This window comes from Lichenostomus cassidix, chromosome 9 (genome assembly GCF_008360975.1).
Source record: "Lichenostomus cassidix isolate B80296 chromosome 9, HeHo_3.0, whole genome shotgun sequence".
NCBI classification, from domain to species: domain Eukaryota; kingdom Metazoa; phylum Chordata; class Aves; order Passeriformes; family Meliphagidae; genus Lichenostomus; species Lichenostomus cassidix.
In genome coordinates, this window is record NC_139490.1 from 4399752 (window position 1) to 4686800 (window position 287049).

Here is a 287049-nt window from a genome sequence, read left to right on the forward strand (position 1 = left end):
CTGTATTTATTTGGTTGGTAGTTTAGGTCAGTTATTTTCTCCAGCGTGACTTGTCTGTCCCTGCTGTGTCATCACTTGACCTAATCCTTTTCCTTTTTCAGAGGCAAAAGACATTTCCTCTTGGTCTGATTAATACTCTTCCTAGAGAAACTGGCTCGGGGAGTAAGTTGTTAAAGAAATAGTTTTATCTGTTATTTATGTAGGAACTCTCTGATGAAAAGCAATCCTTGCCTCACTCTCCCCTGCCCCAACCCTCGGTTCCTGAGCCATGTCCAGGCTCCACTGAATCAGTTTACTGTTGCTGTTAACCATCTGCTCTTCCAGTTCACCAGGGAAGTGGGGATGAATTGAAGGAGCTCCAAGGAGAAGGCATTTGCTCCAAGTCCAGGCTGACCTTGCTCTAGTTTTTGTGAGTCTGCCCTTCTGCAGTTCCAGGTGAGACTGGAAATGTCCCCATGCCTGGGAGGACTCCCTGGATGAGATCCCGACTTTGGGCTCATCACATAGAAAAGCTGCTAGTCAGTCCTGTGACTCCATTTCCTTCCTCTTCTTTATTTCTCTTCATTTTGCTTTCTCCAGGTTTGATTTTATTTGCTCTTCAATTTAAATTTTATCTTTTTTCATCCTTTTCCAACTCGTGTCAGTGATTTTTTTCCCTTCTAAATCAATGCCTTCACTGCCCCTTCTCTCTTTTTTATTTTTTTCCCCACAAAACAGTCTATGAGACCAAGTAAAGTCTGTACCACCCTAGTGAATAATTAATCTCATCTGCTCTGTAACTCTATCCAGGACCATCAAAAAGTCTGCGTGTTTTGGGTCAATAATAAAACAAAACATTTTCCTACTTTTAGATTTTATGCATTACAAAAGTTTTTGCAATTAACGATGAACAATACTTAGTGCTGGCTGACCGTCTCACATAGAAAAATGTTTCCCATGGGAAAAAATGCCTATTTGTTATTTTTGTAGGAATTATCTATTTCAGATAACTTTATTTCCATTTTTCTGGGTTTTAGTCATGTAGGAAAAAAGCCCCAAACCCAGCCTATTTGGGCATGATGCTTTTACTCAGCTTTGATGCCAAACTGATTTTTCTTTAGTGTGTGTTTCAGCAAGAAGCAGAACATCAAGGAGTCCTATGGGAAAAATACTTGTGTTGATATTTTAATGGAAGCTGAAGAAAGCACACCTGGGCTGCTTCAGACTCCAGAGGGTTTTCCAGTTTTCGAAAGGCAACCTTGCTCTGGTGGATAAAGTGGATCAATCATTGATGAAAGCTGTTGGGAAAAATAACCCTGAAGAATATAGCAATGGAGACAAGGCAGAGCACAGGACGTGTGGGTGATGAGCTCCTGCAGAGGAAGGTTGGCTTCCCCAAGGACCAAGGCTAAATCACAAGACCCTTCATAGCATGGCTGCGATCTGTGGTGGGGGTAAGGCCAAGTCCTATTTTAAGCTTTTCCTGCAACCAGATTAAAGCTCCAGTCATGATTCCCCCATGGCTTGGATGCAGTGATGAGAGGTGAAGAACCACCGTGGCTCCCTGGGGCTCTCTTCCAGAGCCAGGGGACAAACTTCTCTTCTTTCGGGGTGCACAATTTATATAAGTCAGAGCATTTCTTTAGACCTGAAAAATATTGCCTGGAACTTTTCTTCCTCGCTCCCAACTGATGGGAATACAGGAATGACCACACTGATGGGAGCACGGGCCTTGCTTTTGCAGTAACCTGCAGCAGAGACCAAGGGAAGGACAAGTGTGGGGACATGCAGTGACCTCAGTCTGGAACTGCTTGGGTGAAGGGCTTCCCTGTCAGAAATGGCATTGTGGTGACAACATTCCAACATCCATCACAACCACACACCCCTGCTAGGGCTGAGTGGGCAGGGGGAGGCTTGGTGGGTGATGTGTGCTCCAGGGGTGATGTTTGGCAGTAAATGAAGGGTCTACAAAACATATTTGATGAGGAACAGTTGCGGCAGGGTTTGTTTAATCTGGAGGAGGCTCAGGTGAGACCTCATCCCTCCGCACAAGTCCCTGAAAGCAGACTGTAGCCAGGTAGGGGATGGTCTTTTCTACCGCACCTGCAGTGAGAGGAGTAGGGGAAATAGCCTTAAATGGACATAGGGGAGGTTCAGATTAGACATCAGAAAAATGTTTTAATCTTAGGGTGGTCTGGAACGGATGGTGATGGAGTCACCATCCCTGGAGGTGCTCCAGAGCCGTGCGGACCTGGCGCTGGGCGATGTGGTTTAGAGCTGCCAGCGCTGCTGCTGGGCGGGCGGCTGCACCTTGAAGCTCTCTCCCAACCCTGACGATTCTTTAATTCTATTATTCTACGGTTCTAAGTCACGCTGAGCGGCTCGGGGCGGGCACGGGGGCGGCTGAGGTGAAGCGGCAGCGGTCCGGGCCGAACGGGCCGTGTGTGTCCGGGGCCGTGTCCGTGTGTGTCCGTGTGTGTCCGTGTCCGTGTCCGTGTCCGTGTCCGTGTCCGTGTCCGTGTCCGTGTCCGTGTCCGTGTCCGTGTCCGGGGCCGTGTCCGTGGCCGTGTCCGGGGCCGTGTCCGTGTGTGTCCGTGTGTGTCCGTGACCGGGGGGCCGTGTGTGTCCGTGTCCGGGGCCGTGTCCGCCCCATGCCCGCCCCTCACGGATCCCCGCCCCGCCACGCGGGGCGGGGCCGGAGCGGGGCTGGCCGGCGTCCCACGCCCGCCTCGGCCGCCTTTTCGGCGGGAGCCGCTACTCCAGAGTGCGCGGTAGCGTGGGCCGGCCGGGGCCCCATGTGGTGCCGACATCACTGACATGGCGGAATCCCCGCCGAGCCCTCCCGGCACTCGCTCCAGCTAACCGGGACTCGCCGCCCCGCACCGCCCTCCCGCAGGTAAGGACGCGGCGGCGCTGCGGGGAAGCGGCTGCCGGCCGGGGAGCCCCGCGGCTCCGCTCCGCTCCGAGCGCCGGCGAGCCGCGTCCCCCGCCCCGCGGCGCCGCTCCCGGTCCCGGCTCTTTTGTTCGGCGGCGGGACGCGGCCGCACTCGGCGGAAAGTTTCTCTCCCCGCCCCGCCGGCTCCCCCCGCCGCGGGGAGCTCCCGGCGGGCGGGCGGCAGCGGCCGCGCTCGGGGCTGGCGGCGGGACGGGCGCTCCAGCTCCGCCCGGCTGTCCCTGGGGGCTGCCGGCCCGGCCGCTGTCATCGCCGCCGCCCTCCCGGCCGCTGCGGCTGCCGGAGGAGCGGTGCGGGAGCGGTCGGTGCTGCCGGGGCCGCGGGCTGTGCTCGGAGCACCCCCGAGCCGCGCCCCGCTCCGCTCGCAGCCCCGCTGCCCGGCCGGGCTGCGGGCAGGTGGAGGAACCGGGGGCACCTCCGCCTCCGGAATGTCTGGATCCAGAGGGCATGTTGGAGAAAAAGCCGGAGAAAGGCGCGACCGTCTTCTCTCGGCCCCGTCCTCCCCGCCCGGCTCCTGGCAGAGGCGGCTTGGGGAAGGAAAGCCCTGGAAACTTTTTATTTTTGCTTGCCAGACACCTTTTTAAAATGGCATGCGACCAGCAGACGGAGTGAAAAAAGAACAACTCTTTTTTAAAAGCTTAACCTCTCTTAGGTTAAGACCACAGCTGCATCCCCCCCGTTCCCGGTTCTCAGAAATGTTCTATTTAAATAAGGTTTTGGCGGAGGTAGTGCGGCTTGGAGTTAAATGTAACGAACCATTTATCCCATCTATATTTGTAGAATAGAAGGCGCGGGGCAAGCCTGCCTCTCTCCATATTAGTAATTTTGTATTTCATTTGCATTTCTTTGTGTCCTTTGAGTAGCTACCCCATCAGGGAGGGGGGAGCTGAGAAAGGGAGAGATTGGAGTTTCTTGTTGGCTATTTTTTTTTTTTAATTTAGGATTTTTTTGTTATTTGTTATGCGAGCTCCGTGCTAGATCTGTGAGAACAGGATTCCCATATCCCAGTTCCCTGTGCCCTAACCACATCTGCTGTATCCCTTAACCGCTTACCCTGCAGAACACAGCTCGTATGTTCCTGAAAGGTGCCAAACCAGTCTAACTCGAGTTTAACAATGTGCTAGGTAATGGCATTTCAAGCTTCCACAGATTTTTTCAGTACAGAACACTATTTCTCAACCTTTTTTTTTGCAGCAGAGCTTAAAAAAGGCAGAGAGTGCCAGGCCTGGCAGTGCTTCAGTGCCTGTCCTGGTGTGGGTCTGTGCTTTGTTCTGATGGGGAGCGGCTGCTCTGGACACGGTGACACAATGTGTGCTTGGCTGGCAATCCAGATAAAGCCATCAGCCTCAGGAATGGGCCACGGGGCTGCCTCCTGAGTGGAAGCATCTCGCTCCTCTCCTGTCCGCCGCGGCTCTGTCCCACCTACCGCCCGTGTGTCTCTCTCAGCAGCAGGAGAATACGCTGCCGGTGCTACCAGTAAGAAAATGATTCTTGGCCGTGTTCCCGGGGTCATTTCGGGTCTCGCACAGAAGCGGTCTGTTAGTGCTTTTCTCTTAATCTTCAGCACTTGTGGTTCCCTCTCGTTAGTTTCAAAGCAGTTGTGATTTGTGGTTGTATTGGGACCCTGCTGTGGCAGAAACGTCTGCTGCCCCAGAAGTGTCGTGTATTGTTCTTCCCCAGTTCAGTATCTTTCTGCTACTTTGTGCTTATAGTGTAGCTCACAGATGAGGCTGTGTGGAAGTTGAGTTTACTTTTTTTTTTTTAATTTTTTAAAAAATTTTGAGCCATTGGGACTCATCTGGTTTGGGTTTGAGGTCACTGCTGGGACAGCAATGAGAGGGTTTTTTCATACTGTTAGCCTATAGTGGGCCAAAGGATAAGAAATGAAGGTCGTTAGCAGCCAAAACAAGCTGATATTCTGCTATAGCCAAGAAGCTCAGGGCTATAACTCCATACTGCAAGTATTTTATCTTTAGTCTCAGAAAAGTTTGTAACTTCCAATCTTAAGTGCATTTATCCTGGCACTTTTTTTCCCCCTACATGTGGTATTTAGGGAACTGAAAGAAGATTTCTCCATTATACTTCTTTCTTAGCAGAGAATTTGGGGTTTTTTTTCTCCTCACTTTATAGTTTCCTTTAAGTCCTGTGAGAAAGAGAAGCAGTTAAGGGTGGTCAGACTTATGCAGTTCATAAATCTGTGCAAGAAAATATATATAGACCAGGCAGCAAACTTCTGTATCTGTGTGGTTGTATTAATGAACTTTCTACTAGGTATAATTGACTTTCTCCCTCAAAAATGCAGGTTGTCAGAACCAACATTTACAGTATAAATAAATGTTTGTACTGTGAGGATCCTAATTCCTACTAAATACATATAATTAAATAAAAGGCGCAGAGCCTGAACACACCTGAATAAAACAAATTACTCTCCACAGTGATTTTTCTGATCACTATACCACTTCCCTCCAAAGAAAAGACATGTGGGATGATGGAGTGACCACTTTGGAGCACCTAGAGTGGCAGTTTGGGACACACTGGGAGAGCATCCTGTCACTCCACCAGGGATATGGCTAAAGAGTCTCAAGTCTGGAAAGAGAGTGTCCCAGAGCACTGGAATTGTTTTGAGCAACATGCCACAAGTTATCAAAGTCCCATTTGTTTGCAGTAGCCTGTAGTGTACAGCAAATAAAATAAATAGCAGAAGAAGCCAGCAGAGCCCTGTGTAAATCTCAGCTGTGCAAAACACCGGCGAGGCAAAGAGTTTCTCAAGCGTTGCCCAGAGGATTTGTGCCTCAGTGATTGTCTCTGCACTGCTGAGTGGTGGAGGATCCTTTAGAAACGGCAGTATCAAAACTCGGGGTGTTTACGGCCAAGGTTTAGTGTCCCTGTGTGATCTGTCCCTGGAGATGGAAGGTATGTGGGAAGAGGGAAGTTCTTCAAACAAGGCAGTGGAAATAGGAGCCGCTGGATACACAGCGGTAACAAGCCATCTGCAGGCAGGAATGCTGGTGTGTCAGCGAGCAGATAACTCCAAACAGCTTCCAGTGGGGATGTGCTGGTTGGCGTTTTTATCAGTTTATTCTAAGCACCTCTTTGCAAAATTAAAGTTGGAAGCCTGCTCTCTGTTGGATTCCAGACAGGCAGGGAAAAAAAAAAAGCACAAACTAATTAAACGTGATTTATTGTGGAATTTGCAACAGTGTTGGAGAGATGAGTTGCCTTTCAGAAATGCTGCTGTGGATGTTAAATCTGTGCTCTGCTCTGGATGAAAAATGACGGTGCTGTTGAGCAAGTACACAAGAAAAACGTTGTCTGTGTGAAAGTCTGTTCTTGAGCAGGATTATTCCCTGGAGGTCCCAGGTAGTGCAGCTTTGAGCAAATCTTTGTGGTGCTTTTAATTGAGAAAAAGATGGGTTTCCTTGAGCTTAGAGGTTAAAATGTAGGGCTTCTCCAGTGACATGCTTTCTGCATTTGATCTGAGGAATCCTTTGTTTACAAGTAAATTGTGGTGTTTGTTAGCAGATAACAGACAAAAAGCCAACTGCATAAGAAACATTCTTTATTTGTTTTTCTAGCGGTGACAGTTTATAATGGTGATATATGATATACTGAAAATTGCCATGTGGAGATTCTGCTTTGTAAACTGCCACGATGTATAATGTTAGTTTTGTAATATGAAGCAACAAACAATTCCTAAGTAATTAAATATATATTTTATAACTTTTTTTTCTGGAAGAGGACAAAACTGCAGCTAATACTGATATGTGGCATTTGCTTGTTCTGGCATCTGCTCCTTGTTCTAGAAGCTACTCAGTGGAATGACAAGATGGATTCAGGAGAGGAGTTTGTGCTGTTGTGTTTTGTTTTTTCTTGTTATTTGCAAGATTTAGAATAACTGAAAGCAGACGTGAATCCTCTGGAGACAAAGGTGATAAGCCTGTCTGATTTTTCTGTGTTGGCTTAGTGTATGGCAATTCTGTGGCAGCAATGCAAATACCTTAAAACATGCTTTGCATCCTGGTCTCTTATCATTGCCTTACATGTAATTATGGGCATTTCTATTATTAGGTCCTTGCAAAGGACTCTAATAATAGAATGTGTGTATACATGTATTTAAACATGTACTTCATGTTTTCAGGAGTGTTTCATATGGAATGCTTTGAAAAGACAGAAGGAAATTGCTTCCAAGAGGTTAATAAAAACTTCAATGAACAACAATTCTGGATGACCCTTGCCACCCTCAGAGATGCTTGGGATGTTGTGGACAGATTTCCCCATGGTTTTAATCTAAACTAGCAAAATCAATGTGTTCTGCTTAGTTTGTAGGTTCTCTGGGCCTCTGTGCAGCTGTGTCAATTTTACATGGTTGCTCCCTGTTCTCCACTCACCCACTAGTAAAATGCCAATGTTTCTAACCTAAATCCCAGTGTTATCTTTTGCCCCAAGTGTTTCTTCACAATTCTTCAGTCAAGCCCAAGACTGTAGTGAAGTAAGATGGTGTGATTATTTTGGACCTTGACAGCAGAAACAGTGTGGGAGTAGAGAGTTGTCCCAGTTTGTTTCAGGATGACCTTACCATTTTCCTTCAGTGTATGATTAGTTAGCTGAAAGAATTCATTCCACTTTATAACTTGCCTTTGTTGTAGAAGTATGTTCCTGTTCAATGGCAATTCATGAAACATAAGTGACCTTATGCTTGCAGACACTTGAACTGATCCGGGTAAGTTACTCAGTGTTATGCATTGCTCTGCTACTTATTTATTTATTGATGTGGAATAATACAACAGAGGAAAAAAGATGACAGCATTTGTGGATAATGAGAGCACTGAGTAGGTTTCCTTCTGGTCTGTATGCTTGTGGACTCAAGTGATGTCAACTCACAGAAGAGGAAAAAAATACTTTCAGTGTCTTGTTGCTAGCAAAGATATGGCAACCAGAAGTATCACTTCATTAGAATAAATTAACAGAGCACAAGGGACTCAGTTGGAACTGCAGAACTCATGGATTGTTTGGGGTCTATAATGTTCAAATAGTGGAGGTTTTTTGTCTGCAAGTACTGATAGAAGTGGTGAGTTTGAAAAGCACAGCTTGGGCTTGGCTGACTCCATGAAGGGTGTTGCTTTACTGGGGGACTCAGTATTTTGTCTTTCATGTGATGTTGAAGTATCAGGAATAATGGCTTAGGTAGAAGTGGAAAACATTCCTCCTTTTGTGACAAGATAAGGCAAATTGGGATATAGCATGTACCTGATTTTTCTAGATTAATTTGATCTGAATGCAAGTTTGAGACCCCAAACTTGGGTTGCATCCATTCATGTGTGTGTTCTGTGCTTGTAGCAGATGGTAATTGGTGTTTGGCTTTGAGGTGTGTTTGGGTGACTTGAACAGTTAAAGTGTTGGTCTTGTTTTCCCCAGTTCTTACTTTGCTTAGGATACTAGTATCCTGTTCTTTTGTGCTACTCTAAAGCTCTGAGGAAATGATTTTATAGTCTTGTTTGAGGAGATATGTATTTATTAATTGTATTAAAAATTGAAAAAAGGGGTTAAAAATATGCTGTAGCTTTTCTCCAGGTGTGTTAGAGCTCTTTATCTATTACACAATGCTGTATTGAACTGTGCCTACCTTGGAAGCCACAGCTTTTAAGGTGAGGAATTTATTCCTATTTGGTTGCACTGTCTGAAGGATGGTAATGTGTTTCTTGAGGGCTGATTTCCACTGAGTCATCCCCTGAGCAGGGCAGAGGGACATTCAGCTGCTATCACATCTTTTGCTTTGGCAGGTTAACTAGGAAATTTGTTTTCAAAGCCTGCCTTGGGGAGGAGAGAGCAACAAGTCTTTATTTTCTAGTGCTGGAAATTGTTAGAAGCTGTGGCAGCTCAAAGAAAAGCAAATGAAAGAAAACAACTGTTTCTTACTCTGGATTTTTATGGAATTTGCTTCTGCTGTAGTGAGGATTTTTTGTTTGTTATTCCAAGGTTGTCTGCTTTTCTCAGTGTTCTACTGGCCCCTCCTTTCTTTAACACACTTATTCATTAGCCACCAATCATTAGTGATTTCTAATACTACAATAGGGTTTTCCTTTTAATTATCTCTCTGTCTGATTTATGTTCTGTTGGTTGCACAGCTGTGGCAGGTGATCCTCAGCCATGCAGTGAAGTTTCTTCTGCTCTCATGCTCCAGGCTGGGGGCTTGGGGAGCAGCATTTGGTCACAGGAGCAGTGTCCCCCCTGAGCAACCAACACCATCTGAAAATCCGTGTGTGGGGAACTGAGCAGCTAGAGACACAATACTTAATTTGGCACAATATTTGCTCTTTGCTGGCTTTTCTTGACTGCCTCAGATGTGGGTGAGGGAGGGGCAGCAGATCTGTTTGTGGAACACTGCATTCATTGCCTTCTGTCCTTTTCCTTTTGCCTTCATGCTCTTTTTCATGCACTGGTGACGTGTGGTCTTCGCATGACTAAAAGTGCAGGCATGTGGACATGAGGCTGCTGGGTGGGAGGAACGTGTCCATCCACATGTGCAGGGGGGGTGTGCCCAGCACTGCAGCCAAGGTGGCTGTGCCTTGGCTCCAAGGTCACCCAGGAAGGCTGTGGTGTGTGGTCTCTGTGCTTCAGGAGAGTCTAAGTGGTCTGATCTGACAGGACTGCAGGTGCTGCTCCTTGGAGCACGGTTTGAGGTGTTGTTGATGGTACCTGTCTCAGCCAGCCATGCAGGGAGAGAAAAATCCATGGACATCTTCAAAAGCTGGTTCTGAGGAATGGGTCAGAAGTTTTCTGGCTTGTTTGGCTAGGGCATTCTTATAAGGAAGGAAATGAGAGACTGGGAATGCAGTGAGGTGGCCTCATGTTTTGGTTTCCATGTGTAGAGGTGGCAGTGTTGGAAGGAGTTAAAACTGTGCATCATCTATGGAGTGCTTAGGCTTGGAGAGTAACCCAGAAGCAGGATGAGCTGCAGAAGGTTGGTGGTGTTATGGAAAAGGATGGCAAAAAATAACCTAAATTCAGTATAAATCATAGTTAAGTGGTGCTTCACTATGTCTGTGTTGATGTCTGAACATGCACATATGTTGTCTGCTCCTAAATGAGTGACCTTATGTGGTTTGGAGGAGCGGAGAAAATGTCACAGTGTCACAAGTGATCCCCTGCAGAAATTGTGGAGTTAAACAACACTTAAGATTCTGGATCAATGCAAAATGACTTGATAGGCAAAAGACTGACCCCCTGCTCTCTTTGTGCACTGTGACCCTGCAGGCTGTCAGCTCTGCTCTGAACAGTTCAACCTCCTTTTGTACTGGCAGGAAATATGTGTTGGTTGTTTTGAGGATAAAGGGTTAATTTTATGGCAGTTCAGGATATATGTTGATATGTTCATAAATCAGCATTTGACGGTCATTTTCTCACTGTTCTCTAATCAGAAATTTATTATTTAGGCTGCTGTAGATGCTTTCCTGGTCTCTGATAATACTGTTAAAACACTCAGAATAAGCAGAAGTGAAGCCTGATTTTCTGGTACTTCTGTATTTTGCTTACACTCAAGCAGGTAATTAATTCCCATGGTGTCTCCTTATGTAACTTTCTATTTGTATGTTGTCCTTTTGGTTTATTTGTTACAAAACTAAATTACATTTTAGTTCAGCAGGATCTCAGAACAACAGAAGTCAACAAACAAACCTTAAAGGACCAAACCAAAATGACTCTGTATTTCCCATTGTGGTTAACTTAGATGCTGGCGAGGTAATAATGTCATGTTCAGAAGTAGGAAATAACCTGTGGATTTCACCAGAGACCCAGATAATGTCTCGTTGGATGGCTCTTGTGGAGTACTGGGTGGCACTAAGCTGTTCCTTCCATGCCAGGAAGTTAAAATGCCAGAAAATAGGAAGCAGCATAAGGCTCATTGAGTGTTTTACTACTAGATCAGAGGCATCAGTTCTGCTTCATGAAGGTTTAGGTCCACACTCTTACACACTTGGCACTGAATATGCAAGTTACATTCTTCATAGCTGACTGTAACCAATACACAAGAAATCTTACAGCTAAAGAGGAATTCTGAGACTTTTCAACAAATCAAAAGTTCTGCAGAGTTTGACATGGAGAAAAGTGACTGAAAGGATAGATTTGGCTTAGATATTAGGAAGAAATTTTTTACTATGAGGGCGGTGAGATTGACACGGGTTGCCCAGAGAAGCTGTGACTGCCCCATCCCTGGGAGTGTCCAAGGCCAGGTTGGACACTTGGAGCAACCTGGGATACTGAAAGGTGCCCCTGCCCATGGCAGGGGGGTTTGAACTACATGGTCTTAACAGCACCTTTCAACCCAAACCATTCCATGAGTCCATGATCCGAGCCTTAATCCTTGTTTCTTGTGTGTCAGCTGGTGGCAAAATTAACTTGTTTCATTCTGCTCCACACATGTTTATTTTTGCAACTCCATATGCTGCTGTAACAGATCTTTATTATTGCTTGTTAAGTTCAGCGGTGCTTTTAGTGACTGCACAAAACATAAACATCCTCTGTGACTTCGTTAGACATACAGTGCAAACTTTTTGTTGACTTGAAGGCTGTTCTTTGGGTCAGTGAGCACTGCAAGCAGCACTCAGGGCACTGTACGCCCACGAGTGTGAGGATATGTGAAACAGAAAGGAATTGTTACCTAATTTAAGTGTCTTCTCTCTGCAAGCTCTCGTGTGTGTGGTGTTTTATCTTTCCCCTTTCCCCTCTCAGTTAACAGGACTGGATGTGCTTGTCCAGCTGTTCCAGCTGCCTTGTTCAGTGGGCAGGAAATGGTGATGTGGTGGAAATTAGGCAATTCTGCCGAGTGCAACCAAAAGGGTCTCTGATCTTTCCACAGCAGCCACTTCTGGCTTCTGGATAAAACATAAGAGTCAAGTCATTCAGATACTTCTGTAACCACAATCTATGTAACGAACAAGCCGGCTACACTTGAATTTTTATGCGTCTGAATAGGTTGCTTCAGTGGATGTGTGAGAGCTGCTATGTTACTGTAAAGGCAATATTTGTGGATCTAAAACTCTGAAGTTAGACATCAACGGTTTCACTTCCTTTTGGCATTTTGTGATCATGCAGTCAAACAGAATGATATTATGCTCTAAAATATTGCTATGAAAAGTTTTTTCAGTTTCTCAGACCTACTAGACTATTCCAGTCCTGCGCTTGCTAACACATCTGAGTTCTTTCTGGTCTTAATAAATTCGTATTTCTTTATTCCCTTTTTCCTTCCTGGTATTTTTCTAGACCACAGTGTATTGATTTCAGTGCACCAATTGTTGGGTACAGGGGGATGAAGGGGAGTGAAATGTAAGAATCGAGACAGAAAATTCAGATGTATGAAGACATAGAAAATAGTATTGGCTGGATTAGTTTGCAAGTAGACCAAATGTATTATTATTATTGGCCCAGCTGTAATTTAAGGTTCTGTGACGCTCTCAATGAAGTACAAGCAAATACAATAATACGCTCTTACGTGATTGAGTTCACTTGGGCAGCGATAGCACCACCTTTGAGCAAATTTGATCCCGTCTGGTTCCCAGCAGTGACGTGGTTGTGCTGCAGCTGCAGGGCTGTGGGCAGTGCTGGGCAGGACAAGGTGCTGCTTTCTGGCTGCTCGTTCGCGACGTGGCAGCGGGAGATCTGTCCTTTCACTTCGGGAGGGAAACGCAAAGCCTTGGCCAGCTGCCTGAACTAACCTCACATGGCAAGCAGAGCATTTGGATTCCAGTTAGAAAGTATATGGGGATGGCAGATTGGATCTGTCAACTCCCCTCCTCTTCTGTCCTCGGAAGAGTTATTTTCCATTAATTATAGATATGTAAAAAATTTTTTTAAGGTATCCTGGCTCTGTGGAGCAAGTGAGGTGTAACTGTGGTGTTCTGTAAGGGTCCAGGATGGCTGGCTGGGGAGAAGGTTTATCTTTGCTTGGGCAGGGGTGCAGTGTGGTCCTGCCTGTGCTCCCTGCCAGGACTGTTCCTCCTCGTGGTCCTACTGCCTGGCAAGTGCAAGGCAGTTTGAGGGAGCTGTACTCAAAGTTTAGGTGATTCAAATGAAGAAAACTTTTCCTTAAAACTTTTGAAGAAGATTTGTCTGGTTCTTCAATGAGTGTTTTATGTTGGCTGCATACTGTATAAAGTATCACTGATTTGGTATTTTTGCATATCCCGCTTTTCTCAGAAAATGTTTTGTAATATTCAGCTTGTGCATTTTATGAAAGGATTTGGCAGATGGGGAGGGGAAGCAGCAACTCTTCTCCCATCATACACAAAATACACAGTTGGAAGGAAGAAACAGAAAAATACCATTTCTATCTATTCTAGTAGATTAGACAAAGGTTTTCTTTGTTTTTCTGCCAACATCAGCTCTTCCTGACCTTTGTGATCAATATTGGCACTGAGGTTTCTTGCAGCAGATACGAAGACTTTGTTGTGCAACTGCTTGACCAGAGTGTGAGTGTGGTGTGTTAGTGGTTATACAGCCATGAAAAAAGGTACCCACCCGAGGGGGAACTCTTAGTTTGCTTTTAATAGAGATGGAAAGGGAGATTAACACTATTTTGCTAGTCCTTCTGGGATTTGTTTTGGAAAGTGCATGCATTCTGATCACCTATGTTAGTGAAAGATGGGTAAATTTGAAGTGGTAGAGTTACAGGCGAGGGTTACAAGCATGACTGGAAGTGTAGAAAGCCTTTCTCGTAAGATGAGGTGGAGAAATATTTAACAGGAAAAAAGTTCCAATGAACTTTACTATCTCAAAATCCATCAGAGAGGTAAACACTGAAGGCGTACAGGACTGTTCAAGCCAAAAGCCATTGTTGGCAGATGAGCTTGTGGATGCAAGATGTCAATAAATAAAAACTTCTCTAGAATTTGATCAAGCAGCTTAGTCCAAAACCAGCCCAGCTATCCAAACAGAAGCCAACTTACAGCAAGCAGAAAGACCAAAGTAGTTTTAATGTAGTTTTAATAGGGCTTTATGCAAAGCTATTAAAGAAGAGGTGGCTGTGGTATTCCTATATATGAGCAAGGAGTGGCAGGCTGATTTCAAGGAAGTGGGAGAACAGAGAACTTGAAATATAGTCTGATGAAAGTACTATAGGTATTCACTGCAGCTCCTAAATTTATAAATCCGATCCTTATTTTTTAATGAATTGGTGCAGTAAAAATACTTTTTTCCAAGATTACTTGCACCTGAAGTTATGCATGTGCAGAGCTGTACAGTACTGGTGGTGCAACTTCGATATGGCTGCAATCCCGGTGGAATTTCACTTCTGTGTCCTGTTACTTTTATTGGTAGAAGGTCCTGATGCAGTGTAGTTTCAGGAGAGGAGATGGGCAGGTTTCAAAGAGCTTTGAACGTCAGGTCAAACAATAAAGGTGCTTTCCAAAAGCGGTGGATCACTTATCAAAGTGGAGATGTTTGCATCCAAAACTTTACCAATGATAATCTCTAGGAAAGAGTATGTTAATTCCTCAGATAATCACAGGCTTCAAAGCAAAATCAGAATGCAAGATAAACTTTTGTTTACACTTTGTCTTAGGGGGAAAAAAGTAACGAGATCAGGGATATACAAATATGAATTTAAATATTTAAAAATCAAAATGTCTGAATTTGTTTGCTGGTAGAAGATGGAAGCCATACTGAAATATAAGGTAAACGTTTTTTAAAAAAGTGAAATCAGTGAACAAATGTGGAATGCCAAAGTAGAAATACTTAAAGTGATAAGGAAAGGAAAATCTAAATTTGGTCATCTGCAACTTCAGAAGTGGCTGTAAAACCAGCAAATTACTAGTTCTGCTTGCACCAGGACTCTGGAAAAGGAAAAATCAGCACGTAGAGTGGGTATTATTCAGCTAATTGCTTGGTAGCTACACTGAAATTGCTTTAATACTGACCTGTGGTGTTCCCTTTTCCAGCAGAAATGCTTTTGTGTCAGGCAGAAATGAATGTTTCTTTGGTGAGAGGAGGATGCAGCGAGTCCTGCAGACTTTCATCTGAGCCTTTTCCTCTGCAACAGGAGTCACAGGAACTTGTTGACAAAGCTGCTTTCTGTGACACAACTGAGGTTTTGTTTTGGGGTGGTGTTTCCTTTGTCCTAAAGAGTCAGGTTTTACTTAAATATATTATCAACACTTTCATTTGAGCTTAATGCGTGATGTGCTTTTTTGTGAGCTGCTCGTGGGGGAGAAAAGTTGTTTCAATTGTCCTTATGTTAATGCAGAAGAACTGGGAGCTTGTTTCCATCCATCAGCGCTGGGAACCGAAACAAAAGCCAAGCAAACTTGCAGATGGTTGCAGATCCTGGATCCCAGCCACTGCCCTGTGCAGCTCAGCCTGCCTGTGTCATTTGCTGCTTACCAAACACTGTGCAGGGCGTGTGAGTTGGACTTTGCCCGTGCTGGGCTGAGAGGGTGGACTTTGCCTTGGTCAGCAGCCGGAGGAGGAAGGTGAAGCCGTGCGGTGGGGCAGGAGCAGTGCTCAGCCCTTGGCCAGGGCTGCTCGCCAGCGACGTAAGGATTGGCTTGGGACTTCTCCAGGGTTATAAAACACCCAGCTGTTGAACTTTGAAAGTTGTGTGACTGGGCAGCTGGGAACTCGGATGGGCTGGAGGATGAACTGTGTTTGACGGAGGAACAATGGTTTCACAAGCACATACACGTACTCCCCTCGCCCCCCTTCTGGGGCCATGGGTGTGCACTATCTGAAATCCTGTCGCTAATTAAAAATCACAATAAGCCAGTACACTTAAAAGTGGGTTTTGTTTGGTTTTTCTTTTTTCTTTTTTTTTTTTTTTAATTTAAAACTGCTCTGGCTGGGGAGTTAATGAAACAACTGGGAACAGCATCTTGCATTGTGGCCACTTGCTCAGTCGTGGCTGAGTTGGTGTGAAGTTTGTTGGAGTTGATTTTTATTGCTCTGATGGGATTTCAGCCTACTGTGGCAAGGGAAAAGTTAACATAGGCAACAAGAGCTAACTCAGCCTCGAGGGGTGAAAGTGCTGGTGGGAGGCCAGGAGCTGACTGGAAGAACCTGGCTGGGAATGGGGCAGAGGGAGCATCCCTGAGCAGGTTGGCAAAATCACAGCAGAAGTGATCAGTGGCAGGCTTTATTTAATGCTGGCCGGGTAGTATGGTTTAGTTTCAGTCTCACCCACAAACTGCTAAGCATTTCCTGATTTAGGAAGGTCAATACGAAAAACCTTGCAGTGTAAAGCTGTAGTTTTTAATGTGGACAGTCAGACAGATCCCGTGAAGTGATAATTAGTGTTACTGGCCAGGGCAGGCTGTCAATTTTAGTAGGAAATCATTAAATAAACACTGGTGAATAACCAGTGTGCTGGTTCTTCTTCCCTTGGTAGAGACCAGAGCACTAACAGAGGTGATGTATTTCATTATCCCCATTTTGCAGCTGAGAAAACAAGGCGCAGAGGTGAAAATACTGGAGATACTTTGTTTGGGGCTTGTTTCAGTTGAGGCTGGACTAGAAGTCTTATTAGTGGTCTGCACATTTCTGGGGGTTTCCCTGCCCCACACAGCTCTTGACAAGTGCCTGTGTGCAGTTTGTACCTCTGAAAGCCTCTCCCAGAGGAGGTTTCCTTGTCAAGAGGGCAATAACTACTTGCCTTCTGCTTAGCATATTATATTCTATCTGTAGGAAGCCTTTGTGCAAGGCTGACTTGCTGTGGGTAAGGGGGGGTAAGAACAGTTCTTTTACAAATGCCAGCTAGGTCTTTGCAAACTAATAAAATTGTCAGTAGGCAGTACAGCATATGCCTGATTTAGTAAGGTTATAGTTGTTCTTTAGAAAGGGTAAAGTTATCCTGGCTTACTTGTAATTTATATTTCTGCTGAGCGCATGAAGTTGTATTTCCATTAGAGGAGGAAATACTGCTTACTTCCCCTGGCTGGTTCCATCTACTTCAGTAGCTAATCTTTGGGTTTTCATTTCTAATATTGTGCTCAAGTCTGATTTGCCTGGCTTCTGCTCACTGGTCCTTACTGTTCTTTAATGCACAATCCTTGTTGGCCCTGGGACCATATAAAATACCAGCCATTTGAGGGGGCTGGTAAATCCTGCTGGTGTGCTGTGCATTGGGCAGTGGGGCATGTTGGCACCCCTGGCTGATTAACACACAGTGTTATCAGCTCACAGATTAACCTGCTGGCCAGCTCTTAATACATTGGAGATACTTGGTTTTGATTGTGCAGTGTGAACTCTTCTATCAGTGCTGCATGGTACCAAGTCAGATATTGGCTAAAGAATACACAAGTGCTAACACAGATATCTTTCCAGCCAAAGGTGTAATCTCGGCCGAGAGTGCACTTGGATTTGTTTGACAGGACCTGTTTCATATAGAATGACAATGCTGATTATGGTCCTATCTTTGAATTCCTTATCACTGGAATCCTTCATTGACTTTTGATTGTTTTATCTGAAAGCCGTGTCTTACTAATGGGATGTAATTGCACTGGGCAACCTGCTTCCCTCTCAGCTACTGGTGCTGGGTTAGCACAGTCTCCCTCTGCATCTGTGTGTCCTGTTGTTGGCAGTAGGTCAGGCATTTCCTTAAAGGCTTGAATCAAAACGTAATTGGCAGATGTTGGGGCTGACTTGCCCACTGGGGTAAGGCAACAGTCTGATACAGGTGCATTTGGTGGCTCCTGCAAATACCAAATGGATGAATCTGTTAAATCCTTTTTTTTGGTGTCATTAGCCTTATTTACACTTCTGTTTTGTAGTGGGGTTATGCCACTATTAGAGTTCAGTTCTTCTTAGTTTATTTTAGAAAAGAGCTCACTTTCTGTTTTCTTGCAAGTCATGGTTATTTTTCTTTGTCTGATTTGTCTTGACTTTAGCCTTGGTTTCACTTACCAAATTTCAGTACTACTTTCACTACCTATTCTTAGCTTCCCCCTTTTACCCCTTTTTGTGCTGCCTTATATTTTGGTCTTTTTACCATTGTATCAGGATAGGATTTTAGTTAAAATTTCCCTCTTTCTCAAATAAGGGAATCATAATTCTTCATTTCAAGTTGTTTTGTCTGGAAAAAAAGATGATCTTACAATTGTAGATACATTTCTTTCAAGTCTGTTTCTCCCCTCAATTCTCATCAGTTTTGGGAAATTAGCAATTGTTGTTCTAAACCTAAACTTCATGTACTGACTCCAATTAATCTCCCTCTAATAACATTTGATTGCTGTGGCAATTCAAAAGTTCTCATGGGATGCTTCTGACTGGCTCTGTGAAGATGAAACTTGCAGCTGTTGAGTGCACAGAAGTCACAAGGATAATAAAACACTGAGGTTTTTTCACACATCTTATATAGGTTGTGTGTGTATGGTGCAGGAAGTTTTGTTTGCTCTTGAGCTATGTTTGAATTCCCTTTGTGGTGTAAATCAAATAATTCTCTAAGTAGGTTGTTGTCAGTGGGGGAAGGAAATGGTTTCACAAGTGTTTGCCATACAGAACTTGGCGGAGTAGTTCAAGTAGTTAAACATAATGATATTAAAAAAGGAGCTGCTGAGATCCAACTGCATGTGCATATCAGTAGATAAAATGCTACTGATGTACATCAGAATGTGAGTTTGTGGCCTGATGACACAGCCCTAAGTTGGTGCTGCTACTGAAAGGTCAGTCCTGCCTTCTCCCTTTATTCTTGTTTTGGCTCAGGGAGTTAAGCTCCCTGGGCTGCTCTGGAAGCCAACCTTAAATCTATCTCTCCTTGCTGCTGGGTGAGGGCCATGGTGGCACAGGCACTGAGGGTCCAGTGAGGCTCCTCCTGTACCTGAGTGGGGCACAGCCTGTCCTGGGGCATCTCCTGTGCCTGCTGCCCCAGTGTGCTTCCCAGCAGCAGGGACATTCCTGCTGGGGTGGACTGCAAAGGGGAACCATCCTTGTGAAATGGACAGAAAGTGTATTGTGCTTTGCTTTTAGTCTTTTAGCACCTGTGCTGTTTGAAATCAGTGTCAGTGATTGTTCTCCCTGTCTGCCAGTCTTGTTCCCTGAGCAGCACCTCCCACACTGAAGGAAAAGGGCTGAGAGAAGGTAAGTGTAAAAGTGCTGCAGGTGCAGTCTGGTGGTCTCAGTGCTTTGTTGTGTGTGTGGGACAGCTTTCTCGGAGTGTAGTGAAGTGCCAGTTAAAAGAACCAGCTCAGCTACCTGGTTTTCATTTAAATTACATGTTCTCCTTCAGTGTTCATTTTAGCTACCTGTCCCAGTAACTTTTTCCTTCCTCCTTTGAAGCTGTCTCTACTCTTGTTTCTCATGTTTGAAGAGATGGACTTGCACATTCCCTGTATGAAAGGGCGTCAAGAAAGATCTTCCCTTTCTCCTCTGAACAGCTTGAGGCAGAGATCTGTCTGTCTGTATATTTCCTCACTGCAAAGCAGGTTGCACTGAGTAGCAGCCACCCAGCCTTCCTGTAACAGCGTGTGCAGCAAGAGCACATGGATCCTGGGTCTGTAAAAAGGCTCTCCCATGGCCAGGGGTCCATCTTGGCTTCTCCCATGGACAGGACATCCCTGGCAGCCTCCATGACCTGTGTCTCCTGCACTGTTTGAATTCTGCGTTAACTCTGTGTGGTAAGAATATCTCCTAATTGCTCACTGCTAAAACTTGGTGTTTAATAGCTACTTAGAGGCAGAACTTGGATGGGAAGAAAGAGTTTATAGATAAAAGTTGGTCATTGCTTGTTAATTAAAGTCTGTCTTTTCTCAGGGATAATTAGTGCAGCATTGGCAAAAGGGAAACAAAAGTTCAGACAGAACACAGCTGAGCTCTAATCTGCTTATGTTAGAGCCTGAAATAGTAAAGGGTGTGTTTGACTTGAAGTGCCTGTCCACAGATCTTTTACTCCTGTCCTTTGGGGGAAGGGATAGGGAGCTTTGAAGTGCAGGCACAGCTCTAATGCTGGAATCCCAAGGTATGAATGAACAACAGAAGGGTAGTAGGTACCTTAGAGGTAGAGGTGTGTGTTGGATTCCAGGTGGTGTAAAGAACGATCAGATTTATTAGCATCTCCTTTTATATCCTGATTGGGAATCTCAGCTATTAGGATGCATCAAAAAAAAAAAAAAGAAAAAGCATGCTGAGATATGGAGCGACAATTAATGAGTTCTGTTTGGTTTTTCCACCCGAGAATGTAGCCCTCAGGTCACGTTTCCCTAGATGTGTGTGTATCTAGAGGTCTGCCCTTCCAGCAGTGGGCTTAATTGAGTTCAGCTGGGGTACTTGGGGTCACCCATGCTGGGGCTGCTTTGCCCTTGCTGTTGTTCCTCACTCACATCCTGGGAGGCTCCAGCAGTGGGCTTTGTCTGCCCAGGGGTGCCTGAAGGATTTCAGTGTAGGCATGAGAGAGAGCTGGGATGCCAGACTGCAGATGGGAAGGTCTGTGTAATGCAGAAGGAATTCCAAGCATCTTTTTGGTTAATTCTGTTTAACAGTCCTCTAAAAATGTGGCTTGATGGGAACTTGCATGTTGAGTGCAGCATAAGGCTTCTTGAGTATTTCCAAAAATGGTTTTCTAAAGTCCTCCTTAAAATCTCTATGAATTGCCAATAATTTTACTTAAGACAACTCAAAGCCTAATCTTTTTACCTTTATTATTTTCATGAAACTATTGATAATACCTTGAAAAATAATCTGACATTTAATCTATTTTACTCCTAATGAAAAAGAGCACTGAGCCCATCTGATTCAATTAAATTCATGCATTCCTGCTCAAGGACTCAATTTTACTGGGCTTGGTATACTGTACTGAAAATGCCTTATTTTTTATTACAATTGGTTTGATTTTAGAAGAAAGAAAGATGTATTTCTGTTGTATTTTCAAATGCTACAACAGCATTTCTCTGCAAAATGTGCTGGTGTGATTTCCAGGACTGGCAGAAGGATTTGGGGTGCTAGGTGATGTCTCTGAAGTAGTGATGGTGACTTGTAATTAAAAAGAAAACAAATAAAGCCAGCTTATCAGAAACAAACTTCAGGAATGTTCATTATATTTGGCACTTGGTGTCTATGAAACTGAATTTGGAAAAATGTCTGAGGGGACTTTATATCCTCAGAAATGCTCCATTACCTTTTTCGTTTCCCTCACCTTCCTACAGATGTTTGTTTTCTGTAGTGGTTGCTCAGGTTAGAATAAAAATGGCAATTTGACAGGCATGGAGGTGTTTTTTTTTCTCTGATGCATATCAGCAGAGCTTCATTGTTTTCAAGACATTTGTCCCTAAAACATTTAAGTTTTTAAGCTGTTAGAATTGTCAGTGATCTGATCAGCTTCGATGGCTTGTGTTTAGATTGTACACTCATGACTGAGAATGTCAGTGTTGGAGAGTGTTTGAGTGGCAAAGAAATGCAATAATGGGGATGAAGGTTTTTGAAAGAAATTATCCCCTCTTGAATTACTACCTGTCCAGTTTCTCAAGAGGCTTAATGACTTTGCAGATTGAGATGCTGCTGTGAGAATAAATGCTGAGTATACAGGAGAGTATACATGTTTTATGGATATTGGAGAAAACCTCAAAAAGCCTCACTTTTCTGATATAATGTCTTTAATTGTGTTGCATAAAATTGTCTTGAAGGAGGCTTTGAATCTTGTAAATTGAGTTCAAGTTGTCATTTAACGTCAACGGACTGAAAAGATCTCAGTGAAACTCACTAGAAAGCCTTAAACCATTTTGTTAGTTTCTTAACATTTTCTCTTCAGTTTCATTCAGCAGTGATGTTTAGTTGGATTGTTTAGATTAAATTAGCAAGTGGTATGGCTTTTTATAGGTCTGTAGTGTGTTGAACACTTGAACTGATGATACATAATTAGACACTTCATTTTGCTTCCATTTGACATCTTTTAACTAATTAGTTACTTGGGTTGCTTTATTTTGCATTAAGTTGTTTTCAGTTGATTAAGTACGCTTCTCTGAGGGTACAGAATTATGAACATACGAATTGCACAACAATTTTGGCACGTGTAGATTGCCTCAGTGTCACCTAAGGACAAAGATTTCTCTGCTTACATTGCTGGCTCTATTCTCTTCGTGCCCCGTGGGCAGATGTGTCAGAGCAGACACCATGCTCTCTAAATTCTCTTTCTCCCTCCTGCAGTCTAGTCAGAGCTTGTTGGCAGTGCCTACTGTAGGTACTCGCCCTTGAAAATGCCTTGATTTCAGTTTTTAAATGTTCAGACCCACTAGTTTGGTGGAGTTTGGTGAGTTTGGAGGGTTGGTGGTGGGATAGAAAAGTGATCTCAGAGTGGAGACCCAAAGGTATCCTGTATCAAACACTGTGAGTTATGCCTGGAAAAACCAGCAAGCTTCACCTGGGAACTGTCATGAGGTGGATGGGCAGTTGTGATGCTCTGTGCTGGAGTAAATTTTGATTTGGGCATTGCTGGGACTATAAAATACTTGAGCACAATATTTCTAGAAGCAAGTTTCCCCCAGGCACTGAGTGTTCCGGAATAAGCATGACTTTATTATAAAGCTCTTGCTCTGTGCTTGTGAGCAGATCAAGACGTCCTTTTTTTGCATTTTACTTTGAACATCAGTTATTGATGTGAGGCACCGAGTAGACTCTAACCTGTGCCAGCTAACAAAGGGAAGCCAACAGAAATGAGAAACACTACAATTACACTTTTGTTGCTGCAGTGCTGACTGAAGCCTGAGTGTGTCCAAGCATGTGGTGTTCAGACAAGATAGATATTTCTCTCTGTGGAACTGTTTTTCAAAGGGAATGCTTGCTCTTATGAAAACTGGCTCTGTGGCCATAGTTGAGTAAATATCTTTAGGTATGCTCTGCCACAAGAGGATGTGCAGGTGGTGTCTCTTGTGAAAGTTGTAATTTCTTTTTTCTATCCCATGTAACTGTTTAAAGCTTTAACTGTATGTGTATATTTGGTCTCAGTTAATCAAATCCCCTTGAATATACCTGTGAGTTTGTGTTAAGGTTGGTGTCATGGTAGCTAATGGGAGTGTTGCTGGGTGTTGTGGTCATTGGGTGGGGAGTTAAACATTGCACTAAGAGTTGGGGAAGTGAGTACCTTGATGTACATGTGCTGACACAGAGGCCAGTGCACAGGGACCTCACCTTGGAATGGATCTCCTGTACCCATGAACTTGTCAGATGTTGCAAGAGTAATTAATTGGGGTGAGAATATCCTTTGGCTAAGGCTGTATTAGAACACTCCAAGAAGCACCATCATTTTTGGCATGCTAAAAATGGCAGCTGGTTTTATTTTGAGGTCTTGTACCAGGAGCATTAGCCCCTTGTTGTCTCCAGTAAAACCACAGTGATTTGGTGTTCTTGTAAAGAAAAGATACTTAAATAGAGACTAGTGAAGATGTAAGCATTTTTTATTACTGAGGCTAGATTTGGATGCCTATTGAAAGAATAAGTGGCACTTAAAAACCTATAGAGAAATGTATTTTAAAAAGGTCCAAGTGTCATGGCTGCAGCTCTGTGCTGTCAGAATTAGTGCTTTTCTTTCTTGAAATGCTTTCTTTTTTTCCTGTGGAACAGATGCCCTCATTCCAGAGGTGGCAGCCTTGGCTCTACCTCATCTGCTCCTTTGCATTTAGCTTTGGATTTTGCCTGTCCTCCTCATAGGAAGAGACAGCAAGCTATTGAAGTGTCAGAGTGCCTTAAAGGAATTGATTACTGATTTTAATAGGAGTGATCGTGAAGATTCATCTGCCTGGTTAAGAAGTGTAAGGTACTGACTACTGTGAAAATGTTAGATGTGAATTGTCAACTTGGATACTGTTTCATGGGAATTAAGGCTGGTCAAGCAGGGAAGAGTAGCACACTCGGTGATGGTGTGACTATCCCCAGTATCTTCATTGTGTACTTTGTAATTATGTGACTTCATTAAAAGTTTGAGATTTCTGTACAGTTGCTGTTACCCGCAGAAGTCTTAATTAACAATGTGTTTGTTCTGCTCCTAGCTGGTCTCATGGGGACCCCAGTTTAGGGGTGGGATGGGCACAGGGGCTGCTTGAAAACCTGTCACACTCTCTTTTACAACAGCATGTCCATTACCATAACTTCTGGCCCATTCCAGTGGGTGAACTGGCTCTGTAATGAGACAGCTGGGCTCCCCAGCATGGGCTGGATCTGTGCTGCTCATCCCCACTCCCCTCCTGTGCTGCTGGCAGCTGCCTGCCACAACTGCAGTCTGGCTCTGGAAATGGGACAGGATGTTTGCTTTTGTGGAGTGCAGTTGTTGAGGAAATTAAACGAAGGGATCTCTGGAAGGGCAAGCCACCTAAATCAGATTAGGCCATAAGATGAGGGTTGTGGGCATACTTTAAAGCACCTTATCAGGAGATGTTGAGGAGGATGTGCTCCTGATAGCCAGTGGTGCTTGGAAAGCTGCATTACATCATGTCTCTTTGGACCATGGGGATGAGTGCAGAGAAGAGGGAAATCTTAAATCTGAAGGAGCTGGTTTATCCAAAGCTGTGAGGCTGGAATTCTTGGGAGATATGCAGGGGGGGCCATTCCTGGCCACCCAAAGGCATTGCACACCCTCTTGCATGCCGGCAGCTGGCCTGTGCAGTGACAGATCAGGAGGAATGCACAACACTTTAAGTATCATAAAGCTGGATATCCTTTGCTCAGGATATTTCCTGTCCTCAAGAATTTATTTTTCAACAATATTATTGGCAGAAAATCCACAAAATGGAAGCCGGGGAGGGAAACTTGTACTTTGCAGAAGATAAGTTCCTAATTTTCCCATCATAAGTGAAGAGATAAGCTTTGGAGAGCAGAAAAATACACACCCCTTATGTAGTGGTAAACCACCAGCATGCCTAGCTGTGCGTCAAATATTCAGTGATTTGTATTTATTGCTGTCAACAGCATACAGCAATTAAACCACTAGTTTCTTATAAAAATGAGACTTTTGAACACTGTGATCAAAATGGCATTTAATTCCAACGAGCGCTGAGCCTCGGGACAGGGATAGCCAGAGCAAAGCTCTGCTGACTGACTTCCACCAGGCTCTGTTGCATGTTTTGCCTTTGCGTTTGTTAATGAATTAAAGCCTAAATCATAAAGCAGGATTTAATTGGTGATTTGTGATCTGGTTAATCCCACAGTGAAAGTAAAGTGTGCTTAGCTTAGCATTGCTGCCGCTGCTCCCCCATTGACGGCAGAGCCGCCGCCGCCGGAGCAGCAGAGAAGTGCTTGTAGCTTCCTGCTAGGAAAATACCTTTGTGAGGCTGTTTGTATATGCTTCCTTCTGTAAACTTCAGATAGAATTCACTCGATCCCATGAATGTGGCTGCGTGTTCTGGGGTGGCTGTTGTGAACAAAGACCTTCGGCTATTAAATACAATGAGAATTTATTGTTTACCGTCTATTTTCCTGTTTGTGTGTGTGTTTCTAGCAACGAGTGTTTGCATAAAGGATTCGTTTGCCTGTGGATGTTTCTCAAACTTAGCAACATGTATTTGGCAATTCAGTAAAATTTGCTGGAGGAAGGCAGTGTAACGAAGAGGTGAGGCATTGGTGAAGTACCCTATTCCTATCTTCCCTGTGCTTAAAAAAAGAGAAAAGAATTTGGTAGGTGTGTGGCATTCTTAAGGTTTATACCTGGAATTTGTTTTTGGAAACATAAGGATTATGGTGTGTGTTAAACTTAACTCATTTTCCCAGCATCCCCAGCACCCAAGAGAAGGTTCAGTGAAATAACACCGGGCTCACCATGCTGAGATTGCACTTTTCAAGGCTGGAGCAACATGTTATAACAGAAATCCAAGTTGATGAGAACATTTCAGTCGTGATGCAAAAACGATGTGGAATCTTTGGTATGTGCCAGTGGCAGGAGCTGCACTCCCCGGAACGCTGCTCCCTTGAGTGAGCTCCTGTAAGGCTCTGGCATGCAGGCATGCTGCAGGGCAGGGCTCAAGGACACACTGTCAGCCTCACAGGATTTTGTAGCAGGTTAAATCCAGGGAAAAGAGAGGGAGAATTTGAGACTTTTCTCTTGACCACTGTAGTAATTCTTTGAACTTGCTTGTTTCTGAACGTGGCTTAAGCATTCCAAGGGTCTTAAGATAAATGAAGGTATTTATGCCCATTATGTAGATGGATGTGAATATATGTGTGTATGTACATACCTCGTGACTTTTGCAGTGATATCAAACCTCTGTGATTAGATATGGGAAGAGTAGGACCCTGAATGTAGCCCACAGGAGATAAAACTGCCAAGGGAAGCTGCAAAAGTAGTTACCAGATGTATTGTACTGATGCATTGATGTGCCTTGAGATGCTGCAGTTTAAAACCAGCAGTGAGTTCTGTGCACATGTTCAGCGTGTTCATATCTTCTGGCCAATGATTAGGTTTCCTGAATTCACATTTTTAAAAATCTCTGTGTGACCTCTACCTTGTGTTGGACTATGTGCTATACTAAATTTAATGTGAAAGTCTAAAATAAAGGCTTTATCCTGTTGTCTGGCCTAGCTATTTATATTTAGGATGAGGAGCTCACTTGCTCTAGTTGTACATTACCAGTTTGCCAGTGACTGAGTAACTTGATGACAAATGTAGATCCCTGTTAAAGTATCAGTTACAGGTCTGACAGCTGGTGTATGTTTTACTGCACTAAACTTTTTTTTCCTGTAGTCATTCTTCCTAGAGGGAATGGTGACTTCTGAGAGTGAATTTCCAGTCTGTTGGCTGGTCTAAAAACCCTGTTGGCTTACCAACTAAGTGTCTGTGATGTTAGATACCTCCACGTTTCTGCATTTTTTTTAAAATCAGCTTTCTGTTAATCTTCAGGAATTCTTAATCCTATTAAAACCCAGTGATGCTTCAGTATTGATGCTGTAAGCAGAATGCAGTCAGGGATTGTAAAACTGCCTTTTCTTTCTTTATTATTAGCTTAAATACTGTCTCTACAGGTAGGAGGCTCAACCCACTACTGTTTGTCATAAGAAGTAAATTGCTAGTAACAAAGTGACTTTCCTTAATTTGATCAATTCAAGAAGTGTTCAAAAAAGCCTTAAAGACTAATGTACCTTGACATGTTCTTAACAGTATACATGTTATAATCTGCTCAATTTAGGTGAAAATTAATATCTCATCTGTTACTTCTGACCAAGTACTCTTTTGAGATTTCTGTACCACTAATGTATATGCATGAGAAGGGGGAAAATCAGAGCATCTCTTCAGCTTCAGATTTAAAGACAAAAGTTGTGGCAGGTTGAGCTTCTGATGGAAATAATAATAAATCTCATTCTGTACTTCCTTGAACAGAGAAGGCTCTGAAGGTAAAGTGGCTTGTAGCTGTGCTGAATTTCATAGTACAAATTCCTGAGTATTTAAAACCGTGGTGGACAATGGTGATGACTTACTGTAGAGCTGTAGCACTGACTGGATAGATGTGTTGTGCTCTGAGCAGGCTCTGTGAGGTGTAAGGTGTCTCTGGCACCTATGGGACTGCGAGGGGCAATCTGTGATTTTGATTATTTGTAACAGGGCTTGATGAAGCAAAGCCTGGGAACACAGAGCAAGACTAGAGAAAAATCTTATAGTTGAAGTTTCATCTGGGGTGATGAGAAAAAAAACTAGTCCAAATTCATTAAGGATGAGGGAATTTCCTTAGTGAGCATCAGGAGGGTGATGAGCTGCTGAAGAGCTGTTTGGTATTGGGGGGTTTCTCTGCAGCACACACCACTGCTCATGCTCTCATCAGCAGGTTAAACCTCCCTGAACACCCAGGCCGTTTTTCTGTGCCAACCTGGAGTTATGATTAGGGACTAGAGAGAGAAATGGGATGAGGAGTATGTTCACATGAGAGAGTGAGAGTGCTTTTTTTTCTACATGGCTTTGTTACTATTGGGAGTCTTTATTAAAATTGTTCCATGGACATGTCATCTTCCCCTGCCCCTAGAGGAATATGGCATAGTGTACATAGAGAATAATATAATTTAAACTTATTTTTTAAACCAGATATTAACATGTCTAATGATGATAAAGTGTCCTCCCCTTAGAAACTGTGGAACAAATGCAGTCTGCTTGAATCTCTGGGACCTGTGCAGCCTTTTCCTTGGAGAACAACTGGTGTTAATGGGTAGGTGTTTGTCACTGATTAACTGTGTACTGTACAGTTAAAGTGGGTATCTATGTGGGCTCTGTGCTGCCAAAATGTGACTGAACTGGGTCAGAATGTAAATATTAAAGAATTGAGATTGTGCTGTACTTTCGGTGATAGCGCCTGGGTGTTCCAGCTTATTCACACAGACTGAGTGTGCCTCAATAGAGCTCACCTGGCAGTAAAATCTTGTCGGGTCATCTGTCAGTTATATCATTCAGGTAGAATTGAGCACAACCAAATTTGACTGGGAAAGCTTTTTTCTTGCTCAAGTCCCGCTCTAATGTGGTCAGAACCCTGCAGGCAAACTCCTGATATTCTGATGTTTCTGCCTCCACTGTCAAAGACAAGCTGCTGTCAAGCCATATTGAATTTTTTCAAATTTATTTATATACATATATACTATATTTGTATATTTGCCCTAGACTTTAGTGTAACATTCTTTGCTCTATCAGGATTTCTGTGAATTTCTCTTGCAATAAGCAAAGTAAGATGCATGTCCAGGAAAAGCTGAAGGCTGTCAGGGCATATGGTGGTAAAATGCTTTATATTTATGAATGATACTGTAGGAAGAAAACTCCAGAGAGTTAGGCTTTCTTGTAGATTGAGTCTTTTTATCACTTGGCTTTCTTCCAGTTGAGTTATGAGATGCATTTTCTTGTATTTGAAAGACTTGCATATTTTATTCTCACCTGTTGATTGAAATTCTGTGGATGAACTGTATATTTGCACTTTTTCCCCAACCCTCCAAAACTGTTTGCTGTTTAGGCATTTTTTCCCTAACAAAGCCCATTTCTTGAAAGGCAGGTTTATATATTTTAGGATGCAAAGCACATTTTTTCCTCTGCCTTTAAGTACTTTAATTTTTGAATTCTAGCTAGAATTATAAATGAAAAATTTATTGGAGGACATGGTGTTTTTTTGGTTTTTTAAAATTCCTTCCCAAAAAGCTGAAATTCTGTGAATTGTTATTGCTAAAGATTATCACAGTCAAAATGGTTTTGTTTAAAAAGACTGAAAGATAAGCTCTGCTTTGTTAATGATGATTTTATTGCTGCTAGTCTGCTCTGAGCTTGTACAGTGAATCTACCCCATATTGATTAGTGGCAAACAGATTGTTTATGCCAACTGAGAAAGAAATGAAGTTGGAATAGTGTGCTGTATCCATGGGACTGGGGATGCTGTTATGGAGCCAGGGAGAGAGGGCAGGACAAATTCTGGTATCTCACAGAGCAGAAATGAAAGTGCATCTGCCTTAGTAAGCCACAAACTTTCCTTCCTCATGATCAAAACCCCACTGATGGTCAGAAAGACCAACCTCTGCAGAGAACAACTTGCAACAGCTGCCCAGGGAAGTGGTGGAGTCACCAGCCCTGTAGGTACTGAGAAGATGTGTAGATGTGGCACTTAAGGCCATGGTTTAGTGGTGGAAATGGCACTGCTGGGTTAACAGTTGAACCCAGTGGTCTTAATGGTCTTTTCCAACGTGGATGATTCTAATTTGTCCCTTTTGTGGATTTCTTACCTGTATTTGAATAGACTCTAGACTCCTGCACCTCTAAAGTTTGGTAAGTGGTTATGGAAATTAATTTTTCCAAGTGTAACAAGGGAAAATGAAACTTCAGGTACACGGGACATGAAGCTTAAAAGTTGGTTTGCTTTCTGCTACTCGTCTGTTTAAGTTTTCTTGCTTGACTGGAATTTTGTCATTTAAAGGATGCGGAAAGTTCACTTGAGCTTCAAGGGTTTAATTAGCTTCATTGGAGCTGTGTGCTTGTATCAATAGGGAAATATAAAAAGCATGACTGTCCCCTTTTTGATTAAATACAAACTTCGGATTAAAAAAAAATTCTGTTTGCAGGAATTTATTTAGCTCAACCTGGTTCTTATTATTGTCTTGTATCTCCTGAATTCCCACAGCTTTCTTTGGAGCCCCTTAATAATACTGCTTGTACCTGAAAGCTGTGGTATCAAAGTCAATAGGTGAAATATTAGGAAATTTTAATTCACAAAGACTTGTACCTTAGTAATGAGTAACTCCTGTAACTGGGGCTGTTGCCTATTGACTTCACCCACGGTGGGAAGAGCATCTTTCCCACCCAGGATGGGAAAAGCAGCTCATGCCGTGAGCCTGCCTTTCATTGGTGTAGTTTTGAGTGCTGTTAGTTTCCCAATTCATAACACCAGCTGTCCAGTACTTCACTGTATTTATTATTATCAAAGACCAATACCAATTTTTTGAGAATAATTTTCAGCTTTCCATTGCCTGAATGATTTGGCAGAGAGTGGGAATGAGCATAGAAGGGTAACGATTCAGTTAAATTGGGTACAGACCACCTGAGTGCTGGTGACCCCACTGGACTGTCCAGAACTCTGTTTCTCCTTCAGTCTATGTTACAAACTGTGCCCCACTTCAGACAGGTAGCAAACCCTAAAAGTTTTCCCCTTTAAACCATTTAATAGATAACTTGAGCTTTATAGCTGCAGCAGGTGGCACATTCAGCACAGCATTATCTGTCTAGATAGAGACCCTTTGTCTTCCCACCCTAAAGAAAACAAACCCCCCCTAGTAATCTGCATTTCAAGATTTTATGTTTTTCCTTCCTTGATGCTTTATTATCATTGGAGATAAAAATCAGATACCTGGAGTGGGAGAGGCTTCTTTCCTATAAGGTCCTGGATACCAAAATTACTCAATCAAAAATGGAACGACTTGACTTTGTGTGTGTGGCTTGTTTTTTGCTGGTGAGTTTCAGGTCTTTGTTTAACGTAAATTGCTGTCTCAAATTAGAAGAAGCCTTCATACTGTCTTCATTTTTATGAAGCAGTTCAGAAAAGTAAAAAACTGGAAATTGTACTTTATGCTCTGTGAAAGTGAGGGATGGCGTAACAAAACTTTAACTTTTTCTCCTGGAGTGATGGAGTTTGGCTGGTGGGTTTTGGGTTGATATTCTCATTACTAGCGTGGTTCAAGCACTTGGATCTGGTGAGCACGATGATAATAAGGGGCTCAACTTTCCTGCTCCATGAGAAACCTCTCCGGCAGCCATCCAGAGGTGCTCCCTTGCAGTGCCTGCTCTGCTCTGCTCCGTGTGAATGGCTGCTCTTGAATCCCAGGGCTGAATGGGAGATCTCTGCCCAGCGCTTTCCCACAATAACACAATGAGCCACTTTGTCAGCGCAGCGTCAGCCCGGAGTCAGGTTAGTGGGGAATGGCGACAGCAGCGAAGTTCGTGTTGCACAAAGGTGTGCTGAGACCTTGTTGGAATTGGACTCGGTATGCAGGCTTTTCAAGAGCTGCAGATTGATATGATAGATAGCTTTTTTTTTTTTCTTTTTACTTCGTAGTTTAATTAGGGGTAAAAAAAAAAAAACTAATCCCCACCCCATTGATTTCAGTAGATTCCCCATTGCACGGGAACTCCAGGAGAGATAACCAAGGTCTTTGTGGTATTATTGCAGAGAGATTATTATTTGAGAGAGCAGAGTTGAAGGGGAGGGTATTTATCGACAAATGCTGTGCTTATCAGCCTGTAACCATGATTAATACTTCGTCTATTAAATGGAGGAAGAAAGCAAATAGATGAAGCATACCTGTGCCTTATCTGACTTTCACCTTTGTGCAAGAACTTCTCTTTGCATAGAGGTTTTGCTTGTGTCCCTGGGCACGTTCTTGGGCTTGCAGCCCATTCATGGGGTTGCAGCCCTGATCTGGGGGAGTTCAGCACTTAATAAAACTGCTAAGAGTGTGTAAAGATGTGCTGTAGTGCAAATATTTGCAGGATCAGGGCCCAATTTGTAGACAGGTGTAGGTCTGGATTGAAGAGAGCTGTACCTCCTCACACAAATTTTTTTCAAGCAAATAGCAGGTTATTCCAATTGTGTTTAAACTTACTGACTATCATTCTAGACCTTGTGAATTTTACTTGCAAATTGCTTTTGTCAGAGGCAGTGCAGAGAACCTGAAAAGGGTGATAATTTAGTTAGAAAGTGTGCAGTGCTGTCTCTTGCACAGAATGGCTCTCTGCACTTAATGGGACCAATTTGTGCTGTGGCTGAAAGGCTGTTGGCCACTGTCATCCTCCTCTGCTGGCCCTGGCAATGTGGGACGACAGCTGGAAGAACTCTGTGCTTTCCTGCTGGCCTGTGGAGAGGAGGATGTCGTCAGAGAATCACAGAGTGCTTTGGGTTGGAAGGAACCTTCAAGCTTCTCATTCCACCCCTGCCATGGCAGGAACACCTTCCACTGTCTCAGATTGCTCCAAGCTCCATCCAGCCTGGACTTGGACACTTCCAGGGATGGAGCAGCCACAGCTCCTCTGGGCAACCTGTGCCAGTGCCTCACCATCCTCACAGGGCAGAATTTCTTCCTAATTATGGAGTCCAAGTCTACTCCTGCTTTGTTCCCATCTTGTTTGAAGTGACGTGTGGTTTTCTGGAAAAGCACAGAGATGCTGAGTGCAGCTGGGGGTGTGTTGTGCTGCTGGCAACTGAACAGCACCCAGAGCTCTCTTAACTCAAATGTCTCTGAGGGTGGACAAGCAGGAACAAATTAGTTTGAAATGTTAATTGCTGCTTGTATTTTTGGAAGTGCATAAAATAATTTCCCTTGAAAACAGAAAGAAGTTTTGAAGTAGTTGCTATTTTAAAGCCAAGTTGTGCCAGAAAAAACAACAGTAAAAATCATGGGGAAAAAAGCAATTGGCCACTATTGTGCAAGAAGAGTTAAACTCAGCCTATGGCTGCTTAGAAGAATTGCTGTGAAATAGTGTGAGAACTGTGTGCCTGAAAACTTCTCTATTTTTGCAGCTACATCCCTCGTGAGTCCCCTTTATCCGTTGTGATTAATACGGAGGAAGGTGAGGAAAGAAAGGTGTGAGAACAAAGCAGGAAAGGAATATAAATAGCAAAAATGACTAACTTAATTTTCAGATTGAAGGAAAAGCACAGAAAAAACTCAAATGGGTGAGAGTGAGTTGTATACAAGCTGTCTCTGCAGTGTGCTCTTCTGCCAGCAGTCCAGGCTGTAGCCATGGTGGGTTTGCATGTTTTAGAATTGATTTTTGAGCAGCTGATGAATTTGCTGCTCTAATACTATTTGCAGAAGTGAGAATGCTGTGGAACCATTGGATTAGCTTGTCTGCCTGTGGCTTTCTGCTCAGCCATAGCTAATACAAGCCTAATAAAAATTTTGAAGGTCTGCTTCACCCCTGGTGTATTTTATTCCTTTAAATCTAGTTCACTAGGTTTGCACATGAATATGATGGCGTTCAGGCACACCCCAGGCGTGGGTGGTGGTGGGAGGAGGGCAAGCTTGCTTTTCCTACACGACCTCACAAGATTTCCCCCTGGAAAACCAAGGGGAAAAACCCTTAGTGGGGTGAAGTTTTCTTTTGGAAAAAGACTCCTTTGTGTGCCAGGTTGCTTTATTCGGGTATTTCATCAGGACTATTATCTGCTGATTAGTTGTACTTGCCTTGTGAAATAAGACACTCCTGCATGGTGCAGTTTGACCTGATATCCCCATTCCTGATGCTCATTTCTGCTACGTGTTTGAAGTTACTTTATTATTCCATTTCTTCCTAAGGTTAAGCTAGGAACCAATTTTTAATAGTTTTTCTGTTCCTGAATGACAAACATTTCCTATGAGGGGTTTGCAGCTGGATACAGTGCAAATTTGTTGTTCCTTAAGATAACGGAGTTTCAAGCCTGGAAAACTTGAGGTCAAATTTTAGGTCTAAATAAATGCAAGCTACAAATGAAAATCTTCATATCATTGCCCTCTGGATTGCTGCCTTGGGAATCTTAACAGCAATGTGGGGGAAAAACAATGTTAATTTTCCTTGATCCTATGTAGAATTGAATACTGCTGATAATTCCATCTTCAGAGATGGAATGTACCATGCACATTGAAACGTGTTGTTATTTGAAATAAACTAGAGGGGAATAAACCCACTGATTAATCACAGTGGTGAAGTTTGGAGAGGATGTTTATGCTTTTCAGCTTGCTGGAGATAGGATCCAGCTACTGGTGGCCTTGTGTCTGTGAAATGGCACAGAGAGCAAGCAGCAGGCATTTAACTACCTCTTCATAAAATGCCAGGGGCTTTGTGGGTAGTGTTCCCTCTAATCTGTTTTCTTTTGTCATAGCAGATTTTTAGAATTGCATGTATTTCTTCAAAATTGTTATGAAGAAGCCCGTCTGTTTGGATGCTTCCAAATTAATCTACCGTGTTTGCAATTAAACAGAGAAAAGAATGTGTTCAGGTTTCAGTGGCGCTTCAGACGGATGTGATTTAACTAAACTAATGAAGGCACAGCAGACAAGACAAATTCCAGACTGTTTGTGCCTTGACCAACCATCTGTGCACATACCTCCAGGTACTGCTCATGTCTCAAGAGGCTTTTCTACATGAACAATTATTACCACTCCTCTTTGAATTGGAGTGGCAAGCCATGGCAGGAGTCTCTTGAAAGCAGCTATATTTACCACTGTGCTTTTCAGTGAAAATATAATTGTGTTATGTATGTTTAAATTAAGCCTTAATTTCAATGTGTGCTGTACAAAATACAGTAGGGAAACAGGGCAGTGTGTGAGTTTCTCATCTCTTGCACATAAACGCCAGCATCAGCAGGGATATGCAGAAGGAGCATTCCTCATTCAGAGACTTCCTAGTGGGTTGCAGACCCATTTTAAATTATTCTTGTCTGAGAATGTGTGTGTTCAAATAAGACTATGGATACATCTTCTCCTTGTACATACTAGCATTTTTTTTCTAGTTATTCTTCTTTCTTATGCAAGAGATTACTCAAAATTACTCTGGAAAACCACCCATTTCTTCAGCTGTATAATAACCAGCAGTGTCATGATTTGACATGCCAGACTTTGATAGGGTTCTTCAGTTGCACATATAACCCCCTGAAAAATAATGAATAATTTCAGGACTATTTCTCTTTATGTAAGAAGAATAAGATATGTTGCAGGTAATGGCTTCTGTGAATACTAATTTTTTTTTTTTTTAATTTTAATTATATTTTACCATATTTCTTTTCCAAAGTGAGTTTTCTTCTAGAACAGCTGGTTGGGGGAGAAACAGTCGCCTTGTAAGTGACTGCTGGTCATTAGGTCAGTTATCAGCAGACTTTGGCTTTTGATAACACCTGAAGTAGCTTTGCCCGTGGCTGTAAATTACTAAGGAATCTCCTGCTGGGTTGGATTATTTCTCTGGCCACTGCATCAGCCTCTGTGCAAGAGATCACCTAGCCTGTGGTAGAAGAGGGGATCCTATAGTGCATATATTGAAGTAGTGGTGGAAAGGAATTTGTTAGACTGTAACCCTGTGCATGTACCATCTATGTGCGAACTTTGTCATGGTGAAGTGGTAAGGTGGTTTTTTTTTTAGGTAGGAAAGAGAAAAATTTTTCCATTTTAAGTTTACACTGTGTGCGTTTCAACTATTTTCTCTATCAAGGCTAGGATTGAAGGCAGGGTAACTTCTTACTCTCTATGCAGTGTGTTCCTTTCTATTCAGGTAGAATACCCTTAAACATGCACTGTAGGAGTGAAATGTGTGTTTAGCACTGAATTTTAGTTGTATGTTACATAAACCAGTGTATGTGGCACTACTTAGTATCGAAAACTCTCTGTCCTTGTTGTAGTACAACTTCTGTAATTCCAGATGATTGTGATAAAAAAGCAGAACACTTTGTTCAGGAGCTCTTAATGGTCTGCTGCAGGGAAATAAAAATCAAGTCTTTGCAAAGAATGGTCACAGGACTGAATATTCACAACTCCTCTTGCTTCTGCCAGGTTCTCTGCATTTGTCTGCCATAGCTGGAAGAAGTTCTTTGGCTTTGTAAAAAACAGAAGGTAGGAAGAAAATCACAGAAAGAAAAATGTTCTTGGCTTCCAGCCCCATAAATAGCATGGGTAAAACCTTCTAGGAAAAGTAGAATTGGGTATCTTGATGTGGTTCGCACTGCTTTTGGAATTTCAGGAAAACTGACGTAACCTGTTGGGTCATGTTATTTGACCATACATGGACATTGGGTTTTAGATAGTTAGGCTTTATTCTTCTGTGTGTTTTAATTTTCTCTCTAGTGCCATGTGCAACTAATTTATGTATTACTAATTCACATATTGAATTAATTTAAGGAAATGGAGTCATCTCAGGGATCCATAGAGGGCTGCAGTGCTGAACTGAAAATCAAGTTTGCAACTTGCAGACATCAAAGGATTTGGAAGTTTTGGTTGGGGACAGAGACATCAAACTTGGATGGTTATTTCTTCCTTGCTCTACAGCAAAGTGGAAAGTTGTGATTTCCATATTCCTGGAGGAAGCTACACAGAGAGATGCAGCCTCTCACTCCATGCTGGTGTTTTTGTGACCTGTCCCAGCCAAACCTAGGGAATGTAGACGCACAGGAAATATCTTTTTAAAATTTAAATATAGTCAGCTTTCTAGACAAAACCCCAACTTTGAGTTAGTACCTGAAAAAAAAGCTGCGGGTTAGTATTTGGCAGTTCATATTTTAGCTAAGGAAGAATTCTCATATCCTGGAATGTGACCTGGCTCTTTGAATCATGTCTGGTGTTTTCTTCCATCGATGTTCCGAATTTGCAGGAAAAAGAATCTGCTTGTGTTGAGACCTCACCTTCTTTGTATTAACCAGCTTCGCATCCCCTGAGGGAGGAGGAGCACTAGGCTTTAGGAGGGGTGTGAAAGCACGGCTAATAAATCTGTTTTAAGTAGGATGGATGAGCAAATAACCTCAAAAAAAGTGTGCTAGGCTTGTTCCAAAGGGTTTGGCTTTGCAGTGAAGTCTGCCAGTCTTAACTGGATGTCTTAACTCTGCCTGGAGCACATCTGTGTGAAATACTGCAAAAAATTCCTGCCAGTAGCTGTGCCTTGTAGCCAATACTGCTGCTGGTATCCTCTCTGGTGGGGTTGTACCAGACCTGACAAATAGAGGAAGCCTTTTTTATTTATGTTTTCTTTTTTTTTTTTGTTTGTTTTTTTGTTTTTTTGTTTTCCCTTTTCAAGTGAGGCAAGTGTAGACACGGCTGTAGTGACAAACCATTAATAAAGCAAAAGGAATGTGGCTGTAACACTTTAAATAATGACACGTAGCAAATAAATGTCAACATATTCGTTGTTGTGCCTGGAATGGAAATATTACTAGGAAAATATGTAGCTTCAAGCTACAGTCTGGGTTTTTTTCCTCAAGAAAATAGCATCAGTGTGATGCTTAAATTTTGTTAAATCTCAGCTTTCAGATTTGGTCTAGATGGATGTGGTCATTTGTTTGGGGATTGGGGTTTTGTTTTCTATGGGCCTAAATAGTTTTTATGAATGCTGTGTTCTTTAAAAATAAACCTTATATGTGAATATATGTGTATATATATTTGCACACACGATAACTATAGATACATAAATAATTACGTCTATAGCCAGAGCAGTTGGAGGTACAGCTGGCTATTGACTAAATCAGTCCATTTCCATTGAAAACTGCTCACTCATGTGCTCTCTGGTGTTCAGTACTGGGCTCTTTCAGTCCTTTTCTTAATCCCAAGCAGTTAAGAAATGGTTCAAAACCTCACATACTCTCTTCTTTCTTGTTAAACAGAACCCCCAAAACCTGAAGTCAGATTGCCCCACTCCTTCTCCTCCACCCCCAAATCCCAACACCTGTGAATATTGTTATTGGACTTGGCTCTTTCTCAAAATTAAAACCTGAGACTTTGAAGTAATGAGAAGCAAAAGATTTAGGAAGAATCTCCAAAACCTTAGGGGAGAAATGCATTGGGCAGTTTCTGGTCTCTCAGATGTATTTCTACAGCCTGTGTTTTGGTTGGGTTGGAGTGACTAAGTCAGCGAGGCTTTTGGGCTGTGTTGGATCACAGAGCCTGATCCTGTGAGCTGCAGGGGTGTGTAGTGAGTGTCCTTGTTCCTTACTGCAAGGGTGTATGCCCTTCAGGACAGGTTATTCAGGATGGTGGCAACAGCAGGACTAAAACACTTCCAAGCTCTGGCACAAAGCAGTTGATGCAGGCAGGAAATAGGACTTAAAACCTGGCTGTGGATATAGCATCCTAACAACAACTGTACTCAGGCTTCTGGAGAGCTTCTGTCCTGTAATTGAGTCTTGGATAAAAGGAGGGATTTAATTTAAAGGTGGATGAAAATACATTGCCTCTGTTTATATCTCAGTGAAGTGATGATTAGAAAAGTGGTGTTTTCGCACAAATGAGTACAGCGGAAAGAGCTGTGAGAGTTGTGCTAAATTGGGTACTGAGTTAAATGAAAATGCTAGTCTTGAGCTGTATGGCTGGAGGTCACAGTGCCAGGTTTGCACATCTTCTGGAAAACAAATGTACTTTCAGTCTTCTGGTTCTGCTCAGATGTGAAGGGGCCTGTTTGATGACAGTGGAAGGACAGATGTGATTCAGTCTGTGTGGGCACTGCCATCACTTCTAAATCACACAAGTGCTCATCCTTAGGCTCTGGAGGAGCTGCCCTGGTCAGGCTGACGTTTCTGATCATGAGGCTGTGCAGGTGATGGGATTGCAGTGAGCTCTGAAAGAGGTTGATGAAAATGAAGACAGTGTATTTCAACTAAAAAAAAAAGAAAAATTGAAGTCCAGCAGCACCTGGAGCTGAGAGGATATAAGATTTGCAGCATCCAGCATCCATGGAATGGGATGCTCCAATGCTGGTGAGGTTGGCTCAGTCCTTTATTCCCCCTGGAGCATATGAATTAAACTCCTGGTTTATGGCTCTGTAGTTCAGTGTCCTATGCTCTTTGCCAAAAATTCCTCTTTCTGTACTCTGGTGTACTGTGATTGTTTTGTGTCAGCTGATTACCTATGCTGCCACCTAAGTCCCAGCATATTTTTTTCTAACTTGAATTTGGGATGTATATGAAGTTATTCAGGAAGACTTTGTGGTTCTCTGGCATGAGGGGTACTGAGGAGGCTGCTCACCACTGGACATGTGAGCTTACTTTGCTCAGGAGTTCCTGTGCAGAAGTCTAGATAAGCTATGTGATGAGATCATCCATTTTATTCACTGGAGCTGTATTATTGCCCCATAAACCAGCATGATGATACCCTTAACACTGAATTAAGGCCTGTTTTTACAAGGCAGCTTCTCATGGTTTTACTGATGCTCATGTATCACATCAGTTAGCTGTGAAGGGGGAGGGTGTGCTGGAAGTGATGTGTGATTTTTCACAAATCCTTAAGTGATGTCATCATTTTCTGTTGTCCTTCCTAGAACGGGGTGTTCAGAACATTGAGCATGTCCTGTCCCTCCTGCTCCAGCAGAAGCCTTAATCCTTTTGGGTCACGATTAAATGGAAGTCAGGTGTCTGCTCTTTGTGTTGCAGTGGCAGTTCACACTGTTTACAGGGCCCTAGGAAGAAAATAAAGGTGTTTGGCTTTGAAGTGTGGCTGTTGAGTGAAATTGCTGTGACATCTTAACCATGTGGGTGGCCATGTGTAGTTCCAAGAGCTGTGGCAGCAAGCAAGATGCTGATTTCAGAGCAAAGGTCTCTCAAAGTGTCTCAGAACCTGCCTATTTCAGCGGTGAGGGCTGAGGGCCATAATTGTGGGAAAGAGTGGAAATCTGGCTGGTTGGATTTTGAAATTCTTGCATGGCAACCTGATTTTCCATGCTCTTACCTAACAGTTAAAACCTCCATTCAGAGCCTCGATCTTGTATACCTCTTGTTACAAAAACAGAAGTCCTGCATAAGTTGCTGAGTGGCAGAATGACCTCCTAAAGAACCTCCTGCAGGGTTTTGCGAGGTCTTTAACTGCTGTTTCTCTTGCAGGAAGTCCGTTGAGGAAAATTCTCCATGAATGTACGTCACCATGATGATGACCGACCAAATCCCGCTGGAGCTGCCGCCCTTGCTGAACGGGGAGGTGGCCATGATGCCTCACATCGTCAACGGCGACGGATCTCAACAGGTCAGAAACTGGCTGCTCTAAATAAACTCCTTCTGGGGGCAACAAGGGGTTTTCAAGATGGGGAAGATGGTTTTCCTTAGCGCTAGGGAGGGCAGAGTATTCCCTGGGATGTAGAAATCTGCCTTTATGGTGGAAAGACGTTAAAAACAATGCTTAAAAGTGGACCATTAAATTGAATGTTTGTTTGCATATTTGAAGTAAAAATAGTGGAATTAGAACAGTGGCTATAAATGCTGCATATTTGAGGGCATTGCAGAAAGTTACTTATGATTTACTTGTGCTAACTCTTTTCCAGACATCTTACTAGCATTTGTGGTGAGATTTTAAGACTTTAAAAATGCTTAGATTAGAATAAAAATGGAAATAGGAAAGAAACGGAGAATAGCACTGATGTCTGCTATTCTTTGCTTACCTGAATATACCTTTCCTGGCAGGCTTGTGTACTACCCTGTGCTTCATTATAAGAAGCAGATGTGAATTTTGAGTGGGTTTTTGAAGGAAGACAAGATTTACAGTTGTTTTTATTTTTTTTTTCTGGGAGATACTCTCTAATAAGGTTGATCAGAAATTGGTAGAATGATCATAAGACCATAGCAATGCCTTCGTGTCAGGATACAGCATGGAGGTTCAAGCAGGTGGGTGGTAGGTTCCCAAATATGTCACCTGGGGTCAAGGTGTCTCTTTGTAGAACATCTACTGTGGCAATTTTTCTGTGTTGCTGAATTTGGTTCCCTCGTGAGACATTTCAGCCAAGTATTGTAACGAAGGTAGAAGCAAGCTGTCCTTCTTGAATCAATATAGAAGGTCATTCTGTTACTTCTCGTTCCTTGGATCATTTGTTCCTCCTTCCAAGCTGTGTTTTGAGCTAGACCAACCTCAAGAGGAAGAATAATTTCTGCTTTCCTTGTGAGCTTGAAAGGCTGTTTGGTTATCTGGATTCTCATTATGATGTAGGTTTTCATTGTTGTGATTCGTTATTTTTTTCAAAATCATTATTGCAAAGTGTGCTTTGACCTCAAAAAATAGAAAAGAATGCATTCAGTGGCTGTATTTACCAAGTCCAATATTAATACAGTTAAGTGAAGGAACAATCTTATTCATACTGGAAAGGATAATTTTTCTTCAAGTACACATTTTCCTCCTTGATGGAAACCACTTACCAGGTCAGACTGTCCTGACAGTAGATCCTTCTGATTTACAGAAAGAATAAGTGTATTGTTCTGAGCCTTTCTTTGAGATGGTGCTCTAAGCCCAATCTTTCAATTTCCCCATCTTTGATGATTCAGCAGCCTGGCTTAGTAGATGCCTGTGTTGCCTTTAGAACAGTTTCTCAGCTAATGTTTTGCATTAAAAAGTATTGCAGGTGCACTGGAAGCTCATTGCTTCTTGCTGTTGCTGTGCTGTGCAAGCATGACTCAGTAGAACAGTTCTGTGCCAGGGCCCTCTTCTGTGTAAGTGTTTGCTGGATGATGCCTTTAGACCTCATCTCCTTAAGTACCTGTAGCTAAAATACCAGTTTTCCCTGAGACTTTTTTGGCCCCTAGTCTGGATGGGCCTTCATTTCTTGCAAAGCTTCACTGCCTTTATGCTTTATTGTTTTCATCCTATTCTGGAAGCTTTGGGTGATGTCTTTGCTTTTTAAAAGTACAGTTCTGAAGGGAATGAAATTGGAATAAATGCTTTGTGTGATCTTTGCAAATGAACTATTCTAACTGCTCAACATGGTTTGTTGTAATGTGGAAACGAATGTCAAGTGTTTGTTGAAGGAGATTTATTTTAGTTATTTGTGAGGTGGGAAGAGCCTTCAGGATAGATTCACACAGGAATGACTTCCTTAAGAAAGATGGTTTATATGACTCCATAAATAGGTTCTAGCTTTAGGAGGACATGTGCTTTTACAGGGTGTAATTATAGTCTCCTTTAGAAGCTGGTGGTGAGAAAGCATTATAGCAGAGCTGGTGGGAGATGAGGTCTGTGGAGTTTTCCAGGCTGCAGTGTGGCCAGCAGGCAGGTCAGTGCCTCATTTTTTGGGGCTGACAGAACCAAGGTTCTGATGGGATGCTCTGGGCACACTGGCTGCTGCTGCCAAACCTGGTGTGTTAGTGGATTTGTGAAGCCTCAGCTGTGCCAGCACCACAGAGCTGCATTAGGAGCTGTGCCTGGAAATGCTGAGCCCCAGGGAAAAGCCTTTCCTCAAAAGACCTGTTCTTATTATGCAGAATAAAGCAGACTGGAGCTGGTGAAACACCTTGGCTTTGCCAGCAGCCAGCTGGAGAGTGATGCAAAAGGCAAATCTGCCAGTGAACAGGCCTGAGTGTAAGGCATTGTATGGGAACATTCACTTGCTTTATCTTCCTCAGAGTAAAGGCTGCAGAGCTGCACAGGGCAGCGTGAAGAATGTCTGCCTGCTTGACAGTAATCTCTCTTCTCTAGACTACCCAAAATGGCATTTCTAGCACTGACTTTTTTTTTTTTTAAGTTTCCCACACTTCATTTCCACTACTGCTGACTGTGTTTAATGCTTTCATGTCGCTTCCAGAGCTGTTTCTGCTTCTAATCCACTTGTAACTCCTTTGGGGATTCAGGGAGCGATAATTAACCTTTTGGTCCAAGAATTTCAATGGTTTCCTGTAGGTACTCCACTCTAAAAAGCTTGGAACTTAAAGTGGAGGGGCAGCTAGCTGTGCTACAGCACATCTTAGTTGGGCTATTTAGTTTGGGAAGCTTTATTTCAGCTTGGTTCACTCGTTGCACCTGCAGAGGTGTAGCAGATTTTCTGCTTGCCTACTCTTTGTAAAGCTGTGTTTACCAACCCTGTGGTTTCACCATTTGGCTCGAGCTCAGGCACTGCACATCGTGCTGTGTGTGCTTGTTCTTGTCTTTTAGGGTCACAGGCTTTAAATGAGGGAGACGAGAGTACAGCTGAATGAAGAACAAGATTTGGTACCTTCCTGTAGCACAAGTCTGTGCACCTTGCAAGCAACTGAAAGCACTTAACTGGGTTTTATACTGAACCACAGCATCTGAGCTTGGTGAAAGAACTTCCTGCCAAAATTTAGAGTTACTTCTTCATGGTTTCTCAGTTTATTGTTTTAGTTTTACTTCTTCTTTGGCATGTGTTTTTGAAGGTTTGATAAATTAGAAGGCTCAGAATCTGCCACTTGTGGGTTTTGTTGTAAAGAGCACTTGTGGTAAGCTGACTGAATTGATTCATGCCTCTATTAATGCCTCTATTTTTGTCCAATCAAAAAAAGAAAAAAAGTTAAGACCAGAAACTTATTGAAGTATTAATTTTTAAAAGTCAGCTTTATTGTTTAAGATGTAGCACGTTCCCTGACTTTTCTTAATGAAGAGAGGCTGAAAATATTTAGCCCACCTGCTCTGTGTGACTGAGGGATGTGTTCCTGAGACGAGTATTGCACACAGCATGGTGTGAGTTCCCTGGTCCTTCCTGTGGGATGCACCTGGAAATTCATTGGGATCTGGGCCAGTCTTTCAAAGTAGATGACAGATCCAAGTGATTGTTTTGTTTTCTGGTGTTTTGTTTGTTTGTTATCTTTGCCCAAAAGATGCAATGTATTCCATAAGTTACGCACTGTAGAAATTGTGAATGCAATAAATTTTAATGGTTTAAAGCGTTTGTGAGGAACCTGTGGCTGGATCCCAGGTGGTGCCTGTGATGCCATGCTCCCCAGCTTTATGAAGCATGATACATCTCATGGGATGGAAAATTGCCACACTGGAAAATATTTAATGCAGGGTTTTAATAAACCTAAGCCCTGCAAGGGGCTGTTTGACCTTGGTGAAAATGTTCTCATACGGGAGAAATGCTTTAAGTGAGCACTGGGACTGTATTGCATCAGATGGATGCAGGTGAATGTCATCCTGCTCACTGCTGGGAGAGGCCACTATAAACCAATAGTGTGCAAAAGAGAGAATAGCCTATGCTCTTGGTCCTTATCAGGTGTCATTTCTGCCTTAGTATGACTGTTTATCCACAGTATATATAGTTTTATATCATAGAATAGTTTAGCTTGGAAGGGACATTAAAGCCCATCTCTTTCCACCCCCTGCCATGGGCAGAGACACCTTCCACCAGAACAGGCTGCCCAAAGCCTCATCCAGCCAGTCTCTGGACACTTCTAGGGATGGGGCAGCCACAGCTTTTCTGGGTCACCTGTGCCAGGGTCTCACCACCCTCACAGCAAAGAAATTTTCTCTAATATCTAACTGAAAACTTCCTTCATTCAGTTTCTTTATTCCTGAACCTGCGCTTATGCCTGTGTTAGCTTTGTGGGCACTTCTTTAGTCTCTTCCCCATGTCCCACTGGGCTTGAGAGTTGGATAGTGGGGAAAAGGGATGCACGAGTGACACGTGCTTGGCTTGTCATGAAAACACAGTCTGGATATACTCTGTGGGATTATAAATATTTATAGTAGCTATGCAACTCAGTATCATTCATCACTCAACAAACATGACTTCCAATAAAATAGAATGGCATTCTTAAACGCAAAAGAACTGCAAAAAGAGCATTGTGGAGATAACAGGCTTTCTCTGAGGATGCAGCAGGTAAGGCTAGGCTTCAGCACCGAGTGGATTAAACTGCTAAATTAAACATCCGAGTGCTTTTCAGGGAAAAGAAAAAGCCTTTGGAATTGTGCTGCTGACGCCCTGCTCCCAGCTGTCACATGCTCCAGCTTTTTGGATGGGAGGACTGCAAGTGGGCTGGAGTGACCTCGGACATGAGACCACACCCTGGAGATGCTGCCAGCCAGCACTGAGGGCTCCAAGTGACCCTTCAAGTCCTCTGTCCTCTCTTGCCATCTCATAAATGTGCATGCTCGGGATGATGAATATTGGAAGTGGCATTGCACAAGTCAATTAAAGATCATGTGGGTTTGTTTTCATTAAAATAGAGAGGTTATCGTTACACTTTTTTTATTGCTTTCCTCAGTTTTTTTAATTAAAAGCTGTAGAAACAAGGCGTTCTCATGAAGATTCCTTGTGTGAAAGGAAAGAGGGAAGCTGCTTTCCAGGCTGCAGAATATGGTTTTGTTGTTTATGAGGGCGTGGGGAAAAATAAATCATGGAATTAGTTTTATACACTTAGTGTGTGTAAACAAAAGAAGTCGCAGTGTGTCTTGACATTATTTGTCCCAGGCAACTGGGACAAGTCAGGGGTGTTGGCTGGAATATGAACCAATATGTAACACTCAGAGTGTGCTGGATTTAATGGTTTGGCCTCAGCTCTGCATCTCTCTGGTCAGTGCAATGCAGTTGTGAGCTGCAGAGGGGATTGGGTGGATAATGGGGAAAACCCCAGTACCCCAGCTTTGGGAAGGAAGGAGCTGGGACTGGGTTGCAGCCTGTGGAAGAGTCTTGCCTGAGGAGCCTGGTTGCTGCTCCTGGCTCTGAGTCCACTTTTGTTCCATGTCCTCCCTTTGTGCCCAGCCCTTGCTCCAGTGTTGACCCACGTCACTCATACCTTGGCTATCCCTGTTTGCTCCTGATATTGCTGCCTTCCCCCAGCAACAGCCTGTAAATGTTTTCTTCAGCTCCAAAGGTGGCTGATTTGAGCGTCTGTCAATGGGGAGTTATTTCCCTATCTGTAACATTTTAATAGAAGCTGCTATATATAAGTGCCAGGCTCTGCCCACAGGCTCGTGATGGGACAAAGCTGTGTGGCTGCTGCTCTACAGGAAACAAATTTGTTGGTGGAACAATTTGTTTGTGTTAAAAACTCACGTGATTAGGCAGGGATGATGCTGCTGCTTCATTTTGGCCATCAAAAGCAACAGCTGTGATTTGGGATATTATCTTTTTTTAATGCAGAACCCCAAGGAATCATTTTTAAGGGACAACCGCAGGTGTGCTAATGTGTGTGCAGGTGTGCCCAACACCACCTGTGTTGGTGATGGGCTCCTGGGACAGGAATTTGTGAATCTTCTGACTGTGGGGTAGGCATTTACCTTATGTAGGAAGAGGAATCCCTCTCTCCTGCTTTAGGGAAAAGATGGAGCTTCACATGCACTGGGCATCAGTCTTAGTTAGGTTCTGTATTTTGAGGAGCTGGACCAAATTCTTCCGAAGGTGTAAAGGTGTGCAAGGGCTTCTGATTTATGTTAATCAAATTTGTTAGTAAATAACCAGCTTTAGGGCTGTTGGTTTAGACACATAATGCAAATGAATTGATGAAATATTTGTATGATTCTTGGCCTCTGGTTTCTTGTTTGTTGGTTGTTTTGGTTTGGTTTTTTTTATTAAGCTGGATGACATTGCTTTGCTCTGCTCTTCTTTTGACCTGATGCCCATGTCCTGTGGTGGATAATTCACGCCTATTCATAGCAAAAGAGCACTTAAATGCTGTCACTTAAATGTTGATTGTTCGGAGATTAGGGATGGAATGGCTTTGTGCCTTCTATCTTTTCTGAACCATTTATTGTGCTCTGTATGCTGGATCAGATCCACCCTGATCAGTGCTCCCTGAGAAATGATTGTTGCAGGCAACATAATGGCTTTCATATGTCATTTCTTTGATTTCCAGCTTGTGCTTTAAAAATGTTGGTGGAATAATGGGTTTCTGTAGGATTACAGTAATTCAAAAGGTCATCTAGGTAATAATTATCTTATGCATTTGGCTTAAGGAATTCAGAAACACAACGTGAATTCAAATTCTCTCTGTCCAGATTGAATGATTAAATTCTGCATGCAGATGTCCCAGAATATAAAGACCAGACCTAAATTTAGAGAGAGCTTTCACAAAAAGATGTAGATTAATCTTGGTACAAATTGAAAATTTAATTTATATCTTGATTGAACTTCTGACAATGCACTGTTGGCTGAAGTGTGTTTAAAGTATTTTAGTAAAAGTTTCATGAGCAGCAAGGTGGGATAAATGGTTTCTAGTTCCCAGTGAAACTGTCCATTAAAGAAAGAATTCTGAATCGTAAGTTTTCAACCCATTGTTTCAGACACCTGAGCATTAATAAAGATGATACATCATACCCTGAACTGGGACATGTTTTGGTGCTTCCTCGTCCTTTTGTGTTCCCAGCATCTGCAGAATTCAGCAATGGTACACTGGAGTGACCTTTTTATTATTTTAAAAAATCGTATATTTGTTAATAAATATTTTATTACTTTCTTTGTGCAACTGTTGAAATGTATGTGTGCCTATGGCTGTTGCCTAACTGAGATCTGTTATGTGCAAGACTGAAGGATAAATTTGTAAAAAACTTAATGGATCAACTCGCCATGGCAAGTAACTTTAATTCTTGTGAACACGAAATCTCAGTATGGGTTGGTGCTGCATGTTTGTTGCATGTGCCAATGGTCTGAAGATTTATGCCCTTAGCCACCAGCATTTGGCCAAGTTAAACACACCTTCAAGGTTTTGGTGTGGAACTCAAAGCCGTAATTCTCACCTGTGTGCAGTTGAGTTACACCTTCATTTCAGCTCTTAAAATGTGGATGAGTAGCTGGGTTTGAAATCTCTGCCTGCTCCTGGGCCCTGTGTGCCAGTTTGTTCCCTCCCTGCCTCCACACCTCTTCCAGAAAAGGGATAACACAGCTACTGTTTTGGGGAAATTTTAATTTTTGGCGATCACGGTGAAACAAATGTTTATTTTTCTTTCTGCAGGTCTTTTTGGTTCAAGTTAATCCAGGTGAAACCTTTACAATAAGGGCTGAGGATGGAACCCTCCAGTGCATCCAAGGTAAGAGGATACAGGAACAAAAAAATTGCTTTGCTTTATGGAATACCTGTTCTGTCATCTCTCCCAAAACGTGATCTGCAGCTCTGAAAATGCACTGAAGCACTTGGGAGTGAGAACTTGCAGACGTGGCTGCTTTCTGTATTCTAGGACTTCAGGATCTCAGAATGAGTCATGCATTTCTTGGAAGTCCAGGAGGATTTCTCTCTCCAGCTATTTATCAGTCCCATCTTGCAGCCTCTTCGCACCTTTCCTCTGACACCCCCTCCATTTAAACAGTGGAGGAGTGGGTGGTTCTTGCTCGAATTTCCATCCCCATGGAAATGATGAATTAATAGTTGTTTGAGATAGACATTACAGAAGCTTCCCTGAACTCCATCCAGGATTATTTGGTCTTGATGAGCAATAATAACAGCAATTTAAAGCTGCTTGTTGAGATTTATAGCCAACATGCTGTGTGGTAAGAAATTGGTCCATGTGGCAATTAACAGAGGAATAAAGCTGGCTACTCCTTTTATTTGAAATGAATGCTTTATTCTGGCTTAGCACATGAAAGATTTCCATTACAAATATAATTATGACCCCATTTCTTTATAATTTTGTTCGTGCTCGAAGTGGTGTTCAGACACTGTATTTAAATGAATGCAACTTGAAACCTCCTGGTTCTGTATTCCCAGTAATTTAACGTGTTTGTGCCAGTGGGACTTGTTTGGTACTCATCAGCAGTCTTTCATAAAATTGATTTAGAATTTCTACCATAAGATTGTCTTCTTTTATTTGCTATAGCTTCAGTATTGACTGCCAAGGCTCATGTTTATTTGTATACACCCTTTCAATTTGGCCTCAAAATTCTTGATATTCTTTTCAAGCTAAAGCTTCCGATCCTACTTCATTGTAAAATATTTTTATTGCTGAACTACAAACCTGCTTCAAACACACGAAAGCACCTGACTGTATTGCTGTTGTGTTTTTTCTTTTTCCTTTTGGTAAAGCTCTTCTTACCATGCAATTGTGGAGCTTAAATAATGTTAATAATGATCTATTGCTGAAGATGCTGTAATCAGCCTGCAAATACACTAAGAATTGGATTGGTGACAGTTCTGTTTTTGTGCCCTGAGGTTATTATAGAAGACAGGCTTATTCTGTGTGCAGTGTTTTTGGAAATTACACACCCCCTTGCTCCACGAAACTTAAGTGTCTTTTTTCCCTCCTGTGATAGCGTGTATTTGGTATGTTTAAAGGTTATAGAATGTTTTGTATGTTTAAAGGTTAATGCATTCCCTATACATAGGGCAGCACTCAGACAATAATAATGCAGTTTCCAATGCTCCCACGTTGCACTATGATTAGCAGGATAAGGAATAATTTTAGCACTATGTTAAGGCAGCATGAAAGTCTCTTTTTGGGCAGTGCCTCTCAGCTGGTAGCTCCCTGTGGAATAGATGATACTTACTTTTTCCTTACTGCCACGTATTCAGGGTTATGACATAAGATGTGCTTGTGAATATTCACAGTGTGAAGGACTGCTTTATTACAAATTGGGTGATTCTCCTGAGTTCAGGGAGTGAACACTGTTAATAAAAACTTGAGATGTCAGGCTTGGTAACACTAAATTCTTAAGGATATACGAAAGCTCTTCCCTTTGGCATGTGACTGTTCTGCAGGGACAGCTAACTTCGCTTGTGCAGAAGAATATTTTTTATTACTTTTTTGCATATGGCTTATCAAGGAGTATGAAATATTCAGTTTGTGCTCCTGGAACCTGTTCTGGATGTCCTGTGAGCCCCATTTTGTATCCAGAACCCTGTTTGGCTCCCCAGCTGTGATGTATGTGGTGATGGTGTGTTTTAGAGGACTGAGGCAAAAACAGCAGAGAAGATGACTTAGTGAATCTTCATTTGTCTTATCAAGGTTGGAAGAAAGATACTTGCTGGAGGAAAACCCCTGTGGAATAGCCTCTGTTTTAAACACCCTGAAGTGTAATTAGCCACTTAATGAGTAATCACTGTTTTAAATCAGAAAGAACAGATGCACATTTGAATGTTTCTGATGTTTTGGAATGGTGGAGAAATCTCAGATACAAAAACTTTTTCCAGTCCCTCAGCATTATACCAGTAAGATAATCAGAGAAAACTTTATTTCATCATCCCTGTTTTGGTTTTGCATATAGCTGGAGATGACTTGTTTAAGACAATTTATAAGCCCTGTAGATCATGGTGTGGGCCTGAATTAGGCAGCTCTTGGAAATGATGGTGGCTGGGAGAAGTTCAGCTGGTCAGTGGGCATGGAGAGGGTCTGTGATTTCCTTAAAAAGACAGATTTCAAGAGAAAATAAATCAATAAAAATACAGTAAATCTGGTATTTTGGAGAAATGCAGCCCTTGATTGCACAGTCCACATGCTGAGTTGTTTAGGGAAGCATCTGAACAACTCCAGGTGCTCTCAGCAGGAGTTGTGTTGCTGTCTGACTTCCTCAGGATTTGCCTTCTCCGTCCCATGTGATAGAAGAGATGCTGTGGTATGTGACTTTTGTAGCTTTTACAACAACAGCCAAATAAAGGAATAAAGAAAGGGCATGTTGGGGATTAATTGAGATTAATTTTTAATAGTTTCTAGAAGCTGAAGGGCTGCCTTTGTGGGCAGGAGGCACATGGTGCTGCCCACCTGGGCTGAGTGCTGGGGCTGGACACCTGGGCTATGAATAAAGCACATCCTTTATTCCTGTGTGATTACATGACCAGGCTTTGCTCCTTTTAATCCGTGTGGGTGTTAATTACAAAGCACTGCTGTGCTTCCTTTGGGGCTTGGGGGATCCCAGGGCAGCTCTGCTCACCCTGTGCTGCCAGACACCCAGAATGAGCTTGGGGCTCTGACTGCACATCTGCCCCTGGGAGACTGATTTAGGGTCTTCATCCAGGATCTTTGGAAGATGGAACACGTGTATGTGCTCTATCATCAGCATTTTAAAAGCTGCTCTTTATATATAAAGTTTGACAGATACTGAATACTTAATAAATGTGTCAATACTTTGAATACTTCAGTTCCTTTTCACATTTTTCCATTTAATTTGTCGAAAAGTCAGGACTTGACTGTTGCTAGCTCTGCAAGAAAAGGACAAGGGCAAGGCATATCCTCAGCCATTTCTTTGCTCAGCTGTTAACTGTGAACTTTTTATTTCCTTTGCTTCTGGCTAGTGCTATGGGGTAACCACACTAAATGAAATATGGAGCAGGGTGAGAACCTGGATCTGGTAACTACAGAATGGAACTGAAACAGACCCCTGAATTAAAAAAAAACAACAAAACAACCAAAAAGTATTCTGCTTTCTAAATTTCAGAATAAATAGATCTCATATGAATCTGACATGTTCAGGAAACTCACCTTCCCCTAGTGACTGATTAAAGACTAGTTTTTTTTAGCCAATATCTTAAGATCTTTTGTAGGAACTTGTGTTGCTGCCTGAGAATTGTGTCGTTCACACTTTAAAAATTCACAGTTTGTGCATAGTTTGGGGCAGTGAAGCTGTACTTGAGAATCTGTTCAGAGCTTTTCCATCCTGGAAGGCAACAATGGCAAGCTGTCACACCTGCTGTGGTATGAATAACATGGACAGAATGATTATTCTGGTGCCACTTGACCTTGCTTGTCACCCACATGTTGAAAATACATATGTACAGAGTATGCAGGCTGCATAAAGCTTCTATCCATTGATCACACAGAATTGCTCAATTACTGCTAAATGTCCTTTTTGTTGCCATCCATCTAAATGGTCCTCAAGCTGGATCTCATTTTCTGCCACAAACCAAACTGAATTTTCAGTACATATGTAAAGCTGCAAAAAGCTTGTAACAAGGTAGAAGAAGAGGTGGTAGAAAAGCAGCTGGTGGAATAAAAATTGGAATTCCTGATAAATTCTGCCTAACCCGTGCTGCTGGAAACACTCTCAAACTCACCTCTAGTCTTTGTTTTGTGTGACAGCACAAGGTTTGGAATAGTGACGAACAAAATTTGTGTGAAAAGAAAACAAATAAGCTAAAGGAAAGAAATTATGCTTAATTCTGGCCTTGAACAGGGGGAATTCACCCTTGCATAGGGTGAGCAAGGCTCTGCATTAAACTGGCTCCTGTGATTTATTCAAGGACAAGGTGCAGATGTGCAGTGGCATGGAGGGGTTGCAGCTATGTTGGAACATAAATATCTGTGTTGTAGACAAGGACTTAAATTGCTTTTGGGTGGTTATATTTTGAAATGAAAACAGGATAAAAACATAATTTACTTATACTGATACTTGTTTCAAGTGACATTTTCAAGTGTTTTGCCATTGAGGCTGAACTTGAAGTCTGCTTGTTCTTACCTTGTGAATCAAAGGAATGCGAGAATTAAACTTCAGTGCTGCTTTTTCTGTGCTTCTAAAAGTGAGTAACTCAAGAAAAAGACCAGAAGTATGCTAAAAATCTACCAGTGATTTCTTAAATGAAAGATTTCCTGGAATTATTATTCCCTTAATTTGGTGGGTGGGTGTGGTTTGGTGTGGTAGTGCAAAGGAATGGATAATATTAAAGGCTTAACAGCTGTATATTTGTATAGGAAGAGTGTGTGTTTCAGTGAAATAAGGCTGTTAGTGTATTCTAAGCAAACCAAACAAAGTGTGTATTTTTTTTCTCCCTCTGTGGAATGAGGTTGGAAATGAGGAAGTGAGTCAGTTTCTTGCAGGGAAGGAAAGAGTTGAAAATAGATGGGACATCGTGTAAGCAAATGAGTGATACCTGTGGAGTGTTCCTGGGTGGGGACAAAGGCACCAGGATGAGAATGGTGTTGGGCACACACAAAGGAGCAGATAGATGACAGAATCCCAGAATGGTTTGGGTTAGGAGGGGCCTTAAAGATCATCTCATTCCATCCCCCTGCCATGGGCAGGGACACCATCCACCATCCCAGGTTGCTCAAAGTCACATCCAGCCTGGCCTTGGACACTTGCAGAGATGGAGCAGCCACAGCTTCTCTGAGCAACCTGTTTTAGTGTCTCAACACCTTCACAGTAAAGAATTTCTTCCTTATATCTAATGTAAACCCACCCTGTTTTTGATTAAAATCATTGCCCCTTGTCCTGTCATTCCATAACCTTTTCCAAAGTCCCTTCCCTGCTCGTTTTGAGCCCCTTTAGGTACTGGAAGGGGTTCTGAGGTCTCCTCAGGCCTTCTCCAGGCTGAAGAGCTCCACTCTCAGCCTGTCTCCACAGCAACCTTCCAGTCATCTTCCTGACCTTCCTCTGGACTCTAACCCACAGCTCCACCTTCATTTATCTGGGGACCCCAGAGTTGGATGCAGTACTCCAGGTGAGGTCTCAGAAGAGCAGAGTAGAGGGGGAGAATCACCTCCCTCAACCTGCTGATCCCTTCTTTTGGATGCCACATCAGAGGCTGGGGAGGAAAGAAGCCTAAGGAGACAGAAGAAACAAATCCAGGCTGAGGTAGCTGGCTGTGTTTCCAAAGCTGTGAATTCCCCTGGTGTACCAGGAGCTGGGAGCAGCTGCTCCATTGCTTTGCAGGCACAGAGGCAGATGTTGGGTTGCTCATCAGTAGACCTGGGGTGGTTTCACTCTGAGATGAAAGAACAGGAGCACCTGAAGTCATGTTGCTTTGGAGAGGTTTACATCAGGCTGCAAATACACTTTAGTAAAAAGTAGAGAAATCTGCAGGTGGAAGGTTCTTTGGGCCCTCCAGGGCAGGCAGTAGCTGTGTGCTGGAGAGAGCCAGAGGCTGGAGTCAGGCTGGTTCAGTACCTGCTTCTGTCCAGGCCATCTCCTGAATTATCAGAATTTGGCCTCGGTTAAGTTGAAAGAAATGAGTTCATGATTGTTTTGAAAATAATGCTGCAAAGCAGTGCATTGATCAGGACACTAAATTCATCAAACCAGGAAGAAATACTGTCCTTTCTCACGTGTATCTGCTGTCTGATGGTAGTTGGGATCTGCATGGGGTCAGGCACACTCCTGGGACATGGGAATGGCTCTGGTGACACACCTGCCAGGGAGCAGCTCGGGATGGACGTGCTTGGCTGTGCCAGGGAAGGGAGGGGTGAAATGCAGGGTGAGCTCTGATGCTGTTTCTCCTTGTTTCTGCAGAGTGTTTCAGCTCTTTCCACCTACGTGCTGGTGGGCAGGCTGGCTACAGGGGATGGAAAACTCTCTGTAGGAAATGCAGTTTCAGTTCAGACTGTTTTGGTCATTAGGGCTTGGAGCAGAACACTCTGTGGGGTGGTGTTTCACAGCATAGCTCTTGGTATTAACTAGCTTTTGTTTACACTTTGGTTATTAAGTTTTGGCTCAGTTTGTTTCTGTTTACCAGCGAGGGCCCTTTTCACCCTATTAGGTTTTAAAACGTAACTCTTACTCCTCATTTACATCACCTGGCTTTGACTCCTGGTACTTGGAGTCTAGATTTAGTGTTCCATGGCAAAGCCAGGCCTGCAGTATCTATTGGTCTCCTTGGCATATCAACACAAATAAGTTTTTGATTTATTAAAGTTCTTTCTATTAATGGGCAAATGAGGAATTATCTGCATAAACATCCCCTAGTCCAAAGCTGTGGTTGAGAACTCTAACTGGGAAGAATCCCATGTCAGTGTCTAACCAGCCTTTGTTGTATTGGCCAATTTTTTTTTTTTTAATATATATATATAACAGAGTCAGTATCATCCTTTGGAGGCATTGTCACCATGTTCTGGCTTTGGTCACTTCAATGTTTCAGCAAACTCTACTCTGTAACACAGCCTGTCCCCAGGGCTGGGCTCAGTTGTGCCTTTCCTGTTGGGATGTTGTCCATGGTGGGGATGTTATCCGTGGTTCATTCTGTAGTTTTTCAAAGGTGTAGCTATAAACCACCAGTTGTTAATACTAAATCATATCATCTGAACAGATACTTTATTTTCACACTGTTGCCCAACTAGAAAATACCAGAAATTGCAGTGGAACCTTTCATCCTCTCTGTTATTTCTGGTTGTTTTGGTGCCTCTCTGTATGTCAGAGATAGGCTCTTTGCCTTTCTAGTCGCTTTAGAAAACTCTAGTCCTGGTGATGCATCCTTTATTCCTTCCATGTGCAATAAATAACATTCAGATTTTCATATTTTTGTGAACCTTGTGCTGAAATCTTCTAAGAGAGAGTGAAGGGCTACCAGCCTGGAGTAGATTTTTCCCATGTTGCTGTCAGTGAGATCACACCACCATTCTCCTCCGTTCATCTCCTGGTTTTATTTTTTTAGCACACCACAATCAAGTATAGGAAACCATGTAAGAAGCCAAGAGTAAACAATGGGATGCTTTGTTTACTGTGTGAATAATCTTAGCGTCTCCATTTTAAAGCCGATAATGCTAAGAATAATTATGGAAATTTATTTTGCATGTGTGTGATTAAATCTTGAACCAGATGCACCTGCACTTGTAGCTTTTCTGGGTGGAATATCTGGTTCTTTACAGTTGGTAGCTGTTATTTGTTATAGCTCCCCTGACACAAGACAAAAGGAGAAAGAAACTTGGCACGTAACTAAGTTTTAATTTGACTTAATCTTTCCAAATCCTAAATTGTGACTGTTTTGTGGCGAGAAAGGGAGAGCGATGCAGCTAAGGCTGGAAATAGTTTGGAAGTGCTGTAACACGTGGAAACCAAGGATTTCTTGAGACCCTTGCTGGTGGTCTGTGTCCACCTATCCTGAAGGGATGGCCACAGCCTCTCCTGCCCCTGCAGCCTGGTCCCTGGGGAAGCCACTGGCAGCCAGTGCTGTGTCCTGAGGTGGCCTCTGGGCTCAGGAGCTCTGGTGGAGGAGAAGGGCAGGGCTGAGTCAGCAGCAGAGTGAGAAATAAATTCAGACTTGAACCACATATGTCTGACAGACTCAGAATCGTGGTACATCCTTGTGAAGGCTGTCTTGTGCCAGCATACTATCAATTTTTAAGTTTCCCAGTATCTCTGGATCTCTCCCCAAAACGCAGGCAAGCTCTGTGAGTGTATGGGAACCTGCAGGAATGCTGGAGTTGTCAGTCCTGCTCAAACACAGAGATAATTCTCCAAGTGTGGACTCAGTGCATTCCAGTGAATGGTGGCAGGATTTGAAAGTCCAAGATCCACATTCCTTACTCAGGCTACAGACATTGCAAACCCATTACTCAGTGCTTTTAGTCTTTTTACAGTGCATTAGTGCAGCTATAGTTCTGAATTAGTAAGGCAATTGTAGTCAATTTTCTTAATCTGAAGTAATTATATTTGTTGACCAGAAGAATAATGAAATTATTCCATTATCCTTATTAAATTCCTTTACTCCTCCTCATAGGCAAATATTTAGTTTCCCATACTTTTTATTCTTTAATGTCTGTGATTCTGGTTCATGTTTGTTGTTCATGTAGGAGATGTGGATTGGGGATGGGGATGAAGCATGTTGTCATTTAGAATCTTTGCAGGGCTTTTATTATTATGCTTTTTCTAATTTTGAAACAAATCTCAATGTGGATAAGTAATAATAAATTGACTTTAACTGGTAAAGAATGTAAATTGAATTGTTGGTTTTGCTAAATTTTAAATTGTAATTATTCCCACCATAAAAAAAAATAAAAATCACGTAGTGTTTGTTGAAAGCTGTATTGAATCAGCTGTTAATTCTGCTGTTACCAGATTTCTACGGCTGTGTAGCTTTCACTTTCTGACAGTCTAACCTCTTCTATATTTAGATACAATTTGAGTGATCATATCTTCGAGAGTCTTGTTTGTTCCTTCTGCACCAGTGTTTCCTTGTGGCCACTGCCATAGGGTGGGTTCTGTGCCTGTGACATCAACAGCTCCTTTTCTGTGCTGTGAATACTTGCATTAATAGAGGTTTGAAGAATAGATCGTGTTAACAGAAATAAATTGTTGAGTCAGCTTTGTAATGAAATAATCACTGGCTTGGAAACAAAAAGGAAAGGAAAAAGCCCACTCAACCACATTAACCAGTGTGAAATTGCATGACTGTGGACAACCTCAAAGTCTGTAGACTGCCATCCAGTTGTATCAGTAATAGTTGCTTAACAGTAATTCTAGACTCTGACTTAATATTCCAAATTATTTAGGACAAATATCCTAGAAACAAATAAATCTACACTGTAATTTACTCATTTAAACACTGCAAGACTTAATTTTGATTTTTCCTTTCTTTGGGGGTCAGAGAGCTTCAAATACTGCTTAAAAATGAAGCTCCTCCTGGAGATGAGTGGGAGTTTTGTTGGGGTTTTTTTTTCAGTGCTCAACAAAAGACCAAGTTCTGTCATAATTTGTGCAATTTAGGTTTTTTTAATGTACCCCATGTGTTATAATGTGCAGCTGCAGGGTTCTGCACATGCTTTATTTATAAGCTGGGTTTGATTACTGCTGATGACTTTTTGCCTTCTTGATTTTGTTATTAATAACAGTTTTGGTAGTGTGTTTTGTGATTTGGGTTTTTTTTTTCTAAGTTTATTCCTCTTGTTTCTGTTGGGAATGAGATGGGGAACATTTGAGTGTAGATGGGTTTTCACAAGCAGTGCCTTTCTCTCTGAGTTGCTGTTAATTTTCTGTCAATACACCCCATATAGGAGATCTATTTTTCATATTTTTTTAATATTTGGTAGCACAGAGCCACACTAACCCAGTGTGTTTGGGAAGGATTGCAAATTACTCATCAGCAAGGTTTATTTTTCTTCTCCTGGCAAGTGAAGGGCTCGTGACCCTGCAGGTATGGAAGAAGGAACCTGTGCAGAAACTCTGATGTGTAAGGCTGTGTCAGCAAAGTATGTTTTCATTGTTATGTTATGGCAATACTTTGGTATTGCCAGCGCTGGCCAAGCAAGAGTTTGCAAATTATTTGCTCACAATACCTGGATTTTTTTTCCTTTTTTTTTGGCCATACAGCTTTCAAGCAGAGTTTTATATGTGACCATTTGGTCTGTCACTACTTGTGTACTATATATCCAGACTTCACCTTTTAAGTACATGTTAAGTGAGGCTTTACTATGTTATTTATGAAAATCCAGCCTAAAATTCCTAGAAACTCACTGATGTTTGATCATCCTGCTGCTGCCCAGGGTGAGGCTCTTCAAATGCCATCTTGGCGAGGTCACTCCAGATGACCTCGGCGTAACGTGATAAAAGACTATTTTTGTCTCAGCAGACGATATTATCTCACCATAACATTTTTCAACATTTCTGGCTGGATTGTTCTGAATGTTGGAGCTGTGCCTGGAGAGAGGACCCAAACACAATGCCTGCCATTCTCAATTGTGTGAGCACTTGGGTTTGATGATGGGACTGTGGCGAGTAGGGTGGGAGTAGGACATTAATTACATCCCTTCAGTGCACTTCCCAGCACCTACAGCCCTGCACTAGCTCAAATATGTTTAATTTCTAAGCCAGGTATTAGTGTATGAGTGTATAGTTGTGTCTCTGTGTATTTATGTTTGTATACTTTTATATAAAATAGATGTATATGTACAACTGTATAAACATACATACATATATTCAAATATAGATGTATCTGTATTTATATATGGTCATTTTATCACCTTGACAGTGACTCAGCTCTCCAAAGCCATTCCAGCCATGGCTCTCCTCTTGGGTGGGAGTTTTTTCTAATCCTTGATGCAAGCATGGAAATGGCAAGCAAGTGCCACTGGGTGATTTGCCCACAGGATTTTCACTGGAGCTTCATTAAGGTTTCTTAAGTTAGGAGTAATTTGCCTCCCTTGAGGGGAAAACTCTGATATTTGGAATGTTTATCAGTCATCTGCAAAATGGAATGAACATAATTGGTGGCTAATTGTTTGCAAGAACTGTGAAATACAATTACAAAGAGTTAAGCTGAAACCAATTGTGTTTATGAAATCTAGCATAAGAAGTACTGTATTAATCCTGCCTCAATACCAGGAAACGCAATTAGTGTAATTAAGACTATCATATTGTAATTTTCTTGGTGACTCCATACCTTGGCAGCACTTTGCCCTGCCAGGGCTGGAGCAGAGCGAGCTCCTTGTGCCAGGGGAGTTCTAGAATGACTTTGTTTACCCTGGCACTGTGGGATGCAGGGGATGCAGCTGCTGCCCAGGGGAAAAAGTGCTCCAAAATCCTGCATTTCAGCTGTGGTCATGGTGGCTTTGCCAGGCTGTGGTCTGTGCTGGGGCAGCTGGATGTCCCTCTGCAAGCAAAGGGAAAGTGTGGGATCCTCTGGGATTCCTCGAGCTGGAATTTCACCCAAGGCCCTCCTTGGACTGTATTTCCCTGCCCTGACAGCACGCTCCAAGCTCTGCGTCCATCCTGTGGCACCTTGGGGGTCCTGAGCCCAGTGCAGGAGTGAGAGGCTGCAATTAGGGCAGAGGAATAGAGAGATGAGAATTGCAATTAGACTCTTGTTAGCATTGCACACTATGTCATGAGATACACATAAATAAATAGCTTTGTCTGTTTGTATTGAAGTAGACTTAGGCATGTTTAACTTGGTCTTAGGAGCAGCAATTAGATATCTCCATGCTGGTAACAATATGGACCATCTCTCTTAAATCAGCTTGAATATACATTTCTGATGGGTTTGTTGTAGAATGTGCCCAGGTCAGGAAAAAATGAGTATGGTAACATAGTTGTTATTGTTGCAGTTTGTCTGTCACTGCTGTGAATGCACGTAATTAAGGGATAATCAGCATAATGCCTACTTTGAGCTCTTCTTAATGGTTTAATTGCTTCTCTGAGTTAAATAAACACTTTATGCTTATTTTACAAATTTTTCCCCGGGGAGCTTGTCACATGGAAGTGTACGTGCATGTATTTATTTCTTAAACACGAAGAATAATCAGTTATTTAATTAAGCTTCTCCTGAAGTTCTCTTTTGGGATATTCTGTGTTCTTAGGAGCTGCTCTGATAACTAATGTGTCAGAATAGGCTGGGTAAGAGAGGTAATGAGTTTGTCAGTGGGAAAAGGAATGTGCATGTTAATGTTCTTATTCCAGAGTAATCTGTGTGCCTGTTTGTGGACAGAAATGCCAGTATATATTCTTCTGTGCTTTGTGAAATGCTTTAACAGTTCCAAGTGGCTGTGATGGCTGCAGAGGATGGCTGAGAACTGTCCCCAGGTAATGTCAGGCTGTGGGTACCAAATGCTTTGAGGCCTGAGCATTTGCAGATGTAACGTCTCTTTAGAGTTTTCTCCAGTCTAACAAGAAACTGCCCAATTATTTTGATCCTTTTCTATTAGTTTTCATTCTGTGCATTGGCCTTTTTAAAAGACACTTTATTTCACTGCATGTCACATGTATCACATGTCCATTGGAGCTGCCTGGAGTCTGCAGAAAATATTACATGCCTCTACCTTCTGCTGTGTGAAAGTCTTCGTGTCTTTGTACAAGATCACCTTCCCCGGAATACTTGCAAGGGGTGTTCAGTATCTTTCTTTATTACCTTTATTTCTAGATCCTGTCAGGGGTCACTCACTGACAATAATAATGCTCACTTTGAGTATTATTGGAATTTGCTCCTTACAAAAGGCCAGAGCAGTGTGCAGCTTGGCTAGCAGGCTCCTCGGTGAGCTGGTGGCCCTGTTCAACAGTGACATTGTTTAGCACACAAATTGAATGTTTCCCTGACAGTTTCCCAGCCAAGGAGTCTTGGTTTACAAAATGCTTTTGAGTACAGTGCAACTACTGTGTAAAGGGCTTCTCCCTTTCCTCCATACAGGGGAATTTAATATGTTTCCTTGAAATGGTTTAAACTGCTGAATTAATTAATACACTAAATTAAGAGGTGTTTAAACAAAGCTGTTGTAACTGTCGTCTCTTTGCTGGTAGTGCAGGGCCAAGTGTGGTCCCTGCTCCACAATGCTGTTGTAAATACCACACTAAACAGCCAACCTCATCCTATTCTGAGGCCAGTTGTGATGATAAACAGCAGAGTAATCCCTCTAACTAGGCTGTGAATGTTTGTGTGTGGGTGGTGATGCTCTGCAAATCGGGGTGTTTTTGTTTATGACCAGAAGGGTGTAAGGACAAACTTCCTACTCTGCTGGGTCTTGGAGCAGTGAGTGGCTTTGGATGAGCATGTGGTGAGCAAGGACAGAGCTTTTAGTTGAGTTTTTCTCCTCTTCACTCCAGCAGCTTCTCTGCAAGTGGGGCTTAACTCTCCGGAAAGGTGGGGTGTGTTCAAGGGCTTTCCAGTTTATTTATTGATGTCTTGTTTTTATTTGAGCTATGGCCTTTTACATGTTTAAATAGCAGAAGCTTATGTTTTCCTCAGGGTGAATCTGAGACTGAAATTGTGTTGTTGACAAGCACAGCAAATTAAATGAATTTCAGTTTCAAGGCCAATGCAGATATCTGAGCATCAAATTTGGGTGCTCTGCTTTGAAGTACTTGGTATATACAAAAGAAATACAGGTCTACAAGCTGATAAGTGGCATTTATCAACTGCTGCTCATTCACACAGTTGTTTCCATTCTATATGTAGCCAGAAAAGCTTATGCATAAGATGAGTTAAGTGAATTAGGTAGTTATTTGAGCCAACTGCTGTGTCAGAAATAGAACTGTAGCTATTTTGTAAGCCCAGACTGTACAATTGTAATATTTCTTCAATACTCTCCTCTGCTTGCAACTTCTTAAATCCCCTTGTTTCATCATTTTTGGAGATGAACTGCAAGGACCACTCTGAATATCCAATTTGCAGTATTATTTTTTTTGCTACACGTTTAAGATGGATCTGCCAGGCAGGCGTATTGCTTAGTTTTATCTGCCTGGGTTTAGTGAGTTGCTGAAAGCAGTTTGTGCAAATGTCTGGGCAATTTTAAGTTGAACTTTTTATAATTAAAAATGTAATGAGAGTCATTAAAGCAGCAGTGATTCTGTTCTAAGTACAAATGCAGTTAGAGGCTGAAAAATTGCCTTTCAAACCAGATAGCCCTTAAAAGCTGGCAGCATGCAGCGCTGCTGATAAGGAACACAGGGCTCTTTTCAAGCCTTGCACACTTCCACATGGGTTTTGCTGGTGTTTTCAACAGTGTGGAGCAGACGCTGTGCTCTGCCCAGGTTTCCAAACTCCCTCTGGAGACAGCTGGTGCTTCTCCCCTGTGAGATGCTCCTGGAACTCATGGCCAGAACAGTTGTGTGCTCCATGGGGTGAGAGCACTGCCTGCCTTCAGGGGACCAGAGACCCTCCAAATTCCTCAGCAGCCAGGAGGGCAAATTTGCCCCCTTCAGAAGGAGTTTGAGCACATAAATAAACTGCATACTCTAATTCATTCTTTTTAAAGGGTATTTTTGAGTAAGAGAGGGAAAGTACACGGTACAGTTTTGAGAGACCATTGGCCGAAATAACATCCTCCAGAGATGAGAGCCCACAGAGAATCATGCTTGAAATTTTAGTTGTATTTTTCTGGACAGGGGTAGAGAGAAAATAGTATTTTATTCCCAATTGTCATCTTATTTGATTTGCTGTCATCCCCCAATGCATTTTCATTGCAGCCGAGGAACTCTTTTCTTCCCCTCTCTGAGTTCTTTCTCTTCTATATTTTACCTGCAAATTACTACATTTTCCAGTATCTCTAACCTGCATTCAAACCTTTCTTTTAATGGTTTCTCAGAAGCTGGGTAATGGTTCTTCAGGCTTGCTGTGGATGTGTTGCTACTTGTAGAGCTTTCAGTTCAGTATAGTGGCTGCTCTGTCTTGTACTAAAGTGCTTCTCCTCCTTGTGATTTTTGTATTAGTGGAAAACAGTTTTTACTGACAAAAATGGTGGTTGTTTTTGACTTTGGAAAAGTTGTGGGTTGATACAAATGACCTGACCTGATGGAGAGCTGCTGCTGCTGAAAGACATGACCTCATGATGTCCTCTCCACCCTTTGCATCATTTCCCACTGTTTCCTTTGCCTGGTGCTGGCATTTGCCTGACCCATTAGCCTGGTCAGGAAGGAAAAACTGATCTGCCGTTTAGTCTCAGCTCCCACAGCTCAGGAGCAAAAGAGGAGAAGGCCAGGAGGAGGAAGAAATGAGAGTGATACTTCCACTTTAGAGGCATTAGCTCACAAACCTATTTATCCAGTCACTAATTATGCACCCTGGTAGGAAAATGATGAGCTAATGTGAGTTAGGAGCATGAGCTGCGCGTTACAGGGGTTTGAATACAAGAAAGCCGCTTGTTGAATTATTTTGTTCAGTTTACTGATGGTTTTAAGTGCCTGCTTGGCACTGCTTGTTGGGTGTGTGTGCCACAGGCTTTGGGAGGCTCTGGGGCATCATCACATGGGCACCCCAAAGAGAGTCTGGGACCCTCTTGTCTGTGAGACTGTTTTTGTTGGTTTTTCTGCATATGCTCTTGCTGTGGGGCTTTGAAACCCAGCCCATAAAGAAACCATCCGTTATGCTTGGGTCACCTCAGGCTTCTTTCTGCTGTGAGCTAGAGCTGATCATCTGCTGAACTGCCCAGAAAGAAATGGAAAATGTGGATGCCTGAGGGGCACTCCAGCCGAGGAGGTGCTGGGCAGGCAGATGCCACTTCAGTCCTGTGGAGAGTCTACTTTTCTTTGAGTTATCTGGGACAGTTTAATTTATTTTCAAGGAAAATTGCAGGCACTTGCTGGGGATGTCTAAATTGTAAGGGGTGCACAAAGGGGTAATCCATGGAATCCCTGCTCCTCCCCAGCCTCAGCTCAGGAGCTCTTTCACTAAAGGATGCATTGAGAAGAGCATCCCTCCCTGATTCCAGAGCAATATAAATTCTTCAGTGCAGAAACAGTGGCCTCTCTTCCTGTTGTTTGTCTCATTCTTCTGTCCAAATACCAGGAGAATCACAATGTCTTTTGGACGTGAGAGCTTGGCACAGCTTATTTCAAATTCAGACAAAGAATGCCAGTTTGCCCTGCTCTAGATCTTCCTGCCTTGCTTGCAACTTGATCTGCATGTTTTGTACTTTGTTGTGTCAGTGCATCTATTCCACAGGAAACACTATTGACTTCTGTACCTGCAGCATTTTTCCACTCTAAAAGTCATCTTTGGCAGCTGTAACTGAGTGCACATCTTGGGCTAAAGCCTTGGGGTGGATGCTGTGATAGACATCCTGCACCCCCTGTGTGCCCCTGGAGCTTCCCAGGCTGAGGGTCTGAAGGCTTTTTTCTGGTCTGTGCATGAGGCAGAGAAACAACTAAATTGGTGCTTAAGTGTAAACACATGTACTATCTGTGCAGGTAGTGGGTTTTACCCAAGAGCTTTGCAAAAGCAGAAATTCATCCACTGGATGTTTGTATTTATTTTTGAGATGCTCTTATTCAAGGACACATGTTCAAATAGGTTTGTGTATCTGAGAATTAATTTTCCTTTCCACCTGGCTGCTTTTCCTTTTTGTCGTTTTTGCTGCTGCCTGAAAACTGGAAATCTCGTTGGCCTCTAAGTGTCTTCTTGAAACCAGGGTGGGGTTCTTTTGTGTTTTTTCTTAGTACAAAATACCACCATCAGCTTCATTTCACCATTGCACATGCCTTCCTATGCTGTTAGGCATTGTACTGTATCTGCTGGAAGCAGAGGGTTTTGTTACCTGTAGACAAAGAGAGGCTCCTTGGAGGTGTCTGCCAGCAGCAGGACCCAGCTCCCCACCTGGCCTTGCACACAAAGGGGCTCTGTCCTCAGGTTTGTCTGTAGCTGCACAAAGTCTGAAAGCTGAGCTCTGTGGGGAAAACTGACACAAATTCCACGTTCTCATTGCTAGCTGGGGGTTTCACAGGGGAGCAGTGCTGCACCTGTAGCCTGGTTGAACACATTATTGTAATAGCTGCTGTCTCAGTAGACTTAGGAGTTAGTATGTTGTGTTTGAAATGACTTTGTAAGAGGGAATGTGTTTGGTGTAACATCAGCCTCAGATGTGACAAGAGGGTAGTAAGCAAAAACTGTAACCTGGAGCACTGGGATGTTCCTTTGACATTGTTAGTCTGTGAGCAGTGATAATCATTCACTTATTTCTATTCAGGGGTTTATCAAGGGGAGGGGGATGATCATATTTTCCTTTACTGAAGCCTGAGGTGGTGATAACTTCTCAGCCTCTCGTATTTGTGCTAAATCCTTGGTCAGCACTACCCTTTCTCTCAGCCTAGTATGAAGAGACACTTGGCACATCTCTGTGTTGCCAGTGGGCAGTTGCCCTAATACCAGAATGCACTGTGATTTCCAGTGAAAAATACATACATGGCAGGGAGAAACGATTTATTTTGACATTCCTTGAAGCACAAACAGCTGCGCTCAACATTTTTTTTTTTTTTTAAATTTTAAAAGCACAGTGGCATCTCCCTGGATAATCAGAATTACAGCTGAGCATGAACAGCAGGGCATAGTTCTGCGCGGAGTCACTTAGCGAAGTGTTGCAACACAGATTATCCGATGTGAAACAGCTGTATTCATTACTAATAGAGCAATTTGACAAAACACCAACACAGCTTTTTCCCACAATAACAGATGTGTGGAGCAGGCTGCCACCCCCTCCCCAGATTGCCAGCATCTGTGCGTCATGTCAAGCTCCGAGGTGCGGCGTGGCCGCAGAGCCTGCCAGAGTGGATGCATTTATTTTATCCCTCTGATGAAATAGTTATGTTGTGACTAATCGGGATCCATCGGCTGGAAAATTTTAACGACTTGGAGGAAAATCTTTCTGCCTTGTTATTACTTATTACTTAATAATAATGTTTTGTGGATGCAAATGCGTTGTAGCTTCCCCACGCATGCCAAGCACATCTGAGCTTCCTTCTTTTTTCTTCTTACTGTCAGCTGGTAAACAGGCAGTAAAGGATTTGTAGTTCACTATACACCTCTCAGGTTCTCCCTGAGAACAGTGGAGCTGTTGCTTAGCTTGCAGATGGGAAAATATATATTACAGCCAAATAACGTGAGGTTGTGGACAGTCCATTTCCCTTCTTTCTCTGCCTACATAAGGCAGTTTGTTTATTCCATGTTTAAGTTCTCAGCAGAAGCACCTGTGATTACAATAACTTGTTTACAATTAAGCTGCTATATCATGGGGCCACCTAAACATGTTAAACAGAATTAGAAAGCTTGTTGCCTTTAGGAGGTCATCAGCCTCTGGAGTAAGAGGAAGGGAGGAGGGAGAGCAGCAGGGACTGTGGGGAGCTGGGGAGGACATGTGGCTTCAGACAGTTCAGAAATAGAGCTTTGGTTTACTTTATTTGTTAAAAATATCAAAAAGTCCTCCTTGTTGAAATGCAAAGTATTGAATAGCAGAATGTGATCACAGTTACTTTTTTTAGAAGATAGGATACTTTTCTCTGCACATCAAAGCACAGAGAAGACAATTCCATTTCCCATGTCCCTGCTGTAATGTTTTTTTTTTCATCTGACTAACATGCTGAGAGTTGCTCAGCTTCTCAGATTTTTGGGTTTTGGAGAGATTTCTCAGGTATTTGGTCTACATGTCTTAGAAGCAAATAATTTCAAACCCCTGTTTTTATATTAGCCTACCAATAGTTGTCAGTAAGCATTTCACTGGAAAGAAATGAAGGGCACAGAAGGTGAGAAATCCAAAGAATCTGAGAAATCCCATGGAAGCCGAAAATGAAATAACTGTGAGACAGTTTCACTTCTGGTACACTTGTTTGTTAGTCTGATGAGTGTGATCAAAAACTTTCAGTGTTTCATGGAGCTCCAGGTAGTCACTGGGGGTGGATCCAGCACTTGGTTCCCTCCATAAAAAGGTGTGTCAGCACACCTAAGGGGTGTGTTGGACAATCAGAGGCATGGACAAGGGTGTTCATGGGCGGCTCAGCATCTGGAAGTTTGGTGGGATGGATCTGGAGTAATTCTTTACAAAGAGTTGGTTTTTGTGAAGCTGCTGGAGATGCTCACTCCTTGCACTTGTGGCACAAACTGGGGAGCATGTGGGGGAGATGGAGATGGAGCTGCTGCTCTAGAAATACTTCATTTTCTATAGAGGTAAAGATGTGCTTGTCACACTCCATCCATTAAGTACAATACAAATTAAGGTGTAAAGCATGTTTCTTCCACATGCTGATAATATTGGGGGTCTTTGGTAGCATGTGGTTTTATAAAAAATAGTCCCGTCTTAGTAACTTGTGAAATCTTGAGAGTGCAAAACCTGAGAGATTTCCAGCATGGACTTTTTGGGCAGCCCAGCTCTTGCTGAAACACACATATTTTGGGTACAAAGGCAGCCGTTTTAGGCAAGCACAGCACATGGGGACAGTGCTGTGGGAATGCCAGGAGGAAGGGCTGCAGTGGCTCTGGGAGATGAGCAGGACAATAGCCAGGCAGAGCTCTGGCAGATCAAACAGGGTGCTTTCATCACTATCCTTAGCCAGACATGCCCTTGGCACAGGAATGCAAAAAGCCTTGTCACAAGGGAGGCTGAGAGAAACTGTCTTTCAGCGTGGTCATTTTCCCCTCACCTTGAGCTTTTTCAGCAGATGTTAATAAAGCTTTAATAATGCAAATATTTGTTATTAAAGAAAAATCCCTAGCTTGATACTTGGAAGTGAAATCATGTGAAAATATTTTTCTGGTTATTCCTGCTTGCAGGTTTTATAATGTAAATTATATTTTAGCGTTCAGGTTGCCAGGATAGCTCGCCGCATTCCTTCAGTAATGTGGCAAAAATGTGTCCTTCAAACTTGTTAACCAACCCTCAGCTTCATAAACACCACTGGGGAGACAAAAGTATGTTGTTTCAAAACAGGACAATATCAAACAACCCATTCATTTTAAAAGTTAGCTGGAGAAAGTAGGGGATGCCTGCAGGTGGTCTTTCATGTTTGGGTTTTTAGAGACCTGTTTTCAAGAAGGAATATGAGTCAGCTGGACCATCAGGGCAAATCCATGCTGCAGGTGATGCTGTGTGTCTGCTGAGGTGCTGGGATTAACTCATTTCTGTTAGAGCTCCCTTCCCACACAGCACTGTCAGCATTTTGAATGTATACAAAGTTTTAATGTGCAGCTGGAAAGCAGCATCTGTGGTGCTCTAGTGTTTTCTTCTGATGTCCAGCTGATGCAAATGAATGCATAGCTATGGTTGTTTTACTGTTGACTTATTATCCACAGGAGTCCTCGAGAGTTGAAGACTTTTAAAGAAAAAAAAGCATAGCTGTTTCTTGCTTTTTAAAACATTGTTTAGGGTTTTGTCTGCTGTCTGTGTTTTGTTTCAGCCTTCTAATAAGATTATTTGAATTTGACATCCTAACTGTTCTAGGACAATGTTTTTAGAACAAACCCTAAGAAGTTTGTGTGTTTAACATACATGGATGTGAACCAGAAAAATCCATATTTTACTTTATTATTCTGCCAAATGTTATGTGCATTTCCTTTTTAAGTATAAGAATTTAAACAGTAACAGTTGCTTGACTTGGAGCATAAGCTGGTAATGAAATTGTTAATAACAAAATAATACTAAAAGTAAGGAAGTTAGACTACAAATTAACTCCTTTTATTACTTGCCTGGTGTTTCCTTGTATTAAGGACGTGGGGTTTTTAAAATAAACCTCTGAAATGACTTTATTCTTTCATAGTGAGGTTGGTTTCTACAACTCCTTCACATCTTTTTGAGTCTATAAGCTGCTGGTGGATCATGAGCTGTATATCTGATTGGTTCAAAATACAAAGTAGAAGATTCAAATGCATGCTTATAGATTCATGCAAGTATTAAAAAATCAAGGCTTCTGATTTGCATTGAAGGAAAAATGCATCTCTTAAGTCCAACATCAGAATACCAGACATTCACTTAACATTTGTGGGTTTATTTACACCTTTGATTTTCCTTTTCCTTCAGCAGCTTGTTAAAACCTTAAAAAAACCCAAAAAACTTTTATAACTGTGTGCCAACAAATACTTTGTTAGAGACTGACTAAAATCATTAGACCAAAGGAGTAGAAAATGAACTTGTTGGCAAACTGGAGCTCCTCAGTTTGTCTTCTTGGGTCAAGATTTCTTGTGTTTTGTGAGGGAAAGCTGAAAAGAGAGAATGTAGCAACATTTGCAATGTTTTACATGCAGTCTGTGGAGCTGGATGAACATGCCACAAGGTCAGTTACATACTATATATAGTATAAAATATATAAAATCTTTTAATTGTACTGAGCCTTGCAAGAGATCATGGGGTGAGAGCTCCATTTTCCTCTAGTGGGAGGAAATGGATGTTGTGTTAAGATCATGGAATGGTTTTGGGTTGGAAGGAACCTTAAAGCTCATCCAGTTCCAACCCCTGCCATGGGCAGGGACACTGCCACTGTCCCAGGTTGTTCCAAGCCTTGTTGAATGTGTCCCTGAGCACTTCCAGGGATGGAGCATCCACAGTTTCTCTGTGCTGTTCCAGTGCTTCAGCACCCAGTAAAGGCACTAAGTAATGTCTAAGCCAAGAGAAAGATACTTTTCTATTATACTTTTATGTATATACATAATTTTATGTATATACTGTAGGAGATCATATATTATGCTCATGGTGATTTCAGTGTCATAGACCCTAATCACTGTATCTAAAATACACTTGTTTGCTTAGACTCATGCCAATACCTATGGGATATCTTGATGCCTGTGGGAATCATCATCCTGTTGAAGGGAAAAGAGTAAGGTTTTGCTTCCTTTATTTTATGATTTACATTCCTTTATTTTATGATTTACGAACATTACTTGTGTATTAAACAATTCTGTCTTCAGCAGTCAATTCAGGTGAATGAGAAGTTCAGAGCTTGATTCACGTGCAAGCTCTTTGATAATCAGTAATAAGATTCAGCCTTCCATAATAAAGATTTAGAAATAGTACTCAAAGTGTTAAGGCTTCTCCACTTCCTTTGTGTGTTAATGCTGTGAATTTTCAGTCTTCAAATCTGCTTCCAACCTCAGGCTGTTGGTTGAGTTTTGTGACAGCGCTGTGTAGAATTGTGTTCTCACTTTCCAATCTCTTTGGGTGAGCAGTGAAAATTAATCATATCAGTTCATCTGTGTGATCTCTGGGGAGGTTGTCTATAAAATTCTTCAACACTTATGTATTTCTGTGTTTTTAGGGTGACTCCAAAAATAGCATATCTTGCCTGTGTGCCAGTGGACCCACTTGCCTCTCTGTACCATGGCAGTGTAGGAGATGCTGCAGACTGCTTGAAATTGGTCTTGTAGCTCCTCTTTTGTGAGCTCAGGAAATCAAACATAAAACTCTGCCCTAGCTGCACCTGTTTCACTGGGTGTGTTATTTGGCATGACATCTTGCAAAGGTATCTTAGCAGGCAGGCTCACATTACCTGAAATCTGAGCTGATTATTAGATACTGCAAGACAAGCCAGGTTAAAGTATAATTTTAGCTGCTGCTCTAACAGTGAGTGACCCAGAAAGACTTTCCAAAATCTCAGGCTCTTGATGCTTTTCCATGTTGGCTTTGTAATCCTTCATGTAGCATTCAAGAAAATAGGTGGGGCTGGTGCAGCTGGTGGCTGAGCAGAGATAATGCTCTGCCACAGCAAGTCAATGGCACAGAAATTGCTCCTGGTTTCTCTTCCCAGTTGGGTCACTAGTCACAGTGGAAAACAAGATATTTGGAGTCTTTTCCCCCAGTTAATAGCAGTTGTGGGAATTAGTGCACATTGGAGCTTTTATTAATAGAGCAGACCTTTCCACTTCATGTGCTCTGTTATTTTGCTGTGAAATGGTATCTATTGATTTCAAAACCTTTCAGACCATCCTTATTTCACAATGTTTTATCTACAAGGCCACATATTATTCTTGCAGTTACTTTTGCCCTGATGCTGAAATGATGGTGCTCAAGCATCCGAGGAATTCTAAACATGGAGTGGGGAAGTTCCTAGGAAGTGCACTCTTGCCATGATTTTTTAAAAGCAAAAAATCCTTTGGATATTTACATAATTGTCATAATAATTTGCATAAAATCTCTACTGAATTCTGAAATCAGCTTTTAAAACAAATGCAGAAATACCCTTTTATTTACCAAAGAGATGAGGTGTTTGGTAACCAATCTGCAATTATAAAAGAGCACTGAAGTGAGGCTGCTGAATATTTAATTTGCTTAATGTACAACTGCCACTGTTAATAGCTTTGACACAACTAAAAGCTTTGCTCATTCAAAAGGCAACAATTAATAAACAAGATTAATTTAAAAATTAATTATTTATTTACCAGAGGAAAAGCCCTTTGTTCTTTTTAAAAAATACTTAGATAATTTTCTCCTTGGTGGGTGCATGCAAAAGTGAGTGGGCGTATTCAAAAGGTGTTTGCATACTTATTACCATTTTTATGAACTGAAAGTGATTTAATATAAATATAATTTAGGGGAACTTCTGCTTAACAAAAGAAAAATCATAATCTTGTGCCTGGTCTGAGACACAAAACAGGATGATACTGAACTTGGAGAAACTGCTGATCAAAGCCTCATTTCCAAATTTGTGCTGTGCTTGTCTCGTGACACTTGAGAAGGGGGTTGGTTTGCTGGAGTGACTGGAAGTCTGCATGCCTGGTTTATTTAGTAACCACTGACCCAGTAAACATTCCTAGCAGTCAAATGAAGCGGATGACTCTTCTGGTGCTGCCTGTGTGTGCAGGGGAAGCTTTCTACCACATTTTCTTTGGAGTAGAAGATGCCTCAGTGCAGTCAGAACACTTTCTAAGTCTGGAGTTTTGTTTTTTAAATTTTTTTTTATCCCGCAGTGACTTAGATCACCTCTTCTCCTAAAGTTAAGAGTCCTCTCAGAATTATAATAGAAGTGTATTTTGAGAAATTTGAGGGTTATTAATGCATTAGTCCACCAGGATGCGATTGCATTGCTTGTGTTGGAAACATTTCCAAGCATTAAAAAACTTAGGTGTAGAAAAATGCCTCTTTATATGCAGGAGTAATTGAACAAATATTATCAGGATCAGTCTCAAGGTGGTTGGTTTTTCACATATTTAATACCAAACTCCTAAACTCTCTGGATCTTCTTAGTCTGGTCTCTACTCCATCTTGTGAAATTTCATTTATGTTGTAACATTTATGTGCAACATTCATATTGTAGTAAAGACTTTTTTGGTTGATCCAGTTGTTGAGGACCTCAATAATCAGTGAAGTGTTCCTTGGAGAACAAGAAATGTGTGTGAAGATGGAGGAAATCCCCTTCTTTCAGTGGGGAATCTTTAAGTGACTCTTAGCAAAGCCCACTGCTCGCCAGTCCTGCAGGGTGGTTTCTCCACCTCTTTCCTGAGCTGTGAGTGTTCCCAGGGATGCTCAGGCAGAGGAGGATGGACACAACCACAGCATTGACAGGGCTCCTGGATGGAGGTTTTCATCCTGTCCCACTCCTGCTGTTTTCCTGCCACCTGCAAACTGTTCCCGGCTAAGAGCTTCTTTTATAATTTGGACCCTCTTTGTTACTAAAATGGGTACACAGCAGAACATGGCCTGTAAGATTAGTTTCAGTAATTTTATAATACAAAATTCCTTTAACATCAATAGAGTTGTGGCTGATTTACTGCAGCGTGGTCAGTCCCCAGATGGTAGAGCATGGTTCCCTAAAGCCCTGAAATTATCTGATTATAATGATTTTAATGCTGATCATGAGTAGCAGTGGTACAAAGCATCCAGCTATACTTTGGAGAGCTTAGAAAGATCTTTCTTAATAGGCTTTCTTAACAGCAGTCTTAAAATGAAATAAAGGGAAAACAATTTCCCTGTTCAAAGATGAATGCAGGCTGGGTAATTTTTATCCAGTGGACTTCATTAAATAACTGTGTGCTGTTTGATCATATCAACAGTGACCTGCCAGGTTTAGGAGTTCTTGCTAATGGCAGGAGTATTTAGAAACAACACTTTCAAAAGAAAAGCTGCTTTGCCCACACTGTTTACCCTACATCAGAGAAAAACTGAGGAGGCAGCAGGATTAAAGTTCCAAAAACGAAATGTCTCAAGGGTTCTCAGGCTTTCCTTGGTACTCTGGTGCATTCCTATCTTTTTGTATAAATAATTCACACAGTATTAGTAAGTGTTGAAACAAATTGCAACAGAAGAAATTTCCAGGTGTTTTCTACCTGATATTCCTCACATTCTTTTCATGCCTGCTGGGTTCATAAGAAACTGGCTGCCATGGAGTAATTAACAGACCGTAACTCACTTGCCAGACATGAGCAGAAACCTTGTATTGTGTAAACTTTCCCCATTATTATGGTACATTTCATGCTGCTTGCATGCCTTTGTTTTTTAATTCTTGTATTTTTAAGAAGCCTTTGTAGATAGCACTCTCCAGGCTTGTGTGCAGCATTAAAGCTAATGATTTTTCCTGCAGAATTAAATCATAGAATTATCTAGGCTAGTTGGATATCCCAAGGCCATCTACAAAGCCAAACAGAGCAGGTTACTCAGGGACTTCTGCAGTTGAGTTGTGAACATCTCCAAGGATGGAGATTCCACAGCCTCTTTGGGCAACCTGTCATTTGATCACCCTCATGGTGAGTGAATAAAAAAAAAACATTAAAAAGTCCTCATTATATGTGATTGCAATTTCACGTGTTTCAGTTTGTCTGTTGCCTCTCATCATAGTGCTTTGCTCTTTGGAAAAGAGTCTGGCTCCATCTACTCCATATCCTCAGCAGTAATGGGTTTTCCTTTACTTACAAAAGCTATTTTCTCCATCTGGACAAAAGCAGAATCAGTAGTTAAACCCCGGGCTGGATTTCCTTGAAGACCGTTCTGAAGTTATACATCACAAATTCCCAGTTTGATGTGTTGAAGGTGGGGGTTGGAATGTGGGTGGTTTTCCATTCTGGTTACAGCTGATCTGCTTCCGTCCATAAATATTCAACAATTCCATTCAAGAATATTTTAAAATGCTTTCCACTCAGCAGCATTGTGCATTTTGTGTTCTTAAACTTTTAATTTGGCAAGTCAGAGTCAGACACCTACCCAGAGTTGTCGGCAAGCCTGCAGATAAAATTAAGGTGTAATGACCTGGCAGAAGTTCTGCAGTGTTGTGCTGGAGCATCTGCCCAGTGCCAGTTGCATTTGGTAACTGATGGGTTCTCTGTGTTGTTCTGCCCCATAGAAACTGGTATTCTCTGTGTTGTTAAAACTGGAAGGTGAACTGGAGGAAAGTTTCCAAAACTTCACCTAAGACCATATGCTTTTCAAGAGTGTGCTGTTCTTTTAACCAAATGGATTTTTATTTATTGTTTACACCTCAAAGATGGGGTGGAGTTCAGCCCCTTATGTCACCTGACAACACTGGAATGATAAAATTTATCCAAAAAAACTTGAATGCTTCAGTGCCTCTGTGCAAAGGGAGCATTGGGACTTCTCCATGTAATGCTGTATTTCTGCCACTTTGTATTTTTAAGCTACATGCAATACATGTAATTCCATACTTGTGTGAGACACTGTGTGTGCCTTTGTGGGTCGGTCAGGTTTCTAAAGTCTGAGAATTACATGTGTTCAAGGATCTTGCTGGATCAAACTAATTGTATGTATTTATGTAAGTGATTGACAGGCTCACTTAGCATGCTAAAAATAATGAGGCTCCCTCAATTTATTCAGCAGGAAACTTGATATTCCTTTTCAAAAGAAGGGCAACGCTGTTGTTGAAAAAAGCAATGTGATGGCATGTTATTACTTGTGGGTATGTTGTTATAAGTCTGAGTCGTGAGGCTTGCAACAGCTCTCAGTAGATCACGTATCTTCTCGTGCCTGAATAAAGGATAGATGTGCTGCCTTGGGTTCTGTGTTGGAATTCCCCCAAAGAGATTTCATCTCGTAATTTCAAACAATTTGTGGTATCTTCTTTGAATATGATTTTCCATTGTTCATTGTCAAACCACTCCTGCCTCCAAAGCCAGAGCCTGTTTCATCTCAGTGGCAGATTGTCACCTCTGCATGCCTGGACCACACATCACTTGGTGGCTTTGTTCCTGTGGTGAAGCAGAGGGTTTCCTTCCCTACCCTCTCTATTCTTTTGGGGAGTATTGTATATTTTGGGTGTCTGAGCAGATTTGCAAACAGTTGTTTTTGAGGTGGGGAAGAAGATAATTGATTTTGATGTGTCTTTTTTCAGCCAGGCACATGGTTTCTAGTCTTGAAAGATGAGGAACAGGCAGTGTTGAATCCTATATTCAAATAAGGCTTCAGGTCTAATAACTTGGTATCTCCATGGCCAAAAAATGATCACTTGGTGCTTCTAGACCTTTCTTCTTTCATGTGTAACTTACTCCTTAGCTAAAGTGCAGTAGCATCTAAATGCAGAAGATGGATAATTTAGGTGTTTGCATATGTGTCTTAATGCCTGGATTTGCCCTGGAGTAAATTCTTAGTGTTCAGGTGTGTTAATTGAGGCTCAATGCCTGGCTTAATTTAACATTCGAAGAAAAGAGGAGTAAAATGGGCTGGAAAAAGACAGAAGGAAGAGAGGAACTAGGTAACCTTGCCTGTGAGGCAGGCTATTCATGTAGAATAATCTGGATTTTTTTCCCCCCCACCTTTCCCCTATTTCTGTGTAGTAGCCTGATGATAAAGGGCTTTTCCCAGAGTTATTTTCTGTTTGAGTTTAATGTCAGTGTGGAGATTAAAGATGTTTGTTTTCCATTGGCTTAGTAAGTCTAAATCCAGCCTTTGAAGTCAGGTCATTTGAGATTCTTTAGATGAAAAATCAACTCTTTATTTGGTAATCTACCCAACACCCTTAGATTTCAAGCTTAAATAAAATGCTGCCTCTGCTACAAATGATGTCAGTATTGCCTGAGGTTTGTTTAAGCAGAAAGCTGAAGTCAGCTTGAACAAAACTTGGCAAAAGTGGGATGTTTTATTCATGTGGATGATTTGAATAATGTCCCAGAGTTTCCATGGTATAATTTCGTTGCACTTTGTGTTTAAAGAGACCCCCATCCCCTTCATTTAGGGAAAGCCCTTTGGTTAGGATTCATGTTTAGGCTTAGGGTGAGTGGTGTATTATTGCTGTGTAAATACAGACTTTTTCCATACGTACAAGCTCTCCTAACGTTTATGGAGCTCTGCTGAGGGCTGCAGGGCAGTACCTGAGAGACGTGCTGCCAGCAGGCAGCCTTGGAAGCTGGGAGGCAAATGAAAAAAACATCCCATGAGTTTCAGGGTTCCCACTTACCCTTGTTCTCCTGCTCCTCCTTTGCATGATGCCTTTTGAAGTTTCGGGGAGGGAATTTGCCCCTCTTCATTGAATGTGTCAAGCAGCTCACGGGAAGGTTATTCTTGAACTGGGGTGTCTCAGAGTGGAAAATTGCTCCTGCTTTTACTCTGTGCTTCTTCCCTCCTAAAATCCAAACAACAGACAAACCAAAAATCCCACCTCCAGCCCAGCTACTGGCTGTACTGGGGAGAAGCATCAGATTCAGAAGGGGAGGTAGGATTGTGACGATGCAAAGGCTATGCCTTTGTAGCATTAGTGTGTTCAAACAGGGCTGTTCTCATGGATTCTTGTAGTTCCAAGGTTTTTCCCTCTGAATCTGCCACTCCACGAATCCATTTGAAGCAGGACGTTTGATTAAGCATGTAGAAGTGGCGGGTCTCCCCGTTCGGGCTGAGTTAATGAATTCCACAAGTTCAAAATAGCAATAGTTAAGATGGAGCACACGTCGGGCAGAGAAAAGCTAATTACTTCTATTGATTGCTTGGAAGGCTGGTGCAGTATGTCAGAGTCTCTTTGTATTGCAGAGACTTCTCAGCTTCCTGCGGCAGGAGCTGATGTTGGAACCACAGCTGGGGATGGAGCCCTGGCTCATTGCTGCAGGGATGCAGAGGGGAGGGAGGGCAGACACAAACCCTGCCAGAATGGGTGGCAGGAGGCTGCTGAGGGTGTGTGAACATCTCTGTGCCCACCTGAGATGCAGGTGTGATCAAGAGAGGCAGAAGCTCTCCGTGCATGTCTAGGGAAGGCTCCCACTGCTGGCTGCTGACACTGGATAGAAGCTGCAGTTTGCTGTTCCTTGGCCGAGGGGATATTTTAGTTTTAATACCCACTGCTAACTTGCAGCCTGTTTGTCATGACTCAAAAAGTCATAGCATTAGGAACCAGATAAGTATCCAAAGGCAGATTTGCAATATTGTCCAAAAGTTTAAGCTCCTAAAGATACCCTTAAACATAATTCCGCAGTATTTCCTCCCTGTTTTCCAGCTTCTGCATATTTTTTTGGATCCCAACCTAACGCTGAGTGGAGGGAGACGGCTTTTTTTCTTGTAAAGCCCTCTGAATTGTGAGCTGGGCACAAAGGGGTGTTTGTTCTGGAGCCCAAACCTGATGGGCTGCAGAGCCCTGACAAGAGCCCGCAGTGCTCCTTGCGCCGCGTCCCAGGAATGCTGGTGTTTGCGGAGGGGATGGCTGGGCTCACTGTCCAAACAGATCCCTGCTTGCCAACTGGGAACATATTGCAGTCTCTGTGAGGCACTCCATCACGGCTTGAATAGCTCCTCTTGTGCTCAGCCTCTCTGAATGCAAGAGAGAGAGAGAGAGAGAGAGAGAGAAATATTCCTTTCAGCCTTCTGCAGTGTCAAAAAAAAACCTTTGGTGACCGTATGAGAGCATTGCCTTAATGCAGGGGTTCAGAAAGGGAAGGAAGTTAAGGAGAAGGGATGGGATTTTTACCATTTGTTGCTGTATTTTTAGATGTAAACTTTTCTTCACATTACAATGTTGCTGTATCTGCTATTTCTTGGGAAAAAAAATTGTAAATGCGCATTAACATACCACTCTGTTTGTTTTGAAAAAATGTTTGCTGTCACTAGCAAGTTCATCCCAGCTCTTTTCTAGGAGACCGATATGGAGCTTCTAAAATAACTCTTTTCTTCTTCTAAGCCTTCAGCTGTAGTTTGTAAACATACTTGTGTTTTGGAAAATTACCATAGTAAGGTCTGATTCCACAGCAGCATGTACATTAATTGATCCATTACTTATGCAAGCTTATTTGGAGTCAAAGGATTTTATACAAGGTTAATTATATGGATGTGATATTTGGTTGTAGATAACTTGATATGATTTTGGTGAATTGATGTGAAAATTATAATACATGTATAGTAACTTGAGGCTCTTTGCAGCACAAGCAAAATTTCACCCTTGCTCCCTTCCCTCCCCCAGGCAGCATTCTCCCATTCCCAAACTATATTTATATCTAACTTAAATAAACATGGATTATAATTCCTTTAAGTGCAGTGCTCATCTATTTTTGTTTTCAGAGTGCTTCACAAGCATTTTGCAATTCCGAAGTGAGGGAGCTTTTTACATGGAAGGAAAAGCTGCTGTGAAGACTGGAAATAAAAAAATGCATTTGGAAACCAAGTGAAAAATCCTGAGTTTTGCTCAGGACTTGACAGTGTGCACGCATTATCTAAGAAATAACAAGAATGTGTTTGTTCCGGGACTTTTGTGTGCAGGAGAGGGAGGAAGGACTTCAATGCTGTCACTGTTTCTATAGTGACAGCTCATTCTCCAGGCAGTATTGACATAAACTACAGTCAATCACTTATAGCGAGAAAACGTAAAAAAAAATAAATCTAACCACCTAAGAGTGTTTATAAGCTCTTCACAGTATATTATAAATTGTAGGTGGAAGTTATTCACTCTCTGAGGTTTGCGTAGTTTGCTGTTCCATGAGATGCTGATAAAATATCCGGATGTGGTGCACATTTTTATGAAATACCTGTAAATGGCTCTGGCTAATGGGTTCAGTATGGTGTGTTGCGCTGTAAAATATCTGTGAGTGTACGATGGTAAGAAATTTATCTTCAAGCAGGCAAAGTTAAATCACCACAGCAATTTTTACCAGATGTTCCCTTATCTTTTATCATATATGTCTTGATAGTCTGAAGCCAAATTCTAAAGCAGAGTAAGTTATAAGGAAGTGTTTAGTTATGGCCACATCCCACCAGAACCTCATTTGGACCTGGCCTTTGTAGGAAGCTTGAAAGCTGAGTGTGCCAGTGTAGGAATTATCCCCAGAGATGCTGAACCACCAGCAAACACAGAATCAGACTGGTGGGCTGCAGCTGCCTTGCCTGGCTGTGCTGCCAGCTGTAAAGGTGGTGATACCACATACTGTGCCAAGTTCTGAGTGTCTCTGGTGTATAAAAGCATATATAAAATGTATTTTTACCAGAAGACTTGAAGCTGGGGCAATGAAGCCCAGAGTAACCCCCAGTTGGCCACAGGTTTGCTGTAGTAAGTGCAGGAAGATCCTGAAAGCATCTTTATTTTTTAAGGTCTTTGGGATTCCTGGTGGCCACTGGGAGAGATTCCATGGCAGCTACTGAATGTCACTTGCAAAGCCTGCCCAGCTCTCATCAGAGTGGCACTGGAGTTTTCCCATGGATAGTTTGATTCTGGCAAACTTGTGTTTTCTATAGGAAAAGCTTGGTTGGAGAATGATTTCAGCTTATTTGAAAGTTGCTGCTTACTGATTTGGCATAGTGATATCCTTGGGTTTGGATGAATGTTGGAAAAGTGAACATTGTGCTGTGCATCCAGTCGCTGGAAACATTTTTCTAAGTGGATCATTGAAGGGTATTTTGTATCCTCTGGGATTTTGCTTAGATGTGGCTAGATGTTATCACATGGGATAGATGAAAATCTTCCATGACCACAAATTTATGGGTTGAAATTTCACTGTTCTTAATTTCTTCAGAATTATCACATGTACGACAGTGTAATTTTTTTACTACACTTTTTTACTATAATTTTCAGAATTATTTAATGTATGACAAAGATGTGTATATAGCTGTGCATAGACATATAGAAATTAGAGAGAGAAAGGAGGTCAATCCCTAAAACAGATGGTGTGGAACAATATTTCTATTGTGCTGACTCAGCAAAGTTTTTAGGAGAGAGAATTTCCCTAATGCAAACTATATTGATTTTAATGTAACTCAGATGCAGGGCAAAATGTGAAGTGACAAACCACATTTTTCAGAGAATTTTGTTGTTTTCTTTCACTGTGGTTCTGGGTTGTTATATGACTTACTAAATCTTAGGTATTGAGGGAGGGTGATTTAGTAGTTAGAGAGCTGAGCATCACTACAATTTATTTCTTTTTCTAATTCTTTCTCTTGCTGTCTTTTAATTTCTCTTCTTTGCTGTGCTCCCCTATAAAGGGGGTTATTAGGGCTTACAGGATAATGTGTGATGGGGTAAAGAGATTCTTTAATGCTGTTTTGTGCATGAGGTAATTTTTGATGCTCGACTTTCTTTTGGCAAATAAATGAGGTGACTGTCATTGTGTCATGCCATGTGTTCTGCCAGCTCATATCTGGGGTTCAGCATAAAATATTTAATGTCCCTTGTTCAGATTCTCTGGTGGACAGTGTCATTGCCTACAAACCAAAGGCTAACTTTGTTTCCAAGGCTGGGGTAATCAGAAATTATAAACCAGGAGTGTGACACAGAGTGTGCGATGAAAAGGGATAGAGAGAAAAGGAGGTGAGAAGCTCATGGTCCAAACTCGAACTCTCTGCTTTGGAAAAAATCACCGTATTAGGCCTTTAGGGATGCTGCAAATAAAGACAAGAAGCTTCTTGGAGAAATACATGTCCATGGCATGAAGTAGTTTTTTCTGAATGCATCATCTTTCTTGGCCAGAACCCAATTTCTAGGTCTGAAATAAAAGCACAGCAGACTTAGCAATCAGATAGAAGCTGAGTGAAACTGCTCTGAGTTTAACATAATTAAATGAATGTTAAACACCCCCAGCAAATAAAGCAGCCAGTGCATGATGTGTGTTTCTCCAGAATGCTTTTTTCTGAGAATTCCAACTCAGTTGCTGAACATCATTGCAATCTTAACATCAGAAAGGCTTGTGGTAAACAAGGCAGTCTTTAACCAGAAAGGTTGGTAAGTGTTGATTTCTGGACTTCCAAAGAAAATAATGATACTGTTTTTTTTTTTTTATATTTTCCAGTGATACTAATTTCTCTAGACTATTTGCTTCTTAGCCAGACCTTCTGATGCGTGCAGATTTCAGTAGCTTCTTGATGGGCAACTGCATGAGCAAATGCAGGGGAAAACAGTTGAGTCACGAGCCTGAGCCCCATGAGAATAGATCTGAAGCCAGCATGATGCAGTGTTACAGAAACAGGGCTTTCTTCAAGCCGTGGAGACTCTGAGTCACCAGGACAAATTGTTTTGTTATTTTATTTTTTTTAATTGTGTGCTGGGAGGGCTAATGCACAAACTGCTATGACCCAGGGAGTTGTTTTGCTCCCTGTTAGATAGTGTTGGATGTGCAGCAACTCTGACTCCAGGTATTCCTGACCCTTCATCAGCACTGCTGTTGATGGAAGTGCTGCCTGGTCACTGAAATGGTTTAGAAATAAATAAATGCTGTTCACTGCTTCAGTGGAAGTGAGGAGAAAGAAAAGGAAGAACATGCCTGTGGAATCTTCCCTGTTTTGAGGGTGAAGCACTTTGGTTGCAATGCTCAAGTTGCAGTTCTATCTGTATGAAGTTTTGGGGGCTTAGAAACACCATTCAGACTTGAGAGGTTTTGAACAGAAATCATGGTTTCTGCCTATATCAAATGTGGATAGTTTTTTAAGTGCAGAAATGCTAGGAAGAAGGGTTTTCTTTATTTTTTAATTGCTCAAAAATAATTTAAATGAAACAAGGTGGGTGAGATTTGTGTCTTAATCAGATTTTCCCATCCCTGGAAGTGTTCAAGGCCAGGCTGGATGGGGCTTGGAGCAACCTGGTCTAGTGGAAGGTGTCCCTGCCCATGGCAGGGGGTGGAAGTGGATGACTTTTAATGGTCCCTTCCATCCCAAACCATTCTGTGACTCTAAACTGAGGCTGCTGTGCTCCCCATTTCTGTCAAGGCACACACAGTCCTTGCACTTGTTTGCACGTGCAAACCACAATGATCAAAGATATGTTACAGAATTTTACCTTTTGAAAATATTAGATTTTTTTTTCTTTTTAAATAATGCACTACCCATGTTTTCTTACCTGCCACTTCTCCTCCCTTCCCTTCCTTTACTAACTGAGATGTTAGATCCCAACAATAGAGCTGAAGTAGAAATTCAAATAATTCAGAAGACAGTTTTTCAACCTCAGGTTGTTAAGAGGAAATCAAGAGCATTCCTCGAATAGTTGCGAAGTGGCTCAATCCCTTCTCCCAGCCCCACTCCTTTCTGCAAATTCCAGGCCCTGCGGGTGGAGTTGTCATGGTGGTGTGGGTAATCCCTCTGGGAACCTCCTCAGCCTGGGAAGGGCCCCAAAAATGGGATTATTCCGAGGCAACTGCACCCATGGAGCCTCCTGAGCAGAGGCAGCCCGCGGCAAGGCGCGGCTTTCTTCCTCTGCTGGGATGGAGACGCCGAAGACCTGGGAACGCTGAAAGAAAAACTCTTGCTCTCATGTTTGGAAACTTTTTAATAACCTCTGAAGAGTGATGGCCAGTTGAAATGCTCGTTCCCTGGAGGACAGGGGGCGTTTAATCTCTATCAAGCTGCACGATGGATGTTTGGGGGAGTAAGTTAGTTCCACAGTTGCTATAGCCAACAAATACTCCCTTTATTGCACCTGAAAATTCAGAGTATTTCAAATGTGCTGTGGAGAAACTGAACCATTCCGGTTAGAAGCGTTATTTGAATAATTAGAATAATTTAGTTAATTACATGATATTTGGTTCTCATTGGGAGTTAATTTATATAGAAAGGGCAGAATCTCACTCTACCTGCTACATCGTGCTGTGTGCTAGGATTTTTTTATCTGGGCACATGGGAAAATAAAAATTTATGGTTTATTTTGTGAAGGATGCAATGCTGTCAGTAGCCCAGAGGCATGTTTTAAATGCAACTCAAGTAACGTGCTCCTTGCAATGGCTCAGCTTGGAAATATGAGAGATGAAGTGAAAACGAGGGTAGGATGACAGGGCCCTTCAAGCATAACCTGGTGACTCACAGCCTTCCTCCTCACCTTGTGTGTTTATAAATGAGAGCAGGATGTGAAAAACTGAGTGAATGCCTTTCTGGGATAGCCACTGTGCAGCTGAGAGCTGCAGGAAGAGTCTGCTGGAGTCAGAGATGTGAGGAGGAACCAGAGTCAGCAGAACCAGCTTCCTGGGCCTCTCAGGTGGGATTTGAGCACCTTCCTTTAGGCTTGGTGTGAATGCAAGAGGCTTAGAGACCAGCAGCCAAGAGAATTGCAGATATGTGGATGTGAGCTGTGAGAAAAGCTTGAAAAATGGGTTTTGTTTGGGCTGTGGAAGGGCAGGCTTAAGGGAGATGGGGCAGTGAGGGATTTCAGGAAAGGTTGCTGGAAAGGAAATGGCAGAAGGCTCCTCTGTGATGAGTGGAGAGTGAAGAAGCAAAAATGTTAAAGGAAAGAAGTGCAAGTTGGACACATTTCCAGTGCAAAGGCAGGTAGGCAATGGAAGACACAGGTTGAGGATTTCATGGAGACACGGCCACTGGAGATGCTGAAGAAGCAGCATCACTCAGGGGAGGCTCAGTAGAGTTGGTGCTCTGGCAGCTTCTGGTTTCAGAGATATATTTGTCTGTTGCGCTCACTGATCCAGGAGAACAACACTCTGGTTGAGACTTCAACACTTAAGATGCAGCTTTTAATTTTTTAGTTCTTAACAAGCTGCTTCAGGATTGTGAAACCCCTGTGAAGTAAGAAGGAGAAGGCTGTGCCCTCTGGTGTGGGCAAAGCTCAGTTGGGAGAGCCCTGGGCTCACCAACAGCATCTCCAGTTCCTGCACTGAATGTAGCATTTTAGCTTGCATTTTTTCCCATGTTAATTCTGGTGTAAGTGCAGTATTTAACAAAACTCACCACAGAGGGACAGAAAATATTAATATCTAGTGAAATTTACTTTTAATACTTACTGAATAATATATATATATGAAAAATATGTATATATATAATATATGTAAAATGTACTTTTACTCCAAGGAGATGGCACTTCACCACAGCCTCACAAAATAGCCCAACATGTACCTGAGAACCACCAGTGTTGATGATTCTCATTCCCTCCCCACTCTCACATGGTCGAGTGCTTGTTTGTGACAGGTGGCTATTAATTGCTGTGTTTTTGATGAGCACATTCAAACAGAGAATTTCAGATGATTCACTGAAGTCCAGGATCCAAACATGTCACAAACAGAACTCGTCAGCCCTGTGATGGTGATGGGTGGCACTGTGGCAGTGCTGGGTGGGGAGGGAGGCTTGGAGGTTTGGTTTGGTTTAGTTTAGTTTCCACTAGCTGGCTGATATTTCTCCCTGTGGGTGGACAGGTAAAGAATAGCCATCACCTAATTGCTGCCTTGTTTGGGGCAGGTGGAAGAGAACATTCTGTGTAACTTCATTGTTGGCCAGGTTTGGGTCTGTTGCTGATTGTACATTCCTTCTGGTGTTGCCATGGGAATGCAATAATTATATTATGAATAATTGGAGCATTTTCTTCTACCGTTGCAGGAAAGTGGTGTTGTATAATTATTGCTGCCTTTGATGGAGGTTGTGCTCAGAGCTGAGTGTTCAGTATTTGTATAAACCTGTTGCAGAGAACAAAACTTTCTGCAAGTGAATGCCCTTTTATTATAAACGTGGCTGGAAGCTGACACATGCACACACACACTCCCCAAAAAGCATTTACATCACTAGAATGTGTTGAAGAGCAGTGTCAAAATTGAAAAGGGAAAAATAACATTTTTAGTGATGTTCTCATGGCTTGTTGTTTGTCTTTCAAGTGAATAGTGTCATATTATATGCAAATAGCAGTGCTGTTGATAACTGGTTTAAAAATAAAATAATTCTCATTTCAGGACATCTGTTTCCGTTAAAAATCAGTGCACTGGTTATATAGGTCTGGTGGGAAGCTCAGCTGGAGGGTCCTAAGCATCCTTTTGCTGTTCAAAGCTTTAGCAGTGTAAAAACTTCATAAATGAGATTTTTTGATGCTGAAGTGAAGCCTGATGCTGACAGAGATCTCCCATCCTTTGTGTGGCTTGGCAGTAGTTACTTCATGGGTTTTCCCCATTTCTGAATTCAGCTTTGTGGTCTCCTTTTCTCTCTTGCAGCCTCCTGCAAGGGACAGCCTGCAGTTTTCTGTGCAAAGTCTCTTCTCTCTCACTTTGCTTCACAGTGCTGTTCTCTCTGTTCATGGACATTCTGGCATATTTCTGTCATAAAACAAAGGGTTATGCAAAGGAAAAAGAAGATAGTAGATACGAGGAAGACTTAGGTTTTTCCAAAACAAAGTATTTTTCTGTGATACCCCACAATTTTTTAGCAGCCTGAAGTTTTATTCAGGCTTAAGTATTGCTTTATGACCTAAATCCTATTCTGGGTTTGTGTCCAGTTGCGTTCCCACAAACTTCCTGTGTGACCCTGCACCAGGCATTTCATTAGTTTGTCCCACAGTTCCACTTGTGAAGCGAGGAGAATAACAACCCTGCTCCAGCCAGATGTTCTGGGGATGGATTCGTGAGTCCTTGTGGGGTAACGTGGGGCTGGGTCACAGAAATGCTTTTGTGCTCCTGCCTCAGACATCAGGATGTCATCTTGGGCTGATATTCCTCACGAAATGAATGTCTCTCCAGTTTCAGGTTATTGTGTTGTGGCTTGTGTGCTAATGGATTCATTTCAGATGTTTTCAAGTAGTTGGTTGTTCTCTTTGTTTCCAAAGTAGTCCTAATTTATTTAACAGTATTTGCCATTCAAGTCAACTGATTTTAGACAGATGTTTGTCTCTTGTGTTTCAGTCTAGACATTTATGATTTACAATCTGTAGCCCATCTGGTGAATTGCCATGGGAATATGCTTATTTTCAATGCTTGAAGTATTGCAACATACTCTTTGCAAGTGTTTTTGCAGTAGCGACTGGTGAGCCAACCATCAGAAAGGGTTTATTTTAGCAAAAGACTCTGACTTGTTTGTTCAGATTAAGACAGGAAAATACTCCATTTCTGTTCAAAACAACAACAGCAAAAAATGTTCCACTCCAAAATGTTGCCTGTAAATTGAAACTCTGGAGTGATAGATATCTGGGTGTAGTTTAAAAAAGAAATAAAACCCACCTGGGAAATGTTGAAGAACAGCAAGAGACCTGAAGAATCCACCTTGTCCAGCTCCATTCTCTGTGGTTGAACAAGTTTACCTGGCTGACCTTTTTGAAAGTATTTGGTGAGCTTTAGGTTGTCATAATGTGTAAATATAATACCATCACTGCAGCGTGTGGTTGCTGGTGTTTGTCACTGGTGTAGGACAGCTGTAGGCTCTAGGACTGGGTCCTCATCCCCAGGTGCTTCCTCTTTCCCTTCCAGCCCCATGGTGGGAGGAGAAGCTGTGGATGCACCAGGGAGGGTGTACCAGGCTGCCAAACAGCCTGTCGACCTTGTCTGGACTCTTCTCTGCTTGTTAAATTAGTGAAGTGTGGTGAACCCCAAAACCGAGGGGTGGCATGGAAGGTGAGGAGTGGGATAACCCTTTATGCTCTCAGCATGAGTATCTCCAAATGCAAACCACTTCATGTTTGAAACAACAAATGTTTGATGCTTGAAAAGTCATTAATTCACCATTCTGTGGTGGACAAAAGTGAGCATTTACCCCGACTTCCTCTCAGAATTCAGCTGAAGTAGTGCTGCTGTGTGACTGCTGTAGCACTCTGGTAGCTTTGGACAGGGCATGTTCAGGGCAACTGATAGCTTTGAGTTAATTTCCTGTTTTTACAGGTTACTGCATTATTTCTAGAACATGCCCCAAACCAGAATACAACATCTGGGCGACACACATTGCAAACCAGCACGCTGCAGAGTAGGAATCTTGTGGTTCTGACATGAAAGCCTGGAGTGCTGTTGTTTAACTCCAGACTGGACACATTCAGCCTCCCGCTGTGTGCAGCAGGTCAAGTGGCAAACGCCGGTAACCAAAGGGCTTTCAAGGGGCTCCAGAGTAAACAGCAAAGGTGCTGTCATGTAAATAAGCCAGAAAATGCTCCGGGAGCTGTCTGCTGGATGCGTTTGGCAGGGATTTCTGAGTAGTTTGATTTGGGGTTTGGTTGGGCGAGTTTGTCTGCACATGTTGAAAGCATCAGTCAGACCCAGACTGGTACTGTCAGGTCTGTGGCTGCAGGGTCCAGGGGCTGAACGTGACATTCGAGGGTTTGGGGTTTGCAGTTTGGTGTTCGTGATGATTGTGCGCTGAAATGCCGAGACACCAGTGTGTTTTTTATCATTCATATCGGTTTGGCATCTTATTTTTAAATTACATTTACAGCAAATTGATTTGACAATCTGTGAGAGCAAGTAAAGAACTGTTGTATTTGTAACCTCTCCTAATCTGGCCCTGGGATTTGGAAAAAACCATGAAGTGGTCATAGAAGTCACAAAGGAGTTCAAGAAGTCTGTGTTACCTACATCAAAAGTGCTTCAATCTCCACTGTCAGACCTTGAGTTTGCATGTGCAGAGGTGACTGTGTTCAGTGCTTGAGCCATGCAGGCTGATACTTTTATTTCTCAGGCTGATACTTTTTTCTTTTAGATGTTCCATTTGCATTTAAATAGTCATTTGTTGCAGGATCCGAGATGATTTGAAATTCATAGAGCCATTTCTGTTAAACTTGGGAGTTTTGGTAATGTTTTTGTACTCTTCAAAGGTGAAGGAATTACTTCATACTACTAAACTGTGATCTGAATAGAAAATAACCAGTTGAGGTGCCAGAGTGTAAATGGTCATGTGGCAGGCATCCCTTTATTCACATCTTGGTGTGTAGATGAGGTTGTCTTTGAAATATTGACAAATCTGTAGGGGTAAGAAGTATAAAACTCTGCCTACTGCCTATTTCAGGCATGAGCTGGTGCCATGGGGATGGCCAAGTGCTGGGCATGTTTTTTACAATTTATCAAAGCACAGGCTTATTGGTAACATTATTTTAGCACCTTTCACTACAGTGCCATTGGCAGGTTGAATGCAGCAGGAATGGGACTTTTTTCTGTCTTTTCAGATTTTTCCAAAGGTATTTTTTAAAGCTGTCATCCCTTCAAGCACTTAATATTGTTAAAGCTACTCCTTCTTTTCTCTCTAATGTGGACCTGCTTTAATCTACAAAGTCACACTGATCTGAGGACAAAGTATTTAGATCTTGATCAGCAGCAGATTTAAGACACTGTCCTAGGAACTTGAACAGACACCTGGCAGTTGACTCTGCCTTGTACTTTATGTGAGCAGAGTTAAGTTAGTGGCTGAATTAAGTCTTGTCTAGGAGAGAGTGCACCTCAGATTTGTGGCAATATTTGTACGTGAAAGCTCTTTACGTCCTAATTTAAAGGTTTTTACAAAAATGGTCTGACACCTTCATGTTTGCTTGTGCTATCAGAAAGTTTTAGGCTGTGGCCAAAAGGCTGGGAAAAATGCTCACCAGCTCTGCTGCAGAGGAAAGAAGATGAATGGAAGGATCCAGGTTTTTTTTTTCTTTTTTTCTTGTCATCACCTTGTTTAGTCCATAAGCTGCTTTGAGAATAACCAAGTGGAGGGAGAAGACACGTGTGCCTGACAGGGAGCCTGTTTGTGCTTGTTTCATTGAGGAAATTGTTCCGGAACAGCTGCTCATCCATGTGAAAATGCAAACCCTTGGGTCCCAGCCAAGGTCAGCAAGCCCTGGGTCATTTGTTTTAGCAAAGCAGACCAATTTGCCCTTTAATTATCTCTCCTTTTCATTCTGTCACACCTCTTGCTCCATAGATTTACTTCCTGAGAAGCACCACATGAGAAAGATGTGATACCAATTTTGTTGTGGATCAAGGGGGAGGCAGAATAGTTTTTCATGGGTTAATTTTAACAGTTAAGCTTTATTAAATATTATGCGTTTACCTCCCTGGATTTAATTTTTTACTTAATTCAGTAGGTTCTTGCTATTACAATGTACAGGATTCTTAACTTTCAAAGTAAAAGAGCAAAATCACTTTATTTCATATTGTTTCTCTGCTAGTGCAGGTATTGTGGTGTGAAATGGTAAATTGGTGTGTGCTTGCTGGAAACAGAACTGAGAAATTCCTGAACTTCAGGAAACTTCCAGTAACTGCTCTCAGAATGGGAACTTTATAACAAAGCCTGGTAGAGTTTGGTAATTGCAAAACAGCACTAGAAACCGTGTAAAACACATGCCCATGTGCTGGAGCTGGATGTGAAAAATAGTCTACAGGGGACATAATAATAAAGAGAGAAAAGCAATGCTCTATAAGCACTCAGGAAAATGGTGTGGTAAAATGACTTCTTTGTCCTATAATGTTACGTGGAAAGAGAAAAATAGGGAAGAAGTGTTGCTCTAGCTGGAGGAACTTAAATGCCAGTTTCTGACTTCTATAATTTAAGGAAAGAAAACTGATTAAAGTGATCTTTAATGCATGCATTAAAGGTCACACGGGAACAAGAAAAAAGCATACTTATTCCAAAACTGGTTTTGTACAAGAATTTTGAAAGTGTCATGGGTTGCAACCAAGGCTATAATTAGCCTTGAAAATCTTGGGACAGAAGTTGCTTAAGTACATTGTGACATTATTCCTGAAGGAATAAAAATGACCAGAAGAACTGTCAATCTCTGCATGACAAGAACATCCTCTTGGCAGGGCAAGTGGCAGACAGAGGTGGAAGGGAGCCTTGCTTTGATATGCAATAAAATTGCCCAATAAAACATGGCACAAGAAGGAATAGAATGATTGGTGTCATTTTTGTTAGCCTCAGCGTGCAGGTGTTTTTTTAAAAGGCAATAAATTTGCAAAATCTTGTTGGTTATCTGAAATGGTTAAAATAATCAGCTTTCATGCCATCAGAGGGGTGATGGAGCAGCACAGGGGAATTGTGGATGGGAAGAGGAGGAAAGGCTCCAATTGGGGTGTCAAGCTGTTAATTATTTCTGCCTCAATATGACACCGAGTTGCTTCTTTTACTTATTTAAAGTTTTATTCCATTAAATATTAACATATTAGAAAATAGGTAAATTTTGTTCTCTGTCAGCTGGAGACAAGTGAGGTGTGTCACCTGCCTGGTGAGGTGGACATTGGTCTCTCCAGCCTGGTGGCTCTGCTTTTATTTCAGAGGAGGGGGAATCTTTTCCTTGCACCTGCATTTTGGGGCAGCCCTCCAGGAGCCCTGGAGATGTGCTGTATTCCCAGGAAAGGAGCTCAGGGTGGAATTTGGCCACTGGCTTTGGCAGCAGAGGTGGCCAAGCTCTGCTGGCTCAGTTTCATTAGAAACTCAGGAGACAATCTCTGTTAACAGGATTGAAAAGTACTGCAGGGAGTTCACTTCTGTGTGCAGCATCTCTGATAGAATGGATGGACCTTTTCTCATTTAAAGTCAGCTTTGTGTTGAACCATGAGTTTTAACCAAGTTAAAACTTGCAAAGCTGTGATTCCCAAGAGTGCACATCACTTACATCCTCCTCTAAATTTCTGCTTTTTAACAGTTCAGAACTATTTGAAATAACCAAAAATATTAAAAAAACCCCCACCAACACCCAAAACAAACAAACAAAACCCAAGCCAAAGGTATGGTTTTGTTTTAGTGTTAATTAGGGAATGGTTTGACAGCAAGAAGAAACTTTAATAATTGCTGGGACTCACTGAGCTGTGGAGGTGGGGTCTTTATTTTACTACCACTTGAAGTTGTTTTGATACCATTGATGAGAGGAATGCAGTAATGTGTGCTAAAGTCATTTGGCTAACCCTGCAATCAAAGCACTGGAAACAAAATCTAGCTGCAAATCACCAGGCTGTCAGTCTTTTCAAACCTGTTATCCAAACGACTTTAACAGTTTGTGGGTCATATGCAAGGTTAAGACTCATCTTGCACGGTGCACGTTTTGATGATAAAACACAATATTCCTTTTTTTTTTTTTTTTATTGGAGTGGAAGTGTTACAGTCAACAGTATCAGTGTGGGAGTTTGATTTCTTCCTGCAAGTAGATCACTACTCCATATGAACAGTTGGCACAAGGTTTGGAAGAACAGATATGAGACACGCCGAGCAAAGTGCTTCTTATTTGTTGTATATATCTGCTCTGTACATGGAAACTCCAGAGCTGTTCCAGTTTGAAGCTTATTTCCAAGGCAGAGTAGCTGTTTTTGAGAAAGACTGGCCAACACCACTATGAGTAGACAGTGCTTCAGTGAGGGGCTGAAACAGGTTATACAGAAAGCTTCATTCTATTGAGCGATATTTATTTGCAATATTTAAATTGTCTGCTTAAATGCTGAACTCAGGATTTTTTTTTTTATCAATAGTTTTTCTTGTATTTTTTCAGGTTTGAGAATTTGTTGCCAACAAAGGTGTCACATAACTATTCATTTTACCTATTCTCAAGCATGTTCTGTCCTGAAGAACTGAACAGCTCTTGATAATCCAGTGTGGATTAAATCCCAACAAAAAGCATCATTGTGTGTTCAAAATATCAGCATTTACATTTTATGTACTGTCCAGTTTACTCTGGAGCAAAACTTGGCAGTGTGTACAGACCAAAGTAGATTCAGAGAGAAGTAAAAAACTATATTCCTCAAAAGAAGTTTGCAGAGTTTTTTTGTTTTTTTTTTTTTAATAGGGAAAACACATTTATTCAAACAATATTTCTGTAAAATTCTTTCTGAACCAGTTGCCACTTCATATTTTTGATGGATTTAAATAAAGCCATTTAGATGGCAGCTCCTTCCCAATAATCACTTACTGCTCAGGCTGAATTTTTTCCATTGACACTAAAATTGTTGGCTGTCTGAGGAGACAAATATTGTTGTGAGGGCCACAGAGTAAGAGAGAAATCCATATGAGCTGAATAATAAGTAGTAACTGGTTTTCCCCTTACTGGGCCTGTAGTGTAGGTAGAGTTCCCCACAAAGTTAAATGTAGGAAAGTATGAAGTGCAGCAAAACCAGAACCAAAATATTTAAATTTAAGCTTCAGAGTTCTCATATGCCTTACACACTTGAAGATGATTTACCATATTTGAAATGTAGATTTGAGTAGTAAAATCTGTAGGTGCTGGTTAGACTGTAAATAACTGGATAGTGAAAACAGACCAAGATAAGAGGAGATAAAAATAACTCAGATGGATTCCTGTGTGTAACTTGGATTTTGGGAGATGGGAATTTCTGCTGATTGTACCAGAAGCAGCCCGAGGAATATAAAAATGCAGATGGGTAGGGAATGACTGCTAATTTGATGTGGACTGGTTTTGCTGATACCAGACAACAGACTGTGACTCAGTTTGTTGTTGGAGATTTCATTAGATTAGTCTAAATTTTAGGAGCAGTCACTCCTACAGGCCATTGCATCCCATCTGTGCCTGAAGTGCTTCATATGTTTTAGTGCTCAGCTTCCTTCCCTAGAACGTGATATGGGTTGGAGATGTTGGATGGCTTCTCCATCAGAGAAGGTGATGGAGTTACCTTCTGTTTTGTCAGTCAAAGCTGAAATTCACTTTGCAGTGACAAGGAGCAGAGTCTTGCTGAGCTCAGCTCAAGAGTTTGACCATGGGGGCGAACAGGCTAATTAACAGGTTACTGTCAGATTTTAATATGTAATAAGGAAGGAATGAAATTAATTTTTCTTTTCCAAGCAGTAAACTCTGATTGCAAACATCTGTCTGATGTTTGGGAGGTTCATTTTACTGACTGCTCTGTGTGATGTTCCTGAAGTTAATGGGTGAATGAATGAGCAGTTGAGAGAACTATTTCCATTTTATCTAGACACTTTCTTTTAGCTGTGAGGCTCCATTTCCAGAAGCACAGTGGTTATGGCACTTGCTTTGTTGTACTTGTACTCAGTGCCTCAAAATGGAACTTGCATGTTCAGGGCTGGATTTCAGAGTGGAAACCATAAGCTTCTTGCTTGTATAACCACATTCCAAGGTTAGTCTGAATAGCTGAGATAATGAATTTGGTCTTTGTGCATTCTTAAATAGATAGATAGTTTTTCACATATGTGACTTTTTTTCTTTTTTTTTTTTTTTTGCTACAATTGGATGCTTTCCTTGGGAGCTGCCTAATTCCAGGCTGCACAGTTTCTGCTTTGTTCTCTGCTCCTATGCCTTCGACAAGAATAACTTCAGCAGAGTTCAATACAGGAATTGTGGGCTGCTAAAGGACATATTGTGTTACTGCTTAATGCTGTATAAGTTGATCAGTGGGTAATATAAAGTCTGTGTTCTAGCTGTTTTATGATGAAAATATTATTTCAGCAGAATATATGGTAAAGTCATTGAACAATGATCTTATTCTCAGAATGATGGCACAAGGCATTTTCCATATACCAGAAATTAGTGGAGCTGCTCATTTTGTTATTGCAGGCTTCAAAAATAAAGCTATTTTTAACCTTTTCTGAGCAATTGTGCTATTTTTTAAACTGAAAAAACTGATATCTTATTACTCTCTTTCTATTAGGACCAGCAGAGGTTCCCATGATGTCACCCAATGGATCCATTCCCCCTATTCATGTGCCTCCTGGTTATATCTCACAGGTAAGCTTCTTGAAGAATTAAAATGAGTGTAAAAGCAAAGGCATTGATCCATATAGAGAAGTCTACATGGCTAGAGTTTAATATAGAAGTTTTAATGAAAATAATACACATTTTTCATGCTCCTCCTGTTTAGTGATTGCACATCACATTTGCACAAGTGACCACAGATGTGCACCCTCACACACACTGGTTTGTGTAATAGATTTGGGTTTTGAGCACCAGCAAAAGCTCTGCACACAGACTGAGCCTATCTGTGCAACTTGTATTGTTTGTGAGAGGAAGAAAAGTCCTTCAAATTCTTGTGTGATAGAAGAGGTAGGATAGCATGGAAGTGAGAGAAGGAGCCACTGTACCTATAAAATATGTTGTTGATCCTCAGTAGGTTCTCAGCAGAAATCCTGCAGCATACCAAGAACTGGGGGTTTTGGTGTGTTTTCAAGAATAAATGTGATTTAATTATCTATTTATGGAAAAAATGGAAAAAGCTTTTGCAAAGCTGTTAGGTTTTGGAACTCTTGAACAGCCACTGCTCTTCTGTGTAAACAACCCCAGATTAACAAGTTGTTCCTTCCATCTTCTGCAAAGCTCAGACTCTTTTTGAGGTAAGGAAGAAAAAAACCAAAACCAAACCAAACCAAAAGATTGATGTGAGGCATAACAGCTGTGAACAATACAATAAATCCAATAATTTCACCGTTTTCATTGCAACCTGGACCAAAAGCTTCCTTAAAAGTACACAAAGTATTTCAGATATCCTTGATGAATTGCATAAGAATTTTTGATAGATATAGTTTGGCATCTTGTTAAGCAGAAAATAGATGATGTCTTGGAATCCCTTCCCCAGGAAACATGTGAGCTTGTGTAATTCTGAAAAATTGTGGATGGCGTCATACTTAAATCCCACAAAATACTGCAATCACTCTGTGGTATTTTGACTTCTGAACAGAGTGAAAACATGCTTCAACTATGGGGGAAATGGTTAGCCAGCCCAGGAGAGAGGGTAGGATGTCAGGGTGGTCTTCCTGCTCCTCAATCCTCCCAAGGGGAGTGCTTGGAGTTTTGAGACAGCATTTGCTGCTTAATGCTCCTCCTGGCCTCACCTGATTTAATAAACTCACCCATATCATGCAGAGGTTTTTCTGAAGATTAATTCTTCCTTTGAAATAACTTTTAACACTTTTTTTTTAATATTAAAATGTTTATACCTCTCTATCTGTGCTAAGTGGTTGGGTATAATTGGAATGCTTTCCAAACCAGAGGGATGAAAGTCTTCCAGCTGTATCTCTGTCTGAGCCCAGTTCTTCTGTAAAGCTTTTTGTGGGGCACCATAATAATTCCACTAAAGAAGCTTTTAAGTAGTTTCTTAACCAGAAAAAAATCCAACCAAAAACCCTCTTCTGAAGCAGTTTTTCCAGGGAGCTGGAAATATGTTGTAAAGTTTTAGGGGGAAACTCTGTATTCGGCGCTTTTCTGCAGCTGAATGTGTTCTGCTCTGTGGTGAGTGAGCCTCTAGCCTCTCAGACTGCTTCATATTAAATAGTAGTTGAAAGTCTGTAGTAATGAAATTAGCTTTTTATTGCAGTAAATGTCTCTGCCTTATTTGCTCTTGCTTTTGTCTATTGCTTCGTAGTTAAACTTACTCTTTTATGATAAACAATTAGAACACAACTTAAATTTAACATGTCAAGGGAAAAGCCATAAAGCAGATTCATGCACTCTGGGATATGAATCAAAATAGATTTGATTTTTGGTTTGATTTGTCCCCAAAGTGTACATCTAAAGAGTCAGGCAGAAAGCAATACCCCTCCAGAGAAGTAAGGGTGCCTATTAAAAAAAAGGCATGAAATGCTGTTTCCATTTTGTTATGCCAAGCCTGTGTGAGCTGTGAGTGTTAGCCCTGAATATTACATGAGTTATCGAATGATTGCAGCCCTGGATTAATGTGGTGCTTCATTACCTCTTCGGGAAAATTGGCAGCAGGATGTGAGCCCTGCAAGGTCAGCCCCACTGGAAGCAGCACAAACACAGACTCTGTTTCTAGACTTCAAGGGCCATGGTAATAATTGTGACTAGAAGCTGGGTTTGTTGATGTTAAGGAGATGTTCTCAGTGATGAGGCTTAGCCAGGGCAGGAAATGATCCAGGAAAATAATAGAAAACAAATACACACCACCAGTTCAGATCTTTCATGCTATGGTTTTGCTCTCAATGACCAGCTCAATACAAGCCAGTATTCTGCATTCTGTTTCCAGCAGACAAACCTCTGTGTACCTCTGGCAGATATGAGCTATCAGATCAGAGTTCATGTCCCTGCAATTCTTTGTGGGCTAAGGGTTAGTTAAATATAGACAAGAGGAAAAGTTCCTTGCTGTGCACTTGGTGGACAGTATTGCTGCTGTAGAAGTTGGTTGTGGAAGGTGACATGGCAAAGAAATATGCATTAAATATGTGTGATGTCAGCAATTTTGGCTTCAACTGTTAAGTGAGATTAAAGATTTGGATGCTAAGTTGTTAAATTTGGGAACATTCTCATGGGTTGTTGGTCCTGCTTTTCAGGGTATGTCTGGGAGGAGAGAAGGAAGGTTTGCAGTGTTCTAATCAGGAGAACTTGAAAAATTAAATATCAAAAAGCAGGATCAGTAACTTGTTTGCTTAGTGCTACTGGCTGAGAACTACTCTTTCTGAAATAAATCTGGAGCAGTCCCACTCAAATTTGAGAAGTTACTTGTCTGTAGTTAGACGTAATCATTTTTGGCATGAAACTCCACTTTGGATTTTATTTACAGATTTATCTTTGCCACAGATATTTAAGACTAAAGGACAAATGAGGTGCATGAGGTGCACATGTGTTGAAAAGCCTCCTTTGGCCATGGGGTTTGTATGGTGTGAACTGTGCAACTCAAGCCACAGTGTTGCTCAATGTCCTTGCACCAAGCACATGGCATTTGACAGAACTAAACCATAACTTCTAGAAAGAGGAATGTCTTTAAATGCCATTTAAAATGGTAGAAAAATCTATCACATCCTTGAAAATCAGGATTTTGGTCCTGGGTACATCCTCTTGCTTAAGAGAGGCACTCTTCTCCAAGAGCATGTGTGGCTAGCATCAGGTTTTAGTGACAAACTCCTTGTTTTTGTGTTCCTTACTGCTCACAGAGCTGCTCTGGGTTGTAGACTGCAGTCAATCCAGGCATCCTTTAATAGGATGGTCCTCACTAAAGCTTTGAACACAAGGAAGGTTGTGCAGATCTCCTATGGAGAAAGCCATGAAGTGATGATCCTTTTGAGTTCATGGACACTGTCTTGAAGAACTGCATCATTGCAGATTTAAAGTACCCCAACATGCTTGCCAGCATTCTAGATGTTTATCTGTCTGTTTTCCACGTTGAAGGTATAGATTTAATTTGGTGTTTGATTTAATACTGATGGATTCTAAAGATAGTGGTGCAAACTTGCCACGACTGGCGTGAACTCGGATTGGCATCTTTAAGAAATTAGATGAATAAATAAAATGTTGACATCCAAGTGCCTCGTGGATGAGCTCATTCTGTACTGTTTTTGGGTACAGATTGATTTATGAATGAAGTTTCAAATTAGTTTATGAAATTCCCAAAGTATTGGTTGTGGTCCACCCAGTGGCCATGCTCCAAATGTCCTTGCTGAATCTAGCACAGTAAAGTTAAGTGAAATAAGAGTTGTTTGGGTTTTTTTCTTTTTTTTTTTTAAAGCAAATGGAAATTACTTGCATATTACTACATTAAGCTCATACAGGAAATGTGTGTTACAGAATGAGGGTGGTTGTGTTTCTCTAACTGGATCTCACAAAATATAGATACCATTTACCTGTGCACAATTAACATGTCTTTTTCCTTAGAGTGTAATACTAAATTGCAGTGGAGAAAAATGAGACAACATGGAGCAGTGTGATGCACTTTGAATACATGCATTATCTCCAGTTACTACAGTGATATCTGCACTGGAAAACAAATAACATTTAAAATGGCATTCCCAAAATGTGGCAACCAATGGGGGAGGCAGTTTTATTGTGTATGAGTAATGTTAACCCAGACTGCCCTGTAAGATCATCACCTACCTCATGTAGCAATTAAGCTCCCTAAAATATGGGAAAAAACCCACACAGAACTATGCTATAATAGTATTGTTATTGAGGTGGCATGCCAGTTATACCAGCAAGCACAGAAAATACCAGCAAAAGACAATTTACTTGGGTTTGAAAAAAAACCCAACAAAATAATGGAAGTTTATCTCTAGGTGCCAAATGACCAGAGATATTTGTTGTTTCTAAATATGAAATGCTAAAATTAGTAATGGCAATTACTTTTAATATTCCAGATGCATCTAGAGACCTCAACAGGGATTAGGATTTTGTTGCTTCTTGGCACTGAAGTAGAGACAGTTTAGCAGTGTGTTTCCAGATGAATTTATGATCTTTGTGACAAGTGGTTCTAAGCAGATACAAAGAATTGCAGATTTCTTCTTAAAATAGCAAAGTTGAACCTCTCTGCTAAGTTATGTTATTTTCATTAGTGGAGCAAAACTGATTTTCTCTATCTTTGATGAACTGAGTGTTGTCTGCCAGAATGGCACTACTAGAATCTACTCACTGCAGGTTTTACAGATCAAGGGATATCTCCAGTCTTTATAGCTACCTAATGCATAAAATGCATAATAAATCAGATTACCAACTTTGATTTGTTAAGGACAGAATAGTGTATTCGAAGATTGTATGTACAGCTTCAGAAATGTACATGTGTATCAATAATTCCTAGTTTAGAGAGAAAATGCCTTGTAGGATTGGGAAATAGAGTGGGTTTTGCAAGGTCCCCTGTGTTTTTGTGTTCATTTGTAATGTAGGCACATGGAATAACAAGAATGCTGTCAGCATTCATGGGCTGGGAGGAAACAAATAAAAGAGATTAGTGTCTTGGCTTTTCAACTAAAATAATTTGGAGGGCTGGCTCATCTTTTTGAGTTGGACTAGTTGGTCTTTGTAGGTTCCTCCCAATTGAAATTTTCTATTCTGTCCCCTCATCTCTGGCTTCTCTCAGTACTGTTGGTACTTTATAGCTTCATCTAGCAGGATGATTTCATCAAAAAAGGTCTTTGACAGGACTCTGAGCTTTCCTCCCTGCTTTATAGATGATAGTTCAGGAAGCTGAATCCTAATAATTTTAAATATGGTTTACATTATGTGCTGCTCAGCCTACAAGATTTCTGTCTAAATCTGTTCCTTAATGTATTCATCTTTCAGCAGAGCACAAAACACACATGTAGCTGGTCTAGATGCACAGATAAGAGCCTGGAAGGCTGGAGTTGGCTTTGAGGCTTGGACCAGTTAAAGCCACAATGAAAACCTTTCACATCAGGATGTAGGAACTTGCTCTCTAGTTAAGCTACAGCATAATCCGAGAGTTAAATCCAGCATTTCTGTACACAGTCCTAGATAAGTAGTTCTGTTTTTCAAAAATGTGCTAAATGGAAAAGGATTTCTCTTTTTTCCAGGTTTGAGTGCAGGTTTGAGACCTGGCAGCAGGATGGGAGACGCTGTGAAGTAGAACCAGTAGAAGAGATGGGAAGCCTGAAAATGCAGCAGTTGAAAGGATGTGATTGTCTAAATCTCTGAGGTTCAGCTGTCTTTTGGAGGACTCTGTAAAGTCTTTGAAATTTAAAGCTGGCAGCTGACAAATTGCTAGTGGAAGTAGTAAATTTTGATGGTAGAATCAAGTATGTTAAGCTAAACAATTACTATTCTGGTTACTCAGCAAGCAACGCATTTTTAACGTGAAATACGAGTTACAAGTGAATGAAACTATAGAAAATGGTGTTCTGTAGGGCCAGCCAAGCCACAGAAATTGTTGTGTCCATGGTCACATCCCAGAGCTAACAGGTGTAAATGCACACAACCTGAGGGCACACATGGCCTGGGGCAGGAGCTGGGTCAGCTCATCCTTGTTGAATTGTCCCCAGTGATATCTCAGGCATAGCTGATGCCTGAGGCACAGGCTGGTGTTTGCTGGAGTATCTCTGCTCTGGGCATTGCCCCTGGAAAGGGCTGCTCCAGCAACAGCCACGTGCTGTGCCATTCCTCTGCTTCAGGGGACAGATTTTCCTTTGTAGGTTAGAGTCAGACACTGGGATGTGATGAGAGCCACTGCAGTGTGGCATCCACAGCAGTTTCTTCTGCTGGTGCTCCTGGGGGTGGGTAACTCCAGCTGATGGTGTTCTGATCAGCTGAGAGTGGCAGCATCCTGCAGCAGGTGCCTTTGATGCATGTTCACTTAGCTCATACAACATATTCATCACAGATACTGTTCCATCTGTGTGCTATCAGTCAGCTCAGAGAAAATGAGGTTTTTAACAACCTGTTTGTTGTATGAAATTAAGTTATGCTTCCTTCATGCTTTTCTACCTCATGCATGCCAGCATACAGAGTCAAAGGGATAGTAATTGTTCCTACGTGGTTGTATTTTTTAATTTAAGAAATGGCAGAAGTTTTTTGAATGAGCTTCAACAAAAGCTTGGCTCCTTAGTCTGGACTGAAATTTGGCTGGTTGACCATTCTCCAGAAATACAACTCTGGAAAAATTGTAACCTGAAAAACATTTTTCAGCCTAAGCACATTTCCACCTTCCTACATCTGTTTTTACATGCTTTGACTATGGCATTAGGGACCGAGCTGTGCATATCCCAGAGCTGATTTGTGTGGATGTATAGACCAGCTCTGCAACAGAAACAAACCCTCTGCCCTGTGATTTGTCCTGAGAAGATAGCTGTTAGGAACAGAGCAGCTCCTTTGCACAGTGTGCCACCAGTGCAGGTTCCTGCAGAGTGCATGTGGCTGTGCACACTCACATCCTCTCCACAACAGCAGTGCCAGCTGCTTTCCAAGTGCTTTCCAAAGAGTAGAGAGTGTACTAACTCCCTACTCTGGGTGCTGTCAAAATCCGTGGTAGAAATTTTATGGGCAGAATGTAAGGTCAGTCCCAATGAGTACACTTATTTTGGTGCTTTGTGTTCCTTTTTCAATTGTTTTCCTCCCTAAATGCAGGTTATTTATTCTGTCTCTCACCCCCACATAGTTATCACTAGCAGCAGTACAGCTCCCGGTGATGAGTGTGGATATCGGAGCCTGCAGGAAAAGCCACATCACCACCATGGTTATTTCTGCTGATAATTAATTTTAGAATTGTGTTTCTTCGTGAAGCTAAACCCACTGTTTTCCAGAGGGAGGGCAAGCTGTAAACAGTGCTGTTTTGAAGGTGTGCCTGGTCCAGATGCTGCCTGACTGCTCCTTTCTCTGCAGGTGATAGAGGACAACACGGGCGTTCGGAGGGTGGTGGTGACGCCGCAGTCTCCGGAGTGTTTCCCTCCCAGCTACCCCTCAGCCATCTCTCCAACCCATCACTTACCTCCCTACCTGGCACACCACCCCCACTTCATCCACAACTCCCACACAGCGTTTTACCCTCCTGTCACTGGACCTGGGGACATGCCACCACAGTTTTTCCCACAGCATCATCTTCCCCCAACAATATATGGAGAGCAAGGTGAGCTGGGAGGAAGGGACTGGCCTTTCACACCTCTGTTCAGCAGTTCTAAGGGCTGGGGAAACCAAGAGTAAGAATGAAATTGAGAACTTGTAGAGTAGCTTTGTTTTGTGGAGCCTCCTTTAATATCCAGAGTGGGGGGGCTGTAGATATCCAGGGTATCAATTTTTATTTTGCCAACAAAGACAAAACTGTTTTGGGCATGAATATGTTCAAGGTTCACAATCAAAGTGAAGCACAAAAAGGAGGATTGAACTGTAGAGAAAAGCAGGAAATACTGTGGTTCCTGCAAGCTGACCTGCCTTCAGTTAGAGAGAGTCACCCTTGAAGGGGGGAAGTGGGGATTGCATTTAATGAAGTGTATCTGAAGAGTGCACATGATATTTATGATAATTCTCAAACTTTCTTTAGATAGTTTTAAATCCCAAAGCTTCTACTTCATGTTACACTTCCCTCCTTAGGCAGCACAACTGACATGATTGTAAAGTCTGTTTATACTGGGAAATTAAATTGCATGTAATCAGGCTTGTCAGCTTGAAACCAGAACATCTCAGCTTGTTCTGTCCAGTCAGGCCCTGAGGAAGAAAATGCTAAATTGCTCTGAACTTATGAAGGCTTTTTCCAAAAAATCAGTTCTCCCTGGATTTTTGCTTGAAATCTGTGTCCCTGAAACACAAAGACTGAAAGAAGAGGGAAAACTATTGCCCTAATTTCTGTATTTTACACACTCACCCAAAATAAAATTCTACCATCAAAGGAGCAGAGTTAATACAAAAAAATTGCAGAATAGAGTTTCCTTTAAAAAAGTCTCCAGAAGTATCTGGAGTCATTTCATTTGGAGATGGCCAGGAATTCGGTTTTCTGGATTAAAAAAAGCCTCATTGATTTTTGCCGTTCCGAGTTTAACGCGGGCGAATCCTTCCCTTTCAGAAATCATACCACTATACGGCATGTCCAGCTACATCACCAGGGAAGATCAGTACAGCAAGCCACAGCACAAAAAACTCAAAGACAGGCAGATCGACCGGCAGAACCGCCTGAACAGCCCTCCCTCGTCCCTCTACAAGAGCCACCTGGGCAGCTGCACCTCGGTGTACAATGGCTACGCCAAGAGCCACAGCGCGGCGAGCAGCGGCGCCCAGACCCTCAAGAAACCCGAGCGCAGAGCAAGGAGCAGCCCAAAGTCTAATGATCAAGACCCACATGGTAAAAAGAGGGGTTTATTTTTGTTTTTAATTGCTTTTTGTTGCACCTTTCGGGCTTGTGAGCTCCTCTGTGTGGATTCAGTGGCAGTGCCAAGAAATGCTGCCACCCGTGTGTAAAGGCAGTGTTGATGCAGTGGGAACTTAAATAGGAATGGTGGGTTTGCTGGGCTGTGTTGGTTTTGTATAGTGAGCCCAGTGCCTCCCCATCTTTTGTGACTGTTCACACAAGATGCAGCATCATTCTCTTCTTACCTGTTGGAAGCAGAAATGCATTTTATGGGCAAGGTCGTGGTTTTGCCTTGCTTTTCAAAGAGGCATCTTGGCAGTTTACAAAAATCTTCACAGATGGTTGAGCTATAACCAAAATCTGACTATTAGGTACCACTACTTTGCGTATCCCAGGTAAACCTGGTAAAGTTGTTAGAAAGTTTAGAGGTGATGGCTGAAAAACCAAGGTGTTGGGTTTTTTGGCTTTTTTTTTTGTTTGTTTTTGTTTTTTTTTTTTTTTATGTGGAAGTTCAGTGGAAGTAAGATTAGTTGAAAACAAAGAAGACTGAGAAGAAATTTCTTAATGTTAGCCATTGGAAATAGTAGTCAAATAAGTCTGGCTACTTTTGAAATAATTTTCTTCAGCATTTTTTGGGAGACTTACCATTTAAAAATTCAAAACTTTAGAGGAACAACCTAATGTTTTACTGTAATCAAATCTCATTTATCACGAGCCATTTTGCACACAGCCAATTCTACCTAAATTTAGTAACTTGATATAATCCCTTATACCTACCTGCCTTTCTCTTCTCTGCCTGTCTCTTTGCTGACTGCTACAGCAGCAGCTTCCTTAACAAACTTTGATGTAGTAACCAAACTTACACCCATCATGTCCAGGATATTAATAATAGAGCACACTCTGAAATCTCTTTGAGTGAAGTTACGCATATAAAATAGGTTTTTCCATTATCTATCTATAGTGTATATTTATATGGCTCTGTACTTTTACACATGAGACATAACTGAAAGAAATATTTATGAAAACTAACTGTATCAATAGCCAAAGAGGGGGAAATGCTGCTGACATGGCCAGGAATGAGGATTTGCAGACGTGCTTCAGGGTCTTTAGAATTAGCAAGGAACTGTATCTGGGAATGCTGTAATCCAAGAAAATGAATCAGTGCATTCTAGTTATTTCTTGCCAATCAGCTTTTGTGAATTTTAGTATTCTTATTTATGTTTAGGTGTTTATCTGAGGTGGAATACATGCGGTGTTTGAAACACGTGTGTGAAAGACCTGGAATAAAGAATAAATAGTCTTATAATACAGGTTCAGTGGGTACTGAGTCAGCCTGGCTGATGACTTCTGAAATAATCTAGGAATAATTTAAAAGCCTCTTGTCTAAGGGTTTCTTGCATCCCTTGTGTTTGTCTAATTTGTTGCTTTGGACTGGTCTGCTGCGCTGCAGCTGAAGAGCAGAAGTGCTTTTAAAATACCAAGAAAATCAGTGCAGTCAAGGCTACAGCACGTCCAGTCTTGTCAGCCCGAGAGAGCCTTAAAACTGGGAACAGCAAGGGATGGAGTCATACCAGCTTGGAAAAGTCCCTAACAGGAGGCTGTGCAAATCAGCATCCCTTGTCCCACCCTCCTGCCTTTTAAAATTAGGTTCAGCATCTGCACCCAGAGGTGGCAGCCCTGGAGTTGCATCAATTGCTCTGCAGCAAGTCTGTGGCCAAAACAGGAATAGGAGAATTTTGTTCACATTAAAAGAAAAGAAAAAAAAGATACTGTGGGCTTAAATGTGAGATTTTTGTCTTCAGAGTCTATTATTATAGTCCTACATGTGTATGTAAATGCAAATTCCTGCAGAAAGGTCACAGAGGTTTCTTAAAAGCTCCCACCAATCAGCCCCATAAAATAAGTTCCCACTAGATGTTTACAAGCTCCTAATCATATCTGCTGCTTTATACTTACCTTTTGTGTTTCTCCTTCAATTATTTGGGGATTTATTGATGAATACCTGACTAACATGACCATACAGGTTATTGGGGTTAGAGTTAATTGCAGTCTGGGCACAGTTGCTATTTTGATTTATGCTGCTAAAATGACTGTGTGTTTAGAATAGCCAGGAAAATTATTGTGTCAGAAGCAACAAGTAGCAAAAGGATTTAAACACACAAGTTTTGTGGATGTGTATCTGTTCAAGCCTGCTAATAGTTAAAAATTTGATGGTGCTGTGTGGCTGCTTCCAAAATTGCAGAATAGCCTGGAAAACCTATTTTTAGAAACATAAATATATAAAAATATGTGTATATATATGTATAAAATCTGTGGAGAAGTCTTTATTTAGAAAGCCACTTAACCAAAAAACTCTTTAAGAGGCAAGTAGGAATGTATGAATTTGCAGTAAAACTTGGAGTAAGGTGAAGGGGAGCTGGAGCTGGGGGCTTTGTTTGCATGAATTTTTAATTGGGATTGTGATATGTTTGATAGCATATGCTCCTCTGTTGGTCTTTGCTCTATTCCACATGTTAAAAATACATTGTTGTTTCTATAATGCACCCTTTTCCCAGGGTGGTTCTATAACACAGCAACAGGACCTCCTTTTACCAGGAAATTCACTGTTTTGGATTGGGGATATAAGTGCAATTCTGACTTTTTCCACTGACAGCATCATGTTATGTTGGGTGGTGCACTTGTAGATAAAGATTTCTAATTACGTTGGAAATAGGGCATTTTAAGGCAAAAAAGAAGGAAACTGGCTTATAATTGACTGAAAATTTAGCAATCCTTCTGAGTGTTTCTGGTAGGATGATGGATGGTGTCTTGTTCAGGCAGGAGGTATGATGTAGGGAATTCTGATTTAAAATCCATACTGTGTCATTTCTGCAGAGCTGTTTTAAAAACTGAATGGGAGAGGAGGGAGCAGGGCTGGGTTTTTCGTGGGTTGGGTTTTTATTTTTTCAGAAAGGAGCCTTACCACGTAAAAAGAGCTGTAAGCGGAAATCCTATCCCATTCATGCTGTCCTTTATGAATTTCAGTCTGAGTCACTTCCTTCTCATGCACTCCATAGTTCCCTCCTTGGTCATGTAGAGATCTGGTACTTTGAGAAGTTCTGTCTGTGGGAACATAAGCAGTTTTGAGCATTCTTACAATGCTTTTGCCAATTTCCTAATAAAACATCTTTTTTTTTTTTTTTTTCTCCCTTCAAACGCGATAAAATCTTTTTTTTTTCTTTTTTAAGCCTTATTGAAGTTTGAAGAGCCTAAGATAGCCAAAACTAAAACACTTCAAATGGGTAAAAGTGGGAAGCAGGCGATGGATTGTTGAGTGCATCCTGTGCAGGAGCTGGGTGGGAGCTGAGTGCCAGAGCAAACACACCCAGCCTGGGCAGGGAGGCAGCTCTGGGCTGCTCGTGTGTGCCTGTTTGAAAGAGTTCCTAAAGAATTTTTTGGTCCTAATTTGAGAAGATTTGGCTCTATACACTCTGGGCTACAGAGGCCCATGTAGCCCAGCAGTGTGATGAAGATGATGCTGAGGGCAGCCTGCAATCCTGGACACATCCCACTCACCTCTGCTGGTTCCTCCACCAGCATCCAGACCTGCCAGCCACCAGGGAGGGTCCAGTCCTGCCCACTTATTGACCTGTTGTCTATGAATTTGTCTCGGTTTTGAGGAGCAGATTTGCTTTCAAGGTGTGGAATGCTGGCTTGGTGTGCACTGGAGTGCTCTGAGCAGCTGCTTTCTCCACGTGGCACAGATGTGCTTTACATGTGGAGAAGGGAGGCAAAAGCACTAGAATCAATTAATAGTTCAGAGAGTTGTTGTAGACTATTGACAGATGATAAACTTCTCTAGTACCATTGTGATATGTGTACAAACAGCTTGAAAACCTCAGATGTTGCTTTCCTGGTGTGGAGGTTCTGTAAATCTGATTTTGTGCAGCCTCCAGCTACTCCCAAAGGTGAAAACCATGGCTTCAAATTCCTGCCTGCATTGCTGATGGAAGTTTCTCAGGAGATGTGGCTAGTTCTGTGTGCACATCTCTTCAAGGCAGATGCAGTGGGAATGCATGGAAAATGGGCTTGGCAAGAGAACTTTCTGACAATGGTGGTTTGAATTTAAATAGGTTTTAAAATAAGTACTTTGCAAAGCAGAAGTTTTGAGGTGAAGTACTACCCTCAGTGCTACCCCTGAGTGGTGTGGGATGTGCTCTGCAAGCTGCTAAAAAGTGATGCAGAGTGGGTGACATGAAAAACCAGAGCTGAGGCATTCTTGGTACAACCCCATCCAATGTTCTCTCAGAATCTTCTGTATAACATTTAAATATACTTGGGAAAAAGTGGATTTTTTTCTATTTTTGTTTAACTGTATCAAGTTGTTGTTTTAATCCAGAGCCTGTGAATTAAAGGGAAATTGAAGGAGCTGTGATTCAGTGCAGACAGGAACCAGGCAAAGTTCCTCTTCTTACTCATTCTAGATCCTGTCAATTCTTTTCTATTTTGGTCCTGAATCCATTTTGCTTATTGAGTCATACATTTATCTGTGCCTGTATATCCTATAAATTTAAAAGCTTAAAAGAGCATTTTCATCACTTTTGGTCCATGTAAGCAAAGAGGTTGAGAAACACTGGCAATACATGTAAATTTTTATGTTCTTTTGGGCAGAAACTGAGGATTTGGTACATACTAATAGACTTTTGTTTTTCCAATGTAGACATGTTCTCAGACAAAATTGGTCACAAATGTTTTTTTTTCCCTAAATGTATTTGCTTCTATAAAATAAGAAGTTTCAATAAGATTGTCTCCTGAAAACAACCTGTCAGAGCTGACACAGTGATTTTATTAATAACATGGAAAAAACCACTCTGAAGAGTAAAATACATCTATCAGGTTAAGTGAATTTTAGTATTATACCAAATAATGCAATGTGAAACATAATATTTAGTGGAACCAGAGACGTGTTGAATCTTGTGAGCATAAATCAGCATCACGTATTAAATCTAAATGGTGTTACTGTTCCTACTGCATTTTTTTAATACCTTTAGCCATTAATGCTACTTGGCTGAATTCTTCAGACTTATATCTCATTAGAAATAGATTTTGTGTGTTCAGTGCTGTTTTCCTGTAAGTTTGAATGCATGACAGGAAAGGGGATGCATTAATTAGGGCACAGTCTGAACTTGAGAAACAACTGTTGATTTGCGACACCCGGAATTTCCAGTGTGATATTCTCGTGCCTCGACCTTATCTCCCACATCATGACTGAGCTTGTGCTTTTGTTTGTTTCTATTTGGAAATATGCCTGCTCCTTCAACAGTCTTTCCTTTTTTTTTTTTTTTTTTTTTTTTGGCATTGTCTCTAAAATAATAGGCTGCGAATTGTTCGTTCAGGCAGTAAACAAAGTGGTTCTGAGTGTCAGATACACCTCTGTGTACCAGACTGAATTCCATTAGCTGGGCCACACAGGTTCTCACCAAATAACATTTTGCTAATAGTCACGTAAAGTAACCACTTAAGTGAGCTTTATACAGACTGATGGCTATATTAGAAACATATTGCAGGGTTCAGGTAGAGTACGTTCCCAAGTTCATGTCAGTCTGTGTGCCTGCAAGAATTTATCCAGATCTGGCTGAATTTGTGTCTTTTCTCAGCAAAAAGAATGGCTAAAATGTTTATGCAGCATCACTGAAATATACTGAGATGAGGGAGGGAAGCAAATCCCTGTTTCCTCTGCTGTCTTGAAGCTGAACTTTCGTCATGGGGGCTTTGATGGAGAAAGGTAAAAGCTAAATATCAGAGATGGTAGTGGAAAGCAAAGCCATGCCCAGTGCTAGTGCACTCCCTGCCTCTGCCCAAGCTTTGCCCAGTTCCAAACCCAGCAGTGTTTTGCTTTCAGCTGCCTGTGGACACTTCCTCCTCATGCATCTTGACCAACTCTTTCCCTGAAGTCGTCTGTGCACAGAACAATTTCCAGGAATTTGCAAGCCTATGAAATCTTGTCTGCATGTGACATGTCATGAGCACAGAGGTATTCTCTTGCTGTATCCACACTGCAGGAACAAACCCATAGTTTATGGGAAGCCTGAATGCCATGGCACTCCCACCTTTTTTTTTATGCCATGTTGCTTTGTTAGCACGGAATTCTACAAGCTGGGAGAGAGCAGATACACTCTATTTTTGTGCGCTTATCTTGAAACACTAAAGAGCCAGCTTCATAACTTTGGCACTAGAAGCTGTAGATAAGAGATTCTCTTCATCAGCTAAGTGGGAGCATCTCCTCTTAATTTAATTGCACAATATTCTCCAATCTTCAGTGTCAGCTGTTTTTAAAGGTGAATAGAAATGCCTCAAATGTGGTTTCATGCAGACTTTTTGTGCCTGAAAAGACAAAGAGAACACCAGGGTAGCTGTGAATACACATGATGCAGTGTGGTTGAGATTCTCTGAGAGTTGGTGGTCTGGTCATCCATGGCTCTGAGGCATCACTGGGGCAGAATGGGTCACCACAGTTCTGGTCACATTTTTCAGTCTCATCACAGCAGCTGTGACAAAACACACTTCATTTGAAGCTCCCTAATTGTCCTAGGTGTGTGAGCTGCAAGAAACACAGCTCAAGGTCCAATGAGGAATGTGTAGCACATGTCTAGTAAAGAGTGGGGAAATCTGGCTCCAGGGCTCCACTTGACCTTACTGGGCACTTAAAAACCCTTTTGGCAGTGGCTGGGGTTTTACCCCAAACCTGTTTTGGGGTTTGTTTTCTGTAGACTCTCATATTTTTATTCTCATCTGGTTTTATCCCTCCCTGCCTCATTTTGCCAGCAGGATCTCCTTGGCAGGGCAAGCTGGATAAGCTGTCTGCTCCATCATTTATCAGGAAGTCAGTGCTAAATGACGTAAGGCACAACCTCTTCCCCCAGAGGATCTTCATATTATCTCAAGAATTTGCAGCTTCTGCTGCAACTGACAGTCAACTCCAGAAGATTGAAATCTGAACCTTTTTCCTAGGAGTTTACATAATTTATAGATACCCACCCAGCAGAAAAAAAAAATCATATGAAGTACATTTTCATCCTGCTTAAATGCTCACTGATTAAATCCTTGTGATGGGGAGTAGAGTTACACCAAGATCTCAGAGCTTCAGAGCAAGATAAGCAGTATATCCTCACAAAGTTAGGAGGAGATAACATGGACCACCAAGAAAGGAAGGGAACTGTGTTTCCCTTATTTGGCAATATCTGGGACATTGAGCCAAAAGGGAGACAGTATTTATAGGGAAGAGGTAGAACATTTCCTCCCTCCAGACTATAAAAAATAAAACACATTTAAGTCTAATGATTTAATGAACAACACTTATTTGTATAGCCAGATGTTCTGAACAATGTCTGTCTGTATTTCCAGCTGGATTTGCAAAGGTGGTGAAATGAAATTTCATGTCCCCCTGAAGTTAATGGGATTTGTTTACTGAACTCTTAGGCTGTGCTTCAAACCCCATCAGTTACTTTTCTGAGGAAGGTTGGAATTTGATTTCCAAAGTTTTTGTGACCTTCAGTATATTTGCTTTTAAGGGGAGGAAAAATCTCAAGGCAGGGTGATGCTTTGAGTGTTGCAGTTAACAGAAAGGATAAACACTGTTCTAAAATGAGGAAGCCATTTCAATTTTCTCCAAGGTTTATTATAAAAGATTTTGTCCTGAAGCTCGAGTTTGGCTTTTCTGTTGTTTTTTGGAGTTTTTTTTCCCTCTGAGGAGTTGTGCTTTAAAGCAGCTGCTTTGATTTACTGTGATTCATGTGACTTGTGCCTGAATTTCATCTCAGCAATGAAATCCAGAATGAGTTGAAATTCCTGTAGCTTTGTTGAATCCTTCCCAGCAAGCAGTACTCAGGTGAATATTTCTGTGAAATATTTTAAATATTTGGAAGGATTCTTAGTGGTGAAACTGGTTGTGCAAACATCCAAGATCACATTTTGCTCTTGTCCCATACAGGATTGCTAATTGCCCATGCACTTCTTTCAGCTCACTAGTAGAAAGCTGGTACAGACATTTTAGATCAGATTTTCTAAACATTCTTGAGTTCATTCTTCCTATCTCAGGCATGGGAAGGCACAGATAAGATTACATCAGCCTTTTTGACTTCTGCATTTCAGAAATTTAGCCCCCAGCTTTTATTAAATGTACTGTTTAATATCATTCCAGCTCACATAGTCATAGTTCATCCCTCAGACTTGACTGCAAAACAATTTAGGCTGGGATTGCTTGAGTCAGTTGATTGTCATCTGTCACAAGGAAGAGAATTTATTTCTGTTCTGCTGTCAATCTATAGGTGTTAGGGTTGATTTAAAGAGGGGAGGGGAAGCTCTTTGCCTTCCCCCATCTCTGAGCTGTGGTGCCTGGGCTGAGTGGAAAGAAAAAAAAATGTTCTTTGGTTTCTGGGATTACTGTCATCTCCTCCACCACTCATTGCAATTTCATTGTATCATAGTTTTCATCTGGAAAAATAGGTCAGTGATTTGCATTGGTAACAGAAGAGCTTAGGTTGGGGTTCATTCAAATTACATTGTAACTGCAGCCCCTCACTAGGTTACCATTGAAAAATCCCAATGAAAGCTCCATGAAAAAATCTTTGCCTTTTTAGCATTATGATTTGGAATGGTTGTATTAAAAATAAAATAAAATAAAATAAAAACCCACCAGTATTTTCTGTGGAGTCTAACATATTTTAAAGACATGCAAATAGTGTAAGAAGTGCATAAAAGAAAATTTCTGCTGTTATGTAAATGTTAAGACAAAATCAAGAACAGTGAAAAGATGACACATTTTCTACTTTTATCCTGTTTTAGGGCAAGTTTTTTGTTGCTTGCTTTCTCATAGAGGGTGAATAGCTTGCTTTGCTCTGACTCTGTTCTTGGGACTGCAATAGTGGTTATTGCTAAAACCTGGCATCCCAAAGCATTTTCCATTGCCCACCATGAAATCTAAAGAAGGCATTTCTTCTTTGATTCCAGCAAGGCTGAGGAGTTGTGACTGAGGGCAAAATTTGGCCTGTGGTTATTTTCTTAATATTTTTTAGTTCATGGTGAGCAGTTCTGTGCCTCTGCACTGGGGAAGAACTCTGCTGCCTTGCTATTGTTGTAGCAAACTCGGTGGCTTTGCAATGTTCACTGCCAAGGAAGTTGTTAATTTTGGCTGAGGTGCTCTGTTTAATCCCCAGCAAGCTTGGAGCTCCTATGGAGTCTGTTTTGGCTGTGCTGTGTGATTGTTTTTCTGTGCAAATACGCAGTTCTGCAGGTTATTTTGCTAGTTTTGTGTTTGATCAGGAAAATGCTCCTACTGTGTAATAGGCAGATTAGCAAAGGGTTTGATGGCCAGAATTGCCTATGGTCATATTTTGGAACGTCAAGAAGAAGTAAGTTTTATTTTGTGTTCAATACTGGTGCCATTGTCCCCCTACACTGGGGATAGTATTTCAGAGGAAAATATTTCCTCATTGGCATGAGGCAGCAGACACAGGATTTTAAAGGCCAGGCTGGGGACACTGGAGACTTGTTACTCTGTGTTCCTTAGGGATTGTGCTTTCCACCTCAGATCTTGGACAGAGCAGGACTTGGTGTGGCTGTCCCCACTAGAGAGTGACAAAGACAAAACCACACCTGTGGTGGGATGCAGTGGAGCTGCCAGTGATCCGGTTGGGAAGAGAAGACTAATTCTTGGTGCTGTCAAACTTGTGCTTTTTGTCAGTGCAAGGAGTTGTGAGGTTCCTTTCTGTGGTCATGATGCTCAGGCTCCCACCTTGCCTGGCTGTGAGAGTTAGGTGGCAGAACTGAAGGGAATGTTTCTTTTCAAGAGGAAATCTCTCTGTAAATGCCAGATGGTGTAATTTCACAGCTGGGATCAGACTTCCTTCTGAGCTGCTGGTTCACATTTTAAGAAATGTGGGTATCTCAGCCATGCTGCTGACCATCCCCTGCTCCTGCTTTGAGCTGGGGAAATCTTTGGTGTTTCTATGGCCATGTCACCTGGGGTGCCCAGGGGTGCTGGTGACAGCAAGGTGCAGCTCTGCAGGAGTTACATCTCATCCTGAATGACTGCCAGATTCCTCAGCCTGGAGAACAGCCCTCAAATGTGGCAAAGGCTGGGCAGGCAGAGGGTCACAGGGAATGAGGAGAAACGAGAGGGACAAAGCATGAAGCAGCATGCAAACTGATGGGAGGAATTAAGGGTTAGGAAATTCCGTGCATCCCAACTACTGTACAAAATTACAAGGAGTGTGAAGAACATTGTTGTTCCTAGGAAAAGATCAGCGTTTCTTGGCAAACTCTGTAGCGAGAACAAACCATCAGCCAGAAGGAAACCTGGAAAGTGGGAGTCAGGAGCTCCAGGGAAGTTTTAGGATGGACTTTCATCTCCTTGTCAAATACTTGACCAAAAGATGAAGGGGTGGCCACTGCTCTGTTTATCTGCAAAGCTTTTACTGTCTTCCCAACCCCACATAGCGTGTGAGCTGCTGTAACAGAATAGCAAAAAGGAAGCCGCCGAAAATAAGAAGAAAAAATATTTTGACACAGAAAATAAGCTAAAACAAGTCGAAATGATGAAAAGAGAGCCCTCCAAGAGGAGGTCCTGCGTGTAAGTGGTTTGTTGTTCCAGCAGATTCAGCTTGGGCTTCCTCTGTTTCTGTGGGTTATGTCATTGTTTAATTTGGTGTTCCTTCAAGCCCAGCCAGCTGCAGCCATCCACAGTGCTCTGCCTCTGTTATCTGCCCTGGGAGATGTGCAGAGCTTGCTCAGGATGTCAAATGGATGTGATGGAGATGGGGGGGTTGCTGTATTTTACTAAGAAAGCCCTTTTCTGCCTTCTAATGGACCAACTGTGTGTTCACAGTAGGAATTCGCTCAGATCTTCAGCCAGTGAAGTAGGAGTTGTTTTTGCTGTCTTCCAGCAGTAGCAGTGAAGGAGCAGAGAAAAACAAACCCATCGTGTCACTTACCCTCCATTTGTCCCTTGCATCCAGAGTTTTATTTCCCTTGTTGGTTTCTACTGATCTTGTTTTCTTTCTTCCATCCAGATAAAAAACACGGATCCAGACAATAATGGGGGCCAGGGAGGACTGGATACCCTTAAATTGATTTTTAAAACACTTTCTAGCCCAGGTGACTTCATTATGTACATCTGAATGCATCCACATCTGATCCATATCCATGTGATAGCAAGGGCCTTTGGTTAAAGAAGGATGAGCTGTGGATTTGCACTCCAGGTATTTTGGAGTATCCTGTCCCATGGACGAGAGGATAATGAAGAATCAAGGTGAAACTAGCAGGTCAATAGGTATGGGTTATGGCCAGGACATCTCTGAAACATGGGATTAAATTCATGCCTAAATCACAATGATGTTGAGGCAAAGCGTTTTAGTTATCCTTTGCTTTATTGTCCCAGTAAATCAGGATGACTAGAGATTTGATTGTTCTGATTTTAGATCTGAAAATGTGATTTTCTGGAGTTTGTACAGGGGTTTTCTTCTGTTTGCCTTCAGTTATTCAGGCAGTGGCATGATGGTTGTTTTTTTGGTTTTGGGTTTTTTTTTGCTGTCTATGATTTGGTCTTTAAGGGCAAATAATGAAGGATAAGCTTCTATTTAAGCTTAGCAACAGTGGGCAAGCACATAGAAATGGAAAAATTGTGATACACTCACGCTTGGCAATTTTTAAAGAATTAGAACACGTTTTAACAATTGTATCTAAAGTTGGATAACATCAATCTCTCTACCTTTGTCAGGGGAGCATAGTTGTGTTTTATCATTGGTGGTTTTTATTAGCTTTCATGTAATGAACAGAAATTTGAAATATTTAACACTTAGAAATCTCATCCAGGAATTTGTAGGCTTAATTCATAATCTTCCTTGTTGTTTTATAGGTTCAGCATGGTGATTAACTGTTTTGAATAAACCTTTTTTTTTCACAAATGTTTTATTCTGCAGGGCTCCCTGTTTTGCCCAGCATGGAAATGGTGCTAGCAGAAGTTGTGTCAAGCACTGTGTGTTGAGTGTGACACTGGATTTGCCCTTCCAGTGTCACATCTGTCAGCCTGGCAGTTTATCCATGACCCTGCCCTGCACTGGGCTGCCTCCCTGACAGACTGCGAAGCTGCATCAAACTGGATTAGGCAGGAATTTGTCCTAGGTCTAATTTTATTCAATATTTTCATTAAGGACTTGAAGGATGGAATAAGGATTGAGGCTTATTAAATTACAGCCCATATCAGGCTCTGATAGGGTTGAGAGTGCTTGATGGGTCAGGGAAGGAGGAGAGCTCTGTAATAGCCTTCAGAGCAAAAGTTTCATCCAGGCAAGAGCCATGGACTGCACTGCAGCTAGTTATTCTCAAATCTGCTTTTTTTTCAAGGATGGGGTAGTTCTGGGACAGATAGTAGATTACAAACCCAACAAAGCAAGGGGTGATGAACTCACCTGGGGCAGATGTGCAGGGAAGAAGGAATAAGTTTGAGGTGCAGCAGGGAGAGTTAAGGAGATGATCTTCCCAGTGATGAGAGGAGTTAGCTGCTGTGGTAGTTCACCCAGCTGAGAAGTTTGGGAATTACCATGATCCTGTGGCAGGAGGTGATTTATTTAATTTTCATTTATTCTTAAAAAATGGGCTAGGGAGCTGTTTCAGAGCAATGGTTTGGGTATAGATGATCATATTTCAGTGCAGGAGGATGGACCCTGACTGTGTCACATCCCCTCTGCTCCTGCTTTCTGTGACTCAGCTGCTGCATGACATCTGCAGCTTTAGCTTTGTTCCTGTGCAAGGACTTTATTACCTTCTATTTCTGCAATTCCCTGGAAATCCCTATGTGCTCTTCTCGCTGTCTTAAGCTTTGACATGGGCAGGCAGCTCACAGAGGAGCTGGGCTGTGTTTTGAAGAGTTCATTTTCTGGGGGCTGTAGGTTGTGCTGTACGTGACTGATGAAAGATCTTTCCCAGCATTAAAGCCGGTCACAGCCCCGATAAATCTGGAACAAATTCTGAGAAAGCATGTCATGTTATGACTGGCATATCTGTGAGCATGGAGCTCTGCTTGAGAATTAGACTCAAAGTTTGCAAAGTGCTAGTGCTGATGTCATTGCCTTGGAATGAAAAGGCTGTTGAAACAGTAAATACTTTCTGTGGCCAGAAGCTAAGTCTTGAGCTGGACCTTTTCCTCTCTTCGAAGGAAAGAATGCAGAACAAACCTAAAATGTGTATTTGCAATGGGAAAATCTTAATTAGTTTAGAGCTTTTAGCTATTTCAAACCATTTACATACACAGCTGCTGTTCATGCAAACATGTAAACTATTGATGGAAACTTCAAACTTACCTTGAACTGACATTTTTTTCCCCTGCTTTTTAAAGCTGTGCTTGGTGTTTAAAAGTATGGTTGGAAAGATCTGAAAATTATATTTGTACTGTACGTGCAGAAAGGAACATAGACACACAGGCTAACAGAAGCATAGAATAAAAGGCTTTAGTTCAGCAAGACTTGACACTGAAACCCTGTTAGCACCAAACAGCTGCTGGGAAAGTGTTTAATTTTTAGGAGCATTTACTCCTGGTTGTATCTATAGAGTTTTGTTTATGGTTCAAAAGTCTTAAAAAAAAAAAAGAGGACTGAAATACAAACTTAGATGTGGTCCAGGTCTTTCAGCTGGCTTTTCTGCAATTAAAGATTAGTCTGAAATATTGGATCCAAAGAACCCACAGCCTGGGAATTAGAACCTAATGCTGTAGCTTGGGAGTGCTGTAACATCCCTCAGACAGTGAGATTAACAGGGTAACTCAGATTTTTGTGCTGTCCCTCAGAGGACCCCGGTGAGCATTCACAAGGAATTCATCCCCACCCCCAGCTTCCTCCTAGGAGGAAGAGTTTTGCCATGACAGATGTGGGGAACAGATGTTGAGAGGAAAAGTTATAATGGGACAATGACCTGAAGTGTTAGTTGGGCTCTTCCTTGCCCTGAGTGAGCTTCTGTTCCCGATGGCAACAGGGGAAAGCAGCTCATGCTCCTGTCCCTGCAAGCCCCAGGGTTTGGGGGGTTTGACATGCAGATTTTCTGTCTTCCTGTCACATACTCAGGTCTCAGTCAGCTGAGGGAGAGGAAGGGACAAAGACTGAAATGCAAATCAACTGTCTGTTATTCAGGGACAATTAGTCCTAGGTAGGTGAATCATGCTCAGCCACCCACCACCTTGCCTGAGCACATCCAGGTAGTTTTTTGAACCTGAATCTGCTGGTTTACATCAAGACTTGTCCATTTCTTGCTGCTGTTCTCTTCCCCACTTTTCCACTGCTGCATCTGAGGTGTCCAGGGGATGCTCATGCTCCTTGTCCCCAAATGCTCCAGTGAGCTGACCTAGAATATAGTCCTCAGTGACTGCTGAGTAGCAGCAGAGAGCCAGGAGAAAAGAGCTTCAGCAGCTCTGTGTTGTGACATAGAGCCTAGCAGATGGCTTCTTTTCTTCTTTATCATCTTCTGCTTCAGAAGGTTTTCTGCTCCTGTTGGCTCGGAAGGAAGATGTTGATCTTGATGCTTGAGAGAGATTGGCAGGTCAGAGCAACTTCCCCACTGAGGGAGGGATTTGGGACAAGTCTTGTTTCCCTTAGCTTAGTCTAGCTCAGGAGACTGTGAATAATTATATTTATTACAGGAGGGAAGTCAGCCATCCATAGAAGCCTGAGATTTTTTAAATGGCTCTTAAAATGAGAAACTAAGTATTTGAAATGCTGTAAATATTGTAATACTTGATAACCACTCCTGAGGTCCCCTTTCAACCTGAGCTGTTGTCTGACACTATTGCAGACATCAGTTGTGGGTGCTTATTGCTTTCTTTAATTTAATATTTGCATTATTTTCACAGGGCATTGTACATGTATCCCATTCCTCCTCTCCCCAAAGTCTTTGAAGACTTCTCTTCTTCCAGCTCCAGCTTATCTGTATGAACTCATGGTGACATAAATGTCCATATTGACCACAGAAATGTCCACATGTCTGTAATAACCCAAGGTTTCTCTATCTAGTCACTGTACAAAGAAATCACCTTTCATGGGAGAGGAAAATGAGATTTCTTTGGGCTTCAGGGTTTGTTTTCCTCTCCTGCTCAGTGCAGCAGAGCATCCTTTCTAGAAAGCAGAGAGGGGAAGGAAAATTCAGTCCACATGTTTGGGATTTAAGGTTGAGAATGATTCACGCTCGGCTTCTGGGGGTTGTAATTAGGGGTGACATAATAACCATAAACTTTCGATAAAATAGTAGCAGCTTTTTTGTTACACTCTGAGCTGCAGAAGCTGCTTCTGATTAGCATCCCTTTGAGATAAGCCTGCAGGATCTCCAGTTTGCAGATCTGGCTCCAGGCTTTTGTGGCACAGTTCAAGTTCTGTACTGATGCTGAAAGGAACCCTGAATTCTGAAATGCCCCAAATTTTGACATTCTCACTTGGATCAGCATCTCAGCCTTTTCCTTAGCTATTTGAGTCCATCTGTGTAGTTTTGAAGTCAGTATTATCTTATTCTGGCTCGATCCTGCCAGTTTATGCTCTTTATAATATGCTCTGAGGGTTATCTGCTATGGAAAGAAAAAACAATCTTGCTATCCTCCACTTCTCCTGAAAAATTACTACTCCTTTCTTTTCCAAGTGGCTGAGACTAAAAGGAACCCAGGAATGTGTGCAGCAGGAGATCTGTCATTCCCACTCCACACCAAGGTGCATTCTTGTAGGAGAGATGGGCATTTACACTGGAATTCTGCCACCAGCATTCAGCCAATTCTATTTTTTGGCAGTCGAGCACATGGAATTTTTAAAAAGAAGATCTACTTTTTTAAAGCAGGTCACAGACAAAAATAAAGACACATTCTTGGGCTACGAGAAGTAGGTCAGGTTTTGGGGGAATCATTAGTGAAAGCTGTTGATCTGATCCCACCTGTTTATTAATGTTTTTTGCTTCCTGTGCCAAGTACGTCTGGCTCATTTTGCTTTAGGTGAGATATATTCTTCTGCTTTGGTGAACAAACTTTTTGCATTAACATTTTAAAAAAGAAAAATATTAAAAAAAAAAAAAGAAAAAAACCCAGGAAAATATGTTCCTAGTTTTCCATTAGAGAATAGTGTAGTGGAAAGTGAGGCCTCTCTGTGCTGTCGTCCAAAAGGAATAAAGCTGCTTTGTGTCACCTCATTACTCTAAGCTGATGTTTTACCTCAAGATTGTTTTGGGGGGGAGGATGGGGGAAAGGCTGATCCCACTGCTCAGAGGATGGCCTCTGCAGCACCACAACTGTCCCTCTGCTTTAGGGGGAGAATTCACAGCCTGTAGGTGACTCTGTGCAGCCCCTGCCAGAGCTGCTCTCCCAGGCACAAGGCAAGGGCAGCGAGGATGGATTGCTGCTGCTCAGCCTTTGCAATTTGCCTGGCATCATTTTTTTGCTTCCACAGTTGGAAGGTGGCTGTGCCAGAGCTGTGGGCATTGCCCAGTTGAGGACAGGGGGATGCAGGGAGGGTGCTGGGGCTCAAAGTGGTTCCTCTGTGGCTCCTCTGGGCTTTCCCTGCGTGGGACAAGGACATTGTCCTCTGCAGAGCCCTGGGTGGACAGCCCAGGCTGCAGCTGCTGCATTCAGGGTGGGTTTGTTTGACCAACAGGGGTAGGTTGAGCAGGAACACAACCTCCTGGGCTTCTTCCACAGCCAGGCTCTGCAAACAGGGTGGTTTTGCTCTCTGAATGCAAATCACAATTAATAGCAATGTTTGTGGAGGACACCTGATTAGATCATAACAACACCTCTACAGATAGTAGAATACTTTTCTGAATATCTGTTACTGGAAGTTTAATTCCCTTTTTAAAATTTTTTGTAATATTAATCCATATAACTGCATGCCTTAAATTCACAAGAGCAAAACAACTGATGCTCACATGGCAGGTAATGTCTGTCTCTCTCCCTCCCCTATTTTTATTGATGTAACTAAAATTTTTGTTTAATTTTGCTAATTTATTTCTCTTCCTCTTTCCACATTCTCTATTTTACAGAATTTGATTCAGAAACAAAAAGGGTTCAAGACATTCTTTCTGGAATGGAGAAACCACAGGTATGTGATCCCAAATTGCCACACAAAGGTACAATAGCAAATGTGGCAAGTAGATTGTGTCACAGCATACTGGTGACTTCACAGAGCACTTCTGATCATTTTCCTTAGTAGATTGTTGCCACTGTATACATCTAACTCATTTTCCTGGGATATAAACCTGAAGGATCTTGGTGCTCATGGGTGTTTGAGGGCTCTGCCCACTCCAGGAATTGCAGCAGTTGTCTTTTTCCAGAGGACAATTCCCAGTATTCATACTGTGATGGGCAACTCAGTGCACTGGGGTAACTTAAATAGCTCTTACTCCCTCTCCCCTGGGTTTAATTTTATTTGTCATGAGCACTTTATGTCTTTAATCATGATTAAATTAAGCTAATGCTATTATTCAATGGCAAATTACTATAGTCTGTGTTTGTCTGAGCCATTAAAACCAATGCATTATAATGGAGTTGAATCACTCTGTAAATAACCCTAATGCAGAGTGTGACTGCAGTCAGGTGAGGTTATTAATAAATCTGGTCTTAAGCCCTTTGAATATCATGTTTTTCTCGTTTGGTGTTTCAAATGAAACCCAGAAGAGTTCTGTGGGTCTGAATCAATGGTCCAAGCCAGCCCTGGAAGAAGCAGTCATGGGGCAGAGGAGACAGAAATCCCAAATCACAGCCCATCTCCTTTGCTCTCTCAGGGCTCAGGCCTTTCTCTGTCCAGCTGGGCAGAGATAGGGAACAAATAAATAAAAAATAATGGTAGAAAGCTCATCTGAAGACTGGGTTCAACTGGTAAAGGTGATACAAAGATATTCTGCACTCACAGACTTGGCTGCAGGATTGACAGAAACAAAAAAAAAACCCAAGAAAAATAGACAAAAATAATTTTCCTTTAACCATATCAAAAACAGGTATTTTATAAAAAAATCTAAACCATGACAAGCACTGGTTCAATAATAATGACATTTACTGAGGTGATGTTGGGGATTATCTATTATTTTCTCTCTGTAACTTTGACATTTGTGAGTAATTAAACTCACAGGACTCTCACAAATCATTAATTGCTATGAATGATTATATGTGTGTGTAGTCAGTATTACATCTGACAGACATATATCATATTATGCATAAATAGTCATCCTGGTCATGTGTCTTGGCAAATCTTACTCACATACAAGTGAGAAATACAACAATGTATAGAAAAACAACAGTGAAAAAAGAAATTATGCAAAACAAAAGAGCACAGAGTGGTGAGTCAGTGGCAAGTGGGGGATGCTGTGTGTGCAGCACATGGATTTGATTTATCCAAGTGGGCAGCTCCCTCCATCCATGGGGGGAACCCATGTGAAGGGATGAAGCCATCCAAAGGGATTAGCCTTGTGAGCAACTCCTGCAGAACAGCTATCACTGGGAGATGTCTGCATTGTACAGGTGCCTCTCTGAGTACAAAATACACACACTTTAAAATTATTACTTCCTAAAAAGTCTGTTTTCAATAATAGGTATTGTTACCTGTTGGAGAGAGATGTGCAGCCAAGCTGTAAATTTAATCAGAGCTTTGTCCCTTTAACAGCCAACATTTAAAAGACACCTTCTGCTTTTATTCCTCCACGGTTTTGTGTAAACCAAAAATATGTTTTTAATTCACGTTATCACAGACAAAGTAAGCATTCTCTGAAACAAATACCTCGGTGAGGGGATGGAAACTTGACTCTGGGTTTCCAAAGTGGCTGAATCTGAAGTGTGGCTGCTGAGGGGCTCGGGGGGGACATCACCCCCTGTGGGGAATCACCACAGCTCTGTCAAACCCCAGCTCAAACATCAGCCTGGCTTTCCAAAAGGCATTCTGCTCCCGCTGACTCGCTCTGCAGCGAAACTGATATTTAATCACGGGGGTTTTTGCCTAAAATTGCAGGATTAGAGCCATAATTTAAAAGCAGAAGCTCGACCCAGTAATAAGCGTGAATTCATTTGACCCCCAAGTCTTTCAAACCTTGCCCTCGAGGGAGTAAATGAATGTTGCTTGCAGTGTAGTTCTCACACACACAATGAGCCCCTGAACCACACGATGCCTGTGAATGCTAACCCGGAATTTGAAAGATAATGAAAGTTGTACAGAAACATTTTTCATTACCTGAAAGACGGGAAGGACTGATACTCATCAGTCTTGTAACCTTATTGAAGTGGTGCAGGAGCTGGAGTCTTTCCCAGGGGCTTTTATGGAATAATTATTTACACCACTGAGTTTTGATAGAGCAGAAAGGAGGCATTTACTGTGTAAACTGAGAAGTTTTCAGAAACTAATTAACTGTGCTTTTCACCAGACGTACAGAACTCCTTGTGGGAGAATCTTTTGTTAGGTCTCAGCTAAAAGGCCAAGCCAGCCCTCTTCAAAGTGAGCACAGTGATTTTGGGGACAGATGAGACAGGCTGGGGGAACTCAGAAGCAGCACAAAGGTTTACCTGCCCAGCCTGGGAAAAGGTGCTCTGGCTGCTGATGTTTTCGTCACATGGAATTAGGGCACCATTAATGAGCAATAAGCTGGTTTTTATTGATGTATTTGATTTATTTGAAGTATTTCTGTCTGCAAGTTCAGAAGGGCCATTAAGCCACTATCGTGGTGGTAGCTGGGCTGTTCCTTACAGCCTGGAGAGGGCTGGTGCAGGTCTGTACCTCTGGGAAGGTGTTTGTCTCAGCTAGAAAAGTTGGAGGTAAAGATACTGAACTTGTTGTTCTCAACACATCATAACTGCATTTATTTAACTTACCCTTTTTCACAGCAAAGCTAATGCTTCCTGCTCCAGGTAGGAGTTCCTTGGTAAACTAAGTGGTGGCTTTGGCCATGGAAGGAGATGTTGGCAGGTAGCTGTGATATGGTATCAGCCTGTTGGTCAGGGAGCAGCAGATAGGTTTATCTCCAGCCACACAAATAAATCCATTCCCAGCTGACATGCACAGCCCAGGGAGGGAACAGATTTGCCTTTTCTGACTTATCTTGCAGACAGTGACCCCTCACTTGCTTTCCTACCCTTGCTGTGTGTGCTCAGTGCAGCTCAGACTGGTATTTAACAATTTCTGGTGTTTATTTTTAAACCTGCAGCAGCAGTTGCTGTGTACCTACGAGCTCCAGCAGCCACTCCAGCTGCTCCTTCCCTCCCTCTGAAATTAATGGTGTAGCTGGAGCAGCTTAGCAACTGCCTTTGGACTGTTACCCTCTGTCTGCTGACTTCAGAATAATAGTCTGACAGTTTCTAGCAGTCAGCCCACGAGATACTTTCTCTCATTTGAAGAAACCTAAGACCTAACTTTTTACAGATTGCTGGAGTTCATGGAGGGCCAGAGCTTTGCTGTATGTGGAATATATACGTGTGTCCTTGGGAGTAGTCATAGAGAAAAACATTTCAATAGAACATTGGCAGGATATCATGCCTCCAGCTCCAAGTCTGTCTGAATTTATGAAAAACAATTATGCAAGCATATTTCCATAATAAAAGAAACTGCATGTTGATGGGCTGAGCTGGCATAGTAGTAATGTCTTGTTAAAAAAAAATCTCTAAAATCTATTTGGATCTTATTATTCAGCTTTCTGATCAAAATATTAATTAAAATGCAGCTTTTTAGCTCTAAGTATCTTTGCCACAATTTCATTTACATACTTGTGTGTATGTGTGTATATACATATATGTGTGTATCTCAAAAAAATTAACTTATTTGTCTTATTTGAATCATTCAAGTTCCTTATGAGGTATCTGATCCAGTATCAGGGTTAACAGGTCCAAGATTTTAAAATAAACATTGATTTCATAGCATCAGAAAAATACGATAAGAAAACGCCATGAAAGCAAGAAATGCCATGAAAAATCATGAAAGAATTTGCATGTCCATGTTTTTTTACAAAGAAAGCTTCATATTACTGAAAGCTTCTTTCCTTAAAGCTTATTTTTCACATCAGGTTGAACAAAGTTTTTCTTTTTTTGGCAAGACTTAAGTGTGCTGCTATAAATTAAAATCTCTAACTTTTGAGATCATGGTGTTTATGACGAGACATTTCATGGTGTCACCTACTTGTCAGGCTGTTAAAAATGGATTTATGACTTGCTCAGAAAGAATCTGCTTGATATATGGGTATCAGACACAACCATTGCAGTGCTCATCAGCTGGAAGCAATGTGTTTCCACGTGAAAAGTTAAATATTCTCCGTTATATAAAGATATCCAGAAGCTGGATTTGTAAACAAGCAGTCCCTGAAAGCTGCTTGCTAATATTTCATTCCCAAATAATTTGTGGGTGAGGGGTTTCACTTGTCTCAACAAAAGTTAGGAAATGTGCAGCTGAGCACCTGCAGCATTCATGTCACACCGTCTGAAATAACAACATCTTGCTCTTTGTGTTGCAAAAATCTGTCCAAATTATAGATGCAATGAAATTTGTTGCATAGGAAAAATAAAGACTATAAAACCTCAGTCTTTGGTTCCTCCATATGGAGGCTAACTAAAAAATATTCTTCATATATTCACTACAACTAAGAAGAAAAAAACATCATTATTTTCATGATGAAAGTTTTGGTGGCAGAGCATTTGAGGCTCTGGAAGCTTTGAGGCTTCCCTGGGATATTTCAGCAGGCTTGTAGGAAAATGTGCTGCCTTTCCCAGATAACCAGTGCAGCTATTGCTTTTTATTTATTTTTCTTTTGAGACAATGGCAGGGGGGATTTTTATTCCTCTTTCTTGGCCTGATAACAGCAGGCTGTTCTCTAGGAAGCTGCTGCTGTGTGCAGCTGATGTGGCAGTGGCTCTTCTGCTGAACAAAGTGATGCTAGTTCTGTGAGCTGGGTGAACCTGGCTCTCCAGAAGAACACAGTGCCCCTGGTGGGGTGACAAAATTGTTTTGGTGCAGGGGTTTTAGGTGTTTTTTCTGTGTTTTAATAAAAGAGATTCCTCCACCCCTCTGCCACACTCAGGGGTGACTGCAGATCACACACAGTCCTGCTCTCAAGACAAAAAGTGATTGATTTGCAATGTAGTTTTTAATTGACAAGTTGGACTTCTGTTATGGTTTGCCCTTGTGGTTTTGAGACAGCATAACTTTTCAGGTTGAATTGGCTTTTTCTACTTATTTGCAGTTGAATTATTGTGGTTTCAAGTGGCAAGAAGGAGCAGGATGGCTTAAAAAGCCCTTGGAGTTTCATTAGAAAAGCTCCCCAACAAAAATTTTAGGAGAATAATTGGGTATAAAACAACCTACAGGATGAAGTCTTTGTTCCACTTAGTTCCAGTTCCCTTCTGGGAATGGCCACAGCAGCAGGTACCTCCAGAGGCATCCTTTGCTGGATGCTCAGACAGTGGTGAGCCATTTAATTTCACTGCAGGGGAACCTCTCCCTGTATTCCTCATCTCTTAGAGATCACTTTATGCCCTAAATGTGTATTTTTGTTTGTGTTGTTGATCATTTCTGAGCTTTCACTTTTCAACTCTAGCTCTGCAGTTTCCATTTCACAAGAAATCTACTGTGAAGGTGCAAGCAAAAAGCAAATACTTAATGAACAGTGTTTTTTCCTCAGATTAACTGCTGTTTCTTTCCTAGGTTACAAATATTCAAGCAAGAACAGTTTTGCTCTCCTGGTCACCTCCCACTGGCCTTCTCAATGCAGATAGACACAACAATGGTTTGCCTTACACCTGTACCTACGACGTTGCCTTATCAGACAAAGGGAGGGATGGAAAATACAAGATCATTTACAGGTAAAACCATCGTTTTTACACTTTTTTTTTTCATTAGGAGTAAATTCTCTGAGCTTTTCAGGGCGTATTCTGGCGTGCCCATCAGTCACAGAAGAAAGGCACATTGAGCACCCTGTTCCCTCATCAGAGGGGCTTGCAGGGAGCTAGTTGGGTGCCTTGGTCCCAAAGTCCCTAATTGCCACCCCATCCCACCTCCCTGGCACATGGCAGATCCCATTGCCAGCGAAAAGGTTACATTTTCTTTTATGCTAAATGTCAAAACCTTTTGTGTGCACCATGCCAGGCAGCAGAGCTGCTTTCCTAATGGGCTAATTTTGTGTGGACTTGCAGAATTTAGAACAGTAAAGCTTGTTATTTCAGCTAACGAGCAAAATTGGAGGGCTTTGCTGCTTTGTAGTGTCTTAGATGAGCAGAGGAGGGAGTTCAGCAGTCAGTAGGTTACAGAGGCTCCTCAGAAAAACCCGAATACTTGGCTCTCAGCAGTCTTCAGTAAAAATTCTGAGGGATTTCTCTGTGTCTCCTTGCAGTGATCCTCTGAGCTCATTCTGTGATCAAGTACATATGGTGTTATGCCTTTCTTTTTCCCCGCTAATGACGTCTAGGAAAGAGAATTTGGAGATGTGACCTTGGCTATTGTGAAATAGCTAATCCTTCCCAAATCTCATTAAATAAAGTCCAGGTGATAGAGCATTTAAGGAATTACCTCTTGAGACCAAGCCATCTCCCTTCTTAAGATGTCCTGTGAATTAGGGTATTCCTCTTGGTATGCTGGAGGCAAGTCTTGGATAATACAAAAAGGGTGTATTAACCAGGAAAAGGCTGCCTGATTTTACTTTTTTTTTTTTTCCTGGCATTTACACCACCTGTTTGTCAGCCAACGTGAGCATCTCTGTAGTTAAATATGTGCTGCCGAGCTTTTAAAAGGACACTTTGTAGTACTTCTTGTGCTTGCTGGTGTGATGGCTGCACATTTTCTCCTGGTTATGAAATGCTGTGCATCTGTTTTAAAGCTGCTGGTGGTGATGTGTCTCCTGCTGCTGGCCAGAGAGCAGCCTTCAGCTTGATGTGCTATGTTCCATCAGGAGCAGCAGTAATTGTTATTACCATAGGCAAAAGAGAGTCTGCAATATGTTGAATACATTGTCTTTGCTAGGAGGTGCACTCATTTCAGAGGGGAAGAACTGGATTTGCAGAGCATTGGATTATGTGAAATAAAAAAATAGAAGGCTTTCTGGTGGATTTCTGGCAACCCAGCAGGCATGTGCTTTCTGGTGGATTTTGTTCTATTGATTTTGAGACATCTCCCTGTATTTGTCCAGCTAGCTATGAAATATCCCTTTATGCTAAATTGAGAGCTTTCTTGTTTCCCATATTTTAATAAAATCATGAATAAGCTGAGCTCTTACATGAGATGGCTATTACTTATTAAGCACTGACCCGTACCTTAATCTTCACAGAATTGGCAACACATGACTGAGCCCAGTGTTCATTTACCAGCAAACAAGCCAGAAGGAAAAAGAATAGCCCTAACTACGTTGGCTGCTTTTGAAATTAATAGATTGTATGCTGGTTTTTTTCTTCAAATGTCTAAAACACTTTGCTTGAAGTTTTCTTGGTATTGAAAGAGAGCTGGGTGCAGCTGTTTGGGTGTTAATTAAATGCCTCCTTGCCGTGGGCCTCACAGGGAGTTTGGTTCTGGAGGAGAAAGCAATAAGTGAAACAGTTGTGCAAGAAACTCTGCTTCTTCCTCTGAAGTTCAGTGGGTCACTTTGTGTAAAGTATTTTGAATTGGGAATATGTAGAAAGTACAACAATAATGTTTGGGTTTTGCTCTTTTAGGCTCTTGGAGGGTTGAAAAGCACAATGGGCTTTATACAAATATCAGCAAAATATAAGATAGCATTGAAATAAACCCGTATATTTAGTTTACTGAATAAATTGGTGTGATAAATTCTTTTCTTCTGTGCATATGGAGCTTTATGGAGTTTACAAGAAATGTGAAGTGTGTTGACAAAGTGTTGGTATATAGTTTGCTACTGCTCTTCTTTGGAGGAATTATTTTTCTCCTTTCAAATTATATCACTAGAAAATCACTGCCTGTGCTAAGTGAGATACTGCTTTTCATAATTTATTAATTTGTTGGGTTTGGATTTCTTTCCTGCAGTGGAGAAGAATTAGAATATAACCTGAAGGACCTTAGGCCAGCAACAGATTATCATGTCAGGTGAGTTAGCATGAATGAGAATGTCACTTAAATATAAACTCTTCAATTATGTGAGAATAAATATGAAAGTTTTTAAACTAAATATATAGCATAGTTGAAGAATTTCATGGTCACTTCTGTAGGAGTGTTCTCAAGTGGCTTCTAAATATTTTATGGTAGATTTTATCTTGGAATATGAAGTGCTTTTTGAACAGCATTTTTTCTGTCGTGTTGTTGTCATTGCTGTAGTAAAAGGCAAAAAGAAGTCTATGTATCTGTATTTCTGTACAGATAACAGGCCTGGAAGTGCTTGGTATGCAAGTGGGATATCTGAGGTTGTTTAAAAATTTGACTGAAGCAACTGGTGTTTCTTCAGTTCCTGTAACATAAACACTGAAAGCACTCCAGCATGCTTTTTTCATAAGTAGGCCATGCTTTGGGAAGTAAATCTGCTGAATGCAGATCCATCTGACCATAGCCATTTCAGCATTTATTCCAAGAAAAAAATGGATTCTCTCTGACCTGTGTTGATCTTCTCATAACATATTTCTCTTTGATACTGAAAATGTGTTTTACACATTTATTAACTATTAACACATTCTAGTTTTGCTCTCTGATGGTTTTAACACTGTCTGTGTTACCTGCTCATGTTGCTTTTTTAAAAAGACTTTATTTATGAACCTAGGCTTTGAATTCACATCCTGTTCACTCACCCTCCATATCCTTTTAAAAAAAAATCCTTTCACTCCTGTCTATTGTTCCCTTCTGTTTTTCCAGACAAGGGCTAGGTTTGCACACTCTTTCACATCAAGGCTGCTCCTGCTTGTAAACTTTAAAGAACAAACACTTTACTTCTGAGCTCTAAAAAAAAAAAAAATTAAAAAATCTAACACCAAAAAGTGTCCATCTAGCTCTGATACTGTAGATTCTGTTTATTTTTAAGGATAGTTTGTAGTGGAGCACTAAAATGAACTTTCCAAGTAGAAGCACAAGACCCAAAGAAACTTTTCATAACTAAGGAAAAGCTGCAGCTCCTGAGTCAGGCAGGAGTCTTGGCCTTAGCAGCAAAGGGATGATAACAGGGAGGAGAAGGTTGTAAAACACTGTTGAGCTTCCTCCTGTAATCACTGAACATCTCTTTTGAAGCCAACTTCAAACACCAGAGAGGTCACCATGCACAGCTGGGCTGAGGTTTTGGTCATTTGTAGGGGTGTTTTGGGGATTTGCCCCAGGTCCTGGCTGACTTCTCCCTCCCTACCTCCAGTTCTCTCCACCTTCCTGCAGATTTACCAAATTATAGGTCATTTGTGAGCTGTTAACAATAACTTCTGTTCAGAAAGAAGTGGCTAAATACAGAAGTCAGACTTGCAAAGCAGCAGCACTTTGTAACAGAGCAAGCTGACACTGGACAAGTGGCTGTTTGCTTTCCACTGAAGTTTTTTTTCTTCACTGAAACTGCATTATGTATTAATGACTGTGAAGAAATAAATCTGTTGGGTAAAGAAATTTATGGGGCCAGCAGTTACTGGGCAGATCGCCTCGGGTCTCCTTGACCTTGGCAGCATCTCTCAGGGCTTTGTCTCTGCTGGGCAAGGTGCTTGTGCTCCTTGCTGCCCTGCTGGGCACTGGGACAGCCTGGAACAACCTGGTTTGCTCTGAACCACCACCTGCTTTCCCTCAGGTGTATTGTTCTGGTGCCCTCAGAGCTGGCTGTGCTCAGTGACTTGCAGAAGATGCCCCCTGAGCTTGTTTTCACACGGTTTTATTTCCCTTATGCTGAGTGTTGGATGCTGGGCCACACTCATTTCCAGCACTTACACAGCACTTGCCAGATGCAGGCTCAATTAATTAATTGCTTTTCTTGTCCCTGCTGCCTGCTAACAGGTGATGTGTAAAGCAGCACCAGAGCAGTTCTTGTCTACCTCCCCCAAAAGGTTTTATTCTACGTAGGTGGCCATTGTACATAAATTACTCTTATCTACTGAAAACAAATTTAGAAATTGCCCTTTCTTTAGCTCCGCATTCAAGCACACAATAGCTACAGCCAACTCAGAGGTCATTGTCTGGTCATGGCCTGAACTTTTTTTTGAGCAGAAGACTTCCAATTTGCACTTTTCTTCTGCTGCATGGAAAATGTGAAGGGAAAAAAGTAACGTCATTAATTTTTCAGAGAAAACCACCTCATGAGGAAGTGCTCAACTATATCCTATTTGCTTTCCTAGTTTATTTGGTATTGTATGTTCTATGCTGACAGACAGAGGATTTGCCTGAAATCAGATTTTCTGTGAAGATTTCTATTTTATCAGAGCAATGTTGCTGAGCTGTGCTAGTTCTAATCTATGGAGGTCCATTTAGTTTTGATGCCTGAGTTATGCAGGAGAGGATTTTACCCATGGAAGGAGACCAGCAGATACGAGCACTCAACGTGGTACCTGAGAATTCAGTGTAAACCAGACATTAAAGTTGATACCTTTTTCTCTGTTGTATTTTAGCACAGTGTGTGGAAGCCTGGCAATAGACAAGGAAACAGTGGTGGAAAGAAAAGATAATGTAGATAACTCAGTGATCTGTGGGAATATTTGGGAATATTTGAACGAAACACTCTTCCTCTTCTGCTGTCAATTTTTTTTGAGTTCTTGTATAAAGTGAAGCAAAGTAAGGATAGCCATTGGTCTGTGCTGAGTGTGAAATGAGTGGATGGTAGCAGGGGTGCTTTGGTGGTCAAATACTGGGGCTGAGGCAGTGCTGCTGGGGCTGTCAGCACATTTATAACCCCTTTGAATGCTCTTTCCAGGGTATATGCAACGTACAACTCAGTCAAGGGATCCTGCTCAGAGCCAGTAAGCTTCACCACTCACAGCTCAGCACCAGAGTGTCCCTCCCCACCCAAACCCTCGCACAAGACCAAAAGCTCCTTAACCTTACAGTGGAAGGTAGGTAACACTTGGGTCGGGCAAAAAGCAGGGAAAAGGCACTGACAGTGAGCAAAAATGTTGGAAATAACTGAAAGCTGAGACAGTCATTTTTCAGTAAGGGACTTGAACTTGCTGTACTCTGAGAAATCCCTTCCTGTGCAGTGGCTTGACTTTTAAAATGTATGTGTTTCATTATGTCCAGCTTCTTCCCGGCATTCCTTACGAGGTTGCCAAGCCATGTGCAAAGCTTTGGTTTCACTTGAAACTGTAGTCATTTGCCTGGGGGAGGTGAAGTAGTTTTCTCTTATTCCCCAAATCACCTTTTGTTTATTTTTGTTCGTAGGCACCCATTGATAATGGTTCAAAAATCACCAGCTACCTTCTGGAGTGGGATGAGGTAAGTAGTAACTAGTTGAAATAGATACACAAATAAATGGCACTCAGACTTTACAAGGATTTGCTGAGTAAAGAAAAATAATTAAGTACAGGAGAAAGTAGAAATGGGAAAATGAAATCCTGATGGCATTAGGTAAAGAGTTGGAAAGGTGAAAGAGGCAGCAGGGTTGGAGAAACTTTCCATTCAGTGTATTTTATACAGAGACAGCTGTTTCTGTACCCTTGAAATCTTTTATCATTCGTTTGGTGTACTTTATTCATTAATTAGCATTACTTATTATTTAATTACTTGTGCTATATCTTAGAGTTCCATTCCTAATCCCTTTCTTCTGGTTGCTGTCTGAGTGCAGAATAAACACTTGTTCTGTCTCAGAGCAGAAAAGCCGTGATCTTGCAGCCCTTTCTACAGAGAATGTACTCAGGGTCAAACTAAGTGTCCTTTGTGTAGTGGCAATTAGTCCCCTTGCAGACACAAAGGGAAATAAGTTCTCTCCTGAGTATCTTCCATGGTTAGTGAGCACTGGGCTGTCTGAGAGTGCCCTGACAAGATGATGTGCAGGATTTGTTGGAGGTGGGTTCTTGTCAGTCCTCTCTCTGTCCCCTTTCCTTTGAGCAAGCCATATTTCTGCAGAAAGCATGAGTCAGGGAGTATTATCTTTGAAGGGAAAAAAAAAAAATTTGGGTGACAGAAAGAGCTTGGACAGCATGAAGGTAAAAAAAAGTCACGAGTCGAGAAGCAAAGCATGTGAAAGGGTGTTTGGTTGTAAAGTCTGAGAAACATCTCTTGAGGTCTTTTGTAGTCTAAAAATACTCTAAAGGGAGTATTCTGTTATGAATAGTTTTCCACCATGGCATTAACACATTCCCTGCTCATTCTGGTACATGTTGGGTGTTGGGAACCACTCACTGTGCAAACATTTATTGTCTGCACTGTCACAGCTAGTGGGGTCTGCATGATGAGAAACCCTCAGAACTCAAACTAAAGTTAAACAATAACTTCAGAATGTTTTGCTGTCCCTCTGCACCTAATGGAAAGCCAAAGGTTGTCATTGAAAAAGGGGGAAAGGGGAGTGTGAAGTCTGGGAACGGAGAATAGAGAGAGATTTCTCCAAAAGGATGGGCCAGGATGAACCCCTTAGACCTGTGACACCTTGGCTGTGCACTTGTGATCTCTTCCAAGGCTTCCAGTAACTTGGAACTGAGGGAACAGAGCAGCACAGCAGTGGAAACCTGGGTGATTCCAGCCTGCAAAGGAAAGGGAAGCAACAGAAGGTCTTGTCAGAAGAAAGACCATCAGCAGATAATTAATGCAGTGCAAATACTTGTAATGTCAATTTTGACTACATGGAGTGTAGGCATAATTTTTTATATATATATTTATATTACATGGCAATTCTAAAATGCTTTTGTGCTTTAAACTCTTTAATGAGGTTTTGTCTTCAGAAAGAATGGTTGTGACACCAGTTTTTCACAGAGCAAAAGCAGACTGGTCTAGGGTAGTTTACCTACCAATGGGAAAAAATTAAGGCATCCAGATTCCCTTAGTCTACCTATTTTAATTACCTTGTTTTCTCAGTAACAACCCTGAAATCGGAGATTATAATGCATAGCTAGCCAGCACAGATGAAAGAATAATGGCCCTGCACAAATTAATTTGGTACATCTCCAATGGTTTGACAGGACTCCTGGCTGAAATGTAGCTGTCAGGCTCTGAGACAGTTAATGCCACAGGTGTAGCTTCTCCAAAATTTTTTTTTCTCTGATACAAGATAGAAATGCAATTTTGATCACTGAATTAAAACCTGCTATTAAAGCTTATTGAAGGAAAAGCCTGAAGATGCAGGCAGGCTGTGCCTGGGTTTGCTGGAGCCTCTTCACACCTAGTGGTGGGGCTGGCAGGCTGCTCCACTCCCTTCTCCATGTGCCACGGCAGGTTGTTCCTCTGACGTGAAATGCATTTAGCTACTGGAATTATGGCACCCAAATACAAAAGAGAATTCACTTGCAGTGCCCTGCAGCTTCACACTTGGTTGTGTAAACTCCACGTAAGCAAAAGTGCTGCCTTCTCCACAATGCCATGCTGTGTCCTGGTGAAATCAAGGAATACATACATCAAGGCACAGCAGAAGGCTTGCCAGGCAGCAGGGAACATTCTGCCAGATCTCAGCTAGAGCAGCATTCATTAGCTACGAGGCACAGGATAAAATATAAACACGGGAAAATCAGCGATCAGAAGGAAATTGAATCGTGGCTGCAAAGCAGAGAGGGCTTTGCAAGAGTGGAGAGCAAGGAATCTATGAGATGATAAAGGTGGAAAAATATCTTAAAGTGGCAGCCTGCCTGGGAAATTGAGTCCCTCCTACGAGAGAATGGTGTGCAAAGCCCTTAGCATGCTCCTTACACACAGGTCCTGGAAAGCTGCTGTGCAAAGGCTGCAGCTCAGCCTCTGCAAACAAAACTGGCATCAGGCATGGGAGGTGTGGAGAGTGATGGAGACATCCAGGCAAACACCTCAGCTGTATCCCAGTCACACCAGTGTGTTTGTCCCATCCAAGGGAGGAGCTCCTGCAGCCACTTTGTGCTCCCATCTGAGGGGTCACAGCTTGTCTGTCCCTGGGGCAGTTCAGATCTGAGTGTGGCAGATCCTCAGCAGTGTCTCACCTGGTTCCTCCTGGTTTTACAGGGCAGAGGCAGAGCTTGTAGCATCTGAAATGCAGCCAGGAGTGTAGGTGGCACCACTTGTAAGTGCAGAAAACGAATTGTGGCTGTAAAGCACTATGTTTATAGTGCCAGGATTAGGTGAGGTGGGAAATTCTAGATGGTTATACTGCTTAATATATTACTGTGCCAGCCCTACCTAGCTGCTGCTGCAGTTTAGTTCTGAGGTTTGGGGTTTTTCCTGACCTGCAGACTCAGAAAGATTGTCAATATATAAATCTATTCCTGCTATCCTACATTTTTCTATCCCAGTTAGGATTAAGTGATTTGTAATGTGACTGGTGCTACATGTTTGGTTAGAAAACATAAATGCTTTCCCTTTACTGATCCAATTCTTTGAATTATTGTTGTAATACCTGGCTAATAAACTGTTGTGTCTTAAAATGCCTGAAGAACTATGAAGGACATTTCATTCTGTAATAAGAGAGTAAAAGATCAGTTCAGCAAATTGTCACTCAGATATGCTGGATGTACCCTAGGAAAATTTCCACTGACTCCAAAGGAGTTAGGATCATCCCCTGTCTCAGGGAGTGTGGATTTCATTGGGATTGGAACATGCTTGCACCACAGGTTCTGGGATTGGCATTAGTTGTCTAGCAGTAAAATCAGTTAAAATGAGTAATTAAGGAAAACTTCGCCTTCTGACTAATTTGCTATGAACTTTGAACTTACAAACCTGAACTAATCAATTGATGACTTGGTGCCAGGATGGATTATTCAGGGTAAGCAAAAGGCTAATCAGGGAAAAAATAGCATTAAAAATATACCAAACAGAAAACATGACTGTAAAGGAGGTGATGCTTCCCCTGATGCCAGCATTCATCAAAATCATAAACTGTAACTGCATTGAAAAATGCTGCTGGCACTGCTGTAAGAACCAGGCCTTTGTTACTAATTAGATGTGAAATGCTCGTTGTGTGATTAAGTGGTAGTAAATAAATGTTTCTCTTGTGTATATGGATAGTGAGAGTATCCTATTCATTCTCTATGGGAAAGGGTGGGAATGTTCCTGAGCCAGAGACAAGGACATCCCTCTCACACTGTGTGTGTCCCTGTTTTGTGTACAACTCAAAGCAGCTTTAATTCTTACTCAGTAAGCAGCTCATTTTAATTTACTCGAGAGAGAGACTGATACAATACCACACTATTTAATGATTTGATGATCCATAGTTAATAATGAAAGCTTATATAGAGATAAATGGGCATAATTTTGTTCTGCCACAAAGTTTTTAATTCCTCGAGGTAGCAGAGATGCGCTTGTTCATAGCAGCTGATAATCTGAGCCAGGCATCTCAGTGCTGCTCCACCAGAATTGGGTACAGGGAGCTCCAGGTTTGTGTTTGTTCACTTTCCTGCTCTCCCAGGCTGTTCTGTGGCTGTGCCACTCTCGTGGGACATGCAGGAGGAGAGCCTTGGATAAAACTGGGGTTCGTGTATAATTCAGGGGTGTTTTGTAGGTCCTTTGCTGTCTTCTAAGTGTTTGTTACTTGCATAATTGGCACAGAAAATGCTCTGCAGAGATCTTAGGGTGTGTTGCACTAATTGTTGACAGTTTGCTGCACAGCTCTGTGTCAGATTGAATTTCAGTCTGTTCCTTTTTATTGCCAACACGACCCAAACACAGAAGGCAGTGCTGGTGTGGCCACAGCAGATGTCAGTGCTGCAGCCTGGTCACAGATGTGGTGCTGAGCTTTGTGCAGTGAGCTCTGTGCTCTGTTCCTGCACTGCTGGACCTGCAGTGGCTCCTTCCTCCTTTTGTGTTTATTTACTGGGAACTCAGGCAACAAAACCCGTTTCAAACCTCAAATCCCTTCTCCAGTAAATACACTCTCCAAAGACAATCAGACACCCTGTGTTGAGTGTGCAGCTTGAAATATTGCTGAAATAGCAGGCAGAGCTCTTAATTGTGTTTGAACACTGTTGTTGGAGTATTGTGCAAACTGGAAGGGAGTTGTGGAGCTGAATTGTCCTTGTTTCCTCGGACAGGAGGGATGGTCCATCCCAGGGTGGGCTGTCCTGGAGAAGAACAGGGGAAGGCAGGGCTGGGGAAGGAAGACTCACAGCACTCTCCCTCCGAAATGTGGGCATTAGAAACACTTGCAGAAATGATACAGTGTATTTTAAGCAACTTACGAAACATTATTTGAAGGATTAAAAACTTGGATGCTGATTGTACAAAGAATAGGAGAAGGATTCTGGGAAAGCTGTAAGACTCTTGGGTGGCAGCCAGTACCAGGCTGCCAGTTGTTCCTGTCTATAATTATGCCAGCATTAGTGCTTTCATAAATCTTGGGAGAGAAGGAGCGGAGAGGCTATTTCCAGGCTATTAATGCCAGGATAATTAGAAATATCGGCCAGCCTCTCCAATTAGTGCCAATAGAATCCAAAATACCAGCCAGTCTGAGTAATCTGAATACCAGTTGGTCTCTGAGCGAGTCTGGGGAATGTACAATACCAGTTCTAGAAGAGAAATATATACAATATCAGGGTTTGTACTGTTATAAAGTTAAGGATATCTGAGATGTTTGGCAATCTTGGCAGAGTTTTAACCAACCAGTCTGACAAATGAGAGTTTCCTTGGCCCATTGCTCTCAGTTCAGGCATTGTGCTATAGGTGAGATTTTCCATAATTTTCCTTCTTAGCCAGCATTGTTTTACTGACCACATGCTTAGTAATTGGTCACTTTGTTCTCCTGGAAAAAAAAGCATAGGAAAATGATTTTTTAAAAAGGCATTCTTAAGCAGAAATCCAAAATAAATTAAATGTTTTCAATTATTTATAACCAGTGAAGTCATTAAAGTGTTGAAGAAAAATTAATTTAATGCAACTCAACCTGTAAGAGAGTTTGCACTGGGGAAAAAGAAATCTATTTTTAGTAGTGCTGCACTGATGAATGGATATTTTACCGAAACATTAGAGTTCTAATTAGGTTTTTTTGTAGTCTGTGTTTTAAATATATTACTGCTGAGCTGAGAAGTATGCTCGCCTATTATTTTTGACCGAAAGAAATTCTATCATAGAACTCTATAACTAGGAATTCTAACATAGCATGCTATAGCTAGGGATTTTAGATCTGAAAAGGTTTCCTCATTTGCAAAATATTTCTGCTTTGGATGTCATGGTTATCTTCCAATTCCACCCCTTCATTTACTAGAGCTGTGCACTAATGCTACAGCTGGAGCAGGTGGGTGAAGTTGAAGGAGACTGTGTGTAAAGAAGTTCTAGAACAAGTGTAGGCTCACACTGTATAAATACAAGTTCTGGCTGTTTGCCAGTGTGCTAAATGTCCCTCAAGTGCCTCCACATTGCTGGAGATCTGCAGGGTTGTTTCTAGCCTGATAAACACATTCTGGAGATTCACTACAAACGTTGCAGGGAGCTTTTCCTTCTGTGTCACTGTTTGAGGGAGGAGAAGTAGAAATTGTCAGGGGCTGGGGAATGGGCCAGTGAAAAATACATGTTCCACTCTGGCATGTTTGAGATCTTCAGTGGTGATGTTCTGAGCATGGGGGAAGAACAGTTTGTGGGAGGGCAGAGTCAGCCCAAGGAGGCACGGCAGGTGAGGCTGTTGGCCTCATGTGTAAATAGTAAAATTAAAATTAAAAATTGTACAGACACGTGCCAGAAATAGTAAATGGCTCAGCAGAGCTTTTCAGTCAGAAGAAGTTGCAGAGATGGGCATAACCCAGTCTTCTGCACCCACTGGAGCCCACAGATGTGCTTTGTCAGGCTTCTGCTCTGGTGTGCTTTTAGGTACTTCATAATGTAACTGTCCATTAATTTTGTATTTGAGTATTGAAATTAAAACTCCTTTCAACTGCTTCAGTTCTGGTAGATATTATTTATGAGGAGCTGAGCAATGCATATCCTTTCTCCTGGAAAATTTCCAATTGGCTGCTTTCCATGTGTGGCACAGGCTGGCTCCAGATATTCCTTGTTATTTTCGGGTCTCTGTCCTGCAAACAGCTCAGTTTCATTTCTGCCCCAGGGTGCACCAAGCTGGGGCGGACTGATGAAGATTTTGTTTTGTTTTAAATGTGGTGGGGTGGGGGAGAGAACTTCTGAGTGTCCTTCAGGTAGAAAACAGTACCTGAGGAGGTGTTTGGGAGCTGCAGAAGTGTCTCAATACCTCTCTGCTGCCTCGTGTTGTCTCTGCCAGGATGGATCATTGCTGCAGGTCATGTTGATGTGGAGCTCCCCCAAACCATCCCTCTGGCATTCAACTTCCTCACCAGAGCTGCAAACTCCCCAGCAAACCATGTTCACTCCTGGCACGCCGTGTGCTCTGGGCGGTGGGCTGGCTGCAGAGCCTGGCACGCTCAATATTCCCCTGCGATGAGTAATTTTTTCCCTGGAGAGCACGAGGCACACCCAGCCTGTCCCTCTGGCTCTGGCCATGCCAGACCATGGGGAACGAGAGCCCTCTTGTGGGATAGAGAATTCCTGAAACAATCCCAGCCGGTGATGGAGCTGTGCAGGATTGTGCTTGCTAGGAAATCTTGCACCTTTCCTGTGCTCCTGTGACCGAGCAGAGATGCATTTCACTCAGAATTTTCCCACTTTTTTGTTGATGGGGGGGATAAGTTGTGTTTCAAGCTGGAGCTGTAGATACATCTCACAAATACAAGAAGAGGAGGGAGGTGACAGGCTGACTGTGCTGATCTGTGTGATTTTCAGAGCACAGCAATGCTGTCAGTGCTTGCACAGCTTCCTTTGCACAGTGCAGGATGAAAACATCGAATTCCAACATCACTTAACAGCTCCTTTCAAACGAGCATGGCGTGGTTTTGTTTCATAGCGATGCGATTACAGATTTCTCTCTTTCTAGGGAAAGAGGAACAGTGGTTTCAGAGAATGTTACTTTGGGAGCCAAAAGCATTGCAAGCTGACCAAGCTGTGCCCAGCTTTGGGTTACACCTTCCGCCTGGCAGCCCAGAATGACATCGGTACTAGGTGAGTTCCTCGGGGTGAGTTCTTCAGGGTGCAGCACGTTTTCTTGAGAAAAAGTGGTAGTTGGAAAGTTTAGCTACCAGTGACAGCATAAAGAGGAATTTCTATGGGGTTTTTTGTTTCTTTTCTCTTTATGGTTTTGAGTTAACTATCTGACATTTGCTCTGTTAGTAATGCCTCAAGGTAAGTCACAATTTCCCTGGTGATACCTTTCAGCTCCCAGGGAATTGCTGTGTACCTTCAGCATGATGAGATCAGCCTGAGCAGATAGGCTCCTTTTGAGGTGTTAAATGGTGTTTTGTGGTCTATTCCTAACACAAAAAGAATACATCTGTTATGTAAAATTCCCACTAGGGACCTCTGTGAACCAAGAAAAACAAGCAAGGGGAAGTTGAGTTACAGATTTTGAAAGGAATCTTGATATATTTATTTTTCTGGTTTAAAGCAAAGCCCTTCTGTCTGTTTTCAGCAGTACAGTCCCTTCCTTCTTCTTCAGGACTGACAGGGCTGGCTGATGGGGTGGGAGAGAAGGGAGAGACAGGCAGGGCTGAGAGGACAGGCACATCCAAGGTGCTGAAGGATGGGGTTTAGCTTCTTTCTGCTTCTCCTTGCACATGAACAGATGCCTCAAATGAGGATGGTGAAAAATCAGACTGAATTTAGCGCTCTGGGAGCTGCTAGGGAACCCTGGGATGAAATGTTGTGCAGCTGAGGAGCAGAGTGTGCCCAGAGAGACACTGTGCTGTGTGTGCTTCTGTGCTCAGGGAAGCCAAGCAGGCCAGGAAAAGTTTAGCTGTGAAGAAGCCAAACATCCAGTGCCCTTGTGTACTCCTTCATTGTCCTTCTTAGCTAAACAGGATCTAATCATTATTACAAGGACACAAAAAGAAACTCTAGTAGTATATAACAATGTGTTTTGGGGAGGGAGACTCCTGTATTGTTCTCTCTTCTAAAACACAAGACTCTCCGTGATATAAAGCTTTAGAAAGCTTCTCTATTCATGTTGTGTGTTTTCCCTGAGTTGGGCTGAGACCACTCAAGTGTGCACAGAGCCCCTTTCCCCAACTCTTTGCAAGATTAATTCCCTCCCTATTGAAATAATACTCAGTGTGGAGAGAGGGGGGGGCTTGAGCTGGAGCTGCTGAGTAACTGGAAGGGAATTGGGTTTGTGCAGAGTTCCCAGTTCTGGCATCTCTTTTCTTTGCCAGATTCCAGATTTTTAAAATATCTTAGGGTGTGTTTCAACACTCCCATCCCCCCATATCCCCCCTTTTTTTTTTTTTTTTTTTTTTTTGTTTTGTTTTGTTTTGTTTGTTTTCTCTCTCCCTTTTTCCTCTCCCCTCAGGCTGTTGAGGAGGGAGTGAACTAAAAACTATTTATGGTCAGCTGCTCTGTGCTAATCTGTGAGATAAGCACCAGCAACACGTGCCTTATTTTTATAGACAGCACTCAAAATTATGGCATGATAATGTCATCTCACACTTCATGTCACATGATGGTTCTGGTTTATTGTAATGCTTGTGGACTAACCACTTAAGAGGATTTTTGTCATGCTTGGGTTTTAGTTACAGGTGGTTTATTTAAATAGAAGTGTATTTCATCAAATAGGTTATTTTTGAGAAAGAAGATTCAGAATAAGGAGATGTGACTTTTTCTATGTTTTAAGTTCATGGTGTGACTTTAAGGCACAAAATATGTTTTGTACTTTGGAAACAGATTTGAAAATTGCAAGAGTGTCACCTTCCATTGAGAGCTCTTTGTTCAGAGTTTATAGCTGCTGTATTCTGCACGTCTCGAGTTCAGCCTCCAAAAGTTGAACACTTGAGGCTTTATTTCCTATACTGTAGTTCCCCTTTGTTAAATGAAATTTTCCTCTGCTTCACAGTTAATAGTAAGATAACATTTTTAGGCAATAAAATATTTTTTTCCAACATTATTGTGGTGAGATCTGTAAAAATGACTGTGAGGACACATTATCCTGCATTCTTTTCTATTCTTAGTTCTGGCACTTCCCAACTGGGTGTTCATCTTTTCCACCTGAGCAATTTGACCATTGTTCAAATTTTATGAAAACGTGCAATATATAAGTATATTGAGATTTAGGTTTCTTTAGCTTTGTGTTTTTGTGGTGGGGGTTTTTTTGTTTGTTCTGTTTGTTTGGCGGGGGGGGGGTTTGGAGGTTAATTTGTTTGTTTTTAATATTCCTCTCTCTCTGCTCTGTGTCTGAGCAGTGGGTACAGCCAGGAGGTGGTTTACTACACTGCAGGTAATATTCCTCAAACCCCTTCTGCACCACGGCTTGTTCGAGCTGGGGTTACGTGGATCTCACTGCAGTGGAGTAAAGTAGAAGGATGTACACCAGAGGAGGTGATTTCCTACACCCTGGAAATTCAGGAAGAAGATAATGTAAGTACTGTGTTGCTATAAAGTGCGCGGCTTAGACAGAGCTTTGATTTATTAATTGAAGATTACTGGGAAGAACATGGAGTGCAGCTTTGGAGGGCCTTCCAGGAGTACTGGGGACTTGGCAGGGTGGAGCTGTGTGATTTGCTCTGCTGCACTGCAGAATTAGGAATCCTTAGCTAAAAATCTGTGCTGTCATCCATGATTACTTACAAAGGCACCCTGGATTCTCTGAGAGCCAGGGCACCTTGTCCTTAGCCAGGTCAGTCTGCCATGTCCTCCTGGCTGCTGGACTTGTGTTCTGTCATCTGTCACTTCCAGTTGTGTAGCAGGTTAAACTGCCACAATTGTTTTTGTGCTTGCTTTGCAGCAAAATTACATTATTCAGGGCAGCTGTAAGATGCTTCTTGTAGAGGAAAAATATTATGGCCTTGCAGCTTAAAAGTAGTAATAATAATTAATTTTATTATATCTATATTATATGTTTGTTTTTTCTTTTTTTTTTAAATCACTCAGCTATAAAGCGTCAGTGCTCTAATGTGTTGTAGGTACAGACTGTAACACAGGGAGCACTTTCTCAGACTCCTCAGTTACAGGAATTTGCGTGGTTTTGTATTTTTTTAGGATAGTGTGTTTCACCCAAAGTACACTGGAGAAGAGCAAGCCTGTACTGTGAAGAATCTCAGAAGAAGCACACAGTATAAATTCAGGGTAAAAATCTTTTTCCTCTTGTCATTGTGTAGTGTTTTCTGCGTTGGGTTTTTTCCAGGCGCTATAGGAATTCTTTAGTTCTCCCTCCAAAACTGAGTCATCAAATGCAAATTTGCTTTACACTGTGACCTAATATACCAAACTGTTAGTTGGATTTTTGCTTTTATCACACGAGATGCTGTTGCTCAGCCTTTTTTGGAGCAGTCACAGTTCTCACTGCCACATAGGAGGATGTGTAAAAGTGTGGCTCAGGGTGTGAGGTGGTTGTAGTGAGCTGCACTGCCCCCAAAAACCTGGTCTGTGCTGGCAAATCCCATCTCACCTCCACAGAATGGAGCAAGCACTGTGAGGTGCCCAGGCAGCACAGCTGCTCTCCCCAGCCCAGCTCTCCCCTGGCAGCCAGAAATTGACGCTTTTCTGTCTCATTTGTCTGCGGGGTTGGTTCTGGAGCTGGTTTTTAGCAAATGTTGGTGTCTTCTACTCTGTGGATGCTCCTAAACACAGACCCTCCAAGAGAGATGCTCTGGAGTCTTTCTGCAAACACCAAGTTCAGTCATTTTCCTCTCTGGTGCTGAGGTCTCCAGTCACAGCACAGAAGACCTCGTGAAGTTGCATGAAGAGCTACCCAAAGAATTGGGAAGTTTTCGCTGTGTCCCTCAGAGATGATGTCTTTTAGCTTAGGGTTGTAAAAGCTGCCATGGCTGGTGAGAGAAGAGGACACTTGGTGCTTCTCTGCAGCCCTGCTTTCAAATTAGACATGGATTTTACAAAACTGCATTGGTGTCAGAGCAGATTTGTAGCCTGGTGTCACTGGCCACAGGCACAGCTTTGATCTGACTTTTACTTGCAGGATTACTGATACTCTGAATTACTTTTAAATAGCAGTTTGAAATACCTCCAAAACAAAAATACCAAAGTTCTTGTCATAGTTCTCTTTTTTTTCCTCTTATGAGCAAAATACTGCAAGTTGACACAGTTATTTTAAAAAGTGACTCTGTCTTTAAAGGGAAAGCCAGCAATGTTTTTATCTTAAACATGTCATGATCTATTGCTGATGGAAGGAGGGGAAAAATCACTGTGGTTTGTAAAGAAGCATCACGACAATCTAATATCTTATTAGAATCCCACACACTTCAGGATGTGACACACTTCCCAGTTTGATGACATTTGTGCAATTCCTGAAAGAGGTCTGATGCAGAACTGCCAGAAAAGCAGCTGCAGTGAACAAACTGGTTGTGGTTTTGTTTCAGCTGTTTGCTTCCAACGTGGAAGGGAAGAGTTCTCCCAGCGAGGTGTTGGTTTGCACAACCAGCCCAGACAGGCCAGGACCTCCAACCAGACCCGTGATCAAGGGGCCAATAACCTCTCATGGCTTCAGTGTGAAGTGGGGTAAGCCAGTTCAGGTTGCTCTAGTTTTGGAGTTGGAAGAAATTCTAATAAAATCGTGTAAATATGTGTTAGAACTTGGGTTTTTCATGCTGCTTCTCAACCTGAAGTTGAATGCGTTTGGAGAATTTCTGAGAGCTTAATTTTTTTGATATTGTAGGAGGTGTGTAGAGGCTCTTGTGTTTTCAGAAGCAAAAATATTGCTTTGTTGTTGATTAACTCACACTCAAGCACATCTTCAGGCTTTTCCCTCTCCGTTTTGTGTCCCATTGCAGCTTCATTCCAGCTGCTTCTTTTATTAATGGGGCAAACCTCCACTCAGCCTCTCTTTGAGTGCTTTTTTCCATATATTTTGTTTGGACCATCGTTATCCAGCAGCCTTATTCTGATTCATGCTGAAAACTACTGTTACCCACTGCTGCTGTGCATTACTTGGTGTAGTTAATGTGGAGGAGTTTCTGGAGAAGGAGCTGAATCAGAAACAGATTTGGTAATGTTTTTGTTGTCTCTCACTCCCATTCTTGCCCTATTTTTTTCAGATCCTCCACAGGACAATGGTGGTTCAGAAATCCTGAAGTATCTGCTGGAGATTTCTCAAGGAAGTCCAGAAGGTAAACTTGAGACAAGTTGTCTCCATTTCAGTTCACTGTGACTACTGTAAAGAAGTCTTGACTCTTTAGGCTGTTATTGTTGTTATCATTAATGCCCTAATAATGTGATTGAAACAGAGTTATGTACTTTGCAGGGTTCCTAGGTGAGTTTGGGTTGCATTTAGGAAGGTATTGTAATAAGTTTTTTGGGTGTCCTGATTTTGCTAATAGTGATAGAATTTTAGATTACACGGCTAAATCTAGAAATACTTTTATTTATATTTGTGTGCATATATTTGCACATTTATACATCCTATATAATACTTACACTTATTTATATTTGTGAGTATATATACTTGCACGTGTGTCTATGTGTTATATCTTCAAGTGGGAATTAATATTCATAATATCCTATTATATTATATCTTATTTTTAGCAAATCAGTGGGAAGTGGCCTACAGTGGCTCAGCTACAGAATATACCTGTACTCACTTGAAACCAGGCACTTTGTATAAACTCCGGGCATGCTGTATCAGCACTGGTGGACACAGTCAGGTGGGTATTATCAATCAATAAGGGCTGTTTGGTTTATATTTTTAGAGATTTATCTACTATTTTTGGTAAAATACTTCTTCTTTCAAAAGAAGAGGAATGTTTTCCCTGTAGCACAGTGAAACTACACTGATTGCAGTTAATCTTATGTTGCTGAATTTTAGATTTCTTTGTGTACCTAATTTTCTTTCCAGCAAGCTGCAATTTAATGAGATTTGTTCTCCTCAAAACCAATCTGAAGTTGTTTATATTTGCATTAGAAAATACCATCTTGTGGCCACTTGCTTGAAAAAGGCCCCAGACTCTAATGTGCTTGACCCTGTATTGATTTGAGATGCAGGAAGAGGTAGTTTGTTGCAACGATTACCTTTCATTTGGCTGAATTCTTTAAATTTTTGTGTTCCCTTTTTCAGACACTGATTCCTGTAATTCCCTTCTTAGATTTAAACTCACTTCAGTACCTATACTCTTATTCCTCCTGCTTTGGGTTTTTTTTCCCCCTCATTTAAGATGGAGTACTTTAGCCCTTAACATTATTTACCAAGGAGAATTAAAACAGAGAGCCCAGTTTTGAGTGTGCTAATGAAAGAACTCTGTTAATTGTATTTGTAAGCAGTGTGCTTGATAGCATCTCCTCTCCTTCATTGTTTATATGAATTTCCATGCAGTGGTGGGTGCAGAGGACAATTTGCTGTGCTGCTCTGTGGCTGGGGCTTAGTCTGAAGGTGGTGGCCATGGCAGAGGGGTGACCAAGCTGTGTTTTCTCTGGCAGTGCTCCGAAAGTTTACCTGTCCGCACGCTGAGCGTGGCTCCAGGGCGCTGCCGCCCGCCCCGGCTCCTGGGCAAGCCCAAGCACAAGGAAGTGCAGCTGCAGTGGGGTAAGCCAGGGCAAAGCTTTGGTTTGGTGCTCAGTTGCTGATCTTGCCTTAGCCTTGTTTCTGCTGTTTGTGTCTTGTTCACTGAGAGATGCAAAGCGAAGTCCACTGAAGCCTGAGTGAGTCAGAAATGCAACTTCCCATTGACTGTGGTGGCTCAATGTTGGATTTCTGAACTCAGCTTTAGTCTTGCACTGTGCTCCCATTTTTATTTTTAGCCCTGTCCCTCTCAGGGCTATTAAGCATCAGCTTCATTAGAATAGCTGTCTTTTTATTTCAAAAACACAGCGTGATTCAAAATCCATTTTTTATTCCCTTGTGTTATTGGCTTGGCAAAAGAGTTTTGCTACTTCTGATATATAACTTCTTTCAAAAATTTGAGTCAGAGCATATTGAGGGTTTTGGGTGGCATTTAAATCCTGATCCACGGTATAGCACACATAATCTATTGGACACCTGTTATTTTGCAAAGATGTTGGACTACAGTCATGGCACTAAATTGTCAAAAAATACACATTTTTCAGAATACAAGGCACATGCCAGTTTCCAACAGAGTTTTTTCTTTACAATTATAATCTTGCAGCATCCAAGTATTTTTGTGGCACAATTTTTTAAGCCAAATTCTGGATAAGTAAAATTTCTAACTGGCTAATATATTTCAACACCAGTATAAAAATCCACCCAAAACACCATGTTGCTTCCTGGAAGCATCTTGGTGGCCACTGTTTTTCTGATTAGATTCTGTGCTACTGGCTTGTAACATAACATGCAAGTATTATAAAATATGTTGTTTTTATGGGGGAAAAAAGATGCCTACAACAAAACAGCTATATCTCTGTGTGTGTGTATCTGTACAAACACACACATGTATACATATTCTGTAGTACATAAAGTAAAAAACTGGTCTTCCTAGCGCAAGTCCTGATGCTATTAACAAATTACATGATTTCTTTCAGATGTCCCTCCATCAGAAAGTGGCTGTCCTGTCTCTGAGTACAGCGTGGAGATGACAGCCCCTGAAGAAGTGGTTTCTGAGGTGTACCATGGGCCTGAGCTGGAGTGCACTGTCAGCAACCTGCTGCCTGGGGCTACCTACAGCTTCCGAGTGCGAGCCCTGAACGATGGCGGGGTAGGTGTGCTGCCCTGGCCAGCCTGGGGATGCTGCTGAGCCCCACAGGGATGCTGGGGCAAGGGGAGATGGGCAAAAGAAAATCAGGGGATAAATGCTTTAAAGGATCTTTGGAGGAACAGCTGCAGTTTTAGACTTGGCTCCCTTTTAAAAGCAGGTTTCAGGTACTAATAGGATACCACTGGCCAAAATCAGCTGCTCCAAAATGTGCAAAATCCCTGCTAAAAGTCATAGCTGCTTGCAAGGAGGAATCTTGTTTGTTCTCGTTCCACTGCATTTCCTTCTTTTTGTTTCAGGTCTAAACTGTGTAAGAACAAGTACTGCAATTTCACCCAGGTGTTATGTTTTGAGGGAAACTCGCATTCCTGATGGTTTTTTTGTGTTAATTCGAAAAAAAATGTTTTATAGAGTCAATGAGTTTTTTTTTTAATATGATTTCCTTGGAAGAAGTGCCTTCCCAAATACATCAGAAATTCTGTCTGATGTCCATGGAGATCTGTTGAAAGATCCTTTTTTTTTCACTGAAGTTTGGGCTGGTTCTGCTTGCCTTTGTGTCATTCCAGGGGTGTAACATAAAGTCCCAGCAGATCTACATGCACTGATGGGTTTCTTCCCAGGAAATCTTGATGACAAACATAACACAAAGGTTTAAAGTTACTCGCTTACAGGCAGAAGTTCTGTTAAAACTTAACTTGGGTGTCAGAAAGATCTGCAAGACTGTTAAACTGCTTTGTCTTAAAAATATCCACTGTTTAGTTTTTGTGAAAAATTAATTAAATGCACATTAAAAGATTAGATTTGCTTGCTGGAATGAAAGCCATTGCCTATCTTATAGCTTTGAATATATGATGCCTTCCCTTTTTTTTTAAATACTTTTTTTTTGGCAGAACAGTTGCAAAGCACTTCTGGTTCCACCCTTTGTTAAATGAGGGGGCTGGTTCTGGTTTGGCTGGGTTTTTCTACCAGATGCAAAATAGGGGAAGATGTCCTTTATCTGTTTCTTCCTTGAAAACAGCAGAAGTCAATTGATTAGATTTTTTGACATGTACATTCTTTGTAAGTCAAACCAATCAGTGTGGCCTTTCTGGATGGCAGATACTGACACCTGTTCAGAAGTTTTCTGGGGTTTATAATTTCAGTGTTGTTTGGCCTTTTGCAGTGGCTCTTTTTTTCATACTCACTAATACTGCATTACAAAATAAGTAAATATCAGTGTTTTTCCTCTAATTGCTTCCAAGTGAACTTCCTTTGTTCTGGAGAATAATTTCTAATTAACTCAGGGATGTACTGAGCAAACTTCACTCTTCCACTCAGAAAGGCTGTTCCACTGCTATCTCCTGTCCTCACACTGCTGGCTGAAGCCAGTTTCCTGGACTCCTGAAAATTGGCTTTTTTTTTTTTTTTTTGCTAATATGCATTTAAATTATTCTACCATGGGCTGAGAGGTTGTCTGAGCTGAGCTGCCCTGGAGCAGAGTGTCCTCGGCGTGTGTGCAGCCTGTCCCTGCTCCTTGCACCAGCCTGGGGCTCCAGCACATCCTGTCCTTCCACAACTGCCTTGGGGCAGGCATCTTATGTCAAAGAAGCTGGATTTGGACTCCAGGATGTGCTCTGCTCTTGCTGTGCTCCTCTTTAGAAAGGAGCAGGTTGTGATATGTGAACACGCTGTGCTGAGGTAAGGCAGCGTGACACAAAGTGTTCCTCAGTGACTGAGTGCATATCCTCACTTTTGGGCAAATTGGAGGTGGTTTCTGCTCTCGTGGGCACTCACTGCCACACAGGTGGATGCACAAAGGATGTCCATGCTCTCTGCCTGTTCCTGAGCTCACCTCACAGTCATTTGTGTGGTCTCACCCCAGGCTCTGGTGTTTGGTGCAGGGAGGTGGAAGCCCAGTCTGTCTTTGAGGAAGTTCAGTGCGCTGAAAATCTTCATGTGGTGTTCTTGGCAAGCCCTTGAGGGCTTTGAGATGGGTGTGGACCTGTATATTAACAACAATAACCCCTCGTTCCCCTCTAGTACGGGCCGTTTTCGGAGGCGACAGAGGTGACCACAGCAGCAGGACCCCCAGGCCAGTGCAGAGCACCTTCCCTGTCCTTCCTGTCCGACACACGAGTCCTGGTGAGCTGGGAGGTGAGTCAGCTGCCCTGCTTGTTTCATTCCACCTTGCTTATCCAAACCAGCATGGTCACCAGCAAACTCAAAATCGAGCTTGAGAGCTGTTTACTGGTCTGGAACTACCTTTTAATGCAAACAAACTCTGTAGAAACTATTCTGTTGTAGAAAATCATCTTCTTTTTTCTGAAGAACTGCATAAAGTTGGTCACAAGTGTTCCAGACCAGAATTGAGGCACAAGAGCTCCTGCACTGGCATCAGATGATGGAAGTGCTCTCTGCAAGCTTTTAGCACATCAGCATGTTCTGAGTTGGAGTTATTAAGACAAATATGTGATTTTGGCTGAAACTGGAGTCTCTGATATGAAATTAACTCTCCATAAATGCATACGATGTAGGGCTTTTTCCCCCTGAAAAATTGTTTGTCTCTTCCCCAAATATTTACTTTTATTTTAGTTTGTGTGCATTCCTACTCCATTCTCCAGCATCTCAGGACTCAAGATATGTGCTAGCTGAAGTGCTGTGGGGATGGTTGGTGCCATTAAAGAAAAAATGTTGTGTAATTAAGGCAGAAAAGAGAGGATGTTACCATAAATAACATTGTGATGTAGTTCAGTGGGGCTGTAGTTCTGCCTCAGACTTAAAATGAAAATTTAGCAGCCCTTTCAGCCCTGCTTCTATTGGGTTCCTCCCCAAAATAATGCCCTTGTTGAGGAAGAAGTCACTGACACTCCCAAGATGCTCAAATAAATGGATTTTGCTCATATCTGGATACAAACATAATCTGCATTTAATTTTAAAAGAAACAGGTGTATTTGGTGAAGTTTGGAGGTATTAATATTTTTTGCAACTAGAAATCACTCTGAACTTTTAAGTGCTACTTTTTAATGGTCAGGGATTTGCTCCCCCCAGCCATGAAGGGATGCAGCAGTGGTTGTGGTAGGCTCTCTGTTTATTGGAAGGATATATTTGTTTATTCTAGCTCAAAATGAAGCTGTGTTTTGCAGTGGTTATGTTTTCTTAAAGAGTGTCCATTTTTGGCTAATATGAATGAGAAGAAAGAACAGTGAAGCACTGTGGAGTGTGGCTGGAGAGCACACTGTGGTGCCTACTATGATGCTTTGTTTTCACACATTGTTCTGAAAATCTGCCTTTGGAGTTCTGAATGTTCCTACTGAAGCAGCTGGAAGCTCTGAGGCAGAGCCAGAAAACCCCTGTGCCTGTGCAGGGTGGTCACTGTGGTGTGCAGCAAGGCTCTGGATCCTTACACTGGAAATTACACCTTGCCAGTCCTTGTGAGCCACACAGTACAGGTCCTTGTGGGCCACACAGTACAGGTCCAGGTGGTTCTGCTAAAAACACTGAATATTTTGGTTTGGGAACTGTGCTGTTTTGCCTGTATTGGCTCATTTCCAGCACATTCAGGCATTCATTTTGTGTCCCCCTAAATAAAGGGATTGCTGGGGATATATGGAAGAGGACAGGTTTAGATTAGATATTGGGAAGAAATCCTTTATTGTGAAGGTGGTGAGACACTAAAACAGGTTGCCCAGAGAAGCTTTGGCTGTCCCTGGATCCCTGGAGGTGTCCAAGGCCAGGGTGGACAGGGCTTGGAGCAACCTGAGATAGTGGAAGATGTCCCTGCCCATGGCAGGGGGTGGAATGAGGTAATCTTGAAGGTCCTTTTTAATCCAAACCATTTGATGGTGATCCCATGGGGGTGTCACTGTGGATGTGGATGTGCCAGGATCCACACTCCCATGTCCCAGTCTGGGACTGATGGGTGACTTCCCCTGAGAACCTCAGGCCAGCTCCTCCTTTGCTGAGGGTTCTTTTCTCAGCCCATGGGTGACTGCTTCAGGCTCAAAGGCCAAGTGCTTCCAGAGCTGTGCTTCTGTCTCTCAGCTAGGCTGCACTAGATTGATGCCTTTTTTTGTGTTCATGGTTGAGCTTCTGCCAAGCCAGTGGAGAGACAATTTATTCCTGAGTGTCCTGATGAAAAGCAAAGTAGCTGCGTACACTCACTCATTTCTCTGAATTTCAATCAGGTAATTTTTGTGCAGAATTATCCTGTTTCAGTAACCTCTTAGGGAACATTAACTCGGTACATTTCCATTTGCTGCAGTAATGGTGTATTAATTTAAAAATAAGGGTGGTTGGTGGGTTTTTTTTTCCGTGTACTTCATTCCTTCCCCAGTGAAACACAGCAATCTGAAGTGCTCATTTCTGAACTGAACCACATAAATATTTGTGTTGCAGAGTCCTGAATGTTCTGGTGCTGACATCTCTGAATACAGATTAGAGTGGGGAGAAGAGGAGGAATCTCTACAACTTGCATACAGTGGCACAGAAACCTCCTTTGAAATCAGTGACTTAGCAGCAGCAGCACATTACTGCTGCAGGCTACAGGTATGGTAGGGCTGCATCATTGCCCTCGGAGATGCAAACAGAGTTTCCTTCCACTGCTGTTCTTATTTTTCTCATTAGCCCCTCTGAAGTTGTGTGCTCTGTAAGGCAGGAGGAATGCATATTTATTTTAAGCAATGCAGGCTGATGTGTTACTTAAAAATTGCTCTCGTGTTTTGTTGCTTTCAGTGACTAATGCTTCTAACAGCCACCTTGCCCTCTGACACCAAAACAAAATGGTAATGTTCTAGAATTTTGTTTAAAAATCTTTTTTTTGGTGGTAAGGAGAGGTAAAGAATGTCTACCTCCCAAATGGACATTGAAGGTTCCCCTGGCTTAAATAATGAACTCCAGCATCTGTTTAATTTGTCAAGTAAAGCAAAGCAGCTGAGTAGATTCCTGTGGGTATAGGAGATGGTACCTGCCAGAAAGTGAGTTCTCATCTTTACCATTTTGTCTGAGATTTGTGAGATTGGATCTCCTGTAGTTTCTATATGATTTCTTTTATCTCATTCTCTCCTATTATTTTCAGTAAAAAGTAGCAGTTAAAATATATTTTGTATAACTGTATGGAAGTAAAAATACAGGACTTTTCATCCTTTATATCTACAGAGAAATAAATGGAAGGTAAAGCAAGTGGGAGGGAAGTAAAAATATTTTTACCCCAGATAGTCTTGCACAAGATCTATTTGTATGTGAAGGCAGAATACCACCACTAATCCAACCCAAATACCCACCCAGCTGGTAACATGTGGACCACCCAGGGTAATTTCTTTGATCAAGGACAACATGCTTCTGTTGAGTGTTTCCTTCTTATATTTTTTTTTAAACAGGATATTGATTTTTTTTTTTTTTTTTTTTTTTTTTTACTTTTTGGGAAGATGGTTTCGAGGAGCTGGCCAGCAGCCCGAGAGCTCAGACCCCACAGCTCCAAGTGCACTCAGATGTATTTTGTGACTTGGCCAGAGCTGCTGTGTACCTTGCTCTGGCAGTGTGGGGGAAGGAGAACGAGGGAATGTGTGAGTGGCTGGGAAGTGTGAGCCAGAAAGTGCCTCTTGTTTCTGCAAGAGGGAGAGCATTCAGCATCTGCTGGGCAGGGAGGAGACTGTGAGACCACTGCTGTGGGGAGCCCCAGGAAAATTTCATGTTAAAAATGGAAACAGCCAGCAATGTGGCATCTTTGATTTCCCCTGGGTGCTTATTTCACACTACCTGCCACAAAAATGTTGCACGAATCTACTCAGTTTTTATCACAGCCAGTATAATTTAATCCATAGGCACAGGAGCAATCAGACATTTTATTAAAGTCCATCAGTGACTTGGGTATTACTTTCTAGAGAGCTTCATCCTCTGAGTCTGGTCACTGTATTACATGGAGAAGAATTTCTTACAAGACACACTGGAATCATCAAACAGTTACACACAAAATACCCCACAAAGTATGTGTAACAGACAAAGAAAGAAAGTTAAAAAGTGTCAGAAATTCTAGGTTATTTTAAAAAGAAAGGAGAGAATAATAGCTGTTTTCTTTATCTGTTAGCAGCTTTAACAGAAAAATCTTTTCCTTTTTAAAAACAAAGATTCCCCAAACCACATGTATTCAGCTTACTAATAAACACACAGTTTTGCTATCTCAATCTACAGTAACTCAATAAAAGAGGGAATTGAGAAATAAAGGCATATCTAACTGCAGGGCAGACAATTGTCTTTACTGTTGCTCAACCTTTTTCCTGTAAATGAATATTCTTGAAGACAACAGTGGCTTCTGCAAAGGGAAATATTGTCATTTGGGGGTGGCAGGGGAAAGCATCCAGGCAGCAAAGCCCCATCAGTTATGGTGATGAGATTGTCCAATAAAGCAGTTAAAAAACACCACTGACAATAAATTGCTTGGAGCAAGATACAAATTGCCAAACACTGGTTTAGAGGCAAGACAAATCATATCATTGGCAGAGCACAACACAGGGCTCACTTCTAACAGCTCCAGGAGCGCTGCACTAAATAGAAGATTTCCCTGGAGCAGGATTTGTTTTGAAGGGCTTTTTAAAGGCTGACAAATCTAACTTTATTATCTCTTTCTTCAATTGAACAAAACGCCTCCTGGAAAAACAGAGCATGGCTTTGTGTTTGTATTATGCAGAGCAGAAATAAGTTATTCACTGCAGTTAAGCATAGATAAGAAATCAAACAATTGTTTGATGCGTCCTGTCGTTGCCATCAGAGTCCTGCTGGCAATGTTGTAAACCTGGATTTTTGAATTAATTGTAATCTGATGGGAGACTCTGGGCTGACTTTTCCAAATGTAAAGGAAGTGTGGGTGGTGGAGAGTTCTGGGCAGTATCAAAGCTGTTTCTGGAGGTCTGTGCTTTCTGGACTCCTCTAGTTTCTCCTATACCATGTTCTATAAGCTCTTCCCATACCTGGTGTGCTGGCAGGATGCTGGGCTGTGTCAGGAGGAGCCCAGTCAGCAGATCCAGGTGGTATTGCCCATTCCATGCCATTCCTGAGAACCTGGAATGCTGCATCCAGTGTTGCTCCAGGCATAGGTTGAAATAGGGATGTTCAGATGAGATACAAAGAAAAAAATTATCACGGTGCATGCAGTTAAGGATCTAACAGTGGTCCAGAGGGGCTGTGCAATCCCTATCTTTGGAATTTTTCAAAATCCAGCTGGAAAAAAAGCCTGGGCAACCTGGTCTGCATTGTCTGACCCTGGCTGGAGTAGCAAGTTGGACTAGATGAGTCCCACAGCCCCTTCCAGCCAACGTGATGTCACCTGTCATTTTCCCTTACTAACCAAAGATAGCCACTGATAAAAAAGTTATTAAATATATATTAGGGCAAAGAGAAATATTCTCCATTTTTTTCTGAGGCATTCCTGAGTGGCAAAGGAAGATACTAATGCCCTAGGATAGCAGAGGTGTGAGTCACACTTTAGAAAGGAAACCAGCAGTGCATATCCTCTGAAGAGTTCCTGCAGCTCTTCCAGGCTGCACCGTCCATCATTATGAGCTTGCTGCACATGTGAAGGAGAAAAAATAGAATAAAATGGAATAAAATAAAATATGTTTTTTATTTCCACACCCAGGCCATTAACCAGGCTGGAGCTGGCCCCTACAGCGAGCTGGTGACCTGCAGAATCCCTGCATCCGTGCCTGATGCTGTCTCCATCCTGTCTGTGCTGGAGGATGAGCCTGTGGCTGCCTGCCAGCCCTCCTCTGTGTGCCTTGTGCTGAGCTGGGAAGAGCCAAGCAATAACGGGGCTGAGATCACATCCTACAACATCGACCTGGGGGATGTCAGCATCGCTGTGGGAAACGTGACGAGTTATGTCATCGAGGGTTTGCTCCCCGAAACCTCATACAGGTGAGTGCCCAGGGGACAGAGATCCCACAGCTCAGCTCTACACAGGAAATGCTCATGGCATGGAGAGTGAATTAAAACACAAACCAGCAGCCCAAACAACTGGCCTAGGCAGCACTGAAATCTGCAGTCATTCCTTGGTGGAATGAATTGAGTTAGTTCATGTTCAAATGTTGTTTTCTCTCATCTTTTTTTCCTCTTTCTCCTCTCCGTGCTTTATCTCTGACCTCTCCTTCTTTTTGAGTTGATCTGCTAAGGTAAGGTGACACTGGTAATAATAAATCTAAAAATAAGAAATAATTAAAATTTCGGTGTTACATCTCATGTTTTTTCAGCCACTTAGAAGTACTCTGCCAGGGGTTTCAATTATTAAGTTATTGATCCCTGTGCAGGGTTAGCAATTTTCACACAATGAACTTATATTAGTATAGCTACAGCTATTTTTTCTCTCTGGTATATAGAGATTAATGAAAAGATAATCTGAATTTAAAAACAATTTATATTGCTTCAGAGTCTAAATTGCTAAGTGGCATTGCCAAAATTTTATTATTTTAATGATCAGGCTTATTTGTTTTCTCCCTAATTGCTAATTAGAAAAGAAGAATGTTTCCATGCAGGCAATGAACAGCAATACAACAGAATATGTGACAAAAGAGATTCTATTTTAAGTATTGTTCTAATAAAGACTGAAATCTGATCACACTGTTGTAAAATTAGATATGGCATAGACTTGTTATAACATTTTTCTTTTCTTTACTTTGTATTGAAGATCACAGTCCTACAGGTCTTGTAAATGATACGTTCATCATTCAAATTTTATCCTGTTCCCAAAAAAAGAGAACTTGTTGTAGCAAGGATACAGACACATTCACACACTAGAAGTTATTTAAAGTGAGGAGCATACCCTGCTTGCTCACAGATCATTCATCTAAAATTGAGGACTTTGTCTATGGATTCGTCACCCAGCTGTGGAAATGCATCATTTTTGGGCTGTCTTGTGTTCCCTGTTTCTCCTCATATGTTTGTTCAACCAAGAGCCAGAAAAGCTGAAAAGGGAACTTTGAGCAACTCAGTCAAGAGAGAATGTGCCATTTAAATTCTTTACCAAAGTCTTAGTTCTTCAGTCTCTTTTTTAGCTGTTTCTTGGTTGTCCACAGCTTCCTTTAGGGAAATGGCCATGTCTTCAAGGCCTAGAAATGGAGATTGGAATGAATTTTTTTCCTTTTTTTGCATTCTTATTTCATTATTTGGTGAGAAGCACCATATTAAATTACATCATTTTAGTCAGGGATTGTGCCTGACTTTCATCCAAATGAAACAGCTAAAGCCACAAACATTCACTGTTCTAAATATTGTTGTAAGACCAAGTTCATACCAAAAAAAACTCACTGAAGAGCACAGACCAGTAAATGACTGATCAGAAGTAATAATGTTGGAAAGCTCTTTTCTTGAATAAAATGGGAGAAAGAAACCCCAAATCTTGCATCTCATAACTATCAGGGAAGACAAGTGACTGCAGCTGGATTGCAATGCATCTCTTCTGTAGTTTGAAGTATTATTTTGTTAATCAAAAATAGATATGCCAGAGTGTTGGGATCATTAACCTTTTCATTGATATTTCTTCATCAAGCATATCTTGACACCTGTCTTTGATCAGGGAATGTCTGCCCTGATAAAAAAATCCCCAAGGAACAGGATTACCAAGCTGTGTGCTAAAAGTTGGTGCATTTTCTGCCCTCCCTGCTCCAATCAGAAGAATGTTTCAGAACATCCCTGATCTCATTCTCTACATTTCTCCACTGGTGATTCTTCTTTTCGTGTCAGTTTTGTTTAACATGACTTGCTTCTCTCCCTCTCAAGTGTTTATTCCCTGCTGTGTTTAAAAACAGTGAACATATTTTCCTAGACTAAACAAGCCAAGTACTACTGGGTTTGAGACTCTGAACTCTCTTGCCAAAGTTGCAGCAGAATTTGAAGTAAATCAACAAATGGATTATATGTTTAGGTTGAGTTGGAATTCCACTGTCAATGTTTTTGGTCGTGGGAAACCAAAATTGAAAGCAAATCTTGGTTATTATGAATCCAGCAAGTCCAAAATTGGAAATTTGAATGGTTTTGGCTAGGGGGAAGATTCTGACAGCCTGTCCATGTGTGTCCACCCTGTTGGAGCTGTTAGCTTAGGTCTGGCATTGCTTTGCTTCCAGCTTCTGTGTGGGACTGGCCATGGAGGAGCAGCCCAGGAGCACACAGAGCAAACCCCAGGCTCTCTGCAGAGATGGCCTCAAAGCTGACCACTTGGATGCCTTATGTGTCTTAGTAGCACATCCAACCAGCACACCACAAGAAGGATTTACACCCCAAAATGCATTTATTGCAGGAGGAGCTGGACCATGGCTCTGTGAGTGGCCATTGTAGGGCTGAGTTCAGGGGACTCCAGCTCAGGCACAGCAGATGCTCCCCCCAGCACTGTGTAAACATCCTGGCTGGTGAGCAGCTGCAGAAATATGTCTGAGTTCTGCAGTCTCTCTGCTTTATTGACATAGCCACAAAGCTCTGGAAACTCAGATTATAGAGTAATATACTTGGCCTGGTTTTCCGTGAGCTGATGTAACTAGGAGTGAGTTAATAAATATTCCACAATAAATAAGTATTCAACAGTCACAGAAACACCAATTTTCTATTACACTCTGTTCCCAAGCTTCACTTAACACATTCCATAGATAATTGTGCTCTGCTGTTGAGATACTTCACTGCAAAACAACTTCCAATTTTTAAGAATGCTTCTTCTCCTCTGAAGTTACACAGTGTACAGAAATATATAATTGCATCACTATATTTTAATAGCAACACTTAATTTGGTTTAGGAATAAAAATTCTAAATTCTTTAAATTTTTATACCATATCAAGGAAAGGATCCTCCAAAATGGAGAGGAAAATGGATGTGGATGTTCAAATCAGCAAAGTTCAGGCGGCTATAAAACAAAATCTATTTCAGATGGGAAACTAGGTCTTCTTCCAGGAGTCTTGAGTGGGGATTTGAGGAGCAGTGTGTGATTGCTGCTCATGGTGTCCTGGCAGATGCTGCTTCCCCTCTTCTTTGGAAGTCCATGGCATTTTAACTCCCACAGGTTTCCACAGGCATGTGTGTTGGAACCAGTGGCATTTCTCTTATGGGAACTGGGGAATCAAAATCTGCTCATGTCAGACTCTCAAATTAATTAAAAAGTTGATTTTTCAGTTTGTTGGAATACTATACAAAGGATTTTGGGACCAATCTGGAAATAGCATCCTGTTTAGCGTGTTTATTTCCCTAGGTCAAGAATCTTTTAAGAGAGAAAAGTCTGTTAAAGATCATTTCATGGTTTCTAAATTAGCCCAGTCTGATTTATGGGTTTTCTTTCTAAATGTTTAAAAGTTGTAGTGGGAAAATGTGAGAATGAATACAAATATTATTGGTCCAGGGTCTGTAGAATTAGGTACTATTCTTAAATACAGTCTTTACATTTTCAAAAAACTTGTTGTCAGATTGTGATTGTTAAACCATCTTTCTTTCCAAGGGGATGTTTGGGGTATTTTCACTTAGAAACCATTAGTGGAAAAGTTGGAAGGAATTCAGGAAGTGGTTTTACTGCAAGTATTTCTACTTGTCCATACCATACTTCTACATGAAAATAAAGAGTTGGCTTTTCCCAGTACCAGTTCTATAAACAGTAATTGGTTTCCACTTCATTGAGGATGTTCTCTTGCCCACCCTGGCTGTGCCACCCAGCTGGAAAAGCTCAGTGTCACAGGCTGGGACAATAGAAAGCTCCTGAGCTGGAGCAGAGATGGTGCAGTACGAGGTGTTTTCCCTCTACATCATCCTCCTTTCTCCCTTCTCTGTTTCCCTTCTTCCTTCTCCACTTCCCTCTGGCCTTTCCAAAGCCTCATACCCATCGTGGAGACACTGCTGGGGTTCAGAGGGAGGTGACACCTGGGTTTGGGTTGCACTGCCACGTGCACAGGAAACACAGAATCAGTTGTTTGTGTGTGTCTGATGAAGCTCAGGCCCTGGGAATGATAGTGGCAATTTACAGAGCTTGATGGTGGTGCAATCAGCAGAAAAGAGTTGCCACATCAGCCACGTTAGAGTCAAATAAATCAATTCCTGTGTAAAGATGCCTATCTCTATTTTAAGGCTGAAGAGTTTCCATCAGTCTGACTGTGCTCCAGAGTCAGGAGGGGTGTGTGTGTGCATATTTGTGTGTGTCACAAGGGGGGAGCAAGAACTCTGTGCAGCAGAGGAAAGCAAGAAAAATGAAGAATGAAGAGACACATTTTCACCTTGTGCAAATACCTGGCAAAAGCAAGACGAGTAAATGCAGGTGTATGTTCATGCATATATCTGAAAAGCATATCTATCAGTTTTTTCTTAAAAAAAGTGATACAGGAGAGAGATTCATTTCACTCAGTGCTTGTTTTGGGGTGTGGTGGCTGCCATTTGGAAATCAGCTGAAGTTACAATGCTTGAGGATAGGAGAGGCTTTGTTGTTCCTGGGACTTTCAATAATACCAAACAAAACAAAACAAAAGGCTGTGTACTCAAGGGCATGCTGCTTTAGTCAATCTACAAAAACAGTAGTAGCATTTTGTAATACAGCTGTTATTGCTTCTGTGCATATGCTAATGGATAGCTTGCTAGAATCCAGTGAAAATTCAGGTAGGCTTTGAGGATTTTTGTCAGAAATACCATTAAATATTGATATAATGACTCTTCAATCTAAAGCAAACCAATAATATAATATGAAGTAAGATCAGGGCTTATATTAATTACACTTCTCCAGACACTAGAAAAGCCTTTTGTTCTTTTTATGTGAAATGCTTGTAAGCAGCAGTTGAAGAGGAGGCTCCCACTAGGTCTTGCTTTGTGCCATCCACCCTTAGGGAGGAAGAGCATGAATGAAAGAGTGTTTGTAAGGTGGTCAGGATGCATTTCCTGAAGCCAGGAAGGAGGTTAAAGGGAAAATGCAGCTCCACACCAAGCAGTGCATTACCCCTGGTAATGGCTGGGTCAGTCAGCAAAGGTTTAAGCACACATTTGCACATGATTCTGTACACACACTGCATTCTCAGTGTGCAGTGACTTTAGCTGACTAATCAATAGATCAGAATTTATTATTTTGCAATATGTTTATTTACAATTTACCCCTTTATGTTCTTGAAATGCAGAAAATACAGTTTTGGGGTGTTTTTCTAATGGGGAATATTCTCTGGAGAATTTTTTCCCTATTCTTTTAAAATATTCCTTTCTTGATGGTAGAGCTGAAAACTTGCTGTTCAAAGCAGAGTAATTTTTCATACATGGTTGGTATGAACTTGCATCACTTGATGTTCTTCAGTCAAAATAAGTAGCTTTGCCAAGCAAAGACAGTTCCTGTAAAGTGACTTTACCCATGAGAAAATACAAGGCTGATGAGCACAGGATTTCCACAGTAAATGGCATCTCTCCAGCTAACTAAACTAGGCTGAACTATCTTAAAAAACTTAATTCGTTTTCTCCATCCTGATTTTTCTTGTTTTGTCTTGGATTTAACAAACTTTTGAAACCTTTCAGGCTCATCTCTACCAATATTTCTGTTTACACAGTCCTCAAAACTGTTTGGAAATGCAAATTTCCCATTTTTGTTATGGTGCTGTTGATGTTAGCATAGTTAGCACAGCCAGAGACTGCTACCCCTCACTCATCTCAGATTCTCAGTGTTCTAATTACCAAACTAAGGTGCTGACAGGTTAGAGAAAATGAGCAAAGCAGAAGGCAGGAATCATTATCTTAAGAAAGAAATAGAATTTAGCAGACTGGCTCAGTCTTAAGGATATTTCCTAATTCAAGGTGCTGTGACCAGGTGCTCACAAAAAGCAGGTGCTCTGCTTTTCTTCTTGGTTTTCTCAGTGTGATTCAAATGCCTCAAGGGCTTTTGCACATCTTGTGAGAATCACTTGAGTCCAACTTTTATTTGATCTAATAGATAGTTCACTGGCAGTTAATATTTCTGCATTTTGTGTCAGAGTGTGGGAGGTCGGTGAATTTAACCTTCTCCATTAGTTCCTCCCAGCAGAGCTTCCTGTGCTTAAATGGTGTGCTTTGTGAGACACTGAAATGATACTGCTCTTGGCTCTTCAGGGGTGTTTGACAACATGGAGATGGCTTTCATGGCAGTGACACCAGTGCTTGCACTGTGTGGTTTCACCTAAATTAGTCCATGATCTTTGTTACACATCCACAACACAATTTTGCTTTTTTTTGTTCATGGTTGGGCACTTCATGTTTTCCAGGCTGTGCTTGTTCTTGTGCTGCTGTCCTTTGTTCATGTGGCTGAAGAGGCTGTCACCAGGTGCTGAGGCTGTTGACCCAAACCTTCTGCTCTGCATTGTTGCATTTCCATCATCTTCACTGCAGCTCTTACAATCAAAGCAGGATGATGCTTGTTGTGTTAACAGAACCTTCCATTTTGCCACAGAAAGCACTGGGCTGGGATGGAGCAGTCACCTCCCCAAGGCTCTTTTCTTGATGTGTTTTTATACCCAGAATCTCAGGAAAGCACTTTACCATTTCTCATTTTGCTGTTTGTTTCAGGATCAGGATCCAGGCTGTCAATGAAATTGGAGCTGGACCTTTTAGCCACTTTATTAAAGCAAAAACCAGGCCATTACCACCCTTACCTCCACGGCTGGAGTGTGCTGCAGCAGGACCTCAGAGCCTGAAGCTGAAGTGGGGAGACAGCAGCTCCAAGCTTCACTCTGCTGATGACATGGTCTACATCTTGCAGATAGAGGACAGAAATAAAAGGTAAGAGATTAATCTTTTCCTTGGGCTAATGAAAAAGCATTCTGGTTCATCATAATGCAGTTGTGAATGAAAGAAAAATGGTGTTTTCCTGATTGCTTCATGCCTACAAATACGTACAAAATACTGTTTTAAGAGGCATTCTGTGCTTGTAGTCTGAGTAAGTTATGTAGTAAAGCTGTAAATGATGCAGAATCATGGAATCATTAAGGCTGGAAAAAAACTCTAAATCACTGAGTCCAACCATTAACCTAACACTGCCAGGTCTAACAGAAATCAATCCTCTACTGGTGAAATTTCAGCAAAACCCTGGCTTCTCTGCCAGCAAATTTAATACCAAATTTCATGGCCACAGTGCTTTACCTTTTAGAAAATAGGAAACAAAGATACTGCACCCAGCTTCCTGTGTGTATTAATAAAGCCAAGGGTTACAAATCAGAGGGCTAGGAGAGGTAAAACTGAGCAGAACAATGTTTTTTGGGCAACATGGTGGTCATGATTTTATAGCTGTACTTTTTTACAGCATTAGAAAATATGAGCTTGGCATCAGCTTGGTAGCTCCACAATAATTTTGAAATAAAGTGTGCAAGAAACAAAAAAATCTGTGTTTAAATTAAACAGTCAATGCTAAGCAAAAACTATCTTCCCATGTGTATGGAAAGATTTGCTATTGTAGCTCCAAAGTTGTGATGTGATATATTCAATTAAAAAAGGGAATGAAAGAAAGACAATATGCAAGTATTGCCTGACTGTCTGAGCTCTTCAATGAATAAATATCATGGATGGCTCATAATTTACTAAGAAACACTCTCAACTACCTCAATTAGGTAAAATCAGTGACTTACCAAGTAGATAATCCTTAGAGACCTTCAGCACAGATCATAATTTGATGTAAATTAGCACAATTCCATTAATTTAAATAGAGCTGTGCTGAAGTTTATGCTGAGTTTATGCCAGCTGAGTTTATGCCAGCTGAAGATCTGGCCTAAAAGTTCTAATTTTAAGTAATAAACCCACCATGAATAATGCCTTAATACCTCCCAGTATCTCAACTGTACTGATGCAGAGAGGGTACATGCTCCCCTGTATTAATCCTGAGAGGTGTCCAATGAATATAAATACCCATTTGAAAGTCTGACTGGTAACAGTTCCCTCAGAGTGCAGTGATGCTTGGCAGGAACCCATCACCTGCAGCACCCTGGGATTCTAAAGACACACCCAGCAGGCTGCTTTGCTTTGCTTTCATGTAGCACTGCAGGTAGGATGGTGAGGAGCTGTAAATTGTTTTTAACCTGTCTTTGTAATGGGGAAAGTAGTAAGTTTCCTTGTAAGAATAAAATGTTACCTTGCAGCAGGCAAGGAAGGCTTTTTGCTCCTTTGCTCTGGCATGAGGCTTTAGCATGATCCTTTGCTTTTGCACAAGCTTTTCCCACTGCAAATGGGCTCTTAGGAGTTGTTAATTAGGAGCAATTTGAACTTTGTACTCTGCTAGATCTCTTAGCTTTGACTTTGGCTTATAGTCCAGCTGAGCTCCCAGAGATGCAGAGAAACTGCTCCTCTGCATTGTGCTGTCTCCTCCTGCTTGGTCAGAGCCCTTGCATGAAAATGCTCCCTTTGGGGGTTGGGTTTGTACCAATTAGCTCAGATAACCCCTGAAATGAGCCAGAGCTGGGCTGGTGAATCCATCCTGGTGTGGGCACAGCAGAGGAGTGGGATGGGTGCACTGTTGTGTTTGAGAGCAGTCGGAGCTGGCAGGTCCTGGCAATAAAATCTGTTTATTCATTCCTGTTTTGCTCTCCGTTGTGTTCACGGATCACAGTGAGAGATGCTCCTGCAAGGTACAGTTCTGTACATCCAGGAGAGCTGTCACCCCTAAGGAGCAGGGAAGGACAGCCCACACAGGAGCTGCTAGAAGCAGCAGGTGGTTACAGAGGTAGGAGTCCTGTCCGAGATCATTCCCATTAAATAAACCCCGTTGGGACTGAGGGGTGTGCTTGTGGAAAATCCTGGAATATGGCTCTTTGAGCATCAACTGCACAGGCTAATGCCAGTAAACTGTGGACATCTGAGGGAAGAATAGAATAGAATAGAATATTTTAGCTGGAAGGGACCTGTAGTCATCCAGGGTGACTGCCTGGCCAGTTCAGGGCTGCCCAGGTTTAAGTGTGTTGTTAAGGACATTGTCCAAATGCCTCTGAATCACTGACAGGCCTGGGAATGACCACCCCTCTAGGAAGCTGGTCTCTGGGGAAAGAATGACACAGAATAAATGATCTAGAAGGATGTTTTGGAGTCTTTTGTGGTTTGAAAGAGTTATAGGAAGGTGTCATGGTATCCTCTCTGTTGGGAGATGGTACTTGATTCAGGGGAAGAGGTTGTGGTTTAAACATGGATGACTGAAAAGTGACCTCTGTCACTGGTCTTTCCCTGGTCTTGCAGAGGATATTGTTACTATATTCCCTGAGACATCTGAAACTACTGAGAACAGCATTACATTGAAATCCCTCAATTCAGTATTACAACAATTGTCCCTTCTTTGGTTTAAAATAGAAGTTACCTTTAAAATGCTATTGAAGTGTTTTCACCAGCGGAAATATAAAGGTGAGCAAGTTCTTTTCAAAAAAGGAAATAATCAGTAAGTCCCATCCTTACCCAAAAGCTTTAATGGCCTTTTTTTGTAAAGAATCAGCTCTGTTTTTATGTAATGATACTCAGCCAGTGCTCTCCAATGTGTCCTGGTCATTAAGGCTTGTTTTTAACTTTTCCTTTCTGTAATGAGGTGTAACAGGCCAGTTGTTGGAGACCAAATGTTTCATTGATTGCAAGACCTGTGAAGCAAAATACTTGGAAATCTTCTGCCGCTGATTAGTGTGAGGGCTTGAGGAGATGTGCACATCAGAGATGTACCTGCATTAGCTCCCATTAGCTCTTTGGGGTGTGACATTTAGGGAGATGAAATTAGCATCACTTGTCCTTTCAATTATGGGTAGCATTGAGTGGAAATGAAGAAAAATCTGTTTCTGGAAAGCTCAGTACATAGAAATGTTCGTTGGGAGTAAGTGACCTTTATGTAAAGAGGACTAAGAAATTCCTTTCCTTTTTAAAGAAACTATCAGTTGTGACTTCGTTTTCTAATTGTGGTAATGTCAAGAAATTTATGTTAATCAAGTTGCACTATTTTCCAGAATACTGTGGATTTTTCCTCTCTGTGGAATAAACGAACTTAATTAATGCTTTTTTTTTTTTCTGCTGCACTGGTAATTAATCTTTAGTCGTTCCTACAACTAATTACACCTCTTAGTGTCTTAAAATGCTCACAATATCCAGTCTGGAAGGGAAAATTAGCAAGTGAATTAGTAGTGGGTCATTTATCAGTGGCTTGTGTTTCTTTTAGACAACTGTTGCAGTTGAGGTAAATTCTGTGATTTTTGCGTGTGTGCAGAATTACAATGAATATACACATATATAATTACATTTTAAGGGAGATTCATTGGTAAGTTTGACTGAGAAACATCCTAAACATATTCTTTTAAAATATCATGTAAGGATCATTGACAATTCTCCCACACTTCTATTGTCTTGAGTTGATGGTAGCAGGGCATGCTTGAGTTTATGAGCCTCAGCATGGGTGTTTTCTCTGCTTTAACTTGAAGGAAGGTGGAATAGAAGCACAGAGGGATCAGTTGCTGAATGTGCTGCCCTTGCCTGATGACTTTTGCATAATCATTCCCTGCCTACTGCAAGTTTCAAGCAGTCTAATTAAAAAATTGTTTACACTCCTGATTTGATCAAGACAATTTTCACCCATTTTAGCAGCAATTGCTGTTATGTATCAGTCCTACTGGCTTGTGAAATTCTATTAAAATACAAAATCATATAAGTTAATGTGTTTTTGCAAAAACCTGCAGGAAGAAATCATTTTTGTATTGGGTAAAACAGTGATAAAAGTAAATTAAGAATGAGCACCAAGACAGATGCTACACTTTCCACTGCAAGCCTGGCTAGATAGAAAGTTAAAATTCAGAAAAGTTTTCCAGGTAGCCTGTTTTCCTATTGCTGCTCTATGTATTGTTATTAATAATAGGGATATTTATGTTAGGAGCATTCTGATCCAATACTTGGGGCTTTGAAAATGAAAAAGAAGAGGAAGAACTGTTCCCAAGTGTAAAAAAGTTAACTTGTTAATACATCTCAGTTTTCTTCCTGGAAACAGGAGTAAACCCACAATTGTAGTAAGTATGAGTTAATTGTGTGTGTGTCAGATGAAGTGTTTCAGCTGTTAGGAAGCTGGCAAGACACAGAGTAAGATGCTACTCCATAATTCAAAAAATCATTTGGTAAGAAATAAAATTATCTCCTTTATTTTGATCTGTGCACATCTGCAGGTACTTCAGATTTCATGGATAACTGAATATTCCAGACAGCAGATCATAAATAAGAGCAGCATCTAGACCCACGATTGTCACTTTAACAAAAACTGTTTTCTGCACATCTGTAACAACCTTATCAGAAAAAAAAAGCCTTGATTAGAGTAATGACTCTAAAGTTTAATCTCTAAAGGAGTAATTGAGGCTCAGCTCAGTGCAACAGGGTCACATTGTCTTTCCAAGAGCACATTTTTGAGTTCCAGATTCACTTTGCTGACATTGGTGAACTAGAGCCTGAGCTTGGCTCCCTTCCCCAGCTCTGCCCAAGCTCCTGGGGATGTCACAGCAGCAGCTTGGACACAATGTGCTCAGGGAGCATCATTTTGAGGCCATAAACACTGTGAGTTGCTGCCATACTGGGAAGGTAAAGTGGCTGTAATGCTGCACGAGGATGATAAAGACACGTGGGGCTGTCAGAACTTTGGTTTGCTGCTGCTGGAAAGTGTTTGTTCTCTTTAGGTTTTAGCTTTAAGTCCACTCTTATTTATATCTGCTGTTGATGAGGCAGCTGCAACACCTTGTCAATAATCATCTACTTCTTCCTGACTGTATAATTTGGAGAAGCCATTGGGTGCTCTCCCTGATTTCTCCCACATCTTCCATTCAAATGCTGTTAATTCCCATTTAAGTTGTGCTCAGTGTTGTGCACCCTGCCTGTTCCTTGCCCCCAGGTTTGGCTGCACACAGGAATTATATTAGTCAGGCACTTTGCTGCTCTGTCTTCTGTTCCTCCTGAATGTGCCCAGATGCTTCTTCCAAAAAATGCAATTTTTCTTGCTGTGAAGGCTGAAATATTTCAATTCTCTATAATTCCAGACATCTGACAGGTTGCTGTCTGTTGAAAATATGGGTTACAAACTCCAATCCAGCAGCAGATGAAAGATAATCTAGTGGAAACAAGCTAAAAATCGATTTTTGGCAGCAAGTACCCTTTGTCTAGCCTGCAGATGTGCTAGATAATCCAGGGAAGAAAACCAAACTCTTCCCATCTGACTGTTATCACTTCTCTTCCTGCCTTTTTCTATTATCAACTTAGTTTTGCTTTTTTAAGTATAAGGAAGGAAATGTCTCCTTCACTGGGTCCTGTTACTATTATTCATAGAAACAAAAATAATAGTGACAGTGGTGAGCATGCTTTCTAATACAGATATTATATATAATATGTATTATAGATACAATTTTCCAAAAGGGATCTTCCAGATAAAACAGATCTTCCAGTCAAAGTGGCCAGTGCATCCCATCTGTTTGGTCCACGCCTCATTTTAGGACTGGAAGCCAGGGCTGGGGAGGTTGTGGGGGCACAAAACTTTTGGGGAACTCTTGTCATGTGTTTGCCTTCCCTCAGCACCTGCCTGCAAAAGGAGATCCAAGAGAGTGGCTTGGAAAAGTGTCCCAAAGCTGAAAAGATTGGATCAGCCTGGTCCTGTTTGTAGGAACAGTTGATGGGTGTGGGATGCTGCTGATGTGAAGCTTTTCTCTTTCAGTAGAGTGTTTTAAAACACAGCAGAAATTAAAATAATTGTGTGTTGACTCTACTCCTACATCTCTGAATTAGATGGTTTTGGTTTGAAGCTTCCCTTTTTTTGTTGCCACCCACAGTACAGGGACCTGCTGGTGGGGAGAGAAAATCACCTAAATCAGGGAGTGTTTGATAATGTTCTGTAACCTAATTAGGAATAGCCTAAGAAAGTCGGTGGGGGCAGAAAATGTGTAGGTAACAGGAAGTTGTATTAGTAATACCAAAAGAGGTGTTGATTTCAAGATTTGTGGAATTCTTGTACTTTAGTTTTTAATTAGGCAGTTGGCAGAGTGTGCTGATGTGAAGCCTCAGGTCACCAGGTCAGACTGGTGCTGTATTAATGCTTCTCTCCAGCCAAAATCTTGGCATCTGACCCCATGTTCTGAGAGGCAGTAACAGAATCACTCAGGTGGCTCTTTCAGCCTTTGTTCCTTGCCCCAAGATTGCCATCTTATTTAGTGTTGTACGGTAGAATTTCTTTCCAATTAAATTCTTGTAAAAACCAACGGGTTACCAAAATATAAACAAAACCCAAGAGTTTGAAAGGGAGCCTGCTGCTCAAAATGTGCTGGGAATTAATGAGCAGAGGGAGAGCAAGTACATTCATATTCTTCTGCTCGACTGGAAGTGACTGAAGTGGAGGAAACAAAATAGCTGCGACATGCAAAATACTTCCAAGAAGATCTTCACTGAGAATAAAAGGGTATTGATGAAAAACTAGCGGCAGTGGTGTCTCCCTGACAATCACTGTAGGACATGATGTTCTCTCTCCTCTGCTGTGCAGGTAAATGAATAATCCATGACTGATGTGAGAATGTCTGGGAAGGGAGAATTGGGATTGCTTGAGTGAGATGAGGGAGAAGTAGCCTCTGGGGAGTGTCTCCATCCCTGGAGAAAATTGCTTTCTTTTTGGTATCTGCTGTTAATTTAGTGCAGAGGCAACAGTGCAGCATGGTAAATTAGAGTAATTCAGGTTTAACTGTGGATGGTGCAGACTTTAAAAAGAAATACAGCTGTATTGAGAATGCCAGTAACCACAGAGGCTGAGTGTTTTCAAAGGCAGGGTGCCAGTTCAGGTATGTAGCCTATTGTCTTTTGAATTCAACTGGGCAAACCTCTGAGAATTGAAAATGTCTTGAAAATGAAAATCGATAATTTTTAATGTCTGCAGACCTCAGAGTAGCAATGTGCAGTTACACTGATTGACTCCACTTTATGTTCATTGTGGTCCTTCAGCAGAAAGCCCAGGAGAGTGAAAAAAGACTGTAGGATGTGTTGCTCTGTATCCATAGCCACCAACATCAATTAACTACACTATTTAAAAAAAATAACAGAAATAATCCTAGAGGATTTTAAAGTGCCTACTTTATAGATGAGGAAAATACTACCTTATCATTGAAAAATCACTAGTATTTTGAAATTAGTCTTTCATCTTCATTACATGCCTTACATCTGCATCTTCAAACATAATCACAAAGCATTAGTGTCACAATAAAGCCCAACAGCAATTGAACTTGATTGGCTTGGTCATCAGCCTTTCTCCTTCCAAAACTGGAAACCCTCTTTCCTCAAAGATGGTCAAATCTCAGAATTTAAGTGTGCTTCCATTGCAGTCCTGTGGTGCAAGCTTCGCTGAACAGTTCTTGCTTTCCTTACAGATGTTTTTTGAGATAGAGAAGTAGAAATGAGTGGAGATGGGAACTGAACTGGGAGTATTGGTATTAACTGAACTGGGAGTATTAATCCAGTTCCCATATGACAGACAGAGCTCAAGTGTTTTTCCAGATCACTTCCTCAGTGTCTGGAAGTGTTGGTGACCTTAGTAATATCCAAAAGGTGAAAATGTCATTTGAGTCATTGGTATTGACCATATAAATGTCTGGGAAATGTACCTTAAGCCCAGCCTAGGGTAAAGGTGTGCTTACCTGTTAGCTGGGAAGATAGATTGATCCTCCCTTGCTTAACTAACTCCACAGATGATTGCAAAGAGGTCATTAGTCTAAAATATGCACTGGATGTTTTCTGCTCTCTGGATCAGGGTAGGAGACAATCTCTGCACTCAGTACTGATGTGGTTTCTGAGCGTGATTGAGCTGCAAGAAGTGCAGAGGGAGAGAACTCTTATCTCTCAAGCCTTAATGCTGTCCTAAGTGTGTGTTCTTTGCTCATCACATGGTGAATCTCAAGAAGTTTTATTCCATGAGACCAGGTTTGTGTCAGTCTTTCAAAACATGCTGTGGCTGCTAATGTGAGCCTCAAAATGTGGGCTAGCAGGGAGTTCTTAAACTGGGTTAAGGTTAAGAAAACAATTCTTCTTGCTAAATTGGCTCTAAGCTCTCCTCTTAAAGGCTTTTGGGCACAGATCTTTGGTTTCCTATCAAGGTGTGGGTCTCACCAAAACTCAGTGGGGGTAGTAAGTCATGTTAGTCCTCAGAGTACATTTCCAGCAACTTGAATTACCTGAATATTTCCTTTTATTACAGATGATTCTTGATCTCTGTTTGTACTTAATGTGGATTGTAATCATAATGTAATACAAATTGATTTCCGTCCCTGAGAGCTAATGACAGACCCAGTTTCTTTGAAATGCTCAAATTGGTTGTTCTGTTTATCTCATGCAAAACCAAAGAATAAAGCTAGCACCTAGAGAGGGAGGTCAAAGAAAAATATCTTTTGGCTTCCTGGTGATTTAAAACCTTCTGAAATGGTTAAGATACTTGAATAAGGGTACTAAATAGTAAAAAAAAAAAAGTAGGTGATTCTACGCAGCAAATTTTCTGTTCTCCAAGGTCAGGACTGTTGTGTGCAAGACATTGTACCCTGGTGGAGGCTGAGTGGATGGATGCACAATCTGGGTGCTTCGTCTTTATTTGCTTTCATCCCCATTGAGCTCAGCTCCTGGGGGCCAGGGGCTCAGCTAGAAATTGCTGGCTGACCTACAGCTGTTAGTGAAAAACATTCATCTGAGCAGAGCAATAGAAAATAGGAGTCACATTCTCTTTAGTAACTGAAGTTTTGGGGTTTTTTTAAGATGAAGTGGCATTGATTTTGTTCAGTATTACATTGTTGGACAGGTTTGTGTGTGCTCCTGTTCAGCCTTGTCAATGGAAGTGTTTTGGAAGTTGCTGTCTCAGTGTTGTGTTGTCTCCTCAGCCTGCTCTGGAGCAGTGTGGGCACACCCAGCACCCCTGGGCTGCCATCCTTTCCCATCCTCCTTATCCCCTCACTGCAATTGTGCTTCTCCTTTTCACTCACAGACCACAGTGCATCCTCTCTCAATCTGTTTCTGTCTCTGCTCTTTGGCTGTCTTCAGTCTGTGAACTCTCCAGAGCTGAGAGGTGTGTGTTATCTCACAGATCTGTTACACAATCTGTATTTTGTGATTTAAACAGAATTAGTCTGGTTTAAGATGACACAGGTGACTGCAAGACTTTGTGTCTTAATGTGCAAATAAAGTCCAAATCCATGAGAGAGTCAACATATTAATCTTGTTTTCATCATACTTCTAAACCAGCAGCACACATGGTGTACTGTAGCAGGACACAGGTTGAATCCATCTGGATTATGGTAGTAGGGAACCCCCTGACAGATGTTCTTCCTGATAATCCATGTCATCATTTTGCAAGGTAATGGTAGCTTGAAGGGGAGCAATGAACTTCTGCTTTCCCCAACCTCCTCATCATCATTAGTGTGTTATTAATATGACATTTTTATATGTGCTTTTAACAGCTCTGCAGAGCCCGTGGTGCCAGTTTGCACAAGGTGGATACTTTGAGCTGATAAATGTAATACCCAGAAATGTCAGTGCCACTCCAGTGTAACTGCATGCTCTCATTTTTCTTGTTGCAGGTTTATCCCAATTTACAGAGGACCAAGTCACACCTACAAGATCCAGAGGCTGACAGAATCCACCTGTTACTCATTCAGAATACAGGCAGTCAATGATGCTGGGGAGGGACCTTTCTCAGAAATCTGTACCTTCTGCACAACCAAGTCAGTCCCACCTGCAATCAAAGGTATGTAGAAGTTTTTTTACTCACATGTAAGTAACATGTAAATATTTATGTATTTGGTAAGTTTGGGGTTGTAAGGGTTACCATACTTGTGTAATAACATGAGTGAATAACCAGTTTGTGCTGACTGGGGGTTTCTCTGAGCTGTGAAGTTACATTATGGTGGGAAGCTAAATTACCACCCAAAAAATCACACAAGCAACATAAATGTTGTGTCAGCCACTGTTGTAATACATCAACTGTTAAAATGCTGCTGCTAACAATAATGTTTACTAGGGGATTGCTCTGGATTAGCACAGCATTTATACCAGGGATCCAACAGCTGTAGTATATGTGTGCACTGACCAACTTAAGCTTTAGTAAAGGTTACCATTTTTAGTTGTGTAGGTGATTTCCAACGTAGACCTTCAGGGTTTATTTTTCATTTAATGTATAAAATTAATTATGATATTTCACATACAGAGCATTAGCCTTAGAACTTGGCATGTGCTCCACTAGAAGAACTAAAGGCCTAATTAAATGAAGTTTTACAAGAAATGTCTTTCACTGTGTGTAAATTTTTGCCCTAAGTAATTATGCTCCTGAGGAGGAGGAAAAAGGAAGGAGCAAAAGTAAAAACCACAGTGAAAGATGTTTCATTATATTACTTCTCTGTATTTAAAATCTGGCTGTGAGATGTGCTGCCAGCCAAGGGAAGGGAACTCTTGCTGGATGACCCAGGATGCCAGCATGCACTGTAGTCACACTTACATTTCACTGGATAAAAATCAATTTTATTCAGTTCACCTCACCTAGGTCTTTGTTTTGAGCTCCCAGTCTGCCTGTTGAGTTCCTGTTCAATGTGACTCATCCCTTGGGCTGAGTAGGGTGCAAATGCCAGGCTGTGTGTGGGCTGGGAGCTCAGGTACCTGACAGCACTGTGACAGAGAAAAGGGCACAAAACCTGTGCTAGGGAAGGAACACTGCTGAGGGGAAGTGATGCCACAGAGAGGAGTAACCTGTTGATGCAGAATGGTGCTGATTGCCTTCTGTGCTCGGAGCAATACAAAGGAATTTATGTGATAAACTTAGTTCGGCTTTTCATCTTTTCAGAAGAAAGTGTTTATTCTCCTGTAAGGTCTCCTAATTACTCACTTAGTGATGCTAACTCTAGAATAGCTTTGTTGTTAATGGCAGTGTTTTGTAAGTGTCAGACAAAAATCTACATGTATTGAAGTGAGGGATGGAAGGAGAAAGAAAAATAATTGAGATTGTTGTTGTCAGCTGAGATGAAGCGTCTATTATCAGTCTCTCAACACTAGCAGATGTGCAGAGAGAAGTAAATGGATATTGATTACATTTGGGTCTTCGTGATTCATGTGTTCCTCTTGGGAAGTAACAAATCAGTCTAAAATTCATGTAATGTATGCAGCAGCATTTGTTTCTTTGGTAGACCCTCCTGTTGTCTGTTTTTGTAGGGTTGGGGATCTAGATTGCCTTTAACGAGCTCATGTCCTTGCACATGCACATGGTAAACACCTGATCCAAGTGCTCAGCGCTTTGTTCCTCCCAGTTTTATTCTCTTTTTGGTATTGTACTTCCTGGCTCTGCCTGATCAGGAGGTTGGTGGACTCTGGATGCTGTTACAGTTTTTTCATGCTTTGTTGTACATAAGGATGTGCTGCCCCTGTCTGTGCTCTGCTCAGCTCCCCTGTGAGCTCCCTGTGGGTCAAGGCACAGCATCCTTTGGCTTTCAGCTGATTGAGAGAGCCTCTACCAAGGACAGCAGCCTTGTAATAGCTGACAAATTAAATTTCTCTGCAGTTCTAGTGAGAGCACTAGTCTAAGTCTGGCTAGAAATAGCAGGTCTGATCAAGTGGATTTCAGGCTCAGAGTTAGATACATGTCCAAATCTTGAAAATCGTACTTGTCCTTTTGCTTCCCAGCCTGGACTTCATCTCTAATACAGAAGATTTTTTAGCTTCTCTTCTCATATTCCTTCACCTATTTTTCCTGAACGAAATGTTTGATACTATTCCTGTCTTTCCATGACATGGAGCATGGGAGGAATGTGCAGGTGTCTCCACAGGCTCAGAACTTCACAGAATTGCTGCTTTTATGAATGCCTGTGTAATTTGTGCATTGGCTTCTGCTTTGAAAAGATCAGTGTGCAGCATTGCAATTGAGTTTGGAAAGTTCAAAGTTTCCTCTAAATCCACTCCCCCTTTTCAGCAGCTCCCAGCTGACAGGTAAGAGGTGCTCTAACAGTTCCCTCTTTAAAATGTGCTGGTGTATATTAAAATGCTCATAAAAATGAACAAGATTTCAGTGCAGTCTTTATATTAAGCATTAACACATTTCATTTTCCTGTAGCCCCTCGAGTGACACAGCTGGGAGGAAACTCCTGTGAAGTTACCTGGGAAATGGTCCCACCCATGAAGGGAGATCCTGTTGGTTATGTTCTGCAGGTACTGGTTGGAAGAGAATCTGAATACAAGCAGGTAGGGAAATGGACTGGATTTTATATTGTTAAATTGATGGCATAATGGAAATGGTTTTGAACATCCACTGTGCTGCTTTTCTCTAGTGTATTGAATTACACCCTATGGTGATGTGTCAGGTGCACTTTGGTAAAGGCTGAGTCAAAATTAAGGGCTGTAATAGGCTGTTTTTCCCCCTAAGGGAGTATATAGAACATCATTATTTTATTGGAGTGATTTGTGCTCTTTCTGTAATTAATCACTATTTTTAACTGTGAACTAACCTTTAAAAAGTTACAATTCTATCCACCCATGCTTCCTTCTGAGCTGGCTGCTCTTACCCATTACCTGAAGGTGAGATGAAGTCAGAAGATGAATCTTTCTCTCTAAGGCAATTCCAACACTGTCCATCAAGGTTTTCAGTCAAGTACACACTAAGTGGTTTGTTCATCTGTCTCATTCCTGTCTGAGGTTTTGATGCACGAGGAACTTCTGTGTATCTTTTCTGTCACTGTGGAAACAAAGGCAGTGAAGTACAGCTGATCCTTCTTTCCTTGTCTGCCTTGATTAGACATCACAAGTGGACACTTTCCCAGAGCTCCTGAAACAGAACAGCTCGTTCACAGTTAGATCTTTTATTTCCTCTGTCACACTTCTGACTGTGTGATTTGCAGTGCACTTCATCTGTGTGCTCTCTTTTTCCTGTGCTTTCTTTCATTGTCATGCAGATTCCAAATGAATCCAAATTAAGGGATGAGATATGCTATGCTAATTAAACTCTCACGCTGTGCTAATTAAACTCTTAAAAACATGTGTAAGTCTTTGCAACTGTCTTTGTTCCTCTTCAGTCTGTTTTTGAGTGTTGCTGTGGGCTAATGAGTTATCAAAAATAACACAAAAAATGCAAGACAATTCATGGGGGTCATAAAGATGCAGAAACCTACCTACTGTTTTTGTCAGGAAACATTTCTGGTGCTGGTGTACCTGATGAAACCCCTGTGTACCATGTTGGCCTCATAATGTCAGTGCCAAGTGGATAAGTGGACCCATTTTCCTGCTGCCTGATGTTCAGAGTAGCTTTGGTGTGTAACCTCCAGGGACAGCTTTAGTAAACCTAATCCCAGTGTTTAAAATGTTCTGGTGTCCTTGGGGAGAACTGGGCACAGCTTTCTGTTCCTTGGAGATAAGTGATGGCTTCATTTGTGCAGTCCAGAACCTGTGGTGTGAAAAAAACAGCAGTGAAGGAGGTAAAAAATACTTTCAGGGTTTTCTTATGTTGAAGGTGTTCATTTCTCACGAGGTATGACCCTGGCAAGGATATTTTGTGTGAGTTGTCACAAGTAACTCCCTGGAAGAACTGCTGGTTGGGATGCTCCAAGTGACACGGGGGCTTGTGTAGTGGGGCTGGCTGGTAACCAGCCTTGGGAAAGAGGGACATTTCCACTGTTTCACCTTCACAGAAAGCACTTCTGCCCCTCAGGGTGTTTTATCTTCATCAGGAGTGTGGGTGGTGTCTCAGCACTGAGGTTCATCCCTGTGCATGAACTGTGCATGTGTGCTCTGAGCTCCTGTCGTGTGCAGAGGAGATAAAATATAGAAACAGTGATTTTCTGGCTGCATTTCACTTCACCTCTACTTTGACATGCCTGTGATCACCTGCTGCTATTTAACTGAGAAGTACTGTCATTAATATCTTCATTAATGTTAGTGATACGTTAATTACCTTTGAAGTGCAAGTCCTAAATTAATTTTGAAATATGTTTTGTTCCCTGCAAGTGACATACATATTTTGCATATGTATCTAAAAGGGCATATTATATTAGAAACGTTTTGCAGATTGTTTGGAAGGGTTGCACAAAAGAAAGGCACTGTAGATTTTCAGGCTATTCATGGAATGCAACATCAGCCACTGACAATCCTTTGGGTAAAGCTGTAGTTTCCCTCTGGACTGTCACACCCAAGCTGTCTCCCTCCCCTGTAACCCACTGTTTGCAGCTCTCCACAACCCAAAAGCTGCTGATTTCCCACCATTTGATCTAGCAGAGGTGATACCAAAGTACTCAAAAGCCCTTTTTTTCCAGACTGGGACTATAGCCATCCCTGCTGTCCTCTGGGAGAATATTTTGTAAATATTTCTCTGCTGAGAATTGTCTGAAGAACTGGATTTGCTGGAGCTAAAGAGATAACATTTTAACTCCCTGGAAAGTGTATTTTAAAAAATGCTAACTACTCCTTTCCTTGTTTCTCACACAATGTGTTCCTTTCTGTGTGTTTGTACACTTTATCTTTAAAGATAATTTTTTTTAAAAAAGCAATGGCACGGGATGATTCTTTTTAGGAAATCAAATTTGCCTTGTTTATGAATCAGGATGTAAGCCACAGGAGATTCCAGGAATCAGTGGCTTGGATTTGTTTTTCTGTTTCTTGCACTTTTATCTAGCAAAGCTTACTCAGTCAGAATTTAGCTCTGAAGTGCGTTAAATTATCTCTGCATTTGCACAGCTTTAATTTGTTTTTGGGGGTGTGGGCTGGGCTGTGCAGCACTCACAGGAGCTGGAGTTTGGGATAATAGCTGTAATGCCCAGCAGCCTAAGGTTTATTTTCCTATTTGAGCAGCTCTGGGAATGGAATCACCCAGGAACCAGCTCCTCCTGAGAGCTGACCATGGGAAATAGGAGCTGAGCTTTTTAAAGCTTCTTCATCCTTAAATTGTTTGCCACTAAAGCAAAATGTTCTACCTTTGAAATTTCTGAGAATTTGGAGGCCACGGTGTTTCATCAGCTTCTGCCGAGTCTCTTCTGGGAAAAACCTGTTTCCAATGCTTTCCAAAAGAAGAAAAAAAGTATGGGTGGGATGCACTGGGGGTGTGAAAACCCCTCAGCAGTCCTCAGGTCTGCACAGAGAGGTGGCTGCCTGGGAGAGCCCAGCTGGCCTTACCAAGCTCTCACTTTAATTATTGTTTATTCTTTGGATTGGATTCTGTAGACACACAATCTCTGAAATGCTTCAATGAATTGATAATTTCTGTAAGGCTGTAATTAGCAAAATACTGGGTTTCCTTCTCTATTTTCAGTAGCAAGTCAAAGGCACTTGTGCTGGTTGTGTGCCAGAATACAACAGAATTGTGCAGTACCTGTTGGCTTTTAGTGCCACTTGCACTGAGTATTTCCTCTGCCTCCTGCTGCCAATTCTGTGTCATGAGATGGAGCAAATAATTTCCTCTGGTTGGGGTTTTTCAGTGCAAACAACCTCAAGACAGGTGCTCTGGAGGGACTGTTGTTTCTCTGTTCAGGAGACAAAGCTGTCACACAACCCTGAGGGGTTTATGAGCATCTCAGCAGTGGAGTGAGTGATGAGTTTGAATGAAATAATAATCCAGTTTCTTCAAGATAAATCTGTCAGGTGACTTAGAAGAAATTAAACTTTTGAAGTGGGCATGCTTTTGACATAGATTGAAACCCATCCCTGGAAGTGTCCAAGGCCAGGTTGGATGGGCTTGGAACAACCTGGGCTAGTGGAAGATGTCCCTGCCTGGGACAGAGGGGTTGGAACTGGATGATCTTCGAGGTCCTTTACAAACCAAACCATTCTATGATCTTTCTCTTTTTATCACCATACAAAACCAGGCTTTTGTTAAATATTAAAGACATTGGCCATTGCACTGGGGTGCAACAACCAGGTGAGGTTACCTTGCACTTTCCAGTGTGTTGCTTGTAGGGCAATTATTGCTGTCATTGCTATTATTTGGAAGGGAGAGAGAGAGGGTTGGAATTATTTAATGAGATCAGTGAAATTGAGAAATCCTTGCCTGCAGGAATTCTGTCTGTTTAGCTCGATCAGTCAGATCAAATACCATAAGAGGCTTCAGCAGCAGTTTATTACTTGTGATGATATTTTCATTGAGGGAGCCAGGCAAAAAGCTCATCACAGTTTTATTATATTCTCAAGTGTCCAAACCAAAAAGCTGGTTTTAGGATCTGAAAATGATAAATTGGATAGGCACTTCACTTTGGCTTGTTGGCCACCAAAGCATAACATGCTATGTATAAAATACTGTGCTGCTTTGTGGAGTTATATTTGATTTCATATTTATTTGGCACATTTAAAGACCTTATTCCTAATTGTCAAGGCTATTTTTCTGTTGAATATGTGAAGTCCTGTCACAGAGTGTAACAGTGTTCAGAACCAAATGATGACTTTGGTGGCATTCTGCCATGAGTGACAATTTAATAATTGTTTACCTGTTACTGGGAAGGGACATAGCAAATATTCATCAAACCACTGAAAAAGGACAATTCCCATCACTGTCTTGGTGGGGGAAGTGTTTTGTCTTTACCATTGGTGAATATTAATTCACATGTTCTACTTCCAGCTATATTTCAAACTTCCCTTCGAGATACACTCTTCTCTCCCTTGGCTGTCTGGCCTTTTTCTGAGAAGTGCTGTTGAGTGAACTTGGCCATCTATCCTTGTTAGACTCTAATGAAGATAGAGGTCTTTGATTTAGCCAGACTTGGCCTCCAGTTACACTGGTATTCACCACCTTGACAGAACAAAACAAGTAAAAAACCCAGTTAACTGGACAGGTTTTTCCAGTGCAAAGACAGGTTGTATATATCCCATTTCTAGTATCTGTTAAGTACAATTTATGAAGTTTAGATTGTAAATTTTTTTTTATTAAATGTCATTGTTTGGATTTTATTGGATTTTTGTTTTGGTTCAGAAGTTCTCATCTTCGTTGCCAAGGTTTATTAGTGGCAAAGACATGTAGAGTTTATCTGGCTGTATGTTTTGAAGTTAAATTACTAATTGGAGCAGCAATTAATTAAAAACGTTGCTGACAGTTGTTTTGTGAGGGTTTTGAGTTGCGTTGTCTCAGAATCTAAAGAAATGGGAGTTAGGTACATATTGCATGTGGAAGAATCCTGACTCAACTGGCCACAGCAGGTGGGTGTTAGAAGGAGTTGCTGTTGGAAAACAGAATTGCAGAGGTTTTCTTGGGATCAGGGATGCTTTGCAAACGGATATTTCAACCCTCCCATCACTCCTGTGGGCTGCTACAGCACTTTCAGTTTTGTTTTCCCTGCTATTACTATAACCCAGTGACTCACTCCTCACTGGCGTTGGGAAGACAAACAAAGACAAGGAGAAAGGCAGCAGAGCATGGCTGTGGCCAGTGACAGGGATTTGTGGGATGAATTTGTTGTCTTCCTGTCACTTGGCCTAGAGGGAACTTCCTGCAAATGCTGAGCAATACTTGAGCAAGGCAACATTTATTTAAACCTTTTTTCTTGATCTGTGCCTCAGGACCAAGAAACATGAGCCAGTTAGAGAACTTCTGCTCAGTCTGGAAAGCCAGACTCACCATCATTCAAACTGTAATTGGAAAAGCTGTGAAAGCTGAACAGGAAGGAGAAAACACATGAAGGAACCACCTTCAATCTTTTTGTCCCAGACCTTCTCAAAAAGCCAGCAACTGTTTAACCAAGGGCTGAGTCTCAGGGCTGAGCAGCACAGGAAAGCTGAGCTCATTAAGTGGTGTTTAGCTGAGCAAGTCTCTTCTCTTTCCTCCTCAGTTCTTACTCCAGAGTAACACACAGGAAATCCTCTATGGGCTTGGGTCTAATTTCACACTTGCTCCCTTTTCTAAGATGAGTTCTTGCCTCTGGGAGGGGGGAGATGCTCTCAGCCTTCTGCTCCCACAGTGAGGAGAAGGGAAATGCTAAATGAGCAGAGGAAGAAGTATCTGAAGCTCAGGATGTTTTTTTCCCAGTAGACACAGGCACTCTGTGACACTTCTTTCATTTCATAAAATACCCATTTCAACAACCATCCGTTATATAAACCATTTGTTTTCAGGGTTTGTGAATGTTTCCTGTGGTTTTTTCCCATTTAAGTCACAAAATTGTCTCAGATACTCAGTTTTCTCTCTCCTTGCTGATACCATGACTTGTGCTTTGAGTCACATGGTGCCTACATTTGATTAACATAAATATGTGATGGGTTTGGATTAGTAAACAGCCAAATACAATGTAATCAAGAGATTTTTCATACCTTAATAATATTTCATTATTTCCACAGTTCTGAAAGTGTAATTTATGAAAGTGTAAAGAATGCTGTTTCTTGAGAGAAATAGAGGGGGAAAATAACATTAAAATGATATTTGTAAGCAATTTTACAACCAGACATTAAATGACTTCCACTAACCTAATTTCCAGGTTGTCTTCCTTTTGGGGCCAGACAGGATGATTATGTCTTAGACTTGTTTTAGGCTTACAGTCACATCTTCAGAGTGCAGAAATGCCTTTGTAACATTCATCACGCCCACAGAAGATGAGTGTGTCTTCTCACTGCTGCGTGGTGTGACGTGTTGTCTGTCCCTGGGTGCCCTGTGTTGAGCACAGACCTGTTGAGATGTTTCTCCACGCGCCTCTGGAGAGTTTTCATATTTCGTATTTTCCCAAACCTGCGCTGACCCAGCGAGTTCTTTCCTTTTGAGAAGTGTTTCCTTACAGACCTGACCAAACTTCCACACTGAAATCCTTGGGAAGTTGTTACGAATGGGAGACAGCAGCTGAGATGAATTTCTGCCTTTTGTCTAAGCCTTTGACAGCAGGCAGTTGCTCTTTGGGATGGCCAGCACCCCAAGACCTGGTCTCGTTTGCAAGTTCTTTAATAATGGCCAATTAAGTCTAATATGACATAAATTATCATTAGTTAGTCACAGAAAATGACAGACATAAGACTTAGGACAAAACTACATACTCCACAGGAATGAAATAAAAGCAAAACTACGAGTAGCTAAAAATGCAGTGTGTGAAAAGGTACCTCTTGTTAACAGCTAGCAAGAAATAATATAACTTAGGAACCAAATGTATCTTACCAGCCAATTTGGTGGTGAAGTATACTTTGGAACTTCCTTTCACTCAATTCCCAGGAAAGTAATGAGCAGAGCCTGCATCCAGACTCTAGGGAGAAGCTTCTTGCACATCTTCGGAGTGTGTGTAGGAAACTACTGCTTCTGTGATATTTTGTGCATCTTTTTATAGTGTAAAAGTGTGGCTTTTGGTCACACACACATTTCTTTTGTTTCTCTCTCCACATCCTCTCTCCATACCAAAATATGGATTCAAGGTTAGAGGTCTCAGACCTTCAGGCACCAAGAGATAACCTGCTGGGCTTTGACCCCACCGGAGTTATCTGTGTTTCGCCATGAAGCAGAGAGAGATGGGGAGGTGGGGAGAACATCCTGTGAGAAATCTCACACTGCTGTACTGTTTGCCTCTACAAAAGCAGGAGGAGGTTGTACCTAACCACACTCTCTGGTTTGTGTTCTCAGGTGTACAAGGGAGAGGAGACCACATTCCACATCTCAGGGCTGCAGGCGAACACGGACTATCGGTTCCGGGTGTGCGCCTGCCGCCGGTGCCTCGACAGCTCCCAGGAGCTCAGCGGCCCCTTCAGCCCCTCGGTGGCCTTCGTCCCTCAGCGTGGTGGCCTGGAGCCCGCGGGGGACGCGGGCAGCGCCGATGACCCCAAGGGCAAGGCCATGGTGCCCACGGACGAGCAGTTCGCGGCGCTCATCGTGCTCGGCTTCGCCAGCCTCTCCATCATCTTCGCCTGTATATTACAGTACTTCTTTATGAAGTAGAGAACCCCACGGGAGTTTGACATACAGATTTAACTAATGCTACGCATTATAATCCACACATTTATTCAGATATTCCTCTTTTTTTTTTGTTGTTGTTGTCTTTTTTTTTTTCTTTTTTTTGGTTTTTTTTTAATCCTTCGTTCTACCGTGCATTTTATATACTTCTCTTGGTTTTTGCAGTTCTAGCTTGAAGAAAGATAAATCAGTGTTTTGATGCACCTTTTTGAAATTCAGAACTAGGAAGCGGTCAAACTGGAGAAACAAGCAAACCAGATACCAAAAGCAAGATTTTTAAAAAAATCTTTTCCTTCACAATTTCAAAACGGTCACCAATTTGCCTTTTCAATGTTGTTCTAGGTTTTTTCACTGAAGTCCGTGCAGTCTCTTATTTTATCTTACTATTTAGGAAATTTTAATCATGAGTCACTTTTATTGTCTCTTCTTTTTCCTATTAAACATTAGTCACAAGTGTGTATAGTGGTAAGACTAGAATACAGTGTTAGTCAAGTACCAGTTTTTCCTTGAACAGTATTAGCAATGTTGCCTACAAATTATTCACTACATTTGCCCCAGTTTTTCAAGATAAAACCTAAGTTGTTAACTGTTTAGTGCATTTAAATTGGAACAGCATCCTGCAGTTGAAAAACCTTTTTAGTTACCTGTTGTTTTTACAGTTACAAACACTATAAACTGCCTGTATAAGAAATCAAATAACCAAACAGCATATAAATTATGAAGCATTATAGATTTTTTTTTTTACCATTTTGATTCCTAGCAGCAATTTTAAGTAAGAGGGCATTGTGCAATAGTTAGTTATTCCCATGTTCAGCTATTTAAAAGCTGCTTTAACTCGTCTGTTTGTCACTGTATATAACTATTCCTAATCTAATCCTAGATATTATTCTATTATGTTCAGCCTGATTTATATGATTCGAGCTGGTGACAGCTTACTGCCTCTACTGAATTAGGTGAGATTTACACTCAATGGAAGCAAACTTTACTGTCAGTTGATCTTTTTTATTATTATTATTATTATTGTTGTTATTATTATTTTTAGAGGGGTATCCATTTTATGGAACTTTCTTGGAGCTATCAGAAATCACATCTGCTCGTTTTAAATACCTGCAATGGGTGTCTATGCTGTTCTTACCACGGGGCTGATTGAAATAACTTGGTACCTGGCAAAAGTGAGGTGAGAGTCCTGCAGAGGAATGGTCCCTGCTCTGGTGGCAGTGTCCCCCTCCTGCCTGCCCCTTCCCAGACACATTTGAATCCATCGAGACACTAGATTTTTAACTCTTGAGTCGTGGGGTTATTTATATAAAGTCAACATTGTGCGAGTACCTCAGGGACATAATTGAGCTGGAGGTGCAAATAGATTCCAAAAGGGTGCAACAGACACAGTGTATTTCCCTGCCTCTTGTTTTTGTATATTTTTGCTACTTGGTTTTGCTTTTGTCCTAGCTTTTTTTGTGCTCTGTCTCCATCGTCTAAGATTCAGTGTCCTGTACTAGCATAATATTCCCTTAACCAAAGTAATGGGAAAAAAAAACAACATTATTTTTGTTTTTAGGTTTATTTATACTATATACTGCATACAGTACTTTAAATACCAATTACAGTGCAATCTTTTTATTTATTGTAAAAAAAATAAAAAATAAAAAGTGTACTTATGTACTAATCTAATCCCCCTCTCCACCCTCCCCATAGCATGTTACATTTTGTCTGTTTTATACTGTTGTACTTTAGGTCAACTTTTTACCTGGCAGCATTCCTAGTATTATTAATCCTCTTGCATTTTCTTGTGTTTTTGAAGATGGAAGCATCTAGTACATTAAATGCCAAAAAAAACCATTATCAGTGATTCAAACGTTTACATGTATCCAAAAACAAAATCATCTCTGGAAAGAAAGTGCTAAGATCAATGAATTATTCTGTGTGCCTCTCTAGATGTAGCAAATATTAGAAATGTTCTGTATTTTGTTATTGACTATAATTAGTTTGATTTAGCCTTGCAAACTAATGGCATTGAGCTAAATATATATATTTTTTTGTTTTTTGCCAAAGTCATGGCTTGTCAAATTTATTTACATCTTATTTAAATTTATTTGTGATATGAAACTCTGTGACCTGCATCTGTATTTTGTGAGCAAAGAGTATACAGCTGTTTTCATTGGAGGGGAGAAGAGTGTATTTTTTAAAACGATGAAAAGACCGCTAGTTTGGAAAACCCAGAAATTTGAATAGATTCCCTTTTTTTATTTTTGGTATATTGTTTGAGCAGTGCTGCTATGAAATCCGAGCTTGACACCTTTTTTTAAAAAAACAAAACAAAACTGCTTTAATATAGAAAGGAAAAAAAAAAACAACATGCTCTAGATTAGCAATTTTCAAAGTTTGAAATACAAGTGATCCTAAAAGCAGTGAGCAGAAGTGGAGGGGAGGAGCAATCAGTTACACTCAGAGCATTTCTGTCACTGCTGCTCCATTTGGTCCCTTTTCTAACCACACTAACCAGTCCAGGCTGAGGTTTTGGGAGATTGTGCTGGAGGAGCTGGGAGATGAATTGGACATTTCCATCTGTATGTCCTGCCGTGGTGATCTGATTGTCACTCGTGTGTCAGTGACAGAGGTCACTGCTGTCAAACCCTTCTGCTCTGAGGGATTTTGTCCCTGAGCCACCACTGCTGATGCCTTGGCTCTTCCCAGCCATCCTGATGAGCACAGGGCAGTGTTGATCCAACCCCAGGGCGCTCTGCTCACACTCACATCACCACCAACAGCAAAGGTAGAGTGAAACACTAAATATTTAATACCCTTGAGGAAGGAGAGAGATGTTTTTATATTGTTCTGCCTTTTTCTTTATGAACTTGAAGTGTTTTCTAATCCTGTTTGTTGGCTCCAAGTAGCTCAGTATTCAGTGTCACGATTGAGAAGTGCCCTAATTGAATGTGTATGAACCTTATCCTTGCACAGTTCTTTAAATTGAAAAAAAAAAAAAGAAAATAAAATGTTTTTACCTCACTATGGGAACATACATTCCAAGCTTTTCAACTTTAAGAAAAAAAAATAATCAAAAGTTTTTCTTGTATTGTAAATTTTAGACTATTTCATATGCATTATATTAAAACTGCCATATCAATTTTAATGTATAGATTTTGCAAATACTACACTATGTATGTAAGACTTAACAGTATCTGTAGTGTATATGTAATATATTTATGCCCAATAAATGTTTTAATTCTTTCTGTTTTAATTCTTTATTTTAATTGAGCACAGCCCTTTGGGTCCACCTGGCCCCTTCTGGCAGGTCAGTGCAGCCTGGAGCAGAGCTGGGAGCCCCAAATTTACCTCAGGATGTTTCTGATCTGTAATTGGAGTGATTTTGGTGTTTTTGTGAAGAGTAAGTTTATAGTAATCATCTGGAAGACAGGTGTTCTAATCACTTCTTTCAAATAGCTTGCGTGAAAAATTAAGGATTTATAGTTATAAAAATATACCTAGGTTTCTTATCTCTTACTAATTAAACACTTGAAATACCAGAGCTTTTAACCTATTAATTATATGCAATGAATTCAATTCCTCATCATGATGAATTAGTCTAGTATGTTTCTTGTCAAATGCATTCATGGTAATTTTTTAAATGCTTGTCTCCAAATCAGTGCATGAATACAATTCATTTGTTTTCTTTTTTAATTACTCCAGTTTACAACACGAGTGGCCTTTTCCTAGGGAAATACAGTACTTTTTTCACATGGTTGCTCAGCTTTTTTATTTAAGCAGTGCTTGCCAAAACAATCCCTTTAACAAAATCTTTTAAATATGTCTGTAGAATTGTCATCAGCACTTTGGATCTGAGGAGATCTTTTATTTCCAGTGGCCTCTGTTTTATTGCCTGGGGTGTCTGCAGAGATGGAGGGCAGTGAGAGCCTGTGGGAGTGCAGGAGGATGTGAGCATTCAGTGTTTGAGCTCTGAATGTCACCTGGTGCTCTTATCCCCCCCAGCTATCTGCCAAGGTGTGTTGGGTGCCTTTCCCACACCCAGACTAGGCAGATCTGGCTAAGTAGCCCTAAATTCACCACGGATTTTGTTTTGCAAGGAAGCACAGAGCGAGTTGTAACCAGGCTTGGGTGATGCTGTATTTACCAGCAGCTCTTTGCCTGGTTTCAGAGCTCTTTCCAGCTTTGAAAAGTTCTGCAAGGGAGCAGAGGCTCATATTTTGGCCATTTCTGTGGCCCCAGGAGCAGCTCTGGGGTGGCACAGTGAGCAGTGCAGGTGGTCCCCAGGCTGATGCTGCCGTTTCTATAGCAGCAGTGATTCTCTGCTCTCAGTAATCACAGTGCTGCTCACAACCCAACGCCTGGCACTTGTTTTGCTTCTCCCTGCCGTGGCTCAGAGCACGTTTGGTGAGGTGCAGGAGGGCTGAGCCCTGTTTGATGGGTTCTCTCTGAGGAACCTGGGGGCCAAAGCCACGTGCAGCCCCAGCTGAGGCACACGTGGCTCCTGGGGTGAGTTGGGAAGCAAACAGGGTCTGGAGTCACACCAGTCCGTGTTGTGCACCTCCTGCAGAGCTTTTCCACAGGCTCACCTGGGCCTTTGAATTGTGGGAGATGCTCAAATCCAGCCTGCTGTAAGAAACAAGCAGTTGCTGAAGGAGAGAGCTCCAGTCTCTGTGCAAGAGGACCAAGGCTCTCCTGCCTGTCCCTCCTGTCTGGAAGCACAGCTGGGGGATTTAAAATCCCCCTGAAAATGGAATACTTGGGCAGTCCCAGCCCAGAGCAGAGGGCTGGAAGCAGATGATCATTAAAGTCCCTTCTGACCCAAACCATACTGTGATTCCATTCTATGAATTCATGGCCTGTGGAGATGGGGAGATTCCCCTCCAGCATTAATGACATCTACATCAACAGGATGTTTCTGTTAGACCTGTCTTGTTAGACCTAACCAAAGGTGTTACAGATGAAAAGAAATTTGTGTGGTGATACGAAGTATAAATTGTATTTCCTCTACAAATAATTTTCTAGAATTATTGCAGAGTTCATGATGTGTTGTCATTTATTGAAGTGGTGTAGAATGATATTCTCTGTCCTTAACCTGGCCTGGAGTAAAGATGCAAATGTTCTGTCTCTGTTTTTCTCAGAATGAGAAGCACACGTAGAGAGATGGATATGGACATTGTGTTTCACTATTTTCATGGCTGAGCAGAAAAGCCAGCTGAGATTCCCTGAAAGGGCTGTTTTATTGGTACTACATTTAATAAATTCTGAGCAGTTACATCTATTTCTGCTCTTGACAATTGCTCTCATAATGCCCACATTCTTGGCTCAGTGAAATAAAAAGTTTCACAAGATGCTTTCAAACACAGTGGATTAGCCTGGGATCTGCTGTTATCTAAGTGAATGTGCTCTTATTAGTTTGAGTAGTTACATTTAGTGCACTAATTGGTGGCATAGATGGTCTTGCATGCAATCAAAGCTATTTTTAGGTCTCCTCACATGGTTAATAAATAACTGCTTGGGTCAGTGTGCTCAGTGGATGTCATTTCTTAGTAATTTTATTAGCTCATCTCTCTCACTTTCTGTCACACGAAAGCTATTACTCTCTGCAAATAAAATGGAGAAAACAGTAGGGATGCAGAAGTCTTGTGAGGATTAACTTGTGAATAGAGTGGAGAAATTCACCCTAATCCCATGCAAATATTGTCTTTATTAATTTATAGCTCCAATGCCCTTTCTTTCCATAAAAAGCTTGTGAGCTGCTGATGCTGTCCTGGTTCAGAGGCTGTGCAGCACTGGTGGTGTTGGGGTTTGCTGAGAAAATCAGTCTTTGCCCTCAGCAGGGCCAAATATCCCCTGGGATGCTGTTACTGGAGTTTGTACAGTGGTGGATGAAGCTCTGGGTCAGTGATTGCTCTGGGTCCTGGTGCTGAAGCTGCTGCTGCTCTTGCTCTGCCTTCTTTCCAGTGTGGGGTTCAGAGCTCCTTGTGCTCTTCATGGCTCTGTCCCTTGCCCTTTGGGGGGCTGCCCACTTCCCTCCTCACAAATTCACAATAATTCAGTGGGTTCAAAACTCCACATTCAATCCAAATTAACTCAGGACATTGCACCTTTCACAGCCCCATGCTGGTGTCCCTAGCAAAGCACAGCAAATTTTACAAAAATCAATCTCATTGTCACGGCTTGATAAAAATACCAAGGTGCCATCAACTGGGCAGGATATGTGCCTGTGTGTGACCATGAATCTTGGCTTCATTTGGGTGAGAATTAGCAGGATGAGTTTTTGCTGCCTTTTGTCAGACTGCTGTATCAAAGCTGTTTAAAATCCCTGCACCTCGTTTCTGATTGTGCTGTGGCTCGTGGCAGAGCAGCCTCATGGTGTCAGATTCCCTGCCTGCCCACCTTAATGAGCCAGGATTTGCAGCTCCAGGTCATTAGTGGAAGGAGGCTGTGCAGGGAGGAACAGTGTGGATAGAGGCTTGGAAATAGCCATGCCTCTTCTTTCTCACAGACAGTGCTGCAATCATGAGAAAATCAATCCAAACACGAGAGAAAAGCAAAGGAGTAATGCTCTTCTCTTTTGATCCCATATAGCATCAAAAATGGGGGCAAGTGCTGGGAGAACATCTCCTGAGCCCGCAGAGCAGCCTCTGAAGGGAGAGTGGAGTACTTTACTTCTGAGAGCAATTTTGCCTCATGGGCTCACACACAACACCAAACCATTATTTTGTTCCCAGTGAAAGAATCAAAGCAGGTGTGGAAAGCAATAAAACACCTTTATTGGGCAAAACACAAAGTGGTTTATCTCCAGGTACAACTGGAAGAGCACCCTGCAGCTCTCAGAAGGGTGAATTTGTGCACAGAAGAGAGCAGAGACTGGCAGCCTGACAGCAGGGAGGTTTGGATGCTGATTTTGGGGTCGGTGCTCTCCTCCTGGGGTTGCTCCCATCCCTTCAGGTGGTTTGCTTTTTTTTTTTTTTTTAATCCAGGTAATAGGGTTAATGAGAGGCTCTGAATTTTGGTCCTAGGTCAAAAGTCATGGCATCCACCCACCCACAACTGAGGTTGGGAAGGGCCATAACACACAAACTTGGAAGGGAATTGAGACCTTTCTGGTGGGAAAAGCACTGAGAAAGCCTGTTAAATGTCCATCAAGTGTGTTACACTGGATAATGCTAATTGCATGGCTAATTAGCAAATTGCTAATGCTAGGTCGTGTGCTGGAATGACAACTGGACTAAGGCTTGACAGCAAGTGACAGCAGAAACCTGTTAGGCTGTGTTAATGCCAGACAGATTAAATGTTCCTTTTCTCCACTGTACTTGCATAATCACAATTTAGAAACAAGAGGCAAATCCTGATCTAACATTTGCTTTTCTGGCTTTTTTCTTAAACAGCAGCAGACAGAGTTGTGGTTTCATGAGCTGGCAGAGCTGAACCCCATTAGCAACTGCTTTGGGCAAAAGTTTGGCCAGGGATGTGGGACATGAAGCCAAACCCCTGTGGGTTTACCTCTCTCTCACCAGAACTCAGGGAACAGTGTGGTTTGAGCAAGGGGTTCAAAAGCCAAGTGGTTTAATTTTGCTTTTGTGAAATAGGGCTGGTACTTTCTACTGGGAGTTGTGAGGGGAAAATGTAGTTGTGGTGCTTTCAGCTGGGGGTGAGGAGGGTGGCTCAGGGTGTGGGGAAGTAACAGCAGGGGCATCACTGGGAGATGAGTTGGATTTTTTTTGTGTTGTTCCAAATTTAAATTTACTTCTCAAGATGTAATTTACCTCTTCAAGGCCACAGGGTTTTTGCAAAAGGTACAAACTCTATGGAAGTTCATCCAGAAACATCACTGGGCTCAGAGCAGCAGCACCCTAAAAGCAGCAGATCCATGGCAGAGAGGGGTATCTCCTGCTTGTTTAGGTATCTAAAAACTGCTGATTTCAACAAGGCTTATGTAAATGTCATTTGATACAAATATGCATAACTGCTGGATATCTATCAATTCAAAGTTTGACAAGTAAGTGCTGGTTTTCCAGTGGGGTTTTTTTGTCAAGAAATACAATAGGACATGATTTTCTGCCTGTACGTGCCTTCATCAAAGGTACTTTTCTAAAATGAACGAAGCTTTATGGTAAAGTCCTTTTGACCTATTTCATCACCAATTTAGCACATTGCCAAGAAAGAAAATGCAGCCAAATTGTTCGTGTTTATTTGTGAAGCTGTGATACAAAATGTGGAGGTAGAAAAGCTTTTAAAACTGGAACAGTTTAATGAATGAACGTGCAATTATTTTCTCTATGGGCTGCCCACATTCAAGTCTGTAAGAATAGAGCAAAATTTTGATTCTTAAAGTCTCTACATGTTTTTTTTTTTTTCCCAGCCAGAACTGGTGATGTTTGTTCCCACAGGGAAGAGTTTCCAGAAATGGAAAGGTTCAACAGCCTGAAAAAACTCTTCCTGTGGAGCTGCCCTGTCTGCCATGCCATGAACAACCCAGTGCCTGCAAGGACTCTGCTCTTCCCTCCATGAAAAATGGATCTCAAAAGCCATGTCCAGACCCAAAACAGACCAGCTATGGTCTGTCATGTAGGGAAGGCTCTGGGGAGAAGCTGCCAGGAGCAGGAGGTGCTGCAGAAATGCCCTGGGAAGCAGGGGAGCAAGGCTTTGTCTCTGCTGGGACAGTCCAGGCTGAGAGCACCGCAGCTCTGGTGGGTCAGGCAGGAGATCACACCCAGCCAGCAGCACTTTGCCAGCACAGCTTGTTTGCCTCTGCCCTCTGCAACTGCAGCAGCCACTCTGCCCCTGATCATCCTGCCAGAGGCAAGGCAGGAGGAGCCTTGCTCTTCTTACCACCTGAGACAGATTGGTGATGCCTGCCTTGGAGTGAATTCACCATTCTTAGGTGAAAAAATGCTCTTCAAATCTTGCTCACACTTTTTTTTCCCCAGTGAAGTTATTTCTTACAACTTGGGCAAGGTAAGGTTGGATGGGGCCCTGAGCAATCTGATCTAGTGGGTGGCATCCTGCCCATGGCATAGGGTTGGGACTAGATGGCCTTTAAGGTCCTTTTCATGTCCTGTGATTGTCTGACTAATGCTCCAGACAAGAAATGCTGGATTCACCTGTCAGTGCAGGTGGGGGAGTGTGTATCTTTCTGGACACATCAGAAAAAAGGTGATTTTGGGATGCAAAAGTGAGGGTTATCCAGGTTTTGAGGTGGTTTCATTTCCCACTTTCCATATAAAAGCAGTTCCTTGTGTCCCAGTTTGAAGCAGCAGTCCCTATTCACCATCTGCAGTCAGCACATGCTGCTTTGACCCCAATGGCTTACAGAATCCACACAGAAAAGTTTTGGTACTGAGGGAGGCAAAACTAATGGCTGGAATAGTGCCTGTGACAGCTACAGTGGGTGTTAAATGCTTCAGTGTTCCCTGCTAGATAGGAAATATTTTCTTGCTTCTGCAAGAGTCATTTGAAGGTGGCTGCTCTTCTTTAATAAAAAGGTGTGTATTTTGTTCAATTCATCCAAGACTTGCAGAAACAAGTCCATCTTCTCAGTGAGAAGGAAGGAAGGAGTCCCATCCTCTCTCCCAAGGTGCAGCCAGTCCCTTTCTTCCTGACTTTTACGACCCCAGGTAAAATATTTTAAATTTCATTCTATACACAAAGTTGTGAAAATTTCACAATTTACAGTCTCTCCTGATGAAATGTTTAGGCTAAATGAAATAATTTGTATGTTTGTAGTTTGTATGCACAAATTATATGTGTCTACATAGGGCTTTAATGCTGCAGTTACTCTGCTTAAACAAAATAGCCTAATCAAGTTAGTTATACAGGTTGGGGGAAAAAATTAAAATACAAATCTGAAAAAAAAGAAACTTAAAGAAATTAAAACCCAATTGTGTGAATCCCACCGGATCCTCCACCACCACAGAGCCACAGGGCTATAAAGGGTCTCATCACTTTATTTCTTTTTCTGTTCACATTTAACAGCACAGACACAGCTGAGATTTGAAACACCGATGTGACGCCAGGTGTGAGTGATCAGTTTGTTTATACAGACAGCTTGTTAGCAAACTCACATCTTCACCACCTCTCTGGGATTCCCAAATGTCTTGTTTCCCTGAGTTGCATGACATCTGCCACCAGACCTGCTTGTGAGTGAGAAAGCAGCGTGGACAGCGAGGTGGCTGTGGGTGGAGGTGAAGCAGGAGGTGATCCTGCAGTGCTGCAGTCCCTCAGTGTGGCTGTTTGCACACAAATCCTGCACTCTGCAGTGGGCAGGGCACAGGGCCAGGTGCCACCAAGGAGCTGCAACCAGCCCTGGCCCCAGCAAAGGTGAGAGAAAAGACACTGAATGTACAGAAGAGGCCAAATTCTCTTTGAGTTGAACCTGAGCAGCACCATCAGCTGAAGGTGTAGCAGGGAAAAGTGAGCAGGGGCTGAAGGCAAGAGAGTCCTGCTAACACACAATTAATTCATCACGGAGAATTAAAATTCATTAGGGAGAATTGGTTGTGGAGCAACTGGGGAGGAACACCAGAAGCAAGTGAACAGAAAGCTCCTATCACAAGTGCTCCAAAGCTCTGCTGGACCACAAACCCCACGTGTTAGTGAGACAACAGAAGCCAGATTTGTTAGCACAGAGGATGGAATGTTTTCTGGTGTGCCTTGCAACGGCATACTTGAGGTATAAAAATCTAATTTAAGGTTTTTATGAATCAAGGATGAGGATGTGTCTGCCTGTGTCCTTTAATGCAGATTTTTCTATTACTTTCTCAGGCCATGGTGGTTAAAAAATGCAAAATGTTCTCAATTCAATACTTCAGCAAATGAGTACAACTGCACACCAGGCTTTACAGGGAACAGACTGGAAACAGAAACATGGGGGTTTACAGGGGTTTAGCTGTCCTCAGCAAGCTTTGGGGTGTGGTGGGGCACAGTTAGGGACAGATAGCCACAGACTCATTACAAATATTGAAACAATTAAAAGCTTCCAAGTTCAAACACATCAGGTTATTCACAGTCAACAGAACAAGTACAGATGATTTAGCTAGTAAAAAAAAAACCAAAAACCAAACCAACTTTGGCGGATGATTGCATTCCACAATTTATAGCATCACTGCAGGCCTGAAGTCAGCACTGTCCTTGTCCCACTGATATATATTTTAAAAAAATATTACAGTACAGTCACATTCTAAGCCACTTCTGTGAAGGCTTTTTTTTTGTTTCCTTTCTACTTAGATGTGATATGAAGGTTATTTATTTTTAGCATTTTTTAAAAACTATCCACTTTATATCTCTTTTTTTTTCTTAAGAAATAATTTTCCTCATTCAGAGAAAAATGTTAGCTTACTTAAAAATCAGTATTATGAAAAATGTATCAAATTTCCTGTTTACCACTCCAAAAAGGCAATTCAGTTTTCTCTCTCTAGGGTCTGGTTAGATGCTAGCAAAATTCTTAGCAAAACTAAAGCTAACTCTGGAAAAATTCAACTCCAACTGGGCGCTGCTGAAGTCCTACAAACTCTGGAGTGAAGTGAGCCACGTTTGCCTGGTCAGGACGACACAGCCTAGATCTGGGCTAAAGCCAGCGTTAAAAAAATCACATGGGCAAAAGCAGCACAAAAATAACACTTGGAGCCTTGCCAAATTCTGCGTTCTCTCCTTCCACACTCCCAAACTTTCCATTGTTCCCCTCAAATCCTCAACCACCTGCATCGCCCCTCTCAGCCCATCCGCGCGGTGATGAAGTTTCCTCTCGCGTCTCTCTTCCCGCTCCTTGCCCTTCTCCTTATGGCTTTCTGGGAGCCTTTCTGGCGAGTGATGCTCTTCCCCTGGTGTCATGTGGTGACGCTGGGCTCTGTCCAGCCACGGGAACTGCCCTGCTTGCTGCTGGACAGGCTCTTCCTGGGCAGAGCCCGCAGTCCGAGCAGGCGGCAGGCGGCCGCGCGGTACTTCCTCGACATGATGTTGTAGAGGATGGGGTTGATGGCTGCACTAAGGTAGAACAGCACAAAGGACACCAGGTTGCAGTACTGGCTGATCACTGCTATCTCCAGGGATCCGGCTTCGAAGGATTTGGAAAATAAGTACCGTCCTACGTGAAAAGGCAACCAGCAGAGTATGAACGCAAATACCACCACAACTAAAACGGAAACAGCGGGAGAAAGTGTGTTAAAGTGGGAGGATTGGCATACAGGTGATTAGCATTCTGGTTTGAGGCTTTATGCCTTTCACAAATCAACCACAAAGTGTGAAAATGCATCCCCTAAGCTTTCAGTTGTGTCTCAATATGTTCTCTGAGAGTATAAATTAGTGATACTTAATACACTTGGATCATATCTAAACAGGCTGCCTGAACATTGCCCAATTAATCTGATGTAGCAAACTTCTGACCTATTAAACTTGTGTTTGCATCAACAGTAAGTTAAAGAATCCAAATGGTGGCCAAAAAAGTATAGCCATCTATTATCCACAATGTTTAAAAAAAGCAAATTATATGTGACAGACTCAACAGTGTGGTTTATAATGAAGAATGTAATCACTGGGAAGAAAAAATACTTAAGACAAAAGCCAAAATTGTTTAAGGCAAAGCCCCTAAAATAAAACACAGAATGTGGACATGGAGAGCACATATGCCAAGGTAAGAAGAGGAGAGTGGGGCACCCCTGCAGGTTGTCCATTTTTTGGAACATGACTTACTCCCAAGAAGAGTAAAACTAAATGTATAGTATATAACTGCATAAATATATAGTATATCTGTAATATTACATGACTACTGTGGTTGCATTTACATGTAAGTATCATGTCTGTAGATCAATAGGAATGTGTATTTTTCTGAACACTCTGGCTCATTGGACTTTTCATCTGAGGGAAAGGGAAACTGTTTCTGTTCATTTCCTGTGTGCCTTTGACCTTTATTATTTTTCATATTGCTCTGAGTGTATCTATTAATACACTACAGAGAGAAAAACCAGAGAACTTGAGCAAGGGTTTCTGACATTCTTAAGCAATTTTTCCAGTTAACCTGTTCATGGAAGTACAGAATGGTTTGGGTTGGAAAGGAACTTTAAGAAAATCTTTCTCCAAGCCCCCTGCTATGAGCAGAGACACCTTACACCAGACCAGGTTGCTCAAAGTCCAGTCCAACCTGTCCCTGGTCCTGTCTTGTGTTAGCAATCCTCATATCCTCATTTCACATCTCACAAAATAACAAAATTCAAATGGCTGAGAGGAATGGTTACAGGTGTCTTTCCCCAAAAACTCTGCACCAGCATTGCCAAGTTTAAAAGGATGCTTCTGCAGGATCTGTGGTGGAGTGGAAAGCACAGAGCCTGAGGTTCAGAGCATGTTTTCCAGCTCTGCACCTTCTTGAGCCAACCCCTTCCAGTTTTCCCTCACTATCTCCACTACAAAATTCAGATGATTCCCTAGCTCACATGGGGATTTGGATCCATGAAATGAATATTACCATGATGTTCATTATGAACAGAGTTTTAAGCACAGTCTATTATGACTAGAATTTTAAGCACTTGTAGGCATGCAATATTCCTAGTCAGGCTTTTGACAGTTTGATCTTCATGCATGCAGAATTCCATGGATTTCAGTAGGAATGGGGTATGAAAACTCCTTTACAAGTCAGGCTATACATTTAGGTGTTTAATTTTGGACTCAGAAGTACAACCTGCCTGTACAGTTAAAAGAACTGCTGATGCTAATCCCATTTACTTGATGTTCCATGACTTGATAAAGCCTCAGAAAGTGCCCTCTAAATTTTAAGCAGAACATTAACACCAGTGAGAGTAGACTGCATTGAGCATCTGCTGCCTCTGAGCCCTCACTAACTTCCTCCCATCTTTCCATCAGGCATCAGACTGTTATCATTTAGGGAATATTGGCTCTCTGTCAGAGGAGAGTCTTGCTGTTCTCAGACCTCATAAAAGGGGAAAAAATGTGCCTGAAATATTCCAATGCTTATGGAAACACTTCAGGGCAGAAGTAAGCTTTTTTTTTTTTTTATGGTTAAGTATATGGAAATATAAATACTGTAGTAACATGTAATTTACTTATAGCAAGTGGAAGTTCATAATCCTGAACCCCTAGAAGTGTAAACAGTTAATTACTTCCAAGGTCACAGTTAACAGACTGAAGTAATTCTACTGATCATAAAACGGAGCTGAAAGGGCGTAAAGAATGCTGCAGGTTTTATTATTCTTCCTGCTGTTGCACAGTAATAAATGAGGACATGAACGAAAAGATCAGATACACTCCTGTTTGATAATTAAGGCACTTCGGACTCGCTGCCACCTCTTGTCTGCCTCATTAGCCCACCACTTCAACCCTGCTGAAAGGAGCCTGCGAAAGCTTCTTCCTGCAGAGCATCTCATCCCTCCCAAAATCCACGGGATGACTTGCACTGCAGAGGACTTTTGGCTTGGATAGAAGTACGCAGCAGCAGGATCCTGCAGTTTTCAGACACTAAACTGCAGAACAACTTTCTGGGTTTGTGTATCAAACTGCCACCACATGCACTGAATTGGTGTGATAAAACTTTTGTTCCCACGTGCCAAGCACAAGTGTTGTTTAAAGCATTCAGCAGTGCTGATATACAAAGTTAGGAATTGACAGTGTGCTGTCTTGATCCTGTTTTCTCACAATCTGTGAGATTTTACAGCATCACAGACCTCCAAGGAGCCACAATGCTCCTGGTTCAGCGTATCCTGGTGGTTTGCTAATATTAAAATGCAGATTATTTTTTGTAAGTTTACACAGCCATGGTAGGAAATAACCCCAATTTGCTAAAACCTTGATACACTTTTCCTATGAATCTTAAGCGCACATCATGCCCTGCCTTCATGGCTGTAGTCTGCAGCTCAACTTCATGGCTTGAGAAGGGTTTAGTTTTGTTTAAAAATCAAATAAACTGTTCTTCTGTAAATAACATTGGTATCCACGACCAAAGACCAAAAATGCTCAAAAATCTCCGGGCCATTAGCTAATTTTAACTGTAGTATTTGTCCTTGTCAGGGATTGTTATTAATGTTTGTTTAACTATTTGGGAGTTCCCAGCTCAAACCAGTGAGAAATAAATCTAAGGGAGGAGGAGGAGAGTTATTCTATGGATCCCTTAAGATTCAGCCCTTTGTCTGAAACGTTTTCCATAAATGCTTTCCTTTGGAAACAACTACAGTAAACTACCAGAGAGCTCCAGGTCTTTTTCTCTCTCACACAGACACACACAAGCACACACATCCTTCTGGAAAAACAGAGCAAGAGGACTCGTACCTAACATTTTCACAGTTTGCTTGTTGTTCTTATCCCTCATGACAACATTCGGACCGATGTTCTTTCTCTTCCTCCTCCAGAGCTTCCTCCCAATGAGGCTGTACAGCACGGTCAGGCAAAACACGGGCAGGAAAAAGAAGATGCTGGAGGTCCAGACCATGATGGTGAGGAGCCCCGAGCGGATGGCGTACTCTGTGGCTCGGCACTCGTTGGTGCTCAGCGGGTTCGTGCCGTTCTCGTGCTCGACCCCCACCAGGATGAAGATGGGTCCGGCGCTGATGAAGGAGATGGCCCAGAGGAAGAGGATGACCAGCTTGACCTTGCCCTTGGTGATGATGACTTTAGCTCGCAGGGGGAAGCAGATGGCGACGTACCGCTCCACGCTGAGCGCCGTGATGTTGAGGATGGTGGAGTAGGTGCAGCTCTCGCTGATGAACTGGAAGAGCTTGCACAGGAGGTCCCCGAAGTTCCAGGGCCGGTACTGCCAGAGGCGGAAGAGGTCCAGGGGCATGCAGAGGAAGATGAGCAGGTCGGAGAAGGCCATGCTGGACAGGTAGAAGTTGGTGGTGGTCCTCATGTCCCGGAACCGCGACACCACCAGCATGGTCATGAGGTTGCCGACGATCCCGATGACGAAGAGCAGGACGCAGGCGACGGTGATGCCGGTGAGCACGGGCACGGGGAACAGGTCCAGCGGGGGCTCGGCGCCCGTCCGGTTCTCCGCGCCGCGGCCGCCCGCGCTCCCCTCCCGCATCCTGGCGCCGCGGGCTGCGCATCCCCGCCCGGCGCGGCGCGGCTCGGCCCCGCGCGGTCCCGCTGCGCTCCCGGGCAGGTGCGGGGCCGGGGGCGGGGAGGGACGGGCAGGGACAGACGGCCCCGCTCCGCCTCTCCCGCCCCGCCGCTCCCCCCGGCCCGGGGCGGGCGGGCGCTGAGCGCGTCACCGGAGACGCGGGCACGGAGCGGGCACGGAGCGGGCACGGAGCGGGCACGGAGCGGGCACGGAGCGGGCACGGAGTCGGCACGGAGCGACCCGCGCTCCCCCGAGCCTGAGAACTTTCTCCCCGAGCCCCCGGAGCAGCGCGGCTCAGCCCGGCCCGGGTCCGCCCCCGGCGACTGCCCCGCTTGGGCAGGTGCGGTGCCGCCTGTCCCTCCTCCCGGTGCCGCCTGTCCCCGCTCCCGGTGCCCCGGTGCAGCCTGTCCCAGCTCTCGGAGGCCTGGTGCCGTCCGCAGGTGCGGTGCCGCCTGTCCCTGCTCCCGGTGTTGCCTGTCCCCGCTCCCGGAGCAGTGTCCCTCCCCCGGCCGGCGCTGTCAGCGCTGTCCCCCCGCTCAGGTCCCCCGGCGCTCAGCACACCCGGCCGGTCCCGCAGCGATGGGTGCGATCGCTGCCTCCCCGCTCTGTATCTTTGCTCTGCCCTTGGCTCCTGGCGGAAGCCCGGCGAGGCTCCAGTTCGGTAAAGCTGCAGCAGTCACCCGCTCCTACAAGATTTACATGCAATTAAATTCCGATTCAGCGTGGTACTGCTGTCCTGTGCTCTGGTACTGCTGTCCTATGCTCTGCCCTTTGCAGGCACAGACAGAACGGTGCTTCCCCAGCTGCAGACTCCTACCTATTGTTCTAAAGGATAGATAATGTTGTACCCAAGAAGAAGTAAGCAGAGCCAGGTGAGATCAGGGGCAGTAAAGTAACTTCCCACACATCTGTATGGAGATATATATATATATATCTCCACCTTTCCGACTTGTCCCTACAAATTGTAAGGGTGTGTTGTGCTGCAGCACAATCTTTTTTCACTCCTGTCTAGAAGGGCTGGATCTCCTGTACCCCATTTCTCAGTGCTCTGAATCCATATTGGCATCTAGCTGAACCATAGAATCACGGAATGGTTCGGGTTGGAAGGGACCTTAAAGCTCATCTCATTCCCAACTCCTGCCATGGGCAGGGACACCTTCCACTAGCCCAGGCTGCTCCAAGCTCCACTTAATTCAGCAGGGAAGCAGGTTTATGCTGTATCCCCAGGTCCACTCCACCACTGCCATTCCCATTTCACTGCTGCAGAGCTTTACTGAAGGGTAGATAGAGCACAAGTGTGGTGTGTGTGACACAGTGCTGAGTTACTCTGCCTGTGCCTCTGCATGTGCCTGTTTTCTGTAATTTGTGCTTTGTGTAATCATGCAAACATTAGCCTTAGTGCCTTGTCCATACCCTAATTTGGATGATATATTTTTCCAGTTTCAGCAGAGTCAGTATTCTCATTCCTGCTCATGAACTGTGAGACAGTTTTGTAGCAAGTTACTCAACAGTTGCTAAATTTTATGAGGGATGGCTGCACATTAATTGCAGTTGAAAAGGAGGAAGAGCCTAATGTACTTCTCACTTTGTCTATTCAGCTGCCTGTATAGTTGTGTTATATGTTTCTGAATAAAAATCATGGGCTTTATGCCACTAAGATACAGTTATTTCCTATTAGAATTGTGTCCCATATCCAATTTACATGACATTGCTTTATATTATGGAGGAGATGGCAACTGCCTCTGTGGTAAGGCTGCCAAATACTTTGCATTATTACATTATTATAAGGAATTATATCACTCTTTTAATTTTTTTTTTCCTCATAAATTCTCAGACCAATGGTGTTAGCTGCAGGATGTTGATATTTGCCAGAGAAAATGGTCTGAGGCTACAAATGTGACTTTCTGTGTAGGGAGGATACTTCATTCTCATGACGTTCTTCCAGTTTTTACTGAGCTGTATCTTGTCAAAAGTGACCATTTCCCTTTCCCCAGGGAGACAGAAGTGCCTTTTTTTTTTTTTCCTGCGAGAATAATTCATTCATTTTTAGAATAGCAACTGAATTGTGGTGTGTATTTCAAATCAGGTATCCAACAGTGAGTTAGCACCAGATCTGTAAACTCCAGACAACTTCAGCTGGCAATGCAATGATTTAGCACTGAATTCCTTGGGATTTTGATGCATTGAGCCAATTGGATCAGAACTGGCAGCTGCACTTTAAACCAGCAAGATTTATCTCCTTCTTTAAAAGGTATCATGAGTCAAGGGCTCCTCTGGCTGCTTTTCCTGCACGGGGTTGGGTCAGGGCCAGCAAAAACTGTCAGTTGAAAGAAGAAATGCAGCTTTAGTTTTCTGATTCTTTCTGATTTCTTTGGCAATTGCAGGCCAAATTTTGATGGAATATAAAGATTTATCACACCACAAACACAGCACAATAATGGATTCCTGCCTCTGCTTTGCATTTGCTAAAGGACAGTGGTGCAGATGGTGATGGAAGAGGTAAGAGCTGTGAGAGAAGATGGCTTTAGGCTCCCAAAAGTTATCTACTAGCCCTCAGCTGCAGGAACATCAGTTTCATGTTGCCAACAAGACAAGAGTGGAGTCATTTGCCTTACTGCAATGAGAGAAATGCAGAGAAAGGGGCTGAAGTTAAGTACTTTTTATTCAGTTTTATCCACTTGCTGGATGTATGAACCAACCAGATATTAAAAAGATAATTTAAAAAAACACATTATACTTGACACTTACCTTTCATGGAACTTTTAAAATATTAGTGTTTCCCTTCAGTGGCTTCAAAGTTGCATTGAGCACTGGAGATGAGGTAGAAGAGAGTTTCTATTTGTGGAGTTTTAAGGTCTCTCTGCTATGTTCCATTCTTTCCATTTACTTCTCATCCAGTAAAGTTCTAAGTCTTGTATATAGCATTGTTTGTTGTCATGGAAATACCTGAAGGCTTTGAATATAGAATTATTATGTGTTTATTGTGGAGAGAGGAAGAAACTGAAAAACAGACCTCAAGGTAGAGATTCATTTTAAAATGATGCACCTCCAACAACTCAGAGAAAAGCAAATTCAGGCTTTTTTATTATATCCAGGGACAGAAGGTGTTTTGACTGCTGTTATAAATGTGGTTTAGAGCAGCAGGTAGCACCTGGCGTATGCTTTCAAAGGTTATGGTTTAGCAGCTCTCATCACTGAGGAGTGCTGATGGCATCACAGTAATCCAGCTTAATAATGCAAAACCCAGAATGGGCTCAAATTACTTTACAGTGGTTTATATGGCAGTAATATCTGCAAGCTGACTTCAAAACACTGCTAGTTTGTCATTCAGCAAAGCTGTGCTCTGAGGTCATCATTCAGGGGTAGCTGGTTTAGTCAGTTTTTGGCAGTGCTTTAGCTCAGTGTCACAGGGTCACACCTGGGCATGGTGTTCCTCCTCCTCCTCCTCCTCCTCCTCCTCCTCACTCATTCCTCAGCTGCAGAGAGAACATGATCCACTGGTGCAGTGGTTCCATGGGCAGGAACACCTTCCACTGTCCCAGGTTGCTCCAAGCCCTGTCCAACCTGGCCTTGGACACTGCCAGGGATCCAGGGGCAGCCACAGCTTCCCTGTGCCAGGGCCTCACCACAATTCCTTCCCAATATCCCATCCAACCCTGCCCTCTGGCAGTGTGAGTCCATTCCCCTTTGTCCTGTTCTTCTGTGCCCTTGGGAAAAGTCCCTTTCCAGCTCTTTGGGAACCCCTTTAGGTCCTGGAACATGCTATAAGGTCTCCCAGAGCCTCCTCTTGTCCAGGTTGAACAAATATCTTCTGCTGTAGTTTGTTAATGGGTAAAGATCAGATGTTTTGCTACTAAGAATGCCCAGTGCTTAAAAAATTGCTAAAGGCCAGAAACACGAGAAGTACCTCAAGAGAAATGCTCAGAATGTTGTCCTCTGGTCACAAGATTATTTTCAGGGATTTCTTCAGCCTACTGCTTCCAGATGCTGTTCACCAGCTGGAGACTGGAAGCCAATTATATGGGATTACACAATATGGCATTACTCAATGGTTTGCATTCTGTCCTTTGTATTGCAACCATTTGTGACATTTAGTAGATTATGTCTGATACCAGTCAATGTCAGGGAAATTATTTAAGACAGGGTTGTTATGGAAGCCATAGGATGACATCAATAATCACTGCGAGACTAAATAACTATTTAGTAAAAATGTTTTATATAAAAGGCATGTAGAAAAATTTACAATATTCACATGTTAATGCAACCTACAAAAATTTGCTACATATGTAATTCAGGATAAAGTGAGATGAAAAGTGAGTCAGGACACAGCACAAACAGAACTTGCTGTATTTTTCCATTCTTCTTCAAAGGTGTCCTGTCTGATATCCCTTGATAATCTTCCCCCAAGATAATATTTGGCAAGGATGCCTTCAGATCACTCAGAAAATTATTTTTGGTGTGATTCCTGTTGCAATATGCTCTGCATGCAGAGACCAAACCTGATACCAGGAGTCAGTCCTGTGCTGAAATCACAAAGCCCAATCCATTTGCAAGGAGAACCTACAAAAGTCCTTTCTCCAAGAAAACACACATACAGGTGTGTAGAGAATAGCTATGTTCTCCAGCCTCTGCTGGCAGGGAGAAAATTTCTGAATTAAATACTGAAATCAGAAAGAAAACTGTAGAAATGTTTTCTGATCTCTGTCGAAACAGATGACTTGAGAAGGAGGCAAACCAAAGCCTTCCAGTATATAGTGAATAATTTCACATATTTGATCGCCACTGAAAACAGTGTGTGTGACACTGTTAAACTGTGAGCAAAAGTTAAAACTCTTTATTTTCAGCTTACACTGGTGTGTTTCTTTGCCCTAACCTGCCAAAATGAGGGTATTCCTGAAATTCTTCTCTTGCTGCTTCAACACAGGTATTTAAGTGACCCAACATACCTGCTTGTGTGAATGGCCAAATAAACCCAGGGCTGGTGTCTGCTAATTCCCTTTGCTGACTGGGTAGGAAGATGAAGATGCCTGTTTACCAGTGAGGCCCAGGAGCAGGGGCTGCTAACTGATTTAATTACCACAACCTGCAGGTGAATGGGAGAGTTCCCACGGCAACCCCAGTGGATTCAAAAAACAGACAGCAAGGCTTTCTCCTGCCATCATTGCTGATGTAAAGTAGCATTTGCAGAACTGCCTTCCTTTCCCTGCAATGTTAGTTTTTTCACTTTCACCTTCTCTTTGAATCTGGGCAAAATGCATTCACGGTGCAATTTGCTATTTGCAATTTGCCATTTCTCCACTGACAATGCTACAGATGTGCTAATTTACATTACCTGACTTTTGCTGTGCATTCAGCCTGTACAGCTTAAACTTTCAAATCTTTTCAATATAAAATAGTCCTTTTCATAGAGTTAAAAAATATACTGTTTGTAAAAAAGGTATTTTACAAAAAAAATTATGAAAATTTTCCACCCATTCCTAAAAACAAAATCAAATAATTACAGCATTACCTAAATAAGTAGCATTTTTCTAAGTACAGATAGTTGCGCCAGTTTTCCTTAAAATGTTAGTCATTGGGGTGTGTTATTCTGCATTACATCCTACCAAACACAGACCAGTACAAATAAACATGGAAGAATCTTGTCATGGCTAAATTGCTGCAAATTTCTCACAGAATTCAGTATTTACAGAAAACCACCTTTTTTTTTCTGGATCAAGCTCTTGTTGTCAACAAGTGTAACAGCAACTGCATTACTGAACTTATCAGGATCCTGGTGAGATGTCTGCAGCACAGTAATTACGTAAATAGGCACTGTTATAAAATGTTGATCAAAACACAGATTGATTTCAAAAGCTCTTCAGTGCCATTCCAGCAGCTGTTCTTATGCACAATATCCCAAACATGACAAATGTGTTTACTCAAGACACGATCCTGGAGAATGCTTAAGCACATACTTAATTTCAAGCATGTGGATACCCTGATGTAGTCAGTCTGTTTGTGTGCTTAAAATTAATTAGGTGCTTAAGTGCATTGTTAGACGAGATGAAGATGAGCAGCTTCTGTAAAAGTCCTGTTCAAAAAACTTAGGGAGAAATTCCACGGGCAGTTGGGGAACAGTTTGTACAAAGGCTCCTTACAGGAGCTGAGATTTTCAAGACAGGTCCCATTGGAGACCACAAATAAAATTTGATAATGAGTCTCAGCCTTGAGTAACCAGTCCTGGAGCATCCTCCATCCCTCGTGCCTCAGCTGAGCTGGCCTGGAGCATCTCTGCTGCTGGGAAGAGCTTCCCTGCCCGGGGCTGTGGCCAAAGGTGTCACCTGTGGGGTGGGAATGCCTTACATGTTCCCAGCCTGGCTGCCTGTGCCTGCACAGAGCATTGCCACCCCCAGCTGCTGCTGCTGCTCTTCCTGGCTGCTGGGACAGAATTCAGACCTCGTGGTGAGTGAGCTGAGAAAGGGGAGTCTGCTCTTGGTGGTATTGATACAGCTTTTGCTTATTATCCCCTATTTTATAGGAATGTAAGCTGTCCCTGACTAGAAAAACTGGGATCATGGTTTTCATGTTCTAACTGATCATAAAAGCTCCAAAAAAACTTGCTTCTTTGTCCATGTCAACGATGTCACTGTTGCTGACAGAGACAAAAATCCTGTCCTCTCTCTTCAGCTGGAACACACCACCTTGATAGATGGAATAAAGTCCATACTCCGCCTTTTTGGACCAGCAGCTTGTTCTTGCACTTTTCATGAGCAAAATGGGCTCAGGGTAATTAGTCAGTTTGTAAACATACTGGACAAGCTGTTTGGGGTTCCTGATTTGTCCCAACAAATCCGAGTCCTCGTTCTCATTTTCACGGAAGCGAAAGTAAATCTGTGAGTAGATGTAATAAAAGCCAGTCTGGGGTATCACTAACTCGCCATTTCTCAGCTCCACGTTGTAAAGGAAAGAATGGCCTTTCCTTGAGGATTCCCAGTTGTTTATTTTGTGTCCAATCCCTCTTCTGGGCAAGGGATTTACTTGAAAAGAAATGAAAAGAGAGAAATGTTAACTTTGAAAGCAGATAGTGAAGCCAGGTGTCTGCTGGCTGAGGTATTTAATAACAAAGTAAGGAAACCTGCTCTTCCCAGCAGTTCATCAGGTCCTTTCTCACAGCAATTTGATGATCCACAAGTAAGCTTTATGTGGAAATTAACATGAACTGCCTTTATTTTTAGTTTTTGTGCTCCCAAGTAAGAGAAAAAAAAAATCATGCTTTTACTTAGTAACAAAGTTAAAATACCCATTAGTGCCTGATGCCCTCTGAGGCTGCAGAAACCAAGCCCTTCATTAACATGGTCTGAATGTTAAGTCTCTCCTGTCTGTCTCACATTTCTAATATGTCTGTCACCATAGCAGCTGGGGCTCACACAACCGACAGAGGGAAATGAAAGGAAAGAAAGGAGCAAAACTTAACACTAGGAAGAAGGACATTTAATTTTTTTCCCCCTAATGAAGGTTCCAAAGGAAGAGTTAGGAAGGTACCCAGAGGAAATGGGCTTTCTCCCTGTTTGGTGAGAATTAGTGGAAAAAACCCCAATGTCAGTGACAAGATGATGTTTCCTACTCCTAACTCCATACAAGTATTAAAAAGTGTATGTAAGTATGAGGGTAGCAATGAGAGAGTGATTTCTGTGGTGTTTAAGTGTTGTTAGAGGTTTTTCCTTACTGCGTGCAGACAGGGAGCTCCTCCTGCTGCTGCTGCTGCTGCTGCCCGTGAGATGTGCTGCAATCCTGGGGATGTGACCTCGTGGCTGCTGCCCCTCTGTGTGTGGCAGTGTCAGAGTTCTCTGAACTAAGAGGAGGGAAAAAAACACACATCAGAAGGAGAAACATTAGAAAGCACGTCTGTTCCACCTGACTTGGTTTTAAGGAATAGGTATGTCATTTTTTAATTGACTGAATCAGGCTGATGCTATGTATTGGCTAATAAGGCTCAAATTCCACTTCCACTCTTGCTCATGAAATGTCTTTATACGCCTCTTCTCCTTCTCCTCCCTCTGCCTTCAAGTCATCAACAGACAAAATAACCCATAGTACTCAATTTTATGGTTAAACATTCCTAATCTTCCCTGTGAATTTCCATTTGGAGGTTGTAATGCTTTTGCCCAGCATCTTTAGTGGGAGCTTCAGCAGAGCTACTCCTTCACTGATCTCGGAGCTGGGATACTGGGAGGGCTTTTCAATGTCCCCCATAACACTGGGAGGACTTTTCAATGTCCCCCATAACACTGGGAGGACTTTTCAATGTCCCCCATAACACTGGGAGGACTTTTCAATGTCCCCCATAACACTGGGAGGGCTTTTCAATGTCCCCCATAACACCATGGACTGAGATCTACAGGCTCAGTCCTCTGCAACCACCGTGGTTACCTTGCTCCAACCACTTGACCATATTTCTGGCTCCTGAGTATTTACCTTCTAGTAATAAGTAATCATTTTTCGATGACTTGGTGCCAGTATAAGATCTTAAGGCAATTTCCTGCACTTTTAAAAAATCAAGTCACTACACATCAGGTGCCGCTAGCAGCTCCTTTTTGACAGATAATAAAATTATTATAATACCGTTGATTGCAGATATGTTTTCCTCGTAGCTTCTTGACATCATCTGCCAACAAACACAGGGAAAATGAATTAGCTTGTCAGCTGGGGCTGACAGGTACAGGAAAAAGACACATCTTTTTTTTTCCCATGAATAAAGGGGATTCTGGATTTGATCATCAAACAAATAGAAAAAACACCCCACCTATTTAGAATAAAATAATAAAATAAGAATATAATATAAATAAATAATATAAAATAATAAAATAAGAACAAAATAATAAAATAATTTCTATGTGTACATCTTATAGGCAAAAAAAGACATGGGAAAACATTTTCCAGAGCTCAGGCATAAGCAGAACTTATTTATTGAAATAAATATCTATTTATTATAATAAATATTTATTTATTAATAGATATTTATAAATATATAAATATAATAAATAAATATAATATAATTAATTATAATATAGAATATATAATATAAATGAAACATAATTTGTTATAATAATATATAAAATATAACAAATAGATATTTATAAATATAAAATATAATATATAAATATATAAATATATAAATATATAAATATATAATATATAAATATAATATATATGAATATAATATATATAAATATAATATAATATATAAATATAACATAATTATTATATAATATAATATTATATAAAAATAATATATTATTTAAAAATATTCTATCTATTGAAAAACTTGACCCTCATGCTTCTTTAAATAACAGATTGTGTCCAAGCACCAGCTTCCATGTGCAGAATACTAGGCAGTGTGAACTATAGCGTCTTAGATCTGAGAATTAGATTTGAGATGATTTACCTGGGTAACTAATATAGGCCTGCATTGCCAATTATTGATGGGTTTTGTCCTGTCACATTTCTATTTATCCATCTATCCTATTACAAGTAGTAGTATTATCATTATCATAATTGTAACTTATTTCTGGCACCCAGGCTACCGTTTTGTAAATAATGAGGGAGCTAGTAGGTATATTAGATGTGTAAACATCCACCAAATAAAACAATGTTTTCCCTATGCAGAAGTTCAGGGACTTCACTGGCAGAACTTCCACCAAAGGAGCTGAGATCTCTGAACACAAATAGAGAATTTGTTTTGGACTGCAGGATCTGTTTTTGCCAGCAAATTTCAGCCAGAAGTGAATTTTTATGGATGAGCTTGTTTACATGCTGGAGATGGGATTCGGGAAATCATTCCAGAAGGTTTTAGCCCTTCTGATTTTTCAGCCAGCCTGACTTTGCTCTCTGCAGCCAAAATGATGTGTATTGTGTGTAAGTCACGCAGGAGGTGCTCTCTGGAAGGTGCTGTGCCTGATGCTGTGAGCACACTTGCTCTTTCCTCCCCCACTACATCACCCAGCTCATGACTGGACTACTCCTTAGGCACCTTTGCACCTCTCCCTGTTTCATTTAATCTCACTTCTCTTCCCAGCCTCCCTGTATTTCCAAAGAGGCAGTGACAGCTCTGATAGCACCATGATCTGCATGGTCAGGTAGAAACCCTTTACGCTGAGGTATTTCAGACAAGCCAACCCATCGCTGGAATTTGCTTAGTACAAGCTGATTGTCTTTGCTTTATTATTTCCTGAATGTAGTGAAACCACTTTTATAGGTTGTTTTCTTATTTTTTTGCTTCCATGTGAGCACTGTGCAGCTGGAGCTGTGGCCTGACAACTGCTTTGCAATAAAACAATCCCAGCCTCCTTTATTCTGCTATTAGAATTCTTTCAGCTGTAACACCACCAAGCACCCTGTTCCCAAATACCTTTTTAATTAACTTTCCCAGGTGCCACTTTACTTTCCAGCAGGGATCAGCTTCTCTGTCTTCGTTTTCAATGAGATCCAAGTTTTGGATGGAATTCCCGATCTCCTCCCCGGTGAGACAAGCAATGCCACTCTTGGAATAGGAGTCCTGGAGCTGCAGCAGAGGGGAAAGCCAGCATTTTTCACCCATGATGTGTCTGCAGCTCTGGTATGTCAATATATTCACTGTGCTAAGGAACACACTTTTTTTCTCTACAGCATTTGCCACTATGGTGCAAGCAGGACTGTATGAACAACGTGAAGAATTCACCCTGATTGACATATTTAAATATGATGGTGTACCTTACATGCAAAAATATGCTTCCATTAATTATCTCCATGGACATAAATTTGGTATCCAGTATTCAACTTAATACGTTTTGCGAAAATTCAACACCCAAATCCCTAACTATGTAAATTCTTTAGTTTCTCTAGTTCTGCATTAAAAACACTTCTTTTGCACAAGGTTTTGCTGTTTTTTGATTTTGGTTTGTTTGTTTGTTTTAATTATCAATGATGAAATCAAATACTAGAACTTAAAAGTATTTTTTATTCTGTCTTTTCAGCCAATGCCATTTATAATCCAGACCTTTGCTATTATCTATATCCATACCACATCCTCCCCATATCCAGTGTGGAGTCTCTCCATAAATGCATTTGTCCTAATAGTCCAGACAACTGAAGGGACATTTGAGTCCAAATAAAATTAAAATGCTAGATGTTTTTGACACGATCCTCTGTCTATATGCTCTAATCACAGAGAAAACACTTTTTTTTCTGCTAAAATTGCAGAGATTGGCAAAACTCCTTTTGGCTCCGAGGGAATGTGACTGGGAGAGTTGATATCCTGGTGGAAAGCTCTCTCCAAGCTCCCTGTGGATGTGACAGGCAACTCCAGCTGGCGCTGTTGGTTAATGTGGGAACCTGAGAGCAGCTCCTGTTTGCTTTGAACTCAACTCCTGCTGCATCAGCTCCAGCCTGGGCAGGCTTGTTGTGCCAGCAAAGCACTACGGGAACTTGGAGGAGACAGCAAGAAACATGCAAAGCTTTCAGATGGAATTCTGGTAGTGATATTTGAATTTCACTTTTCTGTTGTGCTAAAGAAGTTTTGTTGTGCTAAATCTGCCGGTTTGCTAAACAGATGCATTTTTTTTTCCTACAAGTTTTAGCTCTCCTTGAGACTGGGGTATTGAAGGCAACAAATGGATTTCCTCCTTCACACTTCATGGTTTTCTTGGCTCTTAGAAAACAAAGACACTTAGGAAGAGATTTCCTGTTTCAGGGGGAGGAGATTTCACCTCCTTCAAGTTCCACGTTGGGTTTGCAGCAGCAGGCTGCACTGAGCTTCAGCTAGTATTTGAAATTATGATCTATTTTGTAGGCAGCAGAAGGAAAACTATGGGTGTTTGTGAAGGTTTCTGTGTCTTTGCCAAGGAGTACAGTGGTATTTTTAAATCAGGTTTCAAGAACTCAAAGTGATTAATATTATGTGCTTACTGAGGTAAAACTACACTTAAACCTACAGGCTCTGACAAATTCAACTATACAATGAGCTTCTATAACAAAGTAGTTTGACGAGTTTAATAAAAAAAGCAAAGACAGGCAAGTTGTGAGGTTAGTGTTTATTCTCTTGCAGAGCTGTTAGAGCTCAGCTCCCAGCTTTGCCCTCCCACCTGGGAGCAAACAGTCCTGTGCCTCTCCCTCCCCCAAACCTGCTCACTTTCCCCCAAAACAGCTGGAACAGTTTTTGTATGCAGTTTGAAACCCTCAGGAAATGCAACCCTGCAGCAGCACATTATGGTACTGAAGGAATGGAATTTTTGTTGTAAGATTTACTCAAATGAGGTTCATCCGTAATGCTGAAAGCTTCGAGGATACAACTCCTGCAGGAATGTTGTCTTGTAAAGGCTCTCTCCTATGCTCAGAGTGGTTACTGGGCTGTTTTTGAAACAGAAGGAAGCCTGAGGATATTGTCCTTGCAGCCCTGTATCCTGAGGCATAGCAACTTTATTGTCTCAGTACTTCCTCTTAAAGCAAAACAGCTAAACAAATGTCATACTCCTAGTCGTAATCAGGTTACTACAGCTGTAGTGGAAAAACCCTGCTAGTTACTAGCATGCTGTTTGTAAAGACAGAAATGCATGCAGTCTGTGCAGCCACAGGAATTTGGTGAAGGCGTAGAAATGCAGGTATTGAGAACATCAAGGGGAAGAAAAACGTGCAGACAAAAATAATGGTTTACGTTTTGAGATTTATTCCACATGCACCGTGTGGATGTGGGTTACCAGGCTGTTTCCAGATGAGGTTTTTCCTGTCTATTGTGCACCAAATTGCACATGCAGGAATGTGTGGTTAATGTACCCCATCCAGAGCCAGCCACCTTTGTTTGTAGCCCAGCAGAACTTCAGTCTAGACAGATTCATCCCTGCACACCAAGTGCAGGCTTGTTATTCTTCAGAAACAGTGAGTTGTACTTTGGGCAAGTACCTTTGTGTCCCAGGTGTACACATTTAAATAGAAGGAAGGAAAAGATAAATGTGGTTACTAATTACTTGGACTTTCAGGTTTGTTAGCAAGGGACTCTGAACTGTGTGCATGAAGAAATGAGGATGCCTTCATGTATTTTTCTTCATTAGCAATCGTAACCTGATTTCTTGAAAGAACATTTCTGTGACTCCCCCATTTGACAGCCACATCTATAAATTCAGCAGGAGAATCTGTTTTATACATTTTGGAAGTATGAGCATCAGCTCCTCTTGCAGAACACTACACACCCTTTGCCTCACAGAGAACTCTGACACCTCAGAAAACTCCCTCTAATAAATCTAATATGCAATAAACACATATATAGCATAATATGCATATAGTCATTATTAATAACCATGTATTTAATTATGCATTATTGAATACATATATACAATAGCAATTTGCATTTCTGCAATACTTTCTGAAGTTGTAGACATACAGAACACTTATCTGCACTTAGGTTTACCTTTGTGCCAGGAAGAGCAACATAAAGGCACAACTTACAGCAGGACAGTAAATTTGGGTAAGACACTCCTGGAAACCCTGAGTACCAAGGGGCCACACATAGAAAGGCTCATGGGATTACCAACTAAATGCAACTTTCTTGGTGTGCAAATGATCTTTTTCAAGAAGAAAGAAGAGTTAAGCAGCAGCTGGCAGGCCTGAAGCAGCTGGCGGCTGCAAGGAGACCAGAGCATCTAGACTATACAATGAGTATTTTACAAGTTATTCTGGGGGATTCACTGGTGTTTGCTGTCTGGTGCAGTTCCTTGAGGATTAGTCACAGCCTTAAAGCCACATACTGTCCTACAGTAAGCATCAAAAAGGCACTTCAGCTTTCCTCAGTGCTCCTCTGCACTGTCGAGCTGACAGAGCCTGTTCCACCCAGTCCTCCCGCACCGCAAAACTGATGAGACGGCGAATTCGCGCTCTAATGGGAAACACATTTGCTGCAAATCGCGCCTAACTTTGTTTTCCCCACTCAGACACTGTAGCTGCCCCGGTTTGGAGCTTCTCTCGGCGCGCACACCCACAGCCCGGCTGCGCTGCACACAAAGGGGAGAGCAGCTCTCTTTGTCTGAGGGGAGCTGGGGCTCAGCCCTGCCCCGGGGGGCTCAGCCAGGACCTGGGGGCTCAGCCCGGCCATGAGGGGCTCAGCCCGGCCATGAGGGGCTCAGCCAGGACCTGGGGGCTTAGCCCGGCCATGAGGGGCTCAGGAGGCCCTGAGGGGCTCAGCCCTGCCCTGGGGGGCTCAGCCCTGCCCTGGGGGCTCAGCCAGAACCTGGGGGCTCAGCCCGGCCCTGGGGGGCTCGGCCCGGCCATGAGGGGCTCAGCCAGGCCCTGCGATGCTACTCGCATCGCCCCCCGCCCCGAGGCACAGACAGTGCGAGGTTCCCCCGCCGCCGCCCCGCACCGACCTGCCGCAGCTCGCTGGTGAAGTAGAGGAAGGTGACAGCCACGCAGAGGGACTGCAGCAGCACGGCGGCCAGCAGCACGGCCCCGCAGCTCTGCGCGGGGCTGGGGCCGCCCGCCGGCAGCATGGTGGGGCTGGCGGAGCCGCACGGCCGGGCTGGGGGCTGCGGGGCTCTCGGCTGCTGTCCCGCCGCGAGTGCAGCCCCCGGCAAGCCCGGCCCGCCGGGGGATGGAGCGGGGCGGGACAGGACTGGACGGGACCCTCCCTCCGGCCCTCCCTGCCTTTCCTTCCTTCCCTCCCTTCCTTCCCCTCCCTTCTTTCTCCTCACTTCCCGGGCTTTTCCCCAGCTCCCCGGAGCGTCTCTGAGCAAACTTTCTGAGAGGTCGGGACCGAAGAATGGTGGAAGCTGGGGGTTTTTAAAAGACATTAAGGCTGTGGTTGTGTGCACAGAGGAGCCAGGAGTTTCCTGAAATCAAGTTGTGTTATAGAATCGTGGAACCACAGATTGGTTTGGGTTGGAAGGGACCTTAAGGTTCAGCTCAACCTCCTGCCATGGGCAGGAACACCTTCCACTATCCCAGGTTGTTCCAAACCTCGTCCAGCCTGGCCTTGGACACTTCCAAGGATGGGCATCCACAGCTTCTCCAGGAAATCTGTGCCAGTGTTTCACCACCCTAAGTGTAAAAACTTTTCACTGTAAATACCCTCTTTCATATACGTAATCTTAATTGACCCTTCCTCAGTTTAAAGCCATTACCCCTTGTTGTATCAAACGGGGCCTGCTAAAAAGTCTGTCCCCATATTTTTTATAAGCCCCCTTCAAGTTCTGAAAGACTGCACTGAGGACTCCCCAGAGCCTTCTCTAGCTGAACAAATGCAATTCTCTCAGCCTTTCTTCACAGGAGAGGTGTTCTAGCCCTCTGAGCATCATCTGAATTCACTCCAGTAGGTCCATGTCCTTCCTGAGCTGTGCCATCCATGTCCTGTGCTCTGCAGCTTCTATTGTAGAGCTGGTACAACACAGAAAGGTGCCTGTGAGCCAATAACCTGTGCCAGGAGCTCCATCCCAGTGCCACCAGTGCTTCTTCTGCCTGGTCACAAGAAGATCATTGTCACCATATGTGGACATTTGGTACATTTTCAGCTTGCTTTATCTGAAGGCACTTTGGGGTCAGGTTGCTTGGTTTTCAGACCTCTAAGGCTCCTTCTTGCAAGCTTTTCTCCAAACTGTTCCACCCAGATAGAAGTTATCCAAAGGCATATCCATGCTTTAGGGTGTGTCCATTGACTTTCCCTGAGGTTTTGACACCTTCACCACACACAGACTGTGTTATAATCAAATCCATAATTATCTGCTGATACTTTAAAATCAGTCACCTCTGCTGACTATGTAGCCATGGAATTTCAAATCCAAGTGCAGAGATTTGAGTTAGTTCACTTTCATGCTGTTGGCTGCAGGATGGGATGAAATTTTGGCTCCTGCTCAACATCTGCAACCTGAAAGCCAGGATGTAGGTGGGAGTTCTCAGTATAATTACAGGGAAAAATTCAAATCAAGGTCTCTTAATCTCTCCTGACTATTGAGGTCATCTTTAGAAAGTGTAATTGCATTGTATTCAACCATTTAGCGGAAAATTAATTGTTTTTTCTCTCATCATAATGTAGCAAAATAATCTCTGAATCCCAGTTCAACGTGGCAGCAGGCAGTTTATTTGTCTGGCTCTTGGAGGCACTCAATCTGTGTGCCAGAACAGTTCAGATCTGTGTCATTCCAACACATATGTCAGATGGGGAAGATTAAAATTTTCTCAAAAGTGAGCTCATGGTCCCCTCCTATGACTTCTCAGGAGAATCAGAGTGACACTTTGGGCTCCTTCTGCTTTGTTTATCATGGTTCATAAATTGCTAAGAAAGAAATTTAGTCTGAGAGAGTCATGTGAAGAATCAGTTAAAAGGTGGCAGGCTAACTTGGATGAAGACTCCTGCCTGCTGAAGGGAGTTTTTGTGGCTATTCATTCTGGTTGTTTAGGGAGGTCCTATCTCATTTGAGGGAGTTTCCTTTCAAAAACAACAGAAACAAAAGTGAAAGAGAGCCAGGGCACTACAGAACACTCTTGTTCACAATTAGGAGTTGGTTTGCATTCTGTGTTCTTCCAGCCTCCGTGGATTTCTCCCCACCCTACAACTTTTAACAGAACTATTTTGTAGGTTAAAATACCAATTAATGAAATTTTTTTTTCAAGACCCATATATTCAGCTTGTGGCCTTCTACCAGGTGTGGTCTGAGTCCCCCTTACCCATCATTTTAAATCCTCCATGGATATTCCTTATGTTTCTGAGTTAATATTTGTATAATTAGTACCAGTCTGGCAAGGCAAAATTACAGAAGTATGATTTCAAAAGAGCAATGGGAAAAACACACTCAAATACATCTCCTCAAAAAATTATCACTTCATTATCTTTCTGAAGATTTAAGATCTGAAAATTCCATTACACAATGATAAGATGTTTATGAGTTTCCACACTGACATAGGATAGTCCAAAAGTGAAATTCCAACCACTTCCAGCATTGAATGCACTTGAAAATCTTTACCACTTTCAGTGTACACTTTTCCACATTTTTTTCTCTAGTAAGTAGAAATTTATACTGAAAGTAATTTGTTTTAAAAGTTCCAAGATTTGAAAATGAGAGTTTTGATAAAATTTTGCCACAGTTAAGCTAGAGTTGTGACACCAGTGGGAAGGAATGGTGTTAGCATGCTTTTTAAACAGAACCAAGTCATGTGTGTTTGTGTAGCGCTAGACCAGGGCAGCTCCTCAGCAAAACCTCTCATTCTTCTTGGCTCCTTCATCCTATTAAAGCTTACTCAGTGAGCCATTTAATTAGAGATAAACCTTAATCTATCCTGTGGACTTAAGATGTGTCACTTGGCATGGCAGAGAAACACTTAGCAGGGGACCTGCCACACTTGTCCCCCAGCAGTGGGACCAGTAGGAATCTATAATGCTCTGAAAATGTGTAAAAATGAAGGAGGAGTGACTTGAAAAAGTCCTTCAGTTCCCATTGCTCGCTGATTGCAGTGCTGGGGGTGATGAAGATGTTTTCAGAGGAGGACAGAGGCTCACGTTCGTCCAAGCACTTCTCCCAGCCGTGCAGGTGGCTGTCACCACTGCTGTCACTCCTGCCAGCCCTGGGCTGTGCTCCTTTTCCAGGGCAGACAGAGCAGAGCTGCCTTTCTGCTGCACAGCAGTTCTTGACTTTGATTTCTCTGCTGAGGGGGAATTTCTCTGAGCAAAGGGGGCTGTGTTTTTCATCCCAGCATGTAATGACAGTGCTGTGGGAATGAAGGCAAGCAGGGAATGGAGCTGTTCCTTCTGCCCCCAGCACACACCGGAGTGCTGCTCATGCTTTGGGCTTTGCTACTCCAGCTCTCACTTCCTGCAATGAAGCTGCTCATTGTTTAGCTCTCAGAGCACAGTGGGGAATTGCTGTGTCCTCTCCTTCCTGAAGGGAAGGGCAAGTCCTTACCCACCTCTGCAGCCTCCCAGTTCATCACTGGGGCACTGCCACACTCAGCTCCAGGGTGTGGATCATCAACAGCCTCACCCTGCAAGAGTCCCAGTCAAGCAGGCACAGTGAGCCTGCAGCCAGCACAGGGTTAACCTTGCAGTGTGGTCCTCAGCCCTGCAGATGTGCTGGACACACCACATCTGCCTCCTTGGTTTGTTCATTCCTTCGTGGTCCCTGTGCCAGATTCCGACCTCATGCTTTGCTGTCAGTTGCAAACCATCTCAGATCCATGAGCTCACTGTGATTTGTTCTGTCAGGGGATCAGGATCTATTTATCAAGCAATACCCTTTTGGCCTGTGCTGTTACACAAACAGCAGGGGTTTGGCTGGCCCAAAACACACCTATGAATTAATTAATTCAGACCTGACATCTCTCTTTGAATGCCCCAAGCAGTGGATTTGATAAATAGAGCAGGGAATATATGTGCATGGACATGCTGCACTCATGTCCAGAAGTGTTATAGTAATAGCACTCCAGATCTAACTTCAGATCTCTCCATTTTAATTTAGAAAATACTTAACCTTTTGCCTGTTAATATACTGTATATATTTTAAGCTTGTTCTTAACTTTTGTCAAGTATATAGGGACACATCCAAAAGTATATTGTCCTTTATGAGTGCTCATTATGAAATCTCCCTTTAAGAGAATTAATATTATAGAATCACAGAAAGGTTTGGGTTGGAAGGAACCTTAAAGATCATCCAGTTCCACCCCTTGCCATGAGCAGGGACACTGCCACTATCCCAGGTTGTTCCAAGTCTTGTCCAGCCTGGCCTTGGACACTTCCAGGGATGAAGCAGCCACAGCTTCTCTGGGCACCCTGTGCCAGTGCATCACCACCCTCACAGGGAAGAATTTCTTCCCAATGTGCAATCTAAACCTGTCCTCTTTCAGTTTGAAGCCATTCCCCTTTATCCTAACAGTAGTACTTGTTTCGCTTTCAAGCACCAGGGATTGTCACATGGCATTTTCCAGGAAAGCACTGATATGTTACTCACAAGTGGTTTCACAAAGGTGCCCTGATCTAAAATTCCTTCTCACTGTGGTTTTTTTTTTTAACACAAATAATTTCTGTGTCATTATTTTAATTATTACTTGTACTACCACAGCTCAGAGTTTCTGTTTGACAGAAAAGTCTCACATTTCAACATTTCTGTTTGTCTTAGAGTGAAGGATTTTGGTTAAAGAACAGTTTCTAAACGCTTCATTTTGGAATAACTGAAATGACTTTATCTTTATCATAATGTATGTATCCATTTTAAGGGCTACATGGCTCTGCTTTCCTGTATTCCCTGGAGATCCCTGAAGCAGCAGCAGCTCCTTTCACCTGCAGATTCCAAGGCTGGACTTGGCCCTGAGGCTGTTTCCTTATTGCCTGACCAGACTTGTGGGAAGCACTAGATGATGCTGCAGCTCCCTGGCTGGGGCAGCAAAGGAAAGTTTATAGATGCTCCTAAGTGTTTTCCTATGTTACATTAACAAAAGTGATAATGTTGAAATAGGTTCATTGCAGTCTCTGCTCTGGAGGGAGCTCCGTAACACATCCATCTGCCTCCACAACATTTCAGAAAGAGGAGGAATTGTCCCTGGCACACAGCAAAGCCTTGCTATGCAATCAGCTTAAGCCTTGAAGCATGAAATTTGATTTTCTTTACCATAGGTTAGTGCTTTTTAGCTCCGCTGAAGATGGAAGACAAAGATTTCTTTAGGGTGCCAGTTGTGTATGTAGAGATATTACCTTTTTTTGAGGCTTCTTCTCAGCAAAGCATCTGTCTGTCTTCATGTGGGCTACAGATTCTTCCTGGGACAGATTAAAATCAGTAATAAGGCTGCAGGTAGAGACCTGAACAAGATTTCTGTTTCCTTGCTGAGGGATCCTGTCATTCCCAGTCCTCTGTGCTGTTGGCATCGTGGCTTAGATGTGCTCCCAGCTGGCAGCAAAATCCTGGGGGTGCAGAAGAACTGGGGAGAAACAGGTGGGGATGATTTTTACTTGCATGAAACCTCTTCGTCATCCTGGCAGAAAAGGACATGATGGATTAATTGGATGGACTATTTCCTTTCCTATCATTGAAAAAAAACTGGAGTGAATTAAATTCTCAGTTATGTCCTGAAGAGTCTGTTTTCTTGCTGAGGGAGGGACATGAGGGGAATTTCCGGGAGGGAGGTGCAGAGACTCTGAATCAAGAAACACTTTTAAATCCTTCAGTGTGGTGGTACCTGCATCACCTTGGATGTGGTTGTTTTTGTGCATTCAGGGGGGCTGGATCAGGGACTAGCCAGGTGAGACAGGGTTAGCCAGACTGTCCAGAGGCTTGTGAGCAGCAAACACGTGTCAGTGGAGTCCATGCAAGGCAGGAATAACTTGAATTACTTGTGCAGATTGCTGGGTTATCAGTTAGCTAGAGCAAAGCTGAAAGGAAACCTTGGACTTGGCAAAGATGCCAATCATATTATGGTGGTGATAATAAAAGTGCTTATGTTATAAAGGTTCTGCATAAATGCCAGTTGCAGACATTATGTTGGGATTTCATGTGTCTGCATCTTTGGTGACTGATTGGTATTTTCAGTAACACCTAACTGCAAAGGCATTTGCTTTGTGTCCTGAAAAATGGGTCATTATAGGGCAGGGAGCAGAAATTCCCCAGAGCTGCTGCCAAAGAGAGCATTGAAACAGCTCCATGGCCAGTTTGCCACAAGAACAGAGTCTGAATTGATCTGGTGCTGATAGCAGATGGCAAATTTTGCCAGATGCAGGATGTTTTCTTGGGCTTGTATGGCACTGAAACTCATTAACAGAAAGAGCTCAAGGAAGAACAGAAAGTGAAGCAGTCTCTTGGCTCAATATGCATTTCAGTTTCATCATTCCTACTCCAAAGTTGTGTAATATTTAACTGAAAAAAGACATTTATAACCATAACAATATTTAACTAAAAGCAAATGGCAATGGCACTTCATCTAGCTGCAGTATATTTACTCTTGGACCAAGATTTTTTTGGCTTTTCCTCACTAATTTTCAAGTTAAACTCAAGCTAACATTGATTTTTCAAAACAAGAACTTGAGTGTCTGGGAATAAAACTCATACAACAAACACTTCCCTGGGCTCTTCAAAGCAGGATTTCCTTATTTACTTGGAAAGGAAGTTGGAAAAGGTTCTTGACAATAAATATCTAATGCAAAAAAATCCTAAAGTGGAGAACATAACATTATTTTTAAAAAACCCTTTAAAAAAGGCTTAGAGCTAGTGATTGCTACACAGCAATCAATTTGCTTGTTCTGGGTAACCCACAGCACTTGTCTTTTCCCATTAATTTTTAGCTAGCCCTGAGTTGTAACTCAATACAGGAGTACTCCACCAAAAAAACCCTGGAGACTTTTTCATATCTTAGCAAGCAAAACATTCCCAACTTGTGTTTTCAACTTTGTTCAGTCATTACTCTTATTTGCCTGAGCACCACAACAATATCAGCAGTTTAACTGCTGCTCTGGTCACAGAGGTTTTTCAGTAATCTATTAACCAGAAAGGTGATTCAGACAATGCAAATAAAGGCCATCTGAAAACAAAATGTAAGATGTCAACACTTGGGAGGAATGAGATTGCTCTGAGCCTTATCAAAGTCTCGTCCTTCATTGTTCCAGGAGTCTCCTCAGACCAAGACCTGGGAATCCCTGTCATTTTGGATGGTGATTCCAGGCTGATTTTAGGGTTGTTGGGCAGTTTTTCTGCCAAAGAAAACATCCATATGGTAACATAATACAGGTGACTTTTTGGAGGCCCAGCTCCTAGAGTTTATAAAGATTTGTAGATGTAATAAGGACAAGAAAAAAAAATCAGATTTTACAGTGAAGAAGGAAAGATTGGAAAGAGAGCAAAAATATGTCCTGGGAGTTCAAACATAAGCCCAGATATTAAAGGAATCCAGAACTGCCTGCAAAATATTTTGCAATAGTGAAATAATTTCAAAACTTTTTAAGGATGAGTATTGGAAACTTGTTTTGGCAGAATGAGTGCATGAGATCGCCATGGAGAAGGCTGGGGAGGACGTTTGGGGTCCTTATTAAAGATAGATGGACATAAATAGATATGGAGGAGCACAGCTGGAAGTCTATGTTGCATGCCAGTATTACCTGACTGGGTAAGATTTTGCACTTCTTCAGTCTCCTGGATAATTTTGGTTTGTGAGTATACACTGGTTAAGCTGGTTCAGGATTTGTGGAGTTTGGGATAAGAAAAAATTGGAAACATTGCAACAGAATGTTTACATTAAAAGAATAAATGCATAAGTAATTTCTTTATAACTAGGAAGCATTATCACCAAAGGGCACTTGAAAAATAATTGATGACTGCAATCAGCCACTAAAATACTTCTTCAGCACAGTTAGATTGTAAAACTACCTCCATGACTGGCTTAATTAAAACAATTACCAAGGTACTTGCCTTGGCTTAAAATAATATGTCCCTTCCTATGACTTTTGGAGGCAGATGAACTTGATCTCCTTGTCTTCTCCAAGGTTCCTGTCCAATATTTAGGACAATTAGGTCCTTAATTACCTAGAGAAGAAATACCACCCACCCTGGCAGCAGAGAGCCATTCCCAGCACAGACAATGTTCTGGTGGCTGGCAGCAGCACTGAAACAGGGTGGCCACATGCAAAAAAGAGTGATTTAATGTAAAAAATGGACCTTAATACTGCAGATGCAGTTTTGTGAAAGGAGAACACCAGGAGATGATTTTTGCTTCACAAAAATATCTTCACTCCCTCTTTTGGCATTGCTGGTGTCAGTGGCAAGAGCAGGATGGGATAATTGGATGGTAATTGATTGATAATTGGATGGGATCTGATACCCAATCCATCCACACAAAGCACAAGTTGGGAGTGATGATTAGGAGACCTGCAGGGAGCTGTTAGATGTGCTCACCCTTCTCAAAGGAAAAAGCCTCCACTTGTGCCTTCTTCCCTTCTTGTTCCTGACTCCATGACCTTGCTGTTTCCCTTGGATCACCACTGGTGCTCGTGAAAGCCAGAACAACTCATTGTTCCAACAAAACACCAGAAAGGTTTGGGGTTAGCGATAAGGATTGGCTCAGTGAAGAGCCCAGGGCAGTGCCAGGGTGAGGAGAACCTTCCCTGGCTGTGAGGAGAATTCAGCTGCCCATCCAGCACCAGCCTGAGCCACTCCAGTGTGGTTTTGTCAGTGCAGAGGTTGGATCTGGCTCATCTTCAGGCTCTGGGCTCCTTTGAGTTTAGAGGAAGACTCAGTGGATGACTTTCTCATCACCCCTGCCATAAATTTCTATTGAGTGCTTTCAGGCTGCTGAAACACTCCCATCAGAGGGATTAGTGAGGAAAATCTTACCTGTTATGGGAGAAAAACACTATTTGTGAGAAACACAATGCTTATTTCATCCAGTGAGATCATCACTGGATAATCTCTGATTGGTTTTGTTTTCATTTTCTTTGTTACTAGCAGTTTCATGTTTAGTTTAAGGTTCTCTGAAGGGATTTGCCCACAGAGCCTCGGTTGAACCTTTCTGTTTCTGCACCAGCCACATCTCGAGCTGCTTTCCAGGCACAAGAGCAGCCTGTGCCTCTGGGAGGTCTCACCTGGCCCCAGGTGAGTCCTCAGTCAGACACAGCTCAAGGGACATCACCAACAGCTTCCCTGAGTTGGTGCTTTGACCATCCCAATGGCAAAATCAATTTTCAGCTCCCACTTATTTTCACAGTATTTGAAAGAAAAATTAATTTCCCCAGACAGGTTTCTGGTGTGGTGACATGGAGGGTTTTGCTGACCTGCTTAAGAGGTCTACCTACAGATCTTTCTTCCCTATAATTCCTTTAGAGAGGTTGAATGTGGAGTTGGGGAAGCACCTCTGGCTTGGCTGTGAATGTCGTGAGGTAGATGTGCATTTTAAAGAGAGAGAGGAGAAAACATGGGAACTTTGAACTCAATGTTATCAGCTGAAACAGGAGAATGGAGGGTCAAATTGCAATCTTAAATTGAGCAGTGAGGCTGCTATAGAGCTCATCACCTTTGCCAGTGCTTCTGTTCTGCTGATTGCTGACAGATATGCATATTTTATTTAAATTAGAGATAGCAGAAGACAATGAGGTGCTATCACAAATCTAGACAGAAGGGTTATTAGGATTGCCCAAGAGGAGATGTCGGGACTCCAACACCCAGAGTGCTCAGCTATGCACATAACTTTATTTTCTTTTTTTCACTGTGTCTTCTTAAGACACATTTCTGTCACAAGGAAGGGATGCTGTTTGGTTTGTATCACATAAAACTGATAAACTCTCCACAAGCAAGGGATGCTTCTTTAGAAAGCCCTTTTTTTTGCAGCTGGTTATGAAATAGCAATTTTGTTGTCCTTGCAAGATATTAATAGGGAGGATGTTAGAAATATTTTATAAATATCCCATACATAGACGATTTTTTATGGTCATTTCCTGTTTCCTTGCTCAGAAATTGTCTCAGGGTCACTTGAGGCTGTTACTGGAGATGCACAGCAGCTCTCCCCAGGCTGCCTTGCCTCCAGCAGATTTGCCACCTATGGCCACATTCAGAGAGAATCAAATTCTTCCAGAAATAATAACACACAGTCCTGAAAACTGTTGTGTGCAGGTATGACAAACCAGAAAAGTCCTGAATATTTATGATAGCAATCTGTTTGTTTTCTTGTTCTTGCCTTGCACAGCTACACAGACATTTATTCTCCAGAGAGCACAATAGCTGGATGGCAATTCAGAGATTGCTGTGATATGTTTTGCAAATCATTAGCAGGACAAAGCACTAAAGCCCTTTGAAGCTTCCCACAAAGAATTCAGCATGTCTGAGTCAACCGGGAAGGGCTGGGGTCTGGGTCTGGGTCTGGGTCTGGGTCTGGGTCTGGGTCTGGGTCTGGGTCTGGGTCTGGGTTTGGGGGAGATGGAAGCTGGCAGGAGGAAAGTTTTGGTAGGAAGAAAAGCAGATGTGAGCACAGGGTTAGTCCGAACTCCCTTTCCGAGCACTGCTTCCTGCCTGCTGAGGAGGCACTTTTTTGCTTTGAAAGAGCTGAATGAGCTCCCAGTAAGGAAGGATTAAAACTCCTGAGGTGGGTTTTGATGTTTCATCTGGTTGAGCACACAGAGGAATCCCCTTTTCTCTACCAAACAAGGGCCAGCTTTCCTGCTCCACTGAGTACTGTGCACAAACAAGCTCCCATCCAAACAGGACCAGTGCAGATGCCAGCCCAGATTCAAGTCTGAGTATGCTCAGGAAGCTTTAGCTGAAGTAAACATAAAGGCTTTAGGTTGTGTTCAGATTAAGACTCTATTCGTTCACCCAGCAGTATCAATGCTGACAGATCTGTGTAGCTGCAGAAGGATTTGTGCTTTATCCTGACACAAGCAGCACCAGCAAAAAGGTCAGCCAGTGGTCATATCATGGAGCTGAATGCTTCCACAGAATGAACCTTTGTGCCACAAGGAGCGTTGTTAAGGTGTGTGGTATCTACTATTGAAATCTAGTTTTCAAAAGGCAAGAAAGGCTATATATATATAAATATGTATATATATATTCCTGTGACTCAGTTCAGTGCCATGAGCATGCTGAGTGGGGTGATCACAGCTTGGGCTGTGCTGCTGGCAGCTGAAACAATCGAGTCATGACTTGCTACGACTGTCTTGTTATGAAATCCCTGACACTGGATAAACACAGAACATCTGCCTCCCATCCCTTCTAACACCACCTTTCTGACTGTAAATAAGTGCTCACTGTGGCACTGATCTGAACTGGAGATTGTAAATGTGTGAGTAAAGACACCACAGAGCTCTGTGCTGAGGCGCCAGGGACAGGAGTGGTGCCTGCAGAAATCACAGAGGCACAATTTGTGCTCGGGACTCACCTAGCTAATGGATTATTGCCAAATCAGGGAGAAATGTGCTCTTCCTTCAGGAATACAATGAGGGATCTATTGGAACAAGCACTGCAATTTTAGGGTGACCCCTTGCACTGCAGCAAAGCCAAGGAAATGGCTTGTGGATGCTGGAATGAAGCTGTTCTGTCACTCTGCCTGCTCCCTCTGCCTCCCAGGAAGCAGCATTCACCTGCTCCTGCCCTGGGAGAGCCCACAGAGCAAAACAAGAAATGAAAACAACTCCACATAAACAGAGAATAATTTCTTTTGGCAGTTTGCTCCCTGACTGGAGTTTCCCCAAATGTTTTGTTTTCACAGCTGATGGTTTTTGGGTTTGAAACACGTGTGAGTGTCTTTGGGACCTTGCATTGGATGTGGGCCTGCCCTGGTTCCAATTCTCAGCAAAAGCCACATGAACTGCAGCAGAACAGGCTCATTTTATGGCTCACAGCCTGGAAATACTCTACTGAACACAGCGTGGCTTTCCAAAGCTGGATGTGATCAACAGCATCGCTGCAGTGTTTTGTTAGGTTAGATGGCCAAAGAATCTGAGACGAAGCCAAATACAGACATGCTTTCCTTTATAGTTAGTAAAAAATGCTTAAAAAAATGGTGAAGAGTTGCCAAGAGTTCCTTGAGTTTTAAGTTTAATGAATATTTGCAGTTCAGGAGTTACTCACTTTGGCTGGATTTGTAGATCAAATTGGAGAAAACCCACCTTGACTTAAAACTTGAGGAAAACTACTAGTCTTTTTACTTATTTCACCTTTCAGCTCTGATGGACTTAAACACAAAACTCAGGTAATGTGTTTGTGTATTTGTCTAAGCCCATAAAGATAATCTTAGCCCTCAAGGGCTTGCAGTCAAAATAATGTCTTTGCAGGTCCTTGGGTACATAAAAACAGCTGAGCAGCACCGATGGAAGTTTTTTGATAATTCACCTCCACTGTACTTGCAGGGCTGATGTCTTTAAAAAAACCCACCTGGGCATGGAAAATTAAATCTGTTACTGCTGTCAGGTTTGTAGGAATGTCTTTCTGTTTCAAAAGCCTTTTACCAATTGCACCTGTAATCACAGAAGAATCTTTCAGCAAAGCACCTCAGGCATGCAGGAAATGCAGGAGTGCACCCAGCAAGGTGCTCTGTCTGATCCCATTCCTCCCCAATGGCTCTGCTGACAAAGCTTTCTCACACTTGTGTGAAATGGTAATGTGGGAGGGGGATTCCATGGCTCCAGTCCCTCCTGACGTTTTCAATGCATTTCCCAGGCCTGTTTTTCCATCCTGCAGTGTAAAATTAGTTTTGATGAAATCTTGAGCGAATTAAACTGCGACAAAGCGATCTCCTTGCTCAGCTCATATTTGCTGTCTGCCTTATTTATGTCGAGAAGAAGCACTTGGGCATGCCAGTTATCCTGTCATTTATTTGCCTTGTGCATCGAGCCTTTGGCTACTGGAATTAAACGGGAAAATACAATTAAAAGCATTAGCTGTAGCAGACATACACAAAAATATCATTACATGCTTGACAATGTTCTCCTTCATATTGCTAATCCCTGCAGATCTACCTGGGCTATTAGATTTCATGTACAGATTTTATTTTTCTCGGAAGACTACATTAATTGGAATGAGCAAGTGGTATTCCTGTTTGGATGAGGAAAGAAAATGAAGATGTCACCATGCTGGAAAACCTCACCTGACTTTTCTTGGTGACTGTGGTCTAACTTGAACTTGAATTGAACAAATATTATTCAGGCTCCAAAATATTTGCAGATAGCTGGACAATGTTGTTAGGTAACACGTTTGGCTTGCTGCACCATGGAAAATATTTGTGTGTAAATACAAATTGTTATGTGAACACAAATTTTTGCATGAACAAAGTTGGTCTGTGATGAAAAGCAGAGAGAGGCAGCTCAGATGGGACCTGGGCAGATCCTTCCTCCCTACAACACACAGCAGGGAGCACAGGCTTGAAAGCCACACTGGTGATATCCTGCAAGGAGCAAACTGAAGTACTGAGAGTGCAAATGTCCCTCACTCTTCACTCCCAGATTAAAATACATGATCAAAGAAAAGTAAGATTTTTACACAGAAAGTAGCTACAGCAAGTTGGAAGGCACCACTGCTGAGCACAACATTGAAATTTCTGTAGTTCTTTCCCTGTGAAAACACTTTTGGGAAAAAAGGTTCCTGATAAGATAAGAAAACCTGAAATGGTATAAACAGTGCAAACCCAGGTTATTTGCCTTATCAGTGAAACTGAGAATCCAAGAATTCCTAATGCTAGTGCCTCTCAATTCACTGATCTTTATAGCCTTCTTTATGGTGAGAATATATATTAGTCATAGAAATAGCTCATAGAACACTTAAAAAATATATCTCTTAACCTCTAGTAGAAACATACCATTGCAAGAAGACTTTATTGCAAAGACCTCACAGAAATCTCTGTCACCCTCAGTTTAAGCCTCCTCTCTACCTGTGGCTGTCACCAAGAAAGTATTTCCAAAGAAAACAAATGTCTAAAGAACCAAGAAGTAGAGATGGGCAAAACAAAAGGGTGAGAAAAAAAAGATGAATCTGGAGAAGTCCAACTAAGTGGTGCCATGTCTGCATCTCCAGTGAGGCAATGGAATACAGACAGATTGGCACCTCTGCAGGATTAAAACAGATCAGGCTGGAAAAAGGTGAATTTTCCTTACCCAGGGCCTGCATTTCCATCCCTGCATGCTGTGCTGCATGCAAAAATGCTAAATACAAAAGACATTAAATCCCAGCAATAACAAAAAGCTGAAATTACAGGCATGTAGTAGCAGAACAGTGTTTTTAAGAATGGTAGTGCCAGGAGCAAGATATCTCTGTCTGTGGGCTGTTTGCAACATTTTATCATTTCTTGTTAGTCCTGATAAAGTTTGGAAAAGTGTATAAATACAACCAGGCAACTTTGCCCAGCTGGACTTGTTTCATTTAACGATTGCTGCTCAAGGTAGACCAGGGAGAAAACAGAAATGAAACTTTCTACACCCAGGGCAAACAAAACTTCAGGTTCATGGGACACTCCAAAGCACGGTAAAGTGCTCTTCTCCTCAATTGTAAGGCGTTTTGTTTTGACTGGGGAGATCTGGATACCTCCAGCAAGGTTTTGCTGAAGGGCAGAACCGTCCTGGTTTGCACAAGTTCCCAAGATTTCCCAAGATTTCCCAAGATTTCTGTTTAATGCTGCGACCTGCCTCCAGCAGGGCATGGCTGAGTCAGTAAACAGGCAGAGCCTTTTGCCCAACCTCCTTCCTTGTCAGCAGATTGTTTAATATTTGAAGCACTCTACTGAAACCACACTGGCTCATTTATTTTCAAACATTTCGGGGAAATGGAAACAAGCTGAGTGGAGGGGTGGAGCAGATAAGCAGCAGTGTTTTTCTCTCCTTGGCTAGGTATTTTATTGATACTGTGGAAAGCACCGGCTCTAAAAGTTTTGACCTTGCCTACCTGTGTTGCAGTTTGCCTGCTCAGAAAAGTACAGTAAAATCCCTCTTGTGCCCTTTTTTTTGTTCCAGTCACTGCTCTGGTGTCAGAAGTTCCTTCACCAGCACATCAGAGGAAGCAGCTACAAATAATGTGGGCAAAAGTTTTCTGATCTGAGTTAGTTGTGTCCCAATTTAAACCTCACTGTGACAAAGCTTGAGAGATGCTGAGAGATGCTCACAGACCCCTCTGGCTCCTGGAGCTCCCTGTCCCTCAGCCATGGCCCCAGAGCTCCTCAGGACAATGTCAGTCTCTCTGTTGGACTCAGCAGACTGTAGTGAATGTCCTAAAATGACAATATGAATTCCTTCCTTACTGGACACTAAGTCTCCTCAGCTGTGAGGAGTGTAATATTTTCAGAGGACTCTTTGTGCTCCCAAGCCTGCAGCAGCTTGGTGTTGTAGGAGCATTGTCAAGGCAGAAAACAGCAAAGCTGCTCAGTTAGGGCAAGTACCAGCCCTGGTGCCAACCCACTTTGTGTTTGTGTCCTAAAATCCTCGCCAGAACAAACACTGCTGACACTGGGGTGAGCTGGTGGATTCTGCAATGCCTTGCCCAGGAGATAGGAATTGTATGGTTTGAGTGCAAGCCCTGTGGCTGAGCACTGGGCTAGTGAATCCCAGCCTGTGGGAGCAGAAAAGGGCCTCCCCAGGCAGCCAAAACAACTCTTTCTATTAAATTCACAATCTCTTCCTGCAAGCCCAAACGAGGAAACGCCTGCATTGTTTTTCCTCAGCAGTTTGTACAGAGCTGGCCCATGTCCAGGGCTAGGAAAGCAGTGACAGGAGGGTGGAATTCCCCAGCCCCACCTGCAGCAAACAGCCATCCCTGCCCTGCTAGGGCTGCTAATGCCCATGGGAGAGCTCCTGATTGAAGTTTCCCCTCTCCAGGCTCAGTGCCCTCCTTCCCACTCAGTAAAGATCCCCTGGCTCCTGAGACAGCCCTTAGGGAAAGGATGAAGTATTAACAGGAAAATCACCTTATGCTTTAACTTGTTATTCATCTGGAAAATAAATGACTTCAGAATTTCATTATGGATCCTGGTGCAGATTAGCTTTTAATGATTGCTGTGCCCTGATTGATTTGGAAGTCCAAAGATGGTTGGTTTTGCTCCCAGCTCCAGCTTTGGGAACTGAGTTTGGGTCAAGGCAAGTTGCTTGGATGTTTGGAAGAACAGTGTGGTGGCTCCTGTCACCCCAGACAAAGAGGTGCTGAGTTAACCCTGCTGCCCTTAACTGACTGCAGGTTAGCAAACAAGCCTGGGGAGGAAGTTTTAGGAGGAAGAGCACCCAGCAGTGTTGGCTCTGCTGCATTAACATGCAAACTGCAAACGGCTTTTTACAGCTCAGGAGATACTGCTCTGGCACAGGAGAGGTCACACGATAAAAATAAACTCTACTCAAGCTAAAGTTGCATTTCAAAGTGACTCTGGAGAGTAAGTTAGAACTGGGATTTGCATTTTGAATTGAAGGCTTGAAGAGATTGCATGAGTGGCTGATGAAGTAAGGGTATGGATCTGCCTCAAGGTGTTTGTGTCCTAAAATTAGCAGACTTGTTTAGATCTTGCTTAAACTTGAGCACTCCCCTGGAAACTCAGTCAGTCTTGGAAACCAGCCCAAGAGATCAAGATGATGACACCTATGAAAAAAAATGGCCTGAGCCCAAATTCATGCTAATATTGTCATTTTAGCCTGACTAAAAAGACCATTATAAACCTGGAGCCAGTCTATAATCCTAAATAAAGTGGTTCTAGGTTTGTACTATGTCAATTTGTATGGATATATGTGTGTGTGTATAGACACAGATACACAAATATAATTTACAGTAAGTATTTTCTAAGAGTGTGCTTAAAAATATATATTGGCTCAGGCTAAAAGCTTCTGTTTCACGAGCTTCACCACATCCCTTATGGTGAGACATGCAACTCCATAGGCCTTTCTCACATTTGTAGACCTGTCTTTGATTTTCGTATTTCTCCTGTGGAGCTGGCCAACACCCAATTCAATCTGTGTCTGTGACCAAAGAGACTCCTTACATTCCAGATGTTCTGTCTGCAGCCCACCACTCCGGGGTTCAACATGAAATACAAATGTACAATATCTGATTGCTGATGAATCACTTGGCATTTTAGCAGATAACACAGGACCTGAACCAAGCAGTTGGTTCTTTGTGCTCAAATCCAGGCTTAGACTGTGCTTCTGATGCATTGCTGTGGCTGTAAAATAACAAGTGGCAGAGCAGAGCATCAGGACTTCTTTGCCAGTGGGGCTTTGGAAAGGTTATCTCCTTCTCCCAGCACCAGGAGAAGGGTACACAAGGGCTGTAAAAATTGCCTTTTCCTCACACTAAATTGCCTTATGCACCACTGAAAAAGCAGAGACGCCATGACACAAGGGCAGAAACAGCCCAGCTTCTTCAGGTATTACCATGCACCATTTCTAGGGACACCCACAGCTCTCTGCAGGTTTTTGGAGATGCTGCTATGCCTCCATGCAGCTCTCCCTGACTCGCACAGATATCCCTGCAGGCAGTGGAGGTAGCCCTGAAAATGCAGCCCCCATGAGCATGCAGGGTGCTCTGGGCACAGAGATTTCTGGGGTGCTCACTCACCCCTGCAGACTGGAGACAGGCATGGGCAGCTGCCAGCCCGGATCACTGCACACCCACCACTGAACTCACAGCCACATCACCTGAAAAACACCCTCACAGCCTGCCAAGGGCTCAGTGATTCATGCTGAGGAATCACAGAATGGTTGGGAAGGGATGGACTTTGAAGCTCATCTCCTTGCACCCCCTGCCGTGGCAGGGACACCTTCCACTATCCCAGGTTCCACACAGCCACGTCCAGCCTGGCTTTGAACACCTCCAGGGATGGGGTATCCCTGGCATGGAATGGTTCTGAGGTGCTTGTTTGTTTGGGTTTGGTTTTGGGTTTTTTTCTGGCAAGAAATCTGAGTAATTCCACCTTGGCATGACTTTCCTACCTAGTCCATGCTTGAATTCACAAGTCACGGCTGGGCTGACACAAATGTTTTGGTGCAGTTCCCACAATAACACTTCCTGCTTTACAGTGCTTTTAGACACAGATGCACCAGACTTTGCTTTAAACGCTCCCTCTGCTGGCTATACTGCAAATTATTGTCTTTTAATTGAAAACCTCAGACTGGAATGAGATTGCCATGAAATCACCAGGTTAACAGTAAGAATTCCTTTTATTCCTCCCCACACCCTGAATCCCACCTCGGAATGGCACTGACTGTACTGCACCTGTCCTGATATGGCACAGGGTTAGAGGAAGAGGGGGTTTTCTGTAATACCAATTATTATTGATGATTTAGGTCTCTTAATATAAAATTTTGCTCTCTCCTATAACAGATTCTGCCTCTCCTATACCCCTAGAGTGTCTTATGATGGAAAGTAATGGGGTTTCTTGACATTCTTTTTTAGAATAGTTATAATGGAAATATTTACTGTTCTCTATATTATGTTAAGTCAGAAAAAGTTATTCAAAATACAGTTTCTGTAGAAACAGTTTTTAAGGAGCCATTGCAGTGGTTTTATTTTAATTTTGTTTTCTTTTGCCTTTCTTCCTGCAGAATAGTTGACAAATACTTTAAAATGTTTAAACACTAGAAAAATAATTTTGAAAAAAATTTGAAGCTTTCTTTCCTCCACTTTTTTTTTTTTCAGCAGGAGAAAAGCTTTGTATTCTGTGAAATGCACAGAAGCTTCCTGGACAAAATGGTAAACCCCCCACACTGGGATATTTCAAAAGCAATGCTGCTATGATCAGTAAATGAAAGAGCAGGAGCAGAAAATGGGTTACAGTTCAGAAAAAAAAAAAAAGTGAAAGGAAGGTAAATAGGACTGAAAAAGAAACCTGTACTTTCACTGGCTAAACCAAATTTCAAACACACGCATAAGCTGTAGACACATAAAAATGTGTTTTATACATCAGAATGGAGACTGTGAGCTCTGCTGTTCATCTTGAGGTTTGTCCACTCTTCAGCACTAGCAGATTAATCACTTGTTAGATGAAGTACAAGGAAGTGACCCTCACAGCCCATGGACACACTCCTGCCTTGAAAACAACCAAAAATCAAATTGGAAAAGCTCAGAAATACAAAACCAGAGGTCCTGAGAAAAATAAAATAAATCACAGGTATGTTTCACTTTATTTATTTGTTCTTCATTTTGATAGCACATCTCAAATCACACTTGGTAATGAGATCTTACAAATCTTTCCCCTGCTCTGGGACAAAAAGCAAAAACCAGTCATGCACAAGGTATTGAATGCATTCACATCAAGTATGTTGTACGTCAGGGTTTTGATCATAAATATGAGAACATTAAACCAGCTTGGTTTGGATTTTTTTTTAACAACAACATTGTTACAAATCACAGCAGCTTAAAAGGTTTAACTCAAGTTTACTTATAGCCAATATTTTTATTTTTAAAAGTTTCTAGTAAAGTTTGGAAAGAGATTAAAAAATATAGTGGCCTAAACACTACAAAATGATGTTTTAAAGATAAAGTATTTCTATTTAGTTTGTAAGGCTTGAAACTAATAATGGCCTTTCTACTTTGGCTGGAAATGCAATTTTGGAATTACTTAGATGAAGGTTAGGAAATACAATTTATTTGTGATTTTTATGCATCATGAAACCTCTTAAAAGAGGTCTGGGCTTCCAGAAATGTTGAACAGCCATCCTTTAAGAGGTCCTCAGCTAGGGAGACAAAAATCTCCATTTAGTCCTGCAAACATTAGCCAAAATAATGGGGACCTACTGATATAGTTCTCAGGTCTATGAAAGCAGGATACGAATGACTATAGGTTCTGTTATGCAAGCTGATTTTGCCTTTTTTTTTTATTTTAAAACTTTCATCTGAATGCTTTGATGGCCACCAGGAACAAGGTATTTTTGCAATAGAGGGATAAAATCTAATTGTAGAAGGGGAAGAAAAGCTACCTACAAAAGGCGTCTAGCCGTGCTCATTGATTTAATGAAAAGATATAAAGACAAACTTATTATCTCCTCAGAGAAGACTCTGCCATGCACAGGTGAAACATTGCTACAAACACTTGGTCTGATCCTACAACCTGCAAAGTGCCCTAAACTGCTTTGTGAAACAACCAAGGGATGCAGGTGCAAGAGATGCCTGAGGAGTCACTTGCAGATGTAGGAAAGCACAGGAACAAATCCAGGTGTTGTAACACGGATTAATCTTAATCCCTTGCTGTCAGGCACCTGCTTTCTGTAACCCTGAGTCAATTCCTAGGAGCTTGCAGCAATACAGCTGAAACAACCCTAAACTTTCAATCTGGGGCACGGGGACTGTGTGCAAAGGAGAACTAAGCAAAGAGGGGTTGGACTAACACTTACTTCAAGGTTGACACTGAATTTCTCAGTGTCTTGTGCAGCTGTGCACCAAAGGTCTTTTTAGAGCTGCGACTGAGACCTGTTTTTCACTCTGTAGGATCCCTCACTGTCTCTGCAGCTATGAGGTGTTAAACCACAGAGCTGCAAGATCAAAGTAGTCCAGATGCTTTGACAGAAGTAGTTAATACTGTACAGCACATCCACGTGGTGCTGCAATCTCAGGTATCACACCAGGCTGCTGATGGCTTCGTAAACACGATCACTCCAGTTATAAACTTATTACCATTTCTTGTGCCAAGACTTTAATGTGCTTCAGTGCATGAAGGAAATTTACAACCGACTCCGTGAATATATATAAATATATTCCAGCTCTCCCTTTCATTTCAGTTAAAAAGAACAGCAGCAATTATATTTTAGGTTCATAAGAGATATTTATAACTTAGCTATAAACAAATGCTGAGCTAAAGCTTTGCAGAAAGCTCTCAGGAAAACAATTATAGGATTTATATGAATATTAACCATTTTTTTCCAGTACTACAGTTATACTATCTTTTAATGACAGTGAGTAGATATAAATTACATATTTTCTGGCATGGGTTTACTCTTTAAATGGGAAATTCAGGAAGAAGCCTGTTGTTATAACTCAGTGTAGCGATTTTTTTTTTACTATTTTATTCATGGTTTAAAGTCAGGTAAATGGAGCTGTTTCCATATAAAGGGAAAGGACTCTGGAGCAGATTAGTAATTTGTCTTTTGAATGGACATAACTTTCCTTGCTGTCTGTTTTAAGCATACAATCTATCTACTGAGGTTGTGTTTATGGAGAAAAGGAGGAAAGGGTTTAAATCAGGATAAAAAGTTTGAATTCTTCCGCAGTGTTAATTGGGTTCCTTGATCAAAATTTATTCTGATTCAGATTGTCACTTGGCTACTCTAATTCCACTGAGTCTTTGCAAATGCTAAATGGAAGAAGAATCTGGGCCACTGTTGAAAAAGCTTTGCCTTGTGATCTCTGTGTGAACTATGCTGGGAATGAGTTTTGGCCTGCATGACTGAGCTGACATCCAGGCCTTGTCTCATTAATAGCTTTTCTTAATACACACAACCATGTTAACAACCTGATGCTTCTAGCAAGCAGTGATTGAGCAAAGCTATTCTCCTATTTCCTTTATATCCCAGTGAAAGTGGACTGTTCTGTGTGTATTTCAGATGTCAGAAGGCAGTTTGATCTACCAGTACCTGATGGGTTTTTTGGAAGGACTTTCCAGAATCCTGCCATAAGGAAGGTTGTAATGAAACTGCCTTTGTCATGATCTCCAAGGGCTAAGAAGCATCACCAAGGAAGGTTTTAATGAAACTGCCTTTGTCATGATCTCCAAGCGCTAAGAAGCATCACCTTAGGGTTCCTGCCAGGAAGCAGGACAGAGAGGAACAAACTGCTCAGCAGGACCTGAGCCCAGCAGCATCCCTGACGTGGGACAGGCTGATCAGAGGCAGCCCTTGGGGAAGGATGGAAAGTCAAAAGCCATGGGAGTTGTTGAGCCTCTGCAGGCACATTCACATCCGTGTGCTTCACCCACGCCTGCGAATTCAGCTGCAGAGCTCCTTTGTGAGGTAGGAAATCACTACTCCCTCCCTTGCAGAAGTGGGGCATAAGGAGATGACACTGTTCTCCTGGGATCCCACAGGAAGTCTGTGGTAAAGATGAGGATTAGTTTAATCTCCCACTCTCTCCTCTGTGCCTTTGACACCATCTTCATTTCTGCAAGCTGTGAGCAGCCTGGACAATAGACACTGCCACAGAGTGCTTTCACTCCCCTGTCCTGCCTGTCTGAACTTTACAGAATAACTCAAACTGTACAGATTTGCTGCCCAGTGGTGAGATAACCTTACCCAGAGTTTTGGGTCAGACTACAAGACAGATAAAATTCAGCTGCAAAGCTCAGATTGAAATCTTCTGTATAGATTGGAGCTAACTTCTACTCACTTGCTTCCCTACTTTCAGGAAGTGGGGAATACAATAAAAACTACAAGCACAAAAGCAGAGGCGATGAACAAAAACTTCTACTATTAATTACAAACATTAGTGCAAACCACGCAGCAGATTATTTGTAGAAAGGTCAGTATTTTCTGTAAGGAGGTTGTACAACTGAGGCTTTAAACACAGATGAAGTCACATTCTTTAGCTAAATAAGTAGTCAGCTTTGAAGGTCACACATATAAGAAACCTGGATTCTGCTGCTACTCAATGTTTTATCTTACATATTTGTGTGTATGCTATCATACTTTTTATTGAAAATATATTTAGTCCTGTAGTTTTTTTAAAATATAAATAACTACAAGGCAGCAAAGACCCAGTTCCAAAGCTGAATTACAGTTTTGGCTAAGAGACGTGTCTAGCATAATTTTAACTGTCTAGAAGAGCTTTTGTTAAAAAATATTTTAAAAAATTTAAATGAGCCATTTGTCTGTGTCAAAAAGCCAATACCTAATTCCATGCTTGTTCAAATGCATGGCCCTGCTGTCCAAGGTGAGTGTTCTCACTGTGACATCAGACACTCAACAGTGCTATAAACTAGCTCACGTTTTTACATATTCAGAAGTAGATGTAGGTGTTAGACTTTATCTCACATCACTTGAAAGCCAGGGCCTTTGTACCTAATTAAGAGTCAAAAAGCTTGAAAGTTGCAGCCAGGTAAGAATCCTGCAGGAATGCTGATCTCCCTGTTCAACACGTGTTTACATTTGGCAATAGTCATCTGGGAGAAGGCGGACAAAAAATTGAGTTTTGAAAAAATACTTCTCAAAATACTTTACCAGGCAAGGCCAATGGGGCTAGAAAATGCTGCAGTTAGTGATTTGTACCCCCAGCAGCTGCAGCCGAACGGTGAAGTCAGAATTCAGAAAAGTGCACTTTCGGATCGCTTGCTCTTCTACCCAGCGCCTTCCAGACTCAGAGATTCTCATCCAACCACTTGATGTAGCTATTCCTGGTCTGGACTCCCGCTGAGAAATCCGTGGGCCACACGGTGAAGATCATGCAGCCGTGGAAGCAGTCGAGGAAGTGGTCGAGGGTGACGGGGACCCCGGCGCGCTCCAGCCGCTTGGCGTACATGGCGCCGTCGTCGCGCAGCACGTCGTTCTCGCAGGTCAGCACGTAGCTGCGCGGCTGCCGCGCCAGCACGGCGTCGTCGGCCAGCAGCGGCATCGCCCGCACGTCCAGCAGCGCCGGCAGCCGCTCCACGATGGCCGCGGAGCCCGCCGCCTGCACCACGGGCTTGTAGCTCTTCTGGAAGGAGGGAGGCAGCAGGGAGGTCCAGTTGAGGCGAGCGCGGAAGGACAGAGCGCGGCCGACGTTGAGGGCGGTGTGGTTGTTGACCAGCAGCTCGTGGGCCAAGGCGTAGTCGCCGTTCAAGTAGTCGATCCAGTAGTTGATCATGACGGCGCGAGGAAGGACGGGCATGTTCATGTTCTGCTGGTAGGAAGGGGTGTTGAAGTCGAACGCCTGGAGCACTGGGTAAATCAAGGCCTGCAGTTTCGGTCTGACGGGCAAATCCTCCTCTTTGCTAAGCTGTGAGAAAAATGCGGGATGGAATTAAGATTACAAAGAAAAAAAATATAGGTCAATGTGGAACTTTGGAAAAGCAAACTTTTTTGACAGTTTTCGAGTGAATTCTGCTCTTTATAGAGGTAATGTGGCTGTTTTGTCTGAAGTATCAGCAGCCTTATCTTTTTCTGCTCTTGCAAGGTGACCATTCAGGCAGACTCAGTATCCTGTTCCCAACAGAAATCAGTGACAGAAGTTCATTGAAGGGAGAAAAAAGAAAAAAGTGTGTAAAATGGCACGTCTTTAACACAGTGCCCAATGAACAAGTGGCAAATGAAGGATTTCCTGAATCCAAGGAACTACTCTTGCTTTTAAGAGCTTTTCATGTATTTGTCTTCCATGAATTGATCTAATTGGGTTTTTTTTCAGCCAATGCAGATTGCTGGCATCCACAACTGCTTCTAGCAAAGGCTCACCTGGTGCAGAAGCACCTCCCTGTGTCTGACTCGACCTGCATTTAATTTGAGTCTATCAATTATACATTTGGTGCCCCCGACTGCCTTCCTGGAAGAGTCAGCAAACTCTTTGTTTCATCTTCTACACATGACACTCAGTGCTGTATCACATCTCATCTTGTTTAAAAAGAATTATGCATCAGGAAATCGCATTAGGAATGCTTTTTCCAAAACATGGTACTATCATGTTTATCAGTCCTTAATATTGAAACTTTTATTGTAATTGTGTCTTATTAATTTTTTCACCCAAATTCAATACGGCAAGGTTGTCGTGGATAATTAGTTGTCTGGACATGGTATCTGCTTTCTTATCACTAATGGTTATGGCAATAAGAAAAAGTTAGTAATAATATTTCATTCAACCATGAAAAATATTATTACTTGCCTCAGGCTTCCTTTAAACTCTCTACTAGATCAAATTTAGATTATATTTAAACAGCAGATACACAAAAGAAATTTCCTTAAAAGTGCAAAATGCTACAGGAAGACAATTTAACAGAAAAATTAAAGCTCCATTTACTGTATTTTTGTACTTCATTTGTATCTGAAAGAAATAAAAGCCTATTTCCAGAGGCAATTATCTAAAAATAGGAAGCCATATTAATAAATTATGCCTACTTGGAAAAGTAAGGCGTTCACCAGCCAAATGGGTAAAAAAAAGTCATTTAGCTACTTGCTCTTAAACTCTGGTCCATAACAACTTGTGACTTTAATAACACAGCACAGTCTAAGTGATTCATACAGTGACTGAGTCACTTTACAGAAGAAAGATGAGCAGATTCTGGATTTGTACCATTCTGTTTTCAGGGGTGGCACATCACCCTGTGATGGTGCAGCACAAAGAACCTCTCTGAGCTGGGCTGTTGTAGTGCAATGCATACAACACACTGGATGTTACCTGCTGGCACACAGCAGCTGCCAAATTCCCTCCTGCACTGTCTCCAGAGACTGCAACTCGATTGGGGTCCACTGAATACTCAGCTAAGACATCAGGCTGCAGGAAATGCTTTGTTGCACGAAGAGCATCGTAGTACTGCTCGGGGAAGTGTACCTCGGGCACCAGCCTGTACCTGCAAAAGAAAAGGGGTGAGAAACAATTCTGACCTCTGCTTTATTGTACCTCTCCTTTAGGATTTACAGGAGGTATCAGATAACTCTTACTGGAAATAAGTGTTTCGTTAGGATAGATACTATGGGGAAAGTAGGAGGTGTGTAATACTTACGTAAGACTTAATCTTATAATTAATGTTCTAATTTGGAAAAATTAAAATAAACCTACTAGACATGAATAATACCAAGTATAAAATTGTGCAGCACTTTCCTAGGATTTCCCAAAAGAGGATTTCATCACACATTATAAAAATAAATAGTTAAAACACCCTTGGCAAGGGAGTCATTACACTCTGCCTGGTTTTGATCCAAATTCCTACCTTAACAAGTACCAGGGAGAGTAAATCATATGCACCCAACACACTCCTGTTTGGCTGAGCCAAACACCTAAGCACTTCTGCTTCCCAAATTTTTACTGGTATCAGGAGAGAATGAACCTTGCTAACCCCCTGTGCCATGAAATGAATAACCAAGAAATTAAGTAATGCAAATTTCCTCCAATGCAACAGATTCTGTAATTCCTTTTCTTTATCAAGGAGAGGAGCAGAAATATCCCCTTGGGCAGGTGGGGAGATAGAGGCACAGAGAGACCAAACAGACTGCCATGAAGAGCCAGCAGCTGAATCCCAGACATGAGGTTTTCTCAGCTTCTAAACAACAGTGCAGGAGAAATCTGTTTGTATTTACTGAATAATGTGAAATCCCAGAGTTGTTACTAGGCCTTATGGTACAAAGCAAAGTTTGTAGCTTTTCAAACTACAGATTTTACACATTCTCAGTAGAGCTGCGCAGCCCAAAATTCAGGTTTTGATTCAAAACATCTTCTTATACTGTAAGCTAAAGAAGCTTCATCTGCAGAACAAACTTTAAACTTAAGATTACAACTTTCAAACTCCAGTTGTGACTTGGTGTCAGAAAGCAACCTAAATCTTGTATATGCAGGAATCTGAGAATGTCCTTTGGGAACTCCTGGCAAAACTGTGTAACAGACTGTGCACAGATTGTGCAAGTGAGATGTGCAATTAGACCAATGAGGAATCTAATTAGACTTTTCTAATTGAATACAAACACCTTGATGGAAGGATAGAATGGTTAAAGAGAAGAGGTGAATAGTAACTCAGAGCAAAAGGCAAAATTATACCATCATAAATCAGGAAAGGAATAATAAGGAACTTTTCAATATTGTGATTGCTGCCTGTCTGGAATAACCTACAGCTGTTTTTGTAGTTTTCCTTTTCTCTACTAATAGAAAACAAAACAGTAAAAAACCCAATAACCAACACCCTCAACCCTTTAAAGTACACTATAATAAGCATTAAATAAGTAACATCAGCTCCATATAATTAAGTTGCAATTAAATCCCAAAGCTTGATATGAAATGAACTGCAGGTGGGAAACTTGAGTAATTTTATCAAGTGATTTGGTTTGCAAAAGAAAATACTGAAGTTGACAATAAAGATGGGAACAGTACCAATCAAGCTGGAGTCATCTAGGTAATGTATTTAGCTAGTCAAGAGGTTTGTTTGCATTGGAATTGTTAAACATGTTAAAAAAGCAGCCCTGCTTCTCTGTTGTCTGGCAGCCCTCTGCTCTTGAAGGAAGCACAGTGCTTAAAAGAGATGACTGGAACAGTGGGAGACTGCAAGAGCAGCAGGAAACTGCCAGAGCCCACAGTGTATTCTAAGATTATTAGAAACCCTAATGAATTCCTGAAACTATTCCAATTTGTTGTAATTTTTAAAGGATAAAGGTATCAGACTGGTATAGAAAATTGCTGTCCACGTTAAAGCCTTATACAGAAGCCACTAGCAGAGGAGAAGCTAAAGGAACTATGTTACATATTTCTAATACCTTAAAAGTACTTGATCAGTTTTAGATTACTTACTCAACAGAGACAACAACAGCATTCAGAGATTCAGCCATGATTCTGCAGAGATTGTTGTAAAGGCTTGTTCCTGGAAGAGAAGGACATGGTGTTAGGGACATCTGAGTCAACAGCCAGAAAGCTGTACCTAAGCCTTCTCAGAAAACATACAGCCATCACCCCAATATAGGCAAGTCTCAGAAATCCTGCAGTCTAATGCTTCCTTCCTCATCTGTTTCTTGGTGACTTCAGACATGTCATTTCACCCACCTGTCACAAAATTGTCTCAGGAAAAATCTGAGGTACTCACTGGTTTGGGGGCATTGACATCCAGAGAGAGTTACTGCTGTATGAGTCACTGTGGTTCATTTTATTACAGCCCACATTGCTTTGATTCAAATGAGTTGCCCTATTAATGTCAGCTGATCTACTCATTTAAGGGAGGATTAATCACAGCTATCCTATTTGTCAGAGGACTGATTATCTTTAATTTTGTTCCTTTCCAGTTACTTAAATATTGGTTCCTGGTACTATAAAATATACTAGGACATTAAATGTTTTCTTAAGTATCCAATCTTAGAAGTTAATATTTAGGTGTAGCAATTGTGTCATTAACTTCTCCACCTTGGACTGAGGGATACATCTGGCACAGCCAAGCTATAATCATCCTAACAAAGTGCAGCAATTTAATATAAACTTTTTTCACAATGAGAGTCATATGCAAACTATTACAGAACAAATGATGCAGGCAGGAGGTTAACAAATATCCCTTAGGCAGGTCGAAGTAAACCCATCTCAAAGCATAATTCTGCTGCAGGGAGAGGAGTAAAATGTTTAATTGCTACAGGTCACAGGACAAAGAGATTGGAATTTCCAAAAGCATATCAAGGCCAGATTTTAAAGTTATTTAGGAACCTTAATCTCACTTAAATCATGGTCTAAATGACTTGTACATGCAGAGTCCAAATGCAATCAACACAGTCTGTGCTTTGCATCATTTTGTAAAATTTCGTTAATGTTCTTTTTCTATAGAGGAAGCTGTAAGATTGCATCAGGGCTGTATGGACTTCAGGATGTCATAGGAACAATGGGCAAGGAAAAGGTAGAAGACTCAGATCTGGATCTCAGAGCAGCCACGGGAACCACATTTTTCTCCTCCCAAGGCTGCTTTCCTCCTGGGCAATGTGCAAAGAATCCGTGGTTACCTTATCACTGCCCATTGCTGTACCTCACTGCCTCTGATCATATTTGTGGTTTCCAAGTTAATTGGAGTAAACAGCATTAATTTTCAAGGTAATTATGTTAGTGGTGGTTGCAGTCCCTAAGGAGCAAACCTTAGAGAAACCAACCTCTACCTGTTTCCCTCACGCTCCTGCTGTCTGCTCAGCAGTGTGTATTCCCAGCTAGGTGTTATTTAAGAACCAAACATTAGCAAGGCTGTTACATGCAGTGTGGATCAGCTCACTTTTCTGCTAATTATTCCCTGAAAATGGGGCAAACGTAATTTCCTTACATGTAGCCACTGGATCCTGGTCACCAGGGATGGACTTTTGCACATTACCTCAGAAAGTGGGGGACTAACCCAAGCAGCCCACCCAGGCACCCCAGAAATTTAATCAACAAGCTATTGTTTCCTCTCAGGATGTAATAAAATTAATCTTTTGGTCCTGTTACAACTCATGTGCAGATAAGATAGGCACTTTTGCTATGTATACATGATACTTTTCTCCCTCTCTCTTTAGAGGTGATGTACCAGAGTGGAGACAGTTACTACTGAATAAGGTACATCTTAGCAAAATTGTCATTCCTGGCAGGAAAAAGAGCTTTTGGCTTTTCCTGCCAGGAGAAAAGCAGACTGGAATCCTATTTAATTACTGGCAGACACCTACTTGCACTTGCCAAGGCCCAGCCCCCTCCGTGGATGTAAACAACGCTGCGCTTGAGGCTTTCATCTCCCTTGGCAGGAGGTTCAAACACTCGCACTTCCACACCGTCAAAAACAGCATCCGTGATTTTGATGTCTTCAGAGGAGACAGACTTCAGCTTGTCAAAGGTGCAAATCAAATAATTCAGGACTATCAAGTGATGGCTGAGTCTCAGATAGTGAATCAGGTGACACTGGGGGGGAGAAGAAGAAAAAAATTCTGTTACTTCAGAGCATATCATCATACATTACCACATTGATGTTTAATTCAACTGCCTTCAAAGGGCAAGTTCTACATGATTCTTACAATATTCACTGGGAAATGAAATTTTATCAAGAACCTCTAATGCTTTTAAAGTTGTACTAAAACAAAACACTGTCCATAAAATGTTTTCTGTGGTCACAAAAAATCAAACCACCAGCACTTAATGGATCACAACCATGAATGAGCACTCGGATCCTTTGAAAGACACCTTGCAAGGGGACAAACCTCATGTTCCACTAGGGGACCTGTGAAGCTCCTCAAACTGGTGCCAGCAGAGGGCAATACCACACAGGCGATGTTTTTTGGTGGAAAAGTATCAAAAATGCAGATTATTTCTCTTGTTCCACCCCAAAGCATGAGTCCTTCTACTTCCAAATTACGAAAAGTTCCCAAGGATTGAAAAAAAAAAATTGGAAACAGGAAAAGTCTTAAAGGAGTATAATGGTATTTTTGACTTGTCCTGTGTTTACCTGCTGAATTGGGAAGGATTTGAAACACTAGCCAAGAACAGTAGGTTAAGGATACTTTTTTTCAACCCCAAAGACTCAAGTGTGAGACTCGACTTTTTTATGTGAGCAAAACACTTATGAAACTGAAGAATGATCTTATCCTTCTGCCTCCTTATGGTAGAAGGAGACAGATTTTCTCACCTTTGGCTCTCCAGCACTTTTATTTTCATGTTTATTTTAAAAATTTTGCCCTGACTTGATTAGAAACCTGCTTCTCTCAGCAAACAGTACTGGGATTCAAGGTATTCCTCCACTTGAAATGGTCATGACCTGCTCCCCACACATGACCTGCTCACTATTTGTAGTGCATACCTGTTCCCATGCCCTGCATGCTGCAGAAGGGGGGGATAAAGGGCAGCCAAAGGACAGCAGGGACTGTGATGTCCAGACTGACCATTTAAAAGAAGGAGTGGAGGTCTTTCCCCTTTTGCAAAATTAATCTTTGTCCTAGTGATGAAGCTCAGAAACCGGATAATCAGCCAAGCCTTTTGTACAACTTTCTAACTCAAGGCAATGGAGCTGGGAGCTAACATGAACACAAATACTTAACATACCCCTGTAGGAACAGTACCATTTGGAAAACTGTCAGCTGGGATCTTTTATTTTATGTCCAGCTACCAAATACTTGGAACAAGAGGTGTCCTGCTGTATAGGGCTTTCCTGCACAAGCCCACTCTGCAGTCTGAGTTCTGCCAGTCCCACCAGTGCAGTGCAAGCTGCTACAATGAATTCAAGATGCTGACACAGAGTGAGCAGCGTCACCCAGGTACTGGTCTAACCACACTCACCTGCTGAACAGATACTTGCCCTACTTTAATCTGTTCAAAAGCTGCACACATACTGCTCCGGAGAAAATGCAAATTCTGAAGCACTCAGTGTCTCTGCCAAGGAAGATCTGTCTCTTACAGCCACAACCTCTTACATGTTTTTTTTTTCTCTGTCCTAAATAGTTTGAATTATTTTAAAAAAATGAAATATTTGCTTTCATTCAGGTGCTGCACAGAAAAGGCTCTGCACAGCCCCCTCTGCAGATTGCTCTAGAAAATAGAGTTTGGTATTTAAAAAAAAATCTATTCCAAGTACAATGAACTGTTATGTGACCTGGGAGAGGAATCCACTTTTCAAAACAAGAATTTACAAAAATTACTTTCTTTTCTTGCTTTAACTTGTGGTAACATCACCCTGCTGAGATGGTATGGTAAGAATCCAAATTTTAAAATGTTTGCTGCTTTTTGGATGGGATATCATTTCTTCATACTGAAAGTCTTTTCGTTGGGAGAAGAAACACAAAATATCCACCCAGCAGTAAGAAATGCTGAATTCACAAGGCTGTTTGTATCTCTGAGTTTCAGCCCATGCTTTTCTCCCACCATTACTTAAAATTCCCACAGGAAAACCCAGGACTAGTTTGAAATCTGAAGAGCAATACTTCTATTAATAATTTGGCACGCAATTTGTTGGGCTGCCACTGATGTAACCACATAAAGATCTGATCCTCCCTGTGACTTATGGAAGTTCCCAGGGGAGGTAACCACTGGTAAGCAGTTTTAGAAATACTGCTAAAGAAAATAATGGTTTTTGTACATATTTTTTTTTAGCCTGACTGTGCTGCAATAGACATCTCATTTTTGTTTTCTCCCACTTTAGTTTCATGCTTTGTAGACAAGATTACCACATGTTCCCTGGAATCAGGAATGTTTTGTTTTCAAGGCTAGTTAGTGGTGTTTACCAAGAAGTGTTTTGTCCTACTCTTCAAACCACAGAGGACCCTGCCCATTTGCAGGCTGCCATGCTCTTTCATGCCTGTTTTTCCTGTAATTGACCACTCTTTCCAAGAATCCGTAAACCTGGAAGAGCTGCTTTCTACATCAGGGCACAAAGGCAACACTCCTAATTATTTGTCAGACATAAGCAGTTTTTTTGCCAAGCATTTATCAGATAGATTCTTTGTAAGTCGATCTGCCTAATCAGCCTATCGACTTGTTATTTACAAGGCATCAGGATTGCACTTTTTGCTGGCAAAGAGCCAGTCTTGTACAAAGTTCTTATAAATAATTTTTTTCTTTTCTTCTCTCTAAATATTAAAATAATATATAGAATAACTCAGAAGTCTGTAATAATACTCCTGGTAGAAGATGTGGTTGGCCAACTCTCCTCTAGGAGTGCTAGGGCTGCTTGCAAGTTATCAAATGTAACGTTTAAATATATTTGGAGATTACCTGTGTTTGTGTGTGTGTGTGTGTGCGTATGTGGAACAGAAGAGAAAAGCTGTGATGTTCTCTGCTGAAAAGAGAGAGAGCAGACAGTGACGTAACACTAAAAGCTAGTGAAAAAGAAGAGAAAGCATAAGGAAAAGGGGGAAGAGACTACAGGAAAGAAAGAGGAGATAGTATAAAGACAAAAAGCCTGTGGGCAACTGGCCCAGAACTGCTGTGCCAACCACAGGCATGGCCATTGCTCACTCTGTCCCAGCTGCAAGTTTTCCCACTACAGCAAGAACTCCTTCTCTTTCACCAGGACATTCCCATAATGGAGATTTTAAGGTAAGGACTATGCAGGGACTCCCTAAAGGCTGAACTGTCCAAGAATGGCACCTTCCTTCTGGTAAATTCTTTGATAAGGGGTACTAGATACTTACAGATTTAATTGATGTAGGAGAAATTTTTCAGTAAAAGAGAAAGAAAGCTGCCTTTTATGAAAGGAGTCATGGCTGGGATAAAAAGCAGGCAGAATGAACAATGTACTGCATCATTACTTCACCTTTAATCACCAATATCTGTCCCTAAATTACACGGATTCTTCTACTGGCTCCTCAGCTGGTAATTTCATGAAGAATCCCACCTCCCTTGTGGACTTGAATTCCATACTCATCATGTGTTCTGCATTGCAAAAAAGTAACCCAAAAGTTTCTGTTGCTAACGTCCAGTAACCTCTAACACCACTCAGCACACTGGGACTCTCTGTCCTCAGATGACTTCCTTGGCTAGCCCTGGCTCTGCCCTTTAGCCGCGGAATCATTGCGAATTACTGTGACAGGTCGCGCTTGCAGCTCCCAGAGGCAACACCCTCCAGAGCCACCAGCTGCTCCCTGCAGTGCCCTCCCAGCTGGGCAGAGCCAAGGTCCTGCACTGACCTCTCAGGCTCCGGTGGGATCAGGAATTAGGCAAACAGCTAAGGCTCTTTGTACATCCAGCACTACTCGGGACTGAGCCAAATCTCACTCATGACTCAACTGAGTCATGATGTGGAACTGCAAGGCTGAACAGCCTCAAACTCAACTTCCTACCTGAAAAGACGCAGATGCTATCATCAGTCCTGGCATTGCTTTGAAAAACACACTTCTATAAACATCAGAGGCCAAAATGCCAACGACAATGTCTGTAGTCAGTAACAGATTAGCGAAAAATAAATAGGATCATTTCCCCATTTAGCTGTGTGTGGAACACATTGTGTGCATTTCGGGCAGTTAACCCTGTTTAAGCATGATTTTTCAAAATGATTTCTCAATGCAAGTGTCCTGTTGTCCAGTAAAGAACACACCTTTTTAATACTATTAGATAAAGACAGTTGTCAAAGACAGGTGCTCTTAATTTTATTAATTTCCTTCAGAATGGAAAAGAAACCAGGAAGACTTTTTTTCCAGTTTATTAATTAGAAGCAAAATCTAGATTACATTTTAATGTAAGGTTTTGTGCACATACCTATTCAACCATGATGATCTACTTTTATACCAACCAAAGTTACCTGTTTCTGCAAACAGGACTTGCAGTGTGGTTCAGTTTCTGCTCAGGTGCCAGTGCTGTGAGACCTATCTCCCACAGCTAAAAACCTGTTCTACTGTAAATCAATTCTAAGAGTGTTTTTGTATCCAAAAACATCAGTAACTTACTTCACTGGCTACAACTATGACTTACATAGTCCAGAAGTCACACACTCTGAAATATGTGGGCAGAGAGAAATGAAAATGTTAGAAAGAACTAATACTCTTTTCTTTACTCCTGAATGTTGATATCCTATGATTAATTTTAATCCAAAAGTGAAAAAGAAAAGAAGCACAAAGGAAACACTTGGCTGATGAGGAGTTTCCTGCCCTGCACAGCTGCCTACCTTCTTCCATATACGTCTATCTGATGGCCTCTATGCCAACCCATTTATCCTTCCAAACAGCTGTCCCAATTCCAAAAAATTCCTTCTTCCTTGCCATGTACCAGAATAGCAAGTGTCTTGACAGTGGTGTTCAGAAATAACTTATTTCAAAGGACTTGAATAAATATGTGTTGCTCTCTTTCCTCCTCTAAGTGAGAATGGTTGGAGGAAGAAGTGAAAAATGCCTATTATCGATACTGCTGTTACAGCAGAATTATGAAATGTTGCTCTAGGCAATTCTAAAGAGACACCAACTGAAACAATAACTGTGGTTAAATCTATGGCTCAACCCCATAATTAACTTTATGTGGCTTTCCAAATTTCAGCAAAGCTGAGTTCTGATGTACCTGTATGCATATGTATATATATAAGTTTTTAATTTCCAATCTCAAATAGTGTTATATCACAGTTCTATGCAAAAATGTTACCATGCCCCTTTTTGAGACAGGTGAGTGGCAAATCACCCTTTCTCAGGTAAGTGTTTTCACATCAATTCATTAATATCATTAAAGTCTCAGTTTCTCTGTTTTCTTTCTGGGGCAGCACAGGGCATTAAAGAGGGTGCAGGAACAAGGCTCTGAAAAGTCACCTCAGTTTTCAGCTCCTTCACTGGAATTTTTGTGACCTCAGATAAGGACTCTATGTCTTCCTATCTCTGCTCCCCCAAGTTTAAGACTAGGATAACAGTATCAGTTCCCTTCTGTAGTAAGTTTTGAAACCTACTTAAAGAAAATGCCTTATAAGCATTATGCACTTTTTTTAACCATGTGATTATACTTGAATGTTTGTTGGAGTCTCACACTGAGCCAGGACACTGACTCAGTCCCAAGCTTGTAAAGGAATTTGTAGCTGACTGGGACAAAACTCTACATGCAAATATTGCAAATATAGAAACCTTATCATTAATATGCTGAAAGCCAGTGACAGCCCTGTTGTGTTTTATTCACAGTGATTATTAACACACTGAGCAAACAAACACATTAGCCCTAACAAGAAATGGTCACACTTAATTATCAGAGTCTTGACAAATCTATTTCAAAAGAAGCAAAAGACAATTAATTGTATTTGAAGTATGTGGAGTTTGTGAGGGAAAAGCACATTTCAGAGATTTTAAAATTAGAAAGGTATTTCTGTCTGCTATCAAACTTACAAAGCAAAGTAATAAACTGCAAGCTGAAATACATTCAGAAGTGGGTGAAAGTTCAACAGTCACACTGCGAGAAATGTTAAACCATTTGGCCCTGAAATAGCTGAAAGAAAGAGGAAGCTGAGGTCTAGGAAAAGACATACACTTTATTACACATATACACACACAAAAGCTGTCTAACAAAGTAAATACACAAGCTTAACTTTTACAGTTCTACCTTTGGTTCAGAGTTCCTTCTTAATGACAGCCATTCATGCCCGACTGTGCTGCCTCAGTGTTAGAAAGACTTCTGAACACTTGGAAAACACCTTCTCTTTCTCTCCAGAAACGAACGGCCCAAGGCTCACCTGCTGTGTCACTGGGGCACTTCTAACAACTCACCTCCTTTATGCTTCTGTGTAAAACTCACTTGTCCCTTTGGTTTGCAAATGATGTCACAGGAACTGTTATTTGCTTAGTAGTTTTTTTCACTACACAAGTTTTTATTTCTAAGGTAAGAGATATAAACAACTAAGGAATTACCACTTTCCACTAACAAAGACTTTCCTGCCCCAGAGAGTGGGAAAGATATAACCACCTTAGCCCTGCTGCCAGCCTGCTCAGCAGCCACCCACCAGGCTTTGTCCTGCCAGCTCCTCCTGGGATTATGGCCTCTAGGATATCTCAAAAGATGTACTCTTCAGCCTCCAAGCTAGAGGCACCAGAATGGATCTAAGCCCAAGATACCATAGAAACAAACTGAATGTGTATCTGAGGCAGCAGCAATAGACATATATATAGTTACAGTCATACAATTTTCTAAAGATAGGTCTCCTTCAGCCAGAGGTTCTGGCCTTGATTCAGGTATTCCTGGACAAACCATGACACTGTATTTTTGCAGGCAGCATGAAGGGCAGGCACCATGGCACTTCTGTCCATACTTATCAATCCATTTGGGCAAGCTGAGCACCTGCAGTTCAGTTACTTGAGTTAAAAACACGAAGCAAATGCATGTCAAGTCCTAGATTTTACTCTGAATTTAGGAGTTAGGTTGTTGTATTGCATAATTTTCTTGTCAGACACACAGGAGGGTATACAAGTGACCAGGTTTTATCCTGCACAGCAAACAGGTTTTATCGTTTCATCCTTTGATTCAGCATGCTTTGATTTTGAGGCATGCTTTGATTCAGCTATTCAACTGGATCTTAAGATGTCCCAGGCAATGAGATGAGTGATCCATTTAGTCCCAGCCTCTGTCTCCAGCAGTGGCAACCAGAGAAGCTGGTAGAATACATGAATTTGGACACTGCATGGTCCACTATCCTCATGCTTCCCACTACCCACCACTACTGTATTAAGAACATAGCAGGTACATTCCTACCTAGTCCGTTTATGAGCCCTTTGTCCATTAAGTTATTTAACCCCTTTTTGAAGGGATCGTCATCTGCTCAAAATACAAGCTTCTGCACATTTCAAGACAACTCAGTAAACGTAAATTAAAAACAAAACAACTGAAATTAAAAACAACTTTCAACTTTCACATACATAGTGCCTTACATCAGTCCTGACCGTGACTGATCAGTTCTTGTGAAAGATCAGATAATCCTATAACAAACTTCACAGCTAAAGCCATAATTAGAAATTTTGCCATCTCTGTTGTGTTTCATGTGGGCATAAAAACAAGGGCGAAATCATTAAGTGACAACTGCTTTGTGACAAAAAACAAGCATTCAGAGACTTTTCTTTAGTAATCAGACTCCAAATCAAGACAGTTTAATATCTGAAAGAGCTTCATATGTCTTCTTTCCCTAAGGCATACGTAACGGATCAGATTAAAGCCCTCTAATTCTTTTTTCCTGGGAAAAGAGCCTGCAAGTCGCACACCAGCCCGACCCCGCTGCGGCGAGGCAGTGCCGGGAGCCCCGGGCAGCGCTGGCAGCCGGCGGTGCCGAGCGGCGCTCGCCGTCCGGACGGACAGGGGCGACACCCGGGGCTGCCCCGCCCGGCGCGTTACAGCGGGACCCGAGCCCGCTTCTCCTCCCGCATGCAGGACCGCCCGGTGCTGCGGGACCAGCCCCAGCTCCGGCCCGCCGCACACGCCGTGTCACCCACCGGGGGCTCCACGCTCGGCTGCGGCCACAAGGGGGGCCGGGCCGGGGCCGGGCGGGCACAGTCACCGCGGCCGCGCTTCCGACCGCCCCCGGTACCGGCGCGGGGGGTGTCCGCCCGCCTCCCCACAGCCGGCGTGCCGGGGCCGCCTTACCGTCTGCTGCGCCGCCCGGAAGGTGGCATCCAGCAGCATCAGCTTCCACGGGTCGGACACGGCGCCGGGCAGCGGCAGGTACACGTAGTAGGCGGACAGGGCGGCCAGCGCCGGCAGCAGCACCCAAGCGGCCCGCATCGCCTCCTTCGCGCCGTGTGCGGCCGCCTCGCCGCGCTCCCCGCGGGGCGCGCACCGCCCCCGGCCGGCCTCCCCCGGAGGAAGTCCCGGCGCTTCCTCCCGGGCCGCCGGCGGTGTGCCCGGCCCGAGCCGAGCCCAGAGCCCGCCCGGCGCCGCCCCGCCCGCGCCCGCCCGCCCCGCGGAGCCGCCGCGCCCTCCGGCCGGGCGCGCTCGGCAGCAGCCGCCCCGGAGCATCGCACCGGCCCGAGGCGGTCCGAGGCGGGCGGGGGTCCCCCGGGGGAAGGGGCTGTGCAGCCACGCGAGATGGGGGATGACGGAGCTCCTCCATCGCGAGCTCGGCCAACAAAGGCGTTCACATCTGCAGTGCTGCCTCCTGACACCCTGTACCCACTCCTGGCACCCCTTACCCACTCCTGACACCCGTACCCACTCCTGACACCCGTACCTACTCCTGGCACCCCGTGCCACCTCCTGGCACCCCGTGCCCACTCTTGGCACCCCGTGCCCACTCCCGGCACCTTGTGCCCACTCCTGACACCCTGTATCCACTCCCGGCATCCCGTACCCACTCCTGACACCGGTACCTACTCCTGACACCCGTACCTACTCCTGACACCCCGTGCCCATTCCTGGCACCCCGTACCCACTCCCGACATCCCGTACCCACTCCTGACACCCATACCCACCGTGTGCATACCTGCCCCTGTACCCACACCAAAACCCTTTGCCCACCTCAGGCTAAGTGGTTCTGCAGGGCTGACCTGACAGCAGCCAGCCTGACCCACAAGCCCCAGTCCCATGGAATGGAACAGAATGTTTGGGTTGGAAGGGACCTTAAAGAGCATCTCGTTCCAAACCCCCGCCATGGACAGGGACACCTTCCACTAGACCAGGTTGCTCCAAGACCCATCTGAGCTGGCCTTGGTATTTAATTTTTAAGGGTTGTAGCACCAGAAGACATGCACAGTGGCCAGCAAAGAACATCAATGTTCAGGGAGGGTTTGCCCTTCTCCACTGAGCCCAGAGGCTGAGGAGGTGAGATGAAGGCTGTAGCATGGATCAATTCAGGTAAATTTGAGAGTCAATTCCCAAATTCAAGGTGCTTCCAGGAACTCAGGGACACCCTTATTTTAGTTGAAGAAACCATAATGTTTCTCATTTAACAGATCACAAAACGAATCCAGAAAAATTATTTGTTTAAGATATGTTTATTTTATAATTTTTTTTTCAGACTGGGAGTTTGTTGGGGTTATTTTTTTACCATGGGTCAGTAGCAAATTTTGGTTTAACACAGGAATCTTTCTTGTACCTAAGACAAGAAGAATTTTAAAATAGATCTTTTTCATCCCAAACACTATAGAGTTCAGCCTTCACAGAAATCACTACTTAGTCACAGTTTTATCCTCAGCAAATTAAAATATTTATTTAAATAGCCAGATTCAGATACATCATGAATCTAACACAGAAAAAAAATGAGCACCAAATTTAACAGGGACAATCATTAAAAATGAATTCATAATACTAAAAAGTCACACAGAAATATAAATAGAGTCCTGGGAAGCACAAGTTTCCTTTAGAAATTGACATGAAAACATAATAATAATTTTAAAAAATGTTTCTAAGAAGTAAAAGGTCAGCTTTTAGTCTTGCTTTCCTGGAATTGAAGTATCACCTCGCTGATTCTAAAGGTTGCAGAAGAAAGCTTCTGGAATTTGTAAGGAAGTCAGACCCTCAAGCATCTTTAACTTTTCTTAATAACAGCAGATGGATTTTCTCTGATTTTCACAGTCCACTTGGGCAGACTACAGAAGTGAAGAAACAAGCTTTGCCAAGAAAGCAGCACAAGGTGAGTTCCTGAGGTCTCCAGATTTTTATATTGTTGTACCTTTCTGTATTATTCTGTGCTCACACCTTCTCATTTACCTTGTGCCCTGCTTTCCTGCCTCCCTTGCTTTGCTTTCCCAAGCTCCTGCCCCTAAAACCCACAGCCAGTGCTGACTGTAATAACTGGTACCCATCTCTTCCAACAAAACCCATTGTTCCCAAACCCCTGGCAAAACTGGGTCTAGTCCCACTCCTCTCTTAGCTACTTTTCTCCTCAAAATAGAGGTTAAAAAGGTTGGATGGGATTTTTCGGAGGTTTCTCATGCTCTCACTGATCCTCTCCATAAAGCTGGTGCTTGATCTCTCCCCTTCCTCATACTTTGAAAACTGCTGCTCTGGCTAAACGGAATCAATAGCTCTTTGAGGAATCTGTTGTTTTCCAGGTTCTTAAAAAGAAGTTGGTTGGCAAAAAAAACCACAACAACAAACCGCTGTGGCTTGAGAAAGATTTCTTTGTTTAAAAAAATATAAAAGAGATAAATTAAACCCCAGAATGCTAGGTAGATATCTAGAGTCCAGCAGTTTACCTATGTAAACTCACACCCTTAAGTCAAGAAACAGGCTGGACTCCCAACTTCCTGGGACAACACAGGGCACCAAGGTCTCCTTGGGCCTCCTGGGGTTCCATCAGCTTTTCTGATGTGGTCTTGTCTTTTTTCCATAGGTGTGAGATCTCTGCTCTCACATAGCCGTCATGTCGGGATTTATTTAATGATTTCATCTCCTGAAACTTTCTTGCTGTGGGTGTCACTGCTAGAGGAAACTATTTAACTACAAAATAAATGTTATACTCCTGGGTTACTGATGCCTACATAAGTAGAAGGAATGGCAAGTTTCAGCTGCATGTTACATTTTACAGAACACAAAATAATGGGTGTTTCTATTTCAGAGCCTTTTATAAGAAAAGCACTTTGATGTTTAAATGTCAGACATATGAAGAATAGTAATTATTTTGTCATCAGCCCTGTACTAATCTTTAGGGAGGATAAATGCACTTGCTGAAAAAAACACTTAGCCACATTTTTTAAGTGATTACTACCTAAAATGTGTCTGTTTTCTGTTCCTGGGACTCCAGATTCACCAGAATAACCAAATTGCTTTATGAGTTTGTAGTTTGGATTTTCAAGTATATTGAAAAAAAGGCTAAAGCAAGTCACTCCCCATATGCACAGGGACCCTCTATTTATGTACTGAACATTTGGGTACTGATTATATTATTTTTTAAAGCTTTAACTGAGAAGTGATGCATCATATAACCTCCTAATCCCCTCTCCCTATTAAACATGGTTCTCCTGTCTTTGCAGGCACAACATTTTATACAGACTATTTTTTTTAAAGCTCTAGGGGTTATGCTAAAATTAATGTGCAATCACTGGTATCTTTTCCAGAAACAAGTAATATTGACTCCTGTACTGCAGAACTTTCTCCAAACCTAGGAGAAACCTGGTCCCTGGTTCCAGATGTGGGGAGAACCTGCTGAGAAGGAGTTTGTAAGAGTGCAGAGAAAAGAGGGAGAAGTGGAAAAGCCAATGAAAGTTGGCCTGGCCTGGAACTGCAAAATGATGACCCAAAAGGGTAATTAAGGGTGACAAAAGGACCTCAGGTAAGGGTGTGTTTTGACTGTAAACCATTGTTGCAATTAGTCAGTGTTAAATACAGTAATTGTAGGGCTCGTGAAGTTGTGTAATAATTTGACTCAAGTGTCAACATTGAAATAACCTCATTGTTTTCCAGACTGTTATTCTGAAATCTTTTTCTCAAGAGAATAGTCCTAAGTTGTGTGTACCTCACCAGCAAATCTTTATTCACATAAACACCTGTAATCATGTTCTGATGCTTTTTCCTATTCTGTTTTTCTTCCAAATCATAAAAAGTCAATGGATTTTTACAGCTGCTAGATCGGTCATTAAAAAGTCTGAACTGAAAAAAAAAAAATAATGTAAAAAAATTTTGTAAGCTCTAAGAACTCAATTTAGCAGACAGCAGAACATTCCAGAAACAGAAAATACACCTATCGTTGTTTGTACATTGGGAGTTGACATTTGCAGTGAAACGCTGTGTTAAATCAAGTTCCAGGCTGCTGAGCCCCTGTGACAAGAATTCCTTTCCGTATCAGCAAGCTTTAGTATTAGGGAAAATTAATAGAACGGCTAAAGCATTTGGTATAATTGAATTGTTTCGGGGTTGGCACCGTGGAATTAGCTGGTTGGTTCTCATCTTCACCAGTCGTGTCAGCTCCTGTTTCGTACGAACTCATTCTGCGACTCGGTATAACAGATGCGTACCGATATGCTTTTTTTACTCATTAGCAGCATTAATGTTTTTGCGGTGCCCACAGTGACTTTCGCCTGGTGCCCTGGGTTGGTGCGGAGGGCGGCTGGACACTGAGGGCGATGGTGAGGGCGGCGGTGAGGGCGGTGGTGAGGGCGATGCTGAGGGCGCTGAGGGCGCTGAGGCGATGGTGAGGGGCAGAGCTCCCGCCTCGCCCCGCCCTCTCCATCCGGGTCTCTCGGAACGGTCGTTGGGAGCGTTCAAACCCCGCGGCAGCCAATCAGCGCAGAGCGTTCTTCTCCCAGCAGCCAATCAGCGCAGAGCGCGTTCTCCCCGCCCACTCGGCACCCTGCGCTCGGTACCGCAACAAGCGCTGCGCGTCTGCCCAGGAAACCTCTCACAGCCAATGGGCGCTCGCGCGGCGCTCGCGACAGGTGCAGGGACCAATCAGAGAGCGAAAAGAGCAGAAAGGGACGAGAAGTGGGCGGGGCATCCGGCGGCGCTGGCGAATGAGGGGGCGGCTTACAAAGGGACGGTGGGGCCGGCAGCCAATGGGCGGCGGCGTGGGTGCGGCGGCTCGCTTTTTGAATTGGCGGCGGCCGCTGATGGCGGATGGCGGCGGGTGGCGCCGGCGGTGAGGGGCGCTGGGCCGGGGGGTGCGGGCGGCCTGCGGGGGTTGGACCGGTCTGTCTGGCCCCTGGGAGGCCTCTGGGTCCCGGCGCTGCTCCGGGGCTCCTCAGGCCGCCGGCGGTGGTCCTTGGGCAGGGCGGAGCCCCGGGCCCGCCGGCACCTGCTGGCTCGTGTGGCCGGAGGCTGTGGCGGTCCCTCGTCCTGCCCTCAGCCCCTTCCCTGCTCAGGGCTCGGGAACCTTCCTGCGTGGTTCCTCGGGAGGGAAATGGCAAACGTGGGAGGTGTTTGCTGTCCTTTCCTTGCTTTAGCAAACATGTTTGGTTTGTGAGTGTTTTGTGTTCTTCAGGCTTTCCACAAACTATTGGGAGGTCATTTCTAAGTGGGATGCTGCGGGGGCATTAGCTCGGTGGGAAGCCTGTAGTGATGGTGTTTGACTTTCGCTCTTTATGTGAGGGAAAACTGTTCAGTTCTTGTCTGTGTGTGCTGCTTGTTCTCCTTTGTATCCTGGCACTTTCTGTCTGCAAGTTTAGTGACCAGTATTATGTTTATTATATGACTATTAAAACAAGGAATATTTTTAAATACACTTAGGATGGAACCTCATAAATAAATAAATTGGAAATTCCATAAAGAAAATCAATGCCCAGGCCAAGGTGTGGGCTTTTTCAAATATACAGTGAAGTCCTCTATAAGTTCAAATGCATGTTATTGGGTATAACAATAACTGCACTGTTGTCTTAGATGTCTAAGAAATTATCTCGAGGATTTAAGTTTAATTGTGCCTTTGACGGGAAGGTTTGTTTTCTTCTGAATTTACATGTAATTGTTTTGGTGGTAATCATTATTAACAATATGATTTGAATCTTCCAAGATTATGCTTCTCTCCACTCTTACTGCCAAGAATATAGGTAACTGTGTAACAGTTCCTGGTGGTGACATTGTAACATTTTGGCCAGGTGGTTCCCCAAAGACTTTATGATTGAGGTTACTCTTCTCTTGCTCTGTCTTAAGCTGCTCTGAGAGAAATGATGTGGGTGACTGGGACTTAGGTCTAGAAAACTGAATTGCATGGAGCTGCACAGCTGTGTGTGACCTGGACATTGAAACTAAGCTGGCAAGTTTGGTAACTGAATATGTCTAGGATTATGATTGGTTTGTAGTGTTGACTTACTGCTCATCACTGTATTAGCAGCTTGGGTATTGTGAAGACCTGAATAATTTCCAGGAGCCCCAGATGTGATCTAAACTCTAGGAGATAAATTCTTTTCTGTATTACTGTTATGCCAAAGTGCCCATTGTTTATTGTCTTCTGAATTTGCTATGTAATAGGATGGTTATTACACAGCTTCAAAAATGGGATGTGCTGTTCTGTAGGGGTTTTATTACCTCAAGAATCCTCTTTCAGACAATGCTTCAATGCAGTATTTGCACAGCTGCTGTTTTAAAGAGGCATTTACTGTCACAAGAACAATTTCAGTTTAAGTGCTACAAAGGGGTATTGCACGACAGCAGTTCTGCTGCGGTTGCTGCTCTAGGCAACTCCTGATATCATTGTGTAAACATTGAAATCTGTGTGTGTGATGAATCACAGGAAGTGCACCCTGCATGCCTCATGTGTGAGAGAAAATGTGCTGCCTGTTGGGCAGGTGCCTTAGAACAAACTTTCTGGTGCAGGATTCGGGTAGGTAGCTCACAGAATATGACAGGGTTAAGAATTCTGCCTTTCCAGTACTGTCAGGTTTGATGGGTAGGGAGAGCACAGATATTTTCTGTTTAAGACAGGAGGCCTCTGTATCTGATGATGAAAGGGTACTTCTACTCTGTTATAGTTAGTGTAGGACAATAGACAAGACCACACAAACAGACATATACATGCATTTCAACTTTGTAAAGACTCTCAAGAGTTTTTAATTTTTCTGTGAGTAAATAGTGCTGGTCCTGCTCTCTGGGTGCTCATTTCTAACCACAGTATCTCTAGCCAGTTCACCAGAAAAATCAAATTTTAGCAAGATGTTTTGGTTACCCTAATTCTTCTGTTAATGTTTCATTTCAACAATGCTAATCTTGGTCTCAATTCTAGCTTTGGCACTGAAGGAAACAAGTGCTCTTAGTTTTTTGATGCTTTGTGGTTAAGCTTTTTTAAAGGAGCACTTGAGTTTGTGCTTTCCTGTGCTCAGAGCTGAAGTTGCCTCTCTGCAGCTTTCTGTGCTGATGAATTGCAGAACCATTTCTGTAACAGCTCTGTTGTCAGTCTTTTCTATCAATTGTGTTACTCTTGATGCTCTTTCAGAGCTGCTCTATCAGCGTGAGTGGGAGTTCAGTAAGAGCCTAAATGTTTTGTTTTCTGAAGTCACTTAGTCATAGAACTCTTCTTTAATGAGCTTTTGGTACCTGTAACTTAGCTTGGCCCCTCTACCTTCCAGCTGTTGAAGAAAGAAACAAGGCATAATCATGGCTGACAGCAGTACTCTGGTGTCTGAAACTGGGAGGAGCCTCTTGGCTGATTCTTCTGTTCTTGATTCAAAAATTATAGAAACCTCCAAAGAGAATGTATTCCGTGCAACTGTTCTGGATGTTGAAGGTAACGGGGGAAGTTTATTTTAAGACTATTCTGGTTTTGCAATGACTGATTACTTGGTTGGTATTTAGTAGTTTTGGAAAACTGAAAGTGCTTTGAACTCCAGAATTGTACATAGAGAAGGCAAAAGGGTGTTGATCTGGGATCCTTTTATTAACAAAGGGACTGTCTTGATTTTTTTTTTTTAACTCACCTTGTTATAAAGAATTGGGGTTACAGCCCCAATCAAATGAGATTTCTGGCTGTTGTATAGAAAGCTGTCAGTTCCATAGGATGCCTCTTCTGTGGAATAAACCATTCCAGGTGACATTTTGACACCAGTGTTTGGAAACTACAGCTGCTCTCTTGGGTACAGGTAGACAGATTAATAGGTATCGTAAGGAAGACAGGTGGAGAGATTAATAGTCTTGAGCCCAAAATTAGTTCAAGAACAAATCTTGAAATTAAAAAAAAAAACACCAATGAATGTTTTGTTCCAAGATAGCAGCCAAAATCTGCTGGTGGTCTGTTGATGCAAATGACATGGTGGCAATACTTGTTCTTCCTCCTAATATTTTGAAGGCTTATTAATGCATGCAAAAAAAAAAAAAATAAAAGAACAAGGTATCTAATCTCAGTTCTGATATTCCTGGTAAGTGCATAGTTTCACCAAGAAAGTAACGGACTTTGTCAGCCAGGAGCACAGAAACTAGAAAAGATATCAGCTGTCTATTTTCCATATTAGAAAGTTTGGGCTCTAAGTTACTTGGGTATTCATTAATTAATGGACATGCTTCTTGAGGTAACATTATTTTCAGGCTTGTTCCTGATAAATAAGGAGCCTTGAAAGGCTGCTGTCTGCCTGTATTCTTCTATACATTACTGCTTGATTTAGACATAACATGGATTTTTCTGCTAAAATACAAATATTACTCTTGTTTCTCTCTAAGCAGAAGAAATGCCTCAAATAGAAACAAGAGTGGTTTTGGTTCAGGAAGCAGGGAAACGTGATGAGCTTCTGAAAGCCTTGGAGGTATGCGGGCCTGAGATAAAACAGTCACATGTTATGCCTTTAGACTTCTAGTAACCAATTTGCTTCTGTACTAAAATTCTCCTCTTCCACAGACCATTAAGATAATGGAAGTTCCTGTAATAAAGATAAAGGAAAGTAGTCCTGATAAATCAGAAGAAAAACTAATAAAAAGTATTATTCATATGGTATGTCATGCAATTAAGCACATGTAATTGCATGCAGCATGTTATGCTTCACTGGGACTGAAATGTGCACAGGCTTTAATTTGGATTAATTGGGCATAATGTCATAATATATGCTAATAGTTCTGATGGTGTCACAGCTCATCAAAATCAGCACTTTTTTTACAAACACTTTCTTAGATATGGAAGTAATACCTGCAGCTCTTACCTAGTGATCTTTTCTAACAGGGGCATAAAAATACCCATTGGGACATCCAGCTGCATGCTCCTGTTCAGTCACACATAAGTTTGTGCTATGAACTGACTTTGTCAATGGGCTTCTCTTTGAATTTAAAGCTCTATTTAAACCAAAGTGCAAGAAATGCTTTTCCATTTTTTGATGTGATAAACATAAAAAATAAAGTTTGGAACTAATGATTGAAATTGGAATGGACCAAATTTTTAGACCCCTTAAAAATATCAAATTAACAAATTCTATTTCTGTTCTTTAGGTGCTGTGTGGAGCTTGCTGTTGCAAGCTGGATTCTACTTTTTAGTAGCATCCCAAAGTTCCCTAAGCTGTTCTGATAGACTGAAATTTCATTTCTCTTTTGAGCTCAGGGTTTTTTTTTCTATCTAGCTATTTCCATTGCTACATTATCAGTGTGAACTGATATGCTACCAGAATTCTGATTCTTCAGAAGCAGGAATTTTACTTTAAGACATTCAGTCTTAAAGCATGCAGCAGTTCATAGCTATTCTTATGCAAGAGAACAGTGCATTGCATTCAGCTTTCACAAATCCTAACTCTATCTCTGAAATATGAATCATACATTTTTCTAATAGTCCAAAATAAACAGCAGTTGAATTTTACACTAGTGCAAGTATGTTGCCTGAATAATGCTTTCCCTTTCATCCCTGTACATCAAGGAAATTAAAATGCCCTACATCAAGACAGACACGCTAGAAGAGCTTGGAGATTCTGATTCCCCAGAATTTGAGACCATCTTCGTTGTGTCAGACTTCCAAGCTCCCATCTTTCCCAAGCTCTGCAAGGCAGATTGCCGTGTCGTCGGGCCGCCCGTCGTGCTGCACTGTGCGCAGAAAGGAGAGGTGTGTGCTTCCTGCTGAAATCAGCTGAGTAGCTCTCTGCTGCAGTGAGTTCACAGTAAAATCTGTCTTGCTTTTCCAATCAGTTGGCAGCATTCCTAGCAAGAGAATTTTGGGCGAAGCAAGTTTCTAATGCTGTGTTAGAATATTGCATGTAGTGAGAGAGTGCAGGCAGACAGTGGTAAGGCTACGGCTGCTGCTGTAGTTGTGGAAGTTGTTGTTCAGCAGTTGGGATCGTCCCATTAGGGAAGGCAGCACACTAATGATTCTCCAGTAATCACTTTATATTTCCAAAAGTTGTCATGTAGGGCAGACTGGGGAGGAAATAAAAGGATGGAGCTCTACCTGTGGAACTTGGGGATGTTCTAGTTGCTTTACCAGAATGCTGGTAGGCCTGGAGCTGAGGTATAACTGAATAGACAGACTTGGACTAGTGTCTGATACATTTTTAGGACTAGAAATAGCAATACTGTATTAAAGGTAATGTGAAAACTTTATGGGATCAGTTTGCTGTTGACTAATAAGCTTTCTTCTTCTTTTCAGCCTTTGCCTTTCTCCTGCCGTCCGCTGTACTGTGCAAGTATGTTGAACTTGGTACTGTGCTTTACAGGATTCAGAAAGAAGGATGAATTAGTAAGGCTTTTTTCTTCTTTGGATTGGTAAAAACATGTTAAATATATTTTCAAGGTACTCTACTGTTCTATCACCCATAGGTTTAACCATGGCGCAAGCCCATATGGGGAGAATGAATTGTTTGTTCTTTTGTTTGGTTGCAAGTCCAGAGGCAGTGATATTTGAGGATGGGTGAAGGCATTATGTATGATGATCATGAGAGCACAGGTGGTTTGGATAGTATTCATACTACACAGCAAGGCTGTATTAAATGTTGAAATAAAAACAAATCTTAATGGTTCTCTTGATGTATCAGCTACATCTTCTGTAGATGTAAACAAGTTTTTTTAAGAACAGATCAGAGTATTTCCATTTCTAGACATTTAATGTAACCTTCTGTAACTTGCTTTGTAAACCACTTCTATACTGCTCTCACTCTTCAGAAGATACTGAAAACTTTTCGTCTTTATTTTTCAGGTCAAGCTTGTGACCTTGGTTCATCATATGGGTGGAATTATTCGAAGGGACTTTAGCTCAAAAGTTACTCATCTGGTGGCAAACTCAACACATGGAGACAAATTCAGAGTATGTAAGCTTGAGTTGATGTTTCATGGAAACGTTTGAAATTTGGCTCTTGTAGACTAAGTTTGTGCATTATGCTTCAGCTCAGAAGCTGTTTTTTCCTGTACTAACAACAATAACTTGTAATGGTGAATTCACCTCTGCCTGGTGTTGAGCTTTGGCATGTTTTTGTTGCTGTGGGAGATCTAAATAACATAAATTGAATGCAAGTATTTTGAAAATAGACAAGTATAGTAAATAACAAGATTCCAAATGGTCAAGTATTGATGCTACCGGTAGTTAAGACAGTGATGAACAAGTGTTTATGTATCAACATACCTGCTTTTGTCTGTCCAAACAATAAACTTTGAGGTAACTTGTAAAAAACTTAAGTACTTAAATGGCGCATATCTTCTTTTAAAAATTATTTTTATCTTGTTATGGATGAGGATTCAAATCTTCTTTTATGCATAAATAGACATGAGTGTGCTTTTTCTTTTCTGATTCTAAAAGGGAATCATTTGGGACAATTATATTCTGTTTAGAAGTAAATAAATGTTATAGGTTTTCATACTATTTAATATGACATCACAATGTCTATGCCCCTTGACTCTCCCTTGTTTTAATTATTGGTAGGATGTGGCTTTTTTTTCTAGTTTGTCTTTATAATCTTAAAAAGAAATCCTATTTCTGTTCAAACACTCCTTTCTGCCAACTCAAAGGTGAAAAAGTAGGAAAGCTGTACAATCTCTCAAGGAGTCATGGCAGTTACCTTTCAAATAGTCACTTTCTCTTTGATAAAAGCAGTCTAAGATATTTTTCTTCATACAAAGTATCAAAAGCAGAAAAAGATCCCATATTCCACTGGATCAGAGATTTGATTTTGTGTTTCTGTGAATGATGAAAGATATCAAATGCACAAAATGTGCACTTTTGAGGAAATGTCAAAATAGCTATTGATCTGATCTCCTAGTCACTGAATTCAGACATTCTAACTCTGGGGAGCTACAGTTGGGAATGACTCTTGAAGGAATATATTCACTTTTTACTGTTTCTGTCTCAAAGTAAAAGGAAGGTTACAAATTTTTCTTGATGTGGGAAAGATTTAAATGGAAATATTTGGTACAACTTAGGCTTTTCCTATTTTGTAGATTGCTGTAAGTCTTGGGATTCCTATCGTGAAAGCTGAGTGGATTTATAAGGCATGGGACAAAAGGAATGAAATGTAGGTGTTTATTTTCCTTCAGCCTTCACCTTGCATCCTATTCACCTGAAATATTGTTTCTGCTCAAATACTGATATAGCACTGATTTAGTGACCTTCTCGTGCATCTTCTTTCTTTCAGTGATTTCTGTGCAGCTGATGATGACTTTAGAAATCAGTTCAAGGTTCCTCCCTTTCAGGATTGCATGTTAAGTTTCCTGGGGTTCTCTGATGATGAGAAAGCTAACATGGAAGAAATGACAGAAATGCAAGGTGGTTGTTTATGAAAACCTGTGGGGAGAATGGAGTTTTTAATGATGGGTGCCTCAGAGCTGTTAAGTGAGAAACTAATTTCTAACAATAATTTTCTTTACTCTTGCTAATTTGCGTTTTTTTTTTAATGTAGGAGGACATTATTTACCAGTTGGTGATGAAAGGTGTACACATTTGGTGGTTGAAGAAAGTACAGTAAAAGATCTTCCATTTGAACCTTTAAAAAAACTTTATGTTGTAAAGCAAGAGGTTAGTGCTGAAAATTCTTGAAAGAATGCTGCTATGTAGAACTGTGTGTGCCACATGCCAGCATGTGGCTTATTCTGAAAAAATATCTCCCATACTAACTGTGTTACTATTATAGATTAGTTTGAATATTTTTAACTTTGGGTGAAGCTCTACAATGTGTTCCTAACGTGTGTTTTCTTTTTTCCTTTAGTGGTTTTGGGGAAGCATTCAAATGGATGCCAGAGCTGGAGAGTCCATGTATTTATTTGAGAAGGTATGTTGAACACTAATACAATGCACAGCATATTTTGGAGGTAAAATTACCATGCCCAGAAGTGTGTGTGGGGCCAGAGATCAGATGGTTTAAATCAGCATTTAAGTTCCAGATAATCCATTATAAATTTTATACATAGAATACTCATTTGGAATTAAACCTTTTTTCTGCTTCCCAAATGTTTTACTTTTAGTCAAACAAAATACTATTGTGGTTTCCATTTTAAAAAGGGAAAAAAATCCATCCATTTTGCCTTGGCTTCCTTAAGAGGTTTCCTTTTGTGATGTGTGTTGATCTCTGTAATTATCTCTGTTACTGAGTTGAACTGGACACAGAGGATAAATGAAGTTTTCTTTCACTGCAGTCAGAGAGTCCCGACTTCAAGAAGTCAGTGTCGCTGCTGTCCCTGAGCACTCCCAACAGCAACCGCAAACGGCGCCGTTTGAAGGAGACTCTTGCTCAGCTGACCAGGGAAACAGACATGTCCCCCTTCCCTCCTCGGAAACGCCCCTCAGCTGAACATTCCCTCTCTATTGGCTCCTTGCTGGATATTTCCAACACTCCGGAGTCAAGCACTGCCAGTGGAGGTAGAGCTAAAAACTTCCCTTCAGCCACACCTACAATGTTTAAGAGCCCTTGCATGCCAGGAGAAATGGTGGTGGTAGGGAATTCTTAAAAGTTCTGCTACAGATTTGCAAAGCAATTCCAGGCTTTTGCCTTTTCGAAGTCTGGAGGAAAAAGCTGAAGTGAAGAGTTCAGACACAGGCCAAGCTGCCTCGTGTCATCACTTAGTAAGCATGATCATATCTGAAGGAAGAGATATGGAGGTGATAAATAGGAAGTACAGTCCAGTGTTACTCCAAAATGCTTCAAATACTCTGCTGGAAGTCTGTAGCAAATTAGCAGCATAGTCAACAGTAAATCATCTAAAATACACTCCATAGCATCTAATCCTTGCTTCCTGATATATAAGGTTCTGATAATAGGGTCAAGTTTTTGACTTGACCTGCCCATAAATGGCTTATTAGTTTGTCTAATTTTGAGGAATAATATACTACTGTTCTATAATTAGGCTGTAATAAAGAGAACCACTTTCTTGAAAGAGCCCTGATAACGCTACAATATAGCATTAAAAAAAACCACCCAAACTTCACTTAAAAATTCTGAAGTTATTTTTGGGTTTTTTGTCTTTGAGGGTGAGGTTTTTTTTTTAGGGACTATTGTAATAAAGCTCTATTTTCTTTTGGTAATATCTCTTCATCAGATACACCAAAATCCTGCGCAAGGCCTTCCAAAAACTCAACTCCTCTTCCTGTCAAGCAGTCTGCAAGATGGCAGGTTGCAAAGGAATTGTATCAGACTGAAAGCAACTATGTTGATATTCTAACAACAATCATTCAGGTAAGCTGGTTTTAAAGCCAGTCCAGATCAATTGTAATAAGATATCCAATGTTTACATCAATTAGTATTTTCAGCTATTTGTATTATACATCAGTTAGTATTTTCAACCTGTGCTCTGCAGGCTTTTGAGGGCCTGGGTGCATCAAAGCTTCATAGGAAGATGACAATATAAACAGTCTCATGTAATTTTACTCATGTATAAGAATACTCAGTTTCAGGTTGGAAAATACAATTTCTAATCTGGGATCTGCAGTGGAATTGCAATTTACATGGAAATTGCAAGTGTTGGGAAAATAGGATCTTCATGACTAATGTTTTAGATATTAGTGAACAGAGGGAGATGGCAGAGAGAAAAATCTTTTTCTGAAATTATTCCAAGAAGAACAGAATAGCAAACAACTTACAGGAAGAGCTTAATTTCTTGAAAGTTTATTTCCATTTCAGCTGATTATCTGCTTAAAGAATGAGCCAAAATGTGTGTGAGTAGAAAAGGAGATGAAAGGGGGTTATGCTGTAGTGATGTATCAAACTAAGTGTTTGTATCTTCAAACCACTTTCCATAACCCACTCTTGCTGAATGGAGGCGTCTCAAGATTGTGACTACAGGAAATTATGATCTAGAAGGAAAACACTGTTGCTTTCATAACTGTTTCTGACACAAGATTTGGCAGGTGGGAAGACATTAACTTTTTTTCTCTTAATTCATCAGTTATTTCAAGTTCCATTGGAGAAGGAAGGACAACTTGGGGGACCAATCCTTGCACAGGAAGAGATTAAGACCATATTTGGCAGCATTCCAGATATTCTTGATGTGCACACTAAAATCAAGGCAAGCTGCACTTTCTGCCCTGTAGGGGAAGCTTTCACAGAGACTTTGAATATTTTCTGCATGTTTTCATTTGCATTTGCTGGATAGGTATAGATTCTTACTAGTTCTGATACATTGTCTTTCAAATAGTGGCATATGCCTGTTCCTGGCAGCATTTCAGAGTAGGCTTTTAAAATAAAGAGACTTGCAGACTGCCTGCAACTTTATGATTTGTTTGTACATTTTTTGTTGTTTTTTTCTCAACCACTGGGGTCCAGTCTGGTTAATCACACTGGGTATTGATGTGTGCCCACTGAGACTGAGATGAAAGTAGAGCATGTGTGTCCATGTGTCAGATTGGAGTCACCTGCAGCATGCAGTGTAGGGAGAGTTGCTTTGATGTAGTTGCTGTATTTTCCTTCATCTTCAGTGTAATAAAGATATAAGCAGTGGCAGCAACAAACCAATATTATTCTTTTCACTTAAGGTGAATCCTGAACCTTCAGTCCCTCTTATTAGCTGATGGTGAATGAGCATGATCCTTATCCAGCTGATACAGGCTTAACAGCTTGGTCTCACTTTCCTTGACACCCTGGTCTAGCAAGTGATGGAATCTATCCTAGTTGCATTTCAATCCTGTCTTATGGATTTAAGTCCTAGCTTAGCTGTGCACTCTTAATTAGAATTGGTTCGACTGTTTTCTGTATCCTTTTTTAACATTCCTCTGGGATGTGTTGTGTAGTGTGTTGGATGCAGCACTGTTATCTTGTTGCAGAGTTGGCTAGTCCTGATATGCTGCCAGGCTCTACTTGCATCGATTTACAAGTATATATTTTTATTCAGTAAGCCAAAGATCTCTTGCTTTGAGCCTTCAATAGACTGGAGGGGCTGAATGTGAAATTGTACAGCTTTTAGGATTGCCTGTTTTGTCAGCACAAAAACCACACCTAATGATGTGTGTTTGGCAAAACACTGATCCCATTTAATGGCTTTATGCAGTTTATGCTCAGCTTGTTTTCTCCCCCCATCCCTGCATGTATTCTAGGAAGACCTGGAAGATCTTATGATAAATTGGACTGAAAGCAAAAGTATTGGTGATATCATTCTCAAATATGTAAGTTCATGTTTCTTTTTTTATGCTTACGACTATTACCTTGCCTTACAAACAATCCACTTCTAGGAGCTAGCAAACACAAACAAAGCACTACTGAGAAAGAACTCCAACTTGTATCATTGTATTTTTTATTTAGACTTTTCAGTTGAGTTAGGAGGTATAATCCATGTCAAGTTTCAGTGTATGTGTCTGTCCACTGGTATGAGGGAGTAAAACTACAAATAGCTACAGTTTGAGAACTGTAACTTGAAGCACTGCAGACATGCTTTTTACTCATACATTAAAAGCCACCTCCTGTACCCTGATCAATAGTAAAGAACTAGGAAAATAACTTTTCACAGAAACTTCTTGTGTTCTTTCTTCAAGACTTGAAATGTGTAAGTGAATAAGGACTCCTTGTCTTCCAAATTACAGACTGTGTAGAATGGGAAAGTTAGGTTTGGGGCTGCAATGGATTTGAACATAAATAGTTTGCTAGGTATCTTATGCTTTTATTGACCTGATGGTTTTGAGACAAATAGTGCTTGTCATTCAAAAGTTTTCAGTCTAAGGTATTGCTTCTGGTGGTTTAAAAGGTGATTGCAGTAACTGGAGAAAATACCTGTCTGAAACTTCTAAAATTCTCACCAAAAGCATCTTGCTAGGTGAGAACCTGCCTTCCACTTGAGCTGCTCAGCAGTTTCTAAGATTGTCACATGTTTGCTGCTGAGAGCAGCCTGCGTTTAATCAGCAGCATCAATTTTGGGCATCTGGCATGCAAAAATGTCTTAACTTGTTCTGAGAACACGTATGGGTTTACAACACATTTTTTTATTATTCTTTATTGCAATGTGCCATTGAGCAGCTTTGTATGGCTCAGGGCATATGAACATATGTACAATGATACATAATATGTAAAGCAGAGCCCTAACAGTTGTTTCTTTCAGTCAAAAGACTTGTTGAAAACATACCCTCCGTTTGTGAATTTCTTTGAAATGAGCAAGGAGACGATTACAAGATGTGAGAAACAGAAGCCAAGGTTTCATGCCTTCCTAAAGGTAAGTTGTCTGCAGAACTAAGTCTATGAGTAGAACATGGAGGCTGTTACCATATACCACTGAATGCAGTAGATGGCCGAATGTGACATCTTGAAAGCTTGAAGGAATGGGAACATCTCTTGGTGAGACAGAAATAAGAAGGATTTGAACTTCAATCCCTCAAGCTCTGCATATGACCCTTTCATGAAAGGTCTGAGTTCCTTCTCTGTTAAACAGCTTTCAAGGTAGTTTGATTATATTCATTTGTTGCTGGAAAAAGTTCCTCCCAAATACATGTCTTCTCTTTTCTGTAAAGGTAACTAGAGCTGCTGCTTTGACTGGTCCCCTCCCTGAGTTTGTGAGACTTGTATTTCTAAAGTAGCTTTTAACTTTCTTTGGGCAGCTGTGAAGCTCCAGGGAGGTAGAATTTCTCAGCGTTCTTGTGACTAATGAATAGGAGCCTAACAGTGGAGATCTAACAGGAAGATGATCTTCAAAGAAAATTATCTGAAGATGAGTCTTAAGACTCTTGAGCTCTTCAGATATGTGTGTACTGTTAATAGTGCAGTGAAGCTTTAGCTCCTCTACTGTATCCAAATAATGAAGTAATCACACTGACAGATTTCAGCTTGTGTTTTCTGAGGACTAAGAATTACATCAAAATATTGATATCTAAAAGATGGGGAACAAATAAGAGAACAGATTGTCCCCTGTCTCACTCCACATTATCACCTGAAACAAGGGCTGAGGGGTTGATATGGACACTTTAAAACTAGACATTCTGAGAATATAAATCACTGTGCAGTTTTAATATAATGTGGCTTTTAGCACGCTCTGTTAATGACTGCAGTAAACAATTTCACACTTGTATAGCACTGCTAATTTCAAGGAAGGCAGTTTTTCTCTGATCTTCTGTTTTTCTTGTGTATGTGTGTAAAAAACAAAAAGAGAGTGAACATTATTTCCTTTTTCCCAGATAAATCAAGCTAAACCTGAATGTGGCCGCCAAAGCCTAGCTGAGCTTCTTATCCGTCCTGTTCAAAGGCTGCCCAGTGTTGCCCTTCTACTAAATGGTAACCTAGTGATGTATTTTTTTTATTAGTTTGTCTGGGAAGGTGTTAAAACCACATGATAATGTGTACTTTTTGTCATTAGCAACAGCTTTTCTCATCTAAAACAGACCTGATTATGTGAGTTAACAGTGATTACTGGCAGTCAGTGAGACCCACTACTGCAGAAAGCACACTTCTGACTAAATTTCACTTGTTCATACATTTGTGTGCAGGATACAGATAGAGGAACAGTTTGCACTGACAATTCTGTCTCTTCAAACAAGCATATAATTGGGAATCAAATGAAACTAACATAAACTAGAGAGGAAATCGTATTGACAAGGCTCACAGTTTCATATGTTCTACCTGGTATCAACCACTTGCTGTAATAATTTTGTTAATAAAAATAATAAAAATTCCACTTCATCATCCTTTGCTTCAGGTAGAAAAAGACTTCTATGCTTGTCTCTGCACTTCAATTTAATTTTATGTTTAACAGTGTAAGGGTTTGTTTTTTGTATTGTACGTGTTTGGGTTTTTTCCCTAATGAGATGCCTGGACAGCTGCTGCTCAGCCTAGTACCCCACTTAATCAGTGCTATTTGGACTCCAGGATAGATCTGATTTCTTCAGTCAGCTTATCTTAACTCAGTTTAAACTTGAGTTTTTCAGATTTCTTTTCAGGTACTTGTGATATGTGTGGAGTTTTTATTTCTTTAATTTTTTTCTTTATTTGCAGATATTAAGAAACATACAGCAGAAGAGAACCCAGATAAAGTAACTCTAGAGAGAGCTATTGAATCATTAAAGGAGGTGATGACGTAAGTCATGTTGATTCTATGAAACATGCTGTTAAACATACTGCATTTAGATCCCTCTGTTCCTTCTAAATTGCTGTCAATGTTTTGTTGCCACAAGTAACAGAAAGTAAACATAACTGTATGTGTTCTTCAGCCTCCCTTTGGCTGCTGTTGGTGCTTTGGAGTTGTTTGCCAGAGCTCTGAAGGAGCCTGTGGCATTGTTACCCAGCACTTGTACCTGAAGCTGTGCTGACTCCCTGCCTCAGCAGGAAACCTTCCCAGTCCTCTGTTCTGATCCAGCTCCTATTTCTATCTGTCCCTCTAGAATGGAAATGATGTTTTTTTTCTGTACTTCTATGCATATATCCATTAAAAGGACACACTTTTGGTGGGAGATTTGTTTCTCTTCTGTATTAGCTCTTCTTGGCACTGTTCCAACAGTTAATTAGATGAAAGCTGAAGTTGTTTAGATTGTAAGTCTCACCTCTTTTGAAGTGTAGCGTATGTCTCCAGCAACGAGAACCCCTTCATTAATTGGGTAAATGTTTGTCCAGTTTGAACAACAATTTTTAGATTGTAATTATTCTTGCATCTGCTGCTTGGTGAGCTGCAGTCCTGATTTGGGGGATAAAATGCAGGCTGTAAAGAACTGCACTGTGTCTAGTTCAAAATCTTGCAGGGCAGGGGAGGGGAATTCTATGTAAACTGAATAGTGTGCCAAGTGCTGGTAACATGACAAGAAAAGTGTTCTAGGGCTGAAGTTTCCCATGTGATTGCATGTGGTATTTGGTTATTTTGTCAGGCAAGTGTGGCAAGTGCTGCTGTATAAATTCTATCCCTGAATGTGTAGCTTTATTTCTTTTGTGTCTTAAATGCAGTGCATTCTTTTACTGTTGCTTGGTATTGAAGATTAATATAATATGCTTCCCTTAGACACATTAATGAAGACAAAAGAAAAACAGAAGCACAAAGGCAGTTCTTTGACGTTGTCTATGAAGTGGATGGATGTCCAGTAAGTCATTAGATCTGTTAAATGACTGCACTATTCTGTTCCCTTTGCAGAAATGTGTGAAGTTACAATGCAATGGTGCTGGTTTAAACAGATTGCCAGTGTTAAGCTGTAAGCAAGCAGTAATCCAGCCCTTGGACTAAATGCTTAATGAGATTTTTGCTTCTGTCACTTAGGCCAATCTCCTGTCCTCTCACCGGAGCTTAGTTCAGCGTCTGGAAACTGTAGCACTTGGTGATGACCTCTGTGACAGGGGAGAGCAGGTCACACTCTTCCTGTTCAATGATTGCCTAGAGGTAAGATGACTATACAAGCACATCTCATGAACTGAATTGTAAAAGGCTTGACACTTCACATGAATATAAATAAGTAAAATTTAAGAGCTTTTGAAGCAATCAACAGATTGCTGATAGGCTAACACATGCTGATGTTTCCTTTCTGTCAGCTACTGTATAAACCAACATGGTCATGTCTGCATGGCTGAGAGGTGTTAATGTAGCCTTTAATGTCTTGCAGCCAGGGTAAAAACATAAAAGCAGCTTAATATGTTAAAATGTTTATCTGAATAGGACTTTGAGTAGTACCAATGGATAAAAAAGCTTTGGAGTCCTTGGCTCAGGAGATTTTGTCCTTTTGAAGTTTAGTTTTATTTAATGGGAGTAAATAGTGGGCCTCAATAGATCTGTCTGTTCTTAGGCTACCAAAAAAAAAATCAAAATGAATGCCTCAGACTAAAAATATGTTCAGAAGAACTAGAGAGGAAAAATCTAACTGGGTTTTGCAGACTAATGTAGAGAAACTGAAGTTATAAAAGACACTCTCATAAAGTACTTGTTGCTGTCTGCAGCAGTGGAGAACATTGTCTTTATAGAAGACTAGCTCTAAAATAATTCAAAATTAGTGCTGTCCTAAGCAGCACTTGGAGACAAAAGCCTGTTGTTGACTAGTGATGAACTCTTCCTGGGAGTCCAGCTGACTCGGTTTCATCACTTCTTATAAAGGAAGGAAAGGAAAATAAAACCCCTTTTAATAACACCTCCTGGCTTGTCTCTTGCACAAGAGACAAGCAACTGAAGATGCCTTACTTTAACACACAAGTATCTTTATACATTTTTTGTGCAAAGCCTCCTCAATGGCAACAACAAGTGATATTTCTAGGACATAACACACCACGCCTTAAGTTGGTTAATGAATATAGATGTCTTTTCTGTTTGAATCTAGACTACCTTGTGGTAGATTTCAAAGGGCCCTTGTTTCTTATGCAAGGTAGAATTGAGGTCTGTAATGCAAAATTACTTTCTGTCAAGGTATTTTTTAAAAATTTATTGTATTCTTCAGCTGAGTGTTTTGATGCCAAGTAACAAATATTGCTGGGCCACTTGAACTGTAGGCAATGAATAGTGAGATAAGTGAATTCCTTTCAGATTTATGTGGTAGAGTAGCAAGATTTTCTGTGCCTGCCAATATAGTAGAAAGTAAAAAAATAGAAAGGAAAGGAAACAATGACAAGAGATCTTTCAACTTACCCTTTCTCTTCTATTTCACTGCAGATTGCAAGGAAACGGCATAAAGTTATTGGAGCTTTCAAGAGTCCCCATGGCCACACAAGGCCTCCTGCATCTCTCAAGCATGTTGTTCTTATGCCTCTCTCCCAGATCAAGAAAGTCCTGGACATCAGGGAGACAGAAGGTCTGTGTGTTTTGAAATGCTGTGGTAGCTAATGAAAACTGTGTTTCACAGTGTGAAGGTGGAAGTTCTGCTGTTGTGGGATGGAATGTTAAGATGTATTTTTTGTATGGTATGTTAGGTATGTGATTTTAGTAAAAGCTTGTTTGAATCTCTGTATGAGCTTGAGAATTCCTTCCACTGATATCTTGTGTCTTTTCAAGAATCCCTGCATGATGCTGAATTTGGCAGAACTGCTAGATAGCATTAGCATAAGCCAACCAATTGGCAGTGTGAGATAAACAGAGTTAAACACTTGACAGCTCTGGATTTACAAAATAAAAACCAAACTTCAGCCCCAAGCATTAGACTGGCCAGAGAAAATTGCTGTTGGTGTGAAACTAGATATTCTTTTAACTGGTGATGATAATGCTCAGGAAGAGCTGTGCTTGGCATCTCAAAAGAGGACTTAATATCTCTGTCTGATTTGCCATACTGCTCCAGCCTGGATAGTGACTTATAAAGAATCTAGTCACACCAGTTTCTAGGTTTCTATCCTGGCAAGTTTTGGTGTTTTACTGTAAGTGATGATCTGCACATTGTATGTTCTGCTTTTTCTCTGAACCACCTGAACATAGAAACCAAATTAAAAAGAGAAATGGCAAAGAGGGTGGGTGAGGCTGACTGCTCTGCAGATTATTTGGTGAAGGATCAGCTGTTGCATGAACAACTGATTGCAGCCTCTTGATGGTGGCTGTGGACAGAACTCTTCTGTTGCAAGTGATACAACAAGCTATTGTGTAAATAAAGACAAAAGCACTGCACCAAATCATATTGTCTGTAGCTCCAACTCCTGGCAGACAGAGGGTTGACCCTTCTGAAGGTTTTCCCTTGAATTATATGAAAAAAATCATTATTCTTTGTATTAACTCCTTGCTTTTTTTTTTAATAAACTGTAGATTGCCAGAAAGCCTTTGCCTTAGTTGTGAGGCCACCTACAGAACTGAACAACAAGCTGCTCAGTTTCCAGATGACAACTGAAGACCCTCGCAAGGAGGACTGGCTGAAGACTTTGTGTCGGCATGTGGCCAACACTATTTGTAAAGCAGATGCAGTGAGTACTCTGGAACCATGTTGCTGATTGAAATATTTCCCTCTTTTTGGCTTTAAACACGTGAAGCTAATGAAGTTAATGGTGGCCATGCCTGAGGTAAAGTAGAGTAGAAAACATTTGTGCTACCTCATCTGCGAGTGAGTGGTTAAAAGGTAGAAAAGGAAATGGTCTAATGGTCTGAAAGTTTGTGCAGAAGCTAAGTAGTGCTTAAAAATCAAGAACCACACCCTTTCACCATCACAAATAAATTATAAATAATTTAACCCTGCACTAACAAGAATTGTACTCAGCTTCCTTCTTCCACAGCTATGTTTCAATTTACAACCCCAGCGTTATGAATCATTTGGGTTGGTTTAACCAGGTGTTAGGTTAAGTTTTTTGTTCTACACCTTATCTGCACCATAACGCAAAAGACATGAAGCATTGTTCCCACAGACAGAAGTCTATAACCCTCAAACAGAGAAATAACAAAAACAGTGAAATAAAGGAGGCACTGGCCTTGTCACATTTCTAGAAGTTCAGTGTGTGGGCTTTCTGCAGTCAGAAAAACACTAATTTGAGGATTAGATCCTCTCCAATTATGGCAAGAGGCTTTCAGCTAATGTTTTAATTATGTAAAAGTCTATGCATATCAGTCATCTCAATTTGTTGAAAATACGTGCATATAGCTGAAGCTATTTGGTTTAAGCCAGAAATGTTTTATGTTCTGCAGTGTGTTCTTACTGTACAACATTTGGTTTGGATTTCTAAACACATGCTTGTTACAGGAGAGGTAATTAAGTAATGCAAACAGCATCTTAGTTTTATTTTGTTCGTCTTATGATCTAGGACTTAGGAATAAGAGACTTGGCTTTGTGGTTTTCCTTCATTTTTAGGTACTGAGTAGGAAAAGTGCTGATTTGGAAGTGCTAATTTACTTTAATCTGTCTGTTGCCTATCTTCAGTATTTGGTGTCACATATAACTTAGATTTTTAATAGAAATTAAACCTTTGTGTAATAAACGTATCATTCCCTCTTGCCCCAAGACATTCAGAATCATATGCTGACAAATTATAACCTCCTATATTGAATCCCATTAGTTATAATTTCTGTAACTACTGCTTTGTACCAGCTATATAGTACTTCTTTCTTGCTGATTTAAATGTCAAATTGAGCTTCAATTAAAGCGCTTTTGCCTGGTTTTAGAGTTCTACGGCATCCTGTGAATGAGATCACATTGACTTTGCCACCTGGTGGCAGCAAAGGCTTTGGCTACTCTTCCTTAGGCCCTGGGAATGGCCATAAAGCTGCTGACTGGGATCCTTCTGAGATTTCTTTTTTTTTGTGAAAAATGCTTTTTCTCAAAATAAACACACAAAACAGTGAAAAAACTCATCCCAGCAACTTCACACTCTCATGTGTGCCCCCTCTGCTACCCAAGTTTTGTAAGTAGGCAGTCAGAGATTGCTTTGCACATACTGGAATTTAAGAATGAGATGTGAAAAAAACCCCAAAACTTGGGTCTGTTCTGCAACATGTATTGCACTTAATATGAAGGACTTTAGTCTTATTGTATGACAGCTGGAGCTCTCAGGATTTCACTTTAGAAATGTGTTAGATGTGTCAGTAGAATAAAGCAGTGTTTATGCTGGAAACTCTCTAGGGATGCCTCAGAACTACTGCCTTTAATTTGGTCAGCCCTGGACTTGAAACTGAATCAGACAAACTGAATGTAAAACTACTGATGAAGTGGTTTCAGAAACTGATTGCACCAGCTGTTGATCTAATGCAATGACTTGAAAACAAAAAGCTGCTGAACTGTATGAAGAGTTAAATATGGAAAAATATGGCAATTAAAACCTCTAAGTCTGATCTAATGAACTAGAAAATTGTATTTTGACAAGTGCTGATGTTTGACCATTATTAAGACTATTTTTGTCTACAGGAAAATCTCATTTATGTTGCTGATCCTGATTCAGTTGAAGTAAACACTAAAGATATGGACAGTACTTTAAGCAGAGCATCCAGGGCAATAAAGAAAACATCAAAAAAGGTAAGATACTACAGAGATAGTGCTTTTCAGTAAAAGTTATTATAGTCAGAGAATTGTGCTAGTATTCCTGTTTCAGGTGGTTTGTAGTATTTACACTAGTGACAGGAAAAACTTAATCTGAACTAAAACTCTTAAGTATAAGCTTCTTAAAGAAAGAAGGTGAGGGGTGTTCAAGGTTTTGGAATATCTGTATATAGTCTTAAGTATTACAGTCATAAGTATTATGTAGTCATTTTTGAGTCTGTTATGGAACATATGCTGTTTAATACTTTGAGTCTTTTAAATAGAATGCAAAATTGAGAGCAACTTAAAGGAGCGGGGGGCTGACTGTGGGGAAGTTTAGGTGACCAGACCTACCTTTGACTTCTTCCTGAATCTCTGCCCTTCCCTTCCTCTCCCATGTTGTCCTCATATGTGCACAGAATGAGAAGAGCAGGGATGATGGGGAGCCTTCAAAAGTCAGATCATTTTGGGTGTGGCTTTTTGGCTGGTTGTGAGAGTCACACCAACACTTGGTACCATCCTAGAGATGTTGAGAATTGGAATGGTAGCCTGCATAACAGCAGTCATTACAGCCTGGTTCTTGTCAGTGTATAACTACTTGTCAAACTCCTCAGGTCACAAGAGCCTTTTCTTTCTCCAAAACACCGAAGCGAGCTCTCCGCAGGGCTCTGATGTCTCACAGTGCCACAGAAGGGAGGAGCCCCAGCTCTGCCAACGAGAGTTACATCGGCAGCCGCCTGACCAGCACCTCCTCCCTGGCGGTGAGTGCTTAGCTCTGCAGGCCAGACAAGTCACCTTCTTAACATCACACTTTTCATGCTGCTGGTCTCACTTTAGCAATTTCCACATCCACTGTGGGGAAAAGATGATTTTTAGCTGCCTTCGTAAATATATTATTTTCAAGAGCTGTTTAATGAGAAGCCTTACTTGCTGAAAATGCAGAAAAATCTTGATGCACTAGAAACTGGGAGTTACCTTATACATTTAAGTTGAAAAACTCCACCAGTCTCTTTTGCCTAGGGATGGAATAGGTTTCCTCTTCTGAGAGAGTGAGGAAGTTTTAACACACTGTCTTATATTCTTTCATGCTTTTGATTTTGAACACTGTCTAGAAATGTAGTGTACAACCCTGAATAATATGGTGAATGTTTCAGTCAAAGTAGTGAGATGACAGACATCCTGTGAAACAAACTGGGAAGGGTGGAGACATATAAAAGCTGCAGCCTGCAAGTTTTTAAAAAACAAGGGAATTATCTCCTCATATCTGTTTAAGAAAACTTGGTAAAATAATATGTTGTTCTACATATTGTAACTCTTCTGCTATGCCTGGCTGCTTATTGCAGCTTTCTTCTGCTACATTAGGCCAAACTCAATTTCCTAGTACAGTCTAGTAAAGCAAACTAGATTTGGAGGAATTTTTTGACAATCTTTGCTTTTATTATAGTGTTTGAGTAAATTTGAGGAGTAAACACCTACTTTCAAGTCTGTGGTTTGTGGGACAGAAGGCCAAGAAGAGGGAATCCTGTTCATCTTCCTACTACTGACTGATGTGTTAGTACTTTAATATTGGCATAATTCAGTATGTTTGAGTGGCCATTAAATTGTACAACATAAAGATATTGCCCTGCTCTCCCACATGAGAGAATATGAACCAGTAAGGGAGCAAGTATCACCATGGACTCCCTTGCTTTAGAGGAGCTAAAAAATCCACCAGTGGGGCTAAAGCACAGTTCTCTATAGAGAGATTTTCTTCCTTCTATTATGATTATGGCAACAATTGTTTTTGCATTCTAATTGTCTTCATTTTGATACAGCACTGTATCTCATTACTCATGAATTTGCAAGTCATGTGCTTTTCTTTTTGTGCATGTCTACCCTAGACAAAAATACTTGTTTCCACAAAATCATAGAAACTTGCAGTGGCAAAATTATGTTCCTGTTTCAGATTCTTCCCAGAGCTCCTGGACCTCTGTGGTAATAAGCTGCAGCTTGGCAGCAGATCATGTGTTGTGTTTTTTTTAACCAATCCCACACACCACTGAACTTGCATAAAGCCTTTTTGGTTGAATGATAAGGTTGAGGGGAGAAGAGGTTTGGATTCCAGCCCCTCAAGCTGCAATACCAGTGCAGTTGTTGAGCAGGAAAGTAAACCTGCAGGAAACCTGAGTCCATTAAGAGTCAAAGCTGTTATTCAGACATATTGTTTCATTTAAATTAAATCCTAGCCAATGCTTATGTCAGATTTTTTTTGTGTAGAAAAAAAAAAAGTGAAAATATCAATAAAGCTTGGATGCTTATTTTTTTTTCCTTGTTTGGACTAACTCTTAAACCCTTCCTAATTGTAGATTGCTTGTTCCTCTTCCACGTGCAGCCTAAGTGGATCTGTCAAATGTGCTGTTAATGTTCATCGCTCCAGTTCTGTTGATTGGAGCTCTCAAAATTCCAAGCCTCGGCCTGTGCTGTGTCCTGGCTCTGCAAATACTCATCTTTCAAATGCTGTAGAAGCAAAAGCCTCTTCCAACTTGGAAAGCTTAAATGGTCATGCCTTGGATAGACCATGTGCTCTCCCTGTTATTACTACCACTTGTGCTGATGCTGGAGATGATAACCAGCGTGGTGCTGGAAAATTCTGTGCATCAGATCCTGACTGAAGTGAGCAAGAAATCCTCAGTTCTCTAAGCTAAGAGGGCATGGTACTGCTCTACTGCACAAAGGGCTTGAAATGGTGTTGGGTTCTTTGATGCTCTCTAAGGCACAGGCTTGGAGTCAACACTCACATGTGGTCTAGTTCTATTTCTGGTTCTGGGTACAAAGTTTATTCTTTCAGAAACACTTTTAAATGTAATTTTTCTGATTTTTCTTTCTTAATGGATACACAGTTGAATTACTTATTGTTGCACTTCAATTGTACAAGTGGCTATGTAGCTCACTGGCCAGAGTTCTGAGGACTTAAATAACTTGGTTGCAGGGAAGCCTTGAGAAGCTCCTCTTACCTGTGGTTTTAGTTTTTTGTTCCCCTATCTGTAAAAAACCCAAAACATCTGGTATAAAATACTTGAGAGTCTAATAAGCGCTGCTCTATAAAGAGGAGTTTAGGATTTAATTTTCAGATATTCTGTATGACTGCAAATGGAGGACATGCCATAAACAGGCATAAGACTTGTTCATAGTGAAGTGTATGTCCTTACCTGCCCAAAATATCCCTATTTAAAAGATTATTTAAGCATGCAGGTGCACAAGCTGCCTAGCTACCGTGACCTGTTGATATGCTGAGAAGCTCAGCTGGGCTGTAAAGAGCAACAGAAGATTGCTTGTGAAAGTATCTTGAGGTCTAATGTGAAAAGAATATAAAATCTCAGCTAATCCAAAGAGGTTTACTTTTAGTGCTACATATTGATGTGTTGGTTGCACTGTAATTAAGTCTCAGAAGCAGCTTATTCTCCGAGCATCAGAAAAGTCTTGCCTAAAAGCTTCTTGCCTAGTGTGTGCCCATCCAGGCACAGCTAAAGCAAGCTCTGACACATCATTGGGATGTCTGTTGCTTCCTGCAGCCAAGGAGACATGTGTTCAGCATCTCATTTGGGGCTCGGAGATGATGATAATACAGAAAGTTGTAGGATTGGAGAGGGAGCTCTGTTTCTCTAAGAGATTATCATAGTGTATCTTGCCTTCATTTTGGAGGGAGATTATTGCTTCAAAAAGTGATGCAAGATGTATATTAATACTTGTTAGCAGCTACTCTTCAGAAAAGTGTTCTTGCATTCCAGATCTCTTAAGAATTTTTCCTTGATACCAGCCTTTTCTTCAGTTTTTAAAATATGTGTTTTCTATTCAAACTCTAGAAATGCTGAATCATTAATTTCAAAAGCTGCCCATCTTCAAGATCTGCACTCAGACATTCCTTGTGTGATATATCAAGACTGAGAAATAACTACTGCAATATTGATATTGGCTCATAAATGATCAATAACTTTTTTTTTTTTCTCCAACAGGGTGTTCATTCTCCTTCCTTGGTCAGCCTTCCCTCAATCTTTGAAAGGAGGAGTCACACATTAAGCCGATCAACAACCCACTTGATATGAGGCAGGTGGAAAAGACTCTGTCTGCTCTGTGGGAGTGACTGACAAGCAAGTGGCTGGTCAGTGACCTGTTACTGACATTAGTGGTACCTTAGTCATTAGCACTTAGCAATGATTAGTAAAATGTTAGCTAACACTAAGTTAATCACAAGGGGGTTTAGTTGTATTGCAGCAGATCAGCGAATCAGTGGAATTAGTAACTTGGCCTTCTTTTAAAGTGTTCCCTTGCACAGATTTATTTCCTTACCAACATAACTGAAACATTTTCTTCTATGGAAATTATCCCCTCCAGGCAATAAACTGGTTTGTCAGTTCTGGAAATGAAGATGATGATCACATAATTTACTCTTAGTTTGGATGACTCTTATGCTTGCCTAACTTCATCCACTGGCAGAGCAATCTAATGTTTGAATTGTGGATTTCTTAAATGAAGATATATTATGAAGTACCTGACCTTTCAAATATTACAGTTAACCTGTTGTACAGCTGCTTATTCCAGATATTTTATAAATGTAGTTTATAATTAAATAGAATTGAGTTCTGTGATTATGATCTCCTGCAGCCTCACTGTAACACAGTGGTATGAGGAGCTTTGACCACCAAAAACGATCAGTTGAATTCTTTGTCTTGCTTTGAAGTGGAAGTCTGAGGAAAAGAATTACACTCCTGTTTAGCAGGGTTGTTAAAAAGCCAAACCTCCACACCTTCCCCATACTTGGTTAACAAATTGTTATTTAATGCATGGGATTATTGGTGTGACATTGTAACTTGAGGGTCCAATTTTGGCGTGTCAAATTTCAGTGTAGTACTCCTAAGGCTTTTATGTGGCTTTCTCATGTATTTATGTCTTCCTTTAAAACTGTATGTTCACGTCTTCTGTCGTCTCTGAACAGTTTGCACAATGCAATGCACTCTCTCAAACTATCTAAATATGTAAATTTCTGCATTTCATTAACAGTTCAGCTGTCTGTATTAGCAGAAGTTCACAACTTCTGGTTTCTTTTTAACCACCTGTGTTTTGTCTTGTATCTATATGTAACTAGTGATGCTTCTGAATGTGTCAGACTGCACTGTTTTTTATATCTCTTTTTGCCAATCTAAACAATGTAAATAAACTGTTTAACACTGCTTCTGGCTTTCCTAAACAGACTTTTATGAAAGTTTACTTTTTTATGTGGGGGGGAAAATAAAAAAGCATTGTCGGGCTCCAGCCTACAACTGTACTCTAATTATCTATGTAGTTATTCTTAATAAAGTATACCACTTGTAGGCCTGAATATTTTTTTGTTTGTTTTTTCTTAATATATTCACAAATATCCCCTGGATCTGTGTGTATGGTTTTTGGAGTTTTTTGTCCTTATCCATTCAAAATAAGCATCTTCACTGAATATGCACTGACACTTATAAAGTGGCTCTAGGAAATAAACTATTCAATAAATACTATGCTAAAAATCCAACAACAGTTCTTGGTTTCTGGGTTTTTTTTTGGTTTTTTTTTTTTTTTGTTAATGTTGGAAGGCTGTCTTTAACCTGGTAAATTCTGTGCAAATTTATGTCAATATCAGCCTGTCCTTACAGTGCTGAGTCCTCCTGCTCTTCAGTTGTTGACCATAACCTTGTACTGGAGGAGCCATTTCTGCCCAGTCTTGCTCACTGGTGGAGAAGGAGGAAGACTATACCTGCTTCAAATGTGACTTTACCACTCCTACACTGTGGATGCATCATTATCTTAACCTCTTATGTCAAGTTTCAGCAAGAGATGCTTCTATTTTTATTAAAAATATAGGTGTACTATTTACAAATGCTGGGATGAAGAGGGGTCTGAATTTTTTAAGCTTCAATTTGGACAGTTTAGTAGCATTCGGTGTAATTTCTTAAGTCTTTATGCTGAGATTTCTGAATTGTAAAACTATAAGATCTATTCTGCCACTCTTTTAAGGCAAAAACAGTTAAAAAAGGACATTCCTTTCTACCTCTCCGTGCTACAGAGTCAACCAACACATGTTCAGCATATACAACTTTTTGCATTCAGAAAGACTCGAATTCTAAAGAGGAGGTCAAAAGATGGTCTTTGCTTAAACCACAACCTTTTCTTGTGGTCTGTACAAAACCAGTTTACTGAGCTCTAGTCATTGCTACAAGAATCCTCTTGCCCATTGCTCTAAATTGGTAATTGGAGGACAGCTGTCAAAGGAAAGGGGTTTCTGCTTGGTGGGTGTTTGGTGGGGTGATGAAAAAGGAAGCAAGAGCTTGTTTGCTTGCTTAAAAAAAAAATTAGAAGAGCCCCACTGAGATATTCAAGAAGCCAGCAGTGGCCAAGAGCCTGGAGGAAGTCTGGACTAGAAGTTGGAGCCATTCACATACCTAGAATTCATAAATGTACATTCACAGCAAACTATTAAAGCATTCATGGCCTCACATGATTAATCTTTTATAGGTTCTTGTTCAAAGACAAAAGGTGGAGATCTCAGAGCTGCTTTAGAGCACCTGTTTGCAAATTTGTTGTCAATTCAACAGGATGGCTTGACCTGTGCTTTGCAGAGAAATAGTTGCTGTTTCAAACGTAGGAGCTGCACAGTCCTCTGTGAGATGGATGTTTATAACCCCTGAAAGCCAGCCATCAGAGACAAAGCAGGGGCAGCTAGGATGTACTTGAAAAACACAAAAGCTGTTGAAAGCTGAAAATGTTGGCTGAATTCTCAACGCAACTGACATTGGAGGGGTGAAGGCAAACTGGTGCCACATTCTTTGCCTTGGGACTGGTTTTAAACACAGAGCCAGAAACCTGCTCACTGCCACCACTAAGGAAAGCTGAAATGGAAACAGGAACACCATGCAAACAAACTAATTAAACATGTAGTGAAATAGATGTCACTCTGTCAGGCGTTAGGCTAACAACAGTCATTTTTCGTTAAAAACACTACCACTATGGAGGGCAGAATTTTCAGCTGGCACAGAGTCTCCTGTCAGCCTCTATACAAATGCAACCAGGCCTTTGTGTACTTAATTTAGGCAGTTAGAAGTGCAATTACCACCCTACCTGCAAGTTGTAATTAGTTTAAGCTCTGTTGGTGCCTTTATCAGCTGATCCATACACTGACACTGACTTCAAGTACAGAGCCTGACTATGGTGGGAGCTACCTTCTGGTTTTGAGGTAAGTTATTATATGTAAAAATATATATGTGTTTGTGTATTTATAGAAATAAAAGGTTCTTACAAAGATACATGAAGCAGCATTTTATTTTTACCCCCTCCAGGGAGGCTTAGTGCAGGTACTTTATATTAGTGAAATTAAGGAATTGAAGTTCTGATATTTATACTAATGTGGGTAAAAAGAGGAGAACCTCTATTCCTCCTTCTCCCTCTACCCCCACCAGCTCCTCAATTTCTTTAAAGGCTGAGGGAGAAGGAAGAGGCTCTTGGCCTAATGCTGGAATGCCCAATTTTGCTGCTCAGCTTCAGGTGTGCTGTAGAGCCCATCCTGTTTGAGGGGAAGTAAAGACTTGCACCTGCCAAAGCCCAGAAGCAGGTTGTGTTCTTCTCCTGCTCAGGTTTCTCTGGCACCTGTGAAGATCAGGTAAAAGAAGACTTCTTACACTTCTCTGCCCTCACCTCCTTCTACATCCAGAGATCAAAGAAAACAGCCTGGTAAGCACACTATCAATTTATTAATGGATTATTTAAAGTGGTGTTGAGTGGAACATAAACAGCACTACCTGAGCTCTTCAGGGTTTTGGGTTGTGTACAGTTAACAAAGATAATGTTTATTTGTCAGTGTTTGGACATGCCAACTGCCTCTCCTAAATACTTGTGTCTTCACCCAAACCATCAGTGGTGCATTGGCTGTGTTGGATTGTGAGCTCCTACACGCTTTCTGCTGCTCTGTGATGGCAAAGATGGCATTTCAGTGGTTTCTCCAATGTTTTAGCCTGGAGGAAATGTAAATGTAAGCATAAATGGTTTGGAAAATGTGCCTTTTTTCTGTGTTTCAATGGCTTATGCATTAGGGTTAGTATGGCTGACAAATCAACACTGATTGCTAATTAAAAAGCGGAATATATTAAGGAGTTTCACACTTTCACTTTGCCTCCAATTGAAACCCTGGCTGCATGAGTGTGTGCTAGGGAAGCTCTAATGGATACAGTCTAATTGCTTGCCATTTTTGCTTTGACTTAACAGTTCATGAATTACAGTAACTCTGACTGACAGATCACTGCTGATTACTAATTAAATGGCAGAATTTGGCTTTTTGTACCTCCAGCTACTACCCCCATAAAAAGTGACATTCCACATCTTAACAAAAAAAGCTTTTTCTCTGCTTGTTTGTTGATGTGTAAAAGCTGATGTTATCATCCCTTTGGAAAATAAAAGTTCTTTGGGCACATTTAACAATAGCAGTTGATAATTATATTTCGAAAGTAAAGTTATTGCTCTAGAGGAGGCTTTGGGGAGAAAGTGTTCAAGGCAGCTGTGCTGGTTTTGGTTGGGGTAGAGTTAATTCTTTTCACAGTAGCTGGTATGTGGCTGTGGTTTGGATTTGTGCTGGGAACAGTGTGGATAACTCAAGAATGTTTTGGTTATCACTAAGCAGTGCTTGCACAGAGCCAAGGCCTTTTCTGCTCCTCACCCCACCAGTGAGGTGCTCAAGGAGCTGGAAGGGACAGAGCAGGGACAGCTGATCCCAGTGACTCAAGGGATATTGCAGGCTGTACAGTGTCATGCTCAGCATAAAACTGAGGAAGAAGAGGGAAGTAGGAATGCTCAGAGGGAAGTAGGAATGTTCAGTGATGGCATTTGTCCTCCCAAGTCACTGTTACGTGTGATGGACAGTCACTGTCACGGCTGTCCCAGGGATGGCTGAACACCTGCCTGCCCATGGGAGGTGGGGAATGAATTCCTTGTTTGGCTTTGCTCGTGTGCACAGCTTTTCCTTCCCTTATTAAAGTGTCTTCAGCTCAGCCCACAGGCGTTCTCACTTTTGCTCTTCTGATTCTCTCTCCCTCCCACCCGAGCGAGCGAGAGGCTGCGTGGGGCTGAGCTGAACCACGAGAGCAGCACAGCTCCACTTCCTGCCACTCTCACTCCCTTGTGGATCACCTCGTTTAATGAGCACACAGAGCAAAGAGGATAACTTTAACCCTCTATCTGCAGGAGGGGACAATTCACTCACTGCCACAGGGAGTGAGTCTCCAGGTCACTCAGACAGGTGAACAAATGCAGGAATGGATTGAATTCCTTTCTCTTCATTTGCCTTTTCTATTCGACATACCCAGAATTTAATCTGATTCGTGACAAGATCAGTACTCTCCTAATTGGTGATATGTTTTAATTTGTGATAGTGATCTGTAGAGATCAGCTGTTGAGGCTGGCAATTCTTCACATGATGGTGCTTGTCTACTCCTGGATGGCAGTGGGTAGAGTTATGGAGAGCCTGTAAATGCCATAACTGCCATAACTCTTCTTGCTCAGTGCCCAGAAATACTCAGTTTTATTCCAGACATAGAATTAGAACTCATTAAAATTGCCACCAACCTTTTCAAAACAAAGATATGGCAGCCTGATAAACTTCTCTTTATGCTGGTTTCAACTTGTTACAAAAACACAGCAAAACTTTTGGTCTTCTGCAAAGAAATGATGCTTCTCTAATCTCTTTCAGTTTGTGAGCAGGCCCCTAAGCATGTGAATATTTCAATATGCAGTTTGTAAAAATCCATCAGAGATAGTGCTCAAGAGCAAGGGTCAAAAGAAATGGTATGTTACTTGAGATCCCATATATCAAAAAGCACAGTGTAAAAATCCTTGGCATATAGGTGATCTTAATGATCCCTTCTGGACTTAAAATGTATTACAGAGGGAAACTATCAAGTCATTTTTATAATTTATAGCTTTATCTTTTCTTTGTTAGTAATTCTTCCTGTCTGAATATCATTGCTCACCTTAAGCAAAATAGAGAATATATTATTACTGGGAGGTAATAAAAAGGACTGCATTATTGCAGTCAATACCTGTAGCAAATGTAAAATTTGGTGTTCTAATAATAGGTGGCCAAAAGGTGCCTTTCTCTTTGCTTCCATCTAAAGTATTTCATAGCATTGCTAGTAGTGGCAACTCAGAGCAGCACATTTCTACATTTCAGGCAGTGCCTGAAAAACAAATTACCCAGGTCATCAGAACTGAACCACTGGAGTGATGGTTGGAAAATCTTTACGAGCAGAAGAAGCCCATGTGAAATTGTAAATTTAGGATTTTTGACCACAAGGCTTCAGAAGATAGTTTCTGATACTTACCTATTATTCTATGCCATTCATAATGGTTTCATCTTTCAAAAAAAAAAAAAAGGGAGATTTTAAAGATGTGTAGAAATCCAGCAAAGTGAGGCAGTTGCTTTCAACAGGCACTTTTACTGAGACCTAGTGTGCCTCACATTCTCCATGTGCCTTAACACGTGAGATCTGCCTGTCCTCGTAGTCTGGGTGAGTACTGAGATGAAGTTTTCTGCAGCTGACAGCCCACAGGATGTAAAATTTCCAGCATTTCCTCTCGTTGAGTTGGAAATCACTCGAATGACTCAGCTTGAGCAGTTAGCGTAGCAGGAGTGACCTTTGCAAGAAGGCTGTTGTATGGAGCTGTTCTGCCACTACTCTCTCCAATTTGCCTTTACTCAAGAATGGCCAACTTCAAAGAAAAAGTTCACCACTTTAATTGAATATTCCCCATATTGAGAGGAGTAAAAATAAACATTCTTCTCGGTTTATTCACGCATACGCTGGAATCATCCAAGTGTGACATCTGAGAGGAGCTACATGATTATGATCTGAAATGAGAACAAAGTTCATCTTATGTGATTTCTTGTTTTTTCCCTGAAGACTTTGAAAGAGGAAAGGGATTGCAGAATCTTAATACCCATTGAAGCCAAGGCTGTGAGCTCCTGCATTAACCTTTTTAGCATTCTGCTGGCTAATTGTCTGTCCGTTCCACCTTCACGTCCCAGGTTAATGGGGTGGTTAACAGGGGAGGACAGGAATGGCTGGCCAATCACACCACAAAGCAAACTGAAAAGGTCAAAGTAACGTGCTGTATTATTCATGGACTGTGCCTTGCTGAGGTATCTCAGATCTCACGTCTTCTCTTGATGAATTACAACAAGAACAAGGAACGGCCCAACATGAAATTGGCTCTTGTGACAATAATTGGAGTTCAAATGGAGAAATGTAAAACTGTGGCCTGCTGTTGTTCTGGTTTTTGAGGCTGAGGATGTGTGACCACATCTAGCCACTGAGGAAGGAGCAGGTTATATTTGTATGACTTCTCAGCTGGGTTAAAAGTTTAATACTGTGTGTCATGATTCCTCTCATTTTAGCCATGAGCTTTGTTTTAGAAGGGAATATGTTTCATTCAATTCTTTATGTGTAGACCTACTTTGACTTTGTATTTTTCAACTGTTTTTACCATACCTGTTTGACAGCAGAGACTTCACAAATAGTGGAATATCTTTTTAAAGAACAACCACTGCCTAGTCTGCCTTCTCAGAGTTGTAATTAGTGTTGTAACCCAAGAGTAAACACATATCTAACACCTGGAGGAGATGATTTTGCTTATGTCTCTTCCAGGGAAGAGTTACAAGGCAATCTTAGAGGAGAGCAGTATTTATACCTTTTTTTTTTTCCCTTCCCTTTCTTTAAATTGGTAATAGTGTTCTTTGCTTTTCGTTGAGTGGTTTCAACTGCCATCACTTGCCTGGGGGCAGTGAACCTGGCTGTCAACAGATAAATCATTTTTGTGACAAAAAGATTTCTGTGATGGAGGGAAACAACCCCCCATCATTCATTTGGGAACAAGTCTTTGAAAGAGAAGTGACCTGAAAGTGGAACTCATGGGGAGTGGTCTCAGATGTGTCCTTGTGCACAGCACTAAAATAGCCACAGAAACCACGGGCCAGACTTTTTAAAGTAAAAAAAGAGGACAAGGAATCAAGTCTGGCTTGTAATAATATTTCTTGAATGAGAGAAGCTGTGGTTTATGTCTTCACCTTCTAGAAACTGCCAGCTAAGAGGCCAGAGGATTGTTATAACCCATTCTGCAGTTTCTTTAAAGAACAAGTTTATCTACTTTCCCCCCACCTAACTTCTTCCTCATTGTCCAGACAAAACGTAGCATATCCATGGAACAAATAATTTCCTTTTTTTTTCTCGCAGCTTGAAGAATCCTGAGTAAAACCCCATGCACATTAGGGCCTGGGGATCTATACCTTACAGATGGGCATTTTTGCAAAACAGCAATGCCCTTCTCCACGACAGAGGCTCCTTTCATGTTTGCTTTGTGTTGTTTCCTGGCTGACTTCACCTCCTGACAACTGCTTTCCTCTGAGGCTCTCTGGGGGCTGAAGGGCACTGCAGCCAGGTGTTGCCCTAGATGTTTCCGACACCTTGCAGATTGATTTGGGCTGTGGCCTCTCTCTCCCTCTCTAAGTGATGTATTGATCTGCAGTGTAAGACAGGTTTTCCGCCCTACTTGATATCTGAAAAGTGAAATGTCACATCTTGCCTCGGATCTGGCTCTCTCACAAAGCTCTGGGATGAGACTGGAGCATCTCTCTCAGTGTGCTCAGATCAAATTGTTCACGTTGCACAGACAACTGTGGTTTTTTTTCCCTGTTGCTTTTTTCATCCCAAGGATCACCTGTTTTCAGTGCACTTCATTATTTTTCAGCATTCCAGGTAAAAATACCTGATTTTCGTTAAACATAGCGGAATTGTAAGCCAGCTTGCCATACATTAAGAGTATTTATTCAAGAGCCTCATGATTTACCAAACTGTGTGCTGTGCCTGGATGATCTGTGGAGAGCAGTCTCTCTGATTTAGTGCGTGTCTGCTCATCAAAGATGGATGATTGCCACTCTGTGTCATAAAACAAAATCTGACAAAACCAACTCCATGGCAAAATAATGCCATCTCCAAAGGGCAATAACTCTTCGTTTCTCTGTCCTACATATTTAAGGAGCTCCTATTTTTCTCAAAAAGATTTCTTTATTCTGTTAACAATGAACAAAGGACCATCAAAGGTTTTGCTAGTTCTTTCTTATTTTTCAGAAATCTTTTTTGAGAGCCTAGGAAGGCAGTCTCTAGCAGCTAAAAATCTGTAGGTCTCAGACTCCTGTGTGTGAAAAACAGATAATGGGAATTAAGTGGCTAAATACCTTCTGAGGTCCTGGATTTTTAATTAATTCTTAGGGCTGGGGGCTGGATTTTCCGTTTCTTTCTCTCCTTTTGTTTTAAAATCACCCTTGAATAAGAAAAAGCAGTGAACTGAATGCTGGTTTTGTAAGAGTGAGTTTTTTTTCTTACAAAGCAAACACAGGGCACCAAAAGGCACTGCCAGCCTTAGCAGAGCCTGTGAACTTCACCTGGGGATGCTGGGCAAGGATCACATGCTCAGGTGTTCTCTGCTGTGTTGTCTGCTGAGGATTCTTGTTTTCCATGCTGCTTGGGTCAGAAGCCTGCAGGAGTTTTTGGTTTGGATACAGAATATTCTGAGAGCAGGAAATTTTTGGTTGGGTG

General features: G+C 41.9%; 5 protein-coding genes and 2 long non-coding RNA genes across 17 annotated transcripts; 3 read left to right on the top strand and 4 right to left on the bottom strand.

Moving 5' to 3' along the window:
• The first annotated feature begins 2682 nt into the window (after positions 1–2682).
• FNDC3B (fibronectin type III domain containing 3B) lies at positions 2683–183633 on the top strand. 2 transcript variants are annotated; one of them, XM_085069045.1, is made up of 26 exons: positions 2683–2875; positions 39877–40015; positions 47656–47731; positions 93112–93188; positions 100512–100755; positions 101686–101961; positions 119002–119060; positions 124629–124786; positions 126951–127010; positions 129784–129922; positions 130248–130301; positions 137848–137972; positions 140201–140375; positions 140997–141083; positions 142334–142472; positions 143009–143080; positions 143496–143614; positions 144384–144489; positions 145443–145615; positions 147632–147745; positions 149987–150136; positions 153222–153499; positions 160110–160322; positions 170114–170280; positions 172630–172757; positions 180076–183633. In XM_085069045.1, exons 2-26 carry the CDS (start codon positions 39905–39907, stop codon positions 180385–180387), a joined length of 3612 nt encoding a protein of 1203 aa, XP_084925171.1. In that variant the 5' UTR covers positions 2683–2875; positions 39877–39904; the 3' UTR covers positions 180388–183633. The 2 variants fall into 2 exon arrangements, with proteins under 2 accessions (XP_084925171.1, XP_084925172.1); XM_085069046.1 differs by lacking the exon at positions 2683–2875 and adding an exon at positions 4136–4408.
• Positions 183634–190323: 6690 nt separating this feature from the next.
• Positions 190324–196666, bottom strand: GHSR (growth hormone secretagogue receptor). 2 transcript variants are annotated; one of them, XM_085069021.1, is made up of 2 exons: positions 195664–196666; positions 190324–192475 (listed from the first exon to the last, which is right to left on the bottom strand). In XM_085069021.1, the coding sequence occupies exons 1-2, from the start codon at positions 196415–196417 to the stop codon at positions 192219–192221; spliced, it is 1011 nt and encodes a 336-aa protein (XP_084925147.1). In that variant the 5' UTR covers positions 196418–196666; the 3' UTR covers positions 190324–192218. The 2 variants fall into 2 exon arrangements, with proteins under 2 accessions (XP_084925147.1, XP_084925146.1); XM_085069020.1 differs by having other exon boundaries at positions 190324–192523; positions 195664–196662.
• Positions 196667–200650: 3984 nt separating this feature from the next.
• TNFSF10 (TNF superfamily member 10) lies at positions 200651–211051 on the bottom strand. Its single transcript, XM_085069022.1, has 5 exons — positions 210823–211051; positions 206841–206993; positions 205055–205097; positions 204159–204284; positions 200651–203469 (listed from the first exon to the last, which is right to left on the bottom strand). Exons 1-5 carry the CDS (start codon positions 210943–210945, stop codon positions 203021–203023), a joined length of 894 nt encoding a protein of 297 aa, XP_084925148.1. The 5' UTR covers positions 210946–211051; the 3' UTR covers positions 200651–203020.
• On the bottom strand, positions 208486–210816 carry LOC146433105 (uncharacterized). Its single transcript, XR_014853990.1, has 2 exons — positions 210687–210816; positions 208486–210627 (listed from the first exon to the last, which is right to left on the bottom strand). It is a non-coding gene; the product is annotated as an uncharacterized LOC146433105 (long non-coding RNA).
• A 22190-nt stretch (positions 211052–233241) lies between the features above and the next one.
• On the bottom strand, positions 233242–248737 carry NCEH1 (neutral cholesterol ester hydrolase 1). The gene is made up of 5 exons (XM_085069023.1): positions 248464–248737; positions 240120–240348; positions 238252–238321; positions 236155–236326; positions 233242–234765 (listed from the first exon to the last, which is right to left on the bottom strand). The coding sequence occupies exons 1-5, from the start codon at positions 248599–248601 to the stop codon at positions 234148–234150; spliced, it is 1227 nt and encodes a 408-aa protein (XP_084925149.1). The 5' UTR covers positions 248602–248737; the 3' UTR covers positions 233242–234147.
• A 497-nt stretch (positions 248738–249234) lies between these two features.
• Positions 249235–252342, top strand: LOC146433107 (uncharacterized). Its single transcript, XR_014853991.1, has 3 exons — positions 249235–249669; positions 250390–250447; positions 251150–252342. It is a non-coding gene; the product is annotated as an uncharacterized LOC146433107 (long non-coding RNA).
• Positions 252343–253273: 931 nt separating this feature from the next.
• Positions 253274–278768, top strand: ECT2 (epithelial cell transforming 2). 9 transcript variants are annotated; one of them, XM_085069025.1, is made up of 26 exons: positions 253274–253390; positions 255810–255967; positions 256894–256976; positions 257069–257161; positions 258068–258250; positions 258791–258880; positions 259337–259444; positions 260572–260645; positions 260766–260896; positions 261030–261145; positions 261336–261398; positions 261763–261985; positions 262663–262799; positions 263509–263628; positions 264653–264721; positions 265648–265758; positions 266714–266810; positions 267528–267609; positions 268522–268600; positions 268774–268893; positions 270148–270286; positions 271222–271376; positions 273302–273409; positions 274027–274173; positions 275758–276064; positions 277405–278768. In XM_085069025.1, exons 2-25 carry the CDS (start codon positions 255838–255840, stop codon positions 276061–276063), a joined length of 2964 nt encoding a protein of 987 aa, XP_084925151.1. In that variant the 5' UTR covers positions 253274–253390; positions 255810–255837; the 3' UTR covers position 276064; positions 277405–278768. The 9 variants fall into 9 exon arrangements, with proteins under 9 accessions (XP_084925151.1, XP_084925153.1, XP_084925156.1 ...); XM_085069027.1 differs by having other exon boundaries at positions 256897–256976; XM_085069026.1 differs by lacking the exon at positions 253274–253390 and adding an exon at positions 253957–254039.
• The last annotated feature ends 8281 nt before the right edge of the window (positions 278769–287049 follow it).

What these genes read in the sequence shown, in the direction of transcription:
- FNDC3B (XM_085069045.1), top strand. Translation starts at nt 39,905, where the DNA reads ATGTACGTCACCATGATGATGACCGACCAAATCCCGCTGGAGCTGCCG. An exon ending in AACCCTCCAGTGCATCCAAG is followed by an intron (nt 47,732 to 93,111) that starts GTAAGAGGATAC and finishes TCTTTCTATTAG; the next exon opens with GACCAGCAGAGGTTCCCATG. An exon ending in GCAACAGATTATCATGTCAG is followed by an intron (nt 127,011 to 129,783) that starts GTGAGTTAGCAT and finishes TGCTCTTTCCAG; the next exon opens with GGTATATGCAACGTACAACT.
- GHSR (XM_085069020.1), bottom strand. Translation starts at nt 196,417, where the DNA reads ATGCGGGAGGGGAGCGCGGGCGGCCGCGGCGCGGAGAACCGGACGGGC. An exon ending in GCAAACTGTGAAAATGTTAG is followed by an intron (nt 192,524 to 195,663) that starts GTACGAGTCCTC and finishes TTTCCGTTTTAG; the next exon opens with TTGTGGTGGTATTTGCGTTC.
- TNFSF10 (XM_085069022.1), bottom strand. Translation starts at nt 210,945, where the DNA reads ATGCTGCCGGCGGGCGGCCCCAGCCCCGCGCAGAGCTGCGGGGCCGTG. An exon ending in AAACATATCTGCAATCAACG is followed by an intron (nt 204,285 to 205,054) that starts GTATTATAATAA and finishes CCCTCCTCTTAG; the next exon opens with TTCAGAGAACTCTGACACTG. An exon ending in GAGCTCCCTGTCTGCACGCA is followed by an intron (nt 203,470 to 204,158) that starts GTAAGGAAAAAC and finishes TTTCTTTTCAAG; the next exon opens with TAAATCCCTTGCCCAGAAGA.
- NCEH1 (XM_085069023.1), bottom strand. Translation starts at nt 248,601, where the DNA reads ATGCGGGCCGCTTGGGTGCTGCTGCCGGCGCTGGCCGCCCTGTCCGCC. An exon ending in CTGGGCCTTGGCAAGTGCAA is followed by an intron (nt 238,322 to 240,119) that starts GTAGGTGTCTGC and finishes CTTCTCTTCCAG; the next exon opens with GAACAAGCCTTTACAACAAT. An exon ending in CAGCTGCTGTGTGCCAGCAG is followed by an intron (nt 234,766 to 236,154) that starts GTAACATCCAGT and finishes TTTTTCTCACAG; the next exon opens with CTTAGCAAAGAGGAGGATTT.
- ECT2 (XM_085069025.1), top strand. Translation starts at nt 255,838, where the DNA reads ATGGCTGACAGCAGTACTCTGGTGTCTGAAACTGGGAGGAGCCTCTTG. An exon ending in GTGATATCATTCTCAAATAT is followed by an intron (nt 264,722 to 265,647) that starts GTAAGTTCATGT and finishes TGTTTCTTTCAG; the next exon opens with TCAAAAGACTTGTTGAAAAC. An exon ending in GGACATCAGGGAGACAGAAG is followed by an intron (nt 270,287 to 271,221) that starts GTCTGTGTGTTT and finishes AATAAACTGTAG; the next exon opens with ATTGCCAGAAAGCCTTTGCC.